Source organism: Balaenoptera ricei, chromosome 20 (genome assembly GCF_028023285.1).
Source record: "Balaenoptera ricei isolate mBalRic1 chromosome 20, mBalRic1.hap2, whole genome shotgun sequence".
NCBI lineage: Eukaryota > Metazoa > Chordata > Mammalia > Artiodactyla > Balaenopteridae > Balaenoptera > Balaenoptera ricei.
In genome coordinates, this window is record NC_082658.1 from 12,832,780 (window position 1) to 13,075,082 (window position 242,303).

The following is a 242,303-nucleotide window of genomic DNA, read 5'->3' on the forward strand; positions in this document are numbered from 1 at the left end:
TTACTTCAAACGCATCAACACTTTTTGTCTGTTTCAGGCAAAATGGAACAGATTTCATGGCCCCCAAAGCATGGCGGTCCCAGGTGCTGTGCACACTGTGTCCCATGGGCTTGGCCCTGTGGTGGCACAAACCCAGTATTTCTCGTGTGAACGTTACTTTAACCTGAGAGATGCAAATGCAGCGCATTCTAGACCTGGACTCTGGGTGCCAGCAAAGCTGCTCTGGGGTCATCCTTCTCCTGTGAGGCCACAGTCATCAGGCACCGCGCAGGGTCTCCAGTTTTGGATTCTTCATGGTGAGTGAGGACTCCCAGATGTCTGGTCTTTTGGATGCCTTGGAACTTTTTAGTTTTTAAGACTCGAAGCAGCTTGTTTGAGATTTTTATTTTCTCCACTTAAAAATGTGTTTCTCAGCTCATTTGACGATTTGCTATTTGGTTTAGTTTATTCATCTTGAGGGTTAGCAATACGGATGTTTTGCAAAGCACTGAATGCAGTACTTCTAGAAAAATCTTCTTTTATCACCTTATATGTACCTTTTAAGAATACACTAAACGCACCACCAAACCAGTTCTACAACAAATACTAAAGGAACCTCTGTAGGCGGAAAAGAAAAAGCCACAACTAGAAACAAGAAAATTATGAAGCGGGAAAGCTCACCAGTGAAGGCAAACACACAGTAAAGATAGCAAATCATCCACACACAAATATGATATCAAAACCAGTAATCATGAGAGGAGGAGAGTACAAATGCAGGATATTTGAAATGCATTTGAAATTAAGAGATCAGCAACTTAAAACAATCATGCATATGTATAGACTGCTATATCAAAACCTCATGGTACCAACAAACCAAAAATCTATAATAGATATACACACAAAAAAGAAAAAGGAATTCAAACACAACACTAAAGACAGTCATCAAATCATAAGAGAAGAGAACAAAAGAGGAAAGGAAGAAAAAAGACCTACCCCACCACCCCCTGCCAAAAAAAAGAACACACTCAGTGGAGTTACACAGTTTTGATCATGAAGACATCTGGCATAAATGGGTTGGGGACCTAGAAGAGCCAGCAGGTGGGGCAGATGCGGGGGAGGGGAGCCCCAGGGCTAGGGGAGACCAGGGGGCTGGACATAGGTCCCCAGCAGCCACCTGTCCTGCTTCCCTTCCAGAGGGGCTGCTCTACCCCCTGGTGGTGGAGGAGGGGCCCACACGCCATCTCAGGCCCCTGATCCCCGCATCCTGGCGCCACAACTGCTGGCAGGAGGGTCCCCAAAACTTGTTCTTGTTCATAGTCCAAAGACAGGAGGGTGTCCACGATCAACACAGGACCCCAGACTGGGGTGTCTCCGAGGTGACAGCAGCATGGCCCTCCTGCCCCAGGGAGGAGCCCAGGCCAAGAGGCCTGGATGGAGCAGAGGAGGGGGAGGGTCCTGCTGGGTCAAGTGCTTTGGAACTTGAAACTTTTGCACTTTTGGCCACAGGAGCTGCTGAAGAGCCCTCCTTGGCTTGCCTGTCAGGGTGAGGCCAGGACGCTGCCAGGCTTCCTAGTCCTCTGCCTGGTCCTCCCCTCACTTTCCCTCCGTGTAGTGCAGAGTGTGGTGCACAGAACTCCCCACTCTGGCTCAGAGCCTCCTTATCTGGGGAGAGAGGGAGGGAAGGATGAGAGCCATCGGCAGACACCTGTGCCTACAGGCACACCTGAGGACACACCAACTGCCCACACATCGTAGGTCTCCTGGAAGGAGCAGGGAGTCCAGCTCCCCCCATGCCATCCTCCAGGGTGTCCTGGGGACAGTGGGGACCCGGTGGTCTGGCTGGGAGTGGGGCACCTGTGTTCTGGGCCTGGAACTGGCATAGTGGGCTGGGGTCCTCTGGGGGAGGGGCACCAGCGCTCTGCGACCTTGCACGCTCCCCACTCTCCCACTAGCCCCGGTGGGTACAAGGCCATGGGGCCGAGTGTCCGTGCTGAGTCTCAGAAGACCCCATCCAAGACCCCCTGCTTGGCCCACAGACCAGGCGCAGGGGCCCATACCTGCTGGAGCTTGGAGAACTTTGGGGAGCCAGACCTTCTGCACCAGGCCAGCAAGCAGACCAGCAGGACGGAGAGGGCGACCAGGGCGAGGATGGGGAGGACCACCTGGACCTGGCTCTTGTCTTCGGGGTCAGGCTTGAGATTGGGGAGCAGCATCTCCGGGCCTGTGGGGAGTAGGCGGGACCTCCACCCTTTGTTCACTGGTGCAGGAGCCACTGCCTGCCTTGAGGGCACCCTCGAGGGGGACATCACCTCAAGCCAGGAAACCCATAGGTGGGAGAGTGGCAGGGAGATGGGGTGCATGGGATGGGCAGGGTGCCAGGCACAGAGGGTGCGGGTGTCTGATGGGGGGAGACCCAAGGGGGCTTCCTTGAAGCTCCCCTCCTGTACCTCAGGATGAAGATAGAAAAACCTACCCCGGGAAGGTGTGAAGAGTGTGTCTTGGGGCTCTGCCAAAGAGAGATTCCAGATAGGTTGGTGGGGACCTGCCCAGGGCCAGCCCTTATGCAGCCCCTCCACCCCAGGTATCAGATGAGCTCTGGATACAGGAGTCCATGAGGGCCTCACTGGCTTCCCCTCCCAGGGCCCGGCTAGGCTGGGGGTGCCGTTCTCAGCCCCTCCCACTGTACCTGGTCGGGGGCAAAGCTGAACCCCTGCTCCCTGTCCCCAGAGCTCGGGGTGACCACGACTGCATTACAACCAGGTGTGGGGGGGTGAGAGTGAGGGGTGGTGACTTGGGGAGTTTTGCAGCAAAGGAAGAGGGGGTGGGTGGGAGGTTTTTAGGGAGGGAAGGGACCAGCTCCCTGTGCAGGCAAACAGGGGATGGTGCCCAGGGCATGCGTGCACGGGCTGCCCTGGGGAGAAGCTCGGAGGGGGCACAGATGTGGGGTGGATGGAGCCAATGGAAGCCCTCTTTAGACCCCATCCCTGTAGCTCTGGGCACCTCAGGTGGGCAGGAATTGCTCCTCCCTGGTTGCTGCCCCTCCCAAACAGGAAAGCACCTGGGGGTCAAGGCGCTCCTGCCCTCACCTGAGACGTTCAGGGTGGTGGTTTTGACGTTTCTCTGGAGCCCCACAAGACTCCACTTGTACTGCCCGGCCTGGGTGTCCTGGGCTTTTTCAATCACCAGGTGCGCCTCGCCCCCTTGAACCCAGAGCTGCCATCCACCCTGGCGGAAGTTTCCTGGGGCCTTTACACTGAAGACGAGCTGCCAGCTCTCCCCGTGGTAGGTTTGCAGGGAGATGTTGATGTGGGAGAAGAGGTTGGAGATGTTGCAGGCCATCATGGCTGGCTTGCCCCTGAACACAGAAACCGCGTCCTCGGTGCAGCTGGGGCTGTCCCAGCCTGTGTGGGGATACAGTCCAACATGTGGGTCACGGCTGGGCCTCAGGACATCCACTGATTGCCCTCTCTGGGGTCACTGACACTACCTGGGGCCTGGGCCCTCCTGGCCTGACCTAGGTCTCTCCTTCCACCCCTGTCTCACCCCCGGGGGGGGCGCCCTAGCAGAGTGGGACCATGAAGTTTACCTCTACTCTGAGCACTCCCAGAGGTGGCCAAGAGCAGGAGGGCCCAGAGCATGCTGGGAGCGTGAAGGGGAGATGCCGAGGTCAACATGGCCGGCAGGACGGAGAGCAGGCCTCAGGGGTCCCTCGTCTTCCTTAGTGGTTTTTGGGACACTCCCTGGAGGAAGGAAAGCCAATGAGTCAGAGGCCCCCTGGCCTCCTTCAGAAGCCAGTGGGAGCGGCCACAGCCTGGCCAGGGCGGGTGGGGGTCCCCAAGCTCCTCCCTGACCGCTGTGCCTCGACCCTTCTCTGTACCTTTATGATGTGTGCAGTGGGGCCAGTGTCAGACAGATGAGAAACATGGACGAGACAGGAAACAAGTCCCTGGGAGACAACCCCATTTACATCGCAGGGGTTATCCTTCAATTTTATATAAAACATACAAAACTGCCTGAGCCGTGTGTCCTGTAGAGACGGGTCGTGACACACAGAATCTCGCGTAGCCGCTTGAACCTGACACCAACCTAAGACCACCCTGGAAGCCCCCAGCCCCTCTCCCGCTCTTGCATTCCACAGCTGGGCATTTGGGGACATTTGGCCCACTTGCCAGATTTATTAACAAAAAGAGTCTTCCTGTGGAACTCGTGAGTTCTGATCAGGAAAACTGAACTTTCACTTCCTCTGAAACAAGTGCCCATCTCAGGCTTCAGCCTCCAGTAAAAGTGACATTTATCCTGATCAGTTTAAGCTATTTAAACTATTGACCCTTTGATTAAAATAATAATAATAATAATAATAATAGACTTTTTGGTTTTGTCTTTGAGCAGTTTTAGGCTTACACAAAAATTGGGCAGGAAGTGCAGACAATTCCCACACCCTCCATTACTGGCATCTCCAGTCAGTGGGGCATTCATTACATCTGATGAGCCTATAGTGCTTTGTTCTCACTGACTGAAGTCTACGCTTTACATCAGGGTTCACTCTCGGTGTTAGACATTTAATGGGTTTGGACAAATGTATAATCACATGCATCCACCATTAGGTAACAAACAGAGTAGTTTCACTGCCCTAAACATCCTCTGTGCTCCATCTATTCATCCCTCCTTCCCCTCAACTCTTGGCAACCACTGATCTTTTTACTGTGTCCATAGTTTTGCCTTTCCCAGAACGTCATAGAGTTGGGATCCTTCTGTTTTGAATTCAGCCTTTCTGAGTTTTTTCCACTTTGGGGGGAATTGGGCAGAAGGGCCAGGAGCAAAGAGAACTGTGAACGCAATCGCTTCCAGGAGCTTGGGGCCGTCGGTGAACAGGCTCGGTCCTGACCTCAGGAGGCTCTGGGCCGAGCAAGGAGAATGACATTGGGAGGGACGATCTCAGTCGTCCCCCCCCCCACTGTGGCCACATCGCACCCTCATTCCAAGCACTGCATGTGTGGAAACTCGTCAAATCCATGGGACTTTGACCAGGTGGGGCCTGTGGTCCTCCCTGTTGTCCCATCTCCCCATTCTGCCCCAACCCCCTCTGGGTTCCTGCCTCAGAGCCGAGCTGACAGCTGACTGCCTGTAGTCTTGCCCCCTCTACCTGCCTCGCCCCTGGGACTCCTGTTGGTCTAGTGGTCTTTGGACCAGCAGGTCCTGGCCAGTGTACTGGTGGCCCTGGGAGCTCCTGGTGGGAGTGGGACAGGGTGCACGGCTCTGCTGATCTGGGGGCCTCGGAGCAGCAGGAGAGGGAGGCCCACTCTACCCTGGAAGGAAAATGGCTACATCCAGCTTTTGAAAGAAACATCTAATTTGAGTCAGGAAGGGTTTCGAGAACGTAAAATGCAAACCAACCCATGCTCTCCTGTCCTCCTCCTGAATGGCTGGGTCTGCAGGGGCTCTGGGTTGGCGGCCACACTCCTGGGGAGGGCAGGGGTGGACCCTAGCATGGGTGTGCCCATGGGCCCAGGGCTGGTCCCAGTTGGCTCACCCTCCAGGAGGATGGACCAGGCAGAGCAGACAGGCAGATGGCCAGGCTGATGGATGGGTGGTGCTTTCTTTCTCACTCAATCCACATGGGATTCTGGAGTCCCGGGGTGGGGTGTGTACAGGGTATGGTGTACCGGTGACAACGCATCCCCCTGCCCTTAGGTGTCTTGGTGCTCTGGTCTCTAGTAGATGGTGCTGACCCTGGGTGCATCCTGGATGAGACCCCATGGCAAACCCAGAATGGACTCTACGTGGTATGTGCCTATTTTCTTAAGAACAGGGACCCTGAATCTCCCTGAGGTTTGATTAATCGCTGTGCTGCATGTGCCCAGGCATCTTATGACAGTGCTAGCAGCAGTGTTCCTAAACTTCATAAATCAGAGGCAATTGCTATACCCTGGATGCCAGTTTTCCATCTATGCATGGATACCTGTTTAATCTAAGAGCACACATGGCCCAGAGCTGCGTTACTATGATTCCTGGTGTGTGTCTTCCCACCACTGGTCCAGCTCATTCATTCATTCACTCCCAATAATCAGCACCCATGAGCCCACCTCCCACATCAGGCTCTGGCTGACCTTGCCCCTAACCTGCACCCACCAGGCAGCCCCGCCGGCCCCCCCCGCTGCCTCCCCCCACCAACCCTCCACATCACTCCTTTGCTTTTTTATGCATTGTTTTGCGCCTCTGCATTCCTAAAAAATAGAGAAGCTTTATTTTAGCTGTTTTTAATAGTATGAGAGGCTACTGGCCAGTTTCCGCTGGGGAGCCTCCTTTTGCCATCCTTCCAGGCTTAGCCGGCGGACCCAGCTGCCAGGAGGCAGTGGCAGGTCCTGAGGCAGCGGCGGTGTAGGCCACCCTGGAAGCTGAGTCGCCAGGCCCCACCAGGTGTGGTCCCTTCCAGTGGCTCTGAGCTGCGTGGGGCCGGGGTCGGGTTCCAGAGTGGTCAGTGGGCCAGAGTCTGAACTTGTGTGACCGGTGCTGCTGTTTCCCAGCTTCTTTTGTTTGATTTTCTAAACTTGTTTCTATTCCTAATTCACTATCAGAAGGGCAGCCTTCTTTTCTCATATATGTACCATATCTGTAGCTGAGGAAGAAAGAAGCACTGAAAGATGTCAACTGAGAGACACGTATTCTTGTGCACACGTGTGCACACACACGCGAGTAATTTTACATATGTGGAATCATATTAGACGAGCTTTATCAGAGATGCCCACTGCCCATCCTCTCTCCTTTCTCCCTTCATACTGTATGTAGTGGGGTGAATGGTGACCCCCAAAACACATGTCCATCCAGAACCTGTGAAGGTGGCCTTACTTGGAAATAGGGCCTTTGCAGCTATAATTAAAGATGAGGTCGGGGACTACACGGGGCAGACCGGCTCATCCTGCTTTTGGCCCTTTGGGTTTCTGCATTGCCACTGCCTTTGCAAGCCCTTTGCCCATTTTCCTCGGATTGTCTGTCTTCTCCTTACAGGTTTATAAGACTTTCACGCCTTACAGAAACAAACCACCATCCATGGCAAGTGCCTCCCCATCATCATTTCTCCCCTGATTGTTTCTGGAATAAAGACTCCACATGTTTATGTCATCCTGTCTGTCTTTTCCTTGAAAGTTTCAAGATTTTGTTTTAAAGTGGTTTTTGTTTGTTTAAAGTATCCTTTTAAAAAGGCCTCCCAGGACTTCCCTGGTGGCACAGTGGTTAAGAATCCACCTGCCAATGCAGGTTTGAGCCCTGGTCTGGGAAGACCCCATATGCTGCAGAGCAACTAAGCCCGTGTGCCACAAGTGCTGAGCCCGCGCTCTAGAGCCTGTGCTCCGCAACAAGAGAAGCCACCACAATGAGAAGCCCGCGCACCGCAACGAAGAGTAGCCCCCGCTCGCTGCAACTAGTGAAAGCCCGCGCAAGCAGCAGTGAAGACCCAACGCAGCCAAAAATAAAATAAATAAATTTAAAAGAAAATAAAAATAAAAAGTCCTCCCAGACCGTTGAGAATCCATCATGGCCAAATTTTGTCTATTTTTATGTTCAAATCTTAAATCCATCTCAAGGTCTTTTTGCAAGTGGCATGTGACAGGGTCTAATTTTGCTTCCTTCCAGGAGGGCAAGTGGTGCCCGAGGCACTGAAGAGTGAAGCACCCTGTCCCCTCTGGCCGAGGGACCCCCACCAAGCGGGGCCACTCAGAGCCTGCCAAGCCATGCAGTCCAAGCCGCTGTTGTCCATCATGTGTTTTCACCCCTGGGATGGCAGGCTCTCTCTACCGCTCTGTTTATCTTTCCTTGGACGTTTGTCTTCCATGAGAACATTAACATAATTTTAATCAATTTTTTTTTTTAGAACCAAGTTTTTGATGATTGAGTGGAGAGGGGCCGTTGTCCCAATCCTGCCCGAACCTGCTCAGCATAACACAAAAGAGGCTGAGATTTCACAGTTGGACACAATCCAGTGGCTACCTTTCTGATTTCACTGCCAGTCAGCAATTGCCAGGATGGGTATAAATAGCTCATCACCATTACATGTTGCTGAGAGCCTTATGTGATAGAAGGTTCTAGAAAGAGGTTTTCCAACTTTCTGTGCTGGGGCTTTTCCTGGCACCTCAGATAAGATCTGCTCAGTCCTTTTCCTGAGTATTTTTGCAAAACAAGTTTTCTTAAATTGGAATACACAGAACGGTACCGAGCAACACATGGGGCCCAAAGGCATCCTTGCTGGTGGTACACAGTGACTCCTGGCCCCCTGGCCAGAGCCCTCAGGGCTACCTGGAGGGAGACCCCTGCACAGGTGTGTCCTACCCTGAGCCTGGCTGAGCAGACAGGAAACTCATCTTGTGTGGTCATCTCTGGCCACTGGCCCTCCCTAGAGGAAGCCTCGGGCAGGACCCCCAGCATTTCCAGTCTCCTCAAGGTCTCCCCCCCAACTCCTGCCACTCTGCTGCCTCCACCGACCTCAGAACAGTCTTTGGTCCCCACACTTCCCCGGCCATCCAACGTGGGTCTGTGTGCCTCATCGACGGGGAGGCAGGCCAAGTCTCCCCAGGCTGGAGATGCGGGAGGACACGCTCCCAGGGAGGCCTGCCTGCTGACCCCCAAGGCTGGAGCGGGCAGGTGTCCTCAGGGCCACGTGAAGGATTCACCCCCAGGGGACCAAAACATGAACGCCACCTAAGCCCATGCTCTGGGAGCCTGGCCCTTCAGCGTGGCATGCGTGGTGGAGCCCCCTGCTGGTGGCCTGGCATATCCACCGAATGCCCAGTGCACAGACTTGACACCCAGAGTCCTCTGAACGCGAATTTATTTCTACCACGTTCCTTCTGTGCAACCTCGAGACTTAGCAGGCGTCTTCTTTCTCGGAGGGAGATACCCAGGGGTCTGTAGTATCCAGAAGGAAACCCTCCCCCTCAAAACCTTTCCTCATCACATGTTTTCCTGACTCTTGTCCGGCGTTTATCCTTCCTATAAATTTAAGAGTCGTGTTTCAAGTTCCAAGTACACTTTCTGGGATGTTGATTGAGAATAAATAAATGGGTGGGTTAGTTCACGATCCTGGACCGTGCAGGGCCTCACCAGCCTGGAGAAACCACCTCCTCTTCAGAGGCTTCCTTGATCCTACTCCCACTCCCTGCGAGGCCCAGCCCTCCACGTGCAAGCAAGCACACAGGGCACACACACACACACACACACACAGTGCTGGGGGGAGGGCCCCTCAGGGCCTCCCACTTGTTCTGCATACAGTAGGTGCTCAATCCCTGCAGACCTGCTCAGCCTCCCCTGCAGGGCCGTTCCCATGAAGGGTGCAGTCAGCCCCCCATGATGGGCCCTGGGCAGGGGCCTCAGCTGAGCTAGGAGGGTAAAGGTCAGCCTTGGTTCACACCTGGATCAGGTGACATGGAGAGGGGGTGACCTCAGCAAAAGTGTGTTCACGTAACAGAGGCTTGACCTGCCTGGCTGGACTTTGGGAGGGAGCATGTGTGTTGACAAGTAAAAGGAAAGCAAAAGGAAGCAGCAGGCTGAGGTCCAGAGGTTGGCTGGGAGGACAGCCGGGGACCTCCAGCAATGAGGACGGGGCCCTCTGAGAGAGGTGTGCGGGGGTTCCCCGAGCCTGAGTCAGGTCTGCCAGGCCACCCTTTGCCCTCAGTATTGGTATGTCCTATTTCACCTGCCTGCCAGGGAAACACCCTAGTGAGGCCAGCCCACCAGTCTCCCGTTCCCGCCAGCCTCCCGCCCCAACCTCTGTGGTTTTCACCACACTATATACCCCAGTATCCTAACAATTATTTTATTTATTTTTTTATACGTCTTCATTGGTGTATAATTGCTTCACAATGCTGTGCTAGTTTCTGTTGTACAACAAAGTGAATCAGCCATAAGCATACATATATCCCCATATCCCCTCCCCCTTGAGCCTCCCTCCCACCCTCCCTATCCCACCCCTCTAGGTCATCGCAAAGCACCGAGCTGATATCCCTGTGCTATGTTGCTACTTCCCACTAGCTAACTATTTTACATTTGGTAGTGTATATATGTCGATGTCACTCTCTCTTCACCCCAGCTTCCCCTTTCCCCACCCCCCGTGTCCTCAAGTCCATTCTCTATGTCTGTGTCTTTGCTCCTGCCCTGCCACTAGGTTCATCAGTACCATTTTTTTTACACTGACTCATTTTCTTAAACATTAGTATTTATTGTAGCCTCACCTTAAGAAACACCCATCTGTAGTCATTAGATGTGCTATTTATAGGTATGTTGTCACACACAATGAAATGACCAGAAGACTATTAAACCAGGAAGTGTCACAGACCTCCTACCACCACCTGGTGTCCTCCTGAGGGGTATGACCTGTGTAAAGGTGACCCCTGGCCATCCTCTGTCATGTTGTCAGAGGGAAGCCAGAGGCTGCTGAAGGTGTGGGCTCCCAGACAGGCCCTGGCTGGGACTCCAGGCTCCTTTTCCCACTGCCCAAAGCCTCCAGTCTCCTCTGAGCCTTCCTCAGGCCATGGGGGGGCTCTGCCCTCACACACAGGAACCTCTCAGTCAAACTTCATGTGCTCCCTGAGGTTCTCCTCACCAGGAAAGCCCCTGCATGGTTCCAGAATCCAGATAAGAGACACCTGGGTCGCACCCATCTCTGCCCCCAAACCACAGCCACCTTGGGCCTGGCTCCTCACCATCAGAGGATACAGCCTAAGAGCTGGGAAGACCTCCAGCTCGGGGCAGATCCCCAAAACTGTGGACAAGTCTTAACTCAACTGAACAAAATCTATAAAATGGAGACACAAACTTCCACCTTACAGAGCACAGAAGGGCTGTCTGCAAAGAGCTATACTGGAGATGGAGGAGCTGGACTGGGGATGGAGGGAGATCCCCATGTCCTCAGGAACATTCTGCTGCCCTGATCTGTCTGGGGCTCCACTGCTGTCTTATTTTTAAACCTAGGTATATTCTATGCAACATTTGGGACATACTTGTATTTCAAAGTGATTCATTATCTGAAATTCAGATGGGTTTTTAAGTTTGGCAGCTCCACTACTCTGCTTGAGTCTCCCCTCTTTTCTCCAATGCTGCAAAGGACAGAAAAATGGGAGAGAGGGAGGCCAGGGCACAACAGGGAAAGTGAGGGGTGAGAAGGCAGAGGCTCAGGTGTGGTACAGGAAGATTGCATGCATGGGGCAAGGACTGGAGGGGCCCCAAGACTTCTGGGATTGGGAAAACCGAGGCAACAATTCAGATTTCTCTCAAATCATGGACACAGGTGCTGGCATGTGCGCATATCAAGATGGGGCAACACAGCTGGGATTTGTGCAGTCACTTGGGAGCTGTTCACATTTGGGAGTCAGTGAAACGCCTTGGGAAGTGCATGCCATTGCCAGCACCTTGTCCTGCCACAGGATCTTGGGGAAACAGAGGCAGCACGTTTGTGGAATTAAGGGTGTCAGCTGGCCAGGTGCACAGGGGTCCTTGGTCAGTGGGGATCTCCATTCCCACAGCACCTGAGAGCAGCTGGAACAGCTTTCCCGCCTGCCGCAGAGGCTCCGGTGACACCCACTTGTATGTACTTGGATGTTTACATGGGAAGGTGAGCACAACGCTGCCCCGGCCGGCTTTTCACCAACACTGTGGAGGGAGGTGACCAACCACCTCCAGAAGATAGCTGAAAAGGCGCAGAGCCCCAATTCCTGGCTCAGAGGGAGGAAATGCCCCAGTCCAGGGCGCCACTGCCCATGTCCTGTCCCTGCTGCTGTGGCCTGGAGGGAATCCCCACTGGGCATGAAAGTCCTCCAGGCCTAGGGGCCGAGCCTGAAAACCCTTGCCGCCTCAGCCTCAGCACATGTCTTCCCTTCTGCCTTTCTACCTGGCTGCTTCTCACTCTCGTTCACAAGCTACTTCCTGGGGACTTCCCTGGTGGTCCAGTGGGTAAGACTCTGCGCTCCCACTGCAGGGGGCCCGGGTTCTATCTCTGGTTGGGGAACTAGATCCCACATGCATGCCGCAACTAAGGATCCCACGTGCCGCAACTAAAGACACGGTGTGAGCCAAAAATAAATAATAAATAAATATTTTAAATAAACAAACAAATAAATACATTTGGATATCCCATAAGACTTTATAAAATAATAACAAAAAAACCCCACAAGGCACCTCCTCTGAGAACTCTCCTCTCCCTGCACCTGCTGGTCGTACCCTCCTGGGACCTCGGCACCTCCCCACCACCTTCACTATCACTATCACTATGTCCCTGGGGATGAAGGCCTCCCAGGGGCTCTGGCACCACAGGCATGTAAAGTGGTTTTCCAACTGCAGATCATTAACCAGTAGGGGGTGGTGAATTGAATTTAGTGATTGCTGCTGCAGTTAAACCAAAAATGAAAGGGCAGCGTGGAAAGGGGCAGTTGAGCACCCACACCACCTTAGGGGAAGTCTCTGGGGGGTTTCATTCTGTTTTACGAGTGTTTGTGAGTGAATGAGCTGAGTGCCTATGAGTGTGAGAGTCCACGAGTGTGTGTGTGCACCCCTGGGAGTGCACACAAGTGTGAATGTGTGCACGAAAGTGAGCGTGTGTGCGCAAGTGGGAGAGCCGCCGTGCTGGCCCTGGACGTGAATGCGTTTCGCCACAGACGTGGTCGGGGGCAGGAGGGCCTCTGTCCAGATGGGTGGACGCCTGGGAGCCCGAGATGCCACCTCTCTGCCCCTCCAAGAGCCGAGCCTGGGGACGCCCTGCAGAGACGCAGTTTCCCACCTCGACGCGAAGTCCCTGTCCCCTCCCTCGGCGTGCAACCTGCGCCCCTGGTCGCTGGCTCGCGGACCCCGGCCCGGCGCTCTGGGCGCATCCCTGTGGCAAGAGGCGGCCAGCGTTGAGTGAGGGTAGGGAGCTCCGCGCCACGCCGTCTCCATCCCAGCGCGTACCTGAGTGCACCAAGCTGTCCGACACCCGGAGCCCCGCCCCCGCCCCTCTGGGCCTCCCCTCCCGGCCCGCGAGCCCCTCACCTGAGTCCAGGGTCCCGATGCGCCCGGCTCATCCACGCCCGCAGCTGCAGCTCCTCTGTGCGCTGTGGGCCGGTTAAAACTGAGCGATCCCGGGGCGGAGCCAGGCGAGGAGGAGGCGGGAAGGAGGATCCAGGATCCGCTTGAGGTTGGGCACCCAGGTCCTATATTCAGGAAGGAAACCCAAGTAACGGGAAGTCACTCGAGTTTCAGGAACTGCCCTGAGTTCACGGGAAAAGTTGATGATTTTCTTGGTAGTGATTTCCTACACTGCATTAGATGATCATTCTAAAGAAAACAGCAGGTGGTTGTTTTCCTGGAGAGCCAATCCCTGGAGTTCTCCATCCTCAAGCTTCCTCAGAACAGATGCTTCTTTGGGGAGCTGGGTGGGTTCACTGCCCTTCGTGGATCAGGGGACCTGCCAGTCCCCTCCTGTGTGCACCACCCACACACACACAGGCTCGCACCCAAGGGGCAGAGCACTGCCTATTGAGACTCCTCAGAGCCTGATTCCAACTTGTCAGAAATGCAAGTTGGGTCCGCTTGGAAGTAGGACTGGGGGTGCAGACAGGGATAAGGAGCCATAATAAATAGGAGCAGGGGTACAGAGTTAAAAGGTTAAACTGCACTGTATTATCCCTTGAGCAGAAGGGGCTCCTCCTCCCAGCTCCCTCCCCATGGAGGGTCATACCCAGGGTGGGCATGGAGACACATCGTGGGCAGACGAAGGTGACCTAGGGGCATACCTGTGTGAGGTCGTTCCCAGAGGGTGGAGGCCGATAGGTGCTGACCTTGGAGAAACATTGGAAGCTAGGGGTTCATTACAGGGGTTTGTATGTTTCTCATGTACAGATGGTTTTGGTGCTTATTATAAAAATCACTAAGATAAAAGTTTCTCTTTGAGACTCTGAAAGTGGGGAATAAGGGGAATATGTGAGCGTTACACGGGTGGGGAAGGGCGGAGGTGTTTGAGTCATTCTTTGTTCACTCTAGGCTCCGTTTTTCAAATTGCTGGAGGGAAGCAGGTGTTGTGGACTTGAATCCAGAGTCCTTGGTCCATGTCCAGCTTCGCCAGCTTTCGGGGGCTCGTCAGCAAGGCCCAGCTTTACTGCAGACCAGGAGGCAGCTGCTGACCCTTCATCCACTCGTTGTCACTCCCCACTGACCAACCTGCTTAAACTCGCCAAGCTTCATCTTCCTTGTGACAGAGGGGCAGGTGTACAGATGCAGCTGCAGGCAGTCTGTGTCCTGTGAACTTACACCTGGGGCAGTGAAGTCATGAGTCAATGGCTATGAGAAATAAGGGGGCGTGTGCAGGGCTGTGTCAGGGGATGGGGGGCAGGAGAAGGGGTTTGTCTCCATCCAGAGTGGGACGTCCCTCATCAGACCTGAGCTTCCAAAAGCCCCCCAGAAGGCAGGAGTGAGGTGGAGGCAGCGAGTCTGGAGGTGCTTGCAGTGGTTCCATGGGGGGTGGGGAAGGCTCGGAGGTGTATGGAGAAGGGAGAGCCCACAGATATTGGTGGTTTGGAGGTGGGGTGAGGAAGCCTGGAAGTCCCCAGTGCCAGCTGGGTGGCACGTGGACTGTCCCCTTCCACTAGAACCCAAGGTGACCTGCTGGCAGGGTGCAGTGAGGGACAAAGACGTGTTTCTAGGCCACCACGGGAGAGGTCCCACAGGCTGTGGACCCATGGTTGGGAAAGTCCTTGTCAGGCAGGCAGTGAGAGGTGCCGGGGTAGGTGATGCCCCACTTTCATGAAAAGAGAGGAGGATGCAGAACTGAGTTCTGGGGGACCCTTGAATTTTGTGGGTGGAAGAGGAGGGGCCCAGACTGGACAGGACAGAACATACCATCTGTCCCACAGGTGGAGCAGCTCAGCCTTCAAGGAGGTCAGAGGGCAAAAGGGCCACCTCTTCAGTTGGACTTGGGCCTGAAGGTTGACCAGCAACCTGGCATCTGAGCTAGGCAGAACAGGACAAAGTCCTGGCTGGACGTGCCAAAGGAGTAACCTTCGTCTAGTGGGCAGATAAACCTCAAAGCCAGTCGTCCTCATGGGAAGGTGGCACCAAGGTCAGTGTGAAATTCAGGCCCCCCACAGAGAGGCGCCGAGATTGGGGTCCCCAGCCCCATCCCGAGGGCCAACGAGGCACTAGAGAAAGGTCTCACAAATAACCTGGCCTGGGGACCAAAGTGCCACATGCCATCCCCTTGCCCATCATGCCCACCTGGGCTGGAAGGAGCGTCTGATCCCTAAAGCCACCTCCCAAATCAGTCCTTCCTTCCCCTCCCATCCAGCCCTGCCTAGGGTCTCTCAGCTCAACGGGGGGTCCTGGGCAGGGGCTGTTCGAGCAGGAGAGGAGAAGGGTCCTACACACTGAGGGGCCTTGAGCATCAGCTGAGGGGTTAGAGTCTCGTCCCTACGAAGTGAGACCCACTGGGACTTTGATGAACATGGGTGTCCTGATAAAGCATGGGTGTCCTGATAAAGCATTTACACTTTTGAAATGAAACTAGTTTGTTTGTATTGAAAGTAAACCAGTCATATGTCATAAGAAGAGAAGCTAAAACAAACTGTGCTGTATCTCGCTGGGACTCCTGTTTACTTCCCAGAGGTAACGCTTGTGGACACTTCCTCATATAACTTTCTAGAAGTTTTCTGTGTCTGTACAAACACAGAATGCTTGTCCAAGGTGTGCATCTTTCACGTTTTTAGACAATCCTGGGACCCCGTCTTTGGAGGGCACTGGGCTCCCTCATGGTCTTCCCTTCTCTTCTCTCAGAAGTTTCACACTAGAATCTCAGCCTTTGCTGAGAGGTGGAGTTTCATTTTCCCTCGGTTCTAGGAATTTGTAGATTTCAGTTCTGATTTCCTATCTAACTAAAAAAAACTGTTCAGCAGCATGTTCTTCATATTCCAGAAGTGCTGTGATATTTATCTTTTTGTTGCCAATTTGTAACTTCATTCTAACTTCTGTCCTCATTCTCTGGGCTCCCTCACTTTGACACCTTGCCATTTTGTGCCTCGGTTGAGACACACACACACACACACGCACACACGCACACACACACACACACACGCACACACACACACACACACACACATGCACGTCAATTGTTGTAAATGCCTCGGGGTCCTTGAGACATCCTTGTATCCTCTGTGGTCCCTCCCGTCAAGGTGATCGGTGGGGTAGTACACATCTTTTATATACTTGCCGAATTTTATTAGCTTGAGCTGATTTGTCAATGATTGGGAGAGGTGGGTTGGAATTGCTCAGATGATGGGGAATCATCCATTTCTCCCTGTAGTTCTAGCAATCTTTTATCATATATTTGAAAGCTATTTTATTAGATGTAAAAATATTTAAATTGCTGTATCTTCTTGGTAAGTTGAGCCTTTGTCATCAGATAGTGACCCGTTTCACCCTAATCATCCAATTTATTTTAGTCTCTTTTGTTTGATATCAGTACAGCAACACCAACTGTCTTTGGTTAAAATATTCCTGATAGATCATTTTCCAGATTTTACTTTCAGCTATTGTGTGTCCACATGCTAGGTGCGTCTCTTGTAAGCAGAAACTATCTAGACTTTTATCCAACCTGACAATCTCTGGTAGTTGAGTCCACTTTCCATGCATCAGGATCATTGTGGACCAGCCAACACCCATCCTACGCTGACACGTGTACATTTCAATTCTCTCCTTCTGGATGAGCAGCTTCCCCGAGGCATGTGGCCACCTTCATGCCACACCTGTCTGCTGGTGTCTCGGACGGTCGGCTCTCCTGTGTCAGGGCAGGTGTCTGAGTGCAGACCCTCTGTGGGCTCATGGGCCTGAGAGTGTGTTTAAACACACCTTTGTGTTTGGATGCCTTGGGGCTGGGTGCACAGTCCCAGAATCCTGGCTTCTCGTTTCCTCAATACTTTGAAAGCCCTGGTCCGGTATCATCTTATTTCCAGAGCAGCTGAGGAAGAATTGAATGGTTCTCGTTTCTTTATGCATCATCCTTTTGGGGAGGTAAACTTTCCCTCTTGTGTTTGGTTAGGGGAGGGGAGTATTTTTCTTACTCCTCTCCCTGGTGCCTGTGGCCCCTTTCAAACCGAGATCTTTCACTTTTTAAAAAAAAATATTTATTTATTTTGTCCGTGCTGGGTCTTAGTAGTGGCATGCGGACACTTATTGCGGCACGCGGACTCTTAGTTGCGGCATGCATGCGGGATCTAGTTCTCCGACCAGGGATTGAGCCCGGGCCCCCTGCATTGGGAGCTCAGAGTCTTACCCACTGGACCACTGGGGAAGTCCCACTTTATTTTTTTTTAACTCCAAGGAATGCACTTCCTTCCTCTTCATTTTCAGTGCTCTCCCTGGGGCTCCCGCCGTCCAGATGTCAGCACACATGTCACAGCCATTTCACTCCCAGGTCCAGGAGGTTTTCAGCCAAGCTCTTCCAATCTGTGATCTCACCCCTCAGTGGCACCCATGCGCCGTTTATCCCAGCGCTCGTGTTCTTTAATTCTGCTCTTTGTTTTGTTTCAGCTAAGATTTTTGCTTAGTTCTTTGTTCTTGTTGTTTATTCTTGTTCTTCTAACTTAATCTAATTCTATCTGTTTTAGATTTTTTTTTTAGCCGAGCCACACGGCTTGCAGGATCTCAGTTCCTGGACCAGGGATTGAACCCACGGCCACGCACGGCAGTGAAAGTGCCGAATCCTAACCACTAGACCACGAGGGAACTCCCGTGTTTTAGAAATTTTTAAAGTTTTAATATTTAAGACTAATTTAAAATTCTTGACCCATTAATATTTCTCTTTCTGATGGAGTCACAAGCAATATGATGTTTTCTTTCTGAAATGGCTGTGTTCCTCAAACATCTGGTTATTTTGTCCCAAGCTGACCCACCCTTCAACGCTCTTGGGATTTTATTGTATTTATAGCTTCATTTTAGAAAGAATCACATTTTTAATATTAATCCTTCCTCACCAAGACCCAGCTATGCCTTTCCATTTATCCGAAAGCTCGTTTATTTTCTTCAGAATATTATAACATTTTATTTATAGAAGTGCTTCTCATCCTTTATTAAGTTGGGTGCTTTGTTGCTGCTTCAGGGAATGTGAAGTAGCCCCGCCTCTGCCCCCACACGTGAGTTGGGTGACACCATCCTTAAGGTCTTGCTCCCGCAGTGGCCTCCCCAGAATGAGGGGGGAAGGGGGCTCCGAGGGTCTGGATGGGCCACACTGCGCCCACAGCTCCTCCCAGGGTTCCTGCTGCTTCCAGGCCTCCCAGGCCCTGGCGGATCATCAACAGCTGATTGGATGCTCTCCTCTCCTCTCTGGGGACGAGCCAGGCCAGTGCACCTTGATGTCACCTTGCTGATATGGCACCAGGAACGGAGACACAGTGGCCTCAGTAGCAGAAGGGCAGCTCTGCCTGGAAGGGGAAGGGCAGGCTCTCCTGTGCGTCGCCTCCGTTAGGTGACATTAGAGCACTGTCTCCCCCTTATCAGGACAACGTGTTCATTGTAGAACATTTACAAAACGTAGGTAAACAAAATAAATCTCCTGGGATGGCATTCCTAGAGGGAACCCTCTGGTGTGCTCACGAGTGTAGTGGTTTAATGCACTCGCTGCATGGCGCAGTGAGGGGGTTGTCGGCCCCGTCCCTCTGTGGGCCCTGACTGAGGCCACCTCCCACCCCCTTTCCTCTGCTAAACGCCCATCCTGCTACTGCCCCCCATATCCCCTCGGGCTTGCTGGCCTTGGCCTCCTTCTGGTCCCCAAACAGCAAGTCCCCCCTTGTTCCAGTGCCTCTGAGCTCAGAGTAGGTGTCCTGCCCCCGGTGGGGCCCAGCTGGACATTTTCCTGGGAGGAAAAGTCATGTGTAAGTGTGACGAGCTCCCTGGCACCACCCCTGGTGTGTGGCAGACAAGTCAGGCGCAGGATCAGTGGACACAGGAGGTAGGTCCCCAGCCAACTTGGCCCTTCGTGGGGGCTGGCCTGGAGCCGGGCTACTCTGGGCCCTGGGGATGCACCCGTGGGCCCTGCCAGCGTGCCGGGCAACCTGCAGTGTCCAGACCTGCTCCCCACAGAATCCTCACCTGCAAGGTGGTGGGCATCCCCACACGGGGTTTTTTTTGGGGGCAGAATAAATCCATTTTTATGTCCTCAATATTTATTGGTTTGTTTAAACTACTCTGTTTTAACAATGTAGATTCTTTCCCAAACCAGCCCTTGTTTATTCAGCAAATATTTGCAGAAGGCTGAGTGGGAGCCAGTGCCAAGAGGGGTGAGTCTTGTGCCGCAATTCCGGGAAGTCCCAGGACCAGCAAGCACGGGAGGGACAGTGTGAAGTTTACAAAACATGTAAATGCTAGAGCCCTTCAAAGCAGCTTTCCTTCATCCCACTGAGCATGAGCGTGGCCCACACAGCCTGCCTCCCTGCTCCCCCCCACCCCGGCCCCAGTCACCCCAAGTGTTCCCCGGAGATGGTGGTGGAGAAGCTGCCACATCCACACACCATCCTCTCCCTTCAGCTGTCTGCCTCCATTCCCAGAATTACCCGAGAATCAGGATGCTTCCCTGGGAAGACTGTAACCCCAAGTCAACTAGGGGGCAGGGCAGGGCCCTGGGATGCGGCTCCTTCTCATCCTGGGAGACGCCCTCCCTCCGCAGGAGTTTCCCAGAGGCATCTCAGAAAGAGCGTTCCAACAAAGGGAGACTCCTCAGCTGTTCCTGGGGGGCGGGAGCTGGGAAAGACCTTCTTCAGGGGCTGCTTGAAAATGGTCATCAAGGGGGAGGGCCCCTGGGGTGTGTTGTGTGGGAGAGGGGCCACCGGGCGTTCCCCTGAAGGTGCCGTTGACCTGGAGGTGCTGGTGCTTCTGGGACAACCTGAGGGTCTGGGGAGAAGCAGAGGATCTTGTTGGGGATGCTCCTGTGACATCAGCTACATCAGCTGCAGGCTCCATACACAGTCCCTGTGCATGGTAGTGTCTGGTGTGGATTGAGGGGCTGTGGTGAAGCCAGGGCACGTCTGACGGTAGTGTCTGGGCATCAGCAGAACCTGGTGACAAGATCCCCAACTGTGCAGATAGTATCGTCCCAATTTCCTTTTGAATACATATAAACATATATACTTCCAGAAAAGCTAGAAGGACATAAAATGTCATCAGGAATTAAGTTTGAGTAGGGGAACTACAGGTTTTTACAGTTTCTTCTACTTTTTTTTTTTCCTCCAGAATTTCTCCAATGGGCATGTGCTTAAATAATCAGAGAAAACTGTGTTCCTTAAGAATAAACCACGATTTTTATTAGATTAAAGAGAGAGAGATTGACTGGGGGAGAAGGGACAGTAGGGTGACCCCCCAGGGCTATTTTGGGCCCTCCCCAAGGCCCCCGGGGCAGTGGGTGGAAGGGGTAGGGACAAGCTGAAATGCCCATGGGCTCTAAGTGCAAAACCATGGGTCCTTAGAAGGCCATCGCCTCTCCCCTCCGACCCACACCCAGCCTTTCCCAGGGGAGGGTCTGTGGGGCCCTGGCCACCACCACGCTGCCCCTCCTGGGTGGAGTGTCAGCTCAAGGCCATCCAGGGAAGGGCAGGGGCTCCCAGGGACTCCTGGATGGCCACCATGGCTGAGGGGCCTCCCCTGAGTGGCTCAGCTGAGGGGTTACAGCCTAGATAGGCTCAGCCCTGCACACAAAAGAGGAGCAAAGAGTGTCTTGCTCACCATCCAATTCTGCAGAGATTGACCCACTGCAGCCGCTCACCCACAGTGCGCTCTGTGCTCAGACAGGAATTAGAGATGGTAACAGACGTTCTGCACTCCGGACAAGCAGCCCCTTAGATAGTTAGATGCATGTCTCAGGAAGAATTTTAATGACCCCAGCTGCGTGCATCTTCCCACACATAGAAAAGCACTGTAATCGTTAACTTGCGATGTCTGTTCTTTGTGACAAGCAGTACAGTAATCCTTACCAAGATGGATGCTTGACCACCTGAACTCCCGGCCGAAAGTCCCATAGGAGGTGGCCTCCCCCACCTCTTGGGAGGAGTTCGCTCACTCCACCTGCAGCTCTCTCATTGTGTGATTTTGTTTCAGTCGACAGCCCCCTCCCTTCAGAGGCTCATTCAGCCTTGTGCAGGGGTTGGACGTCTAGAGGGTCCTTCCACCTTCCTGGCCTGAGAAGATTGGCCCTCAGCTCCAGGAATCTTCAGGAGCAAAGAGGCCCCTCCTGGCCCCCCTACCCCTAGGCAGTTCTTTCTTCCTCCACATCCTCATTTGACCTCTGACCTCCCCTCCTGGCCAGAGGCATCCTGGCCCAGGGCTAGACCAAACAGGCCCGAGGCCACCAGGTCTGAGACTGACAGGGGATCAAAGTCCAGTACGGGGTGAGGTGGGGGGGGTGTCCACACAAGGCCAAGTGAGGGGAGGGCTGTGAGCAGGAGACTAATCGCAGGTGGTCAGAGACCCCTGAGCCAGCCCTGGGGACAGGTCTGTGTGCCCGGGCCTCAGCTGGTCAGCACAAACCTGTCCTGGTCCCCACGTTTTGGAATGTGCCAAAGCCGGCCCAAAGGGGAGGCCCAGAGATGGAGGGCAGAGCTGAGACAACTGCTCGCCTGGCAGAAGACACTGCTCAGCCTTCATAGAAACCCCAGGGGATTCTCCACGCTGGGGCTGGGCTACCTGGGGTGGGGGGGGAAGGGGGAGAGCCATGCACGTTTCCTTCTGCGAGGGGTCAGTGAATGAGGGCGTTTTGTCTTGATGAGCTCCCTGCTCTTCCAGGGGGACGAATGCCTGCCATTCTGTATTCAGTAGGTGAATGCTGCGGAACAGCCACAGGTGGGTGCCCCTGGGGCAGAGGAAAGAATAATGTTTGCAGCGCCTAACCCCCCCAGCCGCCTCCCCCCTTTGGAGGTAGGCTGCTCGGCAAAGGAGATGAGTGTGCTTTCTGGAAAATTCTGAGTCCTGCCTGCTTCATAAAACACGCAATGTGTTCACAGAACTCAGTGCGCTGCCGTTTGGCACAAAATCTCAGGACTTGACAGGTGGCGTGTGAGCGGAGGCCCCATGCTCCCTCCCTCCATCCCTTTCCCAAATGGAGTGTCTGCGACTCAGTGTCCATTTTGCTGTTGGATTTTCAGTGGCTCAGCTGATAAAGGGTTTGAAAAAAGATTCAGAGACTAAAGGAATGTGGGGATTGTTTGCTACTAAAGGAGCGGATTCACCTGGAACTGAGGAAGTGGCCTTGAATCTGGAATCCCTCATCACTCCTGTGCATCCCTAGCTTGCGCTCTGGGCGGGGAGGTGGGGGGCGGAGGGGCACTGAGTGGGAGGTTGTCCGGTCTCAGAAGCCAGGCTGGTGACTGGACAGAGGCCTTGACAGAACGGCCAGCCCACGGAGCAGCCCAGCCTTCTGCGTCTGTGTGCCTATGACGGCTGGCGTGCTGGAGAGGCGAGAAGTCTGGGAGGCGGATGAGAAGATCCATCAGGGTCGGGGTGGTGGTGAGTTGAGTTCCTATTCCCACTTTTCCAGGAATTGTCATGATTGTTCCATGTTTCCTTGTAGAGCTGAGCCTTAGTGGCGTCTGCACAGATGGGCTGAGTCAGCCACACGGCTGCTTCCTGCTTGCTGCCCCTCTGTCCTGCAGTCTCACCAGGCTGCCCTGAACTGTGCCCGCTTTTCTGGGAATTGGGGCTGGTCTGACAGGCTGTCCATGGCCTCACCCCTAAAATCTGAAGGAGCTGGAAACGTGGGCACCTGCTCTGCTTAAGGATGCAGGTGCTGGGTGCCCAGGCTGCAAGCCCAGATGGGGACCAGGCTCATCTGGGGAGGTACCTACTACCCAGGCAGACCTTCTGGGCAGCTGCCATCTGGGAAGGGGGGTCTCATTCCACACTTGGCCCCTTGTTGGCAGGTCCGAGTCAGCCTGCCTGGGGGACCTGGCCCGGGGGCCTGCTGACACTGAGGGAGGCTGGTGCACAGGAGCTGCCTCTGTGAATACATGCACCCAGCCAGGTCCCCCCTTGGCTGAGGGTACCCTCTGTCTTGGAAGAGGTGTCTATCCGGGGGACCTCCTGGTGATGACCTGGGGTGGGGGCTCTGTGGAAACAGGGGCATCCACAAGTGCCCCTGCCCCTGCCCAGGAAGCCTCTGCAGGGAGCCTGCACCACATGGTCCCCTTGGGGCCCAGGTGGCCAGAGGCACCTCCAACTGGTGACAGGGCCGACTTTTAGAACCACACCGGGGCTCGCCTGCCTTGGATGCAGGTGTTGCCATCACTTCTGCAGGGCAGCTCATGAAGGGTTGGGAGCGCCCTGGGTTACTTTGCCCCGTGTCTCCTTCCAACTCAGATCTACACTTTGTTCTCATAACAGTTGTCGACATAAAGGGCATTAATCTTTTTTTTTCCTTCTTTTATTTAATCTTTACCCAGACAGCTTTGAGGCCCTGCAGATCGACTTGACCTTGGAGCCCAGTGTGGGTGGGGGGGCTGGAGCCCATCACGCCAGGGGAGGTAGCCCTGCAGCACTCGGTGCTGTCCTGCTGGGTTCACCGTGCACTTCTGTTAGCCCGCTTGCCCCGTGATGGTGGCTGCTGCCCTCGGGCTCGGCTTGACCCATAGCCAGGTGATGGAGACTCTCGGGAGAAATACTTCTCCCCCCGCCACCCCCCAAAACACCGACTTCTCGGCCTGCACTGCTTCTCGCCAGCTGCTCCTGACTTGCCCCCGGCACGGGTCACACAACCCTTCAGGGAAGCCCTGGTCACCTCAGCCCCAAGCCATCTTCCCCATGATCTCTGTTGGCCTCATGGGCCCCAGACCATCTGCTCAGGTCACATTGGGGACCACGGAGGGGGGGACTTTTATTCTTTTTAAAATGGGGTTTGAACCAGAGATTAAGCCATCGAAGTAGGCAGATGGTGGAAGGAACATGACTGTATTCTGTTATCACGTTCTTCTGGGTCCTTTCCAACTTTACGGAAATAAAAGCAAAGAGAAATCTGTTTTTTTACACAAAGGCAGCACATCAGTCTGAGTTTGGAGCTCGGCCTTTCTTACCAGCTCTCCTGGAGACCTCCCTGCCTGGGGCTGCACAGGGCCTGCTGGGCCACAATTACTCATGGTCCACATTGCACGTGGGCTTTGGGCTTACTTCTGACCTTGAGTGATCTTGTGATGGATGCCCTGGTTCATTGCTTCCCTAAGCGGGCTGCCGACTGCCTCTGCTCTGCGTGTGCTGTGGTGGGGGTGGCTTTGTCCATCACCCCTGAATTGGCTGCACCAGGTCCCACTCTTGCTGGCAGGTAGAGGGCCCTTGTGGCCCTGAGAATGGCTGCGTTCTGCCTTGGTCCCTGAGCTGTGGCCTTCCCTCTCTGCGCTCTTGCCTCCTCAGGCTCTGTGCTCTAATATCACCCAGGGCCATGCCAAGTTCTGGACAGTCTGCCCCCCTGTGCCAGCCCGAAGCTGCTTGTCCCCAGAGAGCCTCCTTGGCAGGATGTCAAACAGCCACATGGGTCATTTCTACGAGCAGAGCCCCACAAGGTTAGTCTTCTGGATGCAGCTCCACATGGCAGAGCTGCCCAGCCGGCCCCTGGTGTCCGAGATCTCTGCCGTAGACACCACTGGACTGAACTTCCCAGACCCTTTGCATCAAGGCGGGACCCAAAGATACCCATTGACCTGAAATAATAAAATTCAGTGCCATTCCTAAAAGAATTTTTCATGAGATTAGAAAAACTGGTTCTGAAATTCATATGAAATAGGAGTGTCAGGAGTGGCCAAACCATCTTTGAAGAAAAACCGGGGTCTTACCTGCTGACCTTAGGGTCCACATGGCTCTTCTGGCTTCCCCGCCCCCCAAGCCTAGGCTCCGATTGTGGGGGCAGGGTCACCTCCGGAGCAAAGAAGCCAAGAAGCAGGTGGCCAGAGGTGTGGGTCCTCAGGGAACATGGCCAGCCCAGACCAGAGCCAGGAGGGGTGTGCGTTCTGGGTAAAGCTCTCTGACCTTCCACATCTCGGGTGGGTGTGTGAGGGAGGTAGTGTGGGTGTTGGGGTGTGTGCGTGCATGCATGCGAGTGTGAGGCGGTGCGTGAGTGTGAATGTGGGGGTGAGGCAGTCCCGAGCTGGGGGCTCTGAACCAGACGTGATGGATGAAATATCCTAAAGGCACAGTGAAGGTGCGGGTGAGCTTGCCCCCTAGCGGAGGGCTGAGCAAATTGACCCCCAGAGGGCGGCGGTGACAGCCGGCCACACTGCCCTCAGACCCTCGGACGCTTATTCAGAACTTGCTGCAGAGCAGAGGAGGGGAAGCCTAAGCCAATGGCGGGATGCGGCCCCAAGGAGGCAGGTGGCCAGCCCAGCAGGAAGCGCCAGTCCTGCCCACCTGCCCTGGAGAACAAACACACACAAGCCCTCAGGGCAGCACTAGTGAGTGTACGGTGCAAACCCCCATGCCCCCTTGCACACGCACACTGCACACAGCCTCACATCTGTGTATACGCACGTGTGCACTCACAAGCGTGGGCTTACACGCCTGGTGTGAATGACCCTGTCTCCAGCCTGTGCACACCTGGGACACCTAGTCACATGGCGGCTTTGGCTCCGCAGGTCTGGGCGGCTGGGATGCTGTGCGCTGCTCACCAGCTGCTGCTGATCCTGGACCACCGGGAGCGAGCTGTGCCCACCTCACACACCTGGTGGCCATGGAAATGTCAGAGATTTGTTTCAGGTGGGTCCAAGCTGGCTCCGCCGGCATCCGATGGCCGGCCTGCCCAGTGGTGAAACCTTCCCCTGTGGCTGGAGACCGGAGGGAGAGGGGTCCCTGGCTTCAAGGGCTGGTCAGTGGGCAGAGTTCTCTGTCTCCCAGGACACACAGCCAGGGTAGGTCACAGTACAGCACTGGGAGAATCAAGGCCCGTGATGCCCAAAGGTCTTTTACGTGTTTTTCTTTCGTTAGAGCCGATGCCTTCTGACTTTCTGATTGGTGTTTCCTTCGAGGGACCTCATGTTATCCTGTCCCCACTGTAGAAAGGGGGGTTTCGGTTTCTATTTCAGTTCTGGGGCCTGGTGGTTGGAGTGATGGAAGATACTAGAGTCTGAGGCCGTACAAAATGTACCTGGAGCTGGAGGGGCGGGCCCCCAACTGCTGGCCAGGGATCCTCGGGCTGGCTGCTGCCACCGTCCTGCCCTGGCCATCACCTTGTAACATTTCATCAGCTCTCTCTCCTCCTCAAACTCACCCACCCCCACATCTGATGCACATTTCTAAAGGTATCTATTCATTGTAGGTTAGCAAACCAACGTTTCTCTTTTTTAAAGAAGAAAAGACCATATTGGTCAATTTAGAGCTACTGTACAAGTGAAATAAATGTAAATTTTCTTCCCTATGCTTATTCAGAAACCCAGCCCTCCGCTGGAATTGAAGAGTCAATAATAAAACAGGCAGGACCTTCCACCCAAAGCGTTTTTACTCCCCATGATCCTCCATGAATCATTGACAGAGATACAGAAGGAGAGTCCACAGGGACCTCAGCACAAAGGCTGGGCTTCACGCCTGTGACACGGACTGGATGTGGGTGTCCCCCCAAATCCACTTGTGAAATCCTGACCCCCACTGTGACTGTGCTAGGAGGTGGGGCCTTTGGGAGGTCAGGAGGTGGAACCTCATGAAAGGGATTCGTGTCCACATAAAAGTGACGGGAGAGCTCCCTCTGCCTTTCACCTTGTGAGGACACAGTGAAAAGGCACTGGCTATGAACCAGGAAGACGGCCCTCACCAGATACTGAATCTGCTGGCACCCTGATCTTGGACTTCCAGGCTCCAGACTGTGAGAAATGAGTATCTGTTGTTTATAAGCCGCCCAGTCTGGGGTGCTCTGTTGTAGCAGGCCAGGCTGACTAAGACACTCCAAGTGAACAAAAAAAAAATCCAGTTTTTAAAAATACCAAAGGGATCGTACATGTTCATTATGGAAAATTTGGCAAATTCAAAGCATTGTGCACGAAGACATAAGATACTCAGATTCCCAGCATCTAGAGGTAGGGTTTCCGTTCATTCATTAAGTTGCAAAACAGTCTTGAGCATAGCTGTGTGCCAAGTTCTATCCATGATTTTGCGGTTTTCTTTCTGGACTTTCCCTGCCAGGTCATTATTTTCAGACATTCCTTTGTACGGTTTCCTTAGGAGTCTGGAAAGTACACCTGGCCCCCGGGGCCAGGGCGGGGTAGGGGGGTGGGGGGGTGGGCATGCTGAACCTGCAGGTCGCTGGGCCATCCTGGAGACGCACCAACCACACAGGTGTGGAAGGGTTTCCGGAGGAAGGGAGGTGCTAGGATGAGGGTCTTCATTGGGATCACAGTGAAAAGTCAAGGTCACAGGGCAGAAATGTGGAGGTTGGCAGCCTATTGCAAAAGCAGCAGGTTCCTCCTCCTTCCTGAAACATAAGTGCCCAGAATCAGGGGAGCAACAAACCCAGCCCCTTTGCCCTTTCAACCTCAGCGGCTTGGAAGCCAGGCCTGGGGCATCAATGGCTTTAATTAGTGGGTGATTCCATTACCTCCTCCACCACATTCCTGGCCCTCCTGGTTTCCTGATGCTTGGGAAATGTGCTTCCTTTGCTGACTTGCATGCAGCTTAGATTTGGAGACCACATGCATGGTTTAATAGCATCTCTCTTAGTGGTTTTCCTAATTATAAAACGGTTGCAAGTGGGGAAACATCTTCTAAGACCCATCAGTCCTGTGCCACCAAGCCACTGAGGTAAAGGACTTTTAAACTTCTTCTATTACCGGGAGAACAGTGTCGACTTAAAAAAAATGCACAATGTGAGAGTTGTGAGTTAAGTTTTATTTGGGGCAAAATGAGGACGGCAGCCCGGGAGAGAGCATTTCGGATAGCTCTGAGAAACTGCTCCAAAGAAGCAGGGGGGAAGGTCAGTATATATGTGATTTTGGTGAAGGGGGAGTACATGCAATCAAGCACATATTTTTTTACAGAAGGTTTCTGTTAGTCTCGTGCGGGTTACTGCTAGTCACAAGGAGCAGATGTCACCATGAAGGATTTTAGTGCTTTTCTAGATACAAGGAGATACAAGAATTGGGCTCATAAATTTAGGTCCTGAAAATATCTAACTATCTGAAGACCTGTTCTGCCAGTTTTTACCAGAGCACAGACTGCCTCATTTCTGCTCTCCACCTGAACTCCCTTCAGGGGGTGTTGAAAGTCAGCAGCTGCAGCAGCACATGATTTAATCCTCGTAGAGGTAGACGGCAAGTGCCAATGGAAAATGCCAATTTGTAGTTGACAACTGCATTTATTTATTTATTATTACTTTTAAAATTTTATTTAATTCATTAATTTATTTATTTGGTTGCGTTGGGTCTTCGTTGCTGCACGCGGGCTTTCTCTAGTTGCATGGAGTGGGGGCTACTCTTTGTTGCGGTGTGCGGGCTTCTCATTGCAGTGGTTTCTCTTGTTGCGGAGCTCGGGCTTTAGGCGTGCGGGCTTCAGTAGTTGTAGCACGTGGGCTCAGTAGTTGTGGCTCGTGGGCTCTAGAGCGCAGGCTCAGTACTTGTGGCGCACAGGCTTAGCTGCTCCGCAACGTGTGGGATCTTCCTGGACCAGGGATCAAACCCATGTCCCCTGCATTGGCAGGCGGATTCTTAACCACTGCACCACCGGGGAAGTCCTGACAACCACATTTAAATTTTCACAGATTTCCTGTGTCGTCTGGGGCTGAGGATGTGAGCGCATTTTAGCCCAAATGTCTTGAGAGTCCAGCACCTAGAATCCTGCTTTTTGAATGGGAGCAGAATTTGCAGCTTTAACCAAGGGCTGTGCATGGGCTGTCTGACATAAGGTGTGTCGTTTCCTCCCTAGGCAGGCCCCATCCCACCGCAGGGACAGCACGTCACTCTGCCCTATTACTTGGTGTGTTCAAGAAGCACAGATGTTAAGAGATGGTGTTTTAGGCCAAAATGACCCTGGAATCAAGCCCTTTCATGGTGACGCATGCTGTCCAAGCACGGGCCTTTCTCAAGCCCTCTCCCCAGTTCCCTCAGGGCAGAGAGTGTGGTTTTCAGAACAAGATGCCCAGGGTGCGAACCAGTCAACACGAGGCCCTGAACAGGCTGCAGAGAAGGTTCTGTGTGTGAGGGTGACCTTTGGCCCAGGATGCAGGGCCCTGGATTCTGACACGGCACCTCATGCTTCTCCAGTTCTCGGGAGGCCTGACCCAGCCTGGAGCCCAGCTGAGGGGACACACCCGGCTGTCAGGGCTCTGGGCCCCATCAGCCGGTGTGAACTTGGTTGTTTGAAGCCTCTCAGCGCTTGCCTCACACTGTCTTGGGGTTGAACGCCCTGTGTAAGTACACGCATGTCATCCGGGGCCTGGCACAGGGTAAGCCCCAGAAAAGCGTGACTGCCCCTGGAGTTGTGTTACAAAGATCAGCTCCAGGACCCAACTTGGAGTCCCCCCGGCAGCGTCACCTGCTCCCAGAGTCACAGGGAGTGTTTGTGGGAGCCCATGCTGCCAGCCACGGCCTGTTTATTGCAGAGAATCTCAGTTGTCTCAGAAAGAAGTAAAACGGTCCTTGAGGACAGTGCCACATCAGTCCTGGTTGGGTGGCCTCAGGCCCCCCACCGCCGGTGGAGCTCAGCACAGTGACATAGCACCCCTCACACCTGCACCCCACTCACAGGCCTTGTTGCAGCAAAGACAGAAATGGGTAAACAGCCTTAGGCACATGCCAGCCAAACAGGCCTGCAAGAGTTAAGCAATCTTGGTTATTCTTTGGCTGTTACTACCAACAAACACTTGTAGCTAGACTTGTCCTTCACAAAGCTAAACAAAACTAATCACTCTCTGATTCCATATGAATTATACTCTGCACCTGGCGTTCTTCTCCCCCTACACTCCCTTATAGGATTCTGCATCTCAAAAGGAGGAAGGTCACCGCGGATAACTTCAGGGAGACCAGACCAGGTTGCTGAGCCTCCTGACACCAGCTTTTGACTGTAAATTTGCAGATGAAAAAAAAAAAAAAAGCAAGACCTTCATTGCATTGAGCCTTATTACCTACCCGCAGATCATGAGCCCCAGGATGTAAACCTCTCTCTATTCCCAGAAATGGGGGGCACAGTTCTTGAGGTGCTAGCCTGCTATGTTACCCCCTTTGCCAGGCAAAGATTAAAGCCATTTTTCTCATTCCTCCAAAACTCTGTCTCGGTATTTCTTTTCGGCATTAGTACACAGAGAGCCAAGATTTTCAGCATCAGCCTCTGCACGGCCTGGGTTTTCCATCTGCAAGGGGAGCCTGGATGGGTCACCCCCTTGGCCCTTCTCGATGCTTCTCTGTGTCTCTGCCCCACCCAGACTGTGGACATGGGCTGCAGACAGAGTGAGAATGTTACAGTCGTATGTTTTCTTATTTCCACAGTAGTTCTTGTTCATTTTATTTATTTAGATTTTTTTTTAATGTGGACCATTTTTAAAGTCTTTATTGAATTTGTTACAATATTGCTTCCGTTTTATGTTTTGGTTTTTTGGCCACAAGGCATGTGCGATCTTAGCTCCCCAACCAGGGATCAAACCTGCACCCCCTACACTGGAAGGCGAAGTCTTTAACCACTGGACCACCAGGGAAGTCCCCAGTTCTTGTTCATTTTAGAAGCCATGGAAAACACAGGCAAGCAGAAAACCCTCCCCAAAGGTGGCATTGGCCAACATCTGGTTCTCAGTCCTGTAACTTTGTGGTCCCTGCGTTTGGGGCCCAGCCCTCTGTACCCCAAGGTATTAATCAAGTCTTCTATTTACTTCAATTCACCAGAAATGGACTGGATGGGTGGGGCCTGGGAACCAAGGTACCTGCTCTGAGGGCCCCCGGGGACGAGCCCAGTGGCAGGGGAACATGCATGCACCTTAGACACTGCACACCTGCACTTGCACACGCAGACATGTACACAGTGCACACTCACAGCAGGTCTCCAGGGCTGGGGTGGCAGCAGAACTGGACTGGGGGGTGGTTTGGACATGCCCCCAGCCCACCAGATGGGGCTCTGCCGAGAGAGGACTCAGGACCCTGAAGACCCCATGTCAACGTCCTGATTCTACAGATCAGAAAACAGAGGCCAGAGCAGATCGCAGAGTCGGGAGTTCTCTGGAGGTTTTAAAGGACAGACCCTTAGTTCTGGTTCTGTCAGGAGCTGGGCCGGCATTCATTGGGCTGGGGCTCCTTTTAGGAGGCCGTGGTTTGGGGTAGGGACACACCAGTCCACGCAGCCTGAAGTCACCACCAGGGGATGCCATTGGCAAATGGTAAGTTGGTGCCGGAGCCCCAGGCCTGGAAATGGATGCTGCCGCCCCAGGGCTGCTCCCCAGTGTCCCTGCGATCCCCAGGAACGAGGGCCCTGCCACAGGCCAATGGGGCAGGTCAGGGGCGCCTGGAAGCTCCTAGTTTCCATAATCTTTTCACCACCCAAAGATTTATGGGTGTGGTTCAGTCTCATGTTTATGTGCTGGTTTTCTCTAGTTGCGGGTCTTTAAACAAAAGTGCAATGCCGGGCTTCCCTGGTGGCGCAGTGGTTAAGAATCCGCCTGCCAGTGCAGGGAACACGGGTTCGAGCCCTGGTCCGGGAAGATCCCACATGCCGCAGAGCAACTAAGCCCGTGCGCCACAACTACTGAGCCTGCACTCTAGAGCCCGGGAGCCACAACTACCGAAGCCCGCGTGCCTAGAGCCCGTGCTCCGTAACAAGAGAAGCCACCACAATGAGAAGCCCACGCACCACAACGAAGAGTAGCCCCTGCTCGCTGCAAGTAGAGAAAGCCCGCGCGCAGCAATGAAGACCCAACTCAGCCAAAAATAAACAAGTAAAATAAATTAAAAAAAAAAAAAAAAGTGCAATGCACAGCAGGGACAGGGGCGCCTGAGAAGGGTCCTTGCACACAAGGGGCTGTCATATCCACACTCCTGCTTCCAGGTGAGGTCCTCATTTGGCAAGGGGTGGGCATGTTCCCCCCACCTTCACTGGAGAAGGGAGGCAGCTCAGAGCCCACTGCCTTGGCAGGAGCCCAGGAGCCCACCCACCTGGAGCTGGAGCTGGGAGCTGGGCCAGTGTGGTAAAGCAGGAGGCATGGCTGTGCTGCCCCCCTGGGGCCGTTTGTGTGCCTGGTGGTGTCCCCTCATGGCATCCCCTCCTGGTATCCCCTCTGAGCATCCTCTCACGGCTCCCCTCAAGGAGTCCCCTCATGGCTGCCCCCCTTGATATTTTCCTCATGGCATCTCTTCGTGATGTTCCCTCATGGCATCCCCGAATGATGTTTCTTTCCCTCATGGTGTCCCCTCATGACATCCCCTGATGATGTGTCCCTCATGGTGTCTCCTCCTGGCCCCCTCATGATTATCCCCTCATAGTGTCCTTTCTTTGTGTCCCCTCATGATTCCCTCCTGGCATCCCTTCAGGACACCCCCTCATGGCATCCCCCACTGCGTCCAGCAGTGGGATCCATGGTGGTGACGACAGCTGCCCACGTATGTTCAGTGGCTTCTCCAGTGCAGGACTGTCCACGGCCTGTGGATGGGATCCTCATGGAGCGGAAGTTGAGTCAATGTGGCCTGTGCCTGTGTCAAATGTCTGACCCTCCCAGCTCACTCTCTGTACAAGTTTGGTTTTGCTCTGACTTCAACATGAACAGATTAAACTGAAATGAATATGAAAACTGTTTTTAACTGACAAATGTGTTATTCATCGAGAGCCTCAGCCTTTCACTCCGATGACAGACAGTGATGAGCCTGGTCTCCATGAGGGCAGGCCGGCAGTTGCTGAGGCCACATCGCTATGATTTGCCCAGAATTTTTAATCCTCAACATTTTTCCTCAGTTTCCTTTAATGTGTGTTTTTAAGGAGATGACATTTTTATAGGGTGATGAGAGGGAAAAAAAGAAAATCTACCAGGAGCATCCCAGGTTTACGTCTTTCATGTTTGGTGTATTTAAGCAAAGGAGTCTCTGGCTCACGGGTTCCACATCCATGGGGCCGCCTCTCCATTTCTCACTTGGGACCAGAGCGGGAGTCTTTGTCCAGATCAGCACCACTCAGCCGAGTCCCTTCCGCCCCCTCACTAGCCATCCCCCACCCAGCCTGCAGTGACCCCACCTGCCTCAGGCACCCACGAGACAAGGGGGTGAACCCACAGCCACCCTCTCCCGACACGTGCAGGTGGCTGTGCTCACCATGAATTTGGAGGGCAGGTGGTCTGAAAACAGAACCCTCTGCAAGAAGAGGTGGCTTTTAGCTGTGAGGTGAGATGGACATTTTGAGGTATCAGGTCTCGGCTGCTAGCCTCCCATGTAAACTTTCTGAAAGAAAAAAACAATATTGCTACATTCCAGGGAAACAAACACAGTAAACCCAGGTGGTCTGTGTGGTCCTGAGATGGGGCTGGGAACCCCAAAGGCTGGAGGAGTGTCAGCCAGATGCAAAGGCATTTTTGAGGGATGACCTGTGCCCTCAGACCCTGCCCTGGGCCCGACCTGGTCACTGGCTTGGGGTCTGGCCTGTCTGGGGGCAGCATTTCCAGAGGTCTGAACCTCTGGAGCACCTTGTCGGGCCTTTCCCTGACCTCTCCCCAAGAAACACCAGTGCCCCCCACTCACGGGGCTGTTTAAAGCTGTGTCAAAGACCTTCCCAAGCAGGTCTCTGCTGACTCCACAGGGCAGCCTCTGCCCTTGCTGTTGCTGGTGAAACCCCACCCCGGGGAGGAGGGGGCTCTGCTTCCACCTCCCCCACCCCCTAATTTGGTCCCCAGCTGCCCAGAAACCCACCTTTAAATGGTGTCAGGTTATCTGCTAATGTGTCCGGCTACAGTGGCAAGGACATGCATATGGTGAGGAAACCCCCGTGCCCCTTCAGGCAAAGGGCTCTGTGGTTCCCACACACATTTGCTCCTTTCCTGCTCAGGGACTATTGTCTACACAACCTGCTGGGGCTTCTGGACCAGCCACAGACTCTGGATTCAGAAGGGGAAGCCCTGGCCATGAGGGAAAATAGTGGACTCTGAGCCTCAACTAGGCTTTGGACCTGCCCCGGGGCAGATGATAATACCCACCTCACCTAGATCCCAGCCCAGAAGTGCTGGCCACAGCTGGATGTCGGTGCCTGGGCCCTCTCTTCCTGCACCTCGCAAAGCCATTCTTCCTACTTAAGAGTAACATGCAGAGACCACACTTTAAAAAAATATATTTTTAGACAAAAAATTCTAAATATCTACAGAAAAATGAACAGTACAATACATACCAAACATCGACAGCACTCTCTCTGAGAGTTGTGTTACCGGTGATGTTAATTTTCCTCTTACTTACTTATCTGTTTCCTAAATTTTGGACGATGGATATGCATTATTTTGAAATAAGCAAACAATACTGGAGGTTATTTTTTAAAGGACAGTCTCTCAATGCATGATGACCAGAGCATGAGAAGATGGACTACAGAGGTTCCCGGTCTCACAGAGCTCTGGTGAGAGACGTGACCAGGGCACGTGGATATGCTTCCACACTGCAGTGTCCTGGTCCCCTGGAAGGAGAGAGGCAACAAGAGGTCAGTAGGTGGGCAAAGCAAATAAGACAAGGAGGGGTGGGCTGGAAGGGATGGAAGGCTCTCTGGAAAGTGCCTCGCTTGGCACATCTGACTCTCCTCATTCACCACATTCTCCATTCTCAGGTGTCTTTTATCACCCGTCTCCTTCCTAGAGCGGAAACTCCATCCCGTAGAACCCTCCTCCATCTGTTTTCTGTACTGACATATCCCTTGGGCCTGGAACAGTGCGTGGTGCACAGTAGGGCTCATTAAATGTTTAGAGATTGATGGTTTCCAGTACCAATCACAGAACAGTCATCACACAGATGTGAAATGTTGACCCCAGAATTTACTGACATTCTATTCACCCAAAGGTCTGCATGGCACGTGCCTATGTCACAAGGTCATTGGTGTGAGTTAGTGTGAATGTGAATGTGTTCGTGTGTGTTGGATCCAAAGTTCCATAAACCATGCCTGGGATTTTGACTGGATATTCACTTGGTTATCAGACTATCTGGGGGAAGAAGGGGAAACAGACACTGCTCACCATTGCTTCCACTCTTCCAGGAATACTTTCTCTGGGCCAATCCTCTGTCCTTCCCAGGGATTGAAATAGGAAAGGCCCAGACAGGGTCACCCTCAGGCTTCCTAACCATCACTAACCTGGAAGCTATAGATTTTCTTAGCCATCCTGGTCAACTGTGACTGGGGAAGCGGGAGTTGCCAGGATTGATCTGTTCCTGAGAGGGAGAGGAAAGGAGAACCAACAAAGACTTTCTGAAGAAGAGCTCTGGACAACACTGGTGCAAAACTCTATGACTTTATTTAGTTAAAAATGACACAAAACAGGAACTAAATAGGCAAACTGCATAAAACTGCCAATATTTGAAACAAGGTCTCTCCCACTGCAGAGTCCCCAGTGCTGATAACTGGGTCCTGTGGAACCCAGAGGCCATTGGGTAAAGGCAAGCACATGTCCCTGTGGTCCCCAAAGTCCAGTGTGTTCCTGGGAGTGTGTCACACCTGAGACGTCCCTCCCCACAGCCAGGGTGGGGCTGGTGCACAGATCTGCGTGCTGTTCCCCACTTCACACGCTGCACGGCAACCACTCACCCAGCACATCCTGAATAGCCTCAAATTCCTAACTCCATGACATTTGACAGAGAACTTCTCTCCCAGTTACAGGTGTTTGGGTCCCTTCCACCTGATGCTGTGGTGGGTCCCATTTCTCAGTCTCTGGGCCACTCACCATTCTTCCTCCCCAGGCCCAACTCTCCAACCTTGGCTAATTGCTAATTGCTAATAACAACCCTGGCTGCTGTGGAGGGGTCAGTCCTTCCCAGCCTCTGGTGTCCTGGGGAAGCCAGGACAATGGTGACCACTTGGGCCTCAGTTCCTCAGTTCAGGGGCCCTGGGCTGAGCATCTGGAAACGTGGCAGCTCCCCCAGGGCTGAGGCTCCCATGACAGCCAGGCTCTCCCCAGGCCCTCTGGGCCCACTGGTGCTGGGATCCCATCCTTGGGTGGAGGACTGTGGCCTAGAGGCCGAGTCCCCCTCCTCTGCCTCCCTCTTGGTCCAGGGTGAATAAGAGAGGATGGTGAATCCCCTCTTAAGCAGGGCTGAGTCCGCAGGGACCAGCTCTTCATTCTGCCCTGGAGGAGAGGATTCCAGAATGCTGAGCCTCCACCGGTGCAGGTCCTGCTTCTGGGGTGCAGGTCCTGCTTCTGGGGTGCATCTTGGAGTCTCACCACCCTCACCTCATCAGGCTCCAGTAGCAGTTTCCAACACTGGTCGGGGGTCCTCAGGGCCCATCCTGGCTTCATCTTCCAGAGGTAGATGGCATCATAGCAGCCCACCATAAAGATGACCTGCAGGTCCAGTAACGAGGCCTCGGCCTCAACAGGGTCCGTGGCCCGGGTGGTGCCCAGCTCCAATACCATGGGCTCCCGCCGGCGGCAGGTCCACTTTGAAAACCTCCTGCCATGGAGGAGAGGGGCTTGGCCAGTGTGAGCAGGTAGGGAGTCCCCCAAATCTCCAGGGAAGGCTTTGGGTCCAGTCAGCATCCTCAGCACCCAGGCCCAGGGCTGTGGCATCCTGAGGCTCCAGCTCGGTGGGCACAAAGTGATCGTCCAGGCCCACCTCTTCTGACTCCACAGGGCCTGACGCCAGGGTGCCCGACCCCCAGTCCACAGACCCACCCTGTGCAGGCTGCCCTTGGCCCTGCCCCCAGCTTGGTCCCATCCCCGGGGATGCCCCCTGCTCAGACCCTGCCTCAGTGTGGTCCATCAGCTCAGGGTCCCAATCTTCATCATCTTCCCAGTCTTCCGGCTCCAGCAACTGTCTAAGGTCCAGAAAGGCAGCCTTGAAGCAAGCGAAGCAGACCCTTAGCTGGCTGCCATGTTGAAGCTGGTACATCCAGGACGTGTAGAGGTAGGACATGCCCTCCGCCTCACACCGCATGCTGACTGGGGGGCACATGGCCACGCCACCTACAGGACTTGCTGGGATCTTAGGGGGTCTGGCCCACACGTGCGGGGCACAGTGAAGTGCTGGGGGGGCAGGGAGGAGGGGGCGTGAGAACGAGGAGGAGAACGGTGCGGATCAGGAGGAGGACAAAGGTGTTTCCTGTGTGGGGATTTGGGGTGGGGGGGTGGATGAACTGGGTCCTAATCCAACAGGGACCTGCAGAGGTTGGGAGGGACAAACTTCTGGAATTATCTTCAGCTGGTGCAAGTGTTCTGTCCTCTGGGAACTGCAAAGGAAAGCAGTGAGGTTAGGGCCCCCCAGCAGGCAGGTGGGAGCAGGTCACGCAGGGACGAGTTGGGTGCAAGGACCTTTGGGGTCAGACCCGGCCCTTTCGCTCTGCCTCTGCTCAGTTTAGCTGATCTGGGGCCAGTGGGCCACACAGCCTCTCCCCCATCCAACTCCCTACCCTCCCACCTCAGGGATCCCCAAACCCAGTCCGCCTTGCCTGATGGAACTGAAGGAAACTGAGGCAACCTGTCACAGCCTGAGGGAACCTGAGAGAACCTGACTGAACCTGACAAAACCTGAGGGAAACTGTCGGAACCTGATGCAAGCTGTCAGAACCTGAGGGAACCTGTCAGAACCTCAATAAATCTCACAGAACCTGTCAGAACCTTATGGAACCTGACAGAGCTGTCAGAACCTGACGAAACCTGAGGGAACCTGACAGAACCTGAGAGAATCTGTCAGAACCTGAGGAAGCCTCACAGAACCTGAGAGAACCTGACTAAACCTGAGAGAACCTGAGGGAATCTGTCAGAACCTGAGGGAACCAGTCAGAACCTGACCAAATCTGACAGAACCTGACAGAAAGAGCCTGACAGAACCACCCCTACCTGAGCTAGCCCGTCTGGCCTGAGGCCACGCTGGACCACGGGGGCTCTTCAGCCTCCAAGCCCCACACTCCACCAGCCCGCAGGCCCCAGACCCTCTCCTCAGTCCGAGGGGCTCTCTCCTGGCCTGGTGCCTCCCTCCTGCGGGCACCTGGGAGGAAAGGAGGGGGCTACAGCCTGCCTGGGCATATAAAAGGCCATTTCCCATGGTGCTCTGGGCTCATCTGCATATCTCCCATGAGCCTCAGCCCACCAGGAAATGAAACTGCTGAGTCATTCCTCTCCTCCCCTCCCCCCACTCCCCCGCCCCTCCCCGGAGAGCCTGTGCAGCCCCCATGGAGGGCAGGGCAGTTTCCCCAACACTGTCCGCAGGGTGTGCCTGTGATATTTGCTCCTCTGAGGGCTGAGAAGACTGTTTCCATCCCTCTTTCAATCTGCAGGTTTCTGAAATTCTGTGGGCAAGTGTCTCTCTTATGGTCATTGTTCTATTCCTGGGTCCCCTGGGTGACCTGCTTGGTCAAGGGCCCTTGCCTTCTGTGGTTATAATAGATTCCTTCTTTGTACCTCTTGGTTAAAGTTTCTTTATGAATTTCAGAAACTGATCAATTGCCAATTATTTACATTTTAAGCACATTTCTGCCTCTTTGGCTCTTCTCACTTTTAAAATAAAGGCAAGGAGGCCAAGAGTGGGCATCTGAACCCTGGCCTGTCGAACCCTCTTCTGCCACCCGACACTGGGGCTCACCATCGAGGGGCCTGCCCTCAGCCGTGAGCTCTCATGGACTCCAGCATTCAAGGTGACAGTCTTGGCTCGTGGACCCTGAGCCTGGGTGGGAATGGGCTGCCCACCCTGGCTCTCCCGGCTGTGTGTGTGTGTGTGTGTGTGTGAGACGTAGGGGAGTGAAGGCACTTAGACACCTGGCGGGGGCAGCCCCCATCCTCCCATTCCCTCCCCCTCCCGGCATTAGGGATCCACTCCGGATCCACTCCAGATTAGCACGGAGGATCAGAGGACAGTCTCGCTTCCTGTGGATGCGGTCCTTGATTTTTTTTTTTTTCAAAATTGTAAAAAGGTTAATCATGTGTTCATATATTAAACCCAGTGCTTTAATATTATAATTTCTTCAAAGAATAATCACTTCTTAGATGAAAATGATTAAACTTGCTCTTAATCCGTGTGAATTCAATAACAATTTAAATATGTTTTGTTATAAAAATCTTATCATTCCTGACGACAGAGTTAGGGTTACGCAAGAGAAACAATATCCTCAATATTTCAATCAATTTTTCTTCAGTGAATTCAGACATGATTAACTAAGATCTCTCTTTATGAGGACTAGTTTTTTAAATGCCATTTTTTAGATTATTTGTTTTTATTTTTACATCTATAAAATTCTGGTCATTGGTTTTTCATTGATCCATCCACACGTCTGTTCAACAGGCTCTAACTGCCCCTGCCCTGTGCTGAGCGCTTGTCCTTGCAGGACGCAAAATTGTCCAAAGACAGGCCGGAACAAATGGCCAGCACAGTGCCAGGACGACGTGAGCGAGGTTCTGGGAACAGTTTCCCACACTGGGGGCCAGCAAGGCTTCTGGAGCAGTTCCCAAGCTGGAAGGGACAGCGACTTGTTCTCGGTGTCATGGAGACATGGGCACAGGCTTCCCAACATCCACGCACCCTTCAGAATGCTCGGGTAGGTCCACGGAAGGAACGATCTAGAACTTAGGACAGCCTGGGGAGCCTCAGACCCATGGATTCTCCCCTCAGGTCTCTTCAGAAACCAAAGGCAGTGGCCAAGGACGAAGACAATAATGAACATCATGAGAAAGACAGAAGGGAATGATCCTGCACGACAGGAAGATTGCAACCCATTCCGGCAAGAGGTCAGCAAAGATGCTGATATTTACAGGAATAAGTTTAAAACTGCAAAACTGGAGGTCCATTTTGGAACGACGTGAGGAGTGGAAATTGGGAAGCAATATCAGTGTCCACCGGTAGGAATGCACAGGATACGGCCACACCATGGAACACAAACAGCCACATGATGGAACACACACAGCCACAGACAACAAGCTTCAAAGAAGATCTACTGTGAAGTGATCAGCATCTGCCCAGTGAAAAGAAAAGAGCAGGTTGTAAGTTGTATACATAGTATTTTTTTAAATATTTTTTTAATGTGGGCCATTTTTAAGGTCTTTATTGAATTTGTTACAATATTGCTCCTGTTTTTATGTTTTGTTGTTTTGGCTGAGGGGCATGTGGGATCTTAGCTCCCCGACCAGGGATTGAACCCACACCCCCTGCATTGGAAGGCAAAGTCTTAACCACTGGACCGCCAGGGAAGTCCCTGTGTGTGTACATAGTATTGCCTTGATTTTGTAGAAGAAAAAAATCTGTGGCCACGTGTGCAACTGTCAGGTGTGATACATGCAGGTGGATTCCTGCCCGCGTGCACACATAAGTGCCGTGCATACATAAGTGCCGTGCATCTGGGTACGTCTGTGCCCTGTGCACACATGTTGGGTATCACATGTCTGCAAGCATATAAAGAATGGAAACACAATATCAGCGTGATTACCTCTGGGTGGTGGTATTGTGAGTTATTGAATTTTCTTCATAGATTTCCATATTCACCTAATTTTCTAGAATAAATATGTGCTATGACCACAGCTCTGGAAGCCACTGAAAGCCCTTGGAAGTGCTTTGTGGGTGGTGGTGGGGTCTAGACCAGCCCCTCCTGGCTGGAGTCCTGAGCACGGCTCTCCCCACTGCTTACCTCCCCCAGCCGCCCTCCAGCACCTGCCTGTTAGGCTGCCATGGACTGTGGACCCTCACACCTCCAGACTCCAGCCAGGGACTGGCACTCGGTGAATGGATAGGATGGCGAGGTGAGTGCTGTCCCGCGAGACCATGGCGGGGCTGGACCTCCTTCCCAGGGTCTTCCGCTGCCTAGAGCCCTTGGGGGGATGACTCCAGAGCCCCTGGAACCACCCTCAGGTTCTTTCATGTCAACCCTTGTGAGTGTCTGAAGCTCCCCTGCAGCCACAGCCTCCACGTGCACTCAGACCCTGAGCGGCCGTACACACATCCATCAGCCGTGCCATTGCCACGGTTACTTCCAGGCAGTGGAGGCTCCAGCAGCTGCAGCAGCCGTGAGAAGGGCCAGATTCAGGGTGAGCATCCCCCAGCAAGTGATCATCACGTGTTCCCCGTGTCCCCACATGCAGTGACCAGCAGCCCAGCCTAGCTCTGGTCACACTCTGCTGGGAGGCACCCATCCCCGCTCTGGATGCCACCCTCGACATGGCTGCCTCCACCTCAGGGAGCGCACTGCACATGGGACGTCTCAATGTCCCCTACTCCAGAGCCCCCCAGAACCATCCAGGCAGAAGCACGTTCATCCTGTGAGTTTGCGGTGGCTGCCACAACTCAGTGGCTTAAAGCCACACAGTTTCTTCTCTTAGAGTCTGTAGGTCTGATGTCTTCAGTGGGTCCAGGGCTGGTTCTTTCTAGAGGCTCCAGGGGAGAATCCCTCCCTCCCCTGTCCCAGCTTCTAGAGGAGCCACACGTCTTGGCTCACGGCCCCTTCTTCCGTCTCCAGGTCAGCAGCGCAGCATCATCTGTGACCTCTTCTTCCGTCCTCATGCCTTCTCTCTCTGACTCTGCCCCACTCCCCCTCCCCTTGTAAGGATGCTGGTGATGCCATTGGTCCCACTGGCGTCCAGGCCACCCCCACGCCCACCCCGCGTCAAGGTCCCTAACTTAATCACACCTGCAAAGCCTCTGCTGTGTGCGGTGACATACTCACAGGTCCCAGGATTAGTAGACATCTTCGGGGACGTTGTTCAGCCATCCTGTGCTCTCAGTTGTTCCTGTCCAGCTCTGGAATTCTGGAAACATCTTTCCTCTCAGGACACATGGGAAGTGTCCTAGCTCTCAGAAGCCGACTTCTTGTACGGGGCCGAACTAGAAGCTCACATGAGTCAGAAGTGGAGGCTCAAGGCCGCCCTCTGCTCCGAGTTCTGGGACAACTTGTCACAAGCATCTTCCCAAGGGGCTGAGAAAAGCCAGGCTCTCGGAGCACACACCTCCTTTCCCTCTTGTTCTGGCCTTTTTCATGCCCCACACCTGACAGAACAAGCTTAAACAATGATAAAAAAAAGATCTCCCTTCAGTGTCAGATATGAAGAGGGTTCTGCTGCCCAGATGTTTCCAAAATGAAATCTCTGCACAAACCATCCATGTTTCTAAAGGGCGTTCCTACAACCCTTGAGAAGAAAATGAATTCATCCAGTTACAGATGGTTGGTGCCACAGAGACTCGAAATGCACATTTGCTGTGAGAAGCAGCAGCAGAAGAGAGAAGGAAGAATTAAACGGATTTCCCGCGTCTGCCCGGGATGTTGAGTCTCCCGCGAGCATTCCCCTCCCGCACGTGCCCTCTTCCTAGCTGGGATCGTAGCATCAACTCCCGCAGTGGCCCCACTGTGTCCACGGCGGCCCTTTCCTGGAAACCCTGCAGCCCAAGTTCCTGCTATAAGACATGGCCTGTTAGTATCGTTTGACAATATCATTTACCTCATTCTGGTAAAACACAGAACTTTCAGCCCCAAATCTGAGTCTGGCAGGTCAACTTGGTATGGAGGGCTGAGCATGTCTCCCCCTACATGGAGGTCCAGCTGCAGTGACATAGTGCAGCTGGATTCTGGAGCCCAATAGGACTCCTGCAGCTGGGACTGACAGCCCACCCTCCCACCCGCCCACCCATGGGACAGATGCCTGCTGAGGGCCTGTCCTGGGTTGAGGAATTCAGGGGGTAAAAAACACGTGCCATTTCTTGCTCTGCAGGCTCCATTTTAGTGAGGAGGAGCTAACAATAATCTCCTCAGCAGAGAAACACCTTAATTTCAGATGGTAGAAGTCCGGGGCGATGTCGTGGAGAGTGCGGCCACGCACAGGACATGTCCCCGCAGTGTGACACGTGGCAAGCCCTGCCTAAGGAGGCGCAATCTGCAATATGTTATCCCCCCAGGAAGCCCCCAAAGTTTGTGCTGCCTGGAGACTGGAAAAGGCAAAAGGCCTGTTGGGGGAAGGTATCCTTTGAGGTCAGACCTCTAATTGGTGGTAGCTGGAGGCAGAAAGGATGATGGGGCCGTGACTGGATGTGAGACAAAGACCAGTCAGGACAGAAGGAGAACAGAAGCAGCTGAACTCTTTGATTCTATAAAATTCTAATGGTAAGAGGGAAACAAATGAAAATGACTCTCACACGCTTAGGTGCAAATGATATGAAAATGGAAATCCAAGATATTTGCTATTTCTTCAGATTTACCATGGCATTCAAAATTTAATGTCCCTATAGAAGTATGTGCCTCTAAGGGAAACCGGAGCATGGTGTTAGAGGCCCCCACTCGTGTGAGACCCCAATTATACCCCAGGGGATTGCAGAGACAGAAACCAGTGGCTCTGTACATTATTTTACAGTAAACTCATGAACCTCACTCATTACTATGGCTGACTTTGAGTCTTATTAGCATAAGTTGGTCAGAGAATTATTATTCGTCCTTGTCTTTGTGGCTTTTTGTTCCTTTTGGAAACACAACTCTAGTTTTATGGGCAAGTCAGTAAAAAAATAGAAAATCAACAGACAAGCAACTTTTCAGAGCACATCTGTTCTCCACGGCAATGGGGGTGTCTCACGGCCTCTGGGCCTCACCGGGTGCCTGCTCCCTGTGGAAGCAGAGGTCTTCCTTTGCATCAACAGGCAGCGTCCCTCTGAAGAACTCTCTGTAGTGAATTCAGGCAAGAAAGTGTTAAACTGTTCATCTCCTCCTTTATTGCCTGTGAGGAGGAATGAGAGGGAAAAGCCAATAAAAATCTACTGAAGTGCTTGGCGCAAATATGGAGACTGGAGGTAAGGGCTGGACTTTGCTTTGTAATATAAGAGCAAAGATGTAAATGTTTAAGATCCAAGTACTTGGACTTCACTGGAATAGGCAGTGATCCCTTCCTCATCTTGATTATTACAACAGTTTTCAAGAAGGTTTTATTTGGTGAGTCACTTGATTGTCTAAACACACTTTTCTTTCTTGTCAGGGCTTGACTCCAGCTGGGTCACCTGCCCACGCATCCAAGCCCGTGGGGCCTTGAGGGCTTCGTGGGTTGGGTGGTTTCTCTGGGCACGACTGGCCGTGTTGAGGTCAGATTCCCGGACGCGCTGGCAGAGCCTGTGCCTGGGAAAGGCACCGACCCAGGCTGCCTCTGAACCCATCCAGGGATGCAAGGGCCATGCCCAGGGACACAGCAGGTTGGGAATGCTGTGATGGCTGGCTATCCTGAGGATGGAGGTCACCAAGCCAGAGAAGGAGCAGGAATGTGTCCACCCCACAAACCTCTCTGGAATGTTCTCTGAGCCTCAGGAGCTGCAGAAGGCCGAGTGGGTGAGACTGGTAACTTCTGCTGCAGCTCGAAGGCGCTGGTACTCTGGGGGCACATGGTAGGACTTCGGTCTCCTTCCTCCCACGGGTTTCAACCAGTGTTTGCGCCCAGCCCCCCGGGCAATGGGGCCCTAAACTGACCAGGGCGGTCATCCTGGTGCCCTTCTGGTCTGTCAGCCCCACTGACCCTCATCTTCTCTCTCCCCCTTCTCCATTGTGAGAACTCATGTGTCCCAGGCCTGTAGGGGTGGGCTTTGGGCAGTGGACAGGTCTGGGTGCCAGATTCTGGGCCCTGCTGGCCTCCCGACCGTGACTCTGGACCCATGAGGGCCATGTGGGTCAGGAACTCGAGGCAGGACCAATTACTCAGTTTGTGGCAGGTCACGGTGGGGTGTTTGAGTCACAGGGTGGGGCAATCAGGTGGTCAGAGGACCATGGCTACTGGGGGTCCCTGTGGAGATTGGATTGGGTATCGACTGGACTCAGACCACGTTTACCAGGGAGGGAGGAGGGATCAAAGGACCCAATATCTGTGAAAAGTTCTAACCTCACCCAGCGGTCTAGGCACTAGTTCTTGAAGTGTACATTTTGGAAGCACCTGCAGAGTTTAAAAAGATACTGATGCCTGCGTCCCATGTGTGAATTCCGCTATCATTGGTAAGGGGTGAATGTAAGTTTTCTTTTGCTTCGTAACAGATCAGCAAACTTAGTGGCTTAAAGGAGCACACATTTATTTTCTCAGTTTCCATGGGTTAGGAGTAGGGACATGCCCTGGCTGGGCCCCCTGCTCAGGATCTCACACAGCTGCAACCAAGGTATTGGCCGGGCTGTGCTCTTAGCTGGCAGAATTCACTTCCTTGTGCTTGTAGGGCTGATGGCTTTGGCTTTCCTGGCTGTCAGCTGGTCCCAGAGGCCATTCACAGTTCCCATCCACAGTTCACAACATGGCTGTGTCCCTCTTCAAGGCTGGCAAGAGAGAGCAAGAGCTGTGTAGGAGTCTTATGTAAGTTTAGGGTAATGTCATCGCAGAAGGGACACTTTGCCACATAATGTAACCTCATCAAGACAGTGACATCCACCACCTTGACCACTGCTTTTGGTTGGAAGCAAATCACAGGCTCCACCCCCAATCACGGGGAGGGTGTGACTGACTGGAGGTCACCTTAGGTGTGTCTGCCACATGCTATGATGTGGCCACTGGGACTCTTCAAACCTCCCAAGAAAATTTTAACCTGCGGCAAAATCTGGGAGCCACTTATCCAAGAACCTTCGCTGTTGTCTAATTCTAGAGGTGGTTGTGTCTCCTTCCTGCAGGCACTGCCCAATCCAGGCCCAGCTGCTGACTGCTGATTCTTTCATTCTGGGGTGCTCGACAAACATCTAGGGGGAGACGTTGCTGGTGTGCTTGAATATATCTGTTGAAGTTTGGAAAGAAGGACTGACTTACCCAATTAACTTGGTAAACCATCCCAAAAGCTGCCTATCTACATTCTTTTTTTTTTTTTTTTTTTTTTTTTTTTTTTTTTTTTTTTAAGAAATTCGTTTTTTTTTTTTAATTTTATTTATTTATTTATTTATTTATGGCTGTGTTGGGTCTTCGTTTCTGTGTGAGAGCTTTCTCTAGTTGCGGCAAGTGGGGGCCACTCTTCATCGCGGTGCGCGGGCCTCTCACTATCGTGGCCTCTCCCGTTGCGGAGCACAGGCTCCAGACGCGCAGGCTCAGCAATTGTGGCTCACGGGCTTAGTCGCTCCGCGGCATGTGGGATCTTCCCAGACCAGGGCTCGAACCCGTGTCCCCTGCATTGGCAGGCAGACTCTCAACCACTGCGCCACCAGGGAAGCCCTATCTACATTCTTATACTATTAATAAAAGTAACTTCCATTTAAATTGCATTTTGTATAAAAATGCAAAGAGAAGGGCTGTAGACTGAATTGGTCCCTCCAAAATTCATATGTTGAAGCCCTAATCCGCAATATGACTACATCTGGAATAGGATCTTTAGGAGATAATTAGGGTTAAATAGAGTCATAAGGGTGGCGCCCTAATCAGATAAGACTGTGGCCTTATAAGAGGGAGAGAGAGAGAGATCTCCCTCTCTGTGTTATGTGATGACACAGTGAGAAGGTAGCCATCTGGATAGTCAGGAAGAGAGCTCTCACCAGAACCCAACCATCCTGCACCCTAATCTAGGATTTACAGTCTCCAGAACTGTGAGAAAATAAGTTTTTGTTGTTTAAGCTACTCACTCTGGTATTTTCTGATGGCAGCCTTGGCTGACTAATACAAGAAGCAAACAAAAATATTAGAGAGTAAGAATTAGATGAAGTAAACTAACATCATGGCCTTGGAACTGTAGGATATACTTTAAAAGACAAAAAAAATTTTTTAAAGAAAAGATTAACATTTGATTATATCTAAAAGGCTCTAAACAAGTCTTTGTTTTAAAAAGTGTCTGTTACCTACATAAATATAGTCAACTGATCTTTGACAAAGAGGCAAAGGCAATACAGTAAAGAAAAGATAGTCTGTTCAACGAATGGTGCTGCAAACGGTGAACATCCACATGCAAAAATATGAATCTATTCACAGATCCTACACAAAAAACCAATGCAAATAGATCATAGACCTAAATGTAAAATGCAAAACTGTGAAACACCTATTAGATAACAGGATAAAATCTAGATGACTTTGGATACGGCAATGACTTATTTATTTATTTATTTATTTATGGCTGTGTTGGGTCTTCATTGCTGCGCACGGGCTTTCTCTAGTTGCGGTGAGTGGGGGCTACTCTTCATTGCAGCGCGCGGGCTTCTCACTGCAGTGGCTTGTCTTTGTTCCAGAGCACAGGCTCTAGGTGTGCGGGCTTCAGTAGTTGTGGCTCACAGGCTCTAGAGCACAGGCTCAGTAGTTGTGGCGCACGGGCTTAGTTGCTCCATGGCATGTGGGATCTTCCCAGACCAGGGCTCAAACCCGTGTCCCCTGCGTTGGCAGGCGGATTCTTAACCACTGGGCCACCAGGGAAGTCCGGCAATGACTTTTTTAGATGTAACATCAAAGTCTCAATTTATCAAAGAGATAATCGATCAGCTGGATTTAACTAAAAATAAAAACTTCGGCTCTGCAAAAGACACTGTCAAGAGAATGAGAAGACAAACCAAAGACTGGGAGAAAATATTTCCAAAAGACACATTTGATGAAGAACTGGTATCCAAAATATACAAAGAATTCTTAAAACTTAACAATAAGAAAATAAACAACCTGATTTAAAAATAGGCAAAAGACCTGAAAGGACACCTCACCAAAGAAGGTATACAAATGGTAAATAAGCACGTGAAAATACGCTCCACATCATATGTCATTATGGAATTGCAAGTTAAAACAACATGAGATACCATTACACATCTATCAGAATGGCCAAAATTCAGAACAAAGACAACACCAAATGCTGCTCAGGATGTGGAGCAACAGGAACTCTCAATCATTGCTAGTGGGAACGCAAAATGGTGCAGTCACTTTGGAAGACAGTTTGGCGGTTTCTTAGAAAACTAAACATACTCTTACCAAGTGATCCAGAAATCGCACTCTTTGGTATTTGCCTAATGAGTTGAAAACTTATGTCCACACAAAAACCTGCACATGATTTTTTTTTTCTGCCCACGATGTTTATAGCAGCTTTGTTCATAATTGCTAAAACTTGGAAGCAGCCAAGATGTCCTTCAGTAAGTGAATGGATAAATAAGCTGTGGTCCATCCCAACAATGGAATTTTCAGCGCTAAAAAGAAATGAGTTATCAAGCCATGAAAATACATGGGGGAAACTTAAATGCATATTACTAAGTGAAGGAAGCCAATCTGAGAAGGCTACATATTGTATGATTCCAACTATAAGGCATTCTGGAAAAGGCAAAACTATGGAGAAAAAAATATCAGTGGTTGTCAGGGATGAGGATAGGGAGAGATGAATAGCGAGAACGCAGAGGATTTTCAGGGCAGTGAAACTACCATGTATGTTATTGTAACGGTGGATATATGTCATTAAACTTTTGTCCAAATTCATAGATTGAACAACACTAAAAGTGAACCCTAATGTAAACTGGACATTGAGTGATACTAGTGTGTCACTATAGGTTCACTGATGGTTACAAATGTACCATCTGGTGCAGAGTTTGACAGGGAGGCTGTGCCTGTGTGGGGCAGGGGGAATATAAGAACTCTCTGTAGTTTCTCCTCAGTTTTGCTGTGAACACAAAACTGCTCTAAAAACAGTGCCTCACAAAAAAAGAAAAGTACAGACCAATATCTCTGATGAATATAGATGCAAAAATCCTCAACAAAATACCAGCAAACAGAATCCAACAACACATTAAAAGGATCATACACCATGATCAAGCGAGATCCCAGCAAGCCAAGGATTTTTCAGTATACGCAAATCAATCAATGTGATACACCACATTAACAAACTGAAGAATAAAAACCATATGATCATCTCAGTAGATGCAGAAAAAGCTTTTGACAAAATTCAATATCCATTTATGATAAAAACTCTCCAGAAAGTGGGCATAGAGGGAAACTACCTCAACATAATAAAGGCCATATACGACAAACGCACAGCAAATATCATTCTCAATGGTGAAAAACTGAAAGCATTTCCTCTAAGATCAGGAACAAGATAAGGATGTCCACTCTTGCCGCTATTATTCAACATACTTTTGGAAGTCCTAGCCATGGCAATCAGAGAAGAAGAAGAAATAAAAGGAATCCAAATTGGAAAAGAAGAAGTAAAACTGTCACTGTTTGCAGATGCCATGATACTATACATAGAAAATCCTAAAGATGCCACCAGAAAACTACTGGTGCTAATCAATGAATTTGGTAAAGTTGCAGGATACAAAATTAATGCACAGAAATCTCTTGCATTCCTATACACTAGCAATGAAATATCAGAAAGAGAAATTAAGGAAACAATCCCATTTACCATTGCAACAAAAAGAATAAAATACCTAGGAATAAACCTACCTAAGGGGCAAAAGACAACTATAAGATACTGATGAAAGAAATAGAAGATGACACAAACAGATGGAGAGATATACCATGTTCTTGGATTGGAAGAATCAATATTGTGAAAATGACTAGACTACCCAAAGCAACCTATAGATTCAATGCAATCCCTATCAGACTACCAATGGCATTCTTCACAGAACTAGAACAAAAAATTTTACAATTTGTAAAAATTGTGTATATAATAGTTTGCATCTGCTAATCCCAAACTCCCAATCCTTCCCTCCCACATCCGCCATCCCCCTTGGCAACCACAAGTCTGTTCCCTATGTCTGTGAACCTGTTTCTGTTTCGTAGATATGTTCATTTGTGTCGTGTTTTAGATTCCACATATAAGTGATATCATATGGTATTTGTCTTTCTCTTTCTGACTTCGCTTAGTGTGATAATCTCTAGTTGCATCCATGTTGCTGCAAATGGCATTATTTTGTTCTTTTTTATGGCCAAGTAATAATCCATTGTATATATATATACCACATCTTCTTTATCCATTCACCTGTCAATGGACATTTAGGTTGTTTCCATGTCTTGGCTATTGTGAATAGTGCTGCTATGAACATTGGGATGTGTGTATATTTTTGAATTATAGTTTTCTCTGGATATATGCTGGATCATATGGCAACTCTGTTTTTAGTTTTTTGAGGAACCTCCACGCTTTCTCCATAGTTGCTGCACCAATTTACATTCCCACCAACAATGTAGGAGGTTTCCATTTTCTCCACACTCTCTCCAGCGTTTATTTATTACTTGTATTATTATTTGTAGATAAAAAGCCTTTATTTTAAAAGTGAAAAGCCAAAGAGACAGAAATGTGCTTAAAATGTAAATAATTGGCAATCGATCAGTTTCTGAAATTCATAAAGAAACTTTAATCAAGAGATACAAAGAAGGAATCCATTTTAACCACAGAAGGACAGGACCCGTGACCAGGTAGGTCACCCAAGGGACCCATGAAGGGACAATGACCATAAGAGATATGCTTGCCCACACAATTTCAGAAACCTGCAGAATGAAACACTGATGGGAACAGTCTTCTCAGCCCTCAGAGGAGCAAATATCACAGGCACAATCACCTTGGGGACAGGGTTGGGGGAACAGGCATGCCCTCCCCTGGGGGCTGCACAGGCTCTCCTGCGGGGGAGGGGGATGACTCAGTAGTTTCATTTCCTGGTGGGCTGAGGCTCATGGGAGATATGCAGATGAGCCCAGAGCACTATGGGAAATGGCCCTTTATATGCCCAGGCGGGCTCTGTCCCTTCCTTTCCCCCCAGGTGCCCACAGGAGGGAGGCACCAGGCCAGGAGAGAGCCCCTCGGACTGAGGAGAGGGTCTGGGGCCTGCGGGCTGGTGGAGTGTGGGGCTTGGAGGCTGAAGAGCCCCCGTGGTCCAGCGTGGCCTCAGGCCAGACGGGCTAGCTCAGGTAGGGGTGGTTCTGTCAGGCTCTTTCTGTCAGGTTCTGTCAGATTTGGTCAGGTTCTGACTGGTTCCCTCAGGTTCTGACAGATTCCCTCAGGTTCTCTCAGGTTTAGTCAGGTTCTCTCAGGTTCTGTGAGGCTTCCTCAGGTTCTGACAGATTCTCTCAGGTTCTGTCAGGTTCCCTCAGGTTTCGTCAGGTTCTGACAGCTCTGTCAGGTTCCATAAGGTTCTGACAGGTTCTGTGAGATTTATTGAGGTTCTGACAGGTTCCCTCAGGTTCTGACAGCTTGCATCAGGTTCCGACAGTTTCCCTCAGATTTTGTCAGGTTCAGTCAGGTTCTCTCAGGTTCCCTCAGGCTGTGACAGGTTGCCTCAGTTTCCTTCAGTTCCATCAGGCAAGGCGGACTGGGTTTGGGGATCCCTGAGGTGGGAGGGTAGGGAGTTGGATGGGGGAGAGGCTGTGTGGCCCACTGGCCCCAGATCAGCTAAACTGAGCAGAGGCAGAGCGAAAGGGCCGGGTCTGACCCCAAAGGTCCTTGCACCCAACTCGTCCCTGCGTGACCTGCTCCCACCTGCCTGCTGGGGGGCCCTAACCTCACTGCTTTCCTTTGCAGTTCCCAGAGGACAGAACACTTGCACCAGCTGAAGATAATTCCAGAAGTTTGTCCCTCCCAACCTCTGCAGGTCCCTGTTGGATTAGGACCCAGTTCATCCACCCCCCCACCCCAAATCCCCACACAGGAAACACCTTTGTCCTCCTCCTGATCCGCACCGTTCTCCTCCTCGTTCTCACGCCCCCTCCTCCCTGCCCCCCCAGCACTTCACTGTGCCCCGCACGTGTGAGCCAGACCCCCTAAGATCCCAGCAAGTCCTGTAGGCGGCGTGGCCATGTGCCCCCCAGTCAGCATGCGGTGTGAGGCGGAGGGCATGTCCTACCTCTACACGTCCTGGATGTACCAGCTTCAACATGGCAGCCAGCTAAGGGTCTGCTTCGCTTGCTTCAAGGCTGCCTTTCTGGACCTTAGACAGTTGCTGGAGCCGGAAGACTGGGAAGATGATGAAGATTGGGACCCTGAGCTGATGGACCACACTGAGGCAGGGTCTGAGCAGGGGGCATCCCCGGGGATGGGACCAAGCTGGGGGCAGGGCCAAGGGCAGCCTGCACAGGGTGGGTCTGTGGACTGGGGGTCGGGCACCCTGGCGTCAGGCCCTGTGGAGTCAGAAGAGGTGGGCCTGGACGATCACTTTGTGCCCACCGAGCTGGAGCCTCAGGATGCCACAGCCCTGGGCCTGGGTGCTGAGGATGCTGACTGGACCCAAAGCCTTCCCTGGAGATTTGGGGGACTCCCTACCTGCTCACACTGGCCAAGCCCCTCTCCTCCATGGCAGGAGGTTTTCAAAGTGGACCTGCCGCCGGCGGGAGCCCATGGTATTGGAGCTGGGCACCACCCGGGCCACGGACCCTGTTGAGGCCGAGGCCTCGTTACTGGACCTGCAGGTCATCTTTATGGTGGGCTGCTATGATGCCATCTACCTCTGGAAGATGAAGCCAGGATGGGCCCTGAGGACCCCCGACCAGTGTTGGAAACTGCTACTGGAGCCTGATGAGGTGAGGGTGGTGAGACTCCAAGATGCACCCCAGAAGCAGGACCTGCACCCCAGAAGCAGGACCTGCACCCCAGAAGCAGGACCTGCACCGGTGGAGGCTCAGCATTCTGGAATCCTCTCCTCCAGGGCAGAATGAAGAGCTGGTCCCTGCGGACTCAGCCCTGCTTAAGAGGGGATTCACCATCCTCTCTTATTCACCCTGGACCAAGAGGGAGGCAGAGGAGGGGGACTCGGCCTCTAGGCCACAGTCCTCCACCCAAGGATGGGATCCCAGCACCAGTGGGCCCAGAGGGCCTGGGGAGAGCCTGGCTGTCATGGGAGCCTCAGCCCTGGGGGAGCTGCCACGTTTCCAGATGCTCAGCCCAGGGCCCCTGAACTGAGGAACTGAGGTCCAAGTGGTCACCATTGTCCTGGCTTCCCCAGGACACCAGAAGCTGGGAAGGACTGACCCCTCCACAGCAGCCAGGGTTGTTATTAGCAATTAGCAAAGGTTGGAGAGTTGGGCCTGGGGAGGAAGAATGGTGAGTGGCCCAGAGACTGAGAAACGGGACCCACCACAGCCTAAGGGGGAAGCAACACAAATGCCAATATTGGAGAGGGAAGTTTTTACCTGTCAACTGTCATGGAGTTAGGGACATGACACTGACAAGGATGTGCTGGTGTGAACAACTGCTATAGAGTGTGGCGTGGAGAGCAGGGTGCAGTGCCATGCCCCAGCCCTGCCCTGGACTTGTGGAGAGACGTTATGGGTGGGATACACACTCCCCGGCACACTCAGGAGTCTGGGGTGACAGGATCACCAGACGGTCTCTGGGTCTCCACAGGACGCTGTCAGCAGCACTGGACACTCTAGTCTGTAGCGGGAGAAGACCTGGTTTCAAATGTTGGCCATTTAATGCATTTGACAGTTTAGCTCCCGTTTCTTTGTTTTTTTAATTAAATAAAGCAATAAGAGTTTTGTGTCAAGCCCCTGTGCTGACTATCCTCAACTAGTCCTTGTGGATTGGCCTCCTTGTCTCAGTGTCTGGGTGGAGTCACTGTTACATGTTTAAATCCCCTGGGAGCAGGGGACAGTGGGGGGGAGCAGCACAGGCCAGATGAGGGTTCTGGTCAGTTTTTTGGCTCATGGTGTTCATAGGTATTTATCACATTATAAAGAACAATACATACACACACGCCTAAAATAAGAAAGGGAATGCTTTGAACAACAATGACAGTGTGTCATCAAATACAGATTTTAATGAATCTAAATCTGTGCCCTTGATATTAAAAAAAACAAAAACAAAAACAACTAGAGGCAGAACCATGTGCAAAGATTGCTAATAATGTTCATGACACCAGGAGTAGGGGGCAGTATGCATCAGCCTACCTATTCTCTGCACAGACTCACTGGAGAAGGAAGCTCTGGAGGTCTTGTCACCAGGGTGCTATGGGCCAGGAAAAAGCTCTTAATTGGCAGTTTCCCTTTCTTATGAACGACCAATCTGGAGGTTTCTACAATCCTCCGTTGCGGGTCTCAGCTGGCATAGCCTCCAATGATTCAAGGATGGGCTGTATCCCTTTCAGTGAAAGATGCAGATCTAAGGGTCCACTCTGGGGGGGTGGGGGGTGAGGGGGTGCTGCTGTGTTAGGTATTAACAGTAGCAATGAGATCCTTTCATCGAATTTTGGGGGCAGTCTTTTTCTCTTGTATCTTTCAGAAGTAAGTCTCCAGGTCTTAAATCATGAAGACTTCCGATGCTAATTAGATAGAGAGAAGGCATTAATGCAGCAGCCATTCAAAACATTTCATTTTAACACAATCTCATAATTCTGTGGGCATTTATCGACTTGGAATCTGTATTCGAACGTGCACCTGGCTCTTCTTCTAAATAAACTCAGCATGGTCTTGCCTTCGTTCCCTCCTCTCTCTGTTCCTCCAGGTTAAACAGTCCGTTTATTCATCACTCCAGCAAACCCTTGTTTTGGGCAGACTCTTTTTTTAATGACCCATCTGCTTTGCAGTATTGTGGGGATGTGGAGGTAAGGAGAAGGCAGCCCTGCAGCAGGATCCAAGCAAGAGCCCCAGCTCTTTGCCAAGAGGCTACAGCTGGTTCCTCAGCTCTTCTCATCTGAAAATGGGGGGAAAACATCAACTCGCAAGGTTATGGTGAAGATGAAATAAAATCCAATGTATCCTAAAAAAATTAAACATATATTACCATACGACCCAGTGATTCTACTCCTGGCTGTATACCCTAATAATTTAAAAACATATACACACATGCTCATAGCAGCATTATTCACAATAGCCAAAAGGTGGAAACAACCCAAAAGTCCATCAACTGACGAACGGATAAACAAACTGTGATCTAGCTGTGCAAAGGGGTATTATTCAACCATAAAAAGGAGTGAAGTTCTGATGCTGCAAGGTGGATAAATCTTGAAAACAGTGTGATAAGTAAATGAAGCCTGTCACAAAAGACCATATATCATATGATTTCATTTATATGAAATGTCCGGAGTAGGCAAATCCATAGAGACAGTAGCAGATGAGTGGTTGCCAGAGACTGAGGGAAAGGGGGAGGGGGAAATAATTGCTTAATGGATGTAGGGTCTCTTAATGGATGTAATGAAAATGTTCTGGAACTAGACAGAGGCGATACTTGCACAATTTTGTGAATACACTACATGCCACTGAATAGTTGAGTTTATGTTATGTGAATTTCACCTCAATTAAAAAAAAATCAAATGTAAAAGTTGTAGCACATTGGCCCAGAGTAGGGATAACTGTCCGTTCTCTTTCCAGAGGACCTGTGAAGAACAGCCCCCAGTGTCCTCCCAGCCCCCACCTCCCGGCAATGCCGTTCCAATGTGAATTAATTCACTCTTTCCATTAAAACAGCTGCAGTGGCTTCCCAGGTGGCACAGTGGTTAAGAATCCACCTGCCAATGCAGGGGACACGAGTTCAAGCCCTGGTCCGGGAAGATCCCACATGCCGCGGAGCAATTAAGCCCGTGCGCCACAACTACTGAGCCTGTGCTCTAGAGCCCGTGCTCTGCAACAAGAGAAGCCACTGCAGTGAGAAGCCCACGCACCGCAACAAAGAATAGCCCCCGCTCGTCGCAACTAGAGAAAGCCTGTGCGCAGCAACGAAGACCCAACTCAGCCAAAATAAATAAATAAAATAAAGAAATTTATAAAAAAATAAAAATAAATAAAAGAGCTGCTGTCAGTTCTGGCCTTTAGTGGAAATGCTGGCCTTCCCACTGCATACAGTTACGTGGTGATTTTCTCTCAAATCCAAAACAGCCGCACAAACAATTATGCTTACATTCACAGCCTGGGTTCCTGTGGAGGGATGTTCCTGTCAGATGTCCCAAATAGCATTAAAAATTATTTGTCATTGTGATCAGCAAACAAAATTTAACTGGATCCTGTATTTTATCAGTCGACATTGCACCAGCCCCATAAGTGAAGACCTGGTGTGTGTCTGTGAGGAACTAGGCCAAGAGCACTGGACAGATCACAGGACAGAGAAAGTGGGACCCAAATGGAGGGGAGGTAGACACAGGGCATGTGGTATCCCACCTTCTGTGCTGCAGGCCCCTTCCAGAAACATCTACTGTGGTGCTGGCAGTGTTCCCAGCCCTGGGAGGGGCCACAGAGCCTTTCAGAGGGTAAGTGAGCTCGTATCTGTCAAGTTGAGAGAAAAGATAAAAGTGCAAAAAAATAGGTACAGTATGTCCCATTTACAAAAATTTTAAAGCACATTATGAATTTCACATGGAAAAGACACAATCAAAAACAAAGTTTGGCAATCCAGTCAAAAAATGAGTGGAAGACCTAAATAAACATTTCACCAAAGAAGACACACAGATGGCCAAGAGGCACATGAAAAGATGCTCAACATCACTAATAATTAGAGAAATGCAAATCAAAGCTACAATGAGGTATCGCCTCACACCAGTCAGAATGGCCATTATCAAAAAATCTAGAAATAATAAATGCTGGAAAGGGTGTGGTGAAAAGGGAACCCTCCTGCACTGTTGGCGGGAATGTAAATTGATACAACCACTATGGAAAACAGTATGGAATTTCCTTAAAAAACTAAAAATAGAACTACCATATGACGCAGCAATCCCACTACTGGGCACATACCCTGCAAAAACCATAATTCAAAAAGAGACATGTACCACAATGTTCATTGCAGCACTATTTACAATAACCAGGACATAGAAGCAACCTATGTCCATCGACAGATGAATGGATAAAAATGTGGCACATATATACAATGGAATATTACTCAGCCATAAAAAGAAATGAAATTGAGTTATTTGCAGTGAGGTGGATGGACCTAGAGTCTGTCATATGGAGTGAAGTAAGTCAGAAAGAGAAAAAAAATACTGTATGCTAACGCATATATATGGAATCTAACAAAGGTATGGATGAACCTTTATTCCTGCAGGGCAGGAATAAAGATGTAGACATAGAGAATGGACTTGAGGACACGGGGTGGGAGGGGGAAGCTGGGGCGAAGTGAGAGTAGCATTGATATATACACACTACCGAATGTAAAATAGTTAGCTAGTGGGAAGCAGCAGCATAGCACAGGGAGATCAGCTCGGTGCTTTGCGATGACCTAGAGGGGTGGGATAGGGAGGATGGGAGGGAGGCTCATGAGGGAGGGGATATGGAGACATATGTATGCATATGGCTGATTCACTTTGTTGTACAACAGAAACTGACACAGTATTGTGAAGCAATTATACTCCAATAAAGATCTATTAAAAAATAAAAACAAAAAAAATTTTAATAAATTAAAAAAAAAAAAAACTTTGGGAGTCGCCCCAAGGTCAGGCCAGCAGTGCCTCTAGGGAGAGAGGACAATGGGAATGTGGAGGACTGGGGATGCATTATTTCCTTAAACAACCATCTGAAGCAAATATGGAAAAATACTGTCACTTGAGCTAGATGGGGGTGCCCAGGTGTGTATTATGTACTGAGTGAAGGTAAAAATGCTGCTGCTGCTGCTGCTGGTGATGATGATGATGGTGGTGGTGGTGATGGAGATGGTGATGAAGTTGATGGTGATGATGGTGGTGGTGATGGAAATGGTGGTGGTGATGATGATGATGGTGGTGGTGATGGAGATGGTGATGAAGTTGATAGTGATGATGGTGGTGGCAAAGAAAGTCCCCAGGAGAGACTTCACCTCTGTTCTTCTGTAGCAACAGAGACTCCCACTCTTGGATTTTGGCTGCTGCAGAGACCCCTCCATTAGTCTGGGGGCTCAGGCACCTCACTGCTCTTTTCATGGATGGGGCTGAAGGGCCTCAGGACGAAGGTGGTGTCCTGACCTCCTTTTCCAGGGAGGCAGGGAGGAGTGTGATGGCCATGCTGAGGGGAGAGGTGCCTCTACAGTCTGTTACTTGGACAGAATCAGGAGTTAGAGTTCACCGACACAGTGAGGACATCTGGCCTCGGCTGTACTGCTTTCAGGAGAAATCTGGAGCCCCTGGGGTTTCCGCCTTCACTCCTGCATTGACTCCCACCTTTGCCATCCCTGGAAGGGCTCTCAGGGCCTCTGCATCCAGCCTCTTCACTCAGAACGTGCAGTTTCATGGATCCTGAATTGGGGCCCTTTTCTGCAGGTCACCCAGCCTGAGTGGGCCCCTGGGACCTGGGAGGCGGCAGTGTTGGGCCTGCAGCACCTCTCTAAAAGGCAGAAGGCGCACGTGGCTTCCCTAGGGACCCCAACGTCGATTCTGAGAGAGACAGTGTTGTGTGTACTTGACATTTCTCCTCCCTCTCCCTTGCATCCAGCTTTCCCGAGCTCGGGCATTTTCAGTCGGGACCTCTCCGAACTCCATGCTGTTTCACGCCAGCTTTGCACTTCAGTCACGTGGATCGCTCAGATGCTGGAGACTCTCCGTTAATTTATAGGGGCCCGCCTCCAGCTGGAGACCTGGGCATGTTTTAATTGGTTTGATTGAGATCCTCATCCCTCCAGCTGGGTCTCAGATCTTGGGTATTTGAGACAAGGATTGGGGAAAATGTTGTTTTTGAAACTGAAATCAAGTAATAACGTTAGCAGCAGCACCAAGGGAAGGGTCTCCTGGAAAACACAGTTAGCTATTGATTGCAGAGGGGCCCTGGGCTGGTGTGGAGGTGGGGGCTGGCCGAGCAGGTGTGTCCCTTCTGGGACCTCCTTCTGGGGCAGGTGCCCCCAGCTGGGCCCCAGGCAGCCTCTGCCCATGACTGAGCCCTAGGTGGGGTTACGCCAGCCATTTCTGCCCAGCTCCGGCCTACCCCTAGTCTTTGCTCTCTTGGGAGGGGCTGGCCTAGGCTCTCAGGGGTGCATCAAGGCCTGTGCACCCCCCACCCCCATTCCTGCTCCCTCCCCTTTCTCTTTCCCAGGCATTTTTTTTTGAGGGGTGTGGGACAGGGCAGTGACAGGATATGTCTCTGACAAGTCTGTGGTCAGGCTGGATGGGCACCTGTGAAGAGACTCCATGAAGCCAGATTCTGCCTATGGAAACTCATTTGCCCAGTAATTTAGTAATACAGTTGGGAAAGAGTTCTGGCAGAAAAATTATCATTTCAAGACATAATGAACCCATTATATGCAGAGCGAAGCTTTAAAGTCACATTTGTGGAAAGTGGGGGCTTTATGATTATGATTTATGATTTAATGGTCCATAAAGTGAATCAGAGATGGGCAGAGTTATGTTTGCACAGAGCACAGTAGGTTTTAGGGAGGGGTGTCCACCAACCCGAGGGCAGCAGCATCAGTTTCCTGTAGGATCCCGGTCCCCTCTCCTCGCCCCTCCGACCTCTGTGGCCACTTGGATCCTCTCAGATCCAGGCTGAGGACTCTGTGCCGTAAAGGAAGGTTCTCAGGTATCTCCCTGATGGCACCCCTTGAGGGGACATACCGGCCACCAGCACCTTCGTGTCTTGCAATATCTCCCTCCTCCACCCTTGGTCTCTGTTGTTCACACTTAGGACAGCCCAGCCCCTACCCTACCGTCCATGGGCTCTGTCTAGCATGCGTGCTGGATGGGTGTCTGTCCTTCCCTCGTGGTGCAAATAGAGAGAAGGCCATGGGCTGTGTGGCCTGCAGCTCTGCAGGACATCATGACCAGGAGATGAGACCAAGTCTTCTCTGAGATGGGCAGGGAGCTGACCAACACTTAAGCAGATGCTATCCTTGGTCATCCATACATCCTGGCCTGTGGCCGTGAGGGCCTGTGTCAAGCTGGGCTGCTCAGTGACCCTGGCAGCTGGCCCTGGCTGTGCTCCTGGAGGTTTCTCTCTGTAGCCTGGGCCCACTCTGGGTTACAGGGTGCTTGGACCAAAGGCAGCAGATGGGCCTGAACACCATGAGGCCGACCAGCCTGAAATACCTGCCCAGAGAGCAGGAGGATGAGAGCAAGACCTGTCCATGAGTCCACCTGTCTGCGAGCTGCGGTGGTGTGACTCAGGCACACCCCCATGCCAAGAGCATCCTGGCTCAGGGTCCCCATCTGTCAATGAGGAGTGGAGAGCAGTGCTCAGAGGGTCCCAGGCTCCCTGAAAATGGAGTCATCTGAAAAAGACCTGACAATTAATGATGGTTAGGATTTTTCAAAGAGATAAAGGAATAAATATGATCCATAAAAGGAACAGGAAATTGTGAATCAAAATAGCAGCACTAGTCACCATCACCAAAAGGGGAAAACAACCCAGATGAAGGGATAAACAAATGTGGTGTGTAAACAACGGAATAGTATTCAGCCTTGAAAAGGAAGGAAACTCTGACACTTGCTACAACATGGAGGAACCTCGAAGACATCACAGTAAGTGAAAGAAGCCAGACACTAAAGAACAAAAACTGTATGATCCCACTCACAGGAGGTGGGTTCCTAGAGTAGTCAAATAAAAAATGGAGACAGAAGGAGAATAGTGGTTGTTAGGGGCTGCGGGGGTGGGATGCAGAGTTGTTTAATGGGGACAATTTCTGTTTGGGTTGATAAAAGGTTTTGGAAGTAGTGACGAGTGCACATTATGAATGTCATTAATGCCACTGGGTCGCGGCCCCGCCTTGGTGTCTCAGAACCACCACCCCCTCACTGTGTCCCCACCAGGTGCACGGGAGGGTCCAGGGCTTGATTGACAACCGCTCAGTGCCTGGGAAACTGAGGGGTGGGGTGCAGAGGGCGAAGGGAAGCAGAGACGCCCCGCGCAAGGGCTGCAACCTGCCTGGACTCGGCTTCACCCCACGGCCGAGGCGTGACCTGCCCCCTTCCCTGCGCCCCCCCCCCGCCCCCGCGCCGGCTGCCCTCCCCCATCCCCGCGCCTCCCCAGCCGCCCCAGCGCATCCCCGCCCCCCCTCCCTCCCGCGGCCCCCCCCGGGGTTATTAATGCCCAGGCCGGGCGCAGGGCCGCGGCGCATTCCCAGCTGGCGGCCGGGCAGGTGGCGGCGGCGACAGGGGCCTGGGCGCGGAGAGAGGCTCTCCCGGCGGGACCGGCGGGCGGGCTCCCCTCCACCACGCGCCGCTGGGAGCCCGCACGCTCCTCCGCTCTCCCGTCCGGGACGGAGCCCTCGGGAAGGTTCCCGGAGACGCGTGGCGGCGAGGAGGACGTCCCGAGCGCGACCCCGGGGCTCGGCGCACAGACCTGATGGCCCAGTGACCGAGGTGGGCATGGGCGCTGAGAGGGTGCGGGGCGGGGGCGGGGGCCGGGACCTGGTGCGCGGGGCGCCCTCCCCGCCGGCCCGCACTGTGCCAGGTAGGATCGCAGGGCCACTGAGCCCTCCTCGCGCCTCGGGGAGGATGTGCGGCGCTTCGGGTGGCGAGCGGTGAGGTGCGCGCCGCGGGCTCGGCGAGGGCTTCGCGTCCCTCCCGGGGGCGCCCTCGGCTCGGTTCGCTGCAGCCCCTGGGGGAGGGCTCCGGAACCCTGACCCCCGGGGGGCGGCGGCCGGAGAGGGAGCCTCCGGCCAGTAGGAAGGCCCCCAGCTGCCCTCGCCAGACTCGAGGCTGGGCCGGGTCCCGCGGAGAGGGGGTCTGGGGCGGCATCTCTGCACTCAGGTTCCCTTCTGCACGGAGGGCTCAGACCACGTCGGGTGGACGCCCCGAGTTTATCCGTGTTAGTGTGAACGCTGGACCTGTAGAGGGAAAAAACCTGGTGCCAGTGTTTTCCCTGGATGTGGGGAGATGGGGCGATAGAGGGGCCTCTCCTCTCAGTTCAAGTATTTCCAGTTTTAGGTCTTTTTTTCTTATGACGGCAATTTTCACACAGTATGGGTCATAGACGTGCAACTCCGTGAGTTTTTACACGTGTCTACACCTGTGTAACCACCACCACATGAGGACACAGCACAAATCCATCCCTCAGAGTGCTCTCCAGTGCCCCCTACCAGTTGACACCCCGGCAACAGCTATCATAGAGATTTTGCCTGCTCCCAAACTTCAGGTAAATGGAATCACAGTGTACTCTGTGTCTGTTTTGTTTTTCTCAACATAGCATATTTGAGTTTCATCAAGTTGTTGACTGTAGGGTAATTCCATCTTCTTCATCATCTCAGAGCATTTTTATGGAGGGGTCACAGTTTCTTTATCCACACTACTATTCATGGACAGTTGGGTGGTTTCCAGCTCCTGCCTGCTGTGAAAATTCTCACTCTTGATTTTTGTGGACGTTTGCACTCATTTCTCTTGGACACGAACCTAAGAGTGGAACTGCTGCATGAGAGGACATGCATGTGTCCAACTTTATTTTTTTGATGGTGCCAGATTGCTTTCCACAGGGGCTGCACCATTCTATGGCCCCTCCAGCAGTTCAGGAATCTGGTTCCTCCACATCCTCCCAGCACTTGGGATCTGCCTTTTTGATTCCAGTCATCCTGGTGAGGGTGCAGAGGTTTTTACCCTAATCTCCTGGATGACTAATGATGTTGAGCATCCTTTCATGTGCTTCTTGGCCATTTGGACATCTTCTTTTGAGAATTTCCTATTCAAATCTTGTCTTTTTTTTTTTTCTTCCAAATGAGTCATTAGTCTTTATTGATTTGTAGTTCTTTCATATATTTTGATTACTAGTTCTTTGTCTGATATATGTCTTCTGATAATCTTTTCCTAGTCCATGGTTTACATTTTTTACTCTCTCAGTGAAGTTCTCAATTTTAATGAAATCCACTTGATGGGTCTTTTATTGCAAGTATTTCTTGCTCTTTTTTTTTTTTTTTTTTTGAGAAATCTTTGCCTTCCCAAGGTCATGCAGATATTCTCCTATGTTTCTTCCAGAACTTGATTAATTAATTGATTTACTCTGTTACATACAGGTGCACAGTCCATCTTGAATTATTTTCACGTGTGGTGGGAGGTAGGCATCAAGGCTCGTTTTCCCCATGTGGATAAAGAGAGATTACAAGGGCTTTCCCCTCTTTACCAAACATATTTTCCTATTTGAACTTTAAAGTCAGCAGGTACTACTTTTGCAATCTGAACAAAATGTATTTTTTAAAACATACAGGAGAAATAAATTGGGAGAAAGGATGCAGGGGTCAGCACGGTCTCCCTGCCCTTCACAGATGAGGAAGTGAGGAGGCCTAGGGAGGACTCCTGGTTCCATCCACTGCTGACCCCACCCCCGCGGGCTGCCTGCTGCGCTCTGGTTTTCAGAAAAGTCCAGCCAGATTCTAGGCAGCTGCTGCAAAGGGTAGCAGTGTATCCTGATTTCAGAGAAACTGGAGCACCAAAGATACTTCTCCTCAGTGCACTTTGCTAAGCATGAAGGGAAGTCCAAAAGCTAAAGGCCCTATCAAAGGCAGTCCAGCAATTTGTTAAAATGTCTGCTCGTGCTCCCAACTGCAACTTCTAAATAACACACTCGATCAGTCTTCCAGTCCTCAGCTCAGTTTGGTCTATGTATCAAGGTACTTATCTTGAATTCAAAGAATGTTTTAATGTTTAAGATGCTAAAGAATATAAAGACTGACAAGACACTCCGGTGAATTGTCTGAGAGAGTTGCCTGCTAGAAAAAAAGTTTTCATTACAAAATACATGCTCATTACAACAAATTCAGGCAGTAAATGCACACAGTAAAACGAGATGGTCACTTGCAGCCCTGAGGTAACTATTATAATTTGATAAGTTGAAAATTTGAGTTGGTAAAATAAAACTCTGTGTGTTCAATAAAAAAAAAAAAAAAAAAGTCCAGCCAGCCCAGAGGCCTTTGGACTTGCATTGAGGCCCAGGGTGGGGGTGCTGCCGGGGCACGCATGGGGAGTAGCTGGTCTAGGTGGTCCCCCTACATAGCTGGGGAAACAAGGCAGAGTGTTAGAGTTTTGAACGAAGAGTCCCCAAGGGGGTGTTGCAGTTGGCGAACCCCATCCCTCTGCAGGCCTCCCTAGCCCAGTGGGAACTGTGTCCTCTCACGGCCTCCTGGAAGTGGGAGGGGGTGCCTGACCTGCATCTTTTTTTTTTTTTTAATTAATTAATTTATTTATTTTTGGCTGTGTTGGGTCTTCGTTTCTGTGCGAGGGCTTTCTCTAGTTGTGGCAAGCGGGGGCCACTCTTCATCGCGGTGCACGGGCCTCTCACTATCGCGGCGTCTCTTGTTGTGGAGCACAGGCTCCAGAAGCGCAGGCTCAGTAATTGTGGCTCACGGGCCTAGTTGCTCCGTGGCATGTGGGATCTTCCCAGACCAGGGCTCAAACTCACGTCCCCTGCATTAGCAGGCAGATTCTCAACCACTGCGCCACCAGGGAAGCCCCCTGACCTGCATCTTTAATGGGCATCCTCTCCCGCAGGACGAGCTTGTCATCCACAGATGCCCCTTCTCTGCCTAAAGGAGCAGCAGGCCCCAGCCCCAAGCCCAGTGTGAGGCGGCAGAGATGGCGCTGAGTCCAGAGCCACTGAGCAGGTTCCCTATGCTGGCTACGACAGGCAGCCCCATGCCCGAGCCGCCTGGCACCCCCAATGCATCTCTCAACAGCTCGTGGGCCAGCCCAGCGGAGCCCAGCTCCCTGGAGGACCTGGTGGCCACGGGCACCATTGGGGTGGTGCTCTCGGCCATGGGCGTGGTTGGCGTGGTGGGCAACTTGTACACGCTGGCTGTCATGTGCCGCTTCCTGCACACCTCGGCCTCCATGTACGTCTACGTCATCAACCTGGCGCTGGCGGACTTGCTCTACCTGCTCAGCATCCCCTTCATCGTGGCCACCTATGTTACCAAGGCGTGGCACTTCGGCGACGTGGGCTGCCGTGTCCTCTTCAGCCTGGACTTCCTGACCATGCACGCCAGCATCTTCACCCTGACCCTCATGAGCAGTGAGCGCTATGCTGCCGTGGTGAGGCCACTGGACATGGTGCAGCGTTCCAAGGGCTACCGCAAAGTCCTGGCGCTGGGCACGTGGCTGCTGGCGCTGTTGCTGGCACTGCCCATGATGCTGGCCATCCGGCTGGTCCGCAGGGGCCACAAGAGCCTCTGCCTGCCAGCCTGGGGCCAGCGCGCCCACCGCACCTACCTGACGCTGCTCTTCGGGACCAGCATCGTGGGGCCCGGTGTGGTCATCGGGCTGCTCTACGTCCGCCTGGCCCGGGCCTACTGGCAGTCGCAGCGGGCTTCCTTCACGCAGACGCGGCGGCTACCCAACCCCAGGGTGCTCTACCTCATCCTGGGCATCGTGCTGCTCTTCTGGGCCTGCTTCCTGCCCTTCTGGCTGTGGCAGCTCCTCACCCAGTACCGCGGGACCCCGCCGCTCACGCCCCGCTCCGCCCGCATCGTCAACTACCTGACCACCTGCCTCACCTACAGCAACAGCTGCGTAAACCCCTTCCTCTACACGCTGCTCACTAAGAACTACCGCGACTACCGCCAGCGCTCGCTCCAAGGCAGGGGCGCCCACCGGCCCGTGGATATCCACAGCTTCCCGCAGGGCCGCACCGGCTGCCAGCGCGGCTCAGGCCGCTCGCTGTCCTCCAGCAGCCAGCAGGCCAGCGAGACCATCGCGCTGTCCCAGGCGGCCCCTAGGGGGCTCTGCACCTGAGCGTCCCTGGCCTCCACGTGGGCGCTGGACTGGGGGTGGGGAGTGGCCCCCAGAGCCCAGGCCACTCCTGGACTCCCCCACTGACTGCCTCCCTTCCTCAGTCCTCTTCCAGAAAGTTCCCTGCTCTCCCTTTCCCATCACTCACTTCAGCTCCATCAGCCTAGCCACCTTCCCCGTAATGCCCAGAAGTGCCCCCTGCCCCGTCCATCTGTGAGGGTCCGTATGAGGCTCAGGCCCAGGACCAGCTTCTGAAAACGGTGGTGAGTGGAGTCTTCACTGCAGCAGATGTGAGCGCCTACATGACGCGTGGCGGGGCACACACAGGCAGGTGACAGCGTGTAGGCACACAGGCTGCCTGCATGGGACCCTCCTCCTGGCTGGTGCATGGCCCTCTCCCCATCCCTCCCGGCTCCCATGTGGCTCCACCCCTCACAGCTTCAGCACCTGGAACAATAAACTCTGAGCTCTTCGAGCCTTGTCCTGCTGCAGCAGTGTGGGTGGGATGCCAACGGAGGCAGGACCCCTAGGACGTCCCCCCGCACTTGGATGAGCCTGTCCACCTGGCTGGGGAGGAGACATGTCCAGCCATTCGGCCTTCCTGACACGGTGGGCGGGTGCCACCAGGCCTGAGCAGGGCCCTGGATGTGGGGCCTGAGACCTGGGGCGAGGCAGGGAGCCAGCAGCCTCAACCTGCTCAGGGAGGAGGGGCAGCTGGGGCATCACTCCAGGGCAGGAACTCGGCACCTAAACTGAAACCATGAGCCAGAATTCCTCTCCCTTCAGCAGCTCACCTGCCTCTCCCTCCCCAGACCTGGGGGGGTGGGGGTCAGGCAGGGGGTGGATCGTACAACACACGTAGGGGTTTATCTCATGTGTGCAGCATCCGAGCTGGGCCTCCTGTGGACATCAAGACCACTGGGCCCTGCCCGCAGAGAGCCTGCCCACAGGGAAAGGTTTTGGACCTCTCCCCACCCCTACCCCACCGTGCAGTGGCCTGTACACTCCACATTGTGGCCCCAGCTCACATCCCACAGCTGGGTCTCAGCCTTGGCTGCACATCAGACTCACCACCGACCAGGCCCCTCCTGGACCCCTTTCAAGACCCTGACAGGATCCTAACGTGTGGGCAGGTGGAGATCTACACCTCCCTCCCCGCTGGCCCCTAAGTATGGGGTCTAAGGCCACCAGTGCAACTTGGGACCCCAAATGTTTTTGGAAGTAAACAGCCCAAAGTTTGTACCTTGACCAAGACCCTGGGTCTATGCTTCCCAAATCCTGATTCCAGGATGTGTTGAGAAGGCCCCAAACTTAGAAAACTGAGACCCGCAGAAGTGGCCCTGCAGCCCCCATTCATCTGCATGTGTGAAGGTGCTCTGTGCTCTGTTTCTCGGAGTGATGCTGAAGAAGTTACATTTTTGGCTCCAAACTTAAGACCTGAGTATCCTGGTTAATGTTCCCAGGTGGGCCGGGCGAGCCTCCATCACCAGGCCTGGGACAGCTGCAGGGGCTGTCCTCCCATCTTCTGCTTGGAAGTACCCAGCCTCTTGGGGAGCCTCATGATGACACCCTGAGTGTTTCAGAATGTTTAAAAATGGTAGGCAGGCTCTCACGCCTGTGCACCCACACACACAGCCACGAGGAGACTCCCGCTGGCCTACTGTGGCTTGGCCGAGCTCCCTGGATCCACCGCCCACAGCCTCTCCCTCTCCCCTCACCCCGGGCCCCCAGGACCTACCAGTCAGGGACGGGTGATTTATGGAGGCCTAGTCTGGCTCAAGACCCGCAGTCATCAGCCCATCAGGCATGGTGCCCAGCCCTTGGCAAGCTGGACAGCAGAGGGTCCCGGGGTGAGGGGCTAACCGGGGCATGGCTAGAACCGGCTCTAGCAGGTGAGGGCTCCTGTTCAAATGCTACAGCTTTACTGGGGGCAGTCTCACACCATAAAACTCACCCGCTTAAAGTGCAAGTAATGATTTTCAGTGAAAAGACAGAGTTGTGCAACCATCATCACAATCCAGTCTCAGGACATCTGTCAGGCAGGGAGCTCCAGAGAAACTGACCAATAGGACAGACATAAATGATAGAAGGTTCTATGAAGGAATTGGTTCAGCGGTTAAGTGGCTGGCACGTCTGAGATCCGTCGATGGGGTGGTGGGCTGGAAACTCAGGCAGCAGAAGATGCTGCAGCCTTTGGGTAGAATTCCTTCTTTCCCGGAAACCTCCAGTTTTGCTGGAAGGCCTCCAACCGCATGGAGGAGCCTCACGCGCCACATTCCGGGAACAGGCTGCACAGCGTGGGCAGAGCTGAATGTGCCCCGTTGGATGAACACGTGTCGGTTTTGGGCATCTGAGCTGCTGCCACATTTTCTGCAAATGAACAGGACTGCCGTGGACACCCGCGTGCGCGTCTGTGTGGAGGCGTCGCTGCTCTGGAACCTCTGGACTGTTCCCGGAGGACTGCGCATCTGCCGCTCCTTCCAGCTGCCCTGTGTAAGGGCTCCTGTCCTCCTGGCCTCTCCATACTGCCCACACTGCCCTCCCACGGGGCAGGCACTGTTTTATGACAAAAGAGCAGCTGTTCTGGGTAAACTCGGATTAAGAACGGGCAGCTCCGGACGGTGACCGTCTCTCAGAGTCACGCGTCTGTGGGGCTAGGGCCACAGGCCTTGCTCAGATGGGCAGGGGTGGGGAGGGCAGTGCTGCCCGCAGGCTGTGGGGGGGCAGGGGCACCCCCCTTCCCATCCTCATCACCTTGGCCTCCAACGGGAGTGAGTCCAGGCTTCCTCGCCTACAGTTCTGTCCCAGCCACCTGGGGCTTCCCCACCTGGCAACATGTACTGAGGGAGGGGCAGCCGGCAGGGCCCCTCGAGAGAAAGGGACATCATCATGGCCCTCTTCACTATGGATTGTCTTGCTTCTATGGGTCATCGGAACCCTTTTGGCCACCTTCCCCTGTCCCCAGAAAGGCACTGACCAGGTCACCACCACCCCCTGTGACCTGGGGAAGGCACCGACCAGGTCTCCCGTCCCCTGTCTCCAGGAAGGCACTGACCAGGCGTGTCCACAGGTCTGGCTACTCTCACATTCTCCTGGGAGGCTGGGGCTGCTCCACATGCCGAGTCTTTTCCAACAGTTCAAAGGCGGGGAGGAGGGCTCAGAACCCAGGGTTCACTCTGCAAATTCCCTCATGGTATCTGACGCTTAAGACCACAGGGTTTTGCTGGAGATCTGGCAGTGTGGACGCTGTGGGGGCAGGTCATTGGGAACAGAGCCAGGGAAGCCCCGGGTGGATGTTCACCCCCAGGCGCTGGGGCCCTCTGACCTTAACTCCCACACTCCCCAACCACAGTTGGAGCCTGAGATGCTCTTGGGCCTGTGGTGAGGGGCCTTGTCCTGCAGGGTCCCCCTGGGGTGGGCACAGGTGCTGTCGGCACCAGCATGGGCTGCTCCCCTGCCTGCATCCCGTCCCTTCCCTGGCTGCCCCAGAATCTCAGGCCCCCCCCACAGGTGCCAGCGGGCCTGGGCCTCTGCCCGGGCGTCCTTCCCCCATTGTCAGGGCCCCCAGTGCCGCAACAGCCTGCACTGGACACCCTGGATGATAGCATCTGCTCATCCTGAGCAGGGGACCACCAGAGCTGTGCACAGAGCTACTTTACACATAACCATGGAGGGAGGGGGACACAAGCCACCACTCCAGAAAATCGTGACAGTGCCCCTGTCCACTCTGCAAGCATCAGATCCAGACCGCGCTCCTGAAACCTGGAGGCCTCACCTGGGGCTACCGCCTTCCTGGGCTGAGGAGCCAGTGGGGGGAGTGGAGAAGGGAGGAGGAAGGAGAGAAGGGGAGGGATGGGGGGAGAGAGGAGAGGAGGGGATGGGGGAGAGAGGAGGGGGAGGCCGTGGGAAATGACGGGGAGGACCAGGAGGAGCAGCCGGCACTCTTCTGCTACAGCACTGGATGCCAGGAGCTGAGTGGACCTTCTGTGTGAGTCCAGCCCTGGCCTCCAGGGCAGTGGTGGTCAGTAGTGGGGACGGGAGGGCTGTCGGCTGTCTGATGGATAAGCACTCGGGCTGAGGGTCACTCAGGGTGATGGACGAGGTCTTGACATTTCAATGCCATCCACCCAACACCCAGACTTGCAGGTGAAGAGGCAAAATGCCAAGGCCAGGCTCAGCCCATGGTGCTCCTGACGGCTTTCTTTGGAGGCACTGTTGCCCTGACTTCAGTCCCGACCACTGCCCCAGGGCAACCCCCACCCTGTACTGGGGGAACGAATTTCTTTTCATAGACGGCTACTGGGATCCCTTTGTGAGACACTGTGCTCAGGTGGAAGTTTTTGTGAATTTGGACCTGGTTCCGGGGGGCTCCCTTGAAGCTGGGTTAATGGGGTGTGGGCTGGGCAGGGAGGCCTTTGCTGGAGGTGGTGCATGAAGCTCCTCTGGAAGACCTTGGGCACAGAGCCATGGGGACTGGGTGCCCAGCTGCATCGGGAGGGAGCTGTGTGCCAGGCCTGGGGCATGTCCCCGGCCCCATCCCCACCCCCTGAACCCTCTTCCCTGAGTTTCCCCACCCCACTCCCCTCGGTTCCTATAGCAAAAACAAGGAGTGGGGACAGGGGTCAGGCAGGCGGTGGGGCCTGTGACCAGGACAGTGGCAGCCAGCACCCAGTGGGGAATGAATGAATGAATGGACAAACTGTCCCTACACCAGGGACCCGCTGCCCTCTCTTATTCTGTCTTCTGTCTTCCTGGAGGTGGTGGAGGGGGTTGGTGGAAGGTGGGGAAGGAGCCAGAGGCGGGTGAGTTCACAGCCGAGTTCACAGCCAAGCTCACAGAAGGCGCAGGGATCCAGGAGCCTAGTGGCGGAGGATCGGATGATGGATGATGGATTTACCAGGTGCAGCACATTCCTGCTTCGCAGGCCAGTCAGTTTCCAAGAGGCTCAGGCTTGGCCAGGATTTGGCTGCTGACCTGTGGGTTTTTTCAGGCCCAGAAGAGTGGCCTGGCCCAGTCCAGAAAGCTGTGCCTTGAGCCCCTCCCTGCCACCGTCTGTGGGTCCCCGGGGGTGGAGAGCCCAGGGAGAGCCCAGCTCCGCAAGGAGACACACCAGCGCACAGAGTGCGTGTCACCAGGCTGCACGCCCAGGGCTGCTGCACTTTGTGTAAATTACTCATCAACAAAGATACACACGCAGTCCAAAGTTTCCTCTACTCCTAATTTTTCCAGGAAGTCATTCTTTGGGAATTGAGTTGCACCTACAACCAGTAGACACATCACTTTTACCTGCCTAGGGAGCTCTCTGCTCTTGTAGACTGTCCTCACCAAATGGAGCTCTGGGGGGCAGTGCCTGGGGCCATGGGTGACACAGTGACAGTGGCCCTGCCTGGTAGGGTGGCCTAGTTCAGGTTTGCAGAGACCTGAACTCTTACCTGATTCCACACCTGAACACGCCCAGCTGACTGGTGTTCCTGATCCAGGTCACCTGGAGGGCCAGCCTTGGGGAGTGGTGCTGGGGCTCCTCCTTGCCCTGGAGAAAGCCCTCAGCTCATCGGCACCTTCACTCACACACCCAGCATGCAAGAGAGAGGAGGGGGCTCAGCCAGCAGAAGGTGGGAGCCCCCATCCCAGGCAGGGGGTGGGGATGACCAGAATCTAGCCTGGGTCCCATACATCTGCAAACCACCAAACCGGGAATCTGAGAGCCACAGGGCCACCTGCAAGAGCAGGTTTTTTTCCATTGGAATTCCAGACAGATGACGCTCTGAGCAGGAAGCCCGAGAAGCTGCCAATGGCCAGCAGCCAGGAGCTCCAGACTCCTGCCTTTTCCAGGCCGGCCGAGGGCCCAGCCCCACAGAGGGGTGGGGGCCAGTTCTCCTGGGACCCCGTGAGGGCCCAGAGGAGAGCCCCATCCCCTGAGCTGCCCAGAGCGGGCCCCCAGGCTGGATGGCTCTGTCCTGCCACCTTTCCCCTCCTGGAGCTGTGGAGACCAAGGCCTGGCAGGCCTGAGTGGTGAGCAGGGTCAGAGCCAGGAGGCAGCTGGGGCGGTAGGTGGCCTGGGGACTCCGGTCCAGTGTTCCAGCCCCTCTCTACCCTTCCTCCATGTGCAAATTCCCTGGCCCTCAGGTGGCCCCCTTGGCGAGCTCACCACTGGGTCATCTTTTATACAAAATTCTCTTATTCCTGTTTCACAGCTGAGGAACCAGGCCACACGGGACCCGGGACCCGCAGGAGCTGGGAGCATCCACCCGCCTTTGCCCTTTGTGGCTCGAGGCACCCCGCAGCGTGATTGAAAGCCCAGAGCCTGGTCTCACCCCAAAACTATGTGTCAGTGTGAAATACCGAGGCTGCCCGGGTGTCAGCTGGCTGCCCTGCACCAAGATTCCTCCCCAGGGCCGGGGCGAGTCAGGGCTGGGACTGGGGTCTGATGTTGGGGGGACCTCCATTTCTGCCCTCAGCCTCCCAGCGCCCCCCACCCCTCTCCTCATCCTGCCCCCTCCCCCCAGCCCATGGTGGCTGGGCAGAGCTGGGATGGACCCTGTGTGCCCCACAATGCGCCAGGCTGGGCAGCAGGCAGCTGGAAGCCAGGAGCCTTCTCCACCAGAGATGTGGCCGGGAGGTGGTCCTGGTGCACGGGTGATCATAGGGATGGGGGGAGGTGCTGAAGGATCAACGCGAGCCCACATGCCCACCTGTGATGGATGCAGGAAGGCTGCCTGAGCTGACAGCGAGGTTGGGGTGCTAGCTGGGGTCTCATGGGCAGGTCCTGACCTGGCTGAGGGGTCTGGATTCCCCCTCTGAGGGGTGTGTGCCTGATGCCATGCCCCAGGAGGCAAGACCCACACACCCTGGATGTGAGGCCTCAGCGAGGGCTCCAAGGGGCCAGTGGGGCGTGGAGGGTAGGGGTCCCCAGGAAACAGCAACTCCACCCCTGCCCTGCATTGGCCTCATAGAGACATGGGCACAGGAGAGCACCCACTGCGTGGCCCCCACCTCACTGCCACGTCCACCTCACCCCACAAGCCCTGCTAAGCCCCTTGCAGCCCCTACAGGTAAGGGCAGGGGGAGGAGGAGATTTGGCTACGTGGGGTGGTCAGGGAGAGCTTGTGGGGGGCTGGGGACTCTGGGAGGGGGCAGCAGGTATAAGCACGTGGCCCACTTTTTCCTGGGGAGGACGTCTTGGTCCAGGACCCACCCTGGGTGTGCAGAGACCCTGAATGGTGCCCACCCACCTCCCCCTTTCTCTCCCTTCCCTCCTCCTCTCGCCGGACTTTTCCAGGAATGGGGCCCTTCCTAAGAGACCCCCCCCCAGCTGTCTGTTCTTTAACAAGGGGCATGGGAGGAGACAGGTGAATGCCCCCAGGCCTGGGAAACCCAGGGACGATTGGTGGGGGCAGGGGGCTCAAGCTGGGCACCTGGCCAGGTGTGTGACTGCAGCAAGATTCCAAGCCTCCACCTTGCGTGTTCACTGGGATGGGGGGTGGTAGCCATGACCCCCATGCTGCAGGGTGGGAGAGGTGCCCTGCGCTGGGGCAGGCAAGGCCCAGCCCTCCCAGAGCCCCCACTGGCCTTCTCGGGAATGGGGGCTCACCTGCACCCCCAGCTCCATTGGGATCTGCTTGGCCTCAAAGGTGCTGAAATGGAAGGAACATCGAGGTGATACCAAGAATCCTGGCTCTCTGTGCACCGATGCTGAAAAGAAATACGGAGACAGAGTTTTGGAGGAACGAGAAAGATAGCTTTTCTTATTCTTTGCCTGGCAAAGGGGGAACACAGCAGGCTAGCGCCTTGAGAACTGTGCCCCCCTTTTCCTGGGAATGGAGAGAGTTTTATATTCCAGAGCTCATGGTCTATGGGTAGGTGATAAGGCTCAAAGCAATGAAGGTCTTGTATTTTTTTTTTTTTCTTCTGCATATTTTCAGCCAAAAGCTGGCGTCAGGCAGCTCAGCAACCCAGGCTAGTGTCCCTGAAGTTATCAGCTGTGACCTTCTTCCTTCTGAGATGCAGAATCCTACAAGGAAGTGTAGGGTGAGAAGGATGCCAGGTGCAGAGTATAATTCATACGGAATCAGGAAATAATTAGCTTTGTGAAGGACAAGTCTAGCTACAAGTGTTAGTAGTAACAGCTAAAGAATAACTGAGATTGCTTAACTTTCAGGCCTGTTTGGTTGGTATGTGCCTAAGGCCGTTTACTCATTTCTATTTTTTTATTTTTATTTTTTGCTGCAACAAAGGTGGGGCCTCAGATCTGCAGAGGACAGAGCACAGCCATCAGTGCTGGTCCAGAGCCTTCCCTGCCACTCTGCAGGGCATGGTGTGCTGGCCAGCAGGGGAGGTTCAGGCCCCCGAGGGTGAACAGGGGTACAGAGGGGCCACTAGGGTCTGAGTTAGTAGACAGGAGCCTGCAGGGCCCATTCCTGGGGCGGAATGGGGGCCTTAAACTCAAGATCAAGATAAGAAACTGGTATTTATGTGTCAGTGCATCCAAGGAGACCCCGAGATGGGTTGGATGTGGACTTAGGATGTTTCCCTCTTCCCCGGGGCCACCAGGAGCCTCAGGCCTGAAGTTTGATTGACATCTGGTTCACTGGTGTTCTCCCCTGCTTGGCCTCAATCTGCTATGTCATTTCGTCTGTCTTACTGCTTTGTACTTTGTCAACACTTCTCAGAGTGTCCACATGCTGGGGGATAAACTCTTGCTGCTCCCACTTGCCCCCACCTGCCTCCCCCCGACACACCCCGGCCCCTGCCTTCCAGGCTGAGCACTGCCAGGGCCCTGAGTTTGGTGTGACTGGCTTGGTTTCTGGAATACGCTGCGTCATTCAGGACTCACATTGCTGGGGTCTTAGGTCCTCGGCCCCCAGTCTCAGGGATGAGCAGGTGTCCCCAAACTCTTCCTCCCTGTGAAAAACCTCTAGAAGGTGTGGGAGGCTCTGAGACGCTGTGACTTCAGAAGGCAAATGAGCCAGTACCACGGGGCAGAGATGCCACCAATTAGGGGGCTGGTGGCTGGGACCACTTCCCTGGACGGCATGAGAAATACCTGCGCCTGAGGCCCCACAGCACAAGCCCAGGAGATGCCCAGGAGCCAGTGCTGCCTGGGGGCTGAGGGCTGGCAGGGACTGGGGCAGCTCGGTCCCACTTCTCTTGTGAAGACCGGGTTGGAGGAGAGAACACGGAAGCGAAGTGGCTCCAGGATTAGAAGATCAGGACTGAGAACCAGCATGGATCCCGAGACCATTCGAGGTGGTTCCAGTTGTAACTCAAAGGGGAACAAACAGGCTGGTCTCTTGCTCTGGGGCCAGCCCTGAGACAGGCTGGGCAGCTGCAGAGATTTCTATAAACAGCAACCCCCATGCCGTCCCGCCAGCGGTATCCCTGTGGCCCCTGCGACAACCACCTGAAGCCACGGCGCCCTGCTCTGCGGCCCCTGCCCACTGGCCCCGCCCTAATCACGGGGATGCCACAGCCACATCCTTCCCGCCCGCCCACACTCACGCCCGGTCCCGCTGTCTGTCGCCGCCGAGCACCTTCCGAGCCTCCCGGAACCCCAAGGCAAGGCGAGGAGTCAGCCACACCTGCCCACCTGGTGAGAAAGCAGAGGTCCCGCACAGCGGAGGTGCCAGGCAGTGACCGGCAAAGCCAGCCTCAAGGTGGACACAAGGGACCCCACCCTCCCTGCACTGGCCGAGCCCAACTCCCACGCAAATGGTGGGGCCACACCTGCCCTGCATGCCCTCCCTGGACACCCTCCCTGGCACGTTGTGGCCACTTCTGCTTCTGGGATCTTCTGCCATTTTCTCCTGCGCGGGGCAGGTGAGGTAACTCGCAGCTGGCTTGGACCCCGTCCCACTGGGTCAGCTCCTGACCTGACGTTTCAGCTTCCGCTCTCACGGAGGCTCTGCCGTGCTCAGGCCTGGCCCTGGCGGCCAGCTCGCCGGGAGAGACGGAGCGGCCACCCCTTCTTTCCAGCAGTGAGACCAGTGCTCATGTTCTTTGATTCAGACTAAACACTTTTATTAGGAAATAAATCACTCAGCAGAGGACGTGCCAGGAATGTCCTCTTCTCCCTGGAACACACCACGTCTGCTCTCAGTCAGGACCATCCCGTAGAATGGAGATGCCCACGCGGCCCCAGGTGAGCGCTTCTGGGGGTCACCGGCATGGGCTACGCATCTTCTCTCATTTTAAAAGAAGGACATTCTTTTTTTTTTTTTTTTTGCCACGCAGAGTGGCTTGTGGGATCTTAGTTCTCCGACCAGGGACTGAACCCGTGCCCTCAGCAGTGAAAGTGCAGAATCCTAACCACTGGACCGCCAGGGAATTTCTGAAAAGAAGGACATTCTTGCTTTTGCCCAAATATCTTTATTTCTTTGTCCAAGTACCTCTGTGATGATTATGAACAGGATAAGTAGCAAAGAATGTCAATTAAAACCAATACCTTACTTATTTCCAAAGCACTTCAACCACAACTAAACCATCAGACCCGCCCCTCCTTAGATGTAGTGAGTGGCCACGTGGGCTGTGGAATGCCCGAGAACGTCTGCCCATCCTCACACCGAGGGTAAGGCGTCAGATAACATGAAGGTTACAGAACAAAGTGAGGCCTGCACGGGGCTTTCCTGTCAGAATTCGCATCTCAACCTGAGACCAGAACAACAAACCTTTGAAAAGCCAAGACAGGAGAAGCCAGAGGACAACCTGGATGGGAGGGGGTATATTTTCCTGCACAGGACTGAGGCCAGCTGGTCCAACCTAGAGACAGTGTCCCCAAAGCATCGCCAACCCTAAGGTCAGCCCTGCCCACCACCCAGAGCGTGGCCTTCATCCTTCCCAGATCTGCCCAAAGTCCTTTAAAAACAGGAACCACAATCCAGGCCATCATGTGGGTGGCGGCCCCGACTTTCTGGAAACTGCAACCATGACCCAGAAGGGGGCAGATCCCAAGCCACTGTCTGCACGTGGAAGCTCGGCCCCTACAGCCCTGAGACACGCATATCATCACCACGGTGCAGAAGGGACACCCGGCAAACCGAGGGGCGGACCCAGGGGTCCTGGCTTCCAGACCCTCATGGAGCCTCCTCAGGTGCCACGCAAATGGCTCGTCCCAGGGTCCAGGAATGCTGCCCCTTTCTGTATGAGCCCAAGCAGCCCTGTGACTGCAGAGTGTGGGGAACGCGTGGGGCTGCGCTGGCCGTGTCCACATGTCCATGCTGGGTGGGCGAAGGGGAAAGTGTCGAGGCTCCTCCTGGGTCAGGCTCGCCGGGAGAGTCCTGCTCCCATAGCCATTTCTGGGGATCCCTTTACACTCACAGGGGGTGATCGGCTGTTCTCCCAGAAGGTGCCCAAACCCCAGGCCAGTTGCTTTGTGGGGCGGCCCTGGGACCTTGCCCGACCCTGGCAGAAGCCAACTGATGGACGTGCCGCCCTTATCCTGGGGCCGTGCTACCCAGGCTTCCCCCATGGCCAGTTTATTTACTATTCCTGGCTCCCCTGACTGTTTTATGTAAAAGGCATGGACAGCTCCAGGACAAGAAGAGAGTTGCTAAGACCTGAACCTGAGCAGACAGACCCTCAGCTGGGCAGAAGGCCCCAGGCGAGCTGCGGACGGCCACGCTGGGAACACATTGGACCTCATGTCAGGGACCCTGGCCGGTGATGGGGCAGAGCCCAGCCTGGCATGAACATGGTGCCAGGGTGACTCTCAGTGGCCAGCAGTGTTGGGGGCTCTGCCCAGAGCCGCCAGAACATCAGATGTTCGCCTCCACCCAGAATCCAGCAATATCAGCCCTCCCAGCCCTCCGGCTGCTGTTCCCAGAGCCGCCTGCCCCCGGAACCTTCTCCAAGGTGCCTTAATGCTGATTCTGCTTCCCCGAGTGGAGGCTGCTGGCCCCACTCAGCTTCATCCACACTTAAGTCAGCCTCCAGTGGCCAGGTGATGACCCTCTGTCTGCTGACAAACGGGGATTCCACCCCGGGCACGGGATCCCTTCCTGAGAAAAGGAGGGCAGGGTGGCCCTGCCAGCTCCCGGGCCCCACGTCAGCATAGCAAAGCCAACGCTGATGCTTGTGAGGGGAAACTGGTTCCCTCCATCTACTCACAGTTGAAAAATGATCAAATGTTAGCAAATCACAATTCAGGATGATTCGTAAGGCACCTTGTTCAGTGGAAATGGGCTGAGCGAGAGGGAAGGGGTGTGTGTCCAGCGTGGCTGCTTCCCTGCAGGGCTGCTGGACAGGCCTCCCGGGGCTACGTGAACGTTGGGTCCGCGATGCCATGGTCGGGGTCGCAGGTGAAGGCGATGGTGATGGCGTAGCGGGTGCCCCAGTGAACCTTCTCCACCCGGTGCAGGTTCTCGGACCCCGAGGTGAAGAAGGACACCCGACCTGGGAGAGAGGAGAGCAGAGCATGACCTCAAGGCCACATGCGTGGCCGGGCCTCAGAGGACCTGTGTTCAGGCCAATGCAGCAACACAACCAACCTGGCAGGCTGGAGAAACAGCTGATTCAGGAAGGCGGGGGTTGGAGACAAACCAGCAGGAGAGCCCTCGCACAGGACGAAGGGCACCCCAGCACCCGGCCCAGCCTCCGTGGGCTCTTTGTGGGGCAACCTGGACTTGGGGTGAGGCCCTGCTGCCACCCCCAGGGGCTTCTACAAGCCATGTGACCTCCTCGGGCCCACCTTATGATCTTATTTCTAATCACACATGGAACAAAACCAAACCCTGGAAGGTGATGACAATGTTTTAGCAAAGGATCAGGAAAGACACGTCGAGACAAACACCCAGCACCTGTAGCTCCCTCCAGGGCAGCTGAAGACAGGACTCGGGAGGTGGCTTCCGAGCGTCCTGGAGTGGGGGCCCTCCACCCATCTGTGTTCAGAGAACCCCATGTTTATGTGCTTCCGTATTTAACTGGCCTCATACACCCACCGTAGATTTTTTAGGACAAACGAGTTGACCGTTACAGAATCGTGGGGGAGGAGCCCCGGGATCCTGTAGGTGCTGCGTCGCCACCACATGGCCCTGCACCAAATGTCCCATGACAACATCATTTCTCTTCAAAAGGTCACTGCCAGGAACTCGACTGCTAAATCTTTGAGAGAGGAGAAAAGTCTACCCCAGAGTCTGCTGCTTTCTGGTTGTAAACAGAGGACCGTGCTCTGCCCGGAAACAAGGGAGCAAAAGAAATCGTGTGACACACGGAAACCTCTGCATGGGGGCCTGGGGACACCAGGAACTCAGACCCTCCTCTGGACCAGCCAGGCCGCCCCTGACCTGAAGGAAACACTCTTTCCCAGAGCAATCTGGAGTCACGCCACTTTCTGAGGCTCATGTTGCTAAAGGACATTTTGTCCTCAGTTTTTCCACTTTCAGTCACACCTGAGACCTCAGACACGTAGCCAGGCCCGTCTGCCCATCCATGCCATCTGTGCACCCCCCTGCCGCCACCCCGCTCCAGACACAGTTATCAAATGTCGCCGACTTGCAGCAAGAGTGGGGGTCTCTGGGCATTCCCCCCCCCCCCCAGCATTCCTGCACACTTTGCATACAGAGGCACCAAAGAACAGAGAAGAAAAGGACTGAGGAAAAGTGAAGCTCCTCGTGGCCTGTGGGACAATAGGAAACCGTCCACCATTCATGTTGGAGCCTTGGAGAGAGGAGAGGTTCATATTGGGGCAGGAAAAGGTGATTTGAAGAAATAATGACCAACACTTTCCCTAATGTGATGAAAACTTTGACTTTTAATCCAATAAGCTTAGCAGGATAAATACTCCAAGTGGGATAAATACAAACAACTCCACACTGAGGCACATCATAGTCAAACTGATGAAACCAGAGATTAGAGAACATCCTGGAGGTGGCAGAGCAAAGAGGCAGCTACTATGGGGCAGTGACAGCGGTGACAGCAACAGGAGAGCCAGAGGAAAGGGACGATGCTTTTAAAGAAAAAGGGAAAAAACCCACCAATCCAGAATTTCACATCCAGTGAAAATATCCTTTAGAAAAAAAGGTGAAATAAGGACATTTTCAGAAAAACCATCACCAGCAGACCTGCACTCTGAGAAATGCTGAGGCGGAAGGGGAATGTACCTGTTGGAAACCTGGATGCACAGGAGGAGACGGAGGGCTCTGGAAAGTGAGTAAGTGGGAAAACTGAAAACACTCAGCCTACTTTCCTGTTAATTTCCATAAGAGAGAATGAACTCTTCTCGGGAAAATGATAACCCCTTTGGCACAGCCTGTCGGAGCAGCTGCATCACGCTCCCTGCCAAACGCCAGGCTCCCTGTGACGTCTGTGTGGATGGGACAGAGTTGGTGACTCTCGTCCTGTCGACCTGGAACGGGAATCCGCTGACCCAACCCAACGTCAACGTGATAGCTTGTTGAGGAAAGGCCCACACGGGCTCACAATCTTGCCTAAGACCTTCTTTCCTTTTTAATGCACCAGTAGTTAAGCCCCACACCTATTCTGACAGCTCCCAAGTCCAGAGTGATCAAGACAATGACGGGCACGACACAAACGCCAGGAAGAACCCGAGGGCAGGTGGCCAGTCATCAGAACCAGGAGGAAACTTTGGGATGAAATCACCACCCGCGCAGTGACCAGCAGGCCGGCGCTGGTAACTCACCCTACAAGGCGTAACGTTCACATGGAGGCGACGGCCCACCCAGCCCCAGAAACGTGAAACTTTCAGCATTCATGAATGGTGCTTTCTGGCTTTTTATTTTCTTCAGTAAACAACTGTTAGATTATCACCCACTTCTTTAAAGTGGGATTTAGCTCGGCAACTTAGTAACCAAAAATACAAAGTCATCTCAGTTTCTGGAACCCACCTGTATTTCTCCTCTTAGTCCACAAGCATCCCTGGACACCTCCCAGAAGCACGTGACATGTGACCCTTAGCACCAGCTGCCTTAGCACCAGCAGCTTCTCTGGCTCTTGGTCCATTAAATCCTTGGAGCTGTAGGGCGTTCTGAGCCCCTCCTGCCTGCTGACCTGCGCCTGGGTCTGCCCCCCTCCAGCACTCACCCCCTGAGGGAAGAGAGCCAGCCCTGAGCTGCTTAACTTCCTTTCTACACCTTCTGATGTCCAAGCCACTTCTGCGTGGATTCAGGGCTACTGCAAGGAGCATTTGGACTCAGTGGCTTGCAGGACTGCCTCATGGCTAACGGGAACGTTCTAAACCAACACAGGTGGACAGCCTTGTTGGTTTGAGCTGCCTGCTGCCAGGCGGAAGCGGACACAGCTACACACCCAGTAAGCAGGGTGACGCTGTGGGGTCGGGTGAGCCACGGCAGCAGGTGAATGGTGCTTGCACAGTCGAGGCGCCCAGGCCAGAGCCAAATGGCCTGGCTCTGTCTCTGAGTCTCATCTGGGGCTGGGCCGGGGCCTGGGCTGCCCCTCAGGAAGCCCCTGGGGGACCCCCGCCCCCCCCCCAAAACCTGGGGAGGAGAGGGGACGATTCCTCGCTCCACGCATGCTCACTGAGCAGCACTGAGTGTCCGAGCTGGGCGGGGGGCAGCGGGAGCTCTGGGACCACCAGGTCGGGGAGGCAGGTCCCTGTGCTTCGTGCGGTTTACCGACATTAGGTCAGGATCACTGCCTCGTCTTAAGCTTCGAGTCACTACAGGGGATGGAGCGGGGGCTGGCTCTGGGAACTCACTCCGCAGTGACAGCAGTGACCGTGGCCACGCCCGCCTCCTCCTCTGACGAACGTGCTCCATGGACACACTGGACACACCGTAAACACAGCATCCCGGGAAAGGCCCACCCGTGAGTCCTACCTGCTCTCGGCTCCACCGTCTTGTTGGCCCCCTCCTCCATGAACACAAACCGCCCACCACCGAAGTCATCCAGGTAGTCAGAGAGGTACAGCAGTGATGTGTAGTAGAAGGAGCCGTAGGTCACCTGCGGGCAGAGCGTGAGGGCGTGTCACCGTCTGCTTGCGGGAGGACTCGCTCCTCAGGAAGGGACAGACCCAGGCCTCGCGCCGCCTCCCAACTACAGAAAACCCTCTGCTGAGCACAGGCGTGCGGTCCTGCCTGGCTCCCCGCGCAGTCAGAGGCGCCGCCCACGCCAAGAAGCCCACACGCGTGACCCCCAGGGCCGCCACGCCACCCACCCACCCACAGGACCCTCCCGCGTCAGCACAGGGAGCAAAGGTGGTGCTTCCGCTCTTTCTCCAGATGTGGGCACCCCAGGCTTTCTTTTAAATTGTGGTAAAATACACAAACCATACAATTTACCACTTTACCCATCATTGAGTGCACAGCTCAGGGGCACTAAGCACATTCACACTGTTGTGCACCCACCCCCGCCGACCATCGCCAGAACTCTTCGTCCTCCCAAACTGAAACTCTGTTCCCATTAAACACTAACTCCCCACCACCACCACCCAGTGCCCACCCTACGCTGTCTGTCTTTTCCTGTCTGGCCCTCTTTGCGTGGACGTTCTTTTGGAAGACGGCGTGGGCGGTGGAAAGCAGGGGATGGGGGGTGAAATCTGTGCTCTGGGCTCATAGGAGCGTGGACCCTCTGGGCCTGGGTATAATGTAAACAGGAGGCGCTATCATTTGTTTCCCAAGGACCCCTTGAAGTCCGGGAGGGAAGGTGGCCAGATAGTTGTCCCATCTGTGGATCTTCAGGACTTATTATAGGTAAGGGGTGCCATATGAAGAACTTGATTTCAATGTGAGATAGAAGAGTTTGTTGTCTGTAATGTACGAAGCAGGTGTTGTTTCCAAGGACATAAGAACTCACACAAATTAGCACCTACTTAATAGAGGGAATCAGTGAGATAGGCTATTTTTTTTTTTCCACGCAAAGATAGAGACTTGCATGTACAAGGAATTTTAATCACATGATAACAGCTCCCAGCCTGAGGAATCATTCAATTAGCAAGACTGGGGTAAGAGATAAGGAAGAATGAAAGAGTCCAAGGACAGCAACCCAAAGTCATCCTACCAGTGCCCTATCCCTATCACACAGCCCCAGGCTCCTGTTATCTGAGCTGCTGTGTTTAAGGATAGATTCTTAAATGATTTTACTGACACCTGTAGGCACCATGGGAGCAGTACACAGAAGCCCCAGGTCAATATCCATAACACATTTGATCAAGGCTCAAAAAGTCCAAAAGCCCCGTTCCCCCTGCAAGCAGCTAGACCACCATCACCATGACAGTGGTCATCTCCTGAGAGAGGGTAGGCTGACCAGGAGGGAGAGGCAGCAAGCCTGCCAAGGTGACTGAGTCCCCGTCACCTTCTCATGAACTCAGTACCACGTCATCTGTGGGACTGGACTTTCTACACAGACCTGAGCTCCCTCCACCTCCCCCACCAAGACCCCATTTAGGGGCCCCTTATCCAGCATCAGGGCACCAAACAAACATCAAAGTGACCTAAACCTGAGAACAGCCCAAGGCAGTGCTTCTGAATCGCTTCAGCAGTGAACCTCATGTCCACTACCTGCATAAAACATAAAAGAAACCTGGGGGCGGGGGGTGTCCAGGAGCCTGACCCTCTCCTACCCACCCAGCTCAGATTCTGCAAAGGAACCACCCCAAACCCACATGAACACAGTGACCTGGGAAGGAGGCAGGTTATGGCAGGTGATGAGGATGGCAGAGGCCGGCAGGGCCTGAGCTGTCCTGACCTAGAGGCTGGAGAGCTTCAAGGCAAGGAGCAGATGCATGGAGTCCCCTCGTGCGAGGATGTCTCTTTGCTGTGTCCATGTGTGAGTGACCCCTTGGCTGTGATAGCCACCCTGGTCCTGTAGACCCTGTCCCGAGGCCTCCTGGCTCTGAGATGTCTGAGGCTACCCCACTTGTCACTGTTGACTCGTTTTCTCTGCCTGAAGAATTTCTTCCTTATCTTTCTTCCTTTGAAGTTGGATCACCAAACCAGGCTACATTCAGTGTTGTCTTTCCTGAACCCACACTTCCCGGTACATGGAAGGCTGCTCTTCCTTCGTTGCACGGAAATTCTCTGGACTCCGTCCCACGCATGAGGCTCCTTGCTGTGCAAACCCGTCTGTCCTCCACACACGTCGTCTTTGCCCTCAACCCCATAAAACCCTGTTTTTCCCTCTGCGATATCTACGACGATCTTATACTGAAGGTCTCGGTCCTGGTCCCCTAATGAAATAATGCACCTGGGCAATGGTTATCAATGGGTCAATGGCTGCTAGAGCCATGAAGTGAGGGCGGACAGGAAGCTTGATCGTGGATGGATCAGTCCGAACCCACTGATCAACCTTAAGCCCACGGGAAGAGAACAAGCACACCCTGTACGCCTCCTTAGGGTGAAGCCCACACTTCCAACCCGAGCTCCATCGAGCCCTGCGAGCTGCACTGGCTCAGACAAGCCACTGGCCACATAAAGCTACTTCAATTTAAGTTAATTTAATTAAATACTGGGTTCCTCAATCTCACTAACCACATTTAAGTGCTCCCCTCCTCCATCGAGCTCAGTGGAGATTATTATAAACACATGAATGTCTGACTGAGTTTCAGGCAGAAGCCCAGTCTGCGAGCTTCTGCCCAAACCCTCTGCTTATTTTTCACTTCGCTTCCTTTGTTCCAGGGTCAAGCGACACAGAGATTATCTGGGTCACCTGAGCACACCCGCGGCTGGGGTGACCGCCAACAGCCCTCAGACGTTTCCGCGGCCAACTGTCCCCTGGCGCCACGCTGCGTGTGCTGGCAGAGTGGGGCAGGGCAGTGGCTGCGGTGCAGGCGGGACAGGGCTCCAGCTGTGGCTGGTCAGGGCCCCTGACTGATTAGGTGCCACTGTGTCTAGGGAACAACAAGAGACCAAGGAAGGGGAATCTGCAGAATCTGGAGTGGTCGAGAGATCTTCCCAAGAAGAGGTGAAAAGTGGGGAGAAGGGGGCCTCCTGGGCAGGGTGCGGGACGCAGGCCCGAGGGGAGACCACACGACAGAAAGGCCAGGTCAATCAAGGCCGGGTCAGGTGACATCCGACGAAGCTCACAGCTCAGGTGGAGACAGCTCTGCGTCTGGGAACAAGTAGCAAAGGATGGTCCCCATCAGGCCCTCACTGTTCTGTAAAGTGCTTTTCACAGTCTTCTCTCACCTCACCGCACGAGAAACAAATCTTATCTCCTCGACCGCATCAGTGAGAGAGGAAACTTCTAAAACCGTGACCACGTGAACAGACAGCACCCAGCTTGGGCCGTGGTGGACAAGCCCCAGGTTCGTTCACCTTGTCCACGTGCGCGTGCCAGTACTCGTCATGAGCCGTGCGGGCCGCCGTGCTGTTGATGCGGGAGAAGAAGGTGGGCTTCGTCAGGTGCAGCAAGGACGCGCTGATGCCAAATGCCTGGGCGATTGCCAGCTGGACCTTCTGCCGCAGGTCCCTGCCGAGAGGACACAGGTGTCAGCCACACAGGAAAGAATTCTCCCCGGGCCCACAGGGCCCGCACCGTGTGACACTGAAACGGAGCAGGACCCTCCGGTCCTTGCCCCCAACCCCCATGTTCTCAGCCTGCCTTTTGTCTGTGGAAACACTTTAGCCAAAGAATAAGTTTAATCAGAGAAGTGAGAAAATGCAGAAACAAAGGAAAATAGTCAAACGAGACCAAATAATAAGTTTAGTCATTAAGCATAGTCAAGGACCTTTAGTTCCTCCTTAAGGGCTATAGATAATATTCTAAGCCGTGTCCTGTGAGCTGTTTTGCAGATACTGAAGCCCCCACCGGGTAGAGGAGGATGAGTACATGATGACCAAACTGAAGCCATGACATAAGCTGCTCCACTTCACACAATTCCGAGAACTGGCCTCAAAGAAATGGGAACAAACCCTGGAACTAAAGATTAACTGTACTTAAAACCACCAAGGTGACGCTGATCAGACCACCACATTACTGGTTTCAAGATGACTGTCAGAACTGACTATGCTGTTCTGCTCCCTCCCTCTGCCTATATAACCCTGAAACTCCCCTTTAAAAGCCCCTGTCCCCTGAGCAGCAATCAGGAGTTGGTTCTCGGACAGGTGTCCACCCTCTCCCCCGGTTGCTGGCCTCTGAAATAAAGCAACCTTTCCTTTCCCACCAACACTTGTCTCTCAAGAATTGGCTTTCGAGCAGCGAGCAGCCGGACCTGGGTTCGGTAACACTACAGAAAGACAAGGGCTGGCAAAGCCGAAAGGTGAACAGATGCACACACAGGTCCCCACACGTGGGACAGGGTATCACGTGCACACCCAGGAACCTGAGGGCCAGTTCTCTGCAGGACTGACCCCAGCACTCCCAGCCCCGCTGCCACCTTCCCCGCTCCTGACCTGGGCATTCCTTCCCTCACCGGTACAACTGGAAGTCCTCTTCTGAGAAGATAGTTTGTATTTTATCCCCAAAGTATCTGTGAAAAAATAAGGAGTATTAACAAACATGATGTTTTATTAATGTTTCCTTATTTCCTTTAAATTCAGCCTTTCCTCCAGTTAACCAGCAAGTCCCTGAAAACCAGCTGGTCCTTATTATCGTGGAGCTGCTCCTTCTACAATGATAACTGTGTGATAAAAGGGAGGAGGGTGGGAGGGAGGTACCTGGCAGGTGGGGTGACATTTATCAAGGTTGGGGGAATCTCTAGCTTCTCCTGGCCCTCGGGGAGGAGCAAAGCCTCTCAGGAGGCAGCTCTCAGGAGCCTGGCCTGCCACTCACCTCTCCCACCTCTCCCTCCAACCCCACCCCTTGGTCCATTCCTCACTAAGCTGTTCCCTGAAGCTACTGGCAAGCACCCCGCCCCTCGGAAGAGGTGCACCTTCCAGTTCTCATCTGGCCTTGGCCCGATGGCAAACGTCGCAGTTTACCCAAGACTTGAAGCCGCTCTGACCCATACACGCAAGCCTCACTCAGGTGTCTCCAGCTAAGAAACGAGCAGAGACACGCCCCCCGACCCCGACCCCGGGGTTCTCACCTGTACAGGTTCACAAAGTGCTTCCCGACAGACAAGGCCCCCGAGTGCAGGTCCAGGATAGACGCCTGGAAAAGACGTTGGCAGGGCGGCGTGAGGGCTGCCTGGCAGGCGACCGAGCTCTAAAAGCCACCGACGTTAAACACGTGTTCCCGAGACCCATCTTTGTACACCCGGGTCAGGGCGACGACGCACACGGGCTGGGTTTCAAGACATTTGGGCAAAAGTGTGTGACGGTGGATATTTCTCTCCTGCCCTAAGAATGAAGACTCTCTGGTCTAAAATTCTGAAAACGGTACACAGATACAGCTCCTCCATGGGTCTAAGAACAAGCCCTTCACCCGGCTTTGCTGTGGTATAGCCAACACACAACGACCTGCTCCTGTTTAAAGTGTTCAGTTTGGTAAGTTTTGATGCTGGCATGCATCAGCGAAACCACCATCACTACCAGGATAGTAAACACATCCATCACCCCAAATTTCCTTGCACCCTTTGCAACCCCTCCTTCCTGCCCCTCCCCAGGGGCTTTCTGCCACAGCAGTTGGTTACTTTCCAGAACCTGAGGTCCTGGAGTCACGCAGGTGCACTCGCTCTTGGCCTGGCTCCTTTCACTCAGCATTGCCTCCCTGTGACTCCCTCACGTCGGTGCAGGTACCTGCCGCCCACTGTCTCATGGCCAAGGGGCACCCATCGTTTGGGTAGGAGTCACTTGTTGGTCCATTCACCTGAAGACGGACACGTGGGCTGTTCCCAGCTTAGGGCTGTTGTAAATGAAGTGGCTGTGACACTGGGACAGCATTTCATCGTGGGAGATGCTCTTGTTCTCCTGGGTAAATGCCCAGGAGTGGAATCGCTGGGTCATAACTCTTTAATGAACAGCCAGTGTTTTCCACCCCTGCCCACCCTGCCTCTGGGGGGCCTTCCCCATGTCTTGAGAGGGGAGTGGGTGCCAGCACGGACCACCTCTACCCTGTCTGGGTGTCTTTTCTCATGGATGCAGCGATCAGCCCAGGGGTTTGTTTGAACACAATTTGGGCTTTAAAAATGTTAACTGCACTTAAAGGTATCAAACCTGGATGATTCATTGCAAGACAACTTCCCGAGTAAATGCTGAGCAGGGAGTAAAAGATGAGTCCACGCACGAATAGGTTTTTAATAAATATTCCCCCTGAACTGAACCAAAATAAAAGGAGAAGCTTAATTTTCAGAACTCAAGAGGAAAGAGTCTGCAGAGTAAAAGACTCATGGACATATTCACCAAACTATGCAGAGGAGAGTGGATCTTCCTACGGGCCCACATGCCAGGCGAGGAGATCCCCATTTGGGACCACACGAGAACTCCGGCCAACGTAAGATGCTCGCAGGGGTGGACTCCTGAGCCTGCCCAGGAAGCGGATGAGATACAGAGCTGCATTGGCCTGTCCGAGCTCCCCATGGTTGCTGTAAACAGTAGGCTAAAAACAGCAGGAATTCATCCTCTCCAGCTCTGGAGGCCAGAAGGCCGAGATCAAGGTGTCGACAGGGCCTCGCTCCTTCCAAAGGCGCCAGGGGAGGATCCTTCCTTGAATCTTTGGACTTCTGGTGGTCCCAGGGGTCCCTTGGTTTGTGCCACATCACTCCACCTCTGCCTCCATCTTCACATGGCCTCCTCTTCAATCTCAAATCTCCCTCTGCCTTCCTCTTACAAGGACTCTTGTCATTGGGTTTAGGATCCATCCTGATAATCCAGGAAGATCTCATCTTGAGACCCGTAACTTAATGACATCTGCAAAGACCCTTTTCCCAGATAAGGTCCCATTTACAGTTCTGGGTGGATGCATCTTTCAGGGGCCACTGTTAGACCCCCTGCAGTCTCACCTGGTGGATGACAGTCCCACGCAGCATCTGTGGGAGCCTCCTCCGCCTTCCATGGTCCTCACTGTTTCCCGCCAGCTCCTCCTGCGCATGCTGGCTCTCCCATTCCCAGGGCCGTCACCCTCCTCAAAGGGCCCCTGCTCGTCACCCGCTCTGTTCACTCCCTGCCTACGACTTCCCCCCACTGCCCCCAGCCAGGGTGTCTGACACAAAGATGTGATCCGAGGCAGCCCTCTTGTGAAGGGAGGGGGCACTTCATTCCCAGGAGCAGGGCCTGCACACCCGGCGCCCTCGCCTTCCCCTCGGAGGGAGAGCAAAGTTATAGGGTTAAAAAGAAAACCGAAGCAGGAACGGCACACAACTCACCCCTCCGTCAGATCCTCCCAGGGACAGCCCCTTCTCGGCTATGCTGTGGGGAAGACCGTCTTAAATCAGGATTCAGTTAACAGCATCATCTATGATACATCTAGACACATATCAATCAGCATGACTAACACAACGTTAGCAGACTGCTTAATGTTTATGACAAAACCACATGTTTAGACCAAAGGACTTGACTTTCAAGCTAAGTGAGTAAATGTTAATATTTTGTCACCATCTCGTTAACCACGTATGACATAGCTTGGGGACAAGTGGGCTTAGTTTCCATCTTTAGCTCAGAGACCTGGTGCTGAGTTGAATGGGTTCCTCTGCACTGGAAGGTCCCTCTCCTGTCATCACAGGCTGGGGGGCAGCCTTTGTAATCACCAGCTCAGGAGGCAGAGGCCACATGGTGGCCTGTGCTGGAGCTCACAGGACCACCCACGTCACCAAAGATGCAGGGGCTTCTGGTGCCTTTGACAGATGCTTCATGGCCGCCCGGGAAACTGACTGGGGGCTGGATTCATCCCTCACACCAGGGACCCTCCCTACCCAACCAGCCTCTACAATGTTATCTAGAAACAGGAGGAGCGTCTCCCCTCATGACGCAGCTCGGCATGCGGACCAGACGCTGCTCCGCTGGGCACATGCTTGTGTCTGAACTCCTTGTTGGAAAATCAAAGCTTCAAGATCTTGTTTTTAAAAGACAATAAGGAAGAATCCAGTGCCAACTACTTCTGAGTAAGACTTCCTGCCCTGTCATGAGTCACGGCTAGGAGGCAGAAGGGCTAATCCCAACCAGTTTTGGAGAGGAGACGAAAATAGTCTAGTGACCGCCTGGGGCTGCTGGGTGAACACACTGTCTCTACACAGGCACCTGCTGGGCCTCTCAATGGCTGACGGGAGAGCATCCCCCCAGCCTCCCCACTGGGCCAGAACTGCTGCCCCTGGAGAGGGCCCAGGCCTCTGGAAGGTTCCGTCAGCAACTGCATCATTGATGACAACAGCTTCTCCTCCTGGAAATCAGAAAAGCCCCTCTTTGCCTTGGAAGTGCAAAGAGGAATTCTTAGGGAATTCTAATGAATTTCTTTAAATCATCCTTTTAGTAGTAATTCTCTATACTTCACCCACAGCCCCACTCTCCTGCTCATTCAGGACAGAAGCTCAGAGACACTTGTACCTGCGAATCCTCCGGGCTTCGTCCCTGGTGATGATGGCATCGCTGACGCCCCGGCCACACTTCCTCGGGGAGCAGCCTGGAGAGAGTCGAGCCAGGATGAGACGCCACCCCCACTGAACCCCGACAAAAGAGTTGCCCGCTGCTGTCAAGGACTCACCTGTGGGCGCCCCTCCCCAGGGACAACGGCATTTTGTGGGATGGGGCCTTGCCTTCCATGGGATTAGGGGGCCAGGTTTGGCAAATAAAATATAGGCCACTCGGTCAAATGTGAATTTCAGAGAAGCAACGGTGACTTTCCAGTACAAGCAGACCCCCTGCGGTGTACACATCTCACTGGGAGGGGGTGGTCCTGGCAGCCCCACACAGGCGGGTCACTCCTGAAGCAGCTGACACTCTGCCCACATTTGAGAAAACAGCCCAGAGGCGGCATCCACGATATTCTAGAACCATCACTGACCACAGATCCAGACCCGTTGGCTAGTGCCTCCTGGATGACCAACGCTGTGCTTGCAACTGTAGTCACTATCCTTCTGCAGCGCCTGGCAAAGCTGCCCCAAGGGCTCACCACACACTCCACCCTGCCTCCTCCTGCCTCTGCACCTAGGGCTGAGCTGCTTAGAGGGAGGAGGATGGGGGAGCTTGGATGGGGACGGGGCCAGGGTCAGGTGGACACGGCCAGGGTCAGGGTGGACAGGACCAGGGTTAAAGTGGCCACGGTTGCCACTGGGTTGGGGTGGACAAGGCCAGGGTCAGGGTGGAAAGGGCCAGGGTCAGGTAGATGGGGCCAGGATGAGGCAGAGCACCAGAGATGGACAAGCTTAGCAAGCCCCTGGTATCCTGGCGCCAAGGGCAGGCTGCCTGCCTCGCACTGGGTGGGCCCTAGGATATGTCCTGGCCGATGAGATGGAGCCTTGGGACACTCTCAGGACACACTGGGCTGGCTGACCTTTAGCTTTCATCCTCCTTTCCCTCTTCCTGCCTGGAACGTGCCTGGAGGTGGAGCGATTGTCCCGGGACCACGTGAGCCACACGCTGAGCGGGAGAGCTGGGGCGCTCGGCCTGGGGTGCCTTTCTCTGGGTCTCGTCATGTGGGAAAAATAAACTTCTACGTGGAGGTCATTAGGGGAGGGGTGCCTCAGTTCCACGGAGCTAAATACAATCTATTAATATACATGTTTTTATTAAAACACAAAAATGCTTTTTATAAAGGTTGAAGGTAAAAGCAAAAACAATGATAACCGAAAGACAGCTTGGGGAGTGACATCATATCAACAAATACACTTTAACACAAAAGAATTGTGAGAGGGGAAAAGATTGATAACAGGAACAGTTTCACCAGGAAAATGCAGGGGCAACAAAAGCACCAAGTGACATCGCCTCAAACACCTCTGGTGGCGAGGTGGCCACCAGACCCAGAGTCTCAGTGGAGACCCTGCCGCGCGGCTCCCAGTAACTGTGGACGGCGAGACAGAAGTTCAAGAAGACAGTCTGCACACATGAGCGTGAACTAGGAAGCACGCAGAGCTCTGCAGCAGCCATTCAGAAACACATTTTTCCAGGTACACGTGCAACGTTAACAAAGACATATTAGCCCAAAAGGAAAGTCGGTTCAGCGTCACAAGGTCTGTACCATACAGGTTACAGTCTCCAGCTACAGTGCAATTAGAGAGAACCCAAACCCCATCGACCTTGAAATCTTAAAATCCAGCAGCGACACAACATGCTCAACGTGAATGAGCATCAAAAGCATAATTTGGGTGAGAAAGTGAGTTGTGAGTGGCTGACGATGTCAGTGCACATACACGAGTGCACACGCCGCAAACACGCACACACACCACCCAGACACACAGGTCCAGGGCAGGCGGAGCCCCTGTCAGCTACAGGAGGAGAGAGGGGCGAGGGAGGGGGGAGTCCAGAGGCTTTAATGCACACTCCACCTTTTTTTTTTTTTTTTTTTTTTTGGTAAAATATATATAACCCCAAATTTACCATTTTAACCATTTTAAAGTGTACAGTTCAGAGGCGTTAACTACGATCACATTGTTGTACAACCATCCCCACCATCATCTCCAGAACCTTCTCATCTTCCCAACTGAAAACCCATACCCGTCTACACTAACTCCCCCTCCACCTCATTCCAACTGTTTTTAATGTTGATAAATTATTAAATGGGTAAGAAAAATACGTTCTCAAAAGCTGGGACTTTAGAGTGAAAAAGCTGACCAAGACAGAGAGAGCATGCCCACAACAGAACCTATCCACTTTCCTGACCCCTGAGGGGAAAGGCAGCCCCCATTCCCTGGGCGCGTCTTTGCCTCTCTTCGTCTAAACCCCGCTTGTGTGCATCACAACGGCGCCCCTTGGTGGAAGGATTTAGCAACATTTTCTTGGTTCAAGTCCAAAGCATTGCTCTGAAGAGAAAAATAAACTGAATTTTGTCTTTAAAACCCAGTCACTGGGGCTTCCCTGGTGGCGCAGTGGTTGAGAATCTGCCTGCCAATGCAGGGCACACGGGTTCGAGCCCTGGTCTGGGAGGATCCCACATGCCGCGGAGCAGCTGGGCCCGTGAGCCACAATTACTGAGCCTGCGCGTCTGGAGCCTGTGCTCCGCAACAAGAGAGGCCGCGATAGTGAAAGGCCCGCGCACTGCGATGAAGAGTGGTCCCCACTTGCCGCAACTAGAGAAAGCCCTCGCACAGAAACGAAGACCCAACACAGCCATAAATAAATAAATTTAAAAAAAAAAAAAAAAACCCAGTCACTCTGGTTAGGTTTTTAAAACTGCTGCCCTCGAGCAGAGGAGGCAGGCGCTGGGATGGGGCACACGACATGGGGGAAGGGCCTCTGGTATCTCCGTTCCCTGTTGCAACGTTTTCTGCAGTAACAACACCCTAAGACAGAAAATGCCTTTTCTGGGTTCCACTTGCTCATCACTACCATCCCAATTCTGTTACATCCTTCCAGGCAAACCGCCTCTTCCTTCAGATGGCACCCACAGTGTGGGGGGCCTCAGTGAAACACTGGCCACAGCCTGGGCAGTGAGGCCTGGGCAGTGACCAGTGGGCCTGCCCCTGCACAGGCAGGGCCTGAAACACCCACACTTCCGGGTCCAGGTGTGGGCTAACCAACTGGGGGTGGGGGAAGGGGGCAGCGGGCGGGGGTGGGGAGGAAGGTCACCTGCCCAACCCCACCCCCACACTACTTTCAACCTGATTCCCATCAATTCATTGTAGCAAAAAAAGACGCATTTTGAACACACTGAATTCCATGTTAACATGTTGCTCTTTCCTGGATCACCTCGGCATCACGTACCTTCAAACCTTTGGTGACTGTCATAGTCCTCGGAGCAGGGCACCTCGATGAACCTGCCTGGCAGGACCTCACTTCGATGAGCTAGGACCTCAGTGATGCTGTCATCACCCCCCAGACTGCCCCAGAGCAGGAGCGCGACGAGCGTGGTGCAGGCCCCCAGGACGGCAACTCTCAGCCACTTCTTCCACACATCCCGAGGTGCCCGGACACTCTTGGTGCTGAGAACAGAAAACAGCTGTGGTCACCCAAATGCACCTGCATGTGCTGAAAATGCAGACCACAATGACCAGAGACCATAAGGACCAGAGACCACACCCACCCTTAGTTACAGACTTAAACTGTTCCCACGCTGGCCGTTGTCAGAGCTACTCTCAATCAATCCAGAGGCACTCGCCAGCATGGGAGGATGTGGTGGGGAACGTGCCCCTCACCCCATATGACCAGACAGGGCTCACTTGTTCCCAAGGGCAACAAGATAAACTGCCTGTTGGTGTTCCTCCTAGCCTGGCCAGGCCCATGGAGAACCTGTCTGTGAGGTCCTGGCAGAGTCTGTGGCCCCAATCACGTTGCCTGCATCCAAAAATGACTGCCACAACCCCATGCATGTGGTCCCAGTGCATGTGTGTGTGCATGCGTGCGTGCACACACACACACACACACACACACACAATGTGAAGTAAGTTAAGCATGAGTCAAGCCCACTTCACTAAAACCACCAGCTAGCCACAAAGAGAATACAAGTACAACAGAAATGATTCACCAGTAATACACTTTCTGTACCACCCAGGTTAACTGTGGGATTCACACTGCCTGTGCAGAAGTTGTAGGCATGTGTGTGTGTGTGTGCACATGTGTGTCTATGTGTGTTTGGGTGGTATATAACCATGCATATGTGTGTCTGTGTACATGCACGTGTGTTTTCATGTGTGTGTAGCTGAGCAGCCGTGCACTCTGTTATCTAAGAAAAATGTGAAGGGCTTGAAGCACTGGCAGAAATGAGAAAAGAGATCCAGGCATCCTTTCAGGAGGTGCACCTCATGTCTTCAAGTATATGATTAAAAGCAGGGAGCCTGCCTTCTATTTTTATATGTCTCTCCACACTTCAAATTGCTATATATGTAACACACAAATTCCGATTAAATAAATCCCAAGGTGGGCACAGCTCAGTCAGACTAGGTTGGGTGAATACATGATCATTTTAAACCGGGAGCATAGTTGCCCAGAACACAAAGACCCCCACCCCCACTCCTAGAACTGCTGTCTAGCCTCCAGCCCACCTGGCCTCCTCTAATTAGACCAGGGTGGACACCTCACTCCGGTGGCCCCATCATTTCTCTTCCCCAATTCCGAATGGGGCAGGGCGACTGCCCGCTCATCTCGGCAGCAGGGGCTGGAACCCTAACTGCAGGTGCAAAGCTGTGGGTGACACCTTCGCCTGGTACAGCCCGGCTGCTGAGACAGAAAGGGACAGAGAGGAAGGTACAGAGACAAGAGGGGAAAAAACAGCCTTCCGGGCCAGATTCGGATGCAACACTCCCCTGGAGGTCTCCTCAAAATAAGCACCCCTGTTCAGGGTAAGCTCGCTCAAGCTGCACCCCGAGAATCTTGCCAAAACAGAAGGGGATTTGGAGCAAGGTCCATGGCCCATGGGGCAAGCACGACGACAAGGTAATTTATCCTGGAATGATTAAAATACACCCCTGGCTCTTAAAGCTTTAGGCAGAATCCCCTCGAAGGCTACGTGATGAGACCACTTTTTCATCGGGCCCCCCAACGGGGAACCCTCACGTGCACAGCCCTGAAAAAAGTACACAGAGACCAGACGATGGGGGTCCCGGAGCCGTCGTCCCCGTGCGGGAGGCCAGGCGTGGAACCCTTGGTACATATGGGTGAGAGAGGTCAGAGAAGATTCCCGACGGGATGCCCCCCTCCTGGGCCGCCCCCCACCCAGCCCCGACCCTCCTGGCGGTGGCCTCGCGGGATTCTGCAGGCCGCGCCCTCCAGACAGACCACACCCCTCTAGAGCCCGATTCGCCCAAGCACATACCACGCCCCTCGAGGCCAGGCCACACCCACGCTGCAGGCCCGTCCCGGGAAAGGCCCCGCCCACACTAGGTCCAGCCTTTCCTGACCGGGCCCCGCCCACAGCCCCGCCACACCGCGCCCCCGCCCCTCCAGGCCAGGCCCCTCCCCCTCGACCAGGCCCCGCTCACGCCGCTGTCCGCGCGCTCCCGGCGCTGCCCAGTACCTGCTCGGGCGTCGGCGCTCCGCTGCCCCGCTGCCCTCGGGCGCCTTGGGAGCGCCCCTCCTCTGAGGTGCCATTGGCCAGGCCGCCGCGGAGCCGGGTCGAACGCGGGATCCGCCGCGAGCCCGGGACGAGCGCCGCGAGAGGTAGCGCGAGACCAGCGCAGCCGGGGACGCGGAGCGACGCGTTCCGCCGTCGACCTCCGGTCTGGTGGCCAGGCCTGAGCAATCGGAGGCCGAGCGCCGAGCGGGGCGGAACGGGGACCCGTGCGCATCCGCGGCGCACCCGCCCTTGCCTGCCCCCTCCTCCTCCCGTGCCTTCCGCGGAACCCGACGAGCCTCCAAGCCTTCGTCTGAAGTGTGTCCTCGCTCCGCCGTGCGTGCTCTCCCGGAGTCTCCAAGCCCACCTCCCGGGGATATCCAAGTCCTCCTCCCGGGGCTCTCCAAGCCCTTTCCCCCCACCCCGGGGTCTCTCCGAGTCCTCCTCCCAGGGACTCCGCACCCTCTTCTGTGGGGTTTCCACGCCTCTCTCCCCCGGCCCATGCCACACCGGAGGGCACTGGGTCCAGTTGGTGCTCAGTACACATGTATCCGTTAGGCCCTGCTGCTTTGTTTACAACATTCAATTTCCCTAGAGAACCTTACGTCCAGTGGGCAAGAAGATCTTAACCAGCCCTGTGGAGATACCTGATTCTGAAAGAGAGGAATTAGCAGTGAGGTTCATTCATGAGGATTAAGTCTGAAGAAGGTGAGTAATTTACTGATACAGGGGGAAAAGAAAACCTACTTAGACTCATTGAACAAGAAAAGAGATCTGCCCAACAATCCCGAAACTGGGGAAATCAGATGCCATTTCCTGGTAACTTTACCTGGAAGCCCGAGGAACTGGGACAATTGCAGACCTGCCAGGTTGTCTGGTAACAATAATAACAGTTGACCCAAGTCTTTGAAATAATCACATTTCTATAGACTTCATGCAGGAGGGAATCAAAGCAAAGAACTACACGCTCACAAGGTGGATTACTGAATTCTCCCTCTCCTTTTCCTTTAGATTTTGCAGCAACTTACATTGGTAAACAACTCTGAATGTGTCTGATGCAGGTAAGATGTTTGTGTTCATTCCTACTCTAGGGCTACAGGAATAATAGGAGGATTTCTCTCTGAATACGAGGAGGCACACACAGGACCAAGGCAGACTTCTCAGCTCAAAATTTTTTCTGTTGGGACTTTCCTGGTGGTCCAGTGGTTAAGACTCTGCACTTCCAATGCAAGGGGCGCAGCTTCGATCCTTGGTCAGAGAACTAAGATCCCACATGCCGCACGGTGCAGCCAGGAAAATATTTAAAAAAAAATTTTTTTTTCTTTTAATTCTATTCCCAGGAAAATAGATTTGGGTTTTTTTTTGGGGGGGGGTGTTTTTTAAATGTAAAACAATTCAGCTTTAAAACGTTGCAGTTTTTCAGAATGCTTTGTCTTAAACTCATCCACTTCTCAGTGATAATTTAGGTAATTGCTTTAAGAACTTTGTCATTCATTGAGACTGTCTTGAATATAGTTTATTCTTAAAAAAATCAAACTGATTGGTTTCTGTGTGCATTATATTATTTCTTCTGTTATATTATGGATTCCTTAAGGTCAGGGATTTATGAATCCTTGCACAGAATGAGTAGTTTGAATTACTGAGCTGAATATATGACCAATACACAAAGATTTTCTTTCGTTTTCCCATCTGATCCTTTGTGTTTTATGATAGAAGAAATAAGATTTCACTGTTTCCCAGCTGCTTCAGTATCATCCAGATACTTTCTCTAGTTTAATATAAACTAGCCAGCACTGATTAACTTGTGGCTTACTTGTTTTTTAAATTATCAATGGCCTATTTTAAATCATAGACAGTTTTCTCTGACCTAGAATAAATTTTTAGAATTTCTTCCTCCGTACAACCAAGCTGACTCGAACTCTAGAAATATAATTGTTTTTAACGCTATTCAAAGTAGAATAAAATTGAGGATAAATTTTCTACAAAAACATCATATTGTGGGGACTGAAAAGTGTTTGAGATATTTGCCTGTTTTCACTGGCATAGTATACATAGGATAAGAGGATCTTTAAAACAAGAAATTATTTTGCAGTCATTTGTGTTATTACAGATTATAGCCATCTTATAAGGAAACAATGCTGTTCTATTTTAGGGACAAATCACAACTAACTGGCAAGGGTCTCTATGTTTGAACATGGAGACAGACATCTTTTTTTTAGATTTGGCTGCGCCGCGTGGCATGCGGAATCTTAGTTCCCCGACCGGGGATCAAACCCATGCCCCCTGTAGTGGAAGCATGGAGTCTTTTTATTTATTTATTTATTTAGTTAGTTAGTTAGTTAGTTATTTTGTCTGCGTTGGGTCTTTGTTGCTGTGCACGGGCTTTCTCTCTAGTTGTGGCAAGCAGGGGCTACTGTTGCGGTGCACGGGCTTCTCATTGTGGTGGCTTCTCTTGTTGCAGAGCACAGCTCTAGGTGCGCGGGCTTCAGTAGTTGTGGCACGCGAGCTCAGTAGTTGTGGCTCGCGGACTCTAGAGCGCAGGCTCAGTAGTTGTGACTCACGGGCTTAGTTGCTCTGCGGCGTGTGGAATCTTCCCGGAGCAGGGCTCGAACCCGTGTCCCCTGCATTGGCAGGTGGATTCTTAACCACTGCGCCACCAGGGAAGTCTGAAGCATGGACTCTTAACCACTGGACCGCCAGGGAAGTCCCAAGACAGACATCTTGATTCGATTTCATGTTGGTGAAATGAGTTCCCTCCCAGTTCATATCAGAATTGAAACAGACATTGGAAGGACCAGGCCAGTTGAGCCTCTGGAGTCTATAACCCTGAATTTCTCCACTAGGAAGAAGTGCCCAGACAAGAGGTTTTTTTTGTCGCATGACTTCACAAAAAATAGTATGATGTCGGGTTCCTCACCATTTAAGATGCGACTAGTTCATCTGGACCTGAAAGGAGCCCCACCGAGGGTCTGCTACCTCTCGGAGGTGAGAGCTCCCTTTCTCCTCTAGAGAATCACTTTGCCTTGGGTTTGGTTATGAAGTTGTGAACAATCAGTGTTCTGTAGACGTGTGCTTGGAACACAACTGTGGGTTCTGAGTTGGGGCACGGTGGTGGCAGCAGCATAGATTTTGAATTTCCCCCAAATCCCCTCACAAAGCAGACAGCAACCACAATAGGAAAAGGAAAAACAGAAAGGACAAAAGAAGCACACAACCTCTTCATTGTGAGCCGAATCGTGTTTCCCAAAAAGGTATGTTTAAATCCTAACCTGTTGGACCTTGGAATGTGACCTGATTTAAAGATACAGTCTTTGCAGATGTCATTGACATAAGATGAGGTCATATGGAGATAGGGTGAGCCCTAATCCAATAAGTGGTAGCCTTATAAGGAGAGGAGAATTTAGACACAGACACATACACAGAGGGAAGATGATGTGAGGACACAGGGAAGGTACCACATGAGGACAGAGGCAGAGATTAGAATCGATGCATCCACAAGCCCAGGAGGACCAAGGGTGCTGGAAACTCCCAGAAGCTGGAAGAGGCAGGAAGGATTCCCCTTACAGCCTCAGAGGGGGAGCATGGCCCTGCTGACACCCTAGATTTTGGACTTCTGCCTCCAGAACTGTGAGAGAATAAATTCTTACTGTTTCAAGCCACCCAGTTTGTGGTGACTTCTTAGGGCAGCCACAGAAAACACATGTACTCTAAATCAAAAGTAGGCATCAGGGTATCCCCATGAATTCCAAAACGCAAGGGGTGGGGCCAAACCACCGACAGCACAACACCCACGTGGGGTTAGCAGCCGGGCAGGGGGTGGTAGAGGAAAGAGAAAAAAGAATTCAGACGATGTCAAGACCAGAGGACCCAGAAAAGAGCCCAACTAGTAAAGGTCTGTCAGAAACTGGGCCAGTCGTCCCTGGCTCCAGGTTGAGGATGAGTGCCCAAGGCCTCAAAGCACTCCAAAATACCTTCCAGAAACTTCTTCCAGAAGGACAGAGCCCACACTAAGGACACAGTGTTGGGGAAAAAATCCACATTGAGCTGGGCAGGAACATTGAGGGTGAAGTGGAGAGAAGTTTCAAATACTGGGGGGACGGGATCCAGAGGGAGTGGAGACCACGTGCTGTGGCAGTAGCTGCACAAAGTCCGTAACTGCTAATCCTTTATGTAACAGCAGCAGAGGGAGCCCTGGGCTGGCCTAGCTCCATCCCAAACAGAAGAACCTGCTCTCAGAAACACAAGAAAACACATCTCATTTAAAAATGAGCAACAGAAAAGGAGTGTGGTTGTGCCACACAAAGACACTGTAAGAAAAAAGAGGACGATGATCTGAGTAACCGTGAAGGTGCACCAGGAACATGTGACCACAAAGCAGATGACATAGTTCTGCAGTATTTCAAAATCAGAGCAGAGATACTAAGAAAGTGATACAGTTATGGAAGAACAGCATAAGTCAGAAATAGAAAAGCCCAGAAATGTGACAGCCAGACAGAAGGAGGTTGTGAAAAGATTGCCTCCAGACTCGGGAATGAATTAGAAAGCAAAAGAAAAAAAAAAAAATCAGAAACGGAGACTAAACTAGAAAAAGAACAAAAGTGAATAGACGCCATGGGAAACAGTATTGGGAAATAAATGGCCGAGAAGAAAAAGTCAAGTGTGAAGAGATAAAAGCATGGTGACAAATGGATAGATGTGGAAGACAGGCAAAGAAGATCCAGCTTATGTGTAGCTGGAGCCCCCATTTCATTACCTGTTGCTGCTGACAGAGAGGTTTAGACAACAATTTCTTATTCCTCCTGTTTCCACAAGTTGGCTGGGTGGCACCCTTAGGCTGAGCTTAGCAGCCTGTTAGCCACCCACAGCACCAAGGATCCCTACCACCCCCAATAGAAATGCCAAAGAGGCCACCCAGTGGTCAGACGGCCGAAAGGCTACAAGGGAAGCCAGGAACAAAAACGCTGAGGAAAATACGAAAATGCTGTAACCATTATGTTCCATTTGTGTAAGTGACTGACCTGGGTTGGTTTGACTCCTTTCCACAATCTGCCTCTTCTTGTAATTTGTAGTCAATTATTGATTACCCATTTTACAATTATCCCAGCTAATTCTTAGTCCCAAGCTGATTTCCTCCTTCCATCCAGCATGCTTCAGAACATCCCCATATTCTTGGGGAAAGAAAACTTCTGATAGCAACATCAACAAGAATGCTACAAATCACATAAAACTCACAGTGGCCCTTGTCTGGAGGTGGGTTACTATTCTAAGTTTCTGCAGGAGCCCGCTCCCTCAGCGCCCACCCCTGGCCGTGATGCCAGGCTAGAAGAAAATCTCAGTCCTGTATACAGTAGACACAGTCCTAAAAGTCCTGGAGGATAGGGATCCATGTTCTTTGAGATAAAGGTAGAGAAAGAAGTGGGGGAGAACCAGGGGAGGGACCCCATGAGCACAGTGGGACAGCCTCTTTCCTCCTTCATCTCCCTCCTCTAGGCTCCTTCCAGGTGCTGCAGTAACTCTCCAGAGCCCTGTAGGCTCCCCTTGCCCCAGCTCCCCCCCCCATTCCGCCCCCTTATATAAAATGAACACATCACTACATTAGAATTTGATTTGGCGTCACACGGAGTACACGGGAAAAATACAAAGATGAACTACAATCCATGTCCATCAGCTGGAAGAACAAGTCCATGAGCTTCACATGTATCACTTTCTGTTCAAATAGTCATTTCTTCATCACATCCCCCTCTCCCCCAGATATTCCCCCTGTTCCGTGCCCTGGGTGCAAACGGCCTCCTCATCGAGTATGAAGACATGTTTCCCTACGAGGGCCACCTGAGGCTGCTGAGGGCCAAGCACGCATACAGGTACCCGAGCCGCCAAGCAAGGCGATGCCTCTGCAGAGAAAATGGGGTGTGTGGGGCGGCAACCTGGAAGGGAGGGGAGGCCAGGCGAGAATTGAACGACAGCAGGACAGTCCTCTTCTGTCTTGTTAAATGCGTGTCTTTAATCATAAAAATAAAGCATGTTCACTGAAGAGAATTTGGAAACGTTTAAAAGAAAATAAGCATCAGCTATGATCCCCCACGAGGAAGCGCTGTGATCTGTTTCAGTCTTGTCTGGGTGTGAAGTGCGTGGAGGACACTTTGACAGGTGTCCATGCAGGGGAAGGAGGGCTACTGTTTAAGGTGGGATCTTCACCAGGAAAGTGAGGATTAAAGGGGAGAGGATCAGAATCAGTGAAGCCACATAGCGTGGTCATGGGTGCACCCCACTTGGCTTTAAAATTATGGGTATCCATGTAAATCAGTAATAAATGGCCCAAAAGAAAATGGGCAAAGAACATTTTGATCCCCAAAAAAGAAAGAAAAATAGCCAATAAGTATATGATAGTAATAAAATAACAGTGAAATGCCATTTTGGCTACCAAATTGGTGAAGCTTTTAAAAAAATGATAATGCTCTGTGTCCACGAGGGTGAGCAAAAGCAAGCCTCCCACCGGTGGGCTGTAAAGCAGCCCAGCCGTTCCGGAGGGCAGCTTGGCTCCACGTGGTAGAACTCCCAGCACGTACGTGTGGGCAGGAAACCGGAAAGGCATGAGCCAGAGCATTAATGTGGTGAGATGGCGGAGGCATTCGTGTTTATTCCTACAATGAACACGTTTTGTTCCTTTGTTTTTGAAAGTGAAAAAGGTGCCAGGGTTCCCGTGAAGCTTGAAAAAGGTATATTTAAAGACAGAACTTTATACAATCAATTCATTTATAGAACTGGTTAACTTTAGAGATGGTTCGAACACATACAGAAGTTGAGATAAATTCACAAATGACAACTCACGGTGGAGCAGGCAGTGGGCCCTTCCAGCATGGCGTCCTCAGTGGCCTCAGCGACGGAATGCTGGCCTGAAGGGACACTCCCACCCGAATCTTGAAACTTCTTTTTTTTTTCCTTTATTAAAGGGATCACCAGCCTTTTCTATAAAGGGCCGGACAGTAGATGTTTTAGGTTGTGCAGCCCATCTGATCTTTGTTACAACTATTAGTGGGGTAAAGGCAGCCACAGGTGATAATAATGAGTGGGCATGGCTGTGTTCCAATAAAACCCTATTTGTGGACACTGAAGGATGAATTCCATACGATTTTCACATGTCCCAAAATATTCTTCTCTTGAGTTTTCTCAGCAATTTTAAAACAGAAACCATTCTTAGGTCACAGGCTGTACAGAAACAGGTGGTGTGTTTGTTCTCAGGCCTGTCTTCCCACCCTTGCTCTAAAATATGATTGCTTGTGTGGCCTAGTTTCTTGTAAAATGACTTTAGCCTCTTGTCGAGTTTGGGTCAGAATAGCTGGTACTATTCTCACAAGAAGTAAACTGTTACTTGACATAACAGAGCATCGTTTTCCTAAATTCTAGCATGGGAGTCTTCTCTGAAAACTTAAGAATATCCATTGGGCTTTTCAGAGTTAGCGACCCTGCTAGTTTCCGCAATAGACTCCCCCAGGAACCTGACGAGGGGGGTTGGGGGGAGCCTGAGTGGAAGCCAACGTGAACCTCTCTGGGTGCTCTTGGTCTCTCTAGCCCCTCCGAAATCAAAGAGATCCTGCATCTGGCCACACTGAATGAGCTGGAGGTCATTCCCTTGGTGCAGACATTTGGGCACATGGAGGTAAGTGGGAGGAAGGGAAGTTACCTGGCACCCAGGTGTGGGGTTCAGGGGTGCACGGACGGGGCCAGACACAGGCAGGGAGCAGCTCAGCACTGTACAGAGAGGCTCTGTGAACAGCTGAGGAGCTCGGAGCTCTAGGTGGGAGCACCCTCTGTCCAAGGAGGGGAGGGGAAGAGCTGGATGGGGGGCCTGATTCCCACAGAGCCCTGCAGACTGGGTTGTTTTCCTTTTTAACGTGTATTCATCAAATTATTATTGTGCGAGGTGAAATACAACATTAAGAAAATGTGCTTTCTAGGACTTCCCTGGTGGTCCAGTGGGTAGGACTCCGCACTCCCAATGCAGGGAGCCCGGGTTCAATTGTGCTGCCAATGCGGGGGGCCCGGGTTCAATCCCTGGTCGGGGAACTAGATCCCACATGCATGCTGCACCTAAGAAGTCCGCATGCCACAACTAAAAACAGATTCCGCATGCCATAACTAAAGATCCTGCATGCCACAACTAAGGATCCCATGTGCCGCAACTAAGACCCGGCACAGCCAAAATAAATAAATAAATATTTTTTAAAAAATACTTTATTAAAAAAAAAGAAAACGTGCTTTCTGTGTTCTCCTTTTTCACTTAATGTTGAAAATATTTTTCCAAGCTCCTATGTGATCTTCAAAAATATTTTTCACATCTGCCTCAGATAAGCGGAAGCAAATTAAACATAATACTGATTTAATGGCTCTCAGGCTCCGTTTAGATCTATCAGCAGTCCTTCCCCCACATCTTCACTTTCACTCCCAGTGATGGCGCTTTCCTTCCTGTTCAGGGATTCTCTCCCACCATCTGCCCTCCAGCTCTCCTGGTTGGCTCTCCCTGCTGTGCTCTCTGGGCTCCGGTCCCGACACGCTCTCATTACCCACAACCCCCTCCTCCTAAACCCTACAGCCTCCTGGTCCCCGGCTCTGGCTGTGCCCGGCATCTTCTCCATGTGCTGTCCTGTAGCTGCACTGGACTTGGCTGTCCCCATGGCACCTCTTGAGGGCCCTCTACTCACTTCACACTCCTTCTCTGGACAAAGCCATTTCCCCTCCTGCTTCCCTCTCCTGTCCTCAGTGACTCCCAGGACCCCTGTCTCTAGTGCAGACCCTGGGTTCTAGTCTACAGTTGTCTGCTTGGCGTCTCCGTTGAGAGGCCCCTTCCAGCCTCAGGGAGGGGCTGTACCATCCCCAACCCCCGACACCAGCTGCATTTCCTGTCTACTGTCAGGTCCTACCCTTTGCTCCTCTGCCTCCTGAATCAGCATTCCCTCCGTCCCACTGTCACCATCCTTGTCTAAACTACTGCCTGACCTGCTGTGAAGTCCTCCAGTGGGTCTCCCAGCATCACTCCGCCCATCCCCACCCCGTGCCCTGCTCCCCACCACAGCTGGTCTGAGCGCCTCAAGTACAGCTCCATCATCCCACGCCCTCCTGCTCCTTAAGTGGCCTTGCTCTGCGCTTACGGTGGATTCGTCTCCTGGGGCTACCATAGCAAAGGACCACAAACCAGGCGGCTTAAACTACAGACATTTGTTCTCTCACTGTCTGGAGGACAGCGGTCCAAAATCAGGGTGTCAGCAGGGTTGGCGAAGACTCTACATCTGGTCACTTGCATCAGAATACCCTCTTCAGCAGTGAAGCACAGTTCAAGGATTTTGCGCATTTTACTTTCTGAACTGTTGAGTTTTTTAAATTCTTTGTGTATTCTGGACAAAGTCTTTTGTTAGATACGTGACTTACAAACATTTTCTCCCAATCTGCAGTTTGTCCTTTCATTCTCTTAACAGTGTATTTCAAAGAGCAAAAGTCTTTAACTTTGATGAAGTCCAGTTTATCCGTTTTTCTCTTCGATGCATCATGCTTTTGATGTCATTTCTAAGAACTCTGCCAATCACCAGGTGATGAAGATTTTTCCTGTTTTCCTCTAAAGTCTTACACTTGCACATTTTCCGTTTAGACTTATGATCCATTTGGGGTTAGTTTTTGTGTGAGGTGTGAGGTGGAGGTTCATTTTTCTTGCATGTAGTATGGCACTGCTTGACCAATGGTGCCAACACCATTTGTCAAAAAGACTGCTTTCTTTGAGATTTGGTATTGCCTTTGCACCTTTGTCAAAAATCAATTGACCACATTTATGAGAATCTATTTCGAGACCGTATTCTGTTCCATTGATCTATGTGTTATCCCTTTGTCTATCCCACATTATCTTCATTGTTATAGCTTTATTGTAAGTCTTAAAATCAGGTAGTGAGATTCCTCCAACTTTATTCTTTTTCAGAATTATTCTGGCTATTCTACTTCCTTTGCCTCTTCATATGTATTTTAGATTCAGTTTCTCTATGTATCTACAAGAAACCTTGCTGGGATTTTGATTGGGATTGTGTTAAATCTGTAAATCAGTTTTGGCGGAAAATTACCTCTTTACTGTGTTGAGTTTCCCAAACCACGAACGTCGTATGTCAGCCATTAATTGTGTTATTCCCCTAAATGTGCCTTTTAGGTTATGATGTGTCCAGGTTTGGGTTTCTTTGCCTTTATCTTCCTTGGAGTTTGATGAGCTTCTTCACTTTTGTGAAGTTTGGGGCCATTTCTTCATGTTTTTTTCTGTCCCCTTCTTTTGGGACTCCTTTGCTCATGCGTTGGTAGCTCGGATGTTGCCCTATGGTCTCTGAGGCTCTGTTCATTTTCTTGTACCTTTCCTCGGTTACTGAGATTGAATAATTTCTGTTGATCTTCTGTTCCAATCACTGACTCTTCTGACATTTCAAATCTGCTGCTGGGCCCATTGAATGGATTTGTCTTTTTCCACACTGCGTGGCTTGCAAGATCTTAGTTCCTCGACCAGGGATTGAACCTGGGCCCTCGGCAGTGAAAGCGCAGAGTCCTAACCACTGGGCAACCAGGGAATTCCCCCTGAATGGATTTTTAATTTCCCTTATTGTAAATAGTTTCCTTTAATTCTTTTTTTTTAATTTTTAAAAAATTCATTCATTCATTCATTTATTTTTGGCACGTTGGGTCTTTGTTGCTGCACGCAGGCTTTCTCTAGTTGCGGTGAGCGGGGGCTACTCTTCATTGTGGTGCGGGGGCTTCTCATTGCAGTGGCTTCTCGTTGCAGAGCACGGGCTCTAGAGCACAGGCTCAGTAGTTGTGGCACATGGGCTTAGTCGCTCCGCGGCATGTGGGATCTTCCTGGACCAGGGATCGAACCCGTGTCCCCTGCATTGGCAGGCGGATTCCTAACCGCAGCGCCAGGGAAGCCCTTCCTTTAATTCTTGGAACATATTCGTAATAGTTTCTTTGAGATAACTGTCTGATAAATCCAACATCTAGGCCCACTCAGCATCAGTTTCCATAGAATTGTTTTTTCTTTGAGTCTGGGTCCCACATTCCAGTTATTTGCATGTCTCAATTTTTGGTTGAAAACTGGACATTTCAGATCATATGTTATAGCAAGTCTGACTTTTCCCCCCATGGGTAGGTGTAAGTTGCCTGGATTTAATCTGTCTCCCCAGCTGTGTGTGGTCACGGATGCCTCTGTTGTTTTTGTATTCTTGTTTTTGGTTTTTGCCCTAGGGGGTCACTCTTCGGTCTTCACAGCTGATGATTCCGCAGGGTTTGGGTGGTGGTTGTGCCCGAGCCCATAAGGCCCCCCCTTGTGCCACAAGGATTGGGGGGCCACACTCAGGGTTCAGGCAGTTCTCAGTCTGCCACGGCTTCTGCTTTCCACCCAGCCTGCTCGGGCCCCTGGGTGTGTGTGGCCCCAGCCAGCCGGTGTGTAAGGAGAACATGTGTCACCTCTGTCGCCCTATGGGGACCGCAGAATTCAGAACAGTTTGCCACTTTTACTGACTGGTCCCCAAAGGCCGGGTTTACCCACAGCCAGCCATTGTGGGGGGTGGGAGCACCTAGGCAGAAGCTGCAGAATCTGTTTTTACCCAAAGTTATGGCAGCCTTTCATGAACACGCATTTCCCAATTTGTTGTTCACCTTTGGTTGGTTTCTGGAGCCCTAAAACGGTCATTTTGGACAAATCATTCCACTTTGTACTTGTTTTGGGGAGAGGATTTGCCAGCCCCTTCACTTGAGCAAGAAGTCCACCCGTGTGTAGTTCTGTTGTGAAGGGAAGCTGTCTTTTCCGTTTTCTCATTCAGCCCAGTCAGAGTTGGAAGGGAGAAGGGCTGTTGACCAAGCAGCCATGTTGCTCAGAGACCCGCCCACTTGGCACCCTGGCTCTGGTCCGCAGTGCAGCCCTGCCGGCCCCTCCGGGGACTCTAATAGACGTGAGGCCATCAGGACTCAGAGGCAGGAGCCGGACTTCGGGGAGCTCGGGGACAAGCTCCTCCCCAGGGTCACCAGCTTTCCTGTTGTCTCCCCACAGTTTGTGCTAAAGCATGAGGCTCTCGCTCACCTCCGGGAAGTGGCACTTTTCCCCAACACCCTGAATCCCCACAAGGCGGAGTCCCTGGCACTGGTTGGAGCCATGATTGACCAGGTGATGGCACTGCACCCGGGCGCCCGGTGGCTCCACATCGGCTGTGACGAGGTGGGTGCCTTGCCTTGCCTTGCCAGCAGGCAGCTCCCCCAGCTCTGCAGCAGCCCCTTTTCTTCACCTCAAGGTCACCTTCTCCCACCTCGTGGGTTCTTCTCTTAAATAGAAAAGTAGTTCCGAGGATAAAGGAGTGCTGGCCGAGGAGATGTCCCCAGTGAGGGCCTTGGTCCCAGCTGACGGGTGATCTCGCGCCGGCGAACCTGCCAAGCCAAGCAGGGTGCAGTGGGGTGCAGGCACCCACAGGACAGCAGCAGAGCAGCCCCTGGTTACGGCACATTCACGTCCTCGGGGTCAGTGTGGCCATGAGTTTGAGCCGGTTCCTTTCTTCCAATTGAAGAAGTGCAGTTTTGGACTGTGGGAGAAAGGAAATACCACTTTAGGGCCGTGGAGCACTGGCTGGAAAGGTGGTTCCCGGGGGTGCCCTCCTTGTCCTTGAGAAACACAGTGGCCAGGAAGATACCGAGCCACCGAGCACAGTGACCCAAAGGCCTCTGCTCGTCTGAGCTTGGGCATCTGAGATAGGATGGTGGTTTGTAGACATTTTACCCCAGAGTTTGATCCTCTTCTTCAAAAAAAATCTCTTTTTTTGTAGTAAAATACACATAACATAAAATTTACCGCTGTAACCACTTTAAAGTGAATAATCCAGTAACTTTTAAGTCATTCTCAGTGTTGTGCAGCCCTCCCCCCGGCTACTGCAGGACCTCTCATCTCCCCGCCCCCCTGTCTTCCGCCCCTGCATCTATCAGTCTCCTTTCCATTTCTGTGTTGCCCCCTAAGCACCCCATAAACGGAGTCCTGCCCCGTGCGTGGGCTTCTCTCACTGGGCACCTTCTCCAGCGTGGCTGAGTGACGTTCCAGTGTGTGGATGGGCCACGCTCTGTTTATCCATCTTGTGTTGTTGGACGTCTGGTTATTTCCACCTTCTGGCTGCTGTGGAGCCCCTGTGCCCAGGCTCAAGGGAGTCTTGAGTCAAGGTTCGGGTCTCGGTGCAGAAGGCAAGGGCACCCTTCACTGTCTCCTCCCCATGGGCAGCTGCCCCGAGAGTCTCCCAGGCCACAGCGTGAACCCGTGGGTGAGGATGGGTGGTCCTGGGGCAAACCCACCTGTGTCTCCTCCCAGGTCTACTACCTCGGAGAGGGTGAGGACTCAAGACAGTGGCTGCAGCAGGAGCCCAACACCAGAGCAGAGCTGTGTCTGTCCTACATGGAGGCGGTGGCCAGCCACGTGCAGGCCCAGCACCCCACCACGACGCCCCTGGTGTGGGACGACATGCTGCGGGACATCCCCGAGGACCAGCTCTCAGGTCGGCCAGGCATGGCCCTGGGGGGCCGGCCAAGCTCCACAGGGCGCTTCCTGGTGCCATGAGGGAAGGAAGCCGAGCTACTCTGAGCCCCCGACTGTCAAGGAGAGACCGTGTAGTAGATCCGCACCAAAGCTAACTCCAGACCATCCTGTTAGGACCGTTTCTCATGTGAAAATGCCATTCCCCTAGAAGGCCTCCTGGAGTCTTGCCAGGAGTACTGTTGTGAGAGATCTGACCCAGAGAGCAGCACGAGGCCCCGAGGGGCGCTGGCCATCAAAAGGCGGGGGTGCGGGGCGGCAAGGGCCCCTGGTGGCACTTGAGAGCTTCCAGTGCTTCTAGGGGCCTCAGCCCCACACACCTGCACGGCCAGCCCTGCAGGGGCCTCTACTGAGGTTCACACCGGCTGGTGGAGGGAAGCAGTGGGCCCCCAGCCCTCCAGGGCCCAGCCTGCCTGAGGCTCTAGGTTGAGACAGGGAGGTCATGGCCCATGCTTCCGCAAGGCCCACCCAGGTGTCCTCGCTGCAGCCTCTACCACATGTGGCCACTTGGGTTTTAATTAATTACAATTAAGTCCACTTAGCGGTATGTTCCTATTGCACCTGGGCCGGCCCCGCGTGCAGACAGCATGTCCCCCTCGAGGGAGCTTTGGGACCACTGGCCTGGGGCTCACCCCTGGCAGCTCCAGCAGTGTCCAGTCACTTCCAAAGCCGGCTGGGCTTGTGGCTGCGGCATTTACAGCCAAAATCATAGCATAGTATTGAGTCTGTACTTAAATTCATTTTAACGCAAGAAGGGAGAGTTAGAGGGACACGCCCTCACAGCCTCTCTCCACCCCCAGCATCGAGGGTGCCGCAGCTGGTGGAGCCTGTGCTCTGGGACTATGGGGCCGACCTGGACGTCCACAGCAAGGGTCAGTACCAGAACAGAGCCCAGCGGTCATGGGCTCCTCCCGGTTTTCCACCCGGACGAGTGTGTGTTTCGGGCTTCCCGGCTGCACCTCCTCAGGGTCTGCCACTCACACCTCTCACTTGCTCACCCAGCGCTCCTCATGGAGAAATACCGGAAGAGCGGCTTCTCCTGGCTCTGGGCCGCCAGTGCCTTCAAGGGAGCCACGGGGGCAAGCCAGGCCCTGACCCCCATCGAGCACCACCTCAGAAACCACGTGCAGTGGCTGCAGGTGGCGGGCAGTGTGCCAGCGGACACGCTGCAGGGCATCGTCCTGACTGGCTGGCAGAGGTGAGGCCATGCAGGCCCCAGGGACGTTCTCGGGGCCGGCCTTTCCCGGGAGGGTCAAAGCGGTTCCCGTCACCTAGGACACACCGCCCTCCTCAGCCCATCCAGTCTGGGCCTCAGTCCTTCCCGCCATTCGGTCAAGGGGAAGCAGCCGGCCCTCTGAGGAGGGTGTGGAAGGACCAGCTGCACAAAACAAGCCACTTGGGGTCAAGCCCCTCACGCCACACTCTGCAGAGGGGACGCTGCTCGGGGTGTTCAGGGCCCTAGGGCACTGGCCCTCCTGGCCCATGCCCTGTCCGAACCACACGTCTCTGCATGTTCACCCCGCCCTGCCCCCCTGCCCGAGGTCATGTTGGGAGAGGCATGAGGACAGACTTCGGCTTGTTTAGGATTTCACACCATTTGAAAAGTAGAGCTACAGGTAAACCCCTGGTCCCAGGCAAGTCTTGGCCTCAGGTCCCATCCTGAGGGGGAGGCCAGGTGGCCCTGACACCAAGAGCAGGAGGCCCTGAACCCACAGGAGGTAGCAGGAGGCAGGGCTGACCCACTGGACCTCAGCCCTCACTCATAAAGCTGAGTCAGAGGTTAACTTAGGGATTTCAGGGTGGCAACCACAGAGCATTAAGCCCAGGCAGGTCACTCTGGGTGGGGTTCCTGCAAAGCCATGGAACCTTCTGGAAGCAGCGAACGCTCTGCAGAAGCTTCTAGATCCCTGTCCTGTCTCGCGGTGTCTCGTGTTTGAGCATCTGCTGTGCTGAGCGCCCCTCTCCCACGGACTTAGGTATGACCACTTCTCTGTGCTGTGCGAGCTGCTGCCCGTGGGAATCCCGTCCCTGGCTGTCTGTCTGCAGGTGCTTCTACATGGTATGGTCCCCTGCTCCTCCCAGGAAGCCTAGTGCCCGGGGCCCCCAACTGCCACCTCCTTGGGGCTGGACTGTGGTCTTCCAACCAGTGCAGGAGAGGGGAACACACCCATGGCCCCGGCTCAGCCACCCACCCACCCCACTGCAGCCTGGGTCTTCGAGCCTAAACCAGGACACAGACCAGGAAGTTAGGGGGACGTGCCCCGCAGGCACAGTGAACCCACAAGAAAATTCATCATGGATAGGGTGCAGGAGAGGGCCCACCTTCGCTGCATAAATAGCCTGAATGCCCAGTGCTGGTGGGTGTGGCCCCAGAGGGGCAGCTCCCTCACTTCTGGTTCTCGAGGGAGCAGCCAGGTGTGGGCATAGGTGCTTAGAGACAGAGGAGACCAGCAGGCAAGGTTGGTGATGAGGCCCTGGTTACATGAACTGCATATTATACGGGACCAGGTGGGAATTTAAAGTAGCAACGTATGTGGTGTTGGCACAGAAAAACGTCAAGGTGGTTGAGGAAAGTGAGGACTGAAAAATAAACACACTTTGTATTGTGCTGAGCTACAGGGAGGTGGAAGGACAGATACTGGGACTCTGGCTTATCCTTTTTTGAAGTGTCAGTTCTGAACTCTTTGGGGAAAGGTACAGACAACAGAGCAGATGCCTGTGCTAATAGGAGCGCGTTGGCCTTGGCACCCCTTCCCCAGGAGGCAGGCAGCACAGAGCCTCCAGCGTGTCCTCACCTCCCTACCAGGCTGCAGTAGCCTTGGGCTAACCCATCCCTGAGGTCAGCATGTGCCCAGCTGGGCCTGGCCGGCAGTCCTTCTCAGTTGCTTTGCCCACCACCCATGCCTGAGGTCAGCATGTGCCCAGCTGGGCCTGGCCGGCAGTCCTTCTCAGTTGCTTTGCCCACCACCCATGCCTGAGGGCCAGGAGGTCCAGCCAGCACAGAGTCCAGGCCACCTCCTCCTCCAGAGGCCCCTCCAACCTCCGTCTGTGGTTGGTTTTAGGAGGCTTTGCCGAAAACGTTAAAGCAAGAGTGGAGAACTTTCTTGGGACTTCGAGCTTGGAAGCAACGGATTTCAGGAGGTAACACCCTCACCCCCAGCCCTGCCTGTCCCCCCATATTTGGATGCATCCTCAGCACAGCGGCTCCCTGTGCAGTGAGAGGGCCGGCTCCTTCCCTGGCAGCGACATCTTGAACCTCATCACACAAGTCAGCCTCCATCTGTGCAGCTCTGTGGATGCGCTGCTGGAGAGGGACAGGTGAGTGGGCAGGGGAGTGACCCCCCCACTCGGCAGGGTGAGGGCCAGCCAATCCTGCAAGACTTTCTGGGCGGAAAACAACTTTTTAAAATTTCTACCAGATTTTCAAAGGTCTTATTTTACAACCACCGAGTCTGCCTTATGAGCCACAGCGTGCCTACCTATGTGTGTGGATTTGCCCCCAGGTATGTGACCGGCTGGTTCAGCCCCTACCATCGCAGACGGAAGTTCATCCACCCCGTCATGATCCAGCACATCCAGCCCCAGGCACTCAGGTAGCCCACACCCCTCCCAGCCGTGCCCATCCCCGAGGCTGCCCACCCTCTACTGCATGCTGGCAGCTTTCCGGACAAGCTTTCTAGGTATTGCAGCCGTGGATTCCTAGGTGACTCAACCGAATCAGCTGTGCCTTTAGGCTTTAGAGAAGCTGGGGCGTTCCTGCCTGAGAGGGTGAGGGTCACCAGATGCCCTGAGCAGGGTCCAGGGCTCACCATAGAACCAGACTGCCTAGGGCTGATCCTGGCCCTGCAGCTGCATGTGTCACCATGGGGACAGGGTCCCAGCCAGCCCTCCCCAGTGCTCTCCTGGCTCTGAGGCCAACACAGACTGTCCCTACTGAGTATAAGATGCAGTCAACTGTCAACAGGTTCATGCACCAAGAAAAACCCTGCCAGCCAGTTGTGAAGTGCCTTCTAGTTTCAGAGGTCAAACTGTGACAGTCATTCACTTATTCCCAACAACCCTATGAGGCTGGTGCTAACGGCCCTGTTCTATGGATGAGTAAACTGAGGTACGGGATGTACTGACCCGTGGGGTTCTGGAGGCCATGAGGTCTGCCCCAGGGCCCTCGCCAGGCAGGCTCACTGCCTCCTGGTCTTCAGTCTCCTGGCCAGGTGGAGCGTTCTCGTGGGGGAGCTGGAGGCTGCCCTGCAGCGTGTCTTCTACCCAGACGCGGTGGAGGAGTGGCTGGAGGAGAACGTGCGCCCCAGCCTGCGGCGGCTGCAGGCTCTGCTGCAGGATTTGGGTGAGGCAGCCGGCGCCAGGCCTGACTCGGGTCAGGACCCCTGAGGGGAGGGGGCCAAGCTCAGGCTGTCGGCCTCCCTGCACCCCCATCCAGCTGCACCCAGCCCCACGTGCGCCTCCTGAGCCCTGGGCAGCCATGCCAGCAGACAGCGCCCACAGAAACAAGAGTAAACATGGAAGGAAAAGACACTCTGGGCCTATGCAGTGATCAGCATTAGAACTTTAATTCTTTCAAAATAAAAAGGAGAGTGGAAGCCAGAAATCTGAAAGACTTAGTTACTGGCCCTCACGATGGTCTGGAGACCCTCCTCGCCCAACCCAGCCCTGGGAGAGGGGAGCTGGCCAAACGCCCTCCCTCCTCCAGCCCAGGGGCAAACACACAAGAAACCAACCATAGCTGTTTCACACCTTTTAAGAAAAAAGTATTTCAGGTTTAACCATTTAGAAACCTAACTTTGGCATGTTTAAATGACCTTGTGCCCAAACTAAGGGCTGGCTGGCGGCCACCACTGATAAGGGAGAGGATCTCATTTCTCTGGAGTTCCCTGGAAGTTGCTGTCTCTCACCCAGGCAGCCTCAGAACCCCTGATCCATGCAGCCATTCCCAGGTGCACAGCCTCATGGGTCCCTCACTCAGAGGTGCTCTGGGCACATGCTGTACCTCGGAGGAGCCTAGGTTCAGAGAAAGCAGGAGAAAACCAATAGTGCAGTTGAGGGTCAGTGTGGCTGGCACCCAGACTCCAAGAGGGTGGCTGCAGCTAGCTGCTCAGGCGCTGCTGAGGGGCAGCCGTAAGCCCAGCGATTCTGGGCCCAAACACACAAGCCCAGCGCCAGAGTGCGAGAGAAGCTGGGAATCTGGGTTCTGAGGGATGGGTCCAGGTTTTTAAATGCTGCACGAGGCTAGAAGAGAGAACTTCTGCCTACACTGGGGGCAGGGGCAGGAGGTTATCCTCTCTGTGAGAGCCCGGCTGCAATCCTGGTTGGACTCGAGATGAGCCACCTGAGTGGACAGCGGTCTGGGGGCTGTGGAAGCCTCAGGAGTGGCTGCAGCACACCACCCAGGTGTGCCCCTTGGCGTCCACCCTGAGCCCCGGCAGCTCCGCAGGCAAGCACCTCACTTCTGACCACTGAGGCCGTCCTGCTGCGGGGAGGGACGGGCATGGGGAGCAGGGCAGGAGATGGGATTCCTGGGGATGACATGTGGCAGCAGCATCCTCAGAGCCTAACCCAGCTGCTGGCCCTGCACTGGCCCGCTGGCACCTCACCACAACCCTCAGGACCTGGTCCTGGTGAACCTCCCAACCCAAAGAGCTCAGCCCTGGCCCTCACACCCTGGGACCCTGGGTGTTCTTGCTTCCCACTTCAGAGGCCTTGAGCCCCACACAGCTAGCACGTCTGGCCTGTCCACACCAGGCCACTGCCCCAGCGGGCTGTCTGATTCCAGGAAGAGACAGATCTGAGGCCTATGCCCTCTCTGGACCCCTCGGAGCCTGCAGAGAAGGTCCCACTGTGGTTTTGCTCAGAGGACAGAAGCAAGCAGCAGGAACGGCTGAGGGTCCTGCCCTGGGGCTTCCAGGGACACAGCCAGGAGCTGAGGAGGAGGATTTGTAGGCGGCCCATCAGTCCTGCTGGGGCCCGACCAGAACCAAGGCGGGGGTCCCGTGGAGGTCAGCTCTGGTCCCCGAGGCCATCGACCTCACTGTCACTGCTCTGAGACAGCTCCACGGGACTCTCAAGGCAGTGCAGCTCCAGGAAAGTAGTGATGAGCTTGGCGATGGCTTCCACGTCACTGGTCCAGACCGGCACCGGGAGGAAGGGTGGGTTATTGTGACAGAGGTACTGGCCACCCCGCAGCAGCCACAAGACCATACCAGTCTCACCCCAGGTATCTACCTCCAGGGTAACCCACTAGGACCCAGCACCTTCAGTCCTGATCCCCACCCTCACCTGACACTAGCCCAGTCCTCTATGCCCACCAGGGACCCCTGACGTCCCCATCCCCTCTCTGTCCCTGTGGGGACCCCTGACCTCCCCCTAGTGGGTGGTGGCAGGCCTGGCCCCCCGGCCTCACCTCCTCCCCCACATTCCTGAGGCCTCTCTCCATGCCCTGCCGTGCTGGGCAGTCCCTGGGGAGGACCACCTGACTGGGGGGGAGGGGGAGGGGCAGCCCTGGCCAATCAAGTCACCCGTCTTCAGCTTACCTGCGGTGGCCCATTACAGCACTCTGCGTGAGGGGGTGGGAGAAGCCCGTGGTGAACCGAAGCACCACCACATAGCCATTCCCGAAGTACCGGACCTTCTCCTCCTCCACGTTCACGTCCCGGATGTCACTGAGCAGGACCACCACTGTGGGCAGGGCCCTGTCAGTGGCCGTGTCTCCCACCCACCCTGCCCCTCCCACCTGGGTGCTGGCACAGTTGCTTCGGGGCCACGATGCAGAGGATCACATCACGCTTGTCATGAAGCAGAGAGCACGTGTCACGCCATGTCTGAGGCTGGGCCCCAGAGGATGCCGAGACCCTGACCTTAGATGTCACAGGTCAGTGACCGCAGTGCAGGGTTGTGTGGCTGCTGGTTAATGTCCAGTCTGGGTGAGAAGGAATGTCCAGCAGGCCCACCGTTGCCTTGAAAAGCCCACCCCTTCTCTCAGTCTAACATGTCAGGGGGCGGCTAAGCACAGTGCTGCCCAGCTTTCTGCTTCATTTTCCCCAACTGCTGGAAAATGCCTTCCTGGTTTCTAGCGGCCAGTCACTAAGCTGGGGGCTGCCCAGCAATTTCCTTTGGGCCAGGGCACATCTGGGGTACACAGCGTCCACGAGGCAGGACACAACTCTGGTCACTGAGTGGCCAGCTTGGACCCAGCCCGTTTCCAGGCCTCAAGCCTGCTCCCTGCCATCACACACAGACGCTCGCCGCCCTCCGTCCATCCCAGAGTAACCTGTGTCCTGTTCACTCCCCACGCCTCACCTTGATCATGGCCTGCTCTGCAGAGAGTCAGCAGCTTCCTATACAAGCTGAACGTCTTCAGCACGACCTTCCCGGTGCTCTTATTGAAGATGGCTTCCTAGAACACCAGACACAAGGCAGTCACCTGGCTGCTAGCCTGTGAGCCAGCCCAACACACACAGACTTGCCGACTGTGTCCCCACCCTCACCAGAGCAGACACTCAAGGAGGCAGCCCCTCTTCCTTTCCATCCCAGTCAGAACCCCAAACCCCTGCAACCTGATCCCTCCAGGGGCTGGGGAGTGAAAAGCAGGAGCCTCTCCTCTCCGCACTCAAGAGAAGCGAGCACAGTGAGCAAGGTCATCAAACGAGGGAATGGAGATCGGCAGTCAGAGAGCAATACTGGGGCCAGGCGACCCAAAGGACACGTGAAGAGGGACAAAAGGGAGGCGAGGGAGGTGGCCTTGCCCTTCTATTCTAGGAGAACTTCTGGGAGAACAACAGCTTTAGAGGATTCCTTCGCCTAGGGATGGTCATAGACAGGCAATGTCCAGAGGACAAGTCCTGCTATCCAGAAACCACTAAGCTCAAGTTTCAGGATGGAGCAGGGCATTAGGCCCCTGGAGCCTTTTTTCCTACTTTGATTCGCACTGCAGGGAAGCCCAGGAGCCCAAAAGCCTGGGCACCCTTCCTGCACTGGCCTCACCTCCCAGTCCTCCAGGTTCTGTACGGCCACGAATAGACAGCCCGTGACATAGAAGAGCTTCCAGCCCAGACTATCTGGGGAGCAAACAAAGGAAACAATCAGGCGAGGGAAGGCAGCAGAGGGGCGAAGGCCAACGTGCCCAGAGACGGTGCCCCCTCCCCAGCACAGCTGCTTCCCAGACCGAGGGCAGGAGTGGCATCTGGGGGCCTGGCTTGCTGCCCATGCCTGCAAGGACACCCCACCCCCGCCATGGCCACCTAGCACTGCGGGCCCTGTCACTTGGGACAGGACGTGCTCCACCAGTTCTGCCCTCACTCTCCCCCTGGGTGTCTACTCGTGATGACAATCACAGCATGGTGAGTGAGAGCAGAAAGGTGGGAACGCTTACAGGGAGCCGCTGAAAGCACGGATCATCCCCGCAACAGAACACAAGGCAGACACAAGAGTGCCTTTCTGAAGAATATTTTATGATATATGAAAATGCTGAAGATATAAGTGAAAAACGTAAGGTGCGGGGGACACACCAGCACATGGAAGTGGGCCACATCCGCAAACAATTTAGAGGCAGAGGCAGTCCCCAAAGCCATGCCCTGGCAGATTACAAATGATGGGCTTTCCTTTTTTCCTTCTTCCAATCAGCTGAGGAAGTTCCTGGGGGGCAGATAATGCATCTCACCTCCACTGTAGTAGGCAGCAGCCAGGCCAATCGACAAGATTCCTGCGAGGAGAAAGCAGGTACCTTCCCATTGGGCCACCACCAGCCCAGAGCCCAACTCCTCCCAGGACCCACAGACCCAGGTAAGCAGGCCCTTCCCATTGCCAGGGATGGCTGAGTGCAGGGAGCAGGGGGCAAGAAGACCACCAGGCTCAGAAGTGGGGGAAACAACCAGGAAGTCTGTTCAGAAGAATGTTCTACACCAGTCACAGTATTCACTGGACACATGTCTATGTGAGGTTGCAGAGCTGACGGGGGAACCAGAAAGAGGAACCTGATGTGGGTTTTACCCACTGATAGCACATTGTGTGGAATGAAGACAAGAGTGAAGGTAAAGAATCACAACCCGGCACATGAGACAAATCAGGCAGAGTCCTGGGAAAGAAGGCCCAGAGCCAGGCTGCTGAAGGCACAGCAGCATCTCCCCACACACCTAGGTTCCAATCAACATGGTGCAGCTGCCCAGGGAGTGCAGGGCCCTCCAACGGGTACTGACAGGGATGGAGGCCAGGGCCCCCGCCGCCTTACTCCTCACTGTCTCCATCATGTAGGCCCTGACATAAATCAGATACCTGGGACTGGGTGTATGAAAACAAGCAAAAGGGGAAGTACGGGGACCTCAGAAGAGCATGCAGAGTATTAACCAAAGGATGTTAAATGGTGAAAAAAGACAAGACAGACACACATCATCTGTAAAAGCACACGTAGAGGATAAAAGTTGGAAAGGCACAATAGTTGCTATATCTTGGGGTAGTAGAACCACGGAAAAATTTAGTTTAATTTTCATCCTTTTTTAAAGTTAGATTTTTAACTTGAGAAGAAATATGAACATCCTTACCAACCAGCAGGGACCAGGACCTGATGCCTGGAGCCCTCTTCAGATGGAGGCAGGAACTGGTGCGTGTCTCCACCTGCATATACATCCCTGGAACGTGCTGCCACCACTTTCAACAGGAGACCGGGGGGCTGGGGAAGGGCAGATAGACAGCTGGAGCCCTCGAGCCACTGCCAACAGACAAGAACCCAGCTCCTCTCCAGAACAGGAAGCCAGGCTGCCCACTAGCAAGGCCCACACAGGCTCAGGAACCACTCAGCCCGTGCTGACTGCAGTCTCTGTGGTCGGGCAAGTCACTTAATCCCCCCAGAGACCTGTAAGGAAGGTTCTTCTCTGCTCAGTTGTAATGGTTGCATTGGGGCTTTGTCCCCTGCTCCGACTCACAAAGCATCAACAAACACTTGATCATCACCTGCTCCCTTCCTACCTGGAAACCTCAGTCTCTTGGAAACCGTTAGCCCCCAGCAGGCTTCAAACTTCCAGCACCCTACCGGAACCTACCAGAACACCCTCATTTCCCTGTGCTGGCCTCTGAAAAAGGGAACTGAAAGTCTCATCAAAAAAAAAAAAAAAGTCTCATCATGGTTTGAGTCTGTATTGGCACTGACCGAAAAAGCCAGCTCTGTGGTCTCCTACAGCTGCCAAGAAGAACAGTCTGCACCCAGCAGAGGGAGCGGAGGGTCCGGAGAGTCCAGAGCACCGGTTTAATGAACGAGTCAGCAAAGGGGATTGATCTTCCACACGTGGAGAATTCTGCCCTGCACGCTACAATACGCTCGAATTGCTGGCTCCAGGGACCCCGTTCTGGGTAGCTTTTCAGATATTCCCTGTGAAGTCAAGTCAAATTTCTGACAACAAATAGTTAATTCAGTTCACACAAACAAAGCCAGGATCCTGGGACATCACCGGCTCCTTCCCCTGACATGCCTCATCTGTCTCCACGCGCGACTCAGCCGCCCGCGGGGCGAGATCACGCCTGTCACCGGCACAAGCCACCCTAGACACGCCCCGCTGACCCCTGCGGCCACACCGGGCGCCCCGCCCGGCTCGCACGCCGCCAGGCCTCCGGGGCATTGAGCCGGGCCGGGTACCGAGACCGCGCTCCCGGCAGGACCCCGGCTGCGTGAGCCGGCCCCCCAGCCCACCCCGCACCTCCCACCCGCGACGGCGGCACGGCCCGGGCGTCCACCGCGGACACTAACCTGCGGGCGCGCGCGCGGGCGCGGATGCGGACGCGGGGAAAGGCCGGACCTCTAGGCTTCAGTACCCGCCGGCCTCCGACTTCCGGAGCTGGGGGCTATGTCGGCTGACTTCCGGACCCGCGGGGGCGGATGGGACAGCTGACTTCCGGACCGGCGGGCGGGCGGGCGGACGCTAACTTCTGAGCCCCATTCGGCCTTCGAGGTGGGAGAACGGGCGGGGCTACAGCGGGAGGTTGCCTACGGAGCAGCAGAGGCGGCCGCGTGGTGTGGTGTGCGCGCCCGGGCTCTGAGCAGATAGCGTTTGGGGTCACAACCTTTAGAAAGTACGCAAAGGAAGGTGAGGTGAGCTGTACCACGAAACATCCGCTTAGGATGGTGAGAAAACGTGAAGTACGTAGTTAACCTCACAACAGATACGTACGAACATTATGGTAGATTCTGTAAAAACTTTAATAAGAAATATTAAAGTAGAACTAAGATATTTGTTCATGGACTGGAAAATTATTGTAAAAATGTAAATTCTCCGAACGTGATCTGCAGATTCAATTGCGAACCCAGTAAGAATATCAACAGGTTAAAAAACTAAATCTGAACAATGCTGCAAGGCACAGTGGAGGAGGGTAGGGGAAAACCAGAGATCCTTGACCCCCAAAAAACTCAGTGTAGCTGGGGAAACTGAACATTCACATGTTCGTGATGGCAGTTTTTCTGCTGCTCAGAAGCTTGCCCCAGTGTCTGGGAAGGAGGATTGTAGTAGGAGAGACAGTTTTCTCCAAGAAAATCTTGAATGGCCGCTTCGGTGGCCTCCCTGCTCCACTCTCCACCAACTCACTCAGCACCTGTCCCCACAGCCCCCACATGAGGCCCCAAGCAGGACCCTGACTTGCCTTTCTATTTTCCACCAGATGGAGAAGGACACTACAGGAGAGCCTCCACCACACGGCCACTGCCTGCTTCAGTGACCTCCAAACTGGGATGGTCAAGATGATCTGTGGAGTGCTAGAAAAACGTACTAGAGCTTGTATTCCTACTTATTTTATGTTTTTATATCTATTGTCATGTGTCTTATAATTTACATAAGATTAATACACAGTGCAAATTACCTTATAAAGAAATATACATACATAGATATGCATAACCCTAGATGTTTTATCAATATAGGCACAATGTCAAAAATTTGGAGATGACTTTTCTATTTTACCAGTCTCCATATACTCTCTGCCTGTGGTTCAGAATCACCTTGTGGGTTTGTTGAAACACAGACTGTTGGACCTGTTCCCAGCAGTGGATGGGGCCTGAAATGTACATGTGCTGCTGCTCTGGGAACCACACTCAGAGAACTTATGCTCTAAGCTGGAACAGAAGAAGGTTCTGCCTGAATGTGGCAGGTTTCCTGACCTGATGCCTCAGCTCACATTCCATCTTCTTGAAATGCCTTCTCAGGTAAGATCCCACACCATCTTGAAGGTCCATTTGAATTGGTTAGCACCTCCTTTAAGTCCCTCTTGCTTGGTGCAGCTGAAAGTGATCTTAATTCCTTAGGACTTAGGGAGAACTGAGTTGATACCCAGAAAATTCTACTTTGCATTACAGTTATTTGCATAATTTCACCTTTTGTACTAGAGTACAAGCCATTTAAAAATGAAGCCTACACTAGCTTTCTACTAATGTTAAATGAGTGAACAAATGATGTCTGATTTGGTTAAAATCCTGCTGAATACTGATAAGAGCAAAAGTCTGGAAATAAATACAAAATCCATAAATAGGGGACTGAGTAAAATCTGCATATTTTGCCAGTTATCAATGCATTATATCTCTGTTCTAAATTCAGACTTCATTGCCTGTTCTATGAAAATGCATCTGAGCCCTTATTTTGTTCTGTGCTCTCTAGCATGATATTAAGCTTTGTCAGTAGAGGGTGCTGGAGACACTTGGAGGAAGAGTTTCCTTTCCTGGTTCTGGTTCTGTTGTGCTGGATCCACAGGCTCCTGCAGTGCACAGGGCTTCTCCAGTGTCCAGCTTTTACAACACACACTGGCCAACTGCACCCAGCATCCACCACCTTCCCCAGCAACCCCTAAGTGGTTTTGTAGCAGAGTGCCTCCAGTGAGACTGATGTCAGGTTTGAAGTAAGAAATGTACAGGGAAATGTATTAAAAAGCAAAGAGACTGGGCTTCCCTGGTGGCGCAGTGGTTAGGAATCCGCCTGCCAATGTGGGGGACATGGGTTCGATCCCTGGTCCTGGAAGATCCCACATGCCGCGGAGGAGCTAAGCCCGTGCGCCACAACTGCTGAGCCTGTACTCTACAGCCCGTGCTCTGCAGCAAGAGTAGCCACCGCAATGAGAAGCCCGCGCACCGCAATGAAGGGTAGCCCCCACTCGCGGCAACTAGAGAAGGCCCGCGCACAGCAACGAAGACCCAACGCAGCCAAAAATAAATAAATAAAATAAATAAATTTATTTTAAAAAAAGCAAAGAGACTATTAATGTCTTGTCAGAAGAATTCAACAGCATAATCAAATAGTGGATAAGAGGAATTTCTCATTATGGAAGTAGTCCTGCTAATAAGTGAAGAAGAAATGATAGGAGTAAAATATCACCCTAATGAGGCTTCCCTGATGGCGCAGTGGTTAAGAATACGCCTGCCAATGCAGGGGACAAGGGTTCAAGCCCTGGTCCGGGAAGATCCCACATGACGCGGAGCAGCTAAGCCCGTGCGCCACAACTGCTGAGCCTGAGCTCTAGAGTTCGTGTGAAACTACTGAAGCCCGCGCACCCTAGAGCCCGTGCTCCACAACGAGAGAAGCCCGCGCACCGCGACAAAGAGTAGCCCCCGCTCGCAGCAACTAGAGAAAGCCCACACGCAGCAACGAAGACCCAACACAGCCAATAAATAATTTTTCAAAAATCACCCTAATGAATCTAGGCAATCTCATCAATGGCTGCTAATTAACATCACAAAAAGGACAGAAAATAGAACCCCCTGAAGGGATTTCACAACACCATCTATGAAGTAGTCTTGCCAAAAAATTTTTACCTAACTGTGATCAAGCCACTAGAATGTTTTAACTACCCTTTGCTGAAAATTCAGAACAAGGGTATGCTAAAGAACTCCACATGGATGCAGTCAGCGATTGCTGAAAACCCTGCAGTCAACCTGATTTCTTTATGATATGCAAGGAGAGAAGGGGGTATGTGGATGGAACCTATAGATTTAAAAAACAAACCAAAAAAACTCCCAAAACCTTAAGACTGGGAACTCCCTGTACTATATTTGTTAACTTCTAAGTGAGCCTTATTTTTTTTTTCTAGAAACAAAGATTTCTAAGAGACAAACACAAACCAATAGAAATATAGACTAATAAAACATTGAACCTTATTTAGATCCTGATTGAAACTAGAAAAATGATGAGACCATTGGGGAAACCTGGACAGAAACCTGGACACTATCTACACATTTGATTAAACTAATTGTAACTTGCTTTTTTCACACATGATGATACTGTTGATGTTTTTAAAACATTAACAAAATATATACAAATGACAACCTAAAATTATTCTTTTCTTCAAGCTGATAATTGAAGATGTTTTCTGAGAGGTGCTGACATAGATTTGAGTAATACAATGGGTTAATCTGGCAGCCAGTTAGGACCTCCTGAATTTAACTGATGGCATTTATAAAAAAAAGTGGTACGAACCAAAAACTACTAAAAAAAAAAAAAAAGGTTTTAATGGGGAAAATTTTAAGATCCTAGTGAGGTTCTGGGACGTGGAATATACTTGAATGTTTTGCTGACCTCTGTGACTCCCCCCCAAGGTTTGGAGGAAGAAGGGTCCATTCCTGAGATTCCTGTGAACTGCTGGTGTTTGATAGAGACACCCTCATGCTTTTCTTCCAGGCGTTATTTCTCATTTCCGATGGTACGATGACCATGCACAGACTTCATAAAATGTTCACAGTGGACAGAGTTCAGCATCTCCACTTAGCCCTGTATCCCCCCCACCACCCCCGGTTTGCTAGAGGCAGCGGAAGGACGCAAGTCCAGCACCACCGCTTCACAGGTGCCTCGCGCTCCCGACGGCGACACGTGCTCCCGACCCGCCGCGCGTGCGCACTGCCGCCCCGCCGGGCCTACGTGACGCCTCTCAGGGCGGAAATGGCGGCGGGGCGGCGCCGTCTCGGCCGGCCCGAGCCCGGAGCGGGGCGCGCGTCTGGCGCCGAGCTGACGCGCCCGAGCGCCCTGGGAACGATCTCGGGCCGTCCCTTCGGCACGGTGAGCTAGCTCGCCCAGAGCCGCCGTCAGAGCCGAACGCCGCGGAAACCCACCTGGGAACCGGCAGCGGTCTCCGCGGGGGTCCCGCCCGCTCCGCCCCGCGTGCTCCTATTGGCTCCAGGGCCTGACCCGCCCCTTTCCCGCGGTCTCATTGGCCTAGGCAGAGCCCTGAAGCGTGGAGCCGCACCGCCCTCTACGCGCTCCTGTTGGTTCAGGCTTGTGGCTCGCTCGCTCCAGGAGCTTTCATTGGTCGAGCGGAGCGGCGAGGGGTGGGGCCGCGTCGGAGCGAAGACAACAAAGGGTGGCGGGCGGCGGGTGGCGGTGACCGCGTCTCCCGGTGCTCCGCTCAGGCCGCGCACCCGGACCTGCCAGCCCCGCTCCAGATGAAGTGTGAGCACTGCACGCGGAAGGTGGGCTCCGCGCGCTCGGGCCGGGGCGGGGTCCGGGGCAGGGTCTGGGGCCCGGAGGAGCCTACGCTCGCAGAGCCTGGGGCCTCGGGGGCGTCGGGAGCCTGGCAGCTCCGAGCGCCTCAGCCTCCGCCTTGTCGCTGACAGAACCTCCGGGCGCCGGCCCGCAGCTCCCGTTCTCGGGTGTGGAGGCCGCTGAGGGTGGGTCACCCGCGCGTCCGGTTCCCGCTCCCGTCTCCCGGAGGCGGCGTGACGTCGGGGCGCATGTCTATCCTTTCAAAGTACCTTCGAAGCCAAAAACCACCAGAAAAACCGACCAACCTTTGCTACCAGTCAGGGCATTCACAGCAAACACCATCCTTAGTGTGAATTAGCGATATGGTGATCAACAGTGTTTTGAGGGAGCTTTATGCTACCTAAAAACTTTAGTGCTTACAGTAACGAAAACGATACAGAAGTGCAGGAAGGAGACACGGGCTGGGCCTTCTGCTACCTGGGTAACCACAGTAACTGTGATAGCCTTACCCACTTATTTCTAGGCTGTGATGCACAGGGGGGGTTCTGTTTGTCTTTTCAAAATTGGATCGTATCATAAATGTTATTCCATCACTTGCTCTTTCTTTCATTCAACGTTATACAGGAGATACCTTTTCATAGCATTACACACAACCTTAGTTCGTTGTATTCCAAGTATACACATGTCCAGGTAGTCTGGCATTAATTTACCTGTCATGAGAGGCCACATTGCTTCTAGTTTTCATTTGCTGCAAACAATGCAGGTATAAAGGTGTGTATGGGTGTGTTTGTATGTCCACAATTATAAGTGCTTCTATTTCTGTAGAAAAGATTTTTAGACATGCGATGAATTCAGCAAGTATGTATGTTTTTTTAAATTCACAGAGTCAGATTAAAAGTTCTTTCATATGTTCCTTTGCCTTTTCAAGGAATGTAGTAAAAAAACAAAAACCGATGACCAAGAGAATGCATCAGTCGATGTAACAAGTCCAGCCCACGAGAATGGAGAGGCAAGTAGATTTTTCAGTTTTGTATCAGCCTGGAGTAAACAGCTGCTGCTGTTTTTCTCCTCTTTGGGGGCTCACATCACCAGGTATATCATTGCTGTAAGAAAGAAAGAAGCAAGAAATGCAGGGGCCAAACGTGCAGGTCAGTCAGTTGGAGGCACACGATCTTCAAGGTAAGTGCACGAAACAGCGTCTCTTCACAGAATACACCAAGCCAAAACATACCATGTTAGGGACAAAGAAAAATGTTGTCCTTGGCTGTTTATTAGAAATAGAGCTGTAATGTTTAAACTTCCTTTTTTTTTTTTTTAGTGAAAAGTTCTATTCTGTAAGATGGGATTTTAGGTAGGTAATTTATAAAATAATTCAGATTTCCTGATTCTGTAAGTTTATTTTTCTAATGGTTTCTTCTCTCAGTTTTTGAGTTTTTAAGTTTTCCTTAGCTAGTAGTGACAGTTTACAATTACTGGGTACATACCCTGAGCTGGGCGCTAGAGAAAGTGCTTTATACATGTGCTCTCACTTCGTGCTCAGAATGAGCATTTCAAGTATGCCCTACTGTTGTCCCCATTTTACAGAGAGAAGGATGCGGTACAGGGAGGTTAAGGTTATTTCTTCCCTTAAAAAGTACTGGTACCGGTTTTAGAAATGGAGAATTGGCAACATGGGAGAAGCAAGCAGCAGGTTTCCTCTTTAGTTTAGGAGTCCTAATACAACATTGAGTCAGACAGGCTTCGATCTGGTTCCCTCATGTACCAGTGCTGCTGTGTGCTCTGGTGACTGTACGGCTTAGTGAGCAGCAGGGGATGAGACAAGCACCCAGGGCACTGAGGCAGAAGAGAGGCAGGGAGCACCTGGGGCCCTGCAGCCCCAGAGCACCTGGCCTGGGGCCTCCCACACCCACCCTCTGGCTACATCACTTTGGACAGACATCTAATCCTGGGAGCCCCAGTTTCCTTATCAGTGACATGGGGAGTTGGGTTACTTCTCTCCCAGGGCTGTGGTAGTTGGGAGATAATGTGTGTACATGGCTTAAGTGGGCGCCCTGCCAGCACAATGGGCGGACCCCCTGATGGGAAGAGCCAGTCAGGAAAGTGGCTACTGGAGTGGGCCCTGAGGGTGGGGGATGTAGGGATAGGGTGAAAGCTCATCAGGCACAGGGAAGGTGTTCAGGGCAAGGAGACAGATTGGATGCATGTTTTAAGGCAGGTGGCTTAAGCTGACTAGAGTAGGGGAAGAATAGAAGGAAACTACTTGGGAGGCTAAGGGTGGTGAGGCCTGGGTGGGCCAGCCAGAGTGGCAGAAGCAGGAAAGGGGGCGCGGCACAGGGAGCTGAGTGCAGTTTGAGCTGCATGGACACTGAGCTTTGCAGGATATCAGTCTGGAGCTTGGGAGGGAGAGAGCTCCCTGGAGGCAGAGATTGGAGAGGTTGAGTAGGGGCCTGACGCTGCTCTGAGAAGTGAGGCTGATTGGAGAGAAGGGCCGATGGATAGGCTTCTGCAGACAATGCCCATGTTTAAGAGGCAGCAGGAGAAAGAGGAAGGACCGCAACAGGTGGGAAGGAACCAGGCCTGGCCCTTGAAAGCCTGCAGAAGGATGAGGATGACGGGGTGGCGTGTGGCTCGTAGGCCGGGAGGGAGCCCTGCTGCCCGTGGCAGCTCAGAGCGTGGTCCTGGGCGCCTCTGCAGGGGCAGTGGAGGCAGAACTCTCAGTGCTGCTCAACAGTACCTATTAGGCACCAGCTGTGTGCCAAGCCATGTGCTCCAGACCCTTGGAGCAGCAGCTCTGGCCCCACCTGGGGGCTTGTTCGAAGTGCAAAGCCTTGGGTCCTGTCCATACCTCCTGAATGAGCATCTGCAACATGACAAGGTCCCAGAGTGAGCGCTGCACAGTGACACCGGGGCACATGGTGGGGAGGGAGGTGACAGTGTGCACTCCTGTTCAGAGCTGCTGTGGACGGGAGGGCCACACCACCCCCACCTCGAGCCCTCTCTCACCAAATGTTTGAAAGAAGAACCAATGTACAACCATCAGGAGCTGTTGAAATGGCTCTAGTAGGCTTCAGAATATTCATTGTTATGAATTTATTTGTTGCAATGGCTCTAATAGGCTTCAGAATATTCATATGTTCATCCACCAAATATTTATTGAGTGCCTTCTGTACACAGGAGATGTCAGAGAACAGAAGGGAATGAGACAAGGTTGCTCCCTCAGAGCTTGCATTTCAGGGAAAAGGGGCAACACATAGATGCCAGGGGATACTGTTCTGGCAGGTGTCTGCAAGGGTCCGAGGGGTGAGCCAGGCTCTCAGGGAGCATTTCCCTCGGGGAGACCCAGAGCAGGAAGGGCCAGAGTGGCTAGAGGTGAGAGCTGGGAGGAGTGACGGCGATGAGGGCCTCCAGCAGCGGAGGTGTGGCTTGTGTTCTGATGGACCTCTGCCTAGGGAGGGGGCTGCAGGGAGCAAGTGGGTGCAGGTGTAGCCAGGAGAAGATGAAGCAGCCAAGGGTTATTGTCTTGGCCTCTAAAGGAACAGAGTCACTGATGTGTGAGTTTGAGCGTCACAGCTCTGTGACGTGAAGGCCCTGTTGCCCACAGGTCAGCAGTGAAATACGTTAGTTCTAAGCCTCTCAGGGAGGCCAGTCTGCGGGCTTCCATGGGAGGCTTCTGTGGGGAGCCGTGGGACTGGGCAAGCTCAACAGGGAGTGCAGAGCAGGCCAAGGCAGGAGCCCCCAGTGGCAGCAGGGAGAGGCGTGGGGGCAGGAGAAGCCCAGAAGTGTAGCTCTCCTCCTGCCACATTTGACAGTGCTGGCCCGCTCCCCGCATATTGCCATCCGTGGGACCCTGGTACCATGGTGGCTGCAGCACCTGGAGCTCCAGGCCTGGCCTGGATGTCTCAGGGATTGTGCACTAGTTTTCTGTATTATGCTTGTGCTGTTACTTTTTCTAAAGAAGCAAGTATTAAAGAGTTTTTGTTGAAGAATCAGGCCAGAGCATCATCTTTCTTTCGTAGAAAGGAGAATTCCATAAATTGGCTGATGCCAAGATATTTCTGAGTGACTGCCTGGCCTGTGACAGCTGTGTGTCTGCAGAGGAAGGAGTCCAGGTTTCCCAGCAGAACGCCAAGGACTTCTTCCGAGTTCTGAACCTTAACAAGGTACGGCATCCCGGGCGCTCTCTGGCGCCAGAGGTGGGTGGAGGTCAAGGTGAGGCATGAAGCCTCTGCTGGGGCTTGGGGAGTGCATCTTGGCCCTGGCCCTGTGTTCCTTGCTGTAGTTGACCCTCTCCATAGCCCTGTCAGAACAAAACCGCACCCACAGTCACACTCCCTCATTGATGTGGGCAGCAGCTATGGCCGGCACCACTGACCAGGCTCCCCTGGCTTGGGGGAGGCCTCTGCGTGCTTGGTCATGGGATGGTGCGGCGGCTCAGCTGCTGCCGCTCTGCCTCTGGGGCGTTCTCAGAGGCAGGGCTTCTGTCCTCACAGGCTCTGCAGCCTGGGGCAGGGCTGTGGTCCTTCAGCTCATCCCTGCAGACCCCCTGTACAGATGGAACTACTCAGTGTCACTTGTATTCCAGTAGTGACAGGAAGACAGGTGAAGGGGAAAGACAGGAAAGGCGGAGGCAGATGAGGCTGTAAAGCACATCTCTGTTCGCCCTCACTCTGGCCTGGGGTGTTTCTGTGCTCTCACAGCTGCTTCCCAGGAAGTGTGTGTACCGGCTCTACACACAGTGCTGGGCGCTTTGGCCCATGTGACAATGCGGGTACCATGTGAGGCCCAGGTTGCTTTCTAGGTGTACTGACTACAGGTAACAAATTTTATCTTTTCCAGTCTGTGTATATCTTATTTCTTCTTCTGATGGTATTGTCTAGGACCTTTAAATCAACCTGAAATAACAGTAGTGATAAAAATAGTACTAATGTCAGGACTTCCCTGACGGTCCAGTGGTTGAGGCTCCACACTCCCAATGCAGGGATCGCAAGTTCGATCCCTGGTCGGGGAACTAAGATCCCGCATGCCACGTGTGGCGTGGCCAATTAAAAAAATAATAATAATAAAATTAAATTTTAAAAAATAGTACTAATGTTTTGTTTCAGACTTTAGTGGAAATGCTGGTAAAGTTTTACTATTAAATAGATGTTTGCAGAATCTTTTGCTATTAAAGAGATGTACATACTCATACCAATCAGCATTTTGGCTATAGAAAATGGATACCCAAGTCAAACTAGCATAAAAAGGAAATGCTTAGTTATTTCATGAAACTGAAAGCTTAGAAGTGGGAGAGGTTTTGGGTTTGGCTGAGTCAGTCAGTGCTGTCATCAGGAAAAAGCAGTTTCTATTTCCCTGCTGCCCTCGGCTCTGGGCTCAGGCTGATCCCCTCTTGGTCATAAATCGGCTCCCTCAGAGGAGGTGATATTTGAGTGAGAATGAAGTGAGGAGTGCGCCCTCGCAATTCCCTGGGCAGGGTGTCAGACAGAGGGGCAGGCAGTGCCGAGTCTGGCTCCTGAAGCTGGGGACAGACCACCCTCTGCCTTTCCTCCTCCATTAGCATTTGAAACTTGCACCCCCTTGTTCCTGCTTCCAAATTTATATTAGGATGCTGCTGGTCACAAACCACAGAAACCATGCCTGGCTGGCTTGGGCATCATAGGAGTTTGTGAGGGAGCTGGAGGTCAGTGTGTGCCAGCTTGGTGCCCTGATGGATTTGTTGGGTGTGGGCTTCCCAGGCGTCACATGAAGGTGAAATCCCATCCAGAGGAGACAGGCAGCCTCAGCGTTGTCTCGCCTGAGCTTCGAGGCAGGGCATGGGGACAGGACCAGACTGTCCTGTCTGTGACCAGTCCACAGGTAGACTGTGGTGGAAGGTGACCACTGAACACCTCTGTCCAGGTTTCCACTTTTCCTAATTTGCAGGCAGTGTCTGACCTGAACAGTCTCTGTCATGATGATCGTACATCTTCTCTCCTCTAATCCCAGGTCAAGGGATCCCACTGCTGACTTTCTAACGCCCGACATGCTTGCTCATGCTGCTCCCCTGGGTTACATCCTGTGTGTCCGTGATGAGTCAGCACACTTCTAAACTCAATTTGTTCATATTTTTCTAGGGATTTCTTGAACTGCCAGGATCTAGTTTTGGATTCAGGCTGTGATAGCCTGGTTTCACTCTTGTTTCTTTGGTACTTATTAAAGACTTCACAGAAAATGAGGATCATCTACTACTTAAAAATTTGCTAAAATTTGCCACTAAGTGACCTGGGCTTGAGGTCTCTTGGGGACAGACCTCAGGGCCTCATTTTCATGTATTTTCATTGTTATGGGTCATTTCAGTTATTTACAGTCCAATATTGTATGTAACTTTTATTTTTCCTTTAAATTTATCCATTTTCTCCAGATGTTTGCATTTATGTATAATATCAATATATATATTTTTGAGTTAATAGTGTTCTTAAAATTGATAAAATCTCTTGGAAGGTCTCATTCTTTTCATTCTCGTTTTTTTTTCCTTTTTCTTTGTGCTTGCCAGTGTCTTGTATATTTTATTAGTTTTTCCATAGGGCATCTATTACATTCTGTTTGTTCTAGACTTTTCATGAAGGTGTCTTACTTTCACTCCCTGTGTAATCACCACATGTCCAATGTTCTTCTCTGTTTCTCCTAGAAATGTGATACCTCAAAGCACAAGGTGCTGGCAGTGTCGGTATGTCCTCAGTCTCTGCCTTATTTTGCTGCTAAATTCAGCCTCAGTGTGACTGATGCATCCAGAAGACTCTGTGGCTTCCTCAAAAGTCTTGGTGAGGTGCCTTTTGATATTATTTATAGCAAATAAATTTGATTTAATTTGAATTTGTAACTTGAGTTTTTAACTGCCCTTTTAATCTCTAGAGTTCAATTTTCAAGGGCACAAGATAGGTAAGAACTTCCATGAGAGTTTTGTGGAACATAAGAGGACCGTGCCTCTGACCCATGCATGGTAGGCTGGTGTCACTTACCCTCTTGCCATGCAGATGGGTGTTGTGTTACGGCCGGGGCTGGCCCCTCCGGGAACAGCAAATGACCATCTTAGGGCACGTAGCTGGGGACACCTGGGACCCATACTTGCCCAGCAGTGTCGAGTTGCCTGGCTCATAGGGGTTACAGAGGGTGTTTATTTGATGGAGAATCACATCTACAATGATTGGCATCTGGTTTCCCAGGAAGGTCTCTGAAGAGCAGAGCAGGAAGGGAATGGGCTATGTCCTTTGTGTGAAGCATGAAAGGTCAGTACATGAGGACTCAAATGTGAATGAATACTAGAGTAATACTGCCTCAAACAGCGATAAGAATGCTTCTGTCTTGTCTGTCATGTCAGACTAGAACTTCCCCTCCAACCCAGAGTGTCCTCAGGTGGGCTCAGAAGAGGAGAACTTGAGCCATTTGCCAAATAAGAGTTTTTACTGTTCCTCAATGGATTTTTAAAGATGTAAATGCGTTGGGATTACTAATAAAATAAGATGACACGTAGAGTAAATGTCCTCGCACCGGTCTGCCTGCCTCACTGCTCCGTGTTGCTTTCCACGCGGAGCTGTTTCTCGGTGCACTGCCTGCCACAACCAAAACTAAGGCTGCAGCTACCAGCGTGGACTCCTTAAGTCATCCTTCATGCTTTTAATCTTAAAAAGCCTAAGTTTAGCTTAGTTTTACCAGAAATCAAAGTTATTAGATGCTCTGTCTTCTCATAGGGAAAGGCCCTATTTTTAGGGGGGGGGATTTTTAAAAAATAAATAATTGGGCATTATATGTTAATAAAGAAAATATATCCACAGTGAAACTGATATTTTTAAGGTAACTCTTTAAGGTGACACAATATTTCTTTTTTTTAATTATTTTTTATAAATTTATTTTTATTTTTGGCTGCATTGGGTCTTCGTTGCTGCACGCGGTCTTTCTCTGGTTGTGGCGAGCTGGGCAACTCTTCGTTGCAGTGCACGGGCTTCTCATTGCGGTGGCTTCTCTTGTTGCAGAGCATGGGCTCTAGGAACATGGGCTTCAGTAGTTGTGGCACGTGGGCTCAGTAGTTATGGCTCGTGGGCTCTAGAGTGCAGGCTCAGTAGTTGTGGCGCACGGGCTTCGTTGCTTCTCGGCATGTGGGATCTTCCTCGGCCAGGGATCGAACCTGTGTCCCCTGCATTGGCAGGCGGATTCTTAACCACTGCTCCACCAGGGAAGTCCCTATAATATTTCTTTCTAAGAATAACTGGCTGCTTTTAAGGTTGAGACCAGCTGCAGATATTAAAATTATTTGCTTGCTTTATTGTATTGTAATTATTGAAAGCACATTCTTTTGTCTTAGGTTTATTTTCCAATATTAAGAACTTATTTGCAGTAACATGGATGGACTTGGAGGGTATTATGCTAAGTGAATTAAGTCAGACAGAGAAAGACAAATACCGTGTGATATTTCTTATATGTGGAATCTAAAAAAATATAATAAGCTAGTGAATATAACAAAACAGAAGCAGACTCACAGATATAGAGAACAAACTAGTGGTTACCAGTGAGGAGAGGGAAGGGGGGGAGGGACACTATAAGGGTGGGGGGTAAAGAGGTACAAACTATTAGGTATGAAATAAACTGTAAGGATATATTATACAACACAGGGAATATAGCCCCCCAAAAATTGTTTTTTGGCCACGCCATGCGGCTTGCAGGCTCTTAGTTCCCTGACCAGGGATTGAACCCGGGCCATGGCAGTGAGAGTGCTGAGTCCTAACCACTGGACTGCCAGGGAATTCCGTATAGCAAATATTTTATAATAACTATAAATGGAGCATAACCTTTAAAATATGTGAACCACTATACCATACACCTGTAACTTATATAATACTTGTATCAACTATACTTCAGTTTTAAAAAAAGAAAAATATTTATTAAAAAAAAGATAGCTAGTTAAAAATCAACATAATAAAGGTATGCTCAGCCAGTTTACTCATTTTGTTTATTTTAAAGATATCAAAGACCATTACAGACTGGAATTTAATTTAGCCAGTGAATTGGAAGAGAATACTGCTGATACCTTGTAATATTCCATTAATTTATATATGGAGTACGGTAAGGTGTTTGGGTACATGTAGAGGGGAAAAGAGGAAGCAGGAGAGAGAATATATATGTTTTATTGTGAAAAATGATACGTGCTGTTGTTTGAAAGAGTAAAGGGCATAGTCCCCTACTTCGGCAGCTAGCGATGCTTGTGGAGTCTGCCCTTTCAGTTCGTCGCTGAGACTCCAGACCCTGAGAATAGATCCCACATTCTGTGATGTGGAGCTGAATGCGCCTCTCTTCCCTGCAGGGGTGCAATATGTCTTCGATACAACAATCGCTGCAGATTTCAGCATCCTGGAGAGTCAAAAAGAATTTGTGCGTCGATTCCGCCAGCACAATGAGGAAGAGCCCACGTTACCCATGCTGACCTCTGCCTGTCCTGGTGAGCACAGGGCCTGCGGCTGGGCCTCTGGGTGCCTGCAGCACCATTTCACATCAGTCTGCGTTTGGGGGCAGGCCTAGGCAGTGGATGAGGTCAGGTGTCAGTGGGTCTTGGGGAGGAGTTTGAGCCTTGAGTAGTTTTACATCGACCAACATATTTATTAAAAGTATGACATATTTCAAATGTCCAAACAATTATAGGTAATATGAACACCCATGGATCTTTTGCCAGCTTAAATAGAAATTACATAATAAAAAATATTTCTTTACATTAATACTAGATTCCATCCTGGAGCACTTTTTAAACCAGTCTTTAATTAGTTTTATTATATAGAGCTTGGTGCCTGAGGTAGAGAAATTTTATCACAGGTTTTTTAATTCTGGAAAAATAGAAAGTTTTGGAATAAGAAAATGTTTAAAGATGATGCATAAGGGAAGGGAGGAAGTGCTGTACTGGTAAGTGACATTTAGTGAAAAAATTATTTCTAAATAAATCAGGTCTGTGAGAGCCCCGTTACGGTCTACATAATCTTAGGTTTTTGTTCACGTTTCTATTCTCAGTTTATCCCTCCTCCCCCACCATGGTTCCAAATTTTTCTAGCATTTTACATGTCACCCATCAATCGTTAGGATTATGATTTAATAAAGTTGAATGTTGACATTATGGTTGCTTAGAATTTGGAAATACTTTCCACCCACTCGTAAAACCATGGAAAGGAAATTTGCCATCTGTCCAAGAGGCCCATGGATTGATTCATTAACTGAGCGATGTTGTTCAGCAGCCCACGGGCTGGTGAGAGGTGATCAGCATCAGGTGAGGCTTATTTCCGGTGTGTAGGTTGTCCTCCTGGAAAGGTGACCCCCCATGTGGATGCTCCCAGCTCTCCAGGTGTGTCAGGCAGTTTCTGTATCCAGAGTCTACGTATAAACTGACTCTAAATGCACACTTTGCTGGACTGTGGTGTCCACTTCTGCGTTTACGTCCTTGTAGGTGTTTTTGCAGCTGCTTAGGAGTAGATATGCACAGCTGAGGTCTCGGGGAACCACCTGGCTCTCCAAGGGCACTGCAGAGGTGCCCCTGCCCCTGGGATCCCAGCACCGGATCCTTGTGGGGCCCTCACTCGATGCCACACAGCCAGTCACTGTGGCTCATTCCCACCCATCCAAGGAAGAGGCAGTATAAAATGACCCGAGCTCGGCACGTGCCCCCAGGGCGGTGGTTCCAGACTTCCCATTTCACGTTCCTGTCAGCAGGATCACAGGAATTCCTGTGCTGTCCTGACACCAAAACCTTCAGATAGCGATGGACTCCTTATGTGGGAGGCCCTGTTGGGATGGAGCCTGGAACAGAAGCCTCCACTCCTGGCAGGAACTAGCCCTGCTGACCTGGGTAGTAAGCAGGTAGTTGATTCCTGCAGAAAGCAATGAGCCCTCTGTCCTTGGAGTGAGCGCAGCGCTGGTGGAGACCTGGGCTGTCTGCTGTTGCTGCAGACCAGCCACTCCCCCTCTTCCAGCTTGGTGTTTGCTGCATTTGGTGGTCTCCTTGAGCTGCTCAGGGCTGTTTACTCGTGGGTTTGGAGCTTCTCCAAGTTTTCTTCCTAGATAATGATGCATTTTCCTTCGGGAGCTCTTCGTAGCTAAGCCAGTCAAAACTGTAACTGTTGTTCAGGTTTATGCCACCTCTCAAATTCAGGGAGATGAGGTGAGATCTGGTTCGGACCTAACCCTTTTCTAGAATTTGGTGCTGACGTTTTGCTTCCCTATGACAACTTAGGGAAATTAAAACAACACCAAGTCGGATGATTTGACCTGGCATGCAGAATCAGGCTATAGGTGGTCCTGGACTGACTCGCCAGGCTTCTGCACGCAGGGTCCCTATGTCCCAGTCGTGCTTCCTCAGACTGGAGGGCAGCACATCCAGGCTGGGATAGGGACATCTGGGCAGGCCCTTGCTGCCCACAAGCCGATGGAGCACCACCTTGCCAATGCACCTTTGCCCACTGGGGGTGGGTGGGAGAGGGGGTATTGAGCTGCTCAGTTCTGGACATGCTCATGGGCCTTGGGCTTTGTGATATCCCGCCAAGAGCACTCATTGAGCTGAAGTGTGGGAAGTAATCTCTCCAACCCAGCAGAGTGTCTGGAGAGCGGGAACCTTGTGCCAGGCACTTCTCTGAGCAGGTTCCCTTTCTGCCTTCAGAGAGGGTCACTGAGAAGAGGTGGGTAGTCTGACAGGGTGGGATTTGGGTGCCCTATCCACACCCATGCTGCTACCAATTGGGGGGCCAGCGGGGCTTACCAAGCCCCACACCGGTGCTGGTAGCAAGTTCTGATCAGGGGTGCCCATGAGAAAGTGCTAGCCTGTCTGGTCTCCTATGCCAGGTGCTGCGGACCCTGTGACCTGGTTCCTCCTCTTCATCCCTGTTTGGTCCTCTTCCCCGCCCTGGCCAGGAGGTTCTCCGGGGCCCTGGCTCCTACTGCCTGGTGTTCTGCCTGATCTTTTGCGAGGCCTTCACAGCACATAGCACGCTCGCCCGCAGCATGGAGCTGGGGTCTGCCTGAAAGCCGAGTCTGCAGGTGCGGGCACTGGCGCTGAGACCAGGGTGCACAGGGGCCTTACAAAGCCAGACCTGTGGTGGGAGTGGCCTTGGGCCTGCAAACGCTCAACGACCTTTGATAGTGTTTCTTTTTACTTATTTATTTATTGGCCGCGCTGTGCAGCTTGTGGGATCCTAGTTCCCCAACTAGGGATTGAACCTGGGGCCCCGGCAGTGAAAGCGCTACATACTAACCACTGGACCACCAGGGAATTCCCTAGTTTTTCTTTTTTAATGTGAACCATTCCATGTACACGTGCAGAGGCTGGGAACGAGGGGAGCCATCCTCCAGCAACATTTCTCTTAGGGGCTTCTGCTGGTGACCATGGACATTTCCTGAGTATGCTCAGGCCTGCAAGCAGGTGATGGCTGTGGTTTGAGTTTGTTCAGATGGATTGGCTGGTGCTTGCTGTTCCTCCTTCCGGGAGTGGGCCTGGGGAGGTGGCTGCCCCAGGGTTCTGGTGGGCAGCTTGTCTCCAGGCTTCCTCGCCCCCCGCTCCCCCCCGACACCCCTCTCATGGTGCTGTGGTGTGCACACCAGTCTGTAGGATCAGCAGCGTCACCGGACGCTCTCCCCACCAGGTCGTGCCCAGCGGGAGAAGGGAGCAGGCTGTTGCTCCTGCAGGTTGAGCTGCTGGCTGTGTGGTCCGCTGACCTTTCTGACCTGCAGTCCACCCCGGAATCTGTGGCAGCGGTGGTGCATTCACAAGGCATTGTGGGAGTCAGCGACTCGGGGGAGATGCTAAGGACCGTGCTGGGCATGCCGTGGGCACGCTGCAGGTTGCGCTGCTTATTGTGCATTGCTTGGAGAGTGTGGGTTTCTCGTATTTCATTGTCCTAAAAGTGGGCAATTACTGGGCTGTTAATTTCCAATAGGTGAGTGAAGCTGGGTGGCCCTGGTGGCCATTGGCTTCTGTCTGAGCTGTGGCCACCCATCCTGGCTATGAGAACAACTTTGCAGCTGGCAAGGTGGAGCTGGAACCAAGCCACCCAGGACACCACCTCGTAGCTGCTCCTCCAAGCTTGTTCTCAATTTGGGGAGACCTGCTACCCCAGCTCTTACCTTCCTCTTGCTCTGTTCTCTATGGTCTGGGGCCGAGGGAGGCGCGCATTCCCAGCACCCTCCAGTTTTGTAGCAAACGCACCTGGGATTCCCGTGGCCGAGCCGCTGAGGAGAGGCGGCCTGGTCAGAGGGAGCCTGTCACGCACTCCTGAAAGAAGACGTGTCCTGCTCTACTCCGGGTGAGGCAGCCACGAGGAGCTGACACGGGGCCCTTCCCTCCTCAGGCTGGGTCCGATATGCTGAGCGGGTGCTAGGTCACCCTGTCACCCCCCACCTCTGCACTGCCAAGTCTCCGCAGCAGATTATGGGATCCCTGGTGAAGGACTACTTTGCCAGACGGCAGGTAAGCCGGCCTCTTCCTGAAGGGCAGCATGCAGGTCAGGCGACGAGCTTCCGTGTGCGGACAGGTGCTGATGGGAACTGCGGGTAAGCGAGGGAGGGCAGGGGAGGTTCCACCAGGCATGCGCGGTGGTCTCAGCCCCAGGCTCTGCTGATTGAGGGGGCATCCAGACACCTGGTCACTCAGCTTCCAGCTTCTGGCATTGCCACCAATTCCTGCTCAGTCGGGGGCACGGAGAGGGACGGCCTGGTCTCTTGGGAAGCATCTGGAAAGTCTGCGGGGAAAATGGCTGGGTGTTCATTTACAGCCCAGCAGTGGCTTGTTGTCACGATGTTTGGTCACCATGTGCATAGTTCAGGGGAAACAGGCCAGCTTCTGGCTTCTCCCTGTGAGTGTCCAGGCAGCAGGTCTTGAGCGAGGTGGTGCCGTGGGTGGGCTTGGGGGTGCTGCGGCTCAGGAACTAGGTCTGTGGGAGCCGGGGCTTGGACCCCGAGAAAGCACCAGGCCTGCTCCCTTGCGGCATGTTCTGGCTCCAGCGCGTTAAGCTGCCCCCTCCCTTCTGCACGGCCCCCAACGTGGATTTGCTTTTCCTGCACAGAACCTGTCCCCAGACAAGATTTTCCATGTCATCGTGGCCCCTTGCTATGACAAGAAGCTGGAGGCCCTTCAGGAAGACGTTCTCACGGCCTCGAGGGGTTCCCGGGGCACTGACTGCGTGCTAACCTCAGGTGAGGGTGGGGACTCGGGAAAGGCAGCAGGGGGAGGCCAGCCCCGCGGCCGGTGCGTGTCCACGGTGAGGGCCTGATACCCAACCACACTGGGGACACGGAAGCTTCCTCCGTCAGAGCAAAGCAGAAAGCACATGTGTGACCGGGGACATTGCTGGGGGACTCCTCGTTGAGGCCCTGCCCCTGGACTTGTGCAGAGAGGCCGCAGCACCTTCTCAGTGTTGGGATGGGAGTGATTCCCTGGAATCCTCAAGAGCCATTCAGAATGCTGCCATCAGTTGAGGGGTAGATTAAGTCTTTGCTGAAGCCCAGGTGGGTGTACTTTAAATGGCCTTGAAAACAGGTCCCTACGTCATGGAGGCAGAGTGGCTGGCTCTCTGGCAACCTCCGAGGACAGTGGGTCCCCTGACCAGAAACTCACTCCCCACGTGGAAGCCCGTGGAAAGGTCCCCACCGCACAGGCTCCTATGGCGGTGACGGGGGTGAGTGGGGTGGGAGAGCCTCAGCCACAGCCCTCTGCTCACCTTAGATGATGGGTTTTCCTAAGAAGCACACTCAGGCATCTTTTCTTTGAATACAGTAGATTTTTACTCTTTTTCACAGATGTTCAGTCTTCTCACACATACCTGACACCACAGCAGTTGGTTCAGGATACACCCTTAGCGTTAAGGGTTTCTTCAGGATCCCCTGTGCAAAGGGAGATACAAAAGTGGTCCTGATTTTCGATCGGTCTTGTTGCAGATAACTGTCATCCTATCCACATGAAAGCTTTCCACTCAGGAAACAAAAACACCGGGAGACGTTTGTAGAAGCCCCCGTTTCAGGGCAGAAGGAGGAATTAGACTCTTCCCTGGCATTTCATCAGTGTTACTTTGCATCTGTTGCCTGTGACAGGCGTGATGACCAAGGTCATTGTAACCTAGAATGTCCTCCGGGGGAAGGAGGTGACACCGGGAACAGCTCCTGAGGAAATGTGGGCCATGTCCCGTCACGGCATCTTACGTCGCTCCTTTGTCTGTAGGTGAAATCACTCAGATGATGGAACAAAGTGACCTCTCGGTGAGAGACGCTGCTCTGGACACTCTGTAAGTGGCTTTGCAGGGAGGGGCACCCTTGCACCTTGGGGGCCTCCTGTGTGACCTTGTGACCTCTGCCAGGTGCACGTCCCAAGGCCTCCCTCCTTTACAGTAAGGCCATGTGCCACACTGAGGCATGGGTGTGGTGAGGCCCCTGGCCTGGGGGGCCACTCCCTTTGTTGCCCCACTACGTACGACCCTTGGCTCTGCATGCACGCGCAGCACCATGGAGTGGACACCGTTCACCTGGTGGTCTGACGTGGACACCAGCACCCCCCACTCCTGAACTTCACATGTTCCTGACGTTACACCTGGACCTACTGGGGGATGGGGGGGCACCTCCAGACACAGAGTGGCTCCCTCAGGTCCGTTTGCCCAAGAGCAGCAGACTGGGTTTCTGCCATCAGTGGTGACCCCAACCACTGACCGCACTCCTGCTGCACCCTGTTCCCCAGGGTGCACACAGACCGCAAGAGCACGCGGGGGCCACAGGGCACACACGGGCTGCGCAGCAGATGCTCCCAGCAGTGATGTCAGGCCCACGTGTGGCCCTGGTGTGGAAGGCGGACCGTAAGCATAGGATGTAAGCGACTGGTGTGCCTGTGGCCAGAGCCCATGCTTGGGCCCAGGCTGACCCAGAGGCCTTGTCCTGGCCGGGCACAGACGGTGTGCCCTCTCAAGTGGCCCTCAGATGCCTAGTTCTCGTGCCCCGAGTTGTGAGGTTCTAAGGGTTGTACCTTGCCACACATGCAGCCAGAGGAAAGGAGTCATTCGGGCAGTGGTGGGCACGCCTGCACCTGCAGGCTTCACGTCAGCCAGTGAAACCCAACACAGATGAGGTTTTTGCCCAAAGTCTAAATACTTGTAAAGGTTTTCGCGACCTTGGATCATAAAACTTAGGGAGTTGGATTTAACTCTTGCTGTCACTTTTCCTGCCTGGTGAGGTTTGGAGACGTGAAGGAAGAGGAGGTTAGGCGCCATGACGGAGCCAGCTCCGACGGATACCTGGCGCACATCTTCAGACACGCGGCCAAGGAGCTGTTCAATGAGGACGTGGGGGAGGTCACCTACCGCGCCCTGAGGTGCGTGGGGCTGGGGTGGCCTCTGTCTGTCTGCCTGTGTGGTCAGCACTGCCTGTCAGGTGTAAATTCTATAAATAGGATTCCCGCCCCCCAAAGCCAGCTGCAGGTCCGGGAGGGAGGTCCTATTTATAGAATTTACACCAGTCAAGATCGAAAGGCCTTTTATGTGTTATTCACAGACTTTTAAATTTTGCTGACACTCCAAATTTAGATTGGAAATAATCCTCAAACCACAGAGGAAGGACCCTACAGATCAAAGTCTGTGTTGTTGATTTTATAGGAACAGAGACTTCCAGGAGGTCACCCTCGAGAAGAGCGGGGAGGTTCTCTTGCGCTTTGCTGCTGCTTATGGCTTTCGAAACATCCAGAACGTGGTCCTAAAGCTGAAGAAGGGCAAGTTCCCGTACCACTTTGTGGAGGTCCTTGCCTGTGCCGGGGGTAAGACTCAGGGGCCCAGGCTGAGCTGGGCACCTCCGAGCCCTGTAGGAAACGGGCCCTATTGGCCACCCCCAGCCTCACTCAGCTCCAAGGGCTTTGTGGGAGTGTGGATGCTGCCCTGGTGGTTGTGGCGTGATGGTCCCTCTCCTTCCCTCACACCCACATATTGGAAAGTGCAGGCTGGGAGATGTCACCTTGGAAAACCTCTTGGGGACATGGTCCCAGAGAAGAGTTGCTTGGCTGGCACCAGCTGAGAGCCGGCTCGTGTGGCAACTGGTGTCGAGAACACTGAGACTGCCCAGTAGCTTGAATGGCCCCTACCTCCTCCAGCCAGGTTTGTCAGCGAGTGATGGGAGAGACCCGTGTGATGGATGGAGGCCCATGAGAGGGGGTAGGGGTCCCGCAAGAGGACCTGCTGGTGGAGTCGGGCAGGAGGGGAGCGTGCGGCCCTGACCCTGACCCTGACCCTATGGCCCATCAGGCCCCTTGGTGGTGATAGAGCCAACTCAGAGAGGGGGTCAGGGATGTCTGTGCCATTCTGGGGTGGGGGGTGCCCACAAGATACGCAGGTGGAAATACCTGGGGGGGTGGGGCGGATCCAGGTGCGAGACGGGCTCAGGGAGAGGAGGCCCCAGTGCGGGTGGCTGAGGGCAGAGAGGCGAGCGCTGGCCATGGGGGATGGGCAGCCTTGGGGACCGCGCTCCAGGGACTAGGACATGGAGGGCAGATCCCATGGTCCGAACGGAGGAGTGGACAGGAGGTGAGGACGAGGAGGCAGCGGGGGAGCTATGGGCTTGAGGGGTCCATGCAGGCCCTCCAGGAGAGGCACCCCATACCTGCATGCCGATCAGGGTAGAGGCTCAGCAGGACTCCCTTGTGCCCTGTAGTTAGAGCATCAGCTGGGGGAGCAGGAGCCGGGATCTGAGGAGAGAGAAGCAGGCCCCTGGGGAAGTGAGACGTGAGGTCCAGAGGGCAGCTGTTGGGTGCAGCCAAGGGATAAGTGGAGGGAGGTTTGGAAATTTGCTGCAGGTTCTTTTATTTTTATTTTCATGTTTTTATTTATTTATTTATTTATTTGGCTGTGCTGGGTCTTAGTTGCGGCATGCAGGATCTTTGTTGCTGCGTGTGGGATCTTTTAGTTGTGGCATGCTGGATCTTTAGTTGCAGGCATGTGGGATCTTTAGTTGTGGCATGCAAACTCTTAGTTGTGGCATGTGGGATCTAGTTCCCTGACCAGGGATCAAACCCAGGCCCCCTGCGTTGGGAGCATGGAGTCTTAACCACTGGACCACCAGGGAAGTCCCGCTGCAAGTTCTCTTAAATGAATTTTTATCTTACAAGTCATGACATCATCTAACACGTTTGAAAATAAGTAGCACCAATACGTAGGAGGCATGTTCTTTATTCAGGCCGAGGTGTTAGGGTGTTGGGCTCCTTTCTGGGCTCATGGGTCTCCATCCACCGTCCCCCTCCCCTGTGCAGCCCAGATGTGGATGCACACACTAAAGCACTATGCAGACACCAGTGATTTAGCTGTTCATTAATAATTTCTATGCTCTCCTGGTTTTGATAAATTTCAAGAGAAACTGGAAATCCAGATTTGCATACATAGCCACTCAGTTCTAAAAGGTTGGCAAGTTATTTTGGCTTTAGGTAAAAACATTTCGTGGGTAATGTGAATAGGAGAGAATAGGAAGCACCAGGGACTGTGAGCCTGTGACCGGGGTCTTGGGGCCCAAGGTCCAGCTCCAGGCTCTGGCCACGAGACACTGCACACTGCTGTCATTCCTCTCCTCTTCCAGAACCATCTTCACTTTAAGATGAAAGGTGGGGGACTTCCCTGGTGGTCCAGCAGTTAAGCCTGCGTGCTTCCACTGCTGGGGGCGAGGGTTCGATCCCTGGCCAGGGAACTAAGATCCCACATGCCATGTAGTGCGGCCAAAAAAAAAAAAAAAAAAAGGTGAAAGGAGGGAAAGAGTAAGCTTCCTTTGTTTTTCAGGATGCCTTAACGGCAGAGGCCAAGCCCAGACCGAGGATGGGTGCGTGGACAAGGCCCTGCTGCAGAAGATGAAAGGCATCTACACTGACATCCCTGTGCGGCTCCCGGAGACCAGTGCCCATGTGCAGGAGCTGTACCAGGAGTGGCTGGATGGCACTGACTCCCCCCGAGTCCAGGAAGCCCTGCATACCGCGTACCAGGGCCCAGGGCATCCTGCTAACAGCCGAGACATCAAGTGGTGAAGGTCGAGGAGGCTGGGAGGCAGGCCTGTCAGCTGCCTGAGGATGGAGGAGCTGCCACGTGTGGGTATCAGAGACACTGGAAGAAAACAGCTCAGCTTTTCTCTAACTACTTTGGTTTTTCAGAATTCTCTGCTACCCCCATTTGCCAGCAGCCCCCTCCCTCAGTTCGATGAGGTGCTATCTTCGTAATATGTATGTGATTGGAATATTTTAATGTGAGAGAAGGGTGCCCCAATTTGAGTTCCCTTTAAGACTGAAAAATTCCAAAGAACAAGAATGGAGACAGAGTACTGTCTTCTGGGCTTAATAAAAATCCAGAAAGTGTCCTGTGAACAGCTGAGACCCCGGAAGTTCTGATTCACATGCCTCAGAGAGATTTGATGTGGAAATGACAGGAAGCGGGCAGGCTTCAGGGGTCTATGGTCTATGGTCAATAAGTTGGCTCTTATTTTTACCCACTTATTTTATTCATAAAAATGTTTTTGCCAGAATGTGAATAAACTGCATCCTTTGGGAATCAGGGGGCTCATAAATATGAATCTGGATTTTCAGCTTTTCTTGAGAAAAAGTTCTGGCAACAGTGGGCCGCGTTCTTCACTGCTGTGGTGTCCAGAGTGCAGTAACAGCCGCCTCCTGGGACCAGACCCTCTAACTGTGGGCCCTGCAGGCTCTGGCAACTTATGTCCCAAACTCATGCTTTCACATTCAGTCTTTAAGTGAACTCACCTCGAGGCAGAGGGAGGCCTGCGAAAGGTGACAGGTGTTACAGATGGAAGGACGGACGGGCAGCTGCCCTGCTCAGGCCAGGCTGTGTGGTTGGCAGTCAGCCTCCTCCATCCTTCCCTGGGTGGGGTCAGGCAGGTGACGGCCCTTCTGACCCTGAACTTGGGTGAGGCAGCTTCCTGATGGTCCAACCTCTCCTCGTTCTCCTCCCCGGCGTCCTTCCCACACACCGTGGGCCTGGCTCGTCCACGGGGCTCAGTGAAGCCTCCGTGGCTCCTGACGGGACTCCCCCACCTGGCATGTAGTGCTCATGTGAGCTCGCCTTAAAGAAAGGTGGAAGAGGGCAGTTTACCCACAAACAGAAAGGGCTAGCAAAGAATTGGAAATTATGGAATCATGGAACTCCATGTCAGGGCTCATCCTGTGAAAGACGTCTGTGGATAGGCCTCCAGTTGGTTGTTCAAAGCACTTGAATTTTGTTATCATGGGTGGTGACGTTCTTTTTGGATCCCTCAGTGCTGTAAAGCCTGAGCTGTTAGATTTCCTTCATCTACTCTATGTTGTATTGTACCTGTATACCTATCTGGGTTGACAACTGGATATAATGTGTGAAATTGTATATTTTTTGCTTTCAACCTATATACAATTGGGTTTCTATCCTCTACAGTAACTGATTATGGAATAAACACTTGAAGAGTGTCTGAGTGTGGAGAGTGCGTGAACCAGATGCTGACTCCCCCAGCCAGGGGCCTGCGTGTGCCCTCCCTCACCAGCCCCACCCAGGCAACTCCCTCGTGCTTTGGGAGCCAGCACCAGCCTGGAGCAGGGGAGCATCTTTTCCCGAAGCCCTCCGCAGGCCAGGGATGCCAGGAGTCGGGTGGGGCTGCTCCTCTTGCTTCAAAAGCCACCTCTTCCAGCTACAACAAAAACACCCCTGGGCCAGGGCCCAGGCTGGGGGACTGGGCGTTCACACATGCGTTGTCAGGTCCTACCCGCAGCTGACCTTGGTTACGGCCGCATGAGAGGAAAGTGGAATGAGGATTGGTTTTCCTTCATTATAACTCAAGTGATATGAGCAGTCACAGTGAGGGGTGGTGCCACGATCGGGCTGGGGTGGTGTGCAGGGGGTGTCTGCTAGTGAGCAGTGCTCTCCTGGCATGAGGAGGGGAACAGAGTAGGTCCAGATTCGTGTCACACCCAGCAGCTGCCCTACAGGAGTGCTGTTGTCTGAGTCCTGGTGCCACTGATACCTCCAGTGGCCCGTGATCATGTCCTGTAGGTGTGTGTATGTCGGCCATCCTGGTGAATAGCTGTTCTCCAGCGCTTTTGCTCTGGACCATATCCGAGCCCAGATTTCTCAATTCCGTTTCCTCCAGGCCTGTCAGCTTGGTCCAGTTCCAGCCAGTGTAGATACTGGTGCTTCTTCCTCAGCTTTGCTGGAGTAAGGATTGGAGTTCATGCACTGCCCACACATCAGTTTGATGCTGGCCTAGGGTGTGAGGCAAGGGCACTGCCTGTTACAGGCTCTTAAGTTCTGCCACTGACTTAAAGGTGTTCCGTGGCCTCACCTGCTGGCCCAAAGCTGAGCAACAGAAGCTTCTGGACACACCGCCTGCAGTGAGACCTCAGGTCTTCACACAGTCCAATCAGACGCAGGTGAGGGGTGTCTCACCTGGTGAGGGGACTGCGGCTCAGGCAGGCAGCTCACTTGCCTGAGGCCACCTGGCCACCAAACGTGAGCTCCCACCTTGGGCCCAACCTTGGTACTTAGATGCCACCTCCTTCCACACAGGCGTTGGCCTTGCTCCTGATCAGCAACAGCAGACATAGCATTCATTTAAAGCAAATGAACCCTCAACTCTGATGTTCTGGGAAGCAGGGAGCACGGTCTCATGTTTGGACAGAGACTGGCCCCTGGACTTCCTGAATAAGGATAAGCCATGTGTTCTGGGGTTTTTTTGTTTTTGGTTTTTTGAGTCATAGATGTAGTGTACTGGATAAGAGACCCGTGGCACTAGTCTTTCTAAGGCTAAACTGAAGCTGTGAAAAGCCTGGCTTTTTAACTGGGAAAAAGTGTCTTCTTTTCCATGTCCCTGTAAAAAGTGTTCCACATTAGTTTTACATGGATGTTTCCAAAAGCTTGATGAAAGAACTCAAGCACAGCATTCTAAGAGTGAAGGGTAGTTACACTCAGTGAGTCATGCAAGTAGTGAATTGTATGTGACTTAAAGCACTAGTATTTCTAAGGCTACATTGAAGCTGCCAAAAGCCTAGATTTCTTCAAGGAAAAACTGTCTTTCTTACCGTCTCCTTGTAAAGACTTCCTTTTAAATTAGATTTATATAGACTTTCCTTACAAGCTTCATGAAAACTTTTAGGCACAATGTTCTTTGAGTGAAAGGTAATGATTTTCAAGCCGTACATTTTAAAGACAAGGAGAGCAGGTACCAGAACGGAAGTCTGATTTTTAAATTGAAATCAAATTGCACATACACATACATGCACGTGTGCACACATGTATATGTGTACATACACGTGTGTGCATATATACACGTGCATAACTATATGTGCACATATACATACATGTGCACATACCCATGCATACATATACATGGACATATGCGTGCACACATACGGGTATGTGTGTTATGCATATACACATGCACACGTGTATATACGCATACACGTGCATGTGTACGCATACATATACACTGACGTGTGTACATATATGTGTGCACATACATACACAGGCATATGTATGTGCACACACACATATACATGTGTACACGGACATGCACATGTAAGCATATAAGCACATATACATATATACACATACACACATAAGCATATACTTGGGCACACGACCTATGAAGTATTGGTGTCAATGAGAAGAGCAGGTGCACTTGTGGGCACTGTCACTCTCAAGAGCCTTTCCTACGACAGTAGCCGCCCAGGGGCCCAATGGGCAGTACCTGAATGGACCCTTTTCTGCGTTGGCATGAAGAGTAAACAGTCCGCACTAAAAGCTCGTCAGTGGAGAAGATTAAGTAATTGTCTGTCCTGACATGGGATTCTAGAGGTTATATGTGCATGATGGGACATCTCAGAACTAGAGTATGAGCCCCTTTGGTCTCCTTTTTTTATTTTATTTTTTATTTTAATTTTTTTTGGCCGCGCTGTGCGGCTTGTGGGATCCTAGTTCCCTGACCAAGGAATCGAACCAGGGCTCTCACCAGTGAAAGCTTGGAGTCCCAACCACTGGACCGCCAGGGAATTCCCCTAGTCTCCTTTTTTTAAAGCCAAACGGGGGGGCAGGACAGGAGGAAGGACATTAAAAAGAACAAAGAGATAAGGAAATCCCTAACGTGGCTCCCTCTGGGGTGGGGGAAGGGGAACACTGGTGATCAGGTGGACTGCCAGGGTCTCAGAGTTACCACCTATCCTGTGCCAGACTATGTCCCTGTGTCCCACTGCTCGGGACACAAGAGGGGGAGACAAAATGGTCACAGGCAAAGCAGATTCTACCGAGATTTGAACTTGGATCTCTGGATTCAAAGTCCAGAGAGCTAACCATTACACCTTAGAACCATATGCCACTGTGTCCCTTTGCTGGCCACCCTTGGCCTAAGTGCCCCTGGGAAGGGACAAAAGGGGTCCACAGGTCCCACTGAGATTTCGACTCAGATCCCTGGACTCAGAGTCCAGAGTGCTAACCGTTACATCATAGAACTAGTTGCCACCCCTGGACACCAGGGTCCACAGGCCGACCTTGCCCCACAGCTGGGGACCCAAAAGCCAGATCTAGCAGGCAAAATGTAAGCTCATAGCAGAGGATGGTTTCGATCCATCGACCTCTGGGTTATGGGCCCAGCACGCTCCCGCTGCGCCACTCTGCTGTAATGTACTTCCCTCTGAGCCTGTCTGTAACAAGCCCTACAGCCTCCCTGGGGTACAGCCCAGAAGACAAAAGAAAAGGGGTGGGGGGAGGGCGTCTCCTGCAAGTGCCCTTTTAAGAATAAAGTGGATGTTTGCTCTCCCTCCCTCAACTTCTTACCCAGAGAAATCTCTGAATTCACGTCCTTTTCTGCTGTTTAAAAAAAGTCAAGAAACACAACCTTCAGCCCACAGTGTCTTTGGACAATGGTGGCAGGTTCTGTATTGCAGCGATGCTGGTTGGATTTCGGAAAAGAACAAAAGCAACGTTTCTCCCCATCATTTGAAAAAGACTCCTAATTTGTCCCAATTATCAATAAACTATCCTTTTAATTCGGCTTCTTCTCTTGACCTACTTCTTCCCCATGGCCAAGGAAGCTGTTTTATCCATACAAAACTGCTTAAAATTAAAGTGTTATGAAATCTTGCTGTTCAGCTTTATAATTTGAAGAAAAAATTAAAAATAACTTTGCATTTCAAAGAGGTAGAAACTATTCCCCCAAGAACATTCTGGATATAAATCCTTTGGGGGAAAAAAATCGCTGAATTTGTGCTGAACCGTTTCATGTAAAAAGTGTCCATAGAACTTGCCATTGCAGATAGTAGGGTGTCTCCTCTCTCAAGCCAACAGAATCATCAGGGAAAATAAACACAGAGACTGAAACTGCTGGAGTTCTATGGCCAGACTATGAACACCAGGACAGTCAAAGGACATGGAACTATTTCTCTTTTTTTTTAACTTTTTATTTTATATTGGAGTATAGTTGAATAACAATGTTGTGATAGTTTCAGGTGTACAGCAAAGTGATTCAGTTATACATGTATCTATTATTTTTTCAAATTCTTTTCCTATTTAGGTTGTTACATAATATTGAGCAGAGTTCCCTGTGCTATACGGTAGGTCCTTGTTGGTTATCCGTTTTAAACATAGCAGTGTGTACATGTCAGTCCCCAACTTCCTAACTATCCCTCCCCACCACCCTTCCCCACTGGTAACCATCAGTTCATTCTCTAAGTCTGTTTCTGTTTTATAAATAAGTTCATTTGTATCATTTTTCTTAGCTTCTGCAATATTTGTCTTTATCTGTCTGACTTACTTCACTCAGTGTGACAATCTCTAGGTCCATCCATGTTGCTGCAAATGAGATTATTTCATTCTTTTTAATGGCTGAGCAATATTCCATTGTATATATTTACCACATCTTCTTTACCCATTCATCTGCTGATGGACATTTAGGTTGCTTCCATTTCTTGGCTATTGTAAACACTGCTGCAATGAACACTGGGGTGCATGGAACTATTTCTACAAGCAGGGTTAAATGAAGCCACAGGCACGGTATGCAGTCCCACACTGGCCACAGCGCTGAGCCGTCAGAATCCCAAGGCCTGGAAGCTGGAGTTCCTGGACCCAGTGAGAACAGGAGCTGTGGCCTTCTTCCCTAGCAGGTTGTGGACCTTCAGCTAGGCAGGGAAGAACTGAGGAATACCCAGGCCTTCTCCCCGCTCCCCCAACCTCTAATCTCCTTACCAGTGCCTCTCATTGGCTGCAGCCACTCAGCTCTCTTGCCCTCCAGCTTCCTGTTGGTCTTAGGGAAGAGGAAGGTAGTGGTGGATCTAGAGGGGAAGCAGAAGACACCCAGAACTGCAGAACACAACTAGAATCCAGACGTACAACCACATTGCCAAGGGCTCTGAAGGGAGAGTGAAGATGAGGGAGGAACTTTAGCAAAGGCGTGAGCAAAGCTACCAGGCAGGGACTTCTACAACTTTAGTGACACATCCAGCACAAGGGGCACAAGGGGCAGCCCCTGGCTCAGAATATCAAGACAGACTGGCAGTTGCCTTGGGGGATAAGGCTCCCTGAAATGCACCCACAGGGCTGTACCGTGAGCCTGAATCTCCACCACCCGGGTCTAGGATATTGTCTGAGTCTGATAAATCTAGCCATATAGGTACACTGTGAGGCAAAAAGGTGGCCACTGGGAGAAGACAGGGGGAAGCCCTCTGGGCAGCACATCTCATCAATGCCTCAGGCAGGGCCTGAACAAAACCACATTGGAGGGTTGGGGTCAAAGCTCTTTGCCAGTGAGGTGTGGGGATGGACTTTTCTGAACGGGTCCAGAATTTGAGAGATTCATATTCCACACAAAAGCTCTTCCAAAGGTCTGTACTGTGGGAAAGGCTGAACCAGGTGGCCTAGGTAACCTGCAGATACCTGTCAGACTCCTTCTTCAGCCATCCTAGTGATGCTTGCTTAACCGTCGGACCGAACTGTGGGGACAGGGAAGCAGACTCTCCCACTAAGCCTGCCCTGCCTGACTCCCACGTACAAGTTTTAGTGGCCAACCCTAAATCCCAATATTGGCTGCGGGCAGAGCGGGCAGCCAGCCACCTGAGGGTGAGGCCACATCGGAACAGACTCTAATTCCGGACCTGGACTTATTTGCTTTCCATTCGGGCACCCCACTGTCATCGCGTCCTTCACAACACCGCTCCCAGCAAACCACGGGGCTTTACAATGACAGGTCTCTGCTCGTGGGAAAGGATTTCTCTTTTCAGTACCTCACCACCAGAGGCAGTGCCCTAGAAAGGCGCGTCAGCGCCTATTTGTTTCCTCATTTGTTTCCTCAGCACAGCTGAGAAGGGAGAGCGCAGGACCAAAGCGAAGGAGCGCTCCGTTCCCGCTGACAATTGTGCCCAATTGCTCGGGAGGAGGCCGCCCCGCTTTCCGCCTTAAGCCCCGTCGAACTCGGGGCCCCGGGCCCACTGCCAAGCGTGGCACCCGCTCCACTCGTCGCCGAAGGAGGCGACGGACGGCGGCCACGCGGCCCCAGACTCAGCCATGACCTCGCCAGGTCTCGGCGGAACCGGGTTCCTCCCTCTGCACGGCGTCGGCGGTCACGTGGGCGCGGTCACGTGGGAGGGCCGTCACGTGCCCTGCGTAAGTCCGCTTCAGGGGGCGGCGCTGCTGTCTACCCCTAGCGGTTGCGTACGTTTCGCATTTAGTGGCGTGGGTCAGGGACATTGGTGGCCGCGCTGGGGACAGGGCGAACTCCGGGCCTGCCCCCTCCATGGGGCCGCGCTGATTGATGCCCCTGCTGTGCAAACGCTGCGCGCTCCCGGTCGGGCCCCAGGTGCCCTGCTCCACGCAGGGCACAGGATGGGTGGGGTCTCCAGCTTGTGCAGTTTGGAGCTCCCTTTTTAAGAAGAATACGGAATTAGATACGAAGGTGAATGTTGATAAGAATAAGTAACCACAACAAACTGCAAATTATACACAGATGATTAATATCACAAACTTTAAACAGTTAAAACATTTCACTGGGACTACCTTGGTGGCGCGGTGGTTAAGAATCCACCCGCCAAGGCAGGGGACACGTGTTCGAGCCCTGCTTGGGGAAGATCCCACGTGCTGCGGAGCAACTAAGCCTGTGCGCCACAACTACTGAGCCTGAGCTCTAGAGCCTGTGAGTCACAACTACTGAGCCTGCGGGCCACAACTACTGAAGCCTGAACGCCTAGAGCCCGTGCTCTGCAATAAGAGAAGCCACTGCAATGAGAAGCCCGTGCACCGCAACGAAGAGTAGGCTCTGCCCGCCGCAACTAGAGAAAGCCCGCGCGCAGTGATGAAGACCCAACACAGCCAAAATAAAATAAAATACTTAATTAAAAAAATTTTTTTAAATAAAACATTTCACTAGTTAACTGCCTAACACACCTCATATTTTTTTCTTTTTTTTTTTTTCTTTTAGTTGCAGCATGCGGGATCTAGTTCCTTGACCAGGGATGGAACCCGGGCCCCCTGCATTGGGAGCGTGGAGTCTTAACCAATGGACCACCAGGGAAGTCTCAATTTTTTCTAAATTTTTTAATGCAGACCTTAATTACTCCTTCATATGGGAATGATTTGGTAATACTGTTTTTATATGGTAAATAGATAATTCAGTCTTTTCTTTAGCAGGGTTAATCAAATTTTGCTTTTTATTATTAATAGTTTAGAAAAGATTGTCCAGAGTTGCATTCTTTTGATGATGTTACATACTCTTTCAAGGTTGCCATCAGACTTGGCCAAACCTATCCTGTATGTCTGGAGGCAGGGAACCACCTCTAATCCGTGGTGGCCTCACAGTGACTTGTTAGGAGCTTTGTGTCATGTATTTCATGATTTGTGTTTCATGTCAGACCAGGAAGAAATGGAAAACACTTTCCATGTTTGCTTTCCTCATCTTCACAAATTGGATCGCATACGTTCTGTGTGTTTCCGACCTCCTTACAGAAGGAGCCTACTCTGTTTTTATGTGATTTGTGTGTGGCCCAAGTAAACATGTTCTTGTGCTTTGTGCAGTCTTCATGATTTTTGACAGTTCTAAAGACATCCACTGATGTGAAAGTCTGTCTGATGTAAGTGATGTCTGTCTTGTTGAAAACTACACAAGCAAAACAATACAGGCAATGTTTAGTCTTGGAATAGGCTAGTCAATATCCTGTAGCAGTTTTCCTGTTAAAAAATAACTTTCAAATGTTTTAAGAAGCATCTCTTTTGTCTGTTGTACCTTGATTCTTTGTAAATGGAATCATAATTTTGAACGAATGAATTTTTCATTAAACAGGGTTGGGGGAATTAGTGTTGATTCTAACAGGTTTAGTGAAGTAATCAATGAAGTAAAAAATCAGTGGGTGGGGCCACCTGCTGTGTCCGGCTGAGTGGACTGGTTGTGGTTTTCTTTTCTGTTATCATCATCTTCCTTCTGCTTTTTTTTCCTTCTGTTTTTTTTGTTTGTTTTTTGCTTCCTGTTTAGGAGTGTTCTGACTCTCATAATACCTTTCATCTCTGTGTTGTCATTTTCATTACCCATATTTTCTTAGATGTCATGATTCTTTCCCTTCATGATTTTGACCATTATCGTTCTTAGTTTCCATTGTGTTACATTTGTTTTGATATTTTGAAGTTTCTACCAGACTTTTTCTTTTGTTTTTGTTTTTCTTTTTTTTCCCCCGCCCTTCCAGTAAAATACTTCCTTCTGTTTGAATTTTGATATGATCAGTAATTCTTTAAAAGTATACAAAGTTAATCTGAATTTAAGGCAAGTACAAGTACAACTCAAATGCATTTTTTTATTGCCCCTATGTGTACTGAGCTCCATGACTATGAAATAAAATAACTGTACACCACATACAGTGATTTACAGGTGAATGTGTGAAGGAGTTCTATCACAGGAAAACACATTTCTTCAGGCCCTTTTGCTGTGTCATATGAAGGTTGAAATGAGTTCATACTGACGTTTCTAGCTCTAGTCCAGCTTCATGGTTTCCACATGGTTTCCTCCAGCCTTTCCTTGCTTCTCTGTAACTCACTCTCCAACATGAGAAATCTTCTTTGCCCACTTTTAAAAATTGTGGTATTTGATTTGTTAGAGGCAAGATCCCTGTCTTCTCATCTTTTTTTTTTTTAAAGATATGAGACAGTATTTTCCATATAGTTTTTTTTTCTTTTTTTTTTTTTATAAATTTATTTATTTATTTATGGCTGTGTTGGGTCTTCGTTTCTGTGCAAGGGGTTTTTCTAGCTGCGGTGAGCGGGGGCCACTCTTCATTGCGGTGCGCGGGCCTCTCACTGTCACGGCCTCTCTTGTTGCGGAGCACAGGCTCCAGATGCACAGGCTCAGTAGTTGTGGCTCACGGGCCTAGTTGCTTTGCGGCATGTGGGACCTTCCCAGACCAGGGCTCGAACCCGTGTCCCCTGCATTGGCAGGCAGACTCTCAACCACTGCACCACCAGGGAAGCCCTTCTCATCTTTTTATTTCCTAAATGAAGCACAGTGTCTCCTACAGATGTAGCTCTGCACCGATGTTGAATTGACATGTTTAGCTTTGATGTTTACCATCAGAATTCTCTACAAAATAGTTGCCTCAGCTTCCATGCTCATGTTCTGACTGCCTGCTTCCTCTCTATTTCTCATCCCTAACCCAGGGCCAGCAGGATGAGGCAAGGTTTTCGTCTTGGTCCTCCGTGCTTCACATAAGCTCAGAGAAGTTTTCTGCATGGGCCAATGGACAGTAAGTGATTGGAATAATCATTCACTCATTATGTCACTTTCCCAAACTTACTCTGCATCAGGCCAGTGCCAAGCCTAATCAGGAGCTCCAATTCCAGGCTCAGAGTCCTGTTGGGATAACATGTACGCAATGACTGTCCCAGACTGCAAGCTGGGAACCAGGTGGGTACCAAGCGGCTTCGAGGGAGGAGCAGTTCTCACGGCATGGCAGGTGGCCGGGGCGGCTGATGGAGGTGCCATGGGAGCCGGGTCTTGCATTTGGGTGTCTGGGTGAGCATGTGAGGGGAGGGGGACCCGGGGAAGGGGGCTGGCCATGTGTGAGGGAATGTGGGCTGCTGGTCCAGGTGAGGAGTGCTGAATCAAGGCTGCCTCCCCTCCCTGTCCTGATGAAGGCAGGGCCCAGGTCCCCTTTGCTCCCTGTGGGCCTGGGCATCCAGCACTGGGCCCAGCATGAAGCTGGAAATAGGAAATGTTTGATGAGTGGACAAGCTAGTGAATGAATGAATGAAAGAGTGAATGCATGAATGGGCGATGAGTAGCCCATGAGTCAAAGTTAGCCTGGAGGCTTAGAGCTCAGGAGATGGGAGGCCCAGAGATGCCCAGACAAATTCTGAGAAGCCACAGCCCAGGTTGGATGGGGCTGGGGCTGGGGGCCCTGAGTCCAGGCGATAGAAGTTCCTCTATTCAGAAATAGCCTTTAGCTATTGAATCCTTGTCTGTCCTACTGTCTGTGTTTTGCATGTTTTCCATGTGGGCTTTGGGGGACACTAACCTCAGCATAGAGATCCAGAAAGGTCACCTGGAGGAGACTTGGCTGGATGGCCGATGCCAAGGGCAACCGAAGATGGGTCTGCACGTGGCTGACTATGGGACACCAGTCACTACAAGGGGCACACGCCTCACACCTTCATCCCCCGCTCCCAGGCCATCCCTGGTGTTCTTCTCAAACTTAGGTAAATGTGACCTGTGGTCCAGTGGTAAAGAATCTGCCTTCCAATGCAGGGGACGTGGGTTCGATCCTTGGTCAGAGAACTAAGATCCCACATGCCGCAGGGCAACCAAGGCCACATGCGCAACTACTGAGCTGTCGTTCCTCAACTAGAGCCTGTGTGCCACAAGCTACAAAGCCCACGCGCCCTGGAGCCTGTGCCCCACAACTAAACTAGAGAAAAACCTGGACACCACAACTAGAGAGAAGCCCGCACACCACAACAAAGAGCCTGCATGCCTCAGCGAAGATCCCGAGTGCCACAACTAAGACCCGACGCAGCCAAAAATAAATAAATAAATAATAAATCTTTAAAAAAAATGTGGCCTAGAGCACAGAGGCACACAAGACAGCTGGAGCAGGGCCCCCCTGCCCCAGGGCACATTCTGAGGGCTGCCTTTCTGGGAGCATTGCCTTAACCCAGGAGGTAAGTACAGTAAATCCCCTACGTACGAATGAGTTCCATTCCAAGAGCACGTTCGTAAGTCCAGTTTGTTCATAAGTTGAACAGGTTAGCCTAGGTACCCAACTAACACAGTTGGCTATATAGTACTGTAGTGTAATAGGTTTATAATACTTTTCACACAATACATAAAAACAAAACACAAAAAATAGAACATTTTTAATCTTACAGTACAATAGAACAGCTGGCATACAGGGGCTGGCATTGAGTGAACAGGCAAGAAGAGTTACTGACTGGAGGAGGGAGAGGAGGTGGGAGATGGTAGAGCTGAAGGATCATCAGCAATTGGAGACAGAGGGCAAGCTGCAATTTCACTCACATTGATGGAATGCACTTTGGAATCTTTGAAAGTTTGCAACTTGAAGGTTCGTATTTAGGAGACTTACTGTACACATAGCCACATATGTAATGGCTTCTGTGACGTGTGAAGAACTATGCAGGGACACACCCAAGGACCCCCTTCCTGCCCCCAGGTGTACAGAGAGTGGGAACATGCCTCCCCCTGTTTCCAAAGCTCCGAAGGGAGGTCTTTGGAGAAGAGGTTTTGGTGGAAGAGGATTAGAAACACACTTTCAGGTCCAGTTAATATCAGCAAATTTAAGGGTATTCTCAGTATTTTCTTTTTTAAATTGGTATTATAAGATTTATCTCTGAAGCTCTCATTTTAAAAAAAAATTTATTATATTTATTCGGCTGGGTCAGGTCTTATTTGTGGCATGTGGGATCTTAGTTCTTTGACCAAGGATCAAACCCACGTCCCCTGCATTGGAAGGCAGATTCTTAACCACTGGACCACCAGGGAAGTCCCTGAAGCTCTAATTTTTTTAGAATGAAATTCAACTAGGAATGTGTGTATTATTCACCTATAAAACTCACTCTTTCCAAAAATCAGACAGGGTTTAAAACATTTTACCAATTTTTAACTTTTATGTGATCTAATTATGTTTTCCAACCTTAATTAAAATGTAATTTTAAATTGCAATTACAAAAGTGAGACATGCTTATTGTTTCTTATTATGGAAAAGGGTAGAATCCTAAGAAGTGGGAGTAGCTCATATGAGCAGCTGGGAGAGTGTTGTTCTGGGCCTTTCCTGGTGAACAGGTGGTAGATCAGCCCTGACCATGGGGCAAACATCACATCCCCATTACCACACCTGGGCAGATTCACCCCTTCATTTCTTTTTTCTTTTTTAATATTTATTTTTTTATTTATTCATTCATTCATTTATGCATGCTGCACCAGGTCTTAGTTGCAGCATGTGGGGTCTAGTTCCTGGACCTGGGATCGAACCCGGGTGCCCTGCATTGAGAGTGTGGAGTCTTACCCACTGGACCACGAGGGAATTCCTTTTTAAAAAAATATATATGTTATTTATTTATTTTGGCACCCCTTCATTTCTTTCTTTAATTTTTAAAATTAATTATTTATTTTAATTAATTAATTTATTTATTTTTGGCTGCATTGGGTCTTCGTTGCTGCACACGGGCTTTCTCTATTTGCGGCGAGCAGGGGCTACTCTTCATTGCGGTGCGCGGGCTTCTCGTTGCGGTGGCTTCTCTTGTTGCAGAGCACGGGCTCTAGAGCGCAGGCTCAGTAGTTGTGGCGCACGGGCTTAGTTGTTCCATGACATGTGGGATCTTCCCAGAACAGGGCTCGAACCCGTGTCCCCCACATTGGCAGGCGGATTCTTAACCACTGCGCAACAGGGAAGCCCTCATTTCTTTTTTTAAAAATTAATTTATTATTTATATATTTATTTGTGGCTGCGTTGGGTCTTCGTCGCTGCACGGGCTTTCTCTAGTTGCATAGAGTGGGGGCTACTCTTCTCTAGTTGCGTGGAGCAGGGGCTACTCTTCAGTGCAGTGTGCGGTCTTCTCATTGTGGTGGCTTCTCTTGTGTGGTTGTGGAGCACGGGCTCTAGGCACGCGGCTTCAGTAGTTGTGGAGCACAGGCTTAGTTGCCCCAAGGCATGTGGGATCTTCCCTGGGTGTCCCCTGCATTGGCAGGCAGATTCTTAACCACTGCGCCAGCAGGGAAGTCTTGGCACCTCTTCATTTCTTTTTTTTTTTTTTTTTTAAAGAAATTCACGTTCTTTTATTTATTTATTTATGACTGTGTTGAGTCTTCGTTTCTGTGCGAGGGCTTTCTCTAGTTGCGGCAAGTGGGGACCACTCTTCATCGCGGTGCGCGGGCCTCTCACTATCGCGGCCTCTCTTGTTGCGGAGCACAGGCTCCAGACGCGCAGGCTCAGTAATTGTGGCTCACAGGCCCAGTTGCTCCGCGGCATGTGGGATCTTCCCAGACCAGGGCTCGAACCCGTGTCCCCTGCATTGGCAGGCAGATTCTCAACCACTGCGCCACCAGGGAAGCCCCTTCATTTCTTTAATGTGTGGATGTCCTGGTAAATATTCAGCTGGCTGCCACTGATGTACGTTACAGTGCTGTGTAGATTTCTGTTTTGAACCCTGCAGGAATCAACCTAGCACAGCTGTGCTGGTAACTTGTAAATTCCTACACCTGGAACCTCCAAGTCTGAAGATACCACACTTCCAGCTTTGCTCTATTCGAATGACCTTTTTGTGGAAACTCAAAACACTTTCCACAAAATGCTTATATTAGGAGGCACCAAAGGGTGTGCCTGGGAGAGCCTGCACCAGCTCCCCGGAATCCGGGGAGGCACCCCTGTCCCGCTGCACCCATCCCGTACATCTGTTTCTCACTTGCCTGCTGAAGACACTCCGGTTGTTTCAGCTTTTGGTTATTACGAGTAAAGCTGCTATGAACATTCTTGGACAAGCAATTTTGCAGGTATCTGCTTTCTTTTCTCTTGGGTAAGTACCTATGAGTGCAATGGTTGCATCTACACATACGTGGTAGGGATGTGTGTGTGTGTGTGTGTGTGTGTGTGTGTGTGTGTTTGTAAGACTTTATGTAAGAAGCTGCCAGGCTTTCTTGCCGAGTGGTGGTACCAACTTTATATTCCCACCGACAGCGTACGAGAGTTCTTGTTGCTCCACATCATTGTCTGCACTTAGAAAGGTTGGTCTTACAAATTTTAGCCATTCTTCCGGTACCTCGTGGTTTTAATCTGCGTTTCCCTGATGACTAGTGATGCCAAACATCTCTCCATGTGTATATTGATCATTCACATGTCTTCTCTTGTGAAGTAGCTGTTCAAGCCTCTTGCCTATTTATTTTTTCATAACTCTAATTTTTTTTAAAATTTTATTTATTTTTGGCTGTGTTGGGTCTTTGTTTCTGTGCGAGGGCTTTCTCTAGTTGCGGCAAGTGGGGGCCACTCTTCATCGCGGTGCGCAGGCCTCTCACTATCGCGGCCTCTCTTGTTGCGGAGCACAGGCTCCAGACGTGCAGGCTCAGCAATTGTGGCTCACGGGCCTAGTCGCTCCACGGCATGTGGGATCTTCCCAGACCAGGGCTCGAACCCGTGTCCCCCGCATTGGCAGGCAGATTCTCAACCACTGTGCCACCAGGGAAGCCCCATAACTCTAATTTAAACAATTTTTTTCATTTTATGGTTTTCATGTTTGGGGTGCTGAGACCCAAAAGACAAGGATAGTTTCCTATGTTTTCTTTTTGGAAGCTTGATAGTTTCAGCTTTTACATAGAACTGTATGATCCATCTCAAATTAATTTTTCTGTATGGTGTAGGATACGGGTCAGAGTTCTCATTTGTGGTTGTTACAATTATTCAGATATCCAGTTATTCCAGCATTGTTTATTGAGTAGACTTCCTAAACCATATAATATGAGGTCTTTTGTGACTGGCTTCTTTTACTTAGCATAACGTTTTCAAAGTTTATCCATGTTGTAGCATGTATTACTATTTAAATTTTTGGTTTCAAGTAATTCTGCATTGTATAGATACACCACATTTTAAAAATTTTTAAAAATTAAAAAAATAATTAAAAAAATAATTTTTTTTCCCGGGCTTTCTCTAGTTGTGGTGAGCAGGGGCTACTCTTCGTTGCGCTGTGCAGGCTTCTCATTGCGGTGGCTTCTCTTGTTGCGGAGCACATGCTCTACGCACACGGGCTTCAGTAGTTGTGGTGCGTGGGCTCAGTAGTTGTGGCACACAGGCTTAGTTGCTCTGCGGCGTGTGGGATCTTCCCGGACCAGGGCTCGAACCCCGTGTCCCCTGCATTGGCAGGCGGATTCTTATTCACTGCACCACCAGGGAAGTCCCCATATACCACACTTTATTTGTCCATTTTTCAGTTGATGGACATTTTAGTTGTTTTGACTTTTTGGCCATTATGAATAATTCTGTTATGAACATTCATGTACAGTTTTCTGTATGGGCATACTTTTTCATTTCTCTTGGGTATATGTCTAGAAGTAGAATTGCAGGGTCATGTGGTAGCTCTGTGTTTAACCTTTTGAGGAACTGTCAGACCATTCTTCAAAGTGGCTGCATCATTGTATGTTCTTACCGTAAACAATGTATGAGAGTTCCAGAAGGGTCTTAAATGGAGCTTCTGCCTGTGTGAGGTTGAAGTACCACCCTCCTGGCACATGCATGTGTTCACTAACCTGGGAGCTCTCTGAACCCCATAGTTTAGAAACTTTTATGGAAGTTTCATCATATAGTCATGATTATTAACTCAATCTCCAGCCCCTCTCCCAGAGGATGGGGATGGGGCTAAAACTTCCACTTCTAACCCTGGCTCGGTCTTTCTGGTGACCAGCCCCCATCCAGGAGCCCACCCAGAGTTGCCTCATTAGAACAAAAGATGCTCCTATCACCCAGGAAATTCCAAGGGATTTAGGAGCTCTGTGTCAGGAACCAGGGGCACAGGCCAGGTATATATTATGTCACACTGCCCTTTCCCTATTGAGTAACTTCAGCACCTCTGTTGAAAATCAATTGATTCTATATGTGGAGGTCTATTTCTGGACTTTTTATTGTGTTCTACTGATTTGTCTACTCTTACACCAGTAGCACACAATTTTAATTAGTATAGTTTTATGTTGATTTGATTACTATAGCTATACTGTATTTGATTAGCTTTTCATTAAAGGCTGAATTAGAGAAGGCATCTTATATTCACTTGGTTATTACAGCTTTATTTTAATTTATATTAATATAGCTGTAAATCCTTCAAACTTAGTTCTTCTTTTTCAAGATCATTTTGATCCTTTGCACTTCCATATGAATATTAGAATCAGCTTGTAAATTCCTACAAGCAAGCTAGCTGGGGATTTGATTGGGATGATATTGACTCTATAGATCAATTGGGCCATATAACCAACTTAGCAAATCAATATTCAAGAATACATTACTTTTGTTTAATGATGTATACCAATATAGTTAACCAACCAATCAGGATGAACTCCACGTTGGCAGGTACTTTTCCACATATAGCATGCCAGTGAAAAAACGGTATTTGTAATTATGATCATGGGCACCGTGAGATCATGAAATGCCTCCTGAATTGTCAAGAAAAGTCACGTCAGTAAGGTTTTGATGTCAGGTTGTTCTGACTGTATCACAACTATTTGAAACTTCACAGTCATATGATAAATTTTTTAAAATTTATTTTATTGAAGTATAGTTGATTTACAATGTTGTGTTAATTTCTGCTGTACAGCAAAGTGATTCAGTTATACATATATACATTCTTTTTCTTATTCTTTTCCATTATGGTTTATCACAGGACATGGAATATAGTTCCCCGTGCTATACAGTAGGACCTTGTTGTTTATCCATTATATATATAATAGTTTGCATCTGCTGACCTCAAACTTCCAACCCTTCCTTCCCCACTCCTCCCTCCCCGTTGGCAACCACAAGTCTGTTCTCTATGTCTGTGACTCTGTTTGTTTCGTAGATAAGTTCATTTGTGTCATATTTTAGATTTAGCATATAAGTGATATCATCATATGATAAATTTGGATTTCTTTATCAAGTGGACCTCAATTCAGCTCCGTGGTTTGACAAATATATGAAATACCTACTACCTGCCAGCTCTATGATGCTGAGGTAGGAACACAGGAACAGCCATATTCCTGCCTCAGAGCCGAGGATGTGTGATCAAATGTAACATTTCATTCGTCTCAGAATCCTGGGTAGCAAAAAGTTTATGATACTATGACTTATTTACTCCGTGGTATTTGTGTTTTCTGTAAAGAGAACCAGAAATGTGAAATTTATCTTTTATCCAAGATAATACCTTTTGAATTTCCAGTACTGATTACCAGCAGGGCCATACTTTAATGAACATACCTTATATTTCCTCTGAAAGCTTGGCCAAAATTAGAATATTTGTCTCCTCTCTGTACATTTTTTTTCCATGCAATTCAAAGTGCTGCTTCCATCTTGTCAAAATGGATAGGGTACCCACAGCCAAGGACAGAGCTGAAAGCAGCACCTGGCAGCCCAGTCAGATGGATAGAGCTGCATGATTTCCTGAGGCAGCTGGGCGCTGAACGCCTGTCTCTGAGAGTGGCAGCTCAAAGTTTGCAGTAATAGAGTCAGGGAGACAAGACATACACCACACACTAGTGAAAAGTAACAGTATGGAAAGTAAGTAACAATGCAAGGTAGGCAGTATGTTACTAAGTGTCACAGAACACACAAGTTAGGAAGTCCGGGGCCCTGGAGAACCTAGCAGAGTTGCTGCAGCACTGGAATACTTTGTGCAGGGAGAGGGAATTGGATAGGTGGGAGGAGAGTGCTGAGTGCAGGCAGCTGATATACAGGTCCTCCATGCCACCTGGGTGCAGTGGGAAGAAATGGGGAAAGTTGGGCAGGAGCTGGACAGGGAGGAAACACAGACTGTTGGGTCTGGCTTCCATCTGGTGTCTAACCATGAGCTTCTGAAGGTTTTTTACTAGGAAAAGTTATGAAACCTGGTGTTACATTCTCAAGATCACAGGACTTCTCATCACAAGTTGTTCTCATCACATATTATTTTGTTAAATGACACCAGTTGCAGTGCTGGAGTTTACTCTGAATTTTTGTTTCTTAGAGTATCAAAATTCATGATTATTATATCATCAATATGCACCCTCTTTATTGTGAGTGGCACACAGGAAGCCTTGTTTTTGCTTCTCCAGTGAAGTGATAAAGAACAGACTGGTGTGCTGACATGGGCAAGTTATTCAACCTCTCTGTGCCTCCGAGGAGTAATATGTGGGCAGTCAGAGCATCCATCAACTAGAGGTGTATCGTGAGGATGGCCTGAGCCAGTATCTCAGGCTGAGATAGAGCAGCTGAGACAGAGTCCTTAGAGCAGTACCTGGCGTGCAGAGAATGCTGCACAAGCGTTTGTTAACTGAATCACAGGTAATTTTGATAGCAGGTTCCGTCAGGACAGCCCCAACATAAACACTGGAGGTGTCAGGCCTTGTTTGAATCTCGTTTTATTCTAGAAAGAGGGTTTTCAAGTGGGGTAGCATCCTGGGGTAGCCCCTAGAGCCTCCTTAGAATGGAGGGTTAGAGCTGGAAGAGGCTTCTGAGAGCAGCCCGTGCCGTGGCTCATCTTGCAGGTGAGGAAACTGAGAATGTGGACAAGACGGTGGGACCCAGGCCACACCACTCATCAGTTAGTGGAAAGACCCAAGTGGAAATCTGAGACTTCTCCCCGGTGCCTTCTTACTCTGCTGGCACACAATGTGGCTGGACCACTGCAGTTTTGATGGTGAGGGTACATAATCATTTTTATGGAGTGTAACTGGCTTAGTTAATAAGTATTTAAATCATCCTTACTGTCTTTTTTGCCTGCTTGTTCCATTAATTACATAGCAACGTGTTAAAATCTCAAACTCTATTAGTGGGTTATTTTTCCTTTCGGTTCTGTCAATTTTTGCTTTGAACATTAGGCAGTTATGTTATTATATCGATTTTGTAAACTCATTTACGTTAGGTGGGGGTTTTTTTTCCACTTCAGTCTAAAGTCTCCAACTTCTTTCTTTTTTGGCTGCACTGCTCGACTTGCCGGATCTTAGTTCCCCAACCAGGGACTGAACCTGGGGCCACAGCAGTGAAAGCACTGAGTCCTAACCACTGGGATGCCAGGGAATTCTAAAGTCTCCGACTTCTAATTGTAGTTTTCTATACATTTACATTTAATGTAATGATTGACATGGTTGGGTTTAAAGCCACCACCTTGCTGTTGTGTATCTGTTCCATCTGCCCTTTATTCCTTCTCTTTTGCCTTCTACTAAATTATTCATGTATTTTAAAAATTTTGTTTCATCTCCTCTATTGTATTTTTGGAATATATATTATGTAAGTTAATATATATTTTATATATTATTTTTGCTAACCTTTTTGGATCTGTGGGTTGGTATATTCTCACCAATTTGTAAAATCTGTACACATTCTCTCTTTAAAAATTTCTTCTGGGGGCTTCTCTGGTGGCGCAGTGGTTAAGAATCCGCCTGCCAATGCAGGGGACGTGGGTTCGAGCCCTGGTCCGGGAAGATCGCACATGCCATGGAGCAACTAAGCCCACGAGCCACAACTACTGAGCCCACATGCTGACAGTCCATGCTTTGCAACAAGAGAAGCCACTGCAGGAGGAGCCCGCGCACTGCAACGAAGAGTAGCCCCCACTTGCTGCAACTAGAGAAAGCCCGCGCACAGCAACGAAGACCCAACACAGCCAGAAATAAATTAAAAAAAAGAATTTTCTTCTGTTCCATTTCTTTTTCCTTCCTTTTGAGAGTCCAATTTCATGTACATTAGACCTTTCTGATCTTGTCATGGGTCTCTAATACTCTTTTCTGTTATCTTTTTTCCTTATTTTCATTTTTTAAATGTTTATTTATTTATTTTTGGCTGCGCTGGGTCTTTGTTGCTGTGCGTGGGCTTTCTCCAGTTGTGAGCAGGGGCTACTCTTTTTTTAAATTTTATTTATTTATTTATTTTTGGCTGTGTTGGGTCTTCATTTCTGTGCGAGGGCTTTCTCTAGTTGCGGCGAGCGGGGGCCACTCTTCATCGCGGTGCGCGGGCCTCTCACTGTCGCGGCCTCTGTTGTTGCGGAGCACAAGCTCCAGACGCGCAGGCTCAGTAGTTGTGGCTCATGGGCCTAGTTGCTCCGCAGCATGTGGGATCTTCCCAGACCAGGGCTTGAACCCGTGTCCCCTGCATCGGCAGGCAGATTCTCAACCACTGCGCCACCAGGGAAGCCCGGGGGCTACTCTTCATTGCGGTGCGTGTGCTTCTCATTGCGGTGGCTTCTCTTGTTGTGGAGCACGGGCTCTAGGCACATGGGCTTCAGTAGTTGTGGCATGTAGGCTCAGTAGTTGTGGCACACGGGCTTAGTTGCTCCGTGGCATGTGGGATCTTCCCAGACCAGGGCTCAAACCTGTGTCCCCTGCATTGGCAGGCAGATTCTTAACCACTGTGCCACCAGGGAAGTCCCTTTTCCTGTGTTTTGATTCAGATGATTTCTAGTGATGTGACTTTGAGTTGAAACTTCCTCTCTTCAGCTGTATTCAGTCTTCTAGGGTGTGGCCTTTCTGGTGTCCCAGCTGGTTGCTTGGGCTGCACCAAGATCTCTTCTCTTTGCTTCAACATCTCCCAGTCCTGCAGGACCTCTGCCATCTCTGTTCAGCTCTCATGTAGGACCTGCAGACAGAAGAGGTTCAAAGAACAGTTAGGTTGCTTTAGTAAAACTTCCCCCAGTTCTGTTTACTTATGTGCATACATTTATGAAAAAAATAGGGATAATACCGATTCTGTACCCTGCCTCATTCTAGTAATTCTCATCACTGGATATATGGACTAATTGTTAGGGGGAAAAAAGCCTTAGCCATTATTGAGACAAATCTCCAATATAATTCAACTCTTTAGTCTTAATCAAAACTTGAATTTTGGGGGCTTCCCTGGTGGCGTAGTGGTTGAGAATCTGCCTGCCAATGCAGGGGACGTGGGTTCGAGCCCTGGTCTGGGAAGATCCCACATGCCACGGAGCAACTAGGCCCGTGAGCCACAACTACTGAGCCTGTGCGTCTGGAGCCTGTGCTCCGCAACAAGAGAGGCCGCCATAGTGAGAGGCCCACACACCGCGATGAAGAGTGGCCCCCGCTTGCCACAATTAGAGAAAGCCCTCGCACAGAAACAAAGACCCAACACAGCCAAAAAAAATTTAAATAAATAAATAAATAAAAGATGTCATCCTCAAAAAAAAAAAAAACTTGAATTTTTTTTTTGATGTGGACCATTTTTTTTTTAATTAATTAATTAATTAATTAATTTTTGGCTGTGTTGGGTCTTTGTTTCTGTGCAAGGGCTTTCTCCAGTTGCGGTGGGTGGGGGCCACTCTTCATCACGGTGCGCGGGCCTCTTACTGTTGCGGCCTCTCCCGTTGCGGAGCACAGGCTCCAGACGTGCAGGCTCAGTAGTTGTGGCTCACGGGCTTAGTTGCTCCGTGGCATGTGGCATCTTCCCAGACCAGGGCTCGAACCCGTGTGCCCTGCATTGGCAGGCAGATTCTTAACCACTGCGCCACCAGGGAAGCCCCTTGATGTGGACCATTTTTAAAGTCTTCATTGAATTTGTTACAATATTGCTTCTGTTTTATGTTTTGGTTTTTTGGCTGTGAGGCATGTGGGATCTTAGCTCCCTGACCAGAGGTCAAACCCGCACCCCCTGCATTGGAAGGCGAAGTCTTAACCACTGGACCGCCAGGGAAGTCCCCAGGAGAAGTATTTTTATCATGAGACAAATTCACAGCAAACTGCAAATTAAAAATATGTATGTATATATGAATCTCTCTTTCTCTCCAAGCATAAAAATAGGGTCATCAATAAATTATGTTCAGGGACTTCCCTGGTGGTCCAGTGGTTAAGAATCTGCCTTCTAATGCAGGGGACGTGGGTTTGATCCGTGGTCTGGGAACTAAGATCCCACATACCGTGGGGCAACTAAACACGTGTGTCACAACTAGAGAGCAGCCCGCACATGGCAACTAGAGAGGAGCCCACAACAAAGAGCCCACACACCACAACGAAGACCCAGTGCAGCCAAAAATAAATAAATAAATAAATAAATAATGTTCAAGTATAGACACTTAACTGTATTTAGAACTAAAATTGCAGGGGGATTTGAGTTTAGGAAAAGAGGATTTAATACAACTCCTAACAGTTAACCAAGAAATTACATATATGTTTATAAAACATACGACAGTGGGTTTCAAACTACAGTAACATTCAGGATCCATTTGATACATTTAAGGAATGATGTCATGATTTTATTTTATTAAAAAAATTTTTTTGGCTGCACCGTGTGGCCTATGGGATCTTAGTTCCCCAACCAGGGATTGAACCTGTGCCCCCTGCAGTAGAAGCATGGAGTCTTAACCACTGGACCGCCAGGGAAGTCTCCATGATTTTATTTTAAAAGGCAATGTTTCTAACATTTGGGAAATTGCATCTATTGCAACTATTTAAACATGATGGAAATTTCTGCTATTATCTTAAATGTGTAAGCTTACAAATTTTCACAGAACTAGTTTGTTGGGTACTTACGCAAAAAGCTTTGAGGATCATGAGTCCAGCTACCCTTTTCTGTAGCCTGAATCATTATAAGAGACACAAATGGGCCTCCCTGTTTTCAGTTTTGTCCCACACAGCAGAAAGGTTGATCTTTGTAAAAGTTAAATTGGATCATGTTGCTCATTGCTTGAAATGCCCAGTGGTTTCCCATCTCAGGTGCTGAGGGCCCCATGGAGCAGCAGCCTCTGAACTGCTCCCTGGCTGTCTCTCCCCTCATGCAGGGCCCCCCCCCCCCCGCCCCTGACACACGGAGCATATAGTACTCCTGCTTCTGGGCCATTGCCCTTGCTCTTTGCCCAGAGGTCACCGTGGCCCTGTCTCATGTCCTTCAGGCCTCAGGTCAGAGGTATCCTCCTCCTCCGGCCCTCCTGCCCGCCTCTCAGACCTCTCACTCTGCTCTATGTGCTGCTCCTTGGCTGTGCCTATATGTGTTCACATGTGCACTGTGGGTCCTCCGTAAGCACCACCAGGCAGGTGCCCCACCAGGCAGGTGCCCCGTGGTCTCGCTCTCTTCCTGCACCTGTGTCCAGCATGGACACACCCCCAGATGAGAGAACAAAGGTTTGTAAGCCCTTTGGGTGGGGTGTGTCTCCTCCACATCTCCGCCTTCAGCTGCTCAATGTAAAGAGCAGCGATGCTGCTGAACCCCGAGAGCATCTCCTGGTGCTCTTCCCCTGTCTCAATGGATCTTGCGTGCTGCTTCCTTTTGGCCCCTTCTTTCACACGTGCTGATGGGACGTGGCTGCCGGGTCTGCTCACTGCTCTCTGTCCAACCCTGGCCTGTGACTGGTATACAACGGGTGCTTACTGGGCACTCGGAACGGATGGAAGGGCCGGTACAAGCCCCCTCTGCTCTGGAGCCTTTTCTGACTATCCCAGTGTCGGTGACCTGTTTCCTTCTCAGAACCGTGTGGTTGTTACCATTTCCACTTGCCTGGCATTGTCCATCTTTTCATCAAGGGGCCTTGTGTCTACATAGGAGGGACATTGTTGAGACACATCAGTTCAATGGGACAAACTCACCCTCTTTATACCTATAGGCCTGGGTTCCCTGCATGCGGTGGACACTCTGTGTTGACGAAAAAATGTGAAAAGCAAGTGAACGTTTCTAGTGAGCGGCCTTACATAAGTTCAACAGCACACAGCACATACTCCGAACACAGTCAGTTACTTTATCACAAGGAAGCTTCCGAATGCCAAGCAGAGTGGTGGTTGTCCCCCACCAGAGCACCAGGACCTCGGGACAACACACTGGTCACTTTGACAACTGGTTTGAAAACATCAGTTATACTTGATGGGATGCTTTTTCTTTTGATCGACTGTGTTTCGTTTGAAAATGAAAGGTTCCCTACTTATTATGGGTTGGCCAAAAAGTTCGTTCGGGTTTTCCCGTACGGAAAACCCGAACGAACTCATTGGCCAAACCCAATACTTCCATTCTTGTCTCAACACCACCTAAAATCTCTCCCACGTATAAGTATTTAACGAAACTACTTTTCTTCTGTCTAGGAGATTCTGCCACGCTTATGGTTCAAAGCAGTGTTAACCCCTGGGGGTTTATACTATAACCGCAAACACATCTACGGCAAATGAGACAGACAGATGTCGCATTCAGAGGGGCACGTTAATTTTCATTTCTTTAGAATGGGTTTTTACACAGAGAACCCCAAGTGCCGGGCTCTGCCACCGGAGCCCGACCTGCCTGCGGCCCTCGAAAGCTTCCCGCTCACTCCAGGCCCACGGCGTCGGGACGCTGGCCCGCGCTCCTGCGCCCCTCCCCTCGCCCCCTCCCCACGCTCCCCTGGACCCTCCCAGCGGGCCCTCCCCACTCTCCTCCCGGAGGACCCTCCCCCTGCCCCCGTGGACTCTCCCCACTCTTCTCTCCCTCCTCGTCGGCCCGCAGACACTCACGGTGGGGTCTCACAGCCACTGCAACCGCCAACCGTGGAAACGCGTGGATTTCGGCTGCTAACACGAGGCAGGCTCCGGCCACGCTTGAGGATGCGCGCGTGACGGCAGCGGCAAAGCACGGGGCCGGGTGCGGAGTGTGCGGGCCCCCGCCACCTGCCCCCGCCGACCTTGACCCCGGCCCGGCCCCCGCCCCGTCCCGGTTCCCCGCTCGGCGCGGCGCCGTGCGTCGGCTCGTCGGCTCCACGGCCGCCCAGCTCCGTACCGGGTTTTCCAGACCGCCAGAAGCCGCGCCTGCGTCGGGCGCCGCGGCCGACGTGCGGGCGCACGGCCGGCGTGCCTCGCCATTGGCCAGCCTCTGGTAGCCCCACTGCCGTGCACCGCCGCTATAGGCGGGTGCCGCCGTCAGTCACGGGCCCGGCGCCGGCCCGCGGCGCGCCGCGCGTGTCCCGCCCCTCGCCGCCGCTCGTCGCTCGCCGGCCGGCGGCCTCGCTCGGCCCTCAGCTCCGTGGCGGCGGCGGAAGGCGGCCCGGGCCCTCGCAGGCCCATGGCGGCGGCCGCGGCGCTCCCGGGCGCGGGCGGGCCTCCCGCGGGCGGCGGCGCCGGGGGCGGCGGGGGCGCGGGCGGCGGGTCCCCGCCGGGCGGCTGGGCCGTGGCGCGCCTCGAGGGCCGCGAGTTCGAGTACCTGATGAAGAAGCGCTCGGTGACCATCGGGCGCAACTCGTCGCAGGGCTCGGTGGACGTGAGCATGGGCCACTCGAGCTTCATCTCGCGGCGCCACCTCGAGATCTTCACGCCTCCGGGCGGCGGCGGCCATGGCGGGGCGGCCCCGGAGCCGTCGGCGCAGCCCGGGCCCGACGCGGGCGGCGACTTCTACCTGCGCTGCCTCGGCAAGAATGGCGTGTTCGTGGACGGCGTGTTCCAAAGGCGCGGGGCGCCGCCACTGCAGCTGCCGCGCGTGTGAGTGGGGCCCGGGCCGGGGGGGCGGGCGGGCGGGGGTGCGGCCTGGCCGGCGGGACCCGAACCCCGACCACGACCTCTACCACGACCCGGACCACCGACTCGCGATCCACGACCCCCTACCCCCACCTACGACCAGGAGGACCCAGATTTGGGTCCTGACCACCCCCCGGGATCTGCTGCCTCCACCTACAGGACCCAGTCCCCGGCCAGCGATCCCCGCCTGGACCTAGCCACGAGTAGGACACAGTCAGGACCCAGACTCGGAGCCCCATTCCGACCCCAAGCCCTTGTCCATCTTCCCAACCAGGACCTAGATCCCGACATCTGGGCTCGTTCTTCCTACAACCAGACCCAGACCCCATCATCCCGGCTGGATCTCAGTCCATGACCCCAGTGTCCCGACCTCATCCACCGTACCCACGACCAGAACACAGACTACAATCCCTGCCCGGGACCCCCCATCCTCACCTATCCAAAACTGGAGGCTCAGGCAGCTGTCCACGTGGGCTGAGGTTTTCTGGGGTACTGTGTGCGTTCTGGGAGTTCGCATATATTTTTCGTAACTAGCATGTAGGTAGTATAGAATAGAAATGTAAAACTCTGGTTGGTGGAACTGCCCAAAACAAAAATCTGTGTCTTCTTAACTGATGTTGGGTTATCTGTTACTTTCTTTTTGTTCTACACGTTTTCAGTAGTGTATTATTTCAATCGTGTGTTTCTTAAGCTGCAAGGACTTCTTTCTCTCATTGTGTTTTTTGTAGCCTAAAAATTGAAAGCTCTTGAAGCATGATGGATTTTTAAATCTGTGCTCTGAACCTTAAAATTTTGGAAAACTAGATACTTTCAACATAACTTTTTTTAAAAAGTCACTAAATTATTTAGAAATTTTTATAAGGTGTTATAGAGTATAATTTAAGTGAGCTTCTTGAGGAACTGTCAATTCTGCTACAAAGCAGTTCAGCTTGGTTCTATGGTTTTGTGAAGTTATTTAGTCTGCTTGAAAAACAAATTTGCTCTCTAGGAAATGCTAATTATTCCTCAGGGGCTTTCTAGATTATTCCAAGTAGAACCTTTCTCCACACACTGGAATTTTTGACTGCTTTCAGTTGTTGGAGATGGTGATAAGAGCTCTTGCTTTTCTTTATTTCTTCACTTTTGTATGTGGGTGCTGTGTTACTGCTTAGCCTGGAAAGCTGCACCAGCTAGTTCCTTAAATCTTGATGGGAGCATTTCAAAGAATGTTATTTTTCAAACCAGAACGCTGTTTGTGTGTATTTGTACTGTAGATTGCATAAAATCGATAGTAGGTACCTGATGGCAGCTTTTTAATTTGATGGTTTGTTGTTTACAAATAACTTGGCATCACAGCAAAGAGCGTTATATTTTTACTCTGAGAACTTTGAGGTTTTTGAAGAAAATTCTTCTATTATCATTCAGCCAAAACCATTTGCGTTGACCTACCAAACATGGAAATAAATTGATTTTTATGCGAGGGAGCAGAATTCAGACTTTTTGAGGAGTGGAGTGAGGCTGTCAGAGGAGATGAGTAAGAAGGGCGATGGGGGGACTTCCCTGGTAGTCCAGGGGTTAAGACTCCACGCTTCCAATGCAGGGGGCACGGGTTTGATCCTGGGGAGCTAAGATCCCACGTGCCACGTGGCAGGGCCAAAAAAAGGAAAACCAACAACAACAAAAAACAAAACAAAAATAAAAAATAAAAATAAAATATCTTAAAAAAAAAGGTGATGGGTAGTTGCCGGGTCTCTGGCCTTCATCTCCAGCTAGTGCACAGTGAAGAGTCCCTGGGCCACCAAGGCTACCACCAACCCTGGATTTCTTCTGGGCCTGGGAACCTCTGCCCATACTGACAGAGGGGAGTGGTTTTTTTCACGGAAGGGGTTTTGGCATTTTTACAGTGTGAGATGAGTGGATATCTGTTAGGATTTTGCAGCACCTCCCTTTTTGTAAGGCATTGTTTCCAAGTTGTTGGTGTAGGGCGATCATAGATACAGGTTACAGGAAAAAAACTGTGTAAAGACGATTGGTGCTAGCTAAATGCAGAGAAGTTGTTTTAAAAATCTTTTTCTTGAAATTAAACTCAGTTTTATGTTCCAAGTTCTTTTTAACATTAAAAATAATTAAATTGTGAAAGTTTAAAAGCAAATGTAACTTAGAGTGATTACGCAGAGGTTGAAATTTTTTTTTTTTTTTGGCCACGCCCAAGGCATGCGAGATCTTAGTTCCCTGACCAGGGGTTGAACCCACGCCCCCTGCAGTGGAAGTGTGGAGTCTTAACCACTGGACCACCAGGGAAGTCCCCAGAGGTTAATAAGTATTGTTACTGTTTATTTCATACTTGCTTACTGAATTGAAAAATCACTGAGGAGTTTTAAAAATATGACAACCTATGGTTGGTCTCTTATTTGAATAACAATGACTTTATTCCAACTTTAAAATGAACTTAAATTTTGTAGTTAGTATTAAAAGTTTATATACAGAGGACTTGGAAGAGTATATAAACACTTTAGGCTTAAAGTATGGTTCACTATTTTATTAAAATACTAAAGTATTAATTTGGGAGGAATAGAGGAAAATGAGGACTGTGATCCTGTATGTTGGTGTCGTGAGTATTTTAAATGGTTTGGGTAAGATCTGAGTACAAGCACCTTCTCCATGGTGGTTGGTAAGTTCCATGCCTAGTGAGGACCGGCGCGTGAGTGTGTATGTTGGGGGGGGCGGGGGTTTGAGCTGAATATGTACAAGAGTGCCATAGTGTGGTTTTCCAGAAAACAAGTGATTTCCAAAAATCCTTGGTTTTTGGCCAAGTATGCAGGGCTGTGTGTACAGAGATGCAACTTTTTCCTCCCCAGGAGCGTCTGACTTGTTGGAGGTTCAGGTGTTATTGGGACTGGGGGGGGAGGTGGTCTGTGGAGTGATCTAGGTGGGGGAGCCCTGGGCCACCTGGGCTGGGCTCCTGAAGTGGGCAGGTAGAGTGACCTTGCAGGTGTGGCTGGGCCAGCATCCAGGCACTGGAGAGAGAGAATTCAGGCTGGAAAGGACTTTGGGGACAGGTTTGTGGAGCATGATGTTTGCCTGGGCCTGGTGGGGGAGCATTTTCACAGTGGTCAACGAGAGAATGAAGAATGTTCTCTTTGAGGACAGGGTCCTTGTTTGTCTAAGGACCTGGTCTGGCGCCTGAGTGAGCAGTAAAGTGTTTTAGGAAGATCTGTTGGGCAGGAATGTCTGGTTTTGCTGCTGTTGCTCTTCTTGTGGCCATGGTAGCAAACTAAGCATAATTTATAAATAAAAATAAACAACTCTTTAACAGTTGTTTATACTTTGAAATGTCAAGTGAATCTGATGTATTTTCCAATCAGTAAGATCCTAAATATCTAATAGCCAAGCATAAATAGAACAAGTTGAATTTACTATTGCCCAAAGATATTTAACATGCAGAACTGCAGTTGTGTTTATTTAGAAAGTGACCCTGTTTCTATGCTGAATTAACTGCCTATCGTTTGGTGATACAGCACACCTCCTCTTTCTTATGTGGCATGTTTTAACTTGCAGATGAAGTTTGGTAATGTCACACTTGAAGACTTTCTCACTAAATCACAGGTAGCATCCTCTAAGGTGAGGACAGTAGAAAGCTGAGCAGACAGTGGCTTCTGGAGCTTCGCAGGTGAAGACTCCAAGAAGAGAACTGAAGGATCTCACAGTGACTCAGTCCTGCTTAGATAATAGGGATTGGGCAGAACCAAGTTTCCCAGAGAATACCAGTACCAGGAAGAAGGAAATAAGAAGGGGTGTACCAAGAGAGGAGAGCCTTGGGAAAAGGACAGTGACCTGCAGTGTCACCCTCCATGGGAAGCCATGGGCTTGGTGATTAGGATGTTTTGGAGGATGAGGAAGGAGATGGGGTGTGGGACTCCTGGGTGAAGAGAGGGAGGAGGGAGTGGGGGTGTAAGAAGTGTTTGTGGGGAGAGGGTGGATATTCTAAGGAAGGCAGAGGCAATATTAGGGTTAGAGGGAGTAGAAACCATGTGGATCACCAGGGTGAAGTGGGTGCGGGAACCGCTGAGATATGTAGCTGAGGCCCAAAGAATGGACACAGATGAGGTGTGAAGGATAGAGTTCCCAGTAGGAGATGATAAAATGAGGGTGTCTTCTTTTTTTTTAAATTTTTATTGGGATATAATTGATTTACCATGTTTTGTTAGTTTCAGCAAAGTGAACCTGTTATACAATTACATATATCCACTCTTTCTTAGATTCTTTTCCTAATAGAGGCCATTACAGAGTATTGAGTAAGAGTTTCCTGTGCTATACAGTAGGTCCTTATTAGTTATCTATTTTATATATAGTAGTGTGTATGTGTCAATCCCAGTCTTCCAATTTATCCCTCCCCTACTCTTACACCCCCCCCACCACCATAACCATAAGTTTATTTTCTACATCTGTAAGTCTATTTAGGTTTTGTAGATAAGTTCATTTGTAGCATTTTTTTAGATTCCACATATAAGCAATATCATATGATATTTGTCTTTCTCTGTCTGACTTACTTCGCTCAGTATGAGAATCTCTAGGTCCATCCATGTTGCTGCAAATGGCATTATTTTGTTCTTCTTTTATGGCTGAGTAATATTCCATTGTATATATGTACCACATCTTCTTTATCCATTCCTCTGTTGACGGACATTCAGGTTGCTTCCATGTCCTGGCTATTGTGAATAGTGCTGCAGTGAACACTGGGGTGCATGTATCTTTTTGAATTATGGTTTTCTCCGGATATATGCCCAGGAGTGGGATTGCTGGGTCATATGGTAGCTCTATTTTCAGTTTTTTAAGGAACCTCCATACTGTTCTCCATAGTGGCTGTACCAGTTTGCATTCCCACCAAAATGAGGGTGTCTTCTTCTATTTATTTATTTATTTATTTATTTATTTAAGGCTGCGTTGGGTCTTTGTTGCTGTGTGCGGACTTTCTCTAGTTTTGGAGAGTGGGGGCTACTCTTCGTTGTGGTGTGCGGGCTTCTCATTGTGGTGGCTTCTCTTGTGGAACACGGGCTCTAGGCGCATGGGCTTCAGTAGTTGTGGCACATGGGCTCAGTAGTTGTGGCGCACGGGCTTAGTTGCTCCATGGCATGTGGGATCTTCCCGGGCCAGGGCTCGAACCCGTGTCCCCTGCATTGGCAGGCGGATTCTTAACCACTGTGCCACCAGGGAAGTCCCGAGGGTGTCTTCTTAGAAGACCTAAGCAGAGCCACTAGTGAGGTCTGGCATGTTTTTTTGTTTCAGGGCTGCAGAGTTGGCTGAAACACCTTCATTTTATGACCTGAGACTCTGACCAGCTTGTAGGCAGAGCTAAGATCTGGGGTCTAGGATGGCTGGAGTCCAGGACCCAGAAGTGGGCGACATGTAATGGCAGATCCGTAGCAGAGGAGCGGAGGTGCTTTACACTTCGGAAAGTGCTCAGTTTACAAATTAATTGCTTTTAATGACCACTATGTATTTTTTTTAAAAGCTACAATATATATTCATTTGGCAAATTGAGATACATTTTTATTATCACTGATTTGTAGACATTGGGAACGCAGTGCAGCTATTTTAGCATAATTATTACTTTACTAAGTTAAAAATAACCCAATAACCAGCTTACTTGTACTTTACATAGTGTTTAGTAGTTCTTCTAGTGGTAAAGCTCAGTCTATTCATTTTAATGTTTACTTAAGGAATAGTTTAAGATGGTTAGATTTAAAATAACTTTAATTTCTAACAGAGTTTGAGAACAAGGCTACATGGTGGGACCTGTCTCCTGTAGTGGTCATTTGTGTGCCAGCTAACTGTGTCAGGAGAAGGCAAGGATGGGCTCTGGGGCTGGACAGACTGGAGTCAAATTCCAGACCTGCCGCTTAACCTATCTGAGTTTTAGTTCCCTCACTTTTAACAGGGATAATAAGTGACATTGTGTGGCACGGTTAACACCATGCCTGTGCCCTTGCCCTTGCTAGACATCAGGGGCTGCTTGTATTTTATCTATCACAGTGTCCTGGTGTGGAGGGGCCTATGGAGATCTAACGTGACAGAAAATATGACATGGGGGTGAAAATGTCCTCAAGGGGCCAGCACTCTCCAACTTGCTCATAGCTCCACACGCATGCACACGTGTTTGCAGTAAATTGATCAAGAGCCTCTGGGAGTAGTGAGCGAAGTTTGAAATTTCTTCAGCTGGGAGAAGTTGTCTTTTCCCTGCCAGGACCTGAGGATAAAGCCAGGCCATGGGACGTGGATGGTGTCGTCCAGCACGCCAGGTCTGTCTGGGGGTGCCCTCTCTCCCAGAGCCTCCGTTCTGGTTCTCCTCCACTCCAGTATGTCGGCTTCACCACAAACCTTCCCCATTTCAGGGGGAAAGGAAAAATGCCTCTGCCTTGGGGGCAAAGTCAGGAAAAGGAACTGGTTAAAAGTCATGTCCTGTTTGCCATCTGATTTGAAGGATTCTTGTTCATTAATGCCATTGGCCAAACTCATTTTGTAATTGAAGGATGGCTTCTCTGTCCAGTCGAAGAACTTTGCAATTTACAGTATACTGTTTTTCTTTCTAAAACTGCCTTTTTGTTGAAGTGTAACGAACCGCATACACTTTTTTTAGGAAATTATTTCTCATTTATTTAGTTGCGCCGGGTGTTAGTTGCGGCAGGTGGGCTCCTTAGTTGTGGCTTGCCGGCTCCTTAGTTGTGGCAGGCGGGCTCCTTAGTTGCAGCATGCAAAACTCTTAGTTGTGGCATGCATGTGGGATCTAGTTCCCTGACTAAGGGTCGAACCCGGGCCCCCTGCATTGGGAGCACGGAGTCTTTTTTTTTTTTTTTTTTAAATAAATTTATTTATTTATTTTTGGCTGCTCTGGGTCTTCGTTGCTGCTTTCTCTAGTTGCGGCGAGTGCGGTGAGCGGGCTTCTCATTGCAGTGGAGCACAGGCTCTAGGCACGCAGGCTTCAGTAGTTGTGGCACATGGGCTCAGTAGTTGTGGCTCGCGGGCTCTAGAGCGCAGGCTCAGTAGTTGTGGTGCACGGGCTTAGTTGCTCCGTGGCATGTGGGCTCTTCCCGGACCAGGGCTCGAACCCGTGTCCCCTGCGTTGGCAGGCAGACTCTTAACCACTGCGCCACCAGGGAAGTCCCACAAACCACGTTTACTTTTTAAAAAATTTTTATTTATTTATGTATGTACATATGTATGTATGTATGTTTGTCTGCGTTGAGTCTTCGTTGCTGCGTGCAGGCTTTCTCTAGTTGCGGCGAGCGGGGGCTACTCTTCGTTGCAGTGCGCGGGCTTCTCATTGCAGTGGCTTCTCTTGTTGCGGGGCACGGGCTCGAGGCGCGCGGGCTTCAATAGTTGCAACACGCGGGCGCTAGAGCGCAGGCTCAGTAGTTGTGGCACACGGGCTTAGTTTTTCCGCGGCATGTGGGATCTTCCCGGACCAGGGCTTGAACCCTTGTCCCCTGCATTGGCAGGTGGATTCTTAACCACTGTGCCACCAGGGAAGTTCCCACATATACTTTTGAAACTTGGGCCATGGTCTCTTTCTTAGAGGCAGTGAGGACCTGAAGCTGGGTTCCCCTGCAGGCCTCGAATGTCAGCCGTGTGCTTTTCAGACATTCAAAGTGCTGTGGACCCCCTAGGAGGGGTAGGTTATGGAGCCCGTTCTTGGGACTAGCCTGTCAGCAACACTTTCCGCTGTCAAGCTGGGTGAGGCAAAACGTTCCCTCCTCATCACCTTGTGCTGGAACTTGTCTTCTTGTTTGACTTTCTCCCCTGCTGGTCCTCCAAGGTGGGGACCAGGTCCTATATGTTTTTGTTCCCCCTGGTAATGGCACAGATCCATCATCACTTGGTACATATATAATATACATGTGCAGGGACTTCCCTGCAGTCCGGTGGTTTAAGACTTCACCTTCCAGTGAGGGGGTGCAGGTTCAATCCCTGGTCAGGGAGCTAAGATCCCACATGTCTCACGGCCAAAAAACCAAAACATAAAACAGAAGCAATATTGTAACATTCAGTAAAGACTTTAAAAATTGTCCACGTCAAAAAAATCTTAAAAAAAAAATAGCATACATGTGCCTGTTGGCTGCTGATTTAGGACATTACTGTTACTTGAATATTCTCAAATGTTGATCATTTAGTGACAGGATTCTAGTCAGGTGTGGCTCCCCCACCATTTATGGTCCCCTGTTCATCAGCAGGTCTCATCTAGATACACAGTTGCAGAAGCACAGCATAGCTTCATGCATAATTGGTGGAAATATTCCACAAGACGAGGCAACAGCCTCAGTAACAGCAAGTTTTTCCACTGTGAAAATTCAACGATTCTTGCTTTGGTGAGAGAAAGGTTTTTTTGTGTGTTTTAAATGAAGAAAAGAGGATTTCTAAAATAAGGAAGCTTTTAACCAAAGCAATTAGCATTTTGGATAGTATTCTTATCTGTTTAACATTTTTGTGTAGCTCATGTTTTCTTTTATGTCTGGGTTTTGGAGAGTTTACAATATCTTAACGATAATACAGTAAGTCAGCTCCCACACTTCTGGTCCTAGTTTTTGTTTTTTAATAAATTTATTTTTGGCTGCATTGGGTCTTTGTTGCTGTGCCTGGGCTTTCTCTAGTTGCGGCGAGCGGGGGCTACTCTTCGTTGCAGTATGCGGGCTTCTCGTTACAGTGGCTTCTCTTGTTGTGGAGCACCAGCTCTAGGTGTGCGGGCTCAGTAGTTGTGGCACGCGGGCTCAGTAGTTGTGCCTCATGGGCTCTAGAGCGCAGGCTCAGTAGTTGTGGTGCATGGCCTTAGTTGCTCCGCAGCATGTGGGATCTTCCCGGAGCAGGGCTCGAAGACCGTGTCCCCTGCGTTGACAGGCGGATTCTTAACCACTGTGCCACCAGGGAAATCCCTGGTCCTAGTTTATAATGAGGATTTTTTGAATTTGCTAATGAAACACAGTACACCAGGGCACATTGAAGGCGGCACACATTGCCATTTCTGTGATTTGAAGCAGCTTGAGCACCATGACAAAGTGTTAACTGCCGTCATCCCAGGAAATGGCTGCAGGGAGATTAGAAAGCACCTCTTAGGAAGCTGCCTTTCCTAGCATGCCTCAGTTTCTGGAGTATATGTTTGGTGCTCTGCTGGAATTCCATAGGGATTTTAGACATTATTTGGCTTTTGCTGCAGTTTGTCATTTGCAGAGTGCTTCTGTATCTTATCCAGTGAAAGGTATCAGAGTACAACAGTGGTTCTCACTGGGGTACCCTTCCCTTCCCCAGGTTATTCGACAACCTCTGGAGACATGTTAGGTTGGTACAATTGGGAGGGGGTGCGACTGGCATCTAGTGGGCTGGGGCCAGGGATGCTGCCAAAAATAATGTGGTACACAGGACAGCCCCCCCACAACAGAGGATGATCCTGCCCCAAGCATCAGTGGTAGGACGGTGGAGACCCCTGGAGCACAGTGATCTTAGCAGTCAGTAACAGTGTGATGATATTCTTAGCCCCATAGATGGTGAATTTTAATAACTTACAAATGGTACCTATTTACAACCTTTAAGGTACCCCAAAGCATTTGTTTCTAATTCAGTGGCAGGTGCCTTTCTGAAACGAAGCCTGAGGTGGAGAGGCCTGGCATAGAATCATTCTCTTTGCAACTTTGGAAGGACACTCATGGGAAGCGACCCTAAACCTTAACCTGGGTTGTAAGAAGATTGGCCTTAGTACTTTAGGGAGTAGCCTGATGTTCTCCCCCTTGGAATATGTGCGCTCAGGCATATCCAGTGGCTTTAGTTAGGTTGGTCAAATTACTTTACAAGCACTTACGGTTAATGAGAAGAACACTGAGTTGTCTTAGCGGAGTTGTTCCAGTTTTTTGTGGTCTTGGTTCTCCTGGAAAATGAACTGACGGTGTGAGGGAGTGTGAATTAGTGTCATTACAACCACACTGTGAAAGACTGCTGTCAGATGCCGTTTTTTCATAGTATTTAGTCACCAGTTGTCAGCAGTATGAAACTCATCTTTTGACTCTTGAACAGATGGAATACAGAAAACCCTAAACAAGTAGATTGGAGAGTGTTGTGTTTTTCTGGTCTTTTTCAGACTGTAATAGCATTTTGAGTGCTTAAGTGATGTATTAAAAATACTATGTTTTTGCCACTTCTAAACTTTTGGAGGATGTTAGGTTTATGAGCATGAGTTTTATAGCTTTTTGAGCTGGGTGGAGGAAGATGTGGTTTAAATGTAAACTGTCCATTCTGGTTCCTCCTTGAGACTTGTGTTCCCACTTTGCCTAGTCTCCTTCTGAACTTGCCCACACGTGTTTTAAACACTGCTCATATCCTGTACCTTGGCACTCAAGTGTTCTGTGGGCTGGGCTCGTTCATCCTCAGGTTGTACACTTACTGGGACTGTGGCCTGTGACCTTCAGTGACCTTGAGTAGTGCCAGGAACATGATAAGGACTCAAGTGTCTGTTGGTGAATTTGTTTGTAGGCTGCAAGGTTTGTGTTTGATAGATATTGCACCAAAGGAAACAGTTTAGAACAGTTATAAATAAAATTAAATTCACTCTTTGATTCTACAGTTCCCTGCACTTGTCTTCTTGTTTATATTGATGGTGGACCATCCTAAATGGCCTTTTTGGTTTTGTATATATGTTTTTTAAAGTTAAAGTTGATTGATACATGGAGGGGGTCAGGGGAAGCCTGGATACACGTGGACAGAATTTCCTGTAGTTGAATAAAAATGTCCTTGATGATGTGCATTGATCATATAACTGTTGTCATGCTGCAGGGTAGCTTCTGTAGACCTGTTCCAGGAGCAAGTCAGACCATGCAGTTTTCTTTTCTTCAGTGTTGCTCCATGCTAGACAAGGTGGATCTAGTCTTGCCTACGTCCCTGCAAATATGTCTTCACTTCTCCCACAGAGCAGGTGCACAGATCCTGGCTCCTATGGCCTCATGCCTTAGGCTGGAGGAGGGCCAGGCTCCTAGTGGTTCTTCTGGCTTAGGACTTTTGCAGAGGTCTGGGGAGATCCTTCTGGGATTGCCCAGTCCAGAGCATGTCCTTGTCCTAATGAGGTGGTCCAACTCTAACCCCCACTCCTGCCCCACCTCTGAAAGTTATACTTTATTTTCCATTGATCTTTTATTTTGTTCTCTCTTAAAAGTTGTCTTTCAGAGTGTTCATTTTCTTGTTGATGCAAATTTATCTGTTAGTCACAGTTTTGAAAAATATCTAGTTCTTTATAACATCTGTGGGTTCCTAGTAACCAGGCATTCAATGTTTAGGGTTTCTTTTCCTGTGTATCTCTCATGGGAAGAGCTTTACTTTTATAAATAATTTTTTAAAATATTTATTTATTTACTTTTTGGTCTTGGTTGCGGCACGCAGATCTTTGTTGCCAGGTGCGAGATCTTTGTTGCAGTATGCAGGATCTTTTAGTTGCAGGCACGCAGGATCTTTTAGTTGCGGCATGCAGGATCTAGTTCCCTGACCAGGGATGGAACCTGGACCCCCTGCATTGGTAGAGCAGAGTCTTAACCACTGGGCCACCAGGGAAGTCCCTATAAATAATTTTTAAAGTGATTTTAGTATTTTGGGAATGACGATTATTTGACCGCTTTTATTTGTGACTGACTTGTATACTTATGCCATTATTTGTTAAAGCAGTGCGCTAAGCCTTGGTTATAGTTGTTGGAGGACACCTCATGCTGTTGGAACAGCATCCTGGCTTGGCTGCAGATTAACTTTGGGCATCTGACCAAGCCTCTGTGAGTCATTGCATTGTCTGTAGGTTGAGGTGGAGCTCAACTGAGAAGGCTGGTTGAGCATCCCTCACCTCCTGGTGTCCAGTAACCCTAGCTAGCTCTGGATCAGCCTAGGTCTCCTTTCTGTTCTTTGGAGGGCAGCTTTCAAGGGGCTTCACTTAAGAATCACATCCCAGAGGTTGCTTGTTATTCCCCTCTCTGTGTTATTCTCCACAAACCGCTCCACGTAGGAAAGGTTGAGGGTGGGCTGAGAATGACTAAGGCAGGCACTGTATGCTCATCAGGCTACTGAAACACTGTCATAATGTCACTTTGGCCAAAGGAAGGCAAGAGCCCCTCCCCCTGTGGCTGAGCTATTTAATCTCTTAACCTCAGGGTCCTCTTCTGTAAACATGGATATTACTGCATCGACTTCATGGGGTTGTTGTATGGATTGCCTTTGCCTGACGCAGGAGAGTTGCTGAATGAATATTAATGATTGTTCTCTAAAGAAAACATCTTAAATTTCTTGTTTCAAGTATTTTGATTGGAGAGTTTAATTCATTTACATTTAAAGTAATTACTGATAAGGAAGGACTCTGCCATTTTGCTTTGTTTTCTTTTCTATGTCTTAAGAGTTTTTTGGTTCCTCATTTCCTCCCTAACTGCCTTCTTTTATGTTCAGTTGATTTTTTTTGTAGTCAACTGTTTTGATTATCTTCTCATTTCCTTTTGAGTGTATTTTTAAGATATTTTCTTTATGGTTACCATGTGGGTTACATTTAATATCCTAAATTTAAAACAGTCTATTTTGAATTGATATCAACTTCAAAAACAAAAACTCTGCTCCTATACAGTTCTTCTTTCTCCCTTTTATGTTTTGTCACAAATTACATCTTCATACATATGTGCCAAATAACATAGTTTTTTTTTTTTTTTGCATTTTGCATTTTGCGGGATCTTAGTTCCCTGACCAGGCATTGAACCCGGGGCCACAGCAGTGAAAGTGCCGAGTCCTAACCTGGACTGCCAGGGAACTCCCAGATTTATAATTATTTTTATGCATTTGTTTTTTGAATCCTGTAGGAAAGTGGAGTTACAAACCATAGTCACAATACTAATCTTTATATTTTCTCATGTGTTTATCTTCACTGGAAATCTTTTTCTTTGTATGACTTTGAGTCAATGTTTCCTGGTCTTTCATTTCAACCTGAAGGACACCCTCTAACCTTTCTTGTAGGGCAGGTCTAATGTTAACAAACTCCCTCAACTTTTGTTTATTGAGGAATGTCTTAATTTCTCCCTTGTTTATGAAGGACAGTTTTGCCGGATATAATTCTTGATAGGTCGACAGTTTTTTGTTGTTGTTTGTTTGTTTTGTTTTTTAAGGACTTTAAGTGTCATCCCACTGTCTTCTGGCCTCCGTGGTCTCTGATAAGAAATCAGCTGTTAACCTTATTGAGAGTGCTTGTATGTAACATGTTACTTCTCTCTTGCTGCTTTCAAGATTCTTTCTTTGTCTTTTGATGGTTTAATTATAATGTTTCAGTGTGGGACCTCTGAGTTTAACCTACTTGGACTTTGTTGAGTGTTTTGGATTTGTAGGTTCATGTCTTTTCATCAAATTTGGGACATTTTCTGCCATGATTTTTTAAAAAATATTCTTTCTGTCTTTTTCTCTCTTCTTTTGGGACTCCCAAAATGTGTATGTTGGTCTGCTCGTTGATGTCCCATGAGTCCTTTGGGCTGTGTTCAGTCTTTTTTCTTTCTGCTCCTCAGACTTGATCATTTCATTGGTCCTATCTTTTAAATTTACTGATTCATTCTTCTACCTGCTCAAATATACTGTTGGACCCCTGTAGTGAATTTCTTCAGTTACTGTACTTTTCAGCTCCAGGCTTTGTGGTGTTCCTTCTTATACTTTGTATTCTTTATTGATATTCCATTTTTGTCAATACGTCGTTTTCCTGATTTCCTTTAGTTCTTTGTGTTTTCCTTTAGTTATTTGAGCATACTTAACACAGTTGTTTTAAAGTCTTTATCTAGCAAGTCCTATCTCTCACCTTCTTCTGAGATGATTTCTGTTCATTAATTTTGTTCCTTTGAGTCATACTTTCCTGTTTCTTTGTGTGCCTTGTAATTTCTTTGTTATTGAAAGCAGGACATTTGACTGTTATAATGTAATAGTTCTGAAAATCAGATTTTCCACCTTCCCTAGGGATTGCTGTTTTTCATTTGTTGAAGGCTACAGGACTCCTTTTTGCCTAGTGATTTTCTCAAACTGCTATTGCAAAGACTGTATTCCTTGACAAAGTGGTCCCTGAAGTCCTATTTCATGGCTTGTGTTCAGCTGGTGGGGGGTTTTGTTGTCGTTGTTGTTTGGTTTTTCTTTTTTTTTTGGCTGTGGCATGCGGGATCCTAGATCCCCGACCAGGGATCAACCCATGACCCCTTGAGTGGAAGCATGGAGTCTTAACCACTGGACTGCCAGGGAAGTCCCTCAGCTGGTGTTTTGACAGAGATTTCCTCAAACACCAGGAGCTCTCCCATCTCCCAGTCTTTGAAAGTTGTCTCTGTGCCTGGGCCCTCCTTCAACTTTTGGTCAGGCTTGCACTGTGCTTGGGGATCAGCCCAAGGTGAAAGCCCAGGGTCTTCTCAGGTCTTACATGAGCATGCATCTTGCGCTGGGCATCTGTGTGGCTTTCTGAATTTCCCAGCATGCACTGTTACTCCCCCCACCCCATCTGTTTGTGTTTAATCAGACAATATGCAAAGTACTTACAACCAATTCCGAGTCTCCCTCTCCCCCCTGCACTGTTACTTTTGAATGTCCTAATTTCCCAGGAAAACTCTCCCCATCTTTTGCCTTAGGCAGTGTATTGTATATTTGGACTGTAATCTTTCACCTTAGGCTCTGGGGCAGATTTGATTTGCAGTGTTTTCAAGCTTTTTCAGCCTGAGTTCTGAGGTAGGCAAAACACAGAGGTGCCTGTGTCAGTCCTTCAGGTAGCCCTCAGACAGGTTGGAACAGACATATGCAATAAATTGTCTCAAGATATGCTCTGCTCCCTAGAACCAGGGAAACAGTCCCACATTGGCAACCCAGGCTGCTTCACTTTAAGACCATTTATGCTTTAAGACCAAGTCTGCTGCTGCCCTGCAGAGGGGATGGACAGGGGTAGCAAATTCTAAAACTTTCCTACCTTCCAGTACCTCTTTCTCAATTCAGCACTTAGTGGTTACAGATTTCTGACTGCTTTGCAGGGTTTTCCACATATTGGTTCTGACAGTTTCTGCTTGTTTGTTTGTGTGTGTGTGCGTGTGTGTGTGTGTTGTAGGGGACGAGAGCTTAGAGCTTCCTACTGAGCCATTTTGCTGATGTCACTCTGATTGATTAGTTCTTTCCAGTGAAATTTTTAATTCTTTTAATTCTCATTTTTCACTGAGTATGAAATAGTCCAGTTGTTTTCCTTGGATTTAGAGATATGACAATATTTGAATAAAATCAAACTTATTGTCTCATTTTTTTAAAAGTGAAATAGAGTGCGACAAAATTTCTAAATTACCTTGAGTGCAAAATGACATGAAAGTCACACTCTCATTCATTTCCAATAAGTCTGTCTTGACTATTCTTAGTAATTTGTTAGGGTCTATACTTTGAATCAGAAGATATGAAATTTCTTCAGGAGTCTTAACATTGCGTGAAGTTGATTCATTTTCTTTAAAATCCCTTAGAAAAAAGTTAAGATCATAATAGTGATTTTGTTAAAGAAATGTTTCTTAGTACCTGCAGGATGTTCTGCATAAAGTAAGAAATAATTTTGCATTTAAGTTATTACAAATGTTTTCAAATGTTGCCATGTGTTGGCCAGTGGGAAAGGGTGAAGTTCTTACATATAGATGGTACTGAGGATGGAATGGAGGCTGTGGGGCACCGACCTGCAGCTTCTGCTCTCATTTGCTCTGTGAGTTCTGTTGAGTTGATTCCTATCCCTATTCCAGTTGAGAGTTGAGGCTTGGAAGTATTAACCCGAAGTTGCATAGCTTGGAAATGGCAGAGCTGAGATTCGAACCCACATCCAGTTTTCTTGCCAGTGTTTTAAAGCACTGAGCTTTACTCAAGGCCAAGAAAAAGCCATTGGATGGAAGATGGGAAACTCTACAGGTCAATCTAAAATTGGCTGTTTTTTTTTTTTTAAACCAATAAGATGTTTATTCAATTTATTTATTTTTGCTCTTTTTTTTTAAAAAAAAAATTCAACTATAGTTGGTTTACCGTGCTGTTAGTTTCTGATGTATAGCAAAGTGGTTCATATATATATGTACATGTACTTTTTCAGATTCTTTTCCATTATAGGGTATCATAAGATACTGAATCTAGTTCCCTGTGCCATGCAGTTGGACCTTCTTATTCATATATAGTAGTGTGTATCTGTTAATCCCAAGCTCCTAATTTATCCCTCCCCAACCCTTTTCTCCTTTGGTAACCATAAGTTTGTTCTTTTTTTTTTTTTTTTTTCATAAGTTTGTTCTTTATGTCTGTGAGTCTGTGTTTTGTGAATAAGTTCATTTGCATAATTTTTTAGATTCCACATATAAGTGTTATGATATTTGTCTTTCTCTGACTTACTTCACTTAGTATGATAATCTCTAGGTCCATCCATGTTGCTGTAAACGGCCGGATTTCATTCTTTTTTATGGCTGAGTAATAATTCCATTGTATACATATACCACATCTTCTTTATCCATTCATCTGTCAGTGGTTGCTTCCATGTCTTGGCTGTTGTAAATAATGCTGCAGTGAACATTGGGCTGCATGTATCTTTTCGAATTAGAGTTTTTTCCAGATATATGCCCCGTAGGATCCAGGGTGGGATTGCCAGATAATATGGTAACTCTATTTTCAGTTTTTTAAGGAAGCTCCATACTGTTCTCCATAGTGGCTGCACCGATATACATTCCCACCAACAGTGTAGGAGGGTTCCCTTTTCTCCACACCCTCTCCAGCATTTATCATTTGTAGACTTTTTTTTTTTTTTTAATGTGTTTTTTGGCTGCGTTGGGTCTTCATGGCTGTGCGTGGGCTTTCTCTAGTTGCGGCAAGCGGGGGCTACTCTTTGTTGTGGTGTGTGGGCTTCTCATTGCAGTGGCTTCTCTTTGTTGCAGAGCACAGGTTCTAGGCACACGGGTTGCAGTAGTTGTGGCTCGCGGGCTCTAGAGCGCAGGCTCAGTAGTTGTGGCGCACGGACTTAGATGCTCCGCGGCATGTGGGATCTTCCCGGACCAGGGCTCGAACCTGTGTCCCCTGCATTGGCAGGCGGATTCTTAACCACTGCACCACCAGGGAAGTCCATTTGTAGACTTTCTGATGATGGCCATTCTGACTGGTGTGAGGTGATACCTCATTGTAGTTTTGATTTGCATTTCTCTAATAATAAAATAAGCTTTTTAATAGCACTGATTTCTCTAATCTATTTTTTGCATTTAGATATGTAAATTACTCATGGCCAGGGAAATACCATATAGTCATTAAAGTGTGTTTATTCACATAGAAAGAAAGTCTCGTATTCAGCAGGAAAAGTTAAAGAACAAGCGTGTGTGGTGTAATTCCATCGGTTAAAAATGTAAGTGTATGTGTGTGGTATACTTGATGCATATCTGCGTTTAAAACAGCATTAAGATGGTAAGAATGCTTATCTTCAAATGGGCATCATGGGTTGACATTTCTGTTTTCCTTTTTAAAAAAATTACTGTAATGAGCATATGTTTCTGTTTAATAAGAAACTGTTGCATCTAAAAGTTGACTACTCTGATTTAGATTAATGTGTTTTTTAGGCATATTAGTTATTCATATTCTGCAGCAAGTGAATTACACTCCCTGTGGCTTCTAGACCTGCCTTGTGACTGTGAAGTGGCCTGTGTATGTTATATAATAGGCTGAAGAGCTGTGATGTAAGTGAATGTTTGCTTATTTTGTAATACTCTTTTGACATGGAAGAACATTTAGTCTCGCTTTGAAATGCTGTGTGTGTCTTGTTCCTAGAATAGGCTGTGTCCACGGATTGTGGCATCTGTGCCCATCAGTAGATGATGTCACTGCTTGTCAGCTCTTAGGAATGAGTATTTTAAAAATAATCTCCAATTCTCAGCCATGTGAGGATTGCCCCCCTGCTCTAAAGGAGGAATAGGAAGTAACGTGAAGTCAGTTATTGGCATAAATGTTGCATGGCCCCCACGTGTTGAAATTTCTATGTTCTGTTTGCGTTGCCTTCATAGGGCAGTCTGATGGGAATTTTATTCTTTAGATCTAACTTTCTGATTGCTAGCAAGGAAAATCCGATTCATCAAAAATAGTTTATTTGTTGGGCTTGTGTTAAAGTTTTTATCTGTGGACATAGGCAAAGAAAGCTTTCTTTTCCTTTTCATTTTTGAAAGGAAAGAAGGATTACTTTTCCTGATTCTGCCCCAGACCATCCTGTCTGTTGTTGGCATCTGTACTTTGGACAGTTCAAGGTCACTCTTCTCCTTCCGTGTAGTAACTGTGCTTTTTTAGATGTCTGAGTGCCTGCCCTTTCTCTGGTTGGGGTGGGCCCGGTGGCTTCAGATGGGGAGCAAAGCAGGGGCAGGGCCTCAGGGCACCTCCAGTTTAGAGAGGTCAGTACTTTTTTTTTTTTTTTTAAACAGTGATGCTCAAGCCTCACCCCTAGAAACTCTGATTTAGTTAGCCTGGACTGGAGCTTGAGCATGGGCAATTTTATTAATTAATTAATTAATTTTTGGCTGCTTTGAGTCTTCGTTGCTGCGCGCGGGCTTTCTCTAGTTGCGGCGAGTGGGGGCTACTCCTCATCGGTGGTGCGCGGGCCTCTCACCACTGTGGCTTCTCCCGTTGCAGAGCACGGGCTCCAGGCACACGGGCCTCAGCGGCTGTGGCTTGTGGGCTCCAGAGCACAGGCTCAGTAGTTGTGGCGCAGTCACTCTGCGGCATGTGGGATACTCCCGGACCAAGGATGGAACCCGTGTCCCCTGCATTGGCAGGCAGATTCCCAACCACTGCGCCACCAGGGATGTCCCCAGTACTTTAAACTATAGTAAATGTTGCCTCTCTCTGATCTCAAGTCTTTCCCTCACAATAAACAAGAATCCACAATGAAACTCCTTGGCTTTTCGAGGGCCCAGCAGTTGAGCTTCTTCAGGCAGGGCTATGATGCGAGGGCCAAGAAGATGTGGCCCTGCCTTGGTGGGAGGGAGCATGTGGGGACAGGGAGGCTGGGGGTAGTTGGAGTAAGGCACAGTCTAGAAAGCTGCGTATGTGGACTGATGGGCATGGGGCCTGAGGCTAGGGAGTACCCTGCCTGCCCAGGAGTTTGTCCTTCGTCAGCCAGGGAGCTCTGGTGGTCTGAGCAGAAGGACGATCATGACTACACGGCGGTGGGGTGGGGGTGGGGGGTTAGGGTTAGGTGCTGCACTTGAGAAGAGGGGGGCTGGAGATGGATGCAGAGCCAGGCCTAGGTTTTGCTGCTCATGACTAGACAGAAGCTAGCAGGGCCTTAAAAAGATCCTTGCACAGACCTGCGGGGCAGAAATCTTTTGGAATTCCGAATGCTTTGGGATTGTAGAAGGGTGACCCAGTGCTTATGTATAAATCAGCTCCTGGGATCTTCTGCAAAGGCTGGGCAGTGCTACCCCTCAGTCATATCCTGTTTCTGCAGAGAAACATGTACATTTCCGCTTTCAGATCAGGCTTTGTGGCCAAATGAATAACAAAAAAAACCAGACTTTGGTGATTTCAGAATTATGGATGAGGGATTTTGTACACATGGAAGTGTATTTCTCTCTCATTTTATTTTTTTATTTTAATTTATTTATTTTTTTGTGGTGGTTGGGGGCTGCGTTGGGTCTTTGTTGCTGTGTGTGGGCTTTCTCTAGTTGCGGCGAGCAGGGGCTACTCTTCGTTGCAGTGCGCGGGCTTCTCATTGCCATGGCTTCTCTTGTTACGGAGCATGGGCCCTAGGGAAGGAGGAGGGCTTCAGTAGTTGTGGCGCGCAGGCTTAGTGGCTCCGCGGCATGCGGGATCTTCCCAGACCAGGGCTCGAACCCATGTCCCCTGCGTTGGCAGGTGGATTCTTAACCACTGCGCCACCAGGGAAGTCCCTCTCTCTCATTTTAAAAATATGAATTTACTATGGCTCTTGTTTTTGTAATGTTTGATGGCCAGCATTCCAGCATTACCCCTGCATTCCAGGCAGCAGGGCGAGCACTTCCTGGAGTCCCAGGCACTTCCTGTGCATCTTCTTGCTTAGCACTGGAATTCATGGCTCTACCTGACTGAAAGAGCATGTGGGTAAGCTGGCAACTGTAGGTGGCCTTGCAAGGAGGGAGGGAGCAGGGATACTGTGTGGTGCAGCTCGCAGGAGTGAGGGGATTGTGGGCATCAGGCAGACAGACCTCTAGGCTCTAGTTAATGGTTCTTGCTGCTGACATTGACTAGTCTGAGCACATGGGAGACAGAGCAGGTGCTAAGCCCTGTCCAAGAGGATAACACAGATCTTTTGGCTTATGTATATGCCCTTTATGTTTTTCCTTCTGGCATTAATGTTCTAGTCTGGTGTTTTTTCTGGTTTTGTCCTATAGTTTTCACTGTCCTTTCTTTGTTCTGTGTACTTCTTGTCCTGGGCCCCCTTTGACCTGCGGAGTGCTGGAATTCAAGCTGGTTGAAGCAGAAGCTCCACTATGGAGGAGGAGGGACTGAGGTGGTCTCAGGTGCTTCTCAGGGCCTGTGATGTCTCCATTCCCCACTGTCTCCTGTGTCTTTCTCGGTGGTGATGTCCTTAGACTCTTCCTGCTTTCCTGTGGACCTGAATTCCCTCCTGGCTGAAGGGAGGGGAAGGATCTAGGCTGGTGCTCCCAGGAGGTCACCTGTTTCAAAACATGAGAAGAGGTGGAAGCATACTGGTTGGTTCTGCGTGGGCCACAGGCTGTAGTGGACAGGGTGCTGAGACCAGCACCTCAACAGGACCGGGTCCTGTCAGAGGGCAGCACATGCTGCGGGGGTGGGGAGGTCCTAGGAGTAAACCTACACCTTAGCGCTGCCCTAACCGATGGGGAGTGGCTGGATTTCGTTTTGGACCTGTTGAATTTGAGGCACTGGTAAATCCCCAGGATTTATTATTAAGGCACAGGTTTCTTTGGCCTTTCCAATTTTGACGTCAGCCAAAAACATAGCATTTGGGGTGGTACACACAGTGAGGAGCAGATAGGATGTGCAGTGGAAGCTGAGCTTGTCGCTCAGACTTGTGGGGCCTGTGGTCAGAGTGCCCTGCCCAGGTTCAGGATTCTCAGCCCTTATGCTCCCCGGCCGCCGCCTTTGCTCCCTTCCTCTCGGAAGAGCAGAAGGCGCAGTACGTGTCTGCCTCGCACCCCTCACTGGCCTCATTACTATCATTTTGGTGATGTGTTGGCCCTACCTGGTGCTTAGAACCTGAGTAAGCCCTGCTCTGCAGGCAAAGTGGGAGCCCTAGTTGACTCAGCCCCTTACTGGGATGGGCTGTGAGGTGGTGCCAAATGTCCAACTTTGTTTGTTCCCACCTTTGGCTCTTTACCAGGGGTACGCATTACCGTCACATGGGGGTCTTTTGAAAAATGGTGCTTGGACCTCCCTTTCCCTGCAGAGACTGGCGGAGGGGACAGTGGGAGGGATGTGTGTGTGTGTTTGTGTGCGTGTATACTTTGGAAAACCTCTCCAGCGGCTTCTGGTAGGCACCTGAGGTTAGAAAGCACTCTCCAGGAAAAAGCGTATAAAACTTAGCAGTTGCTGCAGAAGGCTCTTCGTGCATCACCCTCTGGGCACGTGTTTGAGGGCTGACCTCCAGCAGACAGCTGAGTGGGGCTGTGGGCTAGAGTTTAAATGATCAAATTAAGTTTATTTTGAAATATTGTAAATTTTAAAATAATATAACATAATGCTTGCAGTAGAACATTTGGAACAATTAAAGGGGATAGGAAAAATTACCTGTAATCTCACCATCCGTAGGTAGCCACTGTTGGCACAAAACATATGTGCATTATTCTATGAATAGGTTTAAATTTGTTTTTTAAATAGTAGAGACTCCCTTTATAGGTAGGATTTTTGTCTCCTCTTTTCACTCAATTACTTTTTTTCATGGTGTTAACTCTTAAAACATGCTGCATGAGCTTCCTTCTGTTGGACGTGCTGTGAATTACCTTACCATCCCCTGTGGTTCAACATTTAGATTAACTGTTTTTGCTATTATTAACAATACTGTGATTGAATTTTGAATTAGTAGATTCTTAGAATTGCTGTTCTTGTGTCAGATGCACATTTCTGTTTTTAAATGTTCTTTCTTTTTATTAAAAGTGACATGTAGCACCACTGAGTTCATTTTGCAAAAGGAAAGATCACCCTGATTCTACCATCCTAGCAGTTCTCTTCCTTCTCCCAGAATCCTCTGGTGGTCCTTTAGTTGTCTGTGACATACGAATGGTGGAAAGCTGCCCTCTGGACTGCTGCTAGGGGCTCCTCTGTGTATTGTGTTGTGGTATAAAATAAAAGAGCAAAGTGTTTTACTCTTTTTATATGAAGTAGAAACCCCATCCAAACTTAAGATACCTCCTCCAGCCATGCTCAGCCATGGGCAGCCCAGTGAAGGACTTGTCCCCCCTACCACACTGAGGAGGGGCTTACAGACCACCCAACCCAGGCAGTGATGATGAGTCCTTGAGAATCTTATTTTCTTTCCTTTTCTGGTTTGTTTTCTGGTGAGATAGAAAATTTTTTTAAAACTGGGAGGTGATGGGATTTCTTTTTGAAGTTGAAAACTTGATGTGAGTGTGGGAGGGAGAAATGAAAGAGTATTGAAGCTTTTACAACTGTAAAGCTGACTGACTTTTAGGTCAAATATTTATATTTAAATTTGGTTTATTTGAAATTACTAGTATTTTAAATTTGCATCTACAGCTAGAACAACTTATTAATTGGATGTAAATTTAAATGTTAAATTTTTTAATTTAGTTACACTGAGATGAACTACAAAGAATCAAACATTAAAATTTTTTTTGCTTATATATAGAAGTGAAGAAAAGACAACAACAGTAACAATAGTTCAGTAAAATAATTAATAATTTTGGACCTAGTACCATTTATTTTATTTGTGTCATTTGTCATATTAAGAAGAGGTTTAGAGGAGAAACATCATAGGTTTCATTGAATACTCATTTTCTGAGTTTTTTTTTCAAGTAGTTTGTCAAGAGTGATGGCGGAGGGTACACATATGGATAGATGAGCAGTGGATGGCTTTCCTGGCACTTGGCACCTGGGCTTGCTGAGTGGGAAGCCTTTTCATTTGTTAATACTGTGTAGGCTGGAGTGCAGCGGCCCCCTTGGAGGACTGACTTGCCACCTTCTGGGACGGTGGGTCCACACTGGAGTGCGTTGGTCTCTGGCTCCACCAACAGGCCGTCCTCTGGGCGGAGGTGTGCATCAGGCCAGCCTCTCTCACAGAGGGAGGGAGGAGAGCATGTGTGGAAGAAAAAAGTACTCCTGAAGTAAGCAATTTTATGGAGTTGGGATTTCAAAAAGTAGTTACAGATTCTGAATGTCTAATGATTTAAATTTTTAATTTATTAAATCTGTATATTAAAAATTGACAACTTGCGTGACAACCAGATATGACACTCAAAACAAAACTTTTGGTAAACTTCTGAAAAATGGTTTTATTATGCTTAACTTAACTATTTAAACTACATTGTGTCTTAAAGCTCCTGTGGGCTCAGGAGGTGGGAAGGTTGAGACATAGAGAAGGAGCCTGGCGGGAGGTGGGTTAGAGCTGTATTAGCCAGGGGTCGGTCAGCCAGTGTGCAGGTGGTGCTTGCTGTGTTGTGTGGGTTTGTTTTTCTCTGTTTCTTTTAAAACGGCCTGCCTTTGGCTACTGTTTAGGTTATTTACATGAGAAGGAGATATGGAATTGGTTCAACTTCCTGAGCTGATTAGAAGGCGTAATGTTGGCTGTGTGGATACGCCTGTGTCTGACTGTAGCAAGGCCTTTTTGGCTTGTCTCCAGAGGGGCCACAAGTCAGAGGTCATTTCCCGTGTGGGGGGCTCAGTGTTTTCTAAATCTGTTTCCCCCCTCAACTATTTGGAAATATTAACTAAAAACTGGACATTCTATCAATAATATTTTGAGATGTCTTTTTTTTTTTGGTAAGGGGGTAATATACTTTTAGAGCAGTTTTAGGTTCATAGCACGGTTGAATGGAAGGTCCAGAAATTTCCCATACACCCCCTGCCTCCACACACACAGCCTCCCCTACTATCAATATCCCCAACAGAGTGGGATATTTGTACAGTCAATGAACCCACATCCACGGGTCATAATCACCCAAAGTCCATAGTTTGCAATACGGTTCACTCTTGGTGTTGAACATTCTGTAGGTTTAGACAAGTGTATATTTACATGTATCCACCGTATTATGGTACCATACAGAGTAGTTTCACTGCCCTTAAAATCCTCTGTGCTCCACTTATTTATCCCTCCCTCTCCCAACCCCACCCCTGGCAACCACTGATCTTTTTACTGTCTCCATAGTTTTGCCTTTTTCAGGATGTCACAGAATTGGAATCACACAAATATGTAGCCTTTTCTGATTAGCTCCCTTCACTTAGTAATGTGCAGTTAAGGTTCCTCCTGTCTTCTCAAGGCTTGATAGCTCCTTTCTTTTTAGTACTTGATAATATTGGATTGCCTGGATGGACCACAGTTTATTTATGTGCTGGATCATATGGTAAGAGTATGTTTAGTTTTATAAGAAACTGACAAATTGTCTTCCAAAATGGCCAAACCATTTTGCATTCCCACCAGCAATGAATAAGAGTTCCTATTGTTCCATACCCTTCTCAACATTTGGTGTTGCCACTGTTTTCAATTTTTACCATTCTGCGTGGTTGTATCTCATTATTGTCTTAATTTGCATTTCCTTGATTAACATATGATGTGGAACATCTTTTCTTATACTTATTTGCCATGTGTATATCTTTATCGGTGAGTTGTCTGTTCGGCTCTTTTGCTCATTTTTATTTATTTTATTTATTTATTTTAATAAATTTATTTATTTTTATTTTTGGCTGCGTTGGATCTTTGTTGCTGCACACGGGCTTTCTGTAGTTGCGGCGAGCGGGGGCTACTCTTTGTTGTGGTGCGTGGGCTTCTCATTGGGTGGCTTCTCTTGTTACAGAGCACAGGCTCTAGGCGTGCGGGCTTCAGTAGTTGTGGCACTCGGGCTCAGTAGTTGTGGCTCGTGGGCTCTAGAGCGCAGGCTCGGTAGTTGAGGCGCACGGGCTTAGTTGCTCTGCGGCATGTGGGATCTTCCCGCAGCAGGGCTCGAACCCGTGTCCCCTGTATTGGCAGATGGATTCTTAACCCCTGCGCCACCAGAGAAGCCCTTTTGCTCATTTTTAAATTGGGTTATTTGTTTTCTAGTCCAGTTTTAAGAGTTCTTTGTGTGTTTTAGATAACACCCCTTTATCAGGTATGTCTTTTGCAAATATTTTCTCCCAGTCAGGCTTGTCGTCAAATTCTTTCAGTGAAATGTCTTTTAAAAATAAAGAAAGAAACAATAAAGATTTATTGAGTGCTTACTATGTTCTGACACAATTGTATGTGCTCTTAAAATTTTTTTCTTAAATTGTGGTAAAATACGCATAACATAAAATGTACTATCTGAACCATCTTTAGGGTGTACAGTTCAGGGACATTAAGCACATTCACACTGCTGTGCAACACCACCACCTCCAGAACACGTTTCTTCTGGTAAAACTGAAACTCTGTGCCCATTAGACACTAATTCCCTATCCTCCCCTCCCCTGGTCCAGCCAACACCAGTCTGCTCTCTGTCTCTATGAATTTGACTCCTCTAGGGACTTCATATAGAATCTTACAGTGTTTGTCCTTTTGTGTCTGACTTATTTCACTCAGCATAATATCTTCAAGATTCATCCATGCTGTAGCCTGTGCCAGAATTTTCTGATGAAATGTCTTTTTAAAAAAGAAAAACACATTGCAATTTGGTCATTTGTGGAGGCTAATCAAATTATTGAGGGTCAGACATGATTCACAAGTGAGATGCTAGTTACCAGCGAGGCAGTAGGTGAAACAGCCTTTTTGCACACAGATGAACACTTCTTTTAAGGGGCTTTGTGAGCTACTCTGGGGTGTGGGGAGGCGCCACAAGTGGGGAGTTGAAGAAATGGCAGTGAGCAGAGAGGCGGACACTGCTGGTCTGCTTGGAACCCAGGGCCTTTGCCTCTTGAGGCAGGCTTCTCTTTGCTTGTTTACTTGTTTGTTTGAATAGTTCTGGGGTCTACTTTGAGAGCTGTCACTAGAAACTGGAGCGGTGAGAGAGAGTCTTGCTGTTTTTACTATTTTGTGGCTTTTAAATTTTGCGCCATGCACATTTATTGCCTGTTAATGACAGCAACAAAAATACTAATTGATATTCTACTCTGGACAGTAGCTTAATGGATTTTTTTTTTTTTTTTGAAGTAAGCCATCTGATTTCCCCTTCAACAATCAGAATTATTTCTGGAGAAATTCTTAAGGAAATGGTACCATTTCTAACCCAGCAGGCATACACAGATCTCGCCCAGAACCTAAGGAGCCAGAGGTGTTTCAGAATCAAGAGTAGTTTGGATTTTAGAAAAGTAGTACAGTGTGTGTACTGTATATTGTTTCACATTCCCAGCACCCTGTAATCCAACACATTAGAATTTCTGTTACAAAACACATGAATTTTCTAAGTGGGATAATTAAAGGCTAGAATTAGCTCCTTCTCAGTTCAGATCAGAATTGGCTGCAAATCATTTCAGATCACGTTTTTTGGAGCTGTTTGCTTTTTGGAATTTGTGAACAAGGTGTTGTGGGCCTGTATAAGGTAGAGGCCTTGAAGGCAAGTCATTGTGGTGGGATATGAAGAGTAAGATGCTGATAGGTGGCTGTCCTCCAGCCCAGAGTCTGCAGTCCTGCTGTTTCTCTCTGCTCAAGTATCCTCCTTTCGTCCTGTGAGCTGATGTCTATCTAGGACCAGGGCTCACACTCTCCCCACTCTGCTCTGCTTCTCTGAATTCATAGAGTTATTTATTTGTCCCCTTCATTCCACTTGAACATTTCTCAGATCTTTCCCTTACCTTCCTGCTGCATAGCTCTTGACTTAGCGATTTTTCACCTGGCCTTCTGGAGTACTTTCTTAGTTGGTCTCTAGTCTTGTCACCCTCTACAATTTGTTCTTATTTTTGTTTTTAGTATAATCTACATACAGAAAAGCTCAATATAGATCCTAAGTATAAAGCTTAATGAGAACCCATGGTGTAACCTGCCCCCAGTTAAGAAACATTGCCTTGTCAGCACACAGAAGCCTGCCATGTGTCCCTCCTAGCCACAGAACCACTATCCTGAGTTCTAAACTGTGTAGAGTGTTTGCTTTTGATTTCATATACATGGAGTTATACAGAATGTACTTCAGAGGGTGGTGTTGGCTTTTCACTGAATAAAATGTTTTTGAGATTAGCCCATATTTTTGTACTTGGCTGTGGATCATTCATTCTCATTGCTGTAAAGTATTTAATAATGTGAATATAGTGCAGTTTGATATTCTGCCATAGATGGACATTTAGGTAGTTTTATTTGGGGCTGTTATAATGGATAATGCTGTATGAGTCTTTCATAGATTTTTTTTTTAAGTGGAAGACTTTTTTAGTTGAACACTTGATTGAGATTCTGGTAGCTGTGTTTTGACAAGCACGTGCACGTTTCTGTTTGGTAGGCTCCAGTGGCTCACAGGATGTACATATGTTCGGCTTTCGTAGGTACAACCACTTTGGAAAACGCTTTCTACATTTACACTTCTTTGACACTGTGTAAGATAGAGTTCAGGTGTCTTCACAGCTTCGTCACATTGGCATTTTCTCTTTTTCATTTTAGGTTTTCTAATGGGTATGTTGTGGTATTGTATTGTGGTTTTAATTTGCATTTGTCTGATGACTGATGACGTTGATCTTTTCGTGTGCATATTGGCCATTCAGCATGGTATTTTGAGAAGACTTTCCTGCAGGTTGAGCAAATGCACACCTCTTGTGTGCAGCTGACCTAATAAGTGAGAAGTCTAAATGCACCTGCAGGTATTCAGCATCGGCAATACCTCAATGTGGAGGGTGACACTGCATCAGAACTGCCAATTCAGAGAGCACACCTTATGGGTTATGCTTTTGTTTTCCTACCCATAAAGTGGAAATTATCTTTTTATAAGCTGCCCCAAGAATGGAATGCCTTACTCCATTGTCGAACATACGTAACAACTGTCCATTTAATAAGGAACTTGTTGCAGTCATGTCTCTTACTGCTGTGTAATTGGTAGCCTTATCAGTGGTTTAAAAAACACAATCCTAGGATGGAGGAAGTGGGTGAAGGGGGGAGGGTCAAAATTACAAACTTCCAGCTGTAAGATGAATAGGTCCTGGGGATGTAATGTACAACATGGTGCCTGTAGGTAACAATACTGTATTGTAAATTTGAAAGTTGGTAAGACAGTAAATCTTAAAAGTTCTCCACACACACACACACACACACACACACACACAGAGACTGTAACTATTGAGTTGGTGGATGTTAACTAACCTTACTGTGCTAATCAGTCTGCACTATATGCATTTATCATTACCTTACATTATCTTAAACTTATACCATGTTTTATCTCAATATAACAAAAAAATTCCACAATCCTAGACATTATAGCCCTTGTGTTTGGAACCTCACAGGGAAAACAAAAGTGATGTTTTCTCTAGTACATTAGTCTCCAGAGTGTGTGTGTGTACCCCAGAAAGAGATCAAGATGATCTTTTAGAATTTTGGAAGAAGATATGCTTCTGATTGTTTTTCTCATCCTGTTTGGTTGCTATTTTTATGTTTTATAATGTGTAGTACAGTAATATAATTTATACATATGTGAATGTGTTGTTGCCACATTAATCTTTTAAAAAAACGTTTTTTGAGGTATACTTTACATAGGATAAAACAAAGCTATTTTAAGGGTACCTTTCAAAGAGTTTTGATAGATGCATATATCTGTGTAACCAAAACTTCAGTCAAGATAATAGAACATTTCTGTCTCCCAGAATCTCTCTCCTGCCCTTTTGCCCCTCTTCACTAAACTGAAAGTCCTAGGCAATCACTGATCTGCTTTTCGTCACTGTAGACTAGTTCTATCTTTTCTAGGATTTCTTAAGAATTGAATCATGCAGTGTGTACTCTTCAGTTTGGCTTTTTTTGATTAACATGTTTTTGAGATTCATCCATGTTGCTTGTTTGGGCACTTTTTTTTCTGTTTTGTTTTTGCAAATTTATTTATTTATTTTTGGCTGCACTGGGTCCTTGCTGCTGCGTGTGGGCTCTCTTCTTAGTTGCAGCGAGTGGAGGCCACTCCTCGCTGTGGTGTGCAGGCCTCTCATTAAGGTGGCCTCTCTTGCTGCGGAGCATGGGCTCTAGGCGCGCGGCCTTCAGTAGTTGTGGCACATGGGCTCAGCAGTTGTGGCTCGCGGGCTCCAGACCGCAGGCCCAGCCGTTGTGGCACACGGGCCTAGCTGCTCTGCGGCATGTGGGATCCTCCCGGACCAGGACTCAAACCTGTGTCCCCTGCATTGGCAGGCGGATTCTTAACCACTGCGCCACCAGGGAAGCCCCCAGTTTTTTCCTTTGTGATTGTTGAGTGGTAAGTGAGAAGTATTTTCTTGCATGGACTTAACATCATTGGTTGATCCATTCACCTGTTGCTGGACACCTGGGCCATTTCCAGGTTGAATTGTTATGCATCCTGCTGCTGTGAACATTCATGAAGGAGTCTGTGTGGACAGATGCTCTCATTTCTCTTTGTCAAATGCCTAAGAGTGGAATGGCTTTACTAAGAAGCCAACAGACTTTCCCAAAGCAGTCCCACCCTTTTATATTCCCACCAGCAGTGTGGGAGAGTTCTAGTTGCTCTGTGACCTCATCAGCACTTGGTTTTGTCAGTTTTTTCATATTAGCCATTCTGTGGGTGTGCAGTGGTATCTTATTGTGGTTTTGACTTGCATTTCACTGATGACCAATGATGTTGAGCATATTTTCATGTGCTTGTTAGCCATTTCTGTACTACTTTAGTGAAGGTCTCTTTGACCATTTTTAATGGGTTGTGTTCTTATTGAATTTTAAGAATTCTTTGTATATCCTGAACACAAGTCATCTGTGAGCTATGTGTATTATGAATATTTCTCAGATTCTGTCCCTTGCCTTTTCATTTCTTGATGATATATTAGTCATATGTTGACTCCTGCTTAATTTTTCATTTAAAAGTGTACAATCAAAAATATTTGGAGACTACTGCTCTTCTGCCTTGGCGGAAGGAATTGCTGTGAACTGGGGAGAGGAAGGAGGGAGCCCAGGCCCTGCCCCACGGCTTTGCTTATGAGTTCAGTCTGAGTCAGGTGTCTGTTGGAGAGCCTGCTTTGGTTTCATGTGAATGTTATTTGGGCAAGTTTGGGGTAATCTCAAGAGTAGTCCCACCTCAGAGGGGTAATCGCTTCTCTCTGAGCATCTACTGTGTGCTCAGCACGATTGACTGTTTGCTGCTACCGTCAGCAACACGGAAGGAGGGCCCACCCAGCCATCTGCACCCAGAGCCATGGGTGTGGTGGCTGTGATCCAGGCGAGAGAGGGCTCATGGGATTATTTCTACAACTAGCGGAAATCTTTGTTAGTCTAGAACATGTTTTGAATGACTGAAAATTAAAGTAGAATTTGTACTGTGGTTTTTTATAAGACTGCTGGAAGCACAAAGCATCACATTGACTACACTAATATCCAGTACTGCCTTCACCCTCAGCCTGGCATCAGGATTTTAAATGAGTGTGCTTCTCTGAGTCAGCCTTTCCCCCAACAGCAAATTGCCATGCAAAGTAGTAGATAAGGCAGCTCTTTCCAGTACCTTCATTAATGGAATCGCAGTGCAGTAAGTGGCCAACAGACAAAATTCTTCTCCAAGCCAAAGAAAAAACTCAGAAGCAGTTGTGAAGCTGCTGGTCACATGTGTTGCTGGAAAACCCAACACCAGCTCTCTAAATTGGGTCAGGAATGTTTCTGGAATCAAGGCTTCCTGGTCTGTGGGAACAAAAGCAGATCTGCCTATGGAAATGCACCATTTCCTAATATACTAGTATCTTAGGATACAGGGCCAGCTCCATAATACATGGGGTCCAGTGCAAAATGAAAGTGTGGATTAAGAATGCTGCAAAAATCTCCAAGGATATATTGTACAACAAAGGGAATATAACCAATATTTTATAACTATAAATGGAACATAACCTTTAAAAATTGTGAATCGCTGTGTTGTACGCTGGAAACTTATGTAACATTGTACATGAACTATACCTCGGTTTTTTAAGAAGCTGCAAAAAGCTTTTCATTTCTTTTGTGGTCTCTCTCTCTCTCAACCTGCTGCGGTGTTTTTGTTATTTAATATCAAGCTTTCTTAGGTGGAGGGGTACTCGTGGGGCAAGTGCAGACTCTCCCAGGTGCCTAAGGTGCCCCTGTCCAGGCCCCGTCCTGGACAGTGGGTGGTCGTGGAGGGGAAGGGGGTGTGGGAGGCAAGATGTGTGTGAACTGAGCCTCCAGGCCCCAGGCTGTGGTCCTTTGACCCATTGGACCTCACTTACAAAACACAGACTCAGATAAAATGATTAAGGAGAGATTTCAAGGTGGTGGCTACGGAACATTCAGCCTCATCTGTGGGCCCTTCTGAGCACAACGCCTGTTTGACTCACTAACTAGCCACATGCCTGCAGTGTCCCTGTCCACGCAGAAAAGCGTTGTTTCACGTGCTGTGTAGTTTCTAAGTCACCTCAAAGCTAAACGTGCAGTGAAAGTGCTTCACTCAAAGATAAATCTCGCAGCGCCTGAGCCCAGGTTGCAGGTGTCTTATTGAATTAGGCTTTTGAGGCTCCGGTTAGAAGTTCATGCTAGGGACTTACCTGGTGGCACAGTGGTTAAGAATCCTCCTGCCAACGCGGGGGACATGGGTTCGAGCCCTGGTCCAGGAAGATCCCACATGCCACGGAGCAACTAAGCCCGTGCGCCACAACTACTGAGCCTGCTTTAGAGCCCGCAAGCCACAACTACTGAAGCCTGCGCGCCAACTACTGAGACCACGCACTGCAGCTACTGAAGCCCGCGCACTCTAGGGCCTGAGTGCCGCAACTACTGCCTGTGTGCTTCAACTACTGAAGCGCGTGTGCCTGGAGCCTGTGCTCTGCAACAAGAGAAGCCACCACAATGAGAAGCCCGCGCACCGCAACGAAGAGGAGCCCCCGCTCTCCGCAGCTAGAGAAAGCCCTCGCGCAGCAACAAAGACCCAACGCAGACAAAAATAAATAAAAAATAAATTTAAAAAAGAAGGAATAGCTTTATTATATATAAAAAAGAAATTCATGCTAAACCCAACAAAAACTATAGTAACGTGGCCTCTTTTAATAAACACCATTGTGTTTCATGAGTTTTATAGAATGTTTTAGCGTTTTTCAGGGTAAGAAGTCAAGCTGAGGTAATAGGTGTTGCTTGAGGTTTACTGCAAAGGAGCAGCAGAGAAAAGTGTGGACTACTTAGGGTTTCGGGCTCCTTCCAGTATGGTCTTCATTGTCCTAACCTGTCTTATAGTGGGTCAGGCTGTCGACCTGTGACTTGTGCTCTTTAATAAGTGGCTGCTGGCCTCCCAAAGACACCTCCTCTGAGGGCAGCCCTCTCCTGAGCTGATAACCTGCCCCTCCACATACCCTCTTCTGGGGCGAAGGGAGCACCCGCCAGGCTCCGAGTGGCCCTTTCAGACCCATGGTGGTGGCAGCTCAGCGTGACCAGCGGGTAGGACTGACTGGTGGTGCGGACTTGTTGCTCTTGGAGCCACAGAAAAGGCAGCCCCGGGTGGGGGAGTGATTTATGAGTCACTGACAAATGTGATTGATTAAGGGCTACAATTCATTAAAGGTTGTAGTAAAAGTTTTGATATTTCTGTCAAAAATTAGAGGAAACTAGTAGAAGAGAATGATCAAAGTGTATATATATAGGCCCATTTAAAGTGCCTTTTTGGCTAAGTCCGCCTCAGGGTTTGGAAAGAAGAGGAATTTTTTTTCCAATTTTTCTTCCAAAATTCCAATGGAATTTTCTTCCATTTTTGCAAAAGATAAAAAAGAGGCATGGCTTGCCATCGTAACTGAGTTATGGGTTGACTGGAGCCCATTGTTAAACTCCCACAATAGTGTTTCCTCCTGCAGGGTAATGCTTGCTTGAGTCCTGAAGGCTGTTCTCTTCCACCAGGCCTGCTGGTTGAGTTTCTTAGGCTCTTTCTCCTCTGTGATGTGGCGAATGTACCCTCTCACCGCCGAGGACACCGAGTGAGTGTGTCCAGGTTTCAGGAGGGGCTGCTTGGATGTCCCCCTGGGATTATGGGTAATGGGCACCTCAGAGGTCATGTGTCCACTTAGCCATTGCACCCCCCAGCCTGTTCCTCATCCATCCTCATCTCAGTAATTGGTACCAACATTCTTAGTCACACGAGCCAGATGTGAAGCCAGTCATCCTGCGGTCTTCTCCCTTCTGTGCCCACACATATTGGTGGGTCATCAGGGCCGTTTATTTCCATCTCCCATACCAGTCAGATCCCGTCTCCTCTTTCTGTCCTCACTGCCTCACGTGGTGTGAGCACTGCACACCCTGGCTCCTTGGAAGCCTCCTCACTGGTTTCCTCATTTCCCCCCTTATCTCCCGATCCAGTCTTGGATGTAACTGTCCACACATTTCTTCAAATGCGGAAGATCCTGTTGCTTTCCTCCTTGGCAATCACTGCTGCTTATAGCAAGTCTTCGATGGCCTCGGAGCACTGTCCACCCTGTGTGACATGTTATTTTTATTGACACAGTCTTTCCTTTGCCAATCCCGAGATTAAATGATCGGATTGTCTTCCCCTTCTTATTAGATTATCTTTGTCAGCTGTCACAGGTGAATGACAGAGTAACTAGCCTCCCATTTCTTCCCTTGGAGAGCAGGTCAGCAGCTCAGCTAATGTCTCTGTGGCCAGTTGCATAGCTGAAAGGACTTGAAATGATTTTCCAGACATCCCTTGGGATTGCTAACACTAGAGAGGTGATGGTGTGTGGAGCGGGTCCTCGCTGTAAGCCCTTCTGCCCATTGACCGCAGGTGTGGCCACGGAACTCGCTCCTTCTGTCTTTTCTCTCTGCCTTGGAACCAGCAGTATCCTCAGTGGAGCCACTGCATCAGCCTGGGCCCCAGAGTGAGGGAAACGTGGAGCAGAGCAGCCACGAGCAGCCACTTATGGGGTGGGTGGATGGTAGAAGCTAGACCCAGACCTTTGCTGTGAGCCACAGAGATCTTGGGCCGTTTGTAGAACAGCAGGGTTCAGCCTATGCTGGCTGTCAGGACACTCAATGCTGTGCTCTAGGAACATGATTGGGAGATACTGTTCTGTGTGAATATTGCTATATGTAGGATGGGACAAATCTTCCCAGGAGAGAAGAAATCCAGAGTACAGAGTATGGTGTCACCACAAACCATAGCTTCTTGGGTCACAGTCTGGAAGCCCAGTGATGGGATGGTGTGTAGGTTTAACAGACATCAACTGTGTTGGGTGAATGTGAGGGCACAGATGTCAGGGTCACTTATGTGAATGTGGCCATGACCCTGTCCTGTGAACTCCAGAACTGGGGTTGTACTTCCCTGCTTAGCCCGAGGCTGACTATCAGGGACAAACTGACTCTGGAGGAGGGTCTGGAGTTGATAAGAATTGCAGTGAGGTGACATTTCATAACTGTGTCAGGTGTCCCACAGGATTGTCCTTGGAATTTGGTGGGATTCTGAAATATATAGAAGATAGGTAATGATGAGGGTGTGTCCCAGAGCAGGGCTCTCAGACAGTCTGTGGAGAAGGTATAGTCTGAACAAGTAGAAGAGTGAGTGGTTTCCAAACACTGTGTCTATGCTCACCTTGTCATGGCTCATGACACAGTTCCTGGCCTGGCTCAGGCCCAGCGACACCTGGAGTGGCACAGCCTAGATCATCAAGCTTTGCATTGGACATCTTGAAAGTTTCCAAATTTTTTTCTTTTTCTTTGAAATTACTCAGACTTATAGAAAAGTTGCAAAAATAGAACAGAGATTCTCATTTTCCCAGATTCCCCAAATACTAACATTTACCACACTTGCTTCATTACTCTGTTTTTTCCCTGAAAATTTTGAGAATAAGCTGCATACATGATTCATTTTTACCTCTAAAATATTTCCATGTGTATTTCCTAAAAAATTTTCTAACATAACCACAGCCCAGGTACCAATGCCAGTTAGCGTTGATACAACACTGTGACCTAACCCACTGGCCTTAACTGGACTTAGCAATCGTTTACTGATGCCCTTTTTCTAGAGTCAGATCACACATGCATTGAACTTTACTCTCATTTGTGACCGTTCCTTGGCCTTTCTGTGTCTTCTATGTTGATTTTTATTTTTTTTTAAGAAGTAGGGTCAGCTGCTGGGGGTGAGATAGGAAGTTAGCAGGTCATAGATTTAGGGAGCTGGAGAAAGTTGGGGTTTTTTGTTCATTTGTTTTAATATTTATTTACTTATTTGGCTGTGCTGGGTCTTAGCGGCATGCAGGATCTTTATTTGCAGCATGTGGGCTCTTAGTTGCGCCATGTGGGATCTAGTTCCCTGACCAGGTATCGAACCTGAGCCCCCTGCATTGGGAGCATGGAGTCTTAACCACTGGATCACCAGGAAAGTCCCATTGTTTTGTAGAATATTTGAGGACAGGCCAGTTGTTTTGTAGAATATTTGTCTGATGTTTCCTCTTGGTGAGATCCAGGTTTGTTATTTTTAGCAGGAAATCCAAAGGTGAGGCAGTGTCTTCTCGGTGCCCCATGGCAGGGACACTGTTGCTGCTTTGTGCCCTGGCCATGAGGGTGGCATCTGCAGGCCTTGTCCCATTAAACTTTCTAAAATACTCTTTAAAAACTGAGGGACTCCAGAGTTATCCTAATAATGACTGTCTGAATCACATTCAGATGTGTTTTTTTAAGTAGGTAGAAATGGAGCCCACTTGTGGGGAGATTTTTCCAACTCAGGAAGTGTGTCTGAGTAATCTGTGCCACGACAGAGAAGGATGACAGGAGGCTGGGGGACATGGTGGCCGTCCCCCCCGGGGCCTGCCGTCACTGTGGGGGCTGAGGTGGAAGGCTGCTCTGCTGCACTCACCGTTCCGAGTGGTGCTGTGGGGCCAGACCACTGTTCCTGCCTGTCTCGTCTTCTGTGGGGTAAAGGGTATGGGAGCCAACCTCTTCCTGAGACCAGCTACACCTCTGAAGTGGCCCAGTTGGACTTGGTTGTAGGGAATAGTTTGCCTAATTGGTTAATTGTTTGAACTTGTTTTGCATAGAGATATCACTAAATTTGACTTTCCATTTGGTTGGAGACTTATTTCAATATGGCTTATTTCTGCCTAGCTGTATGATGTTAGTGTTGAAGTATTTACAGCAAGGCCTGGCTTTGTATTGATATATAAAGAACAGGTCTTCAGGGACTTCCCTGGTGGCACAGTGGTTAAGAATCCGCCTACCAATGCAGGGGACACGGGTTTGAGCCCTGGTCTGGGAAGATCTCATATGCCGCAGAGCAACTAAGCCCGTGCACCACAGCTACTGAAACCTGCTCACCTAGAGCCCGTGCTCCACAACAAGAGAGGCCACCGCAAGGAGAAGCCCGCGCACCGCAAAGAAGAGTGACCCCTGCTCGCCGCAACTAGAGAAAGCCCGGGCGCAGCAGCGAAGACCCAATGCAGCCAATAAATAAATAAATAAATAAAGAACAGGTCTTCAGAATCCTTAGAGCTTCTTTGTGAATCTGAAAATTCAGAGCTCTAGACCCAAGCCATTGGCTTGCATATCTCATTTGTAAGAGTTTCCATTCCAACAAGAAAAATGCCTGTCACCAAGTATAGGAGACTAAGAGAGAGGTGAAGAAAAAGATATTTGCAACTCTGAATTCGTATTAAAATTGTTAATGTTTATTCAAGTAAAAGAAACTTAGTTTTTATCAGGGTCCTTGCCTAAGTTTGAAACCATCAGCTGTTGTGTTGCTTCAGTTTTGATTTGTGGCTCAAGTTGTGTGGCTTCTCAGAGGTGCTCAGTACCTGGTCATTTTTTGCTTAGGGGTTTGCCGTTCTGCTTTCTGCTGTCTGGTTTTTCTTATTGTTCATTTTAAAATCTTTCCCTTTTCTCTGTTATTCTGTCATATTTCTCAGAGTTCTCATAAACAGATGCATTTTTTAAAATATATTTGTTTTTTTTTTAAATTTATTTATTTATGGCTGTGTTGGGTCTTCGTTTCTGTGCGAGGGCTTTCTCTAGTTGCGGCAAGTGGGGACCACTCTTCATCGCGGTGCACGGGCCTCTCACTATTGTGGCCTCTCTTGTTGCAGAGCACAGGCTCCAGACGTGCAGGCTCAGTAATTGTGGCTCACGGGCCTAGTTGCTCTGCGGCATGTGGGATCTTCCCAGACCAGGGCTCGAACCCGTGTCCCCTGCATTGGCAGGCAGATTCTCAACCACAGCGCCACCAGGGAAGCCCACAGATGCCTATTTTTATACTGAGCTTTATTACAAATCTTTCAGGATCAGTTAAAGTATTTTTAAAGAGCACACGGTGTTAGGTATTGTGGTGGTATGAAGCAGTGTGAGACCCGGGCAGCATGCTCTTAATTTCCCAAATCAGTATAGTATCTTTTAGGCTCTTAAACCCTTTCCATGACCTGAGGTGCTTCATGGGAACGAGGACCAGAGTGCCCAGACGTAACAGCCTCTTGGTGGTGGTGTGGGGGAGACAGAGATCTGACACTCACCTTGCTTTGTCTGCTGTTTTAATGTTTTGCTGCTCTTTTTACTTTTGTGAAACAATTAATTAAAATTATCCCACTATTTTTTTTTAACATGTTGGGTAGGGTGGGCTGGGCTACCTAGTCTCTGTAATTAAGCTTTGTTTATTTTATTAATTTATTTTATTTCTTTTTGGCTGCGTGGCATGTGGGACCTTAGTTCCCTGACCAGGGATCCAACCTGGGCCCCCTGCAGTAGAAGCATCGAGTCGTAACCGTTGGACCGCCGGGGAAGTCCCTATCCCACTGTTTTTTATTTCTAGCTTAGAAAAGTCAAGCAGTGGCCATTCACATTCCCTAAAGGGGAACAAGGATTTCATCACTAATGGAACTCCATAGAGAACTCAAACACCGTTTTGATATATTTTGCTTTGAATGTAACCTACATAGAAAAATCGGTTATAATTATAACATGGGTGCCCATGTAATCACAACCCAGGTAAAGAAATAGGCCACTGTTAACCCAAAAGTATAGAATATGTGAACCCCCTGACATGTTATCAACATTTTACCAATTTCTGTATCCATCTACAGATGGCTTTTTTTATTTAAAAAAAAAAAAACTTTATTGACGTATACTACATATACAGAAGAGTGTATGTTTCATACATGCATAACTCGATGAATTTTCACTAATAGGAACTCACCCATGTAATAATAACTCAGATTAAAAAACAAAGTTACCACACTACCTGGGTAGCTTTTAAATGTGTTTCATGGCTCATACACGTATGAGAAGTTCACGCTTAGATGCAAACAGAGATACCATTTTCACCTGTCAAGGGGGTGGGGTTAGTGGCAGTGTCCACTGATGGCCAGGACACTCTCACATGCTGTCGCTCAGAGGCTGTCAGCAGGTGGCCTGACAGTGCCTTGCGTTGCTTTAGATGCCCTCTGTGCCCTTGGAACCTGACGTTTATGGATGGCGCCTGTGCCGTGGAGACGATTGTTGTCTTTAATTGGAAACTTTGGGAATAGGATACAAAGGAAGGAAGTTCTCCATGTGGTGGTGCTAGCCCTGAAGGCAGCGCTCAGCCGTCTGTGCGAACAGACCCTGTGGGTGACACTGAGGGAACGTGCAGACTGAGGGCCAATGTGCAGGGTGTGGTCCTATTTTGTGGAAAGCAGAAATAAACCCCGGGAGACGTGTAGGTACCCCTTGGGGGAGGGAGGAGTCCCATTCTCACATTCCCGTGTTGGAATTGTGCACAGTGCTTTGTTGCTTCCGTGGCACATGGAGGACAGGCAGTTGGGTGTGCTGCTCCTCTGGTGCAGTCTGGGCTTCTGTGAGTTCCCAGGTGATGACGGAACAAACAACACAGTGGATGGCGAGTGTCCAACTGTAGGAAAAGCAAGTACTATTGACATCTTACAGTGGGGCTGAAGGTAGTTTGGTTTTTTCATTTTAATAAACGTTTGAGTGTTTGATAAATATTTGAATTAATCCTCATGGTACTCTCAGAGAAAGATGCTGTCATCTGTTCTGTGGATGAGGAAACAGGCACAGAGAGGTAACTGCTCTGCAGGATCGGATGCCCTCGTGCTGGGTGAGGATGCTTGTTCTAACAGCCTGACCTTCCTGCTGAACAATGACTATCGCCTGAGGACAGGGGCTCGGGAACTACAAATGGGAGGAAAAGGAGGAAACTTCCTTACTCCCATAATTGTTATATATATTGTGCTAGAAATTAAGGCCAGTGGGGTCTTAATCCCCTTCTTTTCTAGGCCTGGAGTTGATTATTCAAATCTCATGCTAACGACAAAGGGGCAGCTGCAATTGTGGGCTTCCCGTTTGTTGTATTCATGTGATTTGCTTGTTTTAATTACCTTTTTAATGTATGAAACTGGGCACTTGTTCATTAATTCCAACAAGTGTGTACTGAGGGCCTTCTCTGTATATACCAGGGACTCTTCTGGTCTCCATGTTATAGCAGTGAACTGAGCTTTGTTCTAATGGAGGTTGTATCCTATTGGGGTGACAACAAGCAAAAGTGGGGTAACATAGAATCATGTGGCCAGAGTGAAATGAAGAACAAGGCAGCAAGGGGAGGGTGTGGGGCGGTAAGGAAACCCTTGGATAGGCAGCTGAGGGGTGGGAGGGGACCCCTGGGTAGTGAGCAAGGGGAGGAACGGACAAGAGGCAGGGATGTGGGGTCTGACCCACAGTGGGGTGGGGGCCTCTGGGGTATTAAAGTGGAGGGAGGACAGCATGAGAGAAGGATCTCGAGAAGGAAAGAGCTGTGCCCCGAGGGCAGAAGAGACAGAGGCTGGCCTTTTTGTATCTTTGAACACCACATGCAGATCTTGCTGTTTTAGAAACACCCTGGCTACTGGCTGCAGACAGACTAGAGTGGGTACCTGAGAGAAGGGCTGGGCAAGAGATGTCATCAGAGGTAAGCAGGTGAGGGGCGTGCCTGGGGCGCCTCCTCCTTGTGATGGGACTGTCCATGCACTGCAGGGTTAGCAGCATTCCTGCCTGGCCTCCACCTACTCAATGCCAAGAGCACATCTCCAGGTCCCAAGCCTGTCTCCAGAGCCTGCCCAGTGTAGATTAAGTGGTATTTGAGTCTTTTTTGAGTCTCCTCTCCCTTTTTTTTTTTTCCTGTTGGGCTGGTCTAAATGATGTTTTTGCTTACTAGTGTTTTTAAATCATGTGATGCCTCCTTTGTGTTTCACTCATTAATCGACTTGTAACATGTGAGGTGAACTTGAAGTGGGCTTCTTTCCGACTCTTCCATGCAAGTCGAGGCTCCAGTATGTCTGGGGACACTCGGGCTCTGCAACCTGTTGTGGGTGGGGCATCCTGCCCACCGATCGGCAGATGGACGCTGACAGTTGGCTTTTCTTTTTTAGGTGCACGTTCAGGTTCCCGAGCACAAACATCAAGATCACATTCACTGCCCTGTCCAGCGAGAAGAGGGAGAAACAGGAAGCGCCCGAGTCCCCAGTGAAGCCCGTGCAGGCTCACATCTCGCCGCTGACCATCAACATTCCAGACACCATGGCCCACCTCATCAGCCCCCTCCCCTCCCCCACAGGAACCATCAGGTACACAGCAGCATCCATGGTAGACGGGGTCACCATGGGGTCAGGGTGTGCATGTGCCAAGGTGGACATGACCCTGTCCAAATTTCAGTCCTTGCCTCTTGCAGTGGGACATTCAGAAGCCATGGTACGTCACAGTAGTGGGCAGCAGCACACAGCGACGTCTTCTCCCTTCCCTGGTGCTGACCTACATGGAGAGGGAGATGTTGAGGGCACTTAAAATATTGTTTAGTTTCTGAGCACTGTTTGCTCTTAGTTTCCTGCATATGAAACACGGTTCCCAAATGTTCCTTGTTTTCACTTGTGGATTCTTTTATTTGAGTGTAAGTTTAAAGGACAGATGATTTGTCTTATTGGTCTAAAGTGTGAGGTGGGTTTTCAGTTGCATTTTGAGTTTTTTGGTTTGCTACAATTTCGTGCAAATTTTCATGACTTACACTTTGGATTACTGAGTTTGACCACAGTGAGGTGACAAACTTCTGTTTGTCCTGATGTCCTAAGAGAGACTGGGAGCCTCAGGAAGTGGAGGATGGTGCCTTCAAGGCGTGCTCTCCACTGCATAACCCAGTGCAAGATGGTCATGTTGTGCCGCGCTTTCAGGGGGCAGTAGCTGAGGGTCAGGTCAGGAATTGCCCAGGACCAGCAGGCGCGACCCTAGGACAGGGCTCAGATGGTCGGTCCTCCTGTGTTCTGTTGGGTCTTAGAAGAGTGAAGTATGTATTCAGGCATCTTCTTCCATGTGAGTAATGTTAGACTTAGGTGCAAAAGGAACACATTTGCTTCTCTTGAGAGCCAAGCTCCTACTGTCCAGGTGTGTCCGCAGGGCATGGCTCCAGGCAGAGAAGGCCTTGCCTCGTCCACTGGGACTGACCCCTACATGTAGCAGAGCAAGGAGGGCACAGAGGGAACACTGGCAGCTCTGGGTTGTAGCTTTCAGTCGGACACTTCTGTTTCTTATCTTAAAAGCCAGCATGCACAGAAAGGTATCCTTCTGGAAAGGCCTGGAAGGAGTGTCAGGTAGACTCTGGCTGCACCCTTGCTTGGTGTTGTGTGAGTGCAGCTGCTCTCGGGCCCCTTCTCTGCCCCCTGCCATGGCTGCTCCGCTGAGGATGCTGCCTCTGTCTCTCCCACTTGGTTGAATTTGTCTGCATGTGACTAGATGGACCAGGTAGTAAGTGTGGCAGTGGGTAGGCAGAAGTCAGCAGCCGGTGGCCCGATTTTTATTCAGCACTGTGTGAAAAGTGCACAGAATTCACAGAGGAAGAGGAGAAAGCCCGTGTTTACCCACGTGGGACAGCGGCCCACAGTGGAAGCAGCAGCCTTAGGGTCAGGTCACTGGCAAACTGCCTGGCCATGTGGAGACAGAAGTTCTGTGGGCGCTCAGGGAACTGGAGGTGGTTGGAAACTTTAGGGTTTGGGTCAGGAGCTGATGCAGTCTCTCCTCACCCCCTGCCCCATCTTCATCCTGTTTTCCTTGCTCATCCCCTCTTCATACCCCACCACCAGCACCGAGCAGCAGAGCACCCCTGCTGTTGAGACAGCTCACGGTGGTGGAGCCCACCACCACCCAGCCAGTGGGGCCACTCACCACATTGACCGTTCATTTATGTTAGCTAGTTTTAAAATCATAAAGTGGGAGTTCCAAGAGTGTGGTCCTGCCATCTGTCTTGTTCCTCTCTCCCCAGTGCTTTAAGAGTTGTTCCTGCCATGCGGTAAACACTTGTTTCGTGGGTGAGTGCATATACTGACGGTGCATGTTCATGGTAGAGAGTCCAGTAGTGCTTCAGAGGGTGCCAGGTAATAGTGTGTTGTTCCACCTCCTGGGCCCCTCCTTTCCAGTTCAGTTTTTTGGAGGTAACTACTGTTTCTTAGGTATTTTTTCCAGAAATTTTCTATACATTTGCAATACTTGACTTTTTTTTATCCAAAACATAAATGAGATCTAACCATACATACTGTTCTATAACTTACTGGATTTTTAAAACAGTCTTATCTTGGCATCCTTCCATTTCAGTAGCTTGTTCTCTTTTGTAAAGTATAATACTGTACAGAAAAGGGAGAATAAGTTAAATACATAACTTGGTGAATTACCACAAATGAATGTGGCTCTTAATCAGCAGACATCAAGAATCAGAACATTCTCAGCATCATGGCCAAGCCCTACCTTGTGAAAAAAGAAAGTGCATGTTTGAAAACAGGTTCCTGTTTCTGATTTCTGGGTGTTCCCTGTGAGCCCGTCACAGCCTGCGTGTCTGTATCCACGGCCTCCTCCCCTCTTTGTGCGTCCTGTCTTCAGCCTCGCTGCTGTCCCCCTCTCTTCAGACTCCCCCTGACCTTTCCAGTGTAGCTGGAAGCCATGTCCTTTGTCACAGCCTGTCCTCAGCTTCCTGGTGGGAGGGGGCGAGCAGAGCAGTGGTCTGTGTTCCTCTACCAGGCCGAGTCCTGGAGCCATCATTCATGGTTCTGTGTCCTTGGTAAGTTCCTAAGATGACACATGTGGAAGCAAATACCTGATTTCTTAGGGTGATCTTAAATTTCACAGAGTTAATGAGTCCATTTTTCCATGGAAAATGCTGAAGTTCTCTTACTTTTAAAATTTGTTTTCCTTGAAATAAGAGTCAGTTATTGAAACAGAGTGCGATGTACGTTTTACCATAGACTGATAGGAACAACCTTTTCTCGTCCACAGTGCTGCGAACTCCTGTCCATCCAGCCCCCGGGGAGCAGGGTCTTCAGGGTACAAAATGGGCCGTGTGATACCATCTGACCTCAATTTAATGGCCGACAACTCACAGCCAGAAAATGAGAAGGAAGCTTCAGGTGGAGACAGCCCAAAGGTAAATGTTTTATAGCCTCGAAACAGAACCCAGGGCCTGTTGGGGAGCCAGCTGTCCTCACTGCATTGCCTGCATGTCAAGGAACACCCCCCCAGGGCCTTTTGAGAAGTGCACGTCTACGCGGATGTTGGGTCATTGCTGAGCATGTTCTCAGTGCTGGGCACTAGAGATGCGTTCTTTTGGTCATTCAGCACTGGGCCCTCCTTGGTGGCAGCTATGGGCCCAGGTCCTGAGAGCTTGAACCCTTGGTCCTCACAAGGTCACTGCCTGGTGTCCTAGGAGACCACTCTTAGGATTTAGTCCTCCTGTCCCAGATGCTGAAGGTTGTACACACACATGTCTGAATGTACATGTGAACACATATGCACACAAACACACTTTAGAGAGGGCACATCAGTTCCCCTTTTGGATGGTAATTTTTTTTTTTAAATTTTATTTATTTATTTAATTTATTTGGCCGCATCGGGTCTTAATTGTGGCATGTGGGATCTTCGTTGCGGCACACAGGATCTTTCATTGTGGCACGCAGGCTCTTCGTTGTGGTGCGCGGGCTTCTCTCTAGTTGTGGAGCACAGGCTCCAGAGCGTGCGGGCTCAATAGTTGCAGCATGCGCGGGCTCAGTAGTTGTGGCACTTTGGCTCGGTAGTTGCAGCACACAGGCTTAGTTGCTCTGCGGCATGTGGGATCTTAGTTCCCTGACCAGGGATCAAACCCACATGCCCTGCATTGAAAGGTGGATTCTTAACCTCTGGACCACCAGGGAAGTCCCTGGATGGTAATTATTGATGGCCCACAGTAGGACCCTGCTTATTTCTATTCTTTGACCCAGTAACACCCCTTCTAGGACTTCATTTAAGGGAAATGGACAAAAATCTCAAAACAAAAGTTCATATAAAACAGAAAATTGAAAGCAACCTAAATGCCCCTAACTGAGAGAAGAATGATTAAGTAAGGGGATATTATGTGGCATAGTTACTGATATGGAAGTGCTCTTGATATAATGCTACGTGAAAAAATAAAATAAAACCAGGCATAGTGTTACTTTATGTACTTATAAAATGTGGTATATTCGTGTCATAGGACACGTCACAGCCATGGAAATGGCTAAGCCGTGGCTGCGCACTGTCTCTCCACAGCAGCCAGGAGCCTCTTGCACAGGGTGCTGGGCAGGGGCAGACACAGAGGGGCACCCTCTGTTGGATTCCATTTTTGTCCATAGTCCATTTGCCTGTTTAAAACCAGGCAAAACTAAATTGTTTCAAGATGCATTCTTAGATGGTAAAACTTAAGTCACAGTAAGGTTATGATTAGTATAAAATGTCAGGAATAGTAGTGGCCTCTCTGGGAGGCAGAGGGGGCACGAGGAAGCTTCTGAGACGTGGGCTGTGTTCTCTCTTGACCTAGTGTTGGTTGTACTGTTGTTCACTTTACAAAAATTTGTTTTTACCTGATATGGGTGTATTACGGGCTTTTCTGTCTGTGTTATGTTTTTCAATATAAAAAAGCTTTTTTAAAAAATTGAAATGTATAGAAGAAAGATAACAAACACAGCAGCATAGGCACAGTGAGGAAGGCTTTGTACTCTCACCTGGTGTGTACTCCAGCTCAGCCACTCCACCGTCCCTTTCCTGTAACTCAGCGTGAGCTCACTCAGGGGACAGACAGGGCAGAGCCTGGCCCAAGTGCTCAGGAAATATCAGCTATTTAAAAGCGGGGTGCTGGGGACTTCCCTGGTGGTGCAGTGGTTAAGAATCAGCCTGCCAGTGCAGGGGACATGGGTTCGAGCCCTGGTCCGGGAAGATCCCACATGCCGCGGAGCAACTAAGCCCGTGTGCCACAACTACTGAACCTGCCCTCTAGAGCCCGAGAACCACAACTGCTGAACCCGAGTGCCAGAACTACTGAAGCCTGCGCGCCTAGAGCCCGTGCTCCACAGCAAAGGGAAGCCACTGCAATGAGAAACCCGCGCACTGCAACGAAGAGTAACCCCTGCTCGCTGCAACTAGAGAGGGCCCGTGCGCAGCAACAAAGACCCAATGCAACCATAAATAAATGAATGAATGAATGAGTGAATGAATGAATGGACGGATGGGATGCTAACGGACTTCCCTGGTGATCCAGTGGCTAAGACTCCCAATTCAGGGGGCCCGGGTTTGATCCCTGGTCAGGGAACTAGATCCCACATGAACTTAAAAAAGATCCCACATGCCTCAACTAAAAAAAGATCCTACATTGACGCAGCTAAAGATCCTGCACGTCACAACGAAGATCCCGCGGGCCACACCCTGGTGCAGCCAAATAAATAAATATTTTAAAAAATAAAAAAAGTAAATAAAAGTGGGGTGCTGGGATAACAGGTGGTTCAGTCTTCCAGTGCAGAGCACATGCCCACGGCCAGCTGTCAGGACTAAAGTTAGCCTGTACAGGTGAAGCCTGCATTCCGTTCTTTGGCACTTCACTTTCCTTCCTCACCCATCCTACAGTCCTCTGCTTGTCTGCCTATTTGTATTTATCTCTAAACAATAGCTAAATTGTTCATTTCTAAACCTCATATAAGGAATATCATCTTGAATGTATTCTTTTGCAGCTTACTGTTTACATTCAATGTTAGGTTCTGTGGTTTCTCTGTTGATATGTGTATTTCCCAGTTCACAGCCAGAGGTGCACCCTCTCCCCAGTGGGCTTGTGCACGTGTATGGGGTTCTGAGTTGTCACAGTGGCAAAGAGCCACTGGTGGCTCTGAGTGCGCTGGGACCAGGAATGCCAACATCCTGTGGTGTGCATGGCAGCCCTGCACACCTGAACAATGCCTGCCCAAGTGCCTTGGACCCCGGTGTGGGAACCCTGCGTCTGGCTCCTGGTGCTTTCCTCTGCGTGGGGTTTTCTTACAGGAGGAGCCTCTTGATGGACACTTGTTTCTGAGTGGTCCTTACTCTGGCGCTGGGGTGTTCAGCATTCCTGCCCCATCTCCTTGGGTGTATGAGGACCCCCACAGGGGCCTGAGAGAGGGTGGCTCACTCCACCCTTCGCCACCACTGTCCTGGCCCAGCTCTTCACTTGACTGCTAGAGCCACGTGATGGTCCTCTGGCATGGTTTAGTGTGCATGCTGTGGACCCTGCTGAGGTGAGGCAGCTTTTCTCATTTTCTTATTCTTTTCGTTTTTACCATTTGGACTTTTTCTTTATGTGGTTTTAATGTTCTTTTTTATGCTGCTGTACATGCATCCATTTGCTTCCTCCAAATTTTCCAAATGCTTTCCCATCATATTATATTACTTTTTTTTCTTCCCCCTGCCACGCGGCTTGTGGGATTTTAGTTCCCTGACCATGGATCAAACCTGGGCCCTCAGCAGTGAGAGCGCAGTGTCTTAACCACTGGACTACCAGGGAGTTCCCCCCATCACATTAGATTACTTTTATAGGAAGGAAAACTAAGCATTATCATAGGAATGCTCAAAAATGTCAAGAATCCTGAATTTTAGTAAATTTAGTAAAAATTTTGATAACTTCAATACTTTTTTTTTTTTTTAACTTAAACACAGGATGATTCAAAGCCACCTTATTCCTATGCACAATTAATCGTACAAGCAATTACGATGGCTCCTGATAAACAACTCACCCTAAATGGAATTTATACGCACATCACGAAAAACTATCCCTACTACAGGACTGCGGACAAGGGCTGGCAGGTAAATCCATTTCAGTTGTTATTAAATGTTTCTGTTACATGTCTTGTAGATGCTGGTTGGCAAATGAGAAGAGAATTGAGCTGCTATGTATGTAGCTGGGGCACAGGTAGAATGAGATGAGTGAGGGTCTCTTGTGCCGAGAAAGGAAGAGGCCTGCTGTTGCCACACTCTCTCTGACCTCCTTAGCGCAGAGTGGGAGGAATAGTGGTTCTAGAAGAAATCTCAGCACTGTTTCTTACTGTTATGGTCTCCATGGATGGGAAAGGTGTGGATCGTTTGAGATGTTTCTCTTGGACCAGTGCAGTTCATATGTCTAAAGTGAGGGAGAGTTAAAAATCTTGTCCATCCATTTACTTTGGCATTCTTCTGTCTTCCTTAGCTATACGTCTGCTGACATACGTAGCTTTTTGAAGTTTGCACAGAGATGGTTTTCAAACTGTTTTACTGAGGAACCCTTTCTTCAAAAGATACCTCCTCCAGTTGGCCAGTATACAAAACAGATGAACACAGCGCTGCCCTGTTTCAATTGTCCACCTGTACTTCCAGCCTATTCCTAGGCTGTCTGTGAATCCAGGCCTCCTCAGAGGACACTTTGAAATTGGTGCATAGTATTTCCATTTTTTAGCTTTTTAATTTAGTTTAATTTTTAAACCTCTACATTGTGTATGTTTTTCCTTGTTCTGCATGTCTGTGTTATGTGTGGCCATTTACTAGGTGTTTAGCAAGACCTCACTAATTCAGACAGTATGGGAAAGGGTAAGTTTGAAGTATGGAATAGTAAAAGCATCACAAAAGAGAGAAGAAACATACATTTACATATTTTGAATTTATTAAGTAACCAGGAATGGCTACAGAATTCCTTTGAGGCTTAATGAGTAAATGATCCTTTGAAAAATACATCTGTTGAACCATAACCATAATCAAGTGATGTGGGCGGGGTAGGGGGTAAGCCATTCTGTTTACGGAGGGTAAAAACTCTTTTCTTCTATCTGCAGATGTATAAACGTGTTGTAATAAAAATAGTATTCCAGCCAAATCCTGACTCTTTCCTCTGTAAGGGGTCTTTAGTCATGTAAAGACTAAAGGTACGAAATGAGACCTAGCCTATCCTCCTGGCCTGGAGCATCTGTGCCCTGCCCGCCTTCCTGTTCACAGCAAGGTGGCATTTCTTAGTTGGCCATGAGGGAAACAGTGGCTCGGGAGAACACTTCTGTATCCAGCTACCTGGCAGTTCTCTTAAGATGATGTACAATTAGGTCCCAGCAGTACTTACCGTATTTTAATCTGTAACAGTGAGGTTGTGCTTCAAAGAAAATGAAAAACAAAAAGAAGCAGAAGCAGACGACAGTCTATATCCATGTCCATGTCACACAGCTCCCTGGGCACAGGCAGGTGAGGTCTGTCACAGAGTGTCCTGTCCAGGAACTGTGTGTGGAATTCTGATGATTTGAAATGCCAGTGAGCTGGGTTGTAATGGGAGTGAGTGTTTCTGAAAAGCCTGGCCAGACTTTCAGTGGTGTGTTTCCCTTCTGGTCATATTTCCCTGTGCTTTGTAGCATCCATTTACGGGAGAACTGATTCCATGCATCACAGGGTTTTCTTGCTAAAGAAGACTGAAGGCTGAAGGGCGACCTCCTCCTGGCCTCGGGGTCCTGGGGAGTAAGTCAGTCAGGAGGGGCCGTGATCATGGAGAGGCGAGGCCTGTGGAGGTGACCCCTGAGTACACTGATTGCTGCTGGCTCCTGAAGTGACTTCACAGCCCACTTAGAACTGAGAGTTATAAACACCCTCTCTACTGAACTGTCATTAACGCTTGTTTTTATTGAAACATCTTCTTTTCTGTCCAGATAAAGGTTCGTAAGGGTGACTGCGCCTCTTGCCCGTGTAAGGCTGTTCCTGGGACATTTCACACCTCCTGCTCCAGCTATTTTAGCGAGAAAGGGCTTTCTTGCTCCAGCCCTCCTTTAATTCATGGATATGCACTCAAATTCCTGTCCTCAGCAGTCCTTGCTCTCCCCAGCATGCCCGCATGTGTTGTTTTCTGCCATGGGACTCTCTGAGCTGCCCATCCTGAGGGACTGCACTTACAGACTCTACACGGAAGGCTCATTCCCATTCCCTCTCTCCTGGATGAAAACAAAAAGCCTTCTATTTTGCAACCTTGTTTCATAAAAGACCCATATCCTTTTTCTTTTGAGAAAAAAAAAAAACCAACTGTCAACCAAAACAGCCCATTTTTCAAGCGTGGATTTGCAGACTGCATCCTGCCCTCCCCAGTGGGGCAGGGGAGATGGCAGTGCCATGCTTCTCGGAGCTCAGGTCCCGGTGCTTGAGCCCCTTGCTCTGCCTCAGTTCCTAAGATGACGCCTGCGGACACTTCCCACCATGCCAATTCTGAGCACTTAATGGAAATCCATGTCTCCTTTCAGACTTACTTTTTGTATTATGCAGTCTACCCATGCCAAAAGCTTATTGATTAATCCGGAGCAAACTTGAGGATAAAGCAAGATGGTCTGAGTAACACTAGCTGGAAAGATGGCATATCTCTTTTGGTTGCATACTTATGCCAAAATGTTTCACTTTGTTATGACTTATAATTTTACCCCGCTCAGAATTGAGGTATTTGTTGTGACTGAAAAGTTTGAGAATTCTGGAGCTCTTGGCCTCTGAAAGGACCAGAGCTGGTTTCTGAAAGTAGAGGGAGTGACTTGTGCTCACCCACTCCCTGCACACTGGACTCTCCTCTGGAAGGTCCTTCCCTTAAATTTCTTTACAAGTCCTTACTATGCTGAGTACACATGGGCAAATGCTCAGTGCTGAGTGGGACTAACAGACACAAACTGCCCATGAGAAGTGTAGGTTACGGGCAGGAAGGCTGGAGGCGCTCAGGGAGGACGGCACAGAGCAGGCACGAGTGATGAGCTCTGTGCCTTTCCCCTTTGTCAGCTGGGCTCTGGGAAGCAGCCCCTACTGGGGAGAATTTGGGGGAAAGAGAATGTGCACAGTATTGAAGATCCTTTTCTTCGTATTTAGTTTTAAATAATAACCTGCCTTCTCCCTGAATACTTTAAAATAATTTCTGAATCACTGGAATTGAATCAGTGTGGTTTAAATGTATATAGCTTGGTTTGGTCAAATTACAAAGGCCTTAAATTACCTTAGAAATACAATTATTTATTCTATCTGTGTATACATTAAATATCTCTTATTACCTCTTCATGTTTTCTAGAGTCTTGTTGGCTGGAGAATCACAGGTGACCAGTAATTGGGGTCATTTGTCTGTGAGATTGTTGTTGGAGCGCAGAGGAAGTTAGACCCTCTTTTGATGGTGCAGACTGGGTTCTGTTACATTTTCAGAACAGAAAATAGCAACTCCCTGACCTAAGGACTTAACTGTACAGTTTGTCCGTGGTGTGAGGGTTAACGGAACAGCTGTATTGCTGATCCTGGTCCTGACCTTTGTCAGTGGGTAGAAATCCTAGTGCCCAGTCCCCTGAAGTAGCACTTCCTGCCTCCAGATTCCCACTGTGCTAACCTCCCTTTCTCCTCCTAACAACATGCATGTGAACCTACTTCACCCCAGTCAGTGCAGTTCCAGCCTTCACTTGAGGCTCAGCACCTCCCTTGTCACGTGTCACCTAGCACTGTGGCTTATAGTGGTCACTTCTGAGCTCCCATCTGGGTGCCGGCCTCCCACGGCGCAGTCAGGAACTCTGGACCCTCACCCACAGTTCACAGTGAGAGTGTCTTCCAGTGTCATCATCTGGGCTGGCTTTTCTCAGTCTTTTTTCTTAGAATCTGCCTTCTACTCCACACTCGAAAGGTCTGAATGCAGATGGAGAAGGATTGCCTTCTCTGTCTTGATGGGGGCACCAATAACAGATTCGATTTTCTGGAGGGATTGGTAGGCGTTGGTTGGTTATCAGCCAAACCCTATGATAAAACGTCATAGCAAGTATCTGTGGTTATGCATATATTCTAAATCTAATATACTACATCTGCTTATAAACAATCTCACAAATCACAGACATAGCTTAGCCTGTCCCTTCATGTTGCCAATGAGGTGACTGACATCCACAGGCATTGGTGGTTCGTCGTGGCCTGTGACTGGTCTGGTTCTTGAATAGTCCCTTAGATTGGTTGTAAAGTAGTATTTGACATGTGTTGATTTCTGAGCCACCTCTGGGAATTCAGAATTTCAGGTCGTGACTAGCAGTTCTATTAGAAAGTTAGTTGGAGAACTTAGAAATGATTTTTGGATAGCCAGAATTTTAGTTTGGGTTGAAACTTTAATAGTTTATTAATTTTAAATTTAAGCATTAATGTAAATGCTGAAAGGATCTGAATGCAGGACTTCCATCCAGCTTTTCCTGACCTTTCGTAGGTCTCAGATTTCGGTGCATCAGGGAGCTGTCCTCAAATCATGTGTAAACTGTGAGCTGAGCTTTTTGTAATAGAAAGAAGAATGGACTTAGGAATTGAGAAAAATTTTCTCAATGTGCCTCACAATATTATTTTGAGAATCAAAGTATATAGAAGTTCTTTTATGGGAAGATGGTGTCAATAATATTTCTCAAACTTTGGCTCATTTTTTTCTCCTTTGCTGGTTTGCCAAATACCTTATGCTGGATTAATTCATTTTAAAGGTTGTGACAGTTTCTATAAGCTAATTTTGCGCTCAAAAAAGTATTTTAAAGGAATAGTGGATCTCAGCGCTGTCCTTCTCCAAACAGGGAGAGGTCACAGTGATAGCCCTTGATTTCCTACCTGGTAAAAAGGTGGAAGTTGACGTTTTTCCCGTTGGAAATAGCCTCTTTCTGTGTGGTGTAGATTTCTCACCCCTTCCCCATTCCCAGTTCCCTTCCTTGCCTCCTGGTGCCCATCCTGCCATGCTGTTCACAGTGCCCTGTGTCCTTGTGTCTTTTCCTCTGTAGAAGCCATGTTGCAGCCTCTGAGTAGTCACACCCCGCAGTTCCTCCTTCACTTTGGGGAGGGCCGGTTCCTTCCAGCACAGAGCTGCAGGACCTTTGCAGGGCACTAAAACTGGGGCACATTTTTATTTCTCAGCAAAGAAATATATGAATTCTACGTATTTTTTTATGTTTCATAGAATTCAATTCGCCACAATCTCTCTCTGAATCGTTATTTCATCAAAGTACCACGTTCCCAGGAAGAACCAGGCAAAGGCTCATTCTGGAGGATAGATCCTGCCTCTGAAAGCAAATTAATAGAGCAGGCTTTTAGGAAAAGACGGCCTAGGGGCGTGCCTTGCTTTAGAACCCCTCTGGGACCGCTCTCGTCTAGGTAAGGAAAAAAGACAAACAAAAAGACCTCATTTAATGGTCAGTAAATTTACCTTTGATGTATTGGTAAATTTTCCTTTTGAAAATGAAGGAATTACCAAATGCATTATGATTAAATGTTGGGTTGGGGATTTGGAAAAAAAAAAAAAAGTGTTGGATGCCACCCATGTATTTTTGTTTCTAGTGGTCTGAAACAATTCAGATTATAAAGTTTTACTTGAATTTCATTCCTATGTAACATTGTTGCTTCATTGAATGCATATTGTCAATATGATGAGTCGGCAATATCACGATGCCATGTTGATGAATAATGTTTTTTCCTTTTTCTTGGATGTGAAAAGCTCTTTAAAGCTACATCTTAGCTGCTTAAACTCAAGATTGGTTTATACAGTATTAATTGCCTGATTTTAAAATCCATATTTTTAGCTCCATTAGATTTCTGTTTTTAAACAAAAAAAGAAATGACTGTAACGTTAAGTCTTGAGCCCCAGCTGGCTCGCACGCTGCTGGCTCCTGCTGCCTGGCTGTGGATGGGAGCTGCCTAGGGAAGCAACCAGTCCCACCCCATGCTGTGCGGCCTGTGCTGGGTGTGGAGCAGCGGCACCCTGCATACAGTGGCTCTGTCACAGCCATGCCAGCCTCACTGAGTGTCCGTCTCAGGTCACAGGCATCACACCTAAAGTAAGACTTATGGAACTGTAGTTGGTTGGCAGAAGACAAATGACACCTTTGTTTTTGCAAAATACGCCTATTAAAACAAGGCAGCTTTATGAGTGCTTTACCTGTAAAAATCCACTGTCTTCTTTTTGGTCATACAGAAGTGCCCCAGCCTCTCCCAATCATGCTGGAGTGCTGTCTGCTCACTCCAGTGGCGCCCAGACCCCTGAGAGCCTGTCGAGGGAAGGTTCACCGGCCCCTCTGGAGCCCGAGCCTGGTGCCTCACAGCCCAAACTCGCTGTCATCCAGGAGGCACGGTTTGCCCAGAGTGCACCAGGTGAGATGTGCAGAGGGCAAGTGTGGTGGGAGAGGGGTGGGTCAGATGAGCATGTGAGCCAGTCTCATCAGAGAAGAAATAGCAAGAGGCCTTGGATCCTTTGCACCTTGTGCCTGATACTTTCTGCATAGTACCTGAATGTTATTTTATAGGCTCTGAAAAATTAATTGCACTGCGTTAAAAAAAAAAAAATCAGTCAACATTCTTTTATGACTCTGTGTAGGTGCCTGAAATATTTTAGAATTAACCCATTTCTTAGTTGCTTTATCATTCAAAAATCTATGAAAAAGATTCCCCTTGTAAAGAAATAATATAAATTTGATGAAGTAGACAGTAGCAGCAAAAAAAATGTCTATTTAATGAATAGGTGAGCATTTCTCAGTGTACTTACAAAGTCGCAATGTAGAATAAAAATATGTGCCCTGGGGAATTAAAAAAAAAAAAAAAAAAAGTAGTGTGAAAATGTGTCCAAAGTAATTGTTATGGTTCCTTGTTGGTTGGCAAAATGTGCATTTTGGTATATTGGAATTCCTGGCCATGCTGGCAATACCCCCTGCCAGCCCCCATTCCTGTTGCTGGAGTCCAAACGCCCAAATCAGAAAGAACAGAGACTGGCAGAGCTGCTGGCTGCCAGCTCTGTCTGCACACTTCCTGCTCCTCTGTACCCATCATAAGATGGAGACTTTGATCTTGGGGAACATGGCCCCCTCCTTCAGGCTTCATTGGGCACCTTCTTCCCATATCTTGTGTTGAGGTTTTCTTTTTCATGAGAGAACTGTGGGAAGAGGTGTTGTAAGAAATCTGAACAGGCACTTCCCTGGCGTCCAGTGGTTAAGACTCCGTGCTTCCACTGCAGGGGGCCCGGGTTTGATCCCTGGTCAGGGAGTACCGCATACGGCATGGTGCGTCCAAAAAAAAAAGAAAAGAAATCTGAACAAAGCAGAGATTGCCTTTTTAGCAGTTAGATATACATTAAATATCCCCATTAAATATGTCATTTCTTTCATTATGAATGACTTTATTATTACCAGGTGAAAGGGGCCATGTCCTGTTTTCTTAAATCAGTCTGCATGTTGCTAGTGAGGGGTCATAGTTAGTTGGTTTGGGATGTATGAGCCTCACCCCCACTCCCGTCCTCGGTAGGCTCACCTCTGTCTAGTCAGCCCGTCTTAATCGCCGTGCAGCGACCACTGCCACCGACGATCAAGCCTGTTACCTACACTGTCGCCGCCCCTGTGACCACCTCGACCTCCCAGCAGCCCGTCGTGCAGACGGTTCACGTCGTCCACCAGATCCCAGCGGTGTCTGTCACCAGCGTGGCCGGACTGGCCCCGGCAAACACGTACACCGTCGCAGGACAGGCCGTGGTCACTCAGGCGGCCGTGCTGGCGCCCCCTAAGGCAGAGCCACAAGAGAATGGAGACCACAGAGAAGTAAAAGGTGAGCAGCAGAAGCAGTCACTTCGGGCAGCTTTTCAAGCTCTTAGAAACCCACCAGCCTCGTTCATCCTGACCCCCTTGCTAACATGTTACGTAACGTTGTGATGGAGCAGGGCTGCTCGCCGCCTGGTTTGTTGTACTTCAAACTAGTGAGATTTCTGTAAGCTACCCAGTAATATTAGTTGGTGTCACTTTTTCTCTTTTCCTTTTCTTTGAATGTAGTGAAAGTAGAACCTATTCCTGCGATTAGCCATGCCACACTAGGTGCTGCTGGCCGGATCATTCAGACGTCACAGACCACCCCTGTCCAGACGGTCACCATAGTGCAGCAGGCACCTCTAGGTCAGCACCAGCTTCCAATAAAAACTGTAACACAAAACGGGACTCACGTGGTGCCAATCCCCGCCGCCGTCCACGGCCAGGTGAATAACGGTAAGCAGTGTCCTCCGTGGGTTACTGGGTGCTAACAACTCGAGCAAAGGTCCTCTGCTGTCCTTTTATGAAGCATGGTGTTCAAGGTTTTCATTCTGACTGTTACAATTTTAATTTTTTTGTCTGAAGAAATATTTGCATTTCTAAACTATAGGAAACTGAATAGTGCTATAGGATACCGGGGAATTGGCTGTGGGAATTGGCTCCCATGTGATTCCCATTGGAGGAGCCATCTGAAGAGAGAAGCATTTCTAAATATAGTAAGTCCCCTACATATGAAAAAGTTCCATTCCAAGAGCACGTTCATAAGTCCAGTTTGCTCGTAAGTCCAACAAAGTTAGCCTAGGTACCCAACTAACACAATTGGCTGTATAGTACTGTACTGTTAATAGGTTTATAATAACTTTTCATACAAATAACACATAAAAAACAAGCAAACAAAAAATAAAACATTTTTAATCTTACAGTACAGTACCTTGAAAAGTACAGTAGTACAGTACAACAGCTGGCATACAGGGGCTGGCATGGAGTGAACAGGCAAGAAACGTTACTGACTGGAGGAGGGAGAGGAGGTGGGAGATGGTAGAGCTGAAGGATCATCAGCAATAGGAGACGGAGGGCAAGCTGCAGTTTCACCCATGCCTGACGTTGATGGACTGCACATTTGCACCTTGAAAGTTTGCAACTTGAAGGTTTGTATGTAGGGGACTTACGTATCCAGAGAGATGAAAATACTCCCACCTTTTGTAGACATCTGGGTGTGGCCTAGAAGCAACCTGGGGGCTGTCCCAGCTGATCTGTCCAATGGTGGTGCCCTCCCCTGGGGCAGGGGTGTGCTTGAGAGTATCTGATGGTGGAAGGGGAGAATGCTGGTCTCCTGTTCTCTTTGCTCTGAAAGCCCTCTGGAGCCCTGTGCACATAGCTCCCGCAGATGTTCTGACATGGACGAGCCTAAGGGGGAGCTTGGCTTTTAAACCAGAGGACAGAGAACCTTCTTCCACCCAGTCCTGTGGAGCAGTGTGAAGGGTAGGAGTCCAGCTGGCTGTTAAGTCATCTCAGGAGTTTGGGGTCCTTGGAACTGGTGTTCAGACGTCTTTGCCGTGGGTCTTCACCCAGGCATGTGGAGTGCTTGCTGTCCACACATGTGGGCTGTCGTGATTCAACTACAGGACTCCAGGCAGTAGAATCAGAAGCTATTGGCTCAAAGTAGCTCTCTGTGCCCAGAGGTAGTTTCTTGGAAAGAGGGTGGGGGACAGAAGGCTTAATTGTGTTGACCTCTGAATCCTTCCTTACTGAGCTATTAAGGGACAGAGACCTGGGACAGACACCTCATGTGATTCTGCTTCCCCCTTGCTCCTCCCCAAATTTAATGGACGAACGATATCTGCGACCTTTTCTAGGGAAGACTAACCACTGAGAGTTTTTTGTTTTTAAGTAATAGGTAACATGCCACTTGTGGATAAATTGAGAAGTTTGCAACCAGTTGCCCATTTAAAATGGTTTCTTCCTCAAGCCGGGTGTCTCCTAAGTAACTAAGAGTTTTTCAGGCCTCGTTCTTCTTTTCTCCATGAATAACTTGGTTGTCACAGGTGGTCCAGATGTGGCAAACCTGGTGGCCCGGTGTGTGGCTGGGAGCAGGTGGTGTCAAGAGGTGGACGGTCTATTTCTGGTCAGAGCCGTTCTTCCCTGTCTTAAGCCATGGTGTAGGCTGTTGATTCCCAGATACCATGTGCCTTAGAATCACTCAAGGGCTCCCTCCCAGAGTCCCCAACTGAGCAGGTCTGGCCTGGGACCCAAGAATGTACATTTCTCACATGTTCCAGACCTTCTGAGAACCGCTGTGCAGGTCAGGGCCCTTTTATGGCCACCTGTCTAAGGAGTTTGAGAAACTGTGTATCCTTTTCACATACTTAAATTGGTGTCTAAAATTTTTCTTTATAAATTTAATAAGCAAGGAATTAAATTTTCCACTATTGAAAATACTGATGTTTTATTTTAAAATATTTTTTTTATTTTTATTTTTGGCTGCACTGCACAGCTTGCGGGATCTTAGTTCCCCAACCAGGATTGAACCTGAGCCCTCAGCAGTGAAAGTGCGGAGTCCTAACCACTGGACCACCAGGGAATTCCCAATACTGATGTTTTAAAATAAAACTTACATTATTCTTTTAAACGTGCTCCTGGCTCTAAATACTGCTCTGATTTGATGCCCATTCTCACCCGCATATCGGCACACAGACAAGCAGGCTCGCCAATCCTTGTGGCTCAATCCCATGTCCCCCACAGATTTTGTGCTAGTGCCACATATTTTATGCTTAAATGTCATTTACTGAGTACATATTTTCTTTGCAATAATAAAATGGAGAAATATTAGAGATTTAATTGTCTATGACTATAAGGATTCATTTATCAATCGTTATAACTACAGAATTGATCAAAATCAAACTTACAATTCTTTAAAAATTGTATTTGGGAATTCCCTGGCGGTCCAGTGGTTAGGACTCTGCACGCTTTCACTACCACGGACCCGGGTTCAGTCGCTGGTCAGGGAACTAAGATCCTGCAAGCCGCATGGCACAGCTAGATAGATAGATAGATAGATAGGTGGTATTAAAGATGCATTTCTCAATATATCTGGGCTTTAAAGAAAACCACACAATTATTGTATTATATTGACGATCACTGCTGAGAACAGTAGGCAAAGTGCTGGGTCAGCCCTGAGAAACCTTGTTCCCACTCAGAATAAGGAAGGGTAGAAGAAATGCTAAAACTCCTTCCAGTTTTAGTCATCTTTTAGTGGGAATTATCCATTAGTAGGAAATTTTATTGGTTCTCCTTGAATTTAGTCTCAAACTTTTACTTAGAAATCACTTGGTCTAGAAGAGGATTTGATGTCTAGTCAGTAGTAAGTCAGGTTCACAGTGCCAGTGTTTTCACTCTTCCTTTGTTTCATGCTCCATCTTGACATTTGCATCCCCAAAAGCAGCCCAGTTGAGTGGGTGAGAGAGAGGCTGTTGAGAAAGGGGAGGAGGGAGGAGGTGGCAGATCAGCTTTTAGAAAGATTCCATGGGCAAGTGGAGACTCTGATGGTGGTGTTTTTGAAAACTGATGTTGGGTGTGATGTGGATGCTGTATGACCCAGCTGTGACCTCCCTTACCCTTGAAAGTCACTCTCAAGAAAGGGAAGCAGTGCCTAGTACTAATGAATTTTGAAAATCAGAAGCTTTGGTATTTTAAATTTTTATTATGGAAAATGACAAACTTTCTGAAAATTAATTCACAGCCAGCCTTGTTCCATATTCCCCACCCGCCCCATCTGCTCCCACCCAGATCCAGACATGTCATTCCCTGTTTTGGCATGTGTCTCTAAAGATAAGGACTCTCTTTTAGTATATAAGCACAATACCACTGTTACAGTTTTAAAAATAAACAATAATTCTTTTAGTTAGTTTTTGGCTGCGTTGGGTCTTCGTTGCTGTGCACAGGCTTTCTCTAGTTGCGGGAGTGGGGGCTACTCTTCGTTGCAGAGCACAGGCTGTAGGCACACGGGCTGCAGTAGTTGTGGCACGCAGGCTCAGCAGTTGTGGCTCGCGGGCTCTAGAGCGCAGGTTCAGTAGTTGTGGCGCACGGGCTTAGTTGCTCCGCGACATGTGGGATCTTCCCGGACCTGGGCTCGAACCCATGTCCCCTGCATTGGCAGGCGGATTCTTAACCACTGCGCCACCAGGGAAGTCCCAACAATAATTCTTTTATACCCAGTGTCTCCTTAGGGTTCAAATCATCTGTATATTTTTTTAATTGTGGTATTCAATAAAATATACATAATATAAAGTTTACCATTTTAAAGTATGTGGTTCAGTGGCATTAAGTACATTCACAGTATTTTGAAGCCATCACCTCTAACTAGTTGAAAAGCATTTTCATCACCCCAAAAGGAAATCTCACACCCATTAAGCAGTTACTCCCCATTCCCCACTTACCTCAGTCCCTGGTAACCGCTAATGTACTTTACATCTCTGTGGATTTACCTGTACTGGATATTTCCTGTGAATGGAATCGTATGAATTGTGGCTCTTCTTAGCTGGCCTCTTAGCACAATGTTTTGAGGTTCATCCATGTTGTAGCATGTGTGCATCATTCCTTAGCTAAATATGTTTCCATTTTGTTTATTCATTCATCAGTTGATGGGCATTTGGGTTGTTTCCACCTTCTGGCTATTGGGAATATTGCTGCTATGACATTCATATACAAGTATTGGTTTGAGTCCTTGTTTTCATTTCTTTTTGGTGTATACCTAGGAGTGAAATTACTGAGTTGTATGGTAATTCAACCACTGCGCCACCAGGGAAGCCCTATTTGTTTGCTTTTTGCCTTTCTCCATAAAAGTGAAAATCCTCTTCAGATTTCTTCCCATTATCAAAAATGGGTACTAATGTAGGTCTTTCATAAAAGTGAAGTGGCATAAAGGGAACTTTTGCAAAGGGGGGTGTGGGGGGATACCTGTATATGATTTGCAGATATTTTCTTCCATTCAGTGGGTTTGTCTTTTCACTTTCTTGATAGTGTCTTTAATGCACAAAAGTTTTTAATTTTGATGAAGTCCAGTTTATTTTCCCTTTTGTTTCTTATGCTTTTGGTGTCATATGTAAGAATTCATTGCCAGATCTGAGGTCATGAAGACTTACACTTAGACCCCTGTGTTTTCTTCTACTAAGAGTTTTATAGTTTAGCTCTTATGTTTAGGTCTTTGATGCATTTTGAGTTAATTTTTGTATATAATGCGAGGGCCCGGCTTCATTGTTTTGCATGTGGAGATCCAGTTGTCCCAGCACCACTTGTTGAAGAGACTGTTCTTTCCCCGTTGAATGGTCTTGGCTCCACTGTTGAAAATCTGTTGACCTCAGATGTATGCATTTATTTCTCTCAGTTCTATTTCATTGATTTTCGTGTCTACCCTTATGCCAACACCACACCGTTTTGACTACTGTAGCTGTGTAGGAAGTTTTGAAATCCGGAAGTGTTAGTCCACCATTCTTTTTTTTTTTTAAGTTGGAAGATATTTACATTTATTTTTACTTTCCCACATCACCAATCATGGGTATGAGTGGCTTGTATCTCCATCCGGAAAACATAGCACTATCAAGTTACTATTATATCCAGTGGAGAACTCAATCTTCGGTCACAGCGTAAAGAGCGAGTCTAGCATTCTTTTTCAAGAATGTTCCGACTATTCTGGATACCTTACAATTCCATGTGAATTTTAAGATCAGCTTTTCCATTTCTGGGGGAAAAAATGGGATTTTGATAGGGATTGCATTGAATCTGTAGATTACTTTGGGTAGTATTGCCATCTTAATGATACTAAGTTCTCTAATCCTTGAGCGCGGAATGTCTTTCCATTTATTTAGGTCTTTGATTTCTTCAACAGTGTTTTATAGTTTTCAGTATATAAGTCTTGCAGTGTTTAAGTCTTGGTTAAAATTCTTCCTATTTTATTTCTTTTGAATGTTTTTCTAAATGGAATTGTTTTCATAATTTTTTTTGAAATTGTTCATTGGTACTGTATAGAAATACAACTGATTGTTTTGCATGTTGACCTTGTATCCTGCAAGTTTGCTGAATTCAAAAACTAATACTAATTGATTGTATTACTTTTTGATTAGGGGGTTTCCTTATGTCGATTTGTTAGGATTTTCTGTATATAAAGATTATGTCATCTGCCAGTAGAGATAGTTTTACCTCCTTTCCCATTTGGATGCCTTTTATTCCCCTTTCCTGCCCAGCTGCCCTGGTAGGACTTCGAATGCAGTGTTGACTAGCAGTGGCAAAGCGGGCATCCTTGTCTTGTTCCTGATCTTGGGGGAAGCATCCAGTCTCTCACCATTGAAGCTGATTAAGTGTGGGTTATCATACATGTTACTATGTTGAGGACTTTTCCTTTTATTCCTGGTTTGCTGAGTAGTTTTATCATGCAAGGGTGTTGAATTTTGTCACATACTTTTTCTGTGTTAAGATAGTCGTGTGGGTTTTCTCCTTTAGTCTATTAAAACAGTGTATTCCATTGGTTGAACCCAACATGCTCTGGCCACTTTTCAGCCTCTTCCGCACTGGACCACAGTTCTGGTCACAGGTATTCAGTCCATTTTTGTGGAGACTCTGCTACCCTAGACCTCCATCTTGTGGGGCAGTGGTCTCGGGAGGAAAGGTGTCTTCACCCTGCAGACAGTGTCCTCGTATGACCAGCGTTTCACCTGTTGTCCTAAATAGTCTCCCCTGTGCTCACAGGTATTACTCCTTCTCACAGAAAGTGGCCCCAGCCTCCAGCCTGTGCTGCCCTGGGGTCCAGGCCCTGCTAGGTGTTGAGGAGGTGAAAGGGTTTTGTGGGAGCCTTCTCCATCTGCCCGGTGGTGTGCTCTGTTGACTTACCCCAGCGTCCTCCGGGAACCACTTGCAGGTTGTGGTAGCAGCAGGCAGAGCGCCCGCCGTACCAGCACCGTCTTCCGCTGGCGCAAGGGGAGGAGCTGCTTGGACTCGGCGGGGCGCGGCTGGGTTAGCAGTGAGGCAGCGCCGCCTCCTCCGGGGCATCATTCTGCCTCTGCATCTGCAACACCCGCCCCATGTGAGGCTGCTGCTCTGTGGGACTCCTGGTAGGTGGTCCCACACACTTGAGCCTGTATCCGTGGATTCCATATTTGCAGATTTCTTGCAGATCACTGAAATTTACTTACAACTCCCAGATCAGTACTCATTGTATTGATTTCACAGTCCTTTGTGGGCTTGTGCAGAGCAGCAAAGTATTCAAGTTCAGCATGCTGGTTCCCGGCCGAGCACAACTCGGCAGTGCCCCTCCTCCTCATTTCAGCTCCCACTGTGAACACGTGTCCTACTCACTGTTTCTTAGGGCCACATTTTTCACGTTTTGCAATTTTTGTTGGTGGTTTTGCTGTTTATTTTGTTTTTTTATAAAACTATGTATATATGGCTGCATTGGGTCTTCGTTGCTGCATGTGGGCTTTCTCTAGTGGTGAGTGGGGGCTACTCTTCACTGTGGTGCACAGGCTTCTCATTGCGGTGGCTTCTCTTGTTGCGGAGCCTGGGCTCTAAGCGCGCGGGCTTCAGTAGTTGCAGCACGCGGGCTCAGTAGTTGTGGCTTATGGGCTCTAGAGCACAGGCTCAGTAGTTGTGGCACAGGGGCTTAGTTGCTCCGCAGCATGTGGGATCTTCCTGGGCCAGGGGTCAAACCTGTGTCCCCTGCATTGGCAGGTGGATTCTTAACCACTGCGCCACCAGGGAAGTCCCGGTTTTGCTGTTTAAAGTGGACTCTGAGCATGGTTCTGAAAAGGCCTGGAGTGTTCTAGGCACAGAAGGCTGTGACGTGCCTTATGGAGAAAGTACAGGCATGAGTTCAGTGTTAATGGATCAACAGTATAGATTAAATCGTCTTTAATCAAAAACCACATAAAACAAGGTATGTGTTGATCAGTTGACAAGCCCTACCCCGTGTTTCCCCGGGACAGCAACTCAGCACCTGCCAGCTTGGTATCCCACCTGGTATGGCTCAGCTTTGGGCACTGATTCACTCACAGCCGTGTCAGGCATCTCTTAGGAGCAGTGGTGCTGGGCTATAGCAGGAAATGTGTCCATGCGTTATGCTTGGACGGGAGTTGAGTCTCTGCCTGAGTGGAGAGTGCATCCCGGGACACAGCCAAGAAACTGGGTAGGACAGCGCATTGGCAGGGAGACCTGCAGGGCCAGGGGCTGCTGGTGTGGGAAGCGGGCAAGCTGGGGGACCAACGAGTGTCCAAGCCTAAGATGGGTATTTCAGGGGCATTCACAGCCACAAGGAGGCTTCAGGGGATCAGCCGGGAGGCCGTGCCACCATCCAGGTTGGAGCTGCTGGCCTCTGCCCGTGTGCGCAGACAGTGCTGATTAGATGGGTGGGGGGCGAGAGGGGTCAGGATGGTGCCTGGCGTCCCCTTGGAAGGTGACCCTGGAGTTGAGTCACCCTCCTGCTGAGGCACCATGTGACTGAGGGCAGAGTACCCCCAACGGGAACATGGTGCTCTCCCTGCTCTCTGGGCGCCTGCGTGGCCTCGAGAGAGAGCCCCGGTGCAGCACATTGTCACAGCTGCCCTCTCACCCTTGGGAAAGGAAGCCTGTCTCCCCAGGCACGTGCGTTGAGCTCCAGTTACTGCCACCATGGGCATGAGGAGGGCACGGAAAGGAAAGCCTGGCATTTTGATGCCCAGTGTTCATGGGAAGTGGAGAGGTAGGATGAGTCCAGCTGTGAGGTGGGCTCTTGGCCCTGGCCTCAGTCACAGGTGCACATGTGTGGTTCACTAGCATGGTTATGGCTGTGTTATTTCTTCAACGACTCTTCATCATTTTGGTCGGATATGGAGTCTTGGGCCGACGCCATGCTTAGGTGGCGTCTCACCTGCTCACTGTGGCCTGAGTGCCCCTTTGCACTCCTCCTGCTGAGATTTCTCCTCTGCCCACTCCTCAGTCTCCCTCACTGTCCTGGTCCTTTCCTTTTCTTTCTGTCACCTTTCTTAAGGGTTTGCAGTTCACAGTTAGTGGAAAACCCTGCTCAGCCTGGCCTAGGAACCACGCCATGCCTGCTTGGGAATCTGGGACCCAGGCTCCACCCACATCCCTGCCTCCCGGACAGCAGGCCCTGCTCGCTGCTGCCCTGCCCCAGCGCACCAGCCCCTTCTTCCAGTCACATCATTTTTCAGGCTTTGACCGTTTGCACTGATCTAGCGTTAACTCCATTCTGCTCTGATTCTACAGCCACTACATCCTCCTGAAATAGCATTTTTTCAAGCCAGAATTTTGTGGGGCATCTCCTAGACTAGCCAGGGCTCTGGGTCTCTGCCATGGACTGCAGCAGTGAAGTGTGTGTCCTGCTGGAAGAACCCAGGCTCCGTGGCAGTGCTGCCCCAGCGCCACACATGCCCTTATTCATGAAAGTGACACAGCAGTCGTTCTTGAGAGATGACACTGGAGGTGGTCAGAGGCCCCGTGTTAACCAGGGTCCAGCTGCTGGTCCCTTTGTTCCCTAAAGGCATGGCCACATGAAATTTTCCTACACAAAAGCCTACTGGGACTTTCAGTTGGAATGGTGTTGAATCTGGAGGTGAGAGTGGGGACACTGGCATCCTGGCAGTGTCAGAGCTCCCCTTTCTTTGACCTCAGTCGTCTGTGTCCCGTGGCTTCCTGTCTCTTTCATTTTGTAGACCCTCCCTCATCTCTTCACTTAGCTTCAAGTTCCATTTCTTGAGAGGAAATTCTGTAATCACCCTGTGCCAGCTAAAGCGGTATGTTAAAATACCTAAAGTTATAAAGCTTGGTGTAAACTCCTTATACTTACAGCTCTTATGCAGCATGCAGAGCAAACTGTCATGAGTTGCAGCAGCCGTAACGTCTAGTTACTAACATCAGTGTGGCGGGACAGCACACGTGTCACTGCTGGGACTCAGGCATGCTCAGGAGACAGGGTCGCTCTTCCCGGCTCTTTGTGCACATATCATCTTTCTCCATCTGGCCACCTGCTGCCATGGTCCTAAACCTCCCTCGGGGCACGAGGGCATGGGGTGGGAGGGCAGGGGTCTTCCTGGACAGGATGCTGCTTCTCCAGGTCACTGTGCCTCCTCCAGTACACATCCCACCCCCCACTCACCCCCACCCCCCTCCGAGTGGAATAGCTCCAGGCTCCTCCCAGCCCAGGCCTGCTTTCCCCATTGGAGGAAGCAGCACTTCCAGGTGTGGGACGACCAGTTTGCCTGGTTGTGCAGAGCACGAGGCAGGTGAGATCAGAGGTGGTGGAGACCCTTGTGCCCAGTGAGAGCCCCATGAGGAGGAAGGGTCCCTCTGTGATGAAGACTGGAGAGAAGAAGGGCTCGGGTGGAGGGGTGTGGGGAAGCCGGCCCAGGGCTCGCAGAGCTCCCTTCCAACAGGCTCGGGAGAAGGTGTGTGGCTCAGATGCAGGCTTGGCTTGCTGTACCCCGATCCCCTTCTGGATTTGGGGACTCTGCATCAGGGAGAAGCCGGCAGTGGCCCATGGGCCAAAACAGCAAAGCCATCTGCTCTGTGCCCCACCACTGCCTCAGTCCCTTTACCCCCTCCCGCTTCAGCAAGACAGCACACGACTGGAAGCAATAAACAGATGCCGGCCGTTCATAAAAAGACTCACTGTTCACGCGGTTAACGTGTGGTGGGGTTTCTGATCCCCAGGGGTCTGGCGGGGACGAGGGTCCACCCAGAAGCACGGGCGCTGACTCACTGTCTCTCCACAGCAGCGGCGAGTCCCTTGCACATGCTGGCGACACACGCCTCAGCGTCAGCCTCCCTGCCCACCAAGCGCCAGAACGGCGACCCGGCGGAGCAGCCAGAGCTAAAGCGGGTCAAGACAGAAGATGGCGAGGGCCTCGTCATCGCCCTGAGCATGGATGCGCCGCCGGCAGCCGTGCGGGAGAAGAGCGTCCAGAACTAGCGGCCGGGAGAGTGTTTCTCACTTTAACGTCAACTCTGTGGTGCCAAAAGGAGACACTGCCTCTCACCGACGCTCAGAGCGCGTTCCCTCGGTGGGTAGAGGGCCCTGCGGTTGGACTTCACCTCAGCACTGGAAACACAAACCCAGGTGGCCTTAAAACTCCTTAATTTAAAGACTGAAGTCACCCCTGAACAAAACCACACGCAGCAAAGCTGGGCTCCGGCAGTGTCTCCCCGCCCAGCGCTCAGCTTAGCTCCGAGTAGATACTCTCAGTCCTTCCGAGGGAGGACGGACCCGGTGCGAGCGGGCCTGCTGGGCCAGAGCCACCCCGCCGCCAGTAGACAAGACAGTATTTTGTTGTTCACATGTGGAATTAGAATATTTTGAGGTGTACTTTCTTTCTTTACAAAATAATGGGGTCTTTGACATTTCAGATCACTCCATTTCTACTCTGGTAATTTTGGAATCACACAGGACCTTTTGTGTGGATTTCATCTGGGGAGAAGAAACAAAGTAGTTTTGTTTGTTTTTGTTGTTTGTTTTCAGCCTATGGAATGATTTACTTTTGTCTGTCCTGTTTAAGTTAAATGGAGCTACTTGACATCTACAAATTTTCCACGTTAGAGCAGTTACCTGATGAATTTAATCCACCTCCATTTCCGTGTGTAAGACGGACAGACACACAGACGGACACCCGCGGGCCACTTGTAACCCTGACGGAAAGAGCTGCCAGGCTCGCGGAGCTGCACTTACCCATTTCTCTTTCTTGCTACTTTTTGTTGTTTGTTTCTTTGTGTTGACTTTGTCCCTGGCATAATTTTCCACTCTAAGTAAAACAAGTCTCCTATGTATTGTGTATGTTTAAAACAACAGAACTATTACTTCTTCATTTGGGAAAAAAGATTCAATCTTTTATCACACACCCTTTTCAAACAAACATCACAGATCTCTCCGTGGCACGTTCGCTATTTTAGGTGCCGTCACCAGCTCTCGGCATCGTCCGACCAGCCGGCCACCTGATGATGGTGCGGTTTGCCCCCCTCATGGCAGGAGCAGCTGCTGGGGTGGACCAGAAGCTGCCTGTTAATACAAGGGTCTTGGAAGCAGGCGCCCTCCGTCCGGTAAGCATTGGAAACACCTAGGTTGCTTTCTGATTTGTAATAGGAAATTCCCCTCAACCTTTTAGAACTGAATTCGGTACTAAGGCTGACTTCTCTCCTACAAAAAATAAAAGCGAAAGGAAAGGAAACAAAGGTGAGAGAATGAGAAGTAGGAGGCCCACACGGCCTCAGCCCATGTTCCTCCAGAAGAAAGCCACTCACCTTTCCAGAGGGTTCTGGGGGTCAGAGCTGAGCAGCATGCAAACAGAAAGAGGGCTTTGGCCTTATTGTGAATTTTTAAATGTCATCATAACGTTATTTATTTAAATGTAGTTATTTTGGTATTTAATTTTTTTTTAAAGAGAGGAAAAAACCCCTGTATTTTCCTGGTGGAATGAAACGGCTCAGAATGGTATATTTAGGCAATTTTAAAACATTTATTATTTACCTAAAGACCAAATATGATAAACCTGTTCTAAGTATTATGTGTCAATCCACGGTATGGAGCTGTCACAATGTTGTTGCAGATAATGCATATTAAAAATTATGAAATTACTGCACACTAGCTGGATTTATAACTCAGCCATTTAAAAAATAAAAACGAAACCATCATGTGAATGAGACCACGTGTGTGACAGTAGCAAAATCTAACTTGCAGACTGAAGCACGGATGGATCAGAGCACCTCAGGGCAGCAATCTGCATCTCCCAGGCACTTTACAGATACCTTGGAATGTATTTTTTTTTTCTTTTTACTCAGAAGGTTTGCAATTTGCAAAATAATTCAGATCTGCTGTGTCCTACATGTGGGGTCAGGTCACTCCACTGAGTGCTCCAGACCTCTCAGTCATAGCCACTGCAGCCCCCTAACCATGAGCTCTGGGGAGGTGAGTGGACAAGACCACCCTGATGGGGAGATGGCCTGGGCAACACTAAGCAAATGCCTTGTGCGTCCTCCAGGAGACGCATCTCCACAACCGTCCAGAAAGACTCGGGTAGATTTTCCCTGCGTAAGCCCAGTCCATCAGTTGATTATTTCTGAGCCTAAAATGTAGACTTTATGGGTCTGGAGGGATTTCTGCTTGGTTTATAGGTAAGAAAAGTACCCTGTTCTCAAACTTAAAGAAGGGAGAAGGATAGTTTTTGCTGCTGGGAGCTAGAGCATGCCTTTTTCAAAGGTGGGGCATTCTCTTTCCTTTTTCCTTCTGTCTTATTCAGTTGGCTCATTCATTGGCACATAGGAATTTAAGAATATCAAGGAGAAGGCAGGGAAAGGAAAACATAGATTAACAAACTACCATGTACTGGGCACTTAAAAAATTTTTTTAATTTAGCTTTGAATCCCCAGGAGCCCTTCAACACCCAGGAGTCATGAGCTTGTGTCCTTGTGGCCCCACTTGATGCCTGGTGCTACATCAACAGTCACATTGCACTTCACTCCCGCCCGGCTGTCCACTGGTGGTTCCTAAGTGTCTCATTTCAAAAAGTCTCTGCTTTGACCTTTGCCAAACTTCTGAGCTCCCTCAGGGACTAGAAATTTCATTTCAGCAGCTTCGCCCTGAACCAGACAAAAATACAAAAGGGAAACTCACACGTGAGCCAAGTGATGTGGCGCATCCCAAGCTGTCTATGAATGGTTTTTGGATTGATCTTCCTCTCAACGTCAGTTGAGTCTCCACTCGGACAGTTGAGCTCCTTAAATGCATCACACCTCTCATCGTCCTCTCCTAGAACAACAGAGTAGGCGGGGTCACGGTCAGAAGGGGGTGGGGCGTGTCAGGACTTGGGATTTCTGTGCTATGTTACACAAGGAGACAAGTGACAATCTTCAAGTCCTAACCTCCACTATTCTAGAAGGTATAGTGGTGATTTGTGTGCAAAGATTTGAAATTTTAAAAGTACCAAGTTCCTGAAATTCAATAAAATATTTTTATTAATTTTAATTGAATACAGAGTATCATTGTCATTTTGATAAGCTTAAGCAGGCACTGCTTTTTTGCTTTTTTTAAATGCTCTTTGAGCATGCCAAAGGCCTAAAGCACTGGAGCGAATATTCGAAGGAGCTGCTGTGAGGACAGCAGTTCAGGCTTCTTGACTCCACCAGAAGAAAGGGGGCATTGAGTGTTTGCATGTGAAAAGGGCATTGGGTCACAGGCAGCGATAACAGTCTTGCTGGCTTTCAATCCATCATGTTAGAGTTTTCAAACTTACTTTGAGGTTCTGGTTGTAGCTGCCATTTCTTCTGCAGACTTGCTCCTCAGCCTGAGAAAGATCATTGCAAACAGCCTGAGATACATCCTCCCATGACATGAAATTCTTGTCTAAATAGGCACATGGGTATTCCAGTCCCCACACTGTTAACACTTGGATTGTCCAGCTACTAGAAAGTCTGTGGTGTGGATTGCTGATGTCCTGAGGGGTGGTAAGAGGAAGGAGGAATACTGAAATGACATGAAGTCCCCTTTGGGAGCTAAAGGAAGCTCAAGCACAGAGTTCACATGGAGTTTTGTTCTCGACATTGATGCCCTAGTGTAAAAACAGTTCTATTAGCATAAAAGAACTGCTCTTTGTGTACTGAGACTCTCTCCTAACAAAAGGGAGCGTTCCTAAATGTTTTTTTCAGATCTTTTGTCCATGTTGTTGTTTTTTTTAACAAATGTATTTATTTTATTTTATTTACTTTTGGCTGTGTTGGGCCTTTGTTGCTGTGCACAGGCCTTCTCTAGTTGCGGCGAGCGGGGGCTACTCTTCGTTGCGGTGCGCAGGCTTCTCATTGCAGTGGCTTCTCTTGTCGCAGATCACGGGCTTTAGGCACGGTCCATTTTGTATTAATAGATGCTTTAAAGTGCATTAGGTCTTACCTCTCCCTTCTCACTCAGGAAAAGCTCCTCTGGTAATTCATTAGGGTCACCTTGTTGAAGTTAAACTGAGTCAAATAAGAGCTATCCTACAGGATAACCTACCTTTACCCAAGAAAAAGATGTTGAAGGCAGGAGGCCTTCAGGTATAGGAAACAATTCAGTAACTCTGATAAGAGGTCTTTCATGTAGCAAAAGCCATGTTAGTTATTGCGGGGAGGCCCACATTTAGGCCACATTTCGTCTGTAAGGAAGACATAGGGGGGAATTCCCTGGTGGTCCAGTGGCTGGGACTCCAAGCTTCCACTGCAGGGGGTACAGGTTTGATCCCTGATCAGGGAACTAAGATCCCGCATGCCATGCGGCACAGCCCAAAAAAAAAGGAAGACATTGGGGCATGTCATGAAGCTATGTGCAGTTGCCACATGGTAAGTTCAGGCCTAAATATGGGAGGTGAAAGAACCCACAGTATGTAGTGATTTAAACTATAGCCTGTTGGCCAGCACTCACTGTAGGTCTCTGTGGAATACTGCCTCTTGTTGTTACCCCTCCATGTTTACATCCATAGCAATACAAAATTAAATTTTAACATGGGTCTCTCAGGTGATCTCTGATGAGATGACTAAACCTGTGGGCACAGAATTTCTGATTTTAGAAATGTCTTTCTGAGGTCTCTGCCCTGTGTCTCACCCATTGGCTGAATAAATAAAGCAACTGTCACAGTCCTCTGAAAAAGAAATAGTAGCAAGGGGGTTAAAACTGGAAGAACAACCAACGTGGTGATTATTTTCCTGAATTTTTCTCCCCTCTTGTATCTCCTGATGTAGACTCCAGGACAGCCTGAATATCAGAACTGCATGTTAGCAATGAACATCAGAATACCCAAGAGAAGCCTTTCCCTCACAGGGGAAGGGGGCCCCTGTGGGACACGTGGAGGGGAATCACAAAACTGTATACCTGTATGCAGGAGCCCTGGAGACACTGAGGACTCAGAGAAGAGGAATTGGGAAAGGGGACATTTCTAGTCCAAAGAAGTTGGGGGCAGGAGGGAGAAATACTTTTCTTTGGCCCCAAGGAGTGCAACGTCACAGGGAGGCTAAAGCCTGAGACTTAGCCAAGGGCCAGGAAAGTGGGTACCTAGGAGACAGGAAGTTAGAGAAAGATTCTCTAGGGCTGTGTATGGCATCCTGGGCTCACCCTCAGCTGCACATGCCTGGAACTGACTGAGGAAGCAGAGCAAAGGCTTTATTAATTGAACTCCCATGAAGAATGGCCCCAAATAGCACTGCAGAGCTTGGGAAACAATTGACCCCCAACAACTTATCCCAAACCACAACCCACAGTGGGCAGGTCAGCACATTTATTCTGAACCTAGCCAGGTTATTTGCCTGCTTAAAAAAAAAAAAAAAAAAAGAGAGATTCTACATTCTCTACAGGATTTAAATAGGACTCAGAGATTCATAAAATGAACAATGTCCAGAATACAGTTCAAAATTACTCAGTGTACAAAGAGCCAGGAAAATCTCTTAAGGGGAAAGAAAAGAGATGTCAACTTAAGCATGTTGGAATAATCAGAAAAGGACATTAGCTTTCTATGGCTTTAATTATTGTACCCAAACTCCATGAAGTAAGGGCAAATGCTCTTGAACCGAAAGCTATAGAACTTAAAATTAACAAATGAAAAATTCGGTGGATCAACAGAAAAATGCTCGGAAACAAACCTTAGCCTCAGGGACCTGTGGGACAATATAAAAAGATCTTATACACCCTCGGTTAATGAATTCACAGCAAGAGGAGAAAGACATTGGTGTTTTAAAAATAATAATAACAATGCCTAAAAATGTCCCAGATATAATTGTAAAGATTCACAAAGCTCCAAACAGGATAAACTCAAAGACCATGTCAAGACACACCACTGGCTACTGAAACTGAAAACATTTTATCTTGAAAGCATCCAAAGAAAAGTGACTTACTGCATACAGAGTAACAATCTGAATACAAATTTCTCATCAGAAACCATGGAGGCCCTATGACTAGAAAATTTTTAAAGGGCTTAAGGTAACTGTCAATCTAGAATACTATATCCATAGAAAATATCAGGAGTGCAGATTAAAAGATATTCTTAGAATGAAGGAAAACTAAGAATTCTTAACCAGTAGAACTGCTCAAAAAGAAATGCTAAAGGACATTCTTCAGGCAAAAAGTAAATAAAAGCAGAGAAACTTTGGAACTTCAGGAATGAAGGAAGAGATCAACAGAAATGGTAAATATCTGGGCAACTATAATAACTAGTTTTTCCTCTTAAATTCTTTAAAATATTCTAACTTTCCAATGTAAAAGT

The 242,303-nt window shown here is 50.0% G+C and overlaps 9 protein-coding genes, 2 long non-coding RNA genes and 2 other non-coding genes across 24 annotated transcripts in view; 6 read left to right on the forward strand and 7 right to left on the reverse strand.

Annotated features, from left to right (window-relative positions):
- LOC132355674 (T-cell antigen CD7-like) overlaps positions 1 to 13,076 on the reverse strand; it is an 18,383-nt gene extending 5,307 nt beyond the window's left edge. The window contains exons 1-6 of one of the 4 annotated variants that reach the window (XM_059908160.1): positions 12,988 to 13,076; positions 3,566 to 3,719; positions 3,066 to 3,380; positions 2,453 to 2,485; positions 2,037 to 2,200; positions 1,009 to 1,641 (exon numbers count right to left, since the gene is read on the reverse strand). In XM_059908160.1, coding sequence (XP_059764143.1) covers positions 1,627 to 1,641; positions 2,037 to 2,200; positions 2,453 to 2,485; positions 3,066 to 3,380; positions 3,566 to 3,653 — 615 coding nt within the window. In that variant the 5' untranslated portion in view covers positions 3,654 to 3,719; positions 12,988 to 13,076 and the 3' untranslated portion in view covers positions 1,009 to 1,626. Of the gene's footprint in view, positions 1 to 1,008; positions 1,642 to 2,036; positions 2,201 to 2,452; positions 2,486 to 3,065; positions 3,381 to 3,565; positions 3,720 to 12,987 lie in introns of those variants that run through there. The other 3 variants (XM_059908161.1, XM_059908162.1, XM_059908159.1) reach the window with 3 other exon arrangements.
- A 23,185-nt stretch (positions 13,077 to 36,261) lies between these two features.
- LOC132356090 (testis-expressed protein 19-like) lies at positions 36,262 to 37,025 on the reverse strand. The gene has a single exon (XM_059908834.1). It carries the CDS (start codon positions 37,023 to 37,025, stop codon positions 36,444 to 36,446), a length of 582 nt encoding a protein of 193 aa, XP_059764817.1. The 3' UTR covers positions 36,262 to 36,443.
- A 14,683-nt stretch (positions 37,026 to 51,708) lies between these two features.
- TEX19 (testis expressed 19) lies at positions 51,709 to 52,408 on the forward strand. Its single transcript, XM_059908841.1, has one exon. It carries the CDS (start codon positions 51,709 to 51,711, stop codon positions 52,288 to 52,290), a length of 582 nt encoding a protein of 193 aa, XP_059764824.1. The 3' UTR covers positions 52,291 to 52,408.
- An 8,464-nt stretch (positions 52,409 to 60,872) lies between these two features.
- Positions 60,873 to 65,855, forward strand: UTS2R (urotensin 2 receptor). Of its 2 annotated transcripts, XM_059907667.1 has the most exons (3): positions 60,873 to 61,089; positions 61,691 to 61,864; positions 64,204 to 65,855. In XM_059907667.1, the coding sequence occupies exon 3, from the start codon at positions 64,288 to 64,290 to the stop codon at positions 65,440 to 65,442; it is 1,155 nt and encodes a 384-aa protein (XP_059763650.1). In that variant the 5' UTR covers positions 60,873 to 61,089; positions 61,691 to 61,864; positions 64,204 to 64,287; the 3' UTR covers positions 65,443 to 65,855. The 2 variants fall into 2 exon arrangements, with proteins under 2 accessions (XP_059763650.1, XP_059763651.1); XM_059907668.1 differs by lacking the exon at positions 61,691 to 61,864.
- A 9,926-nt stretch (positions 65,856 to 75,781) lies between these two features.
- Positions 75,782 to 95,526, reverse strand: OGFOD3 (2-oxoglutarate and iron dependent oxygenase domain containing 3). Of its 2 annotated transcripts, XM_059907324.1 has the most exons (9): positions 95,326 to 95,516; positions 93,078 to 93,295; positions 89,766 to 89,841; positions 88,592 to 88,634; positions 86,375 to 86,439; positions 85,760 to 85,816; positions 84,663 to 84,816; positions 81,228 to 81,351; positions 75,782 to 77,826 (listed from the first exon to the last, which is right to left on the reverse strand). In XM_059907324.1, exons 1-9 carry the CDS (start codon positions 95,397 to 95,399, stop codon positions 77,690 to 77,692), a joined length of 948 nt encoding a protein of 315 aa, XP_059763307.1. In that variant the 5' UTR covers positions 95,400 to 95,516; the 3' UTR covers positions 75,782 to 77,689. The 2 variants fall into 2 exon arrangements, with proteins under 2 accessions (XP_059763307.1, XP_059763308.1); XM_059907325.1 differs by lacking the exons at positions 75,782 to 77,826; positions 81,228 to 81,351 and adding an exon at positions 82,283 to 84,456 and having other exon boundaries at positions 95,326 to 95,526.
- HEXD (hexosaminidase D) lies at positions 95,273 to 113,543 on the forward strand. Of its 4 annotated transcripts, XR_009499534.1 has the most exons (16): positions 95,273 to 96,069; positions 96,373 to 96,422; positions 98,205 to 98,346; positions 98,520 to 98,612; positions 101,113 to 101,222; positions 102,931 to 103,018; positions 107,426 to 107,590; positions 108,719 to 108,902; positions 109,741 to 109,812; positions 109,943 to 110,138; positions 110,917 to 110,999; positions 112,003 to 112,081; positions 112,157 to 112,258; positions 112,444 to 112,533; positions 112,905 to 113,048; positions 113,140 to 113,228. XR_009499534.1 is itself a non-coding variant. In XM_059907321.1 (15 exons), exons 3-15 carry the CDS (start codon positions 98,260 to 98,262, stop codon positions 113,324 to 113,326), a joined length of 1,536 nt encoding a protein of 511 aa, XP_059763304.1. In that variant the 5' UTR covers positions 95,273 to 96,069; positions 96,373 to 96,422; positions 98,205 to 98,259; the 3' UTR covers positions 113,327 to 113,543. The 4 variants fall into 4 exon arrangements, 3 of the variants coding, with proteins under 3 accessions (XP_059763304.1, XP_059763306.1, XP_059763305.1); XM_059907321.1 differs by lacking the exon at positions 112,905 to 113,048 and having other exon boundaries at positions 113,140 to 113,543; XM_059907323.1 differs by lacking the exons at positions 112,157 to 112,258; positions 112,905 to 113,048 and having other exon boundaries at positions 113,140 to 113,543.
- Positions 113,482 to 124,037, reverse strand: LOC132355119 (cytochrome b-245 chaperone 1). Of its 2 annotated transcripts, XM_059907326.1 has the most exons (8): positions 124,014 to 124,037; positions 119,685 to 119,998; positions 118,486 to 118,613; positions 117,609 to 117,650; positions 116,933 to 117,006; positions 116,249 to 116,345; positions 115,483 to 115,627; positions 113,482 to 115,070 (listed from the first exon to the last, which is right to left on the reverse strand). In XM_059907326.1, exons 3-8 carry the CDS (start codon positions 118,568 to 118,570, stop codon positions 114,950 to 114,952), a joined length of 564 nt encoding a protein of 187 aa, XP_059763309.1. In that variant the 5' UTR covers positions 118,571 to 118,613; positions 119,685 to 119,998; positions 124,014 to 124,037; the 3' UTR covers positions 113,482 to 114,949. The 2 variants fall into 2 exon arrangements, with proteins under 2 accessions (XP_059763309.1, XP_059763310.1); XM_059907327.1 differs by lacking the exon at positions 117,609 to 117,650 and having other exon boundaries at positions 124,014 to 124,035.
- Positions 119,816 to 122,162, forward strand: LOC132355121 (uncharacterized). 2 transcript variants are annotated; one of them, XR_009499535.1, is made up of 3 exons: positions 119,816 to 119,886; positions 120,590 to 121,127; positions 121,996 to 122,162. It is a non-coding gene; the product is annotated as an uncharacterized LOC132355121 (long non-coding RNA). The 2 variants fall into 2 exon arrangements; XR_009499536.1 differs by having other exon boundaries at positions 119,826 to 120,026.
- Positions 124,038 to 124,220: 183 nt separating the features above from the next.
- On the forward strand, positions 124,221 to 144,832 carry NARF (nuclear prelamin A recognition factor). The gene is made up of 11 exons (XM_059907328.1): positions 124,221 to 124,370; positions 125,312 to 125,396; positions 128,404 to 128,543; positions 131,048 to 131,180; positions 133,715 to 133,849; positions 137,730 to 137,848; positions 138,444 to 138,573; positions 139,595 to 139,658; positions 140,594 to 140,731; positions 141,012 to 141,169; positions 143,169 to 144,832. Exons 1-11 carry the CDS (start codon positions 124,344 to 124,346, stop codon positions 143,408 to 143,410), a joined length of 1,371 nt encoding a protein of 456 aa, XP_059763311.1. The 5' UTR covers positions 124,221 to 124,343; the 3' UTR covers positions 143,411 to 144,832.
- A 3,125-nt stretch (positions 144,833 to 147,957) lies between these two features.
- TRNAM-CAU (transfer RNA methionine (anticodon CAU)) lies at positions 147,958 to 148,029 on the reverse strand. Its single transcript has one exon. It is a non-coding gene; the product is annotated as a tRNA-Met (tRNA).
- Positions 148,030 to 162,941: 14,912 nt separating this feature from the next.
- Positions 162,942 to 169,262, reverse strand: LOC132354880 (uncharacterized). Its single transcript, XR_009499443.1, has 2 exons — positions 169,009 to 169,262; positions 162,942 to 165,169 (listed from the first exon to the last, which is right to left on the reverse strand). It is a non-coding gene; the product is annotated as an uncharacterized LOC132354880 (long non-coding RNA).
- A 290-nt stretch (positions 169,263 to 169,552) lies between these two features.
- On the forward strand, positions 169,553 to 239,047 carry FOXK2 (forkhead box K2). 2 transcript variants are annotated; one of them, XM_059907395.1, is made up of 9 exons: positions 169,553 to 169,965; positions 210,625 to 210,819; positions 213,506 to 213,653; positions 217,196 to 217,342; positions 222,453 to 222,646; positions 223,464 to 223,639; positions 224,783 to 225,079; positions 225,301 to 225,510; positions 235,809 to 239,047. In XM_059907395.1, the coding sequence occupies exons 1-9, from the start codon at positions 169,553 to 169,555 to the stop codon at positions 236,003 to 236,005; spliced, it is 1,977 nt and encodes a 658-aa protein (XP_059763378.1). In that variant the 3' UTR covers positions 236,006 to 239,047. The 2 variants fall into 2 exon arrangements, with proteins under 2 accessions (XP_059763378.1, XP_059763379.1); XM_059907396.1 differs by having other exon boundaries at positions 169,620 to 169,965; positions 235,812 to 239,047.
- Positions 181,488 to 181,560, reverse strand: TRNAG-ACC (transfer RNA glycine (anticodon ACC)). The gene has a single exon. It is a non-coding gene; the product is annotated as a tRNA-Gly (tRNA).
- Positions 239,048 to 242,303: the final 3,256 nt, after the last annotated feature.

What these genes read in the sequence shown, in the direction of transcription:
- NARF (XM_059907328.1), top strand. Translation starts at nt 124,344, where the DNA reads ATGAAGTGTGAGCACTGCACGCGGAAG. An exon ending in TGACTGCGTGCTAACCTCAG is followed by an intron (nt 138,574 to 139,594) that starts GTGAGGGTGGGG and finishes CTTTGTCTGTAG; the next exon opens with GTGAAATCACTCAGATGATG. An exon ending in GTCACCTACCGCGCCCTGAG is followed by an intron (nt 140,732 to 141,011) that starts GTGCGTGGGGCT and finishes TTGATTTTATAG; the next exon opens with GAACAGAGACTTCCAGGAGG.
- HEXD (XM_059907321.1), top strand. Translation starts at nt 98,260, where the DNA reads ATGATGTCGGGTTCCTCACCATTTAAGATGCGACTAGTTCATCTGGAC. An exon ending in GTCCTGACTGGCTGGCAGAG is followed by an intron (nt 110,139 to 110,916) that starts GTGAGGCCATGC and finishes CCACGGACTTAG; the next exon opens with GTATGACCACTTCTCTGTGC. An exon ending in GAAGCAACGGATTTCAGGAG is followed by an intron (nt 112,082 to 112,156) that starts GTAACACCCTCA and finishes CTCCCTGTGCAG; the next exon opens with TGAGAGGGCCGGCTCCTTCC.
- FOXK2 (XM_059907395.1), top strand. Translation starts at nt 169,553, where the DNA reads ATGGCGGCGGCCGCGGCGCTCCCGGGCGCGGGCGGGCCTCCCGCGGGC. An exon ending in GTTTGCCCAGAGTGCACCAG is followed by an intron (nt 223,640 to 224,782) that starts GTGAGATGTGCA and finishes CGTCCTCGGTAG; the next exon opens with GCTCACCTCTGTCTAGTCAG. An exon ending in AGACCACAGAGAAGTAAAAG is followed by an intron (nt 225,080 to 225,300) that starts GTGAGCAGCAGA and finishes CTTTGAATGTAG; the next exon opens with TGAAAGTAGAACCTATTCCT.
- TEX19 (XM_059908841.1), top strand. Translation starts at nt 51,709, where the DNA reads ATGTGCCCCCCAGTCAGCATGCGGTGTGAGGCGGAGGGCATGTCCTAC.
- LOC132355119 (XM_059907326.1), bottom strand. Translation starts at nt 118,570, where the DNA reads ATGTATATGCAGGTGGAGACACGCACCAGTTCCTGCCTCCATCTGAAG. An exon ending in GTCCTGGTCCCTGCTGGTTG is followed by an intron (nt 117,651 to 118,485) that starts GTAAGGATGTTC and finishes TTCTCCTCGCAG; the next exon opens with GAATCTTGTCGATTGGCCTG. An exon ending in TGCTGCCTACTACAGTGGAG is followed by an intron (nt 117,007 to 117,608) that starts GTGAGATGCATT and finishes TTTGCTCCCCAG; the next exon opens with ATAGTCTGGGCTGGAAGCTC.
- UTS2R (XM_059907667.1), top strand. Translation starts at nt 64,288, where the DNA reads ATGGCGCTGAGTCCAGAGCCACTGAGCAGGTTCCCTATGCTGGCTACG.
- OGFOD3 (XM_059907324.1), bottom strand. Translation starts at nt 95,399, where the DNA reads ATGGCACCTCAGAGGAGGGGCGCTCCCAAGGCGCCCGAGGGCAGCGGG. An exon ending in GAGGACTTCCAGTTGTACCG is followed by an intron (nt 84,817 to 85,759) that starts GTGAGGGAAGGA and finishes TCCTCTCGGCAG; the next exon opens with GGACCTGCGGCAGAAGGTCC. An exon ending in GGCACGCGCACGTGGACAAG is followed by an intron (nt 81,352 to 84,662) that starts GTGAACGAACCT and finishes CTCTGCCCGCAG; the next exon opens with GTGACCTACGGCTCCTTCTA.
- LOC132356090 (XM_059908834.1), bottom strand. Translation starts at nt 37,025, where the DNA reads ATGTGCCCCCCAGTCAGCATGCGGTGTGAGGCGGAGGGCATGTCCTAC.